Below are 241,420 nucleotides of genomic sequence, written 5' to 3'. Positions count from 1 at the left end.
TTTAGAAGAATAGATTTACTCTTGAGTCTATTTTAATAGAATGAGCAGTAGACTCTTGAGTCTATTTTAACAGTATGAGCTTCCAAAGGAGATCTTCTCCATGCTTTCTGTTCTCCAGGGTAGTAACAGAGGAGGTTGCAAATCTTCTATGTGCTCTACATAACCAGCCAAGCTTTCAATCTGAATAACAAAAGGATTCCTCAGGCCCTTAACAGACCTGGCTCCTCTCCTGCATTCTTCAAATACACTCCCTAGCTCCAGCAACACAAATCATGAAGGAAATGTGGTCTCCAATTTGGTCGACCATCGAGGCTGGTGCCACCATCTAGCTGCAAATCAACACACCTGACAGAGAGTAGAATGGTATGCAATCTTCCAAATAACTCCTTCCTCTGTTCCAGAGCTGCTAAGCAACAATTAAGAAAAGTTCCATTAAATAATTAATCAGTTTAGTCACACTGAATAATTAATCACTTTGAGAGAGGACAGCCCAATAACTTTTTCTATTGCCTGCTAATGCAACATTTGCTTTCTGATTCTGAATCCAGTAAAACCCTTAGCAAATGCAGATCCCTGCTTCTGGGCAGGTAGAATTTGATAGCTCTCACTGATTGAACTTTGTCACTACCAGGAGCATGTGGAAGGATAGTAACTCCTTTCCAGGGAGAAAAATATAGGGTAAAGTTTGCAGCCAGCATGAGCCAGCATAGTTTGGCTGAAGTCAATGGAAAGGCTTCAATTCTTTCCGAGCGAGTATCTGCCTTTGGTGTTGTCCTTGCTTGGAGATCCTTCTCTGTGCTTTATTTATAATCTGCAATAATTTCAGATTAAAGGGCAGAGGAAAATTTCTCAATTACCTGGCATAGTCTCTGTTCAGAAATTCTGGGTAATTTTCTTTGTGACACCTTTTAAAGAGGGATGTAGAGTCATAGAGGAGCAGGAGGAGTTCTGAACCTGGCAGTAGCCACCATTGCCATTTTATTTTTGTTATTGGCTACTTATAATCTTTGGGAGGTTATAGAGAGACCAGAGAAATGGCTTGGTTTATCTCTGTCTCTACTGAGCTATACAAAATGATCTTCAGCTACCATAATGCCAACAGGAGCACAGCCCTGAATTGTCTCTGAAGTGCCTGCAGTAGCCTAACTTGACATCCTCCATCCCTATCCTGCACAAAATATTTATATCAGGCAGTACTACCCACAGATGATTCTATTAGGTAACTATTCTTTGGAAATTGTAACGTTTTTGAATGCACATACATGAAAGATGGTCTCCCCTTACTAAACTAGTTGTGGCCTATGCTTTAGAAACAGAATCTATTAAGACTGCAGGCATATGAGCTACTGTAATTTACTTACTGAAATTATTTTCCCTCACTCATTACTGCTGAGGACACCATGGCTGCCCTCCATCTGTGGAGAGGTCTTCATAAGAAAATGGGGAGCAGTAGGGAAACAGCATGGATTCTCCAAAGAATGCCTTAGTTTATTTATTTATTTCAAATGTCTTTCATGTCTTGGCTTTGTGCATCTTTTCCAAGAAGCAAATGTTTCACAGATGGAAAGAAGCAATTTTCAGTTGTAAAAATTCTAAACAGTTCAGGTGAAATGAAAAACAGAGCTTCCTGGAGACATGCCAGCTTTTTCTTTTTTATTCTTTCTCTTTTTTTTTCCCCCAGCCTCATTTTGATTGTAAAAATATTCACCCACCTCCAGACTTTATAGCATGAGAAATGCTCTTCCTGGGGTCTAATCCATGCCTGAGGTATCACTGCAGATTGATCAGAAAGGAAGGCTCCTATTTCCACATAGACTTTACACATCTGCTCTGATTTTCTGCAGGGTGGATCCTCAGTAACCCTTCCACAAAAATTGAGTCTTATATAAACCAAGCTTATACTGGCATAGCTCCTCTTCTGGAGGGAGCTCTGCTATGTTGTTTTGGGGAAGAGTCTAATTTGTTCACTGATACTTTGTTTTCTGTCAATTCATAAGTTTAGGTAATCAAATTAGGGAAAAAGATCATGGTCAATTGGTGAGAAAGAGTAATGAGCTTATTTTTTGATTCCTCCTGCTGATAAAACCTTTTAGGATTTATGGCAGATCAAATTAGCAGGAGCTTTAGTAAATACCCTCATAACCTTTGGATATCACACATTGCCTATGAGGCAGTTAAATCTACTGCACACTCCCCATGGGGAACTTAACTCACCCTCCAGGACATCTGCCTTGGAGCCAGACACCCACAGCCAGACACCTCCACATCCATGGCCTCCCATGGGTAGACTGAAGCACAGCAGTGGACATGACAGTATCTGCCTTGCACTGCTGATGACCATGAGTTTGGAGCTGGAGCAATCCCCACATGTGGCAGGCATCTGCAATGAGCAGAACAAGCACTGGGCACCGGAGTAGCTTCTGGGTGCTGAGGGGGTGGGTCCAGTTCCCTGGGCTCTAAATCACTCAGGACACCAGGACCAGATACTAAGAAACATAGAGAAGATGGCCTGTCATTATTAGCTGCTGCCATGTCTTGGGAACCACAGCTCTGAAACACACTAATGCCGAAAGCTCAGTCACTGGTGCCCTTTGGATATTGCAATGGATTTTACAATGCACGTTTGACAAGCATGTCGTGTGAGGGTCTACAGGAAGAGAGTGAAACACTCACCAGTGGGTGCTGAATCAGGGTCTGAGTGTGTAATCCAAGGTTATTTGCTATAAAGTCTAGGACATTCCCTTAAAAACGTTGAGTTGTGCAGGAAATGTCTGGTTACTTGTGTAACTGTTTGCAAGATATACAGACTCATCAGGCTCTGACTCCTAAGTCTTATGACAATAATGCATTTTCTTCCAGACATGTTCAATTGCATATCTGATACACATATTGCTCAGCCAAAATGACTTGTTAGTGATTTATTTGGAATATCCAGCCTTTACCATATGACATCACCTCCTCAACTTGATGAAAAAAAGGTTTAGACTGAATTCTTCCCATTAAATATAATGGGGCAATGGTTTCTTGATGCCAGTATTTACTGATATCAAAGAAAAATATTGTCTTAGTTATTTGTCTTAATTTAGCCCAAACAGTACACAAAGCAAAGTGTACAAAAACAATATGTTCCTTCTTCTAAACCAGATCATCACTTACTAATTACTATATGATTTGAATGAAAACAGAGGCATGATTCAGTTATGCTTCATGAAAATTATCTCACTAAATTTGTTTCTTTTCTTACCCTGATTGATAGAGAGGCCATATAAAATTGCTTTCTATATCTGCCTTCACACAGAATCTCAGAAGGATTTCTTTTAAACTGTCCATTATACAAAATACAGGAGAATGAGACCCAGATCCTTTGCTAAGTTCTTTAAGAAGCAGTTACATTATGTATATGTAACTGTATATATGCAGGTAGTAAAATATGTAGTCTGTGTGTGTGTGTGTGTGTGCCCATACATATATAATGAATTTTTATACTTTACTTAAAGCTTACAGATCTCAATGGTATTTGAACACTTCTAAAATTCAGGTGTTTGATTTCGATAGCTTTTGCACAGACCATTCAATGTATCTAACTCCAACATAAAAGCCAACCTAGGCAAGTTCATGTGAGAACTGATGTCCTCAGAGAGAATCCTTTGCTTCTGAGCATGCACCTGGAGGCAGACACAGATGTGCCTTACCTTCCTGTGACTTTTGTTCTCTTTAGAAACTCACATGGAGACCCAAGTGTTGCAAGCTCAGATAAAGTGTCAGAGAAAAATAATGTCGAGCAAGGACTGACATGTTAATACCTAGAAGACTTTGTAAGAACTAGTCTGCTTCCAGCACATCAGAAAAAGAAGATTTGAGCCAAGACTTTTTACTGAGGGCTCTAGGATACATTTGATGATGAATGAAACTGCCTCTTCTCTGTTGCCTTTCCATTGCTTAAGAAACCTTTATCAGAAGCTACAAATGCATTTTTCTCAGACCTTTCTACCACAGCACGCCTTGTTTACAGGCATTCAGCAGATCTTTGCTTCCATCTACATGGGGAAATTTCTCCTCCTGCCTCCTCTTGAGTAGTTCCCATTCCACGCTCCTGCACCAAGGAGGGTGTGGTGCAATGGGAGCCATGTCCTGTCAGTGGTGAACACATCAAAGCCCATTAATTGACGACTCCTGGACTTCAGTGACTATAAACAAGCCCAAACCCTTCCACACACATCCAAAACTAACTTGTAGCCATAGCTCATGCACTGCTCCTTCTGTGTGGAAGGAGGAGGGAGGATTTCTTCCTGGTTGCCACTAGATGGAGTGAAGCCAAAACTGTAGATTTCATTAGTCTTGAGATGGAAACACATCCTTTTCCTATATATGTTTGGTTTTTTGTTGTTTGAGTTTTTTTCTTAAGTCTATTAAGCTGAGAACCAAGCCTGTCTGGTTCTGGAGTAAAGAACCCTGTTAATGTTAGTGTGCTGCTCCGATTTGTAACTTGGGTTCACTCAAAGGATTGATGACACATGGACTTTCCACGCTGTGTGCCAGAGAACTGAAGCTAAACTCTTGAAAGATTGATTCCTTTGTCTTCCAGCAGACAATGCAGATGAGTAAATAACGAGTTGCAACTATGGAGAGGGTCCGTGTGCTGTGACTACAAGAGGCACAAAGGTTCTGTCTTTAGGCTTCTAAGGCAGATCATAAATACCTGGTGGTGCTGACAACCTTCAAAGAGTTTAAGCAATAGTTCATACACCTTTTGCACTGGTCCATGCATGCATCTAAACTCCCATCCTCTGCTCAACTAATTACATACTCATAATACATGGGGACATCACGAATATTCCTTCTTGGTGTGCAGTGTACTATCAATGACTGTTTTCAGAGCACAGCTGGTATTCCCTGATATGATCAGCATTGCCCCAGCATCACTAGTTTTGTTTCCAGCTAGGGGAGTTTGGTTATTGTTGTAAATGGCAGGTGACAATAAGATAACAGTAATGGTTTCTGAAAATCTAGTACATAACAGATGTGTGCTTAGAAAAGCACAGCACAGTTTGAATGGTGAGCATACCTACATAAAGTTCATTACATTGTTGTTTTTATAATTATACCAAATCTGCATATGCCCAAAACAGCTGAAATCCCTGGAAGTCCAAGGGTGTTTTAGGTACTGTGTTGCTTAGAGAATAGAATAGAATAGAACAGAATAGAATAGAATAGAACTACTTGAGTTGGAAGGGACCTACAATGATCATCTAGTCTCAGCCTGACCAAGGGATGACCAAGTTTAACACATGTTGTTAAAGGCACTGTCCAAATGCTTCTTAAGCACAGAAAGGGTGTGGGCATTGACCATTTCTCTAGGAAGCCTATTCCAGTGTTTGGCCACCCTCTCAGTATCTATTAAACTCCTAAGAACCTTTATCTCCTGCTGCATCCTATTTGGCAAGAAAGTAAGTAATTCTTTCATACTCTTCCTTGAATTTGAATTATAAGCTCTTTTTTTACTTTCAATCCTTCTGAAGCAGGAAACATTACTACTTTGCAAACTTTGAAGGCCTTCTGCTAACCAAATGAAAACCTTGCAGATCTCTGCTACTGCTAATATTCTTCCAGATGAGGCTGCTTGGATGTTATTCTTTTCCACCAAGTGAGGCTCCTTTATACAGACCTCAGTGATGAAATGATTTAGGGCAATAGCTGCTCAGAAATCCAAATACATCTCATCAAGAGCCTTTTAAAAGAAAATTTTGTTGAGGAATGTTTCTGCTTGAAGAATAATCTTGTATTTTCTCCGGGAAGTTTTGAACAGATTCAGAAAAAATTAGAAACTTTGAAACATTTATGTATCTACTTTAAATATTCTGTTACAGTACTTATATTTTTAAAGAAATAAATGAAATTATTAATTATAACAGAAAAAGAGACTATAAATATGATTATTATTAATTGATTTATATTTGGACTCTAAACATCATTTGTTTGAGATTTTAAAACTGATTAGTGGAAATAACAGGACAGAAAAAAAAGCTGACATTTCAATGTAGAGTGCATCAATTTGAAACAAACCCACTGTTTCTGTCTGAAAGAGTCTTTCAGCCTCTTCTAGAGAGCTCCCTATGTCAAAGGCATACCTCCCCATGCTGTGCATGCCCCCTTCAAGACTGACAGGGTTTAATAATGAGGGACAGATAGTGAGATCTCGGTTGTGCAAGCAAAGCTGATTTTTTCCATTCCAAGACTGGAATGAAAGTGGATCAGGGCAAGAGCCAGACATTCTCATCATGGACAGGAGAGGAAGAGTGGGCAGAAATATAGGAGAAAAAGAGTCAAGGAAATGCATTAGCAGTCCAGACTTGCTGCTTCTGGGACCTACATGGGGACAGGGAAACTGAGCCCAGCTGGGCTGCCTTCAGCCAGGATTACAACAACTTCCCACATCCCAACTCTTCCTTCAGCAAAGCAGTGGAAACATCCAGCTTATCCCTCTGGCACAGGCAGTCTGATTTCTAACCAAAAGGCATAAATTTCTAAGCAACCAAATTTTTCTTATCAACACTTTAAGCTGTCATATCATGGCTTCCAAATTAGGAGTTTGGCAAGGCTATCCTAAGTACAACAGGATGTTTTGATGCAAAAAATAAAGGGTTCGTTGACACTTCTTCACTAATAATTTTCTGATTATATTATCTCCCTCTTCCTTGACAATCCTGCTGGAGTATTTGTTCAGTATCACATCTTATGGACATCAGGTATGTCAACAACTCTTGAAATTAGGATAGACTTTCTTTCAGGGTTCTCACACATCTTCTAACTATTCCTCATCCTATTTCTTCACAATAGTGGGCACCACTGCATTAGGAATGTGCTACAATGGCATTTATGATTATTTGTTACTTTGATTAAACACTGACTATAGCCATTAGTATCCATATACATTTCTAATCTTCATGGGTGGGGGTATGTACAACAACTACCTAACTTCAGTTTCTTAAAAATCACATCAAATACAAAAGAGCTTTATTGATACTTGATGGAGAAAAAGAAGCATGTTTATAGGGCAAATAATTTCTTCTGAAGCCATGTGTGAGGCTATGGTACCAATAACTCCAGGGGTATCTTTTTCCTTCTGCCAATCACAAAAGGGGACCTAGGTGACAAACTTAAAGTAGATTATTAACACTTTAGAAGGTAAAATTGTTGCAGATGAATCCCAACAGCTATGTTGGAACTTTATCTTGTAATGAAAAATGGGGGTTTGGCAAGCAAAAAGCTTTGTATTGGAATATAACTATGCATATGTTAATGCCTATGTATTTTAATACTCATGAGTCTATCCAAACCCCATAGAAGTACAACTATCTTATTCTAATAATATTATAATAATATAGTAATTTTTTGCACCAACTACATTCTCTTTACTTTTTGACCTCCCTTGCTATCTCTTCATAGTCTGGAAGACATCACTACCTAAATACTTGGTATGTGGTCATACCTTTTTAACTTATTGAAGAAAAACCTTTTGGTAACATCTCACTCTCTTCATTGGATATTGTTTGGCAATATTCTATAGTGCAAAGAGGGTTTTAAATTTAGGCTGCCTTCTGTTGCTCAGCTTGTAAGCCTCAAGTCTTTATATAGTTTTGCAGCTGTGAAATACCATTTCATTCTAAGGCTGTAAAAAAAATTGCTTCCTTCACTGTTGTTCAGGCAGAACCACCAAGCAAAGGGGTGAAGGGATCCAGCTAGGAGCTGCACTGGCTGTGCCTGAGGTCAGGGCAGGGGAAAGTGGGCAGCTGCAGCTCATGTACACACAGTGTTTGCTCCCAATGTGTTTGTGCCTGGGAGCACAGGAGCCACAGACTGCACCCAGGATGGACACAGCTCTGGCAGCATGTCCTTGCCATTCAAAGCTGTTATTCAGCCTGCCCAGTGCTAGGCCTGTCCTTAGTCACAAAGGAAAATTATGCCAGTGAAAGCAATTCTTTTTTGATATGGAAAAACGTGAGAAGGGGCTCGGATAAGATTAGAAAAACAATTTCCTTTGCTGACCAAACACAAATTTTAAGCCAGGTCACCAAAGGTGAAATGTCACTACACCAAGTTATGTAGTTTTGACTTCCCAGTTAATCCTTATTTCAAGGTAATGAAACTTAACTGTCAGCTGGAATACCGTGTCCAGCCCCAGTATCTACACCTTCAAAAGGATTTTGAAAAATTGGAAAGCATTCAGGAAACCACTTCAGGAATGCTTTGAGGACTCTTTAATCCAGCAGAAGGCATAACAAGATCCAGTATCAGAAAGCTGTGTTTTGAAATATTCAGATTAAAATAAAGGTTATAAGAATTGCACAAGCAGGGAAGGACTTATTAGACTATCCATCACTGCAAACTTTTGAGTCTAGACTAGTTTATCTTGTAAAAAAGATCATCCTTTGCTTAGCTAGAACTATGGATTTGAGTTGAGAATTTCAAGATTTTTAAGATTCCACTTGGGCCTTGATAAGCAAGAAGTCAATGTGAAGGAAGGTACTTACTTTGAAGTATTTTGTCTCATGTCTTCTCTATTTGAGCATGCACTTAAAAGTTGGTACAATAGTCTCATACCCAAAGGAAAACCCAAGCCAAGCTTTAGACAAACTTTGATCTTTGGTTGTTTTAAACTATGGTCTTTGATTCTTATAGATAAAAAAATGCATTGAGGTTTTTTTTTGTTTGTTTTGTTGGTGTTTTTTGTTTGTTTTGGTTGGTTGGGTTTTTTTGTGGGGGGGTTGCTTTGGGGGTTTTTTGGTGTTTTTTTTTTTGTTTGTTTGTTTGTGTTTTTGTGTGTGTGTGTGTGTGTGTGTGTGTGTGTAGTAGAGATATGAGTTATGATCCAAACTTAGACATATGTTTGAAGTGTTGGGGAAGAGATTATGCTGCAAAGAACAACTATCGATAACAATTTGCTCTAGGACTCTTTCTTTCCATACTTATTCAAAGTCCACTTGAAAATCATAGACTCATCAGATTTGATCAGTATTTAGAGGCACTCAGCTAGATCTCAGTAAAAAAATATACTTCAGACCATTCGTATTTTCTATATTTGACATTCTTATTGCAATGGTTACCTGGTATTGTTTATATTACCTGAGTGGATGAGTTGTCTAACACATCAAGCACAAATACTTGTACATGTCTCCCATCCACAGATGCTTCCTTGAGTAAAATTTCATTACTTAATCAGAATACAAAAAGGTGCATAAGAAAAACTGAAATTATTTGAGGCCCTTAAAATACTCTCTGAGTACTTTGCACCAGTGCAATGAACTTTCAGAGGAAAGTGGAATGATGCATCAGAGACTTGTGATGTCCCATTCTATTTTACACATCATTTTTCTAGGTGCTATGCTGTGCCTTTTACCTATTGCTTCTCCATCTCTTTGTATGTAACTTTGTAGTTGTCAAATCCTTCTGTCACCAGAGCTTTCTCAGACTTTTCCTTATGTCTGTTTTCTTCCCATCCTGACCACTCCAATTCCAGATTATTCCACTCCCACAGGCCCTAGATTTAGAAAGGTATGTAAGTTGTGAAAATTAGAAGGCATATGTGCAAGTCCCCTTGCTGTAGCTACACTGTGGAGTTTCGCTCATCTGCAGTCCATTTTCCTACTGCAAATGTCCAGAGCACCTGAATGAAGCATGTAGTACTTCCTGACATGAAGCAGTATTTTCACAGTGTGTACCCACAGCACTTCAGGAGCAGCAGAAGTTCTAATCTTTATCTCTGAATCTTTCTGAATTTCCTCATGGTTAGAGGGGATAGCACTAAGCCTGTCCTCTTATATAACATTTAAGCAGACAGTGATGGTATTGAAAGCAGACCTGTAGACATGCTTATATATTCAGAAGTTTTTTTACTTCTAATTATGTAAGTTGGCTTGCTAGGAGCAACATACGCCTCCCTTCTCAACTAAAACATTCATGAGGTTGTTAAATGAAAGTACAGATCTAGGACTAGAACAAAAATAACTATGGGGTGCATTGCCTTCTGGTTTCTAGAGTGATTTAAATGGCTTAATCTTGTTTCATTACCGTGTGAATTTCTCCTTATTCCTACCTAGGCTTACCATCATGTATAGAAAAGTGGATTATTCAGATCTTAAATAGCATGGCAGGAAAAGAGAGCTAAGTATGCACAACAGTACTGTCATTTTTAACTTGCTGAAGATCCTTAAGTACTGTGCAGCTGGAAGCTTCATAAATACTTGGTTGTAATCAAATACATCATTTAGAGAAAGTACAATGCTTTTCCACATGCAGTGTCAAGCACTCATGACAACTGCAGACCCTGCAGAATGATAAACATACATACACACACTGCCTGGACTTCTCTATGGATGAGCCCCTTCCGGTCCCTGCATAATTTAACATAAATTAAAATATATAGTATATTTTATCTATTATTGATATCAAAATGGATAAGCATTTATGTGAACAGTAAGACATCTCATTATCAAATCTTATTATCAAATTGAATAAATACATAGTGTTACGTATAGCTACCTGAAGCACCCTACCTTTGATGTTTATTATTCTGGTAATAATTCCAGTCCATCCCTAAGAAAACAAATAGAACCACAGATTATCCTGAGTTGGAAAGCACCCACAAGCATCATCGAGTTCAACTCCTGGCCTGGCACAGGACACCCCAAGGGTCACACCATGTGCCCGAGAGCATTGCCCAGGTATTTCTTGAGCTCTGTCAGACTTGGTGCTGTGACCACTTCCCTGGGGAGCCTGTTCCAGTGTCCAACTATCCTCTGGATAAGGAACCTTTTTCTAATATCTAATCCAAACCTTCCCTGACACAACTTCATGCCCTTCCCTTGTGTTCTGTCCGTGGTCACCAGAGAGAAGAGATTGGTGCCTGCCTCTCAGCTTCCCCTTGCAAGGAAGCTGTGGACTGCTAAAGACCGCAATAGGCCACAAACTCCCTCAGTAATTTTCTTGAGTTTTCATAAAGGGTAGTTGATTTTTGAGAATGGACAGTCATCTGCAGTACTTCAGATTCCAGCTCAGCCTCCCAGAAGGCAGCAGGTGATCTGGATTAGCAGCTAGTGGTCTTCATGGAAGTCAGGATTTCCCTGGCGGGAGTGGGAAGAGGGCACACCTTGCTCCTAGAATTTGTGACAGAACTCTTCAGATGCCAGATATGCTCTTGAGATATACTTTTTTTAATAGTTCTGCTCTTGTATCAGTTTGAACCTGACATTGTACCTTTGTGGTAAAGGAAATAGCTCAAATCCAAGAAATTCCTAGACTCTTCAAGAAGAGGAAAAGACAAATCTTTAATTTTTTCTTCAATTCTTTAAATAGTCTCTCTTTACATACATAATTTTTATTGCATAACACACAGTATTTGGGATAATTTTTTATTTAAGAGAAGACTTCATTGTGAATCCACCCACAGCTGACAAAGATCTCTTAATAACTAACAAAAAATAAAGAAGGAACAGAAGGAATTAAGAAACAATGTATTATACTAGTTAGTACACATATATATCTCAAAGTTTAGCTGCGTAATTTAGTCAGAAATGAGCAGATATTATTGTGTGACATTAGGAGCAAAGAGAAGGGAAGAATTCCATCATTTACAGAGAGTTGACAAGTGAAGTATTAACTGTGCATAAATTGTATAAAACTGGCCAGGTAAATTAACAAAACTTGGCAAAAATAATTCAATTCATGGTCAAATTGTGCAATAAAAACAAGTTGGTGCTGTTCAAACTGGTAGATTTCACTTAAAAATATATGTAAATATTCCTAGATTCCCAGCAAATAAAAGATTCCACTTGTTCTGGCCAAATCTCAGTCCCATTCTGTTTCATGCAACACAAGTGAATGCTTTTGTAGTGATACAATTCTTTTGTTGTTATTCAGTTTTCATGGTCTCTGATCACATCTATTTACTTCCTATTATGAAAAAAGCCTCAAAAGAAAATTATTGAGAATCATAAAATGTTAAGGGTTTGAAGGGACCCTAAATATCATCTCGTTCCAACCTCACCTGCCATGGGCAGGGACAGCTTTCACTAGAACAGGTTGCCGAAGGTCTTGTCCAGCCTGATCTTGAACACTTGCCAGGGTTGGGGCATCCACAGCCTTCCTGGGCAACCTGTTGCAGTATCTTACAACCCTCTGTATAAAGAATTTATTCCTAATACCTAACCAAATTTTCCCCTCTTTTTGTTTGTAACCATTACTCCTTGTCCTATCACTACAGTTCCTGATGAAGAGTCCCTCTCCAGTTTCCCTGTAGGCCCCCAGTTAGAAGATGCTGGAAGTTTGCTGTGAGGTCTTCACAAAACCTTCTCTTCTCCAGGCTGAACAGCCCCAACTCTCTCATCTACCTTTGTAGGGAAGGTGCTCCAGTGCTCTTAAAAACTTCATGGCCCTTCTCTGGACTGGATCCAACCGTTCCATGTCCTTATGCTGGGGACACCAGAACTGAACACAATACTCCAGGTGGGGTGTCACAAGAGCAAAGTGGAAGTTGAGAATCACCTCCATCAACCTGCTGACCACACTCCTTATGATGCAACCCAGGATTCCATTAGAGAATCTTTCTGGGTTGTGAGTGTACATTGCTGGCTTATGTTGAGTTTTTCATCAACCATCACCACCAAGTCCTTCTCCACAGGGCTGCTCTCCATCACTTTTCTGCCCAGCCTGGAGGTATGCCTTGGATTGCCCTGACCAGGTGTAGGACCTTGCACTTTGCTTATTGAACTTAATGAGTTTTGCATCAGCCCATCTCTCAAGTGTGTCAAGGTCCCCCTGGATGGCATCCCTTCTCTCCAGCACGTCCACTGCCACTCAGTGACGCCACTCATCTTGGTCCATCAGTGAAATTGCTGAGGGTGCACTCAATACCACTGTCCATATTGTCAGCAAAGATGTTGAACATAAAGGGATCTAGACCAGGCCTTATGTTTTCAAGGGCTTGCAGAGACAGCCATATGTGGCAAATGTTACATTATAAGATATTCTGTGCTCTGTCACCTCATCACCTAATTCCGAAGCAGCTTAGTATTATTTCTTCCTAACAATTAGCTGACATGTTCATAATACATTTGAAATATCGAAGAGGACACTGTCCTTTTGTTTGAACTGATGGTTTCAGTTAAATGCTTGTGTATTTCCCAAAACATCCAGTGGCAATCACTATCAGTGAGATATATTTAGGTTTAATTAAAATATCAAATTCAATTGTGCCATGTGATATTAATATAACAAGGGATATTAACTTTTGCCTTGTGTGATGCACATATTAAATTGTTATCATATGTACTCCATCCTCAACATATCCCTGGCAGGATTCTTGTCACTTAAAATCTCCCCCACTGTCAGAAGGAACCACCCATCACTTTATTTGTTTGCTTGGAGCATCTTCTGCTGCTTGGGGTGGGGGTAGGCTCTGTTTGCTTTGGGCAACTCAAACATCTTCCACAACTTGCTTGCTCTGTTGTAGTGAGGAAGAAAGTGCTTGTTAAATTCAAAGGAGACATGTCTTCAGTCATGGACAGTGATGGACTGCTTCCAGGGAGCAGTACCAGGGGAAAGCTTGAAGTACACAGAGCAAAAGAGATGGAGTGTTCCTTATAAAATGTAACAGTGACAGCAGGCTGAGAGTCATCCTTTCCTCTTCATAGCTGCTGTGAAATGAGATCCACAAACAAGGACAATTTGGAGCTTTTTGTGAATTCCTTCTCCTTTGCAACATGATGCAACTAATTAGGCTTCTTTCATCTCAGGGAAGTTCCAAATGACTTTTCCTCTGAAACACCAGAGATTTGAAACACTTCAAAAAGCAAGAAGCTGGGGCATGTTATACAAGGATACAATAACTATAGCTGGGTTATAGAGCAGGTTTTGAGAGGAAAACCACCAGGAGATGAGGAAATAAAAGTGGAGCAAGGATACACTAGCTGATGCAGCTGGAGACAAACTCCCCCCAAATTCTGAAACTTTGACTTTTACTTTTTCCCCCTTTCAAGTTGCACGAACTTGTGCTGTTTGGGAGTAGAGGGAATGTCACACAAAAAGCACCACTTGTAAGAATCTCACTCAACACGTTTTCATGAAAGAAATTAACCAGAGACCTTGTTAATTACTCACAGTTCTTGGAAGAAGAGATATTGGCTGCCTTCCTGGTTCCACACATATTGCCTTTATTAGGTGTTATACAGCAAGTGAATCATTCATGACAGGGCTGGTGTGACTCTAATATTTTGAGGTTATCTGGTCCTATTTAGTGATGTTCCCTAGAGATCCAGATGTCCCCAAAACCCCTCATGACAGTGAAGAAGGAAGAGAATTCATCTGAAATGGACTTCTGTTCTCTGCTATTCATCTCTCTTCTTTTTCTAGATAATATCACAGTCCAAGCAGGAAAAATAGAGATGGAGTGGAGATTAACTGGTGTCCTCATTCATTAATTTCATCCCATATTTCAGCAGGATCGTCTGCTCTAAAACCAGTAGAGCATCATCAAAACAGGGTAAAAGAGTGTCTAAGGTTAATTTAGAGAAGGGGATGACAGACATCAGAGACGTTAACACAATTTTTTTCTTTTAATTTTCACTGAAAGTTGTTCTAAGCAAAAATCTAGACTGGCCATAGACCATATGAAACAGAAAATACAGGATGTGTGTGATGCTTTGGTGTATGAGATGACTGCTTTCATTCTAGCTGAGCAGTTTTTGAAGGGTTCTGGGTAGCTCAGAATATTCCTCAAATATTTTGGAAAATTGAAGGGTTTTGTAAAGTGTTCACGACTTAATGAACCACAGCTTTAAAGTTAGTGTTGAGAGGTACTTTGGACCACCATATTCTGAGAGAGGACTAGTGAATATTTACAGACCCATTCTGTCTTAAAATGGCATTAACATTTCATACCCTTCTCCCTCCCTCTTCTTTTTTTTCTGTTCTTCACTAGTTATCCCTTTTCTTATGATGATCTCCTGAAAAACAGTACGGCAGCATTTGATACTAAGCCTCCACCAGTCTAAGTAAGAATCATCCCCAGGGTAGAAAAAAATTCCAATCAAGGAGAAATTTACTTCAGGCCCTGTGTGGACTAATCTTATTTAATCTGGTAAACTGAATTTGTGAGCCTTCTGGAGACTTTTCAATGGTAAATTTGTGAGGAGCAATTATTTCCTCCAAGAGAATGCACAAAGGAGAAACAACTTTCAACTACCTAAAGCCCGAGTGCCTGGAGCACACAGATGGGCTCAGGGCATCTAGATAGCTCAAATGAAATTTTCATGGGAGTGAAATGAAAGAAAATAAAGGTAAAGAAAGATGATAGCACTTTCTTTTTCTTCTAAGGTGTGCACAGAGTAATTTATATTTGAAGTCAGAATTGGGCAATACTAAGAATGTTTCATTCATGACGACTGTGAAATACAGAGATGGCATTTTTGCCAGGAATACATTTATCCATGTTAATGAAGTTCTTTATTGGCAGTTACATGAAGTATTTACTCATGTTCTGGGATGGGATGTTGTCCTGTCTAGGTAGAGACGTATTTTAGGGTTGTTTTTCACATAGCAAAGATAAAGTACTGAAAAAAACAGGATCAAAATTACCGCTGCTTAGAGTGCTTTCCTGGCTTGAATCCACAATGTTAGAAAGGACTTCAAATTAAAAAACAGGTGCACTATGTCCAAAGGCATTTAGGTGCCTAATTGTCTGTGAAAACAGTACAAGCTGTTGAAGATCTTGACAAGTGTGATTAATCTTAAAGGGACGCGACATTCTCCTGCATTCTTGCATCTTCTCCTAAGCCACGACCCAACATTGCCCATACAACCTATCCCACCGGCGGCTGAATTATCATGCAGATAAGCTATGTGCCAAATGTTCTGCGTCAACAGCAGGATATCATGTTTTATAATTCCCATTCAGAAAGGTGGCTTTGAACGGAAGTTATTAAGGAGCCACAAGTGGAATACTTGTGCTAAGTGAGTGTTGCTGGGGCAGGTCCAGCCACTGAGACTGAAGAAACTCAAGACCAGGATTCAGTCACCAAGGACAGACCAGCCCAAAGCTCCAGGTGGAAATGCACCAAGGAAAACTGATAAATGAGGGCTTCCTCAAACCAAAGAGAAAATCAAGAGCCAGGTCAGGAAATCAAAGAGCTTGCACTGAAAGTTGTGGATAAACATGAGCTAGGACTAGAACAAGACAATGCAGGTTAGTTGAGAGGCAGGAACTGTGCAGAAACAAAGGGGTGTTAGGGGTGCTTGTAAGGCAATGAAAGCAGTTTGTAGAACTGTACCTGAATCAGAAACATATGGCACCCCTTGGACAGTCAGGAGTCTCAGGACACCAATCTCTCAGGAGGGTATTGAGCCAGCTCCTGCCTGCAGAGCTTGATTGCTTACTCGGGGCCTAAGAGAGGAGGATATGTGTGTAATCTGACACAAATTATCAGTTTGTTCATTCAGGGCAGATATGTCAATTTACAAACAGGAATAATTCATATAATCACCAGTTGGGACCTCCGGATCTCTCCGGTTTCTTCTTTCTTATTTAGGTAACTCTGTGGATCATGTCTCAGGGCAGGACTGACATTGGGATATGTGACTGACTGTACCATCTCTCAAGCCTCCTTTGGCTCTGGAGCTGTGCTACAGCCTTTCGTGCTCTGCAGGCACTCCTGCCAGATGTGTTCACAGATCAAGACAAGCTCTGTGTTCAGGGCTGCAAAGCAGAACAGTTTCTGTAGTGGCGATGACAAAGATATGGTCCTTGCTGTGAAGGAGATGGGCACCAGTTGTTTGTGTTTTGTCTCAGTGTGAGACAAAAGACATGGATTACAGTCATTCCTGAAGTGTGGCCACATCACAAGTAGAATGTAGTCATTAAATCTGTAGATTAAAAGTAGGTATAGGCTTCAACATCTTGCTGAATTAATGGCTCTGTAATTGCCAAGGGACATTAAAAGGTTAGTCCGTTAGTTTAAGCACAGCATACAATAGCAGTTAGGCTCTCACAGTGGAGGAAAGATGCAGCAATATCAATATCAACGTGCTTTACAGTGATATCAGTGGATAAATGCTATCTGCACAATATAAGTATTTCAGTTTTTAAAATCGAAACAAAACCCGTGTAACTAACTAAAGTATTTTTAATGACATAAAATTCTAGTTGTAGACCACACCAAAGAATAAACATGCTGTGTATTTCCCATGTCAGATCAAGACCTTTTGCAGTTCTCACTAACCAAACTGTAAAAAAAAGAAAAAAAGTTGTTTAGAATCCAAAATGTCTCAGTTTGCTAACTACTATACATGTGAAAGGAATATGTTTGAAAAACAATCATTGATCAAACAGAAAATGAAACATTTCTGGTTTAAAAATAAAGCACGTAATGAGAAAATAAAAATTATTTATGAAGTCAAACGACTTTTAAATCTTTAAATTCCCCACATACCTTCTAGGATTATACTAACCTGTGGAAGGTCATTATAGTTATAAGGGAAAAGATTAAATAAGCACTTAAGCAGACATAAATAAAGCAGACAGGTTAAAAGCTATTAAATTGAACAAGAATAGAGGGAAACTTATCAGTGCAGTAAAGGAACCCAAACACAGAAGGAAACAAACACAAATGTTGAAAATAACTAATGGGAAGTAGCAACTCTGGAAGTACAAAATCTTATTAAGTCCCAAGTCATCTGTACCAAAGAAAGTTCTTGGTCCGTTAGGACAACTATAAAGACTATATTACAGGAAAACTTCTGTAGTGAGTTCAGAGCTTTTTCCCTTAAATAACACAAAGCAGGATATAAAATTTGCATTGAGGCCTTGAAAATGGAGTCTGCATTCTTCCCAGAAAAAAGTCAGAGTGAAGACAGACAACACTTTCTGACTAAGGAAATACTTAGTGTGTATGTGTGTGTATATATATATATATATATGTATACATATATATATACACATATATATATGTATGTATGTATACATATATATACACACACACACATATATATATATATATATATATATATATATGTCAGCCAGTCATTTGGATCAGGAGCATGCAGGGAGAGATGCCTGTGACAGAGGTGTTGGGGGAGGAGACGGAGAAGCAGTGGCTTCTGTGTCTCTTGGGCCATGGCTGGAAATGTAGCTTGGTCTCTAAACCAGCAATTTCATTTCTCCAGGGAAAAATAAATTGGCAATATGTGAAGGAAAAACATATAATAGAAAAGAAACAGGATCTTTTAGTTATTCTTGGGGGGTAATTAAAGTTCCAGAGGTGTAGCTTCACTGAATTCAGTGAGGGATGTTTTTGCTAATAAAGTTTTTAAAATGAGGGCTCTATTATACTCCAAGTATGGATATTTCTAAATATGTCTGGGTTTATATATTTCTCAATATTTCTATTTTTATTTTTCTGACTTTTGCCTGTACAAAATATAAACAAAACCATTCTTAACTAGTTCTGTATGCCCCAAAGAGAGAAAAGTATGCATGCTTTCTAGGGAATGAAAAATAACATACCATTTTGTAGGGGAAAAAATTAATACAGAATCAATTAAAAAGGATATGGAGGTCACCATTAAAAATGTACATACTGGTATCATGCAAAGGTATCTCTGCAACTCCATTCTCCGTCTCAAATGCTTCAATCTGCCAAATTTGGATAAATACTGACTTTTAATGGCATCTAATGTACCAGCAGCTGCTTAGATGCTGCTTAATTCAACAGCATCAGTTAAATGCAGGTCATTGCATTAATTAAGAGTGCATCTATTATAACTCATAATTTTGTTCTCCCTAATTTTAATAAGAATTTTGCCAGCATGCTTACTGGAAATATTACAACATCTTCCTGCACTGAGAAAACCCACAGGACCTATTTATCTGGTTCAACTGTATATTGTTTAAACAGAGGGGTCATACTGAAACCAAAGGCTTGCCATTTTGCCCAGAAGACAAGTCTAAGATTTGCCTTAAGATCACAGCACATCTGCAGGAGGAAGAATACTTTTCCACGGGTCACTTAAGTCATCCTGAGCAAAAGAAATACCAACACCAAAGATGCACCAAGGAATGACAACCACAGCCGCTGAAAGTGAATAACCTGAGATCAGGACGAGAAGGCATCCTGATCCTATTTTCTGTGCATGCCAAGATTTGACGTGTAGTTAACCCAGCTGGGGCTAGGAGCCCAAACAGCGTAAGAAAAGCAAACTCAACTCAGGCAAAGAATGCTTTGTCCTACCTCAGATTTAGCCCTCAGGTGATCAGGCACTGCATGCTTTTAATTTTACCAGCTAGGGATATTTTTTGAAATGTTCAGAGAACAAACGTGTCTGAATATTGAGCATGACACAAAATGTCATGAATGCTTAAAGTTGCGAGTCCTTCAGCTCACGGAGGAAGATGCGAAGGGAAGGAGGGTGTTTTGTGAGACCCAGGGTGAGAATGTCCCGACATAAACAAAGGGCCCGGGATTGGACGTCGTCTTGGGGAAGGGGGGGGCGAAAGGGGGGAGCGGGAGGGTGTGAGGGGGAAAGAGCGGAGCTGGCTGTGCCCGCCAGGTTGGGAAGCCGGCGGGCGGCAGGGAGGAGCGGGGCCGCCGGGAGCGGAGCGCGTGGGGCGACCGAGGGGAGGCGGGCGGGAGGCGGCGGGCGGGCGGGCAGGCCGGTGTGAGCTGTTTGGCCACTGGAGCCAATCGAAAGCGGGGCCTTGATCCTCTCCTCGGGCAGTGGCTGCGCGGAGCCAGTGCCGCGCTCCCCGCAGCCGTCGGGACCGGCACAGCCGCCTCGCTGTCTCCGCGCACCGCTGGCCCCACCGAGCGCCTATGGGCATCTGCAGCCGGCGAGGGCTTCGCACCACCGCCACCGGCAGCAGCGGCAGAGGGCGGCGACCGCCACCCCGCTTCATCGCCCCTTGGGATCTATAGCCGGCGGACGGAGCGCGCTGCGGACCCTTCCCCGCCTCCGTGCAGGTATGGGGCGGCCGGGGAGCGCCCAGCGCCCTGACCCGGCACGGCTGCCCTTGCGGCCGGCTCGCTCCCTTCCTCCTTTTCCTCCCCTGCCCTCTTACCGCCCCTCCGGGGACAGGCGGCGGGGCCCGCGGGCGCGGTGGCGGTGACAGCGCGGGGACGCCCGCAGCGCCTCCGGCCGCCGGCAGCCCCGTCCCGCACCGCACCGCGCCCCTCCGCCGCCCGCCCGGCCCTGCCCGGCGCGGGGACCTCGGCGGGGCCGCCGCTCGCCTCGGGGGAGCGGCGCGTCCGAGACCCCGCCGCCCGCGGGGCGCTTGCAGGGGCACGGAGCGAAATCAGCGAGAGCGGCGCTGGGGTCTGGCTGCCTCGCTCCGAGCGCCCTGGGAAGTTACCTGGATGGCCAGGTCCCCCAGCGTTTGGAGCGTCGTGCGTCGCGTCCCCACGCTCCCGAAAAAGAAAGGCAAACCAGAAAAAAAAAAGAAATAGTTCGTGCTTGAAACCTGTGCCCCTTTGTACCTTTTTTTCTTTGCTTTGGGTTAATGATGGTTTGTGATTATGAAACCCCACGAGGGATCAGCTCCAAGAGCGAATAGCATTACTTTAAGTCATGACTTGGAAATACACGTGTGTATACATACACTCATATTTTAATACCTTGAACTTGGGGATTATATAGACCGATGTCTGTCTCAGAAGGAGCTCCTGATTGACTTTCTGCTAAAGTTAAGGAGATATTTGTGCTTCCACAGGTCTTGCAGAATTGGACGTACAGGTCTTATAAAAAATTGCAGTGGCATTTGGCTGAACAGCTCTTATTTTTAGCATGCTATTGTGAAAGTGGTTATATAACTTTTGGTGGATTTTTGAGGACAAAAAATTAACAGCTCATAAAAAGTTAAACCTCTTTTTTTTTTTTTTTTTTCTTTCTGAAAGAGGAGAAATAAACGGGATGAAATCTCAGTGAGTAGAGTCAGGTGAACTTCAGCCCAACGATAGAGATTCCCTGAGAAAAAACCCCAGGTTATGAATCCCACAGCTCTCTCAACAATCAAGAAGCAGCAGGTGCAAGACCAAGCAATGTCTTCTCAGAGCCCCAATTAGGAAGTTGGTTATCAGGCTGCTTCAAGGCTATTTCTTGCTAAACCAGGGTGAAATCAGCAATCACTTCAGTCTTGTCTTCCCACCCGTGCCAATACAATACAGGTGCTGTGTTTCCTTAGGGGATTAGATTGTTTCTTGATCTTCAAGAAGTACGCACAGCCTGAAATATTTGCTTATAATGCTTGATGTATTTTAATGCAGATGCTTCACTTGCAAAACTTGGTTCTTGCTTCTCAGGCTGGTCTTTCTTCATTACTTGAAAAAATTAAAGAAGAATTATACCCTAAGATTTAAAAAAATGGCTTCAAGAAAGTAACTGAGTGCATCAGCAGTGTGCCTTCGTTGAGAGCCAGGACATGAGGGTGCTGTGACGGTGTTCAGGCTCTGACCAACCTGTCTCTCACTTCTGTTGCATGGTCCTCATGAACTTCTGTCATCACTGAAGTGAAGTCCTATGTTCTAAACATTTGTGATTACTGTGCAGCTGAAAAGAGAGGACTGGTTTGGAAAATTTCTTTTGTAGGATGAGTGGGAAACCTAGCAAGTAGGATTTTGCCTTCTCACCTCTCTTGCAGCCTGCTGTTCGGGCAGAGCTCTTGTGTGTGGGGAGCAGGTGTGTCTGGTAGCAGCGAGTTTTGTTCAGTCTTCCATTGCAGTATGATAAGTAAGTGAAAGATGTGTCAATGAAAAGCATCAGTAAGACCTCTACAAGGGTGCCACAAAAATAAATGCTGTTAACCCAAGATTTTGAGCTGATTCGTTCAGCTGAAATATGTTCCATTTTTTATCTTTCAAATAGACTGTGCATGACTTTCAATGGGGAATAGAACAAATGTATGAAAAGTTGAAGAATTTAAGTGTGGAGATTTTTGTTTGTTTTCATAGTATCAGGTGAGGGTAAAAATTAATACCTGAAGTACCCACTGAACTGCATCAATAAATTGGAAAATGCTTGGTTTCAGTCACCATTTGTCAATTTCTGTGAAAGTGCAAAGCTGAGAGATCCAGATCATCTTTTGTAATAAATAGTCCTGTTTGAGTTTTGTTTAATAAATTTGGTAACTGGTTTAATTCTAACACTACTAAAAATCACATAATAATTCTAACCCAATAATCAGAAACTGGTAAATTCCGATTTGGAATTGGTACAGTGGTATTTACCAATTTCTGATCTTGAGTTAGAATTTTTTCAGTGAGCAGTTCCAAGTTACCGAGTAAGAATCAAATGGTTCAAGCTACTGTGCAGATTTACTGACATCTGAAGAGTATCTCCAAGAGTAGCCTTGTCCCTTCACTCACAGATGCTCTCGAGTGTAGTTGTGCATTTAAAGTGTTGTGGTTCGTGTCAGGAGTGGGCTTTTGATGCACATCTTCCAGTTTTTCCACCTACTGACCATCTCCATATACCTCATGGTGGCCCAGCTGGGATTCCTTTAAGATGAATATAAACTAAAAGATGTGCTGGAGTTGTTGCTGGGACCAGATCTAGCCTGAAATAAAACCCTGTAAGATACATACAGTGTCTTCTGTGCCTAGATGTTTTGCTGTGCCTGTCAGTTCCTTTTGGGCTGTGCTGCCTGCGACAGTAGACCTGGTCCATTTGCAGCATGCTATTACTGAGGTACCGCGCAGTCTGAAGCCAATACTAGCCATCTTTCCTGGGGGCATGGGCTACTCCTTGCTTCTTGCACCATGTATGTGTTACCAAGAAACTCCTGGCTCAGCTGGAGAGCACAGCCCTGCAACCAACTGAGGCTGTCCTGCTGAGATCTCTTCAGTTCAAAATTAAGATGGATAATGTTTTTTTTTTTCTAGTCTGGCATGTGAGAGCAGACTAGGTTTTGAGTGGGAGGTTTGGGTAGTGTAGCCTTGTGCTTGTCTGCTGGGTGTAGACACAGCATTTGCTTTTACAAAAGGACAGCTGGTGCTTCTTCGTGGTTGTTTGCCTGTCACTGGCCATAGCCCTTCTGCGTATAAAGGTCCATAAGGCTGTTTGTATTCCTCATTGCATTTGGGAGTGATGAGGAATGTTGGCTTGAAACTTTAAAACTGTTGTTTAGAAATGCTGTCCTGTGTTCCCTGGGTGCAGCATCATGGCTGACTGCATCTCCCACAGGGCACCAGAAGTACCGCTTGGGAGGAGGTTCCACCTGTGGGGGTAGTTCCTGGATTCCAGCACATGGTGAGAATCGTGCTCTGACCCTGGAGTCTAGTTGCCTCAGGCAGGGGGGGATGTTTGAGGGGAGATGTTTAGAAACATCCACTTAAAACTTCAAGCTTGATTAAAACATGTTAAACATTTTTTCTGCAGTTTTCGCTGTAAAGGGAAAAATTTCCATTCTCTGTATTTTTGGTGATTTGGCTGGCTTCTTAGTTTCATGTTTTTCTTTAGTTTCCTTCTTTTGGGAAAAATATTTTAAATTGAAAAATGATTCTGTTAATTATAAACAGTTATCTCTTCTATGAAAGCATTTGTTGCTTAAAAATATATTATTGGAGCAGTTAGGGATCAGATCCTTCTTTCACTTAGACACAGAAGACGGTTGTCATTGCTGCAGAAAGTAACCTTCTTACCAACTCCTCAGTTTTACGTACATTTTCGTTGGATGGTGATGGAAATGGTAGGGTTGCATGTGTATATAGCATGCTTGATACAAAGGTTCTTCTTGTCCTGAATCACTGTGACTGCTCCAAGACTGCTTTTAGATTTAGATTGCAGAAAATGTACTACTAAGCGGAACAATAGGAAGTGAAAAACAAGAGAGCGTTTCCTTCTCACATGACTTTATTTCTGTTGCTGGAAGTTGTGTACTCAAGTCTTATGCATAGTTTCTCTGTGGGATGAAGTACAGATTTTAACATGAGACATGATGATATGTCACTTGAAACCATGGTATTTCTTGTTTTCAATCCATTAAGCCTTTCATTATCAATTTTAAGAAGATTTTTGAAGCCTGTTTCAGAAAGGGAAGCAGACCATAAAAATCTGTCTCGCTCCAGGACATTAAAGCAGCAGGCAATCCATCTTTCAATATCTGGTGTGATACAATTATGGCAACTTCACTTGTAACCTGTCTTTCTCAAAAAGTCATCTTACAGCACCTACTTTTAACATTCTTTTTTTCTTCTGTGCTTAACCATACTTATCTATGACATTCTGAATATTTCGTTCTTTGTTGCTGTCCAAATAATATTTCTAAGAGTTATAATGGTGTATTTTAGATTAGTCATAAAAATAAGGGGGATTTACTAAGGTCAGTTTTTAATATAGACTGTGATGCCATATAGAATTAGTTATACTGTAAATGTGTGTTTTATATAAAAATATGCATCCTACTGCCTTTATTACAAGATTTTTAGGGAAAGAAAAAGGGTAAATTTATCTCTCATTCCCGACAATTTAAAAGTAATTGGTGTTTAGGAAGTGAGTATTTTAAAAAACCTAATTTGCAATGAAACTTGAGGAAATTAAAACTCTGATATATTCAAGTAGAGAAAGACTCATAAAGGTTTTGTTTCTGTCTTATTTTGTGTTAAGGAAGTGGGAGAAGTAAAGTATACTGTGAAAGGAAAATATATTATTTACCCTCCAAATTTCATTTTATTGAGTGTGATGGGCAGTGCACAAATACAACATCAGACTGTGGATTTAACACAATAAATCTTCAAAATTTCCTGAATTTTTAACATCTCTTAAAACTTGGAAACAACACTTGTACAGCTCATGCAGAACGCCTTGTTGACCTTGTGTTGTACAAACACTTACTGGAGTTGGAAAACTCTGTTGAGCTGGTCTAGATGTGAATTAGTTGCCCATCTCCGTTTACATGCAGTTTTGTTGTGGATTCCAGCCATGCCTCGTCTATCCTATTACCCTACTTAAGTGCTGTTATGATAATGCTAAAATAGACTGATATTATACAGTAGTGCTAACAAAAAAATAAGCAGCATTGTAAAAATTGACCATTTCTGGCATGAAATAGCAGGTTTTGTCCCTGGTGCAAATCTCAGACCTAATCTCATTTCCAGTGAGGCCAAAACACTAGCTTGGCTTGGAGTTAAGCGAGATCCTGCCCATAAATCTGGCCAGTCTCCATTGAGATAACATCTGGAAAGTTGTAATTTAAAAATATGTGGGAGAGCTTGGGATAGGGGTGTAAATAGTGGGTCAGAGCTTCTATCCAAAATGAAAACATCCAAAAGGAAGCTCTCAGATATCAGACATCCTTGCTCTAGGCATGTTTTTTGTTATGAACCATCTATCCTTTGTCTGTTCCTGTTCCGTCAACATAATTTGGAGCTCAGTGTCCTTTGTGAGGAGCGAGAGGAGGTTGACAGGCAAAGAAGATGGGAATATGTGAGTATGTTGCATGACTTAATGGATGCACCCAGTAAAGTCTGCTAATGAAGAGAGAGATGGCTATCGCTTGTATTTTGATTTAAGTTGTTCTCTGGCTGACACCTTTCGGATTACTACACACAATGGATTTATACTAAACATATTTGTTGACTTTGGTCTATGTTCTTCATTAATGATGTCCATGGAAACTTTGCACGATTCTTCAGTGAGAACAGCTTTTGCTGAGGTAGTCTGAAGCGTGACTACTTACAAACTGAAACAAATTCTAAGCATCTTGGATTCCGTGTAGGCAGGGGAAGATTGTTCATCTGTCTCTTTAATACTTATATCCTTACTGAAGCTGAGCCTTCAGTAAAGTAATAGCTTAGAACTTGTGGCTTCTTAATGGTAGCTGAAGCTGAAGATTCAAATGTCACAGAAACTGCTTATTAGGAATATTTATTGTTTTGTTCAAAAATCACAGCAGATACGTGAAAATAGCACCACTGTGTTCCATTTTTGATATATATAATGACCCTTTTTCTATAGAAACCCTGAAGCAAGCAAGACAAATGCACACAAATGGAAATTGAACTAGTTTATGTCACCTGAAGCTGTCTTGCTTTCAGGTTCCCAATGTCCCTTCAGTCACTTACATAAAGTTATTCAAATTTTTGGGTTTTTTTGAACTGTAAGACAAGTCTCACATTTGTCTACCGTACATTCCTCTCAAATGAAAAGAGGCTTCAAATACAAATTGTACTCTAATAGATCCCATTTTGTTTTCTTTATCTAATTTTTTTTAAAGTTGTCTGCACTTGGTATTCTTTATTCTCAAAGGAGCATTGCAAAAGTTCCTTCACAAACGACAGTCTACTATTTTCTGAATTCTAAATCTGAAATTCCGGTTGCATTTTCCTTCAATTCAGGTAGACTGCTTCCAACTAGAAAATATTTTTCTGTCGGTGTTTCAATAGCTGACTTTAAAAATATGATACATGCAAACGCTGTTTTGAGTACCTATCAGAATTTGCCAGTCTTCTCTTTATAAAAATAGCCATGTTTTTTTTCAGTACAAAAATATAATATTTTGTGGAACTTGTTTCTTTGGAAACAAGTTTATTGTGTTATTCCAAGTTGAGCCTCATTATTTTCTGGACATCTCTAAGGTTTCTTTAAAAGAAGCATATGATATTACAGGAAGAATGTTCCTCTTGTTTGCCAGAGAGCTGTACTATGTTTACTATAATAAGATTAAAGGAAATTTGAAAGTCAACGCTAGCTCAGTGGGAAACTGATAAACACACGTTGTACTTGAAGGAACACTCTGCCCAGTAGTCTTAGGAAATTTATCACTATTTATTTAGCAGCTCAGGCTCTCTCTGACAAACAGATTTGGTGTCCATTTAAAAGTACACGAGACACTAAAAAAACTTAACAATGTGGATGTGATTTGTGGAATCTGAACTGTTACCCTGGCATAGCCATCTCGTGTGGCTTAGGATTGGGAATCTCATAGCATAGTCTCTCAAAATAAGGAGTCTGTATCTTATGGATCCTGTTGCTTTCCAAAGACTGTGGTTTGATTCCTGGCACTTCTGGTTAGGTCAGCTATTACAGCCACAGTCATAAACAGCAATTTTCAGAATTTGAGCAAGCTAGACAAGGGTGTAGCTCCTTGGAAAAGTTATTCTGGAAGAGGTAAAACCAGCAATATCTCTGGATCCATATCTGGCATTGGCAGACTTTACTCTTGAGAAGCAATGGCTGTCCAGTCTCGTATTTACTAATGTTTGTTTATTTGTGCCTTGGCCAATGTTTCAACTAGAGAGTGAATTCTGGAGAAAGAAAAGGCCACAGGGATGACTTTTCGTTCCTAAGTACGAGTTAAGAGGTCATTTTTACAAGGTCACAAATGCTGCTTACAAATCAGTAAAACAGAATGAAGTAACTGTGCTGTGAAGTGCATGCAGGGAAGCTTTTTGGAAATATTGGGAGTAGAGGAGAATGTATAATCACACAGTGATACATAAGCTACTACTGTAAATGTCTTCATCACCTCCAAAATGGCACATCTCTTGCTAAAGTGGGCAGCTGCTCACTGTGTGCTTCTGAGCACCACAAAAAGCCAGTGGATTATTCCCACCATGTGTTGGTAATTAGTAGGAACTGCAGGATGAAGTCACTGTTGGTTATAGAAGCTACTGTGGTTAGCTGTTCATGCCGTGTGTGATAATACATCTATTTGATAAATAGGTGATTAGGGAAATTAGTTAATCTCCACACTCCTCTCAACTATGAAATTTCTTAGAAACAAGCCTAAAAAGCAAGGACCACTCTTTGTGTGAAATTTATGGATTTGTATGCTACCCATTAAGTCACCCCAAAATATTAATTCCTTTTCCTGGTGATGTAAGATATGAATGTGAGCTCCTAACCTGCTTGAGATATTAAAGTCTGATGTAATTTGTTCAAGCTGTGGAGGAATAATCTCTTTTCTCCTGCATTCTTCTCCCACCACAAATGGTCTTTAAAGGTCTGTGGAATCAGTGGAGATCACCTTTTCATGCCAGCTAAGTTACCGTTTTCATTAAAGGCCATGCGTTTCCATTATAACCATGACTGTAGTACAGTCCAGCATGCTGTTGAGTCTTTGAGACTTCCAGGAACCATGGGAATTTTTTTTCTGGTTTTAGGTGATCCGTTCAGGCTGTAGAATTGCAAATGCATGGGTGCACAGCCCATAGCAGGTGTTTCCTGCCTCATGGGAGACTGCTCTGTATCTAACTCTGCTGGCAGTCCAGGCTTCAGGCCACAGCCTGGGGTTCTTCTGCAGATCTGTCCTTGGCAAGTTCACCTGCAGATTGGAGAAATGTCTATCTTGCTTTGTCATTAGGTAAACCAGAGCATTGCCTGTTTTGGCTCTTCTGCTTAGCTTTGTCCACATAGATAGACAGACTGCAATCAGAGTGCTTGCAGTTTGCCCCATTATATACAAATTGTAACTCAAGGCTACGGCACATTGCCAGTTCATCTCCCCACTTGGACGCCAGCTTCATTTACTTATATAAATAACTGGATAGCAGTCAAACATTATTGAATTAAGCTGTTACTTTATCTGAATGTGTAAAATACAGAGAGTTTGAGATGCTGATGCCGTGCTTGTTGTTTGGGTTTTCTTCTTCCACACCGAAATTTAGATGTGTTTTTTAAGAACATTGAAACTTACTGGTCATTATATTTATCATGGGTTTATATTTATTGTCACTGTTTATAAAACCACCCCAAATTAGTTGTTTTTTATGGTTAAATCAAAATCTGCATGGTTAGGTTTATATTCCTTAAGAGAATCTTATTTTCTGTTATAAAAGTGAACTGCAATTTAAGATTCTTTGGTTATGAAGTGCTCCAAATTAGATTTTTTCACCAGTATATTTATTTTTCTTTTAAAACATTTGAACACTGACTTACTTTCCTGTGATTAAGGCTGATGCCCTAATTTTAGCAACACATATGCTTTGAACCTTCTAGATGCATGAAAACATATATAAGTTAGTCACACAGCAGTGCTGATTGAATTTTTTGGGTGAGAGTCATGCTTCAGGGGTTTTTTTAAGTCCTGTCTGCATACTAATGGTAAACCTTTCCTAAAGCTTCTGTGATGGCCTTTTAATTTCAGTTCATGACCAGTGTTTTTTAGGTGGCAGAATCTAATAATCTCTGAAGTCTGCGTCATGGTTTTAGCCTTGTCTGGATACTAAGCCCCACACAGCTGCTCGTGCACTTCCTTGCCTGGTGGGATTGGGAGAGAGACTTGGAGGAGTAAAAGTGAGAAAACTTGTGGGTTGAGATAAAGACAGTTTAATAGGGAAAGCAAAAGCTGAATACACAAGCAAAGCAAAACAGGGAATTAGTTCACTCCTTCCCAAATACAGGCAGATGTTCAGCCATCCCCAGGAAAGCAGAGCTTCACCATGTGCAGTGGTGACTTGGCAAGACAAATGCCATCGCTCCAAACAGCTCTCCTACCAGCTTTATATGCTGAGCATGTCACCATATGGTCTTAAATATCCCTTGTGTGAGGTGGGGTCACCTGTCATGGTTGTGTCCCCCCACTTCTTGTTTATCCCCAGCCTTCTTTCTAGCTGGATCAGGTCAGAAGCAGAAAAGGCCTTGATGCTGTGAAGCTGCTATTTGGCAATAGCTAAGATTTCCCTGTGTTATCAACACTGTCCTATCCAAAACAGCCCTATACCAGCTACTCTCAGGAAAATGATTAACTCTCCCTGCCAAAAGCATTACAAAGTGCTAGTGGTCCAGAGAGTATCCGTGTTTTGTTCTTCTGCTTACAGCTCTGCCCATGTGATATCACTTCAGCCTGGCATAGGTCTAAATTTATAGACTGGAAGGATCATCCTGCCCTTGGTCTGCTTCTGGCTGTTAGGCTGTGTCTTAATTCTGTTCCAGCCTTTCTTTGTGTCCTCTGGCATGTCTGAAATGGTATATAATCGATACATATGGGAAACTGGCTCAGAAACTGTGCTGTAAATATTGACATAAGTGTTGAAAACACTGTATATCCTCTGACTGATGAGGCTTGTAGGTGCAGACTCCGTGCATGATGTCTTAAAAACCCTTTTAGTACTGAGTGGCCTTAGTGGTCTAGGTAGACAGGCTTAGTTGCTAAGTGTGGAAAACCTTTGGATAAGATTGCTGTTTAAGAGACAACCCGGAGACCAGAATTCCCAAATCTTCTGAAATGATGTGGGCTAATGTGAGTAGTGAGACCCAGGAACAGTTTGCTCAGAGAAGCTGTGTGTGTCCTATCACTGCAATGTTGAAGACCAGGTTGGATGGGGTTTTGAGCAGCCTGGTCTAGTGGAATATGTCCTTGCCCATGGCAGGGGGATTGGACTGTCAGGTCTTTAAATTTCCCTTTTAACTCAGACCATTCTGTGATTGTATAATGCTGTCATTATTTGAACAGTACCTTATGGTTCACTTTATGAGCTATAAAAACTCTTATTGTCATTGAGCACTTTAAAAAAAGTATGAAAGGCTGAAGTGTTTCTCTTATTAACTGCTTATTGCAGTGTGATGCATGTGCATGTAAGCAAATATGAATAGTATCTACAAGAGGTAGTTATAACCTTTTGTGTAGATACAAAAAAATTAGATGTTTCGTTTTTCTGCAAGGCCTATAAGGATGTGAATTCTAATGCAGATTTACACACACTGGATTAAACTCCTTACACAGAGAAGGAGAACAATCTATTACTTCAAGACAATGCAAATATACTTTTATACTTACAAAACCTAATGCTTTTAACCATGCCTTCTATACAGTGAGAATTTCACCCCAGTGTGTATTGCTGTGCTATCTTCATTATTTAATGTTTCTAACCTGGGACATCCAAAATTTTAATTTATGGTTTGCACAAGACCATCGATACCTATAAAAAAAGTTTTACTGTAGTAAAAGAAAGAGGCAACAATTGTTAATTGTGCTTTCACTTTTCTCTTTTGAAGCAGCATATCTAAATCCAAGTACTATAAAGTAGGGAAGAGAGGATTTGCTTCTGATGAATTGAATTATTCCATGCATAGATTGTTCTTGGACATTTTAGTTATACCTTTTACTATGTGTGATGGTAGTTGTGAGTCAACATAATATTTAAATGGAAACTTTCAAAACAGCTTTGTACCTACTTAGTTTTTATGGCAAAACTTGTATAATTTAATTCTGAAATTATTCAATCACCTTTTCCTGAGTTGCATATATTACAAAGGTCAGAACTGATTTAAAATTTGAGTTAAAACTAGCTTAGGTGCTTTGAGACACATAGGAGTTAGCCTATCAGAGATATGTTCGCTAAAGGGTTGACATTAACACTTCTGGACTTCATTCTTAAGAGTCACCTTATTTATAGCAAGATAATTGCACTTTCAGCTCTACTTGCACAGAGTGGCAAAAGCATTCTTTAGCTAGCCTAAGTAATCTAAAATATATCTTATCTGGGAAACCTCAAAGTATCTATTTATTCAAGAAGTTAGGAAAATTTAAGGGATGTATACTTACAGCCTGGATTTCAGAATACACAACTGCTGCTTGCACATTTTAAGAGGACTGTTAATTTCTTTTAATTAAATAGAATGTTTTAAACATCATAAGCTAAATTTTCACAAAGTTTATAGGAGAGATATCATGCCATGCTAGAAATTTATATAAGAACTTGAAAAGTACATTCAAGAAGAAAATCATAACAGATTAATGCTTTTATGTAACTGGAAAAAAAAGAAAAATGCAAATAGTGACAGAAATGAAAAGTGACTTGAACTTTTCAGTGGTCTGAAGTTAAATTCCAGACTGTTTATGGCTTCACGGTGTGTGTGGGTTCAAGAAGTGTTTTGGGCTTTTTAAAGCAGCTTTAGGATTTTTTTTTATTATTCATTGCAAACTATTTTGCTCATACATTCACTTTTTTTAAAGTATTTTTACATGGAAATTTAACATGATTCCTAAGAAATACAAGATGCATCTTCAAGTAAGATATCTGGCTGTAAACTAACAATCTTTTAGGGTATAATCTTTTCCTAGGAGTGTATATATACAGCTTGCTGTTTTTAAGGCTTTTCATGAGAAGTCAAGTGGGATTTATTCCTTCATAGACTTCCTTGGTTAGCATATGTGAGGGAATTTCATGTCTAACCACTAGTAGATTTTATGTTGTGTAACCTTTACAGGTATTTGTTGCATGCTAACTCTTGACAGATAAAATTACTTATTCACTATTGACTTACCTTTGAAGGATGATTTACTTTGTCACTATCGAGTCATCTCCATGCTATGTTGAGACAGCAGTCTCTCTCCAGATCATCTTGTGGCAGGCAGCTATTGCCCTGATGCAGAGTTGTAGTTAGAGGTGTGCAGAAGGAATGTGCAGGAGAAAAGGGAGAAAGACAAATGCTGGTTGAATCTGCACTGAGGACAGCAGTCACTGGTGTCTGCAAGGAGAAAGGTTTCGCATTTATAGATTTTGCTTGCTGCTGTTCACAGGGCAGCTCTGCAGGGCATAGTAGGGGTGTGGGGAGGTGAAGGCTAAGTATTTAGCCATTTTTTCTTTCCCTCTTTTTGCTCAAAGGATTGCATTATTTTGCCACACTAAAAAGACCAGGAGTCCAGAACCACTGTGACATTGCTCCTCTGTCTCGGTCACCTTCTCATATCAGCTTACCCTTTACTTAAAATATGCCTGTTAGCCCAACCTTACATATATATATGACTCACAATAAAACCTTGATTCACGCATAAGTTAATGAAAGGAGCATTTTTCTTTTATTCTGGAAATTTCAGCACAATCTCTGAGTAACTTCAGAAGAACTTAAGAAGAATCTAAATGTATCTGGCCCCTGTGGCACTGATTAGTTATGTAGTAAAAGTAGCCTTTGCCTTCTTTCCTCCCACCTATTTTCACTATGCAGAAGACTGGCCTGTTAAGAAGGTCAAAGGAATTCTACAAATAACAATGCCTAGAGTGCTAGTTTGTGAACATGAAGCCCCAAACTATCTGTTGGGCAACTTCCCTTAAACCTTTTTCTTAGAGTGCTTAAGTTTTCCTCTGCCTAACATTACAAAGGCTAAGAATTTTGCATGATCCTTGCTCAGTCTGTAGAGCTGTGAAGATAGATTAGCCTGACAGTCTGAATTTAATAAATCTTGCAGAGAAGCAGGAGTCTAATAGCTAAGGTAAACTGCTTTGTGATCACCTGCCTCGGTGGCTTCCAAATGAAATAAAGTGCTCTGTAGACTGAGCTGCAAAGTATTATGAAGTCCAGGTTGTGGTTTTTCAAAGCACCTGTTTTGAATGTGAAACTGAGCAAACAAAATAATTCAGTAGAGACATCACTCTCAGTCCTAAGGACTGTTGAAGAACACAAAAATTAGATGTCCAGTATCAGGAATTCCAGAGGTAGGGTAGACACCAGCACTCTTTGTGCTGCCAATAGGGTGTTGGGGGATTAGGCTTAGTGCACATAAATCAGTGTGCCAAAGAGGGAAATTATTAAACTTCAGATAATGCTGAAGAAATGAGTGTTTGCAGAGCCCTGCATCTCATGAGTGGAGGCTTCTGCAGAAGTGTTCAGAAAAAAAAGGTGGAAGAAAGGTTATGCTGCAAGATGCTGCTTAATGCTCCCATTTTTGGATGTATCTATTGAGATTTTCACTCTGTAAGGAAAAAGGTGCAACTGCAGGCTGGGGAGACTATCACTATAAGAGTTGAATGCATAGGTTAAATTACACTCTGGAACTAAAGCTGATAAGATCCTTGGAGCTATAAGAAGATGTAATTAGTTCCACAGTACAGCTAGACACATTTTACCCCCTCCCCTCTACTGTCAAGCCCTCACATAAGGACTGGCCCCTGGTGCCAGTAGCCAGAATGTCACAGTTCGGAGCTGGTGAGCCTTTCAGGGTCTGTGGGATTTCCCAGATGCTTTTAACGATCACTGAACATGACTTTATTTCAAGATGAGGAAGTCCTCTATAACAACCAATTTTACAAGTCCAAAGTTCAGCTGGGAGCTGTGCACACAGAGGAATACAGATACTGAATTCTTCACTGATACTGTATTAGCCTTGCATGAGAAGAGATTAGGATCAGCCTTTCTTTGCTGAAATGATTTGCCTGGTACCGCCAACTGGCAGCAACTAGGTCCTTCCAGCCAGGAAACTACCAAACAAGACATTTGTGTTATGAAGCCAACAAGTAATGCAAACATTGTGGGAAAGTTACCATTAGCTTCAGAAAAACAGTTACGTGTCACCATTGCTGAAACTGGACCTCATGACTTCAGATGATTTGATACCTCTGCTTTCTTCAGCTGGTTTGGTATCTCTAACAACCAGGGGTGTAAATCAGTGGAGTATGGGCTGATTCCTGTTATATTTATATATTTATTGCTTTAGAATTGCGTGGCACTTGTGCCACAAAATACTCCTCGTTTCTTTACATTTTCTCCCTGCAAAATTTGTATTGCAGCTCTTTCTCCTTCTTCACTTACTTCTATATTTTACCCACAATGCTCTTCCATTAAGTTCTTACCTGATCCCTATACCTAAGGACATGGAAAGAAAGAACATTAGGAGATAATTATCTGTGGTGTGTTGGTACTAAATTATTGTGGGCTCAAACGTCTTAGAAAGGCATTTAGTGGGAGACTGAACCATTCTCAGATGTCATAAGTGAGCCTGCCAGGCAGCTTCACTGACTTGCATAAGCAAGAAAAATCAGAAAGCAGAAAGTTTGGGTTACCTCTGGCTTGCAGAATTTCGTTGGACTGGATGTTTTTAAAGAGAGGGAACTTGCCCAGTCTTACAGGTGCTTTGGGGGGATACCTTTTTAGCCATGTGTTATGGAATCTTTTAAAATACTAGTGTTCTTGTAAAGCCAAGGGCAGTTCTACCCTAGATTAAAACTAACTAGGCTAGATTTATTTGGTATGTCACACTAGGCAAGAAACATTAATCTTTGGAATTTTCTTTTCCCTTGTCCATTTTTTTCCTCTTTATAGCTAGATGAAAAAATTAATTAAAATTATAGTACCATTTTAAATATTAAAAATACCTAAAGAAGTAGCATGGTATTAAGTGCAAATGAAAAATAATTTGTATTGGAATTGCAAGATATTCTAAGAACGTAAATGTTGTCAATCTGTTGTTTTAAATTACTTCCTGGTAAACATTTTTTGGTGTCATTTTTATTCTTTCTTTTTCCATCCATCAGCTGTCAAAATAACTTATCTGTAAGCATTTGCTGTCTACTTAAAACTGATAAAGTATTTTTAATGGCAGTACGTTTTTGTGCTGCCTGAAATGTGTCAAATATCAGCAAGTCTACCTGAAGACAGATCACTGCCTGGCCTAAATGACTGTATATTTTAAACCTCAAGGATTTTGTACTGATATTTCCACAGAGTAAAATTATTGTCTGTATTGAACTAAAATATTAGTTTTTCTATTCGCTTTGATGAAGTCAGTATTTGTAAGATAAAGCCTCTAAAATATTTTTAAATACATATTTTCAGAGAATCTACCCATCTGCTGTATTTTCTTTTCCTGAGCTTATGGAACACAGTGGGCAGGTGGGGAAATTTTTGTTGTTAGGAAGCATTGCAGTATTGCCTAGTGCATGAAACATTGCTGGTTCTTCTCATCCTCTGCTGTACTGATCTGTTAAAGGATTCTGTCTTGTATTTCACTTCCCATTTGTTTCAATCCTGCAGTAATTCCATGGCAATGAGTGATGTACTTTTTATTAGACTGTGAACATGTGTATATCCACTTGATCATTACTTTCCATTGGGTTACAAGAGAGTGTAAATGTAGCATTGGTTTAAAAAATGCACCTCCACAACTGGCTTCTCTCAGAAATAGCAGTGTATTGATTACTAAATAACAGTAAATAATAAGAACATAATATTAAAGAAATAACTAATGTTGGTGTTGTGGGTTGCTCTTAGGTGAATGTCTTTCCTGGCTTTTAGGAAACCATGCACTGCAATGTCACCCCACCTGTTTAAAGTAATCAGAAATATTAGACTGTATCTAGGTAAGGAAGCAGTTCCTCATAGGAAAATGTTGAGGAGATGCCTTTCCTTTCTGTATTAATTTTAGGCAACTAGCAACACTTAAGTAAATCGAATTTCAAAACTTGTATCAGTTTTGGAAGGATAAAAAAGGGAGATGGGAAACTTGAATTCTATTCCAGTGTGTGTTCAGTTTCTGTTTGAGGGCAATTTCATTATCTTATTTGTTGTGCTCTGTGGGAAAGGGAGTGTTGGACAGTGGGTACAGCTTCACAGAGCACTGCTGTGCTTGTAGGACAAATACCACAGCTTTATGATAACAGCTGTTGACAAACTATTCCACACCTGTTAATTACAGGTATTACAAATAGAGAGGAATTTGGGTGTTTGCTGTCATGAGGACATTAACAGATGTTTTCTTCTGTGCTAACCTCTGCAGTTGGCCTCAGATCTTTGAGGACGTGGTTTTTTGTAGGCCTGGTTGTCATCCTGAGACCTCTGGGTGAGAAGCCACTCAGCTGTCCCATTCAGTTGCTGACTATGGAATTTGGCAGCTCCATCAGCTGGTGCCGCAGCAGCAGTGCCATTGCAAACCTTCTAGTTCAATGCATCTGTTGCTAGCTCTGAAAGGACTGTGGGGAAGAAGTGTGCATGGCACCATATTTCCATCTTCCCATTTACCCACTCTGGCTAATTAAGCAGTTTTGACTCCTCTGTCTTGAAATCGGTCTTCAAAGAATGTTTAAAACTGTGCCTAAATTAGCCTTATGTGGAAAATGGTGTCTGTGTGTTTTATGCACTATTTCCTAAATATGTTTTAGGAAACCTGATTTATTTTCTAATGCTTTATAAATTACATTCATCTTCTTCAAAAAAATAAACAAGGCAATGTTTCCTCTAAATAACTGAAATTTTGGAAAAGCCCAGACATTCTTCAAAATTTTGAGTCTTGACCTCTTTTGCCGACAGAGGAGCATTGCACAGAAGTTACGTATTCTGCCTGCAGCAAAAGAAGTCAAACTGAGTCTTTAATTCTGAAACCATCTGATAATATCTGTGTTATAAACCTGGTAGGTTCACATTTAGCAGATTGCAGTGTGCTAAACATCAGGCTGGCTTTGAGTAGTGATAGGTGACCCCATAGCAAAAAGAATGATGATTTATTTCTGTGATAGCTAGCACAAAAACCTAAAAGCTTAGGAAGATGAGAGCAGAGATGACAAAACTAGTCAAAAAAACCCCCAAACCTATTAAAAAGATGGTTCTTTGGTGGATAATGATTGCTTTATATAATATATATACATATATATATGTCTATTTACTTAAAAGGGAATTAAAGGAACTTTGAGAAGTCATCTGGTGGTTCTCCTGCTTGTTAGGATCCATTTCATCTAACATAATTCATGGCAGATGTGATTTTTTTTTCCTTTTGTGTCACTTTTTCCTTAATAATTCTGATGATGAGTCTACAAACCGGCAAATCAATTCCAATGCCTCACTATCTGTATCATGGTGCTTGCTAATTGGAATATTGTCTGAAGACTTATTTGCTAACATTACTGCATTTGAATCCATGAAGAGTAAAAATGTATCATTTCACTCTTTGCTATTGCCTTTTGTGCATTTAAAGGCTATTAACATCACTCCTCTGGACTTCGCTTCTTCATATTAAAGATCACTGATTCCTGCAATCTGGCCACATTGAGTTGGTTTCTGTTTATATAAATGTTCTTACCTTTCTTCCTTGGCACCTCTCGAGAAGACTGCATGGCTTTCCTGAAGCATGGTGCCCAGAACTGGTTCATAAGCTACTACTTTCCATTCTGTATTTATGCACCCATGTTTTCAGGGCCAAAAGTAGACTCTTGATTTATCCTTAACATCCTTAAGTGAAGTGTGGTGGTTATAGATCTGAGATTAACATATAAATTGCATTAGCTTCTGCTTTTGAATTTTTGTCTAAATTCCCAGGTGCAGAGGAGTCTCTTGTCTACTGTGGAACATGTTGGGACTGATGTGTTACTGTGATGACCATTGTGAGAGACAGCAGTGCACACTGAAACAATATAAAACTGGGGGAGTCTGTGTAAGTTGAAAAAGCTGTCAGTGAAGTACAGAGCCTACAGCTTCCTTTAAGAAGAATAAATATTACTTTGCAATTGATTAAAAATGAGAGCTGTACATCTTAGATGGCAGGCACCTTTCCCTGTTTAAATGCCAGCTGATCCAAACTTCAAACTTATTCAACTGCCATACAATTTCTATCTCCTAATTTTAGTTACAAGCAGGTAGAGGGTGTGTTCCCTGGTGCTTATGACTTGCTGGTGTGCAGGGTATGTTGTCACACTTTTCTTCTAAGGTCTGGTAACTTTGACAGGGTTTTGGGCCTGAATGCAGGAAGCCAATTAAGTGTTTGCTTAAGTTCTACAGCGTTAGTTTAAAACTGCCCTGTCTTAATCAGAGTCCTAATTACTAAAATGCTCCCATACCTGCATGAGAGCTTAGTCCTATCTGTTGACTATTAATTGTATTACATTTATTCTTGCATAAAAGCAGCTGTAGTTAAATGGAAGGCCTTAGCCCACATGGTTCTCAGAATCACCCAGTCTTTTGGAGAGTGAAGGTGCCTTTGATCAGTAACAAGGGAGAAGCTTAATGAACAGATTCTGTGCATAAGGCCTGTTCCCTTTGGCTGGTCACTGTGGTCTGTACCCTTTGGCTGGGTGGCAGACGTACAAGCTGGTGCTCCTTGGCATTGAAGCTGTCACCTGAGAAACAGTATGGGACCAAAAGAACAGACTGTTTCAGCCTTCTGCTGAATGAATGCTCCTGAATGTTTACCTTGTGTTTTTCTTATTCAGGTATTAGCAGCATCACTCCATTTCTTACTGTGTCATGTGAATGCACAACTTACGCTTTTGCCTGAGGAGAGCAAAAATCCATGTGAATTCAACAGCAGAACAAGTGACCAACTCTTTTTACAGCTCTAGTGCTCTGTTCTGAAAGGGAGGTTGGACAAATATTTGTATTCAAAATGTATTATAACTTCTGTGAGATTTTTTTTCAAGCTATAAGCGCACAGATTGGTTTTTTCTCATAAGTATTCTGGCATGTCTGTTACCTGGAAAGAGAAGGGGAAAAGTGTTTCTTCCAACTTCTTTTTCCAAACCACACTACTTGTTTGTTTGTTTGTCCTTAATTCAGTTTTGTTTAACTTTGCATTGCACTAATTGCATGGGTACATCGCATCTTCACACAAAGATAGAGCCACCTTGCCACCATCTTCCAGGCTGGATTCTGGATCAGGTATGGAGAATCCAGCAAGCATAAATTTTAGGATGGGGAGGGTGATAATGGAGACAGAGAAGCAGAAGGCATCAGTGTTTCATATATTATGTAGATCATTTCTTTGCAGTGCAACCAGTGGTTGTGTTTAATCACTTAAAACCCTGATGTCTTGGCAGTAGAAACCTTTGCACTTAAAAGGCAAGACACTCCAAAGTCAAGACAGTAGGATGGAGAAGTTTGAGTACATTTTCATGCTTTTTTCCCTTGTTTAATATTTAGTTTTGCGCTACAGTTGCAGAGCACATTTTCAAGATAAGATAAAAGATCCTCTTTTTAAGTACCCCATATCCATTGAGGACTTGAGATAAACGCTGCATACCTCTTTTGGAAATCTAGTCATAAGTCAGAGCTGTAGTGTTTAAGACACTTGCCATAATCAAGTTCTTGAGTCTTCATAGCAGAATGAGGTTCTGATGGAGAGCTGGCTGCCCTAGCACATATGCCTGTTCAGATATGCCACATCTCTCACCTGGCTTCCAGTGGCCACTGTAGAGGAGTATGCATCTCTCACAGGGTCTGTCTTGGATGTGTTGGCCTAAACAAACATCTTTGTGGTGCTCTCGGTCATCTGAAATGGTACTACTCATCACATTCTATTCTATTATTATTATTATTATTAATATTATTATTATTATTATTATTAGTCCTTCTCACTGCTGTGGTACAGACTGTACTACTGACATCAAGCCATTTAGATATAAGGACCATGCATCTCTTATAGGAAGCCAAAGCATGCAGTTTCATCTGTCAACGCCGCCTTTATCAGCCACACCCTCCCAGTTACATTAGCCTCCTCCGCCCTGAAACAGGTAAGTTGGGTGACAGCTTTCCCAGGCCCCAGTCTGGAAGGAGTATCAGGGTGTGGTGTGGCCACTGGTTGGAGGCAGCATGCCTGTAGGCTGGCACTGGGAAGGTAGAGCAGCCCAGCACTGGCACAGGAGTCCAGCAGCACCACTGATCCTGCTGGCAAAACAGAAAAAACCAACCCTTTTTGGCTGGATCAGCAAACTTGTCGTGCTGACTTTGTGGCTGCACACATGCCTGTGTCCTGTGGGGGGGAAGGCGAGATCAGGAGCAGAGTGACAGTGGCTCACAGTCTAAAGGACTCAAACTGGGTCCTCAATCCTGGACTGGGTGACAGCATAAGATGATTTAAGCTTTATCTCAGAAGGGCATGGTTTGCAATCAGAAATATATCCAGCTGACATTAATTGCTGTTTTGGTTATTTCCCAAGGTCAGATGCAGGATTTTCTATGTGCCATTATTCCTGAAAAGGGAGTTGTCCTGTCCTAAAATCACTACATATAATGGGAATATGTGTTTGAACAAATATGCTGCAGTATTCTAATTGGAATGTGAAACTGAGGGAAAAAGGCATAGGTTTTAATTGGTTTTGTCTGTGGTTAGTTTCATTTGGACTCAAAAATCTAGAATAATTGACCTTCTTAATTTGTAAGGGAAGATGATATAATTCAAGGAGCTTAAATCAAGACTTCACCCTCCATACCTCAAAACCTAATGACATCAAAACAATGTTGGATATGGTACTGTAGTTCCCTTCAGGTCCAGGAATTTTGTGTTTATTCTCTACGTAATAACCCAGCTTTAACTGTAAAATATGGGAAATGCCTATTTGTGCTTTCCATTTTCTCACTAACCTTTTCTGCAATTTTTAGAGTTTTTTGGATTTTTTTTTACAACGGGAGGGGAATGTGTGTCAAAATACCTCCAGTGTGTACTGAAACCATGAGCTTACATTCATAAACAGGGAAGATGTTGTTGAAAGGCTTGTTACAAGAAAGGTAAGTAGCGTCCCCCACTGGCTGGATTTTTGGATGACTAGTAGCAAGCAGTTTATGCTGCTCATCTTCCACTCAGTGGTGACTGTATGTGAAACACACATCACAAAACAGGGCTGTTGGGGAGCTGCTGAGAGGTTCCCAAACTTTATCTGCCTTCTGTATGAATGGCAGAAGACATCATCACCACCTACCCAGCTGTACATCCGGGCATCCTACAGGAGCACTAGCATATGGACACATAAGCAATGTCACAGTCTAAGATGAAAATGGAGGCTTTGTAGGTGTGGGAACAGGTGTTTTCTGGATTTCTCACATTGATTCAAGTGATACGTATGTCTCCATCACCTATTTCTAATGTGTCTCTAAATCTCTTGTTTCTCTTAGATGCTTTGCCATGGATTTGGCAAGCAGCTTTGAACAAATAATATTTTGGTTTTTATGGGGGGTGGAGAATAGTCATAGAGAGGACCTTGTTAAAACTATAGTAGCTAGAGGAGCTCTTTAGGTCTTCTATACAGTTATGCTGTAAATCCACTCAATAGCTTGCATTCTTAAGTCTGTTTCAATTAATTCAGAATCACCTCTCTTCCTTTTCTGTTCAAGTCTGCAGTGCCATTGCACATTCTGCTTAAACCATACAGTTTAATGATTTAATTCTCAGCCCTTTTTTACTTTTTTTTTTTTTTTTAGGTAAACTTAAGAGTCCTCCCCTTCACGGTTATAATAAAGATGTAGATACAGAAGTGTGCACTTGCTTTCATGTAGCTTTTTGTGTCATTTATGTTGTAAAACAAAGTGTTTTATTTTGAGGGTGGGAAACAAGAAAAAAACCCCACAAATGTCCCTGTGTTTTTAATAAGCAGAGTTTTGCCAAGTAGCAATTAGTACTCTCCAGTTTTTGTGCTAATTAAGAGCTTCTTAGGATCCTCTAAGAAGAAGGGGTTTTGGCAAATTAACAGATTTTCAGACAGGTGAGTTGCTTTTAGCTTGACCTTTGCTAGGTGCATTTTTTATTGTGTTTTCCTAATTACTGTTCTGTTGCTCTGACATTCACCATGTTCTTACACTGCCCAAATCACTGATCTGATATGTATGAAGCTTCTCTGTAATTTTGTGCTGGAGAAAAATTATGGAAGCTGAAATAATAACTAAAAGCAAAAGCTGTTGTTCTGAAATTAAGTAAGGGAAGAGAGGAAGCATAGTCTTGCTTTCCTAAGCCAAATTCTTTACTGATCCTCCTTTCAAAATACAAGCGTAGAAAGTCCCATGGGGCTGTGGTTATCACTGACCCATTGAGGACCATCATACTACAGGAATTGTGGTAAGTTCAGTTGAAACTTTTTTTTGTCTCTTCACACAGTGGGAATAAAAGTTTTCAGAAGTATTGATCAAAACTTTTTTTCAAAAATGCTTTCTCAAAGGAAGAGGTAGAGACATTTTCGGACTGAAAGCACCTGAAGGCCCTAGTTCAAATTGAAATGCATTTTAGGACTTTCCCATTACTGAGACAAAAACACGTTTCATCTTAACTCTCTGAAATGGCTTCTTGGCTTTTGAGGATTTATTAATTTCACATTGAAAGTATCTTAAAACCAGTTTTTGCTCACTTCACCTCCTTTTTGAAAAGAAAAATAAGGGAAAATTCAGAATCTAATAATTTAGCTGATTTTAAGTGGAGACATAGGCCAATGTTAATATTTCCTCCAGTATCGAGATGAGGCTTTCAATATGTCTAGTTCTCAGTGTCAGAATATATTTTCCCTCATTCCTTATTTTAGATTCCTGTCCTCCTAATTCCATATTACACATAACTTCTTTAAAAAGTCTCGTGTTTAGCCAAGACATAGGAAAAAAATTAGAAGAGTCTAGTTCATGCGTACGTAATGGTTTTTGTACTTTTGGTCTAAGTCATTCATAAATGAATATATGAGCTGTGTGATCACTCATTAGGAACCAGAACAAACCTATGGATCAGAGCATTTTCTTTGGGATGATCTTATGTGGCTGTAATCAGCTACAGTGAGACTTAGGTAGTGGCGCAGATGGCATTTGGTTGCTGAGCCGTTACAAGTACTTTGATCTGTTCGAACAAAACCTTCATCTGATCAAACTCCCTTGCTGCTTCAGTACGATATACATGATTGCTTGAACCAGCTCTAAGTGGTTAGGATTAGTAAAATGGTCTAAACTGTAATGCTTATGTTCTCTGACTACTTTGTAATAAGAGAAAAGAAACCAAAGCAAACCGTGAACGGGCAATCTTCCTGATCACTTGTTCCCCCTCTTCCCAATCAGTCTTGCATTTACTGGTCACATGTTAGCCAGGATCTTCCATTGTAGTCATGTCAGAAGGGAAGCTCTTTACCACTTCACTTGGACCATTCATTCCTCTGAATCCAATTAAGCACTGGCATGCAGTGGGGTCTTGTATCTTTGTCCTTCTGTGTAATAACATGAGGTCACCCAAGATTACCAGAAGTGTCATCTCTCTTCTCTAGATCCAAGGAGGAGCTGCCTGAGGTAGATCTGGGGAAGAGTCCTTGAATAGACTTGGAAGAGAAATGGAGTTTGCAATCTCACACTGAAATTTATAGCAAGATGTTGGCTCTTTCCAAGATACTTTCCTGACCTTTCTGAGATTAGCTTTCTGAAAGAGCCAAAGAGAAGAATCTTTAGATTTCCTTTTACTTACTGCCTACTTCTACCAAGCTTGAAAGCGTCAGTAATGGAAAAACACTCAAACCTTAACTTTGGTGACACAGTTTGAATGGCTTGTGGCCAAACACTGTAAAAAAACCAAGGTCAGAATAAGTTAATAAAGAGCCTCCAGGTGCAGTTTATCTTCTGCTTGTGTTTGAGTAAAGAAGGTCCCCAGTTACTAAGAGCCAAAAAAATAACCCCTCAGCCAGGAAGTCATCAAGTTGGAATCCTTCCACTCTGATGCTGCAAAATTACAAATGCAGCTGAGGTTACAAGGATAGAAGTGGTCCTGAAACTGTCTACAGAAGGGGAGCTCTGGCACTTTTCTGTGGATGTGCAAGCAGAAGGGGTTGGTGATTGCCCCTGCCAGCTTTCTCCTTTCCTCTTTTGTCATAGGGGAAGATCTTCCCTGCCATTATTAAAAAGTGCTTGAACTCATTCCACCCCACAGGGCACCTATATGATGGCTGATTTCTTGTCACTTTTTTTGCTGGGTTTTAAAACTGGATCTGCCCAGATGACTCAGAAGGCTGAACTTTCAAATCCAGCTCTGTTCATCTGTTTATCATGCATCACTCCATTTCCCAAGTTCTGTGTTTGACTGACAGTTCTGAGACTTCATCCAGCTTCTAAATTTCAGTCATTGTCAAAACTGGTGAGTGTAGGTCTTGCCTTCCAAATAGTGAGGATTTACTTCATTAACTCCATTACTAGTTTTGCCTCTGTTTTCTAGTCCAGTGGCACACTACTGTTCTGTGAAGGGAGTCTGAAGAAATCAGCTTGTGTGTGTTTTTAATTACATGTTTGTTCAGCCCTCTGAGGATGTCAGGAGCTGTGAACAGCAAATGCCAAGTGATTGCCAGGAAGAAAGCTGCTGACTGCAGTCCATCATAGACAGAACCTTTCTGTGTATCTGCCACTGCCTTGCCATGCACATACCAATGATATCTGATTTTGATTATAGTCTCTCCTCTGATGATAGTGCTGTCTCGGGTTCTCCTGGACACAAAGTCTTGGTCAAGTGAAAACATAAGCAATGGTGTAGTCAAGGACAAAGTCAGTCAGTCTCCCCCAGATTCCAGTCTATTGACTTTTCTTTCTTCCTCATTTGGAGTGAACTCAGAGGCTAACGATCTCCCTTTAAATGAGCATAACTTGCTGTATTATGTTAGTCTAGACAAAGGAAATCAAATTAATTAGCAGAAAGACTGCAAATGTGCTGTGGAGGAGGACCTGTCATTAGAGTACCTCATCCAGGCTCCTGTGGCTTGCTGTGTATTCAGAATAATAGCTCTGGTCTTTCTCTCAGCAGAAGAGAAATAGAATAATACTAGGCTTCAATTAGAGACAGAACTATAATTCAGTCATGGGCAAGGAGAGGGGGAGGTGAGTAGGAAGACGGCTGCTCTGCAAAGCCTAAGTCATAAAACATAAAGTCCTGGTTTACACATGGCAACAGATCCTTTTATGATTGAATTACAGCCTTCATATTCAATAGTGGGTCAAGTCTGTAAACCAGAATACAGACAGAGCAAATATTTACATTCTGTGTGTAATGACAGAGGGAGAATCACTGATCTGAGCATGAATCAAAGCCACAAGAACATAGATGTGGGACAGCCACGTGTTACCAGCAGTGTGAAGTGGGAGGGATGGAGTAAATTTCCAGTATTTGGATGTTAAATTTCCTACAAATCATCCTGCAGCATTTTAACTGAAAATTTGTCTTTTAGTTGTGACACACACTGCCAGTTAACAGTGCAAAAATGGCAGTTTGCCCATTCATTCTGTGTGCTGTAGGTTTCCTGATATTTCTAGAAAGTTATTTTGAAGTGTTTAGGTATTTAGCATTTTATGTTGATAGTGTATATATAATTAAAATTTTATTTGTATTTCTGACTTCATAGCATCTCAAAAGTTCTTTACTTTTGACAGCTGTTGAGCTGCTGTGATTTATTTTGGTCCATTTGACAGCTGTGACAGTCAAAAGGGTTACTGTCAGTTTGGAAATATCAATAGACATGTAGCGAAATAATTTTTTTTTTTTTTATATTAGAAAACAACTTAAAAACAAGGGTCAAAGTATTTCCAAACTGAAGAGTTTGCATCAAGGCATCAACTGATGCATGGACTAGGGTAGCCAAGAAGCCATGTAACTTGGAAGGTTTTGAACTCCAAATGTTATCTGTGTTTATAGGCTTGCAAAAACACAGGAAAAACCTCATCAGAGCGCATGGTTGCTGCACTTTTCAGCCCTTTTGCATTTGAATTGCATTTCAGTTGAATTCATCAAGTTTTTCTTGTAGAGACCCTGAGTGAACAGGGTTCCTTTCAAAGCAAAGCCCACAGCTGAGTTAAACATTTGAAACAAAACTAATTAAACAGGGATTGTGATGGGCCGTTGGTTAACCCACAAAAAGTTACTGCAAAAGTAAGCAGAAGGCTGGTGCTCTTAGGGAAAGAGGAAAACATCTGGTAATTCTCCAAGTAAGTTTTTGAACAAAAGGGGTTACAAAATACTACAGGATCAACCCAAGGATAATACCATGCATGGCGTGGCTTCCATCGACACAGTGCAAACAAGCTTTACGCTGTTGGGCCAGCTTACACCCTGGCTGAGAGAATGTATTAAAAACGTTGAGGTGACCCGCTGCTGTTTCAAGGTATCTTGTGTTACATGTGAACACTAGAGCTCATGAACTCTGATTTTCTGTGGGTGTGTTCAGTGTGCCAGTCCACCACAGTAGCCCCCAAACATCCTCGTGTTCTAAATTGTGATACCATTGACTTGTTCCCCCCCATCCCCTTCCCTGAAATATTTTTCATGCCTCCCTGTGTACCCTAGGACAAAACACACTTAGTATAATGCAGTAGAAGTTTCAAACCTGCCATGCTGTCCAACTCATTTGAAATTTGGCAGAGGAAAAAAATTCATTGTGAGGAAGTGTCAGATGTGTTGCTTATAAACTGTAGGAAAGGCAAGATAGGATGAAAGGATTCCCTAGATTTAGCCTCACTGAGGAGAAAAAGGGCTTTTCTGTGAAACTAATAATTCTGGTAAGGCACTTAGTTACTTGTTTGTGTGGCATAGACCTGGTTGCAGCTAACAGGCTGATTGGGGTCAATATTTGTTTTATTTGCTTGTTAGCATAGATCTTCTGCACTCTGTCCCCAGAACTGCTGCAAGTTATAGTCAGGAGGACTGATGCTTTGTCAGGCAAATTGAAGCAGAGATGAATGTGAATGAAAAACACTCAAAGCAATAAATCTATGCTGTTTTTAAGACAACTGTATGAAAATACAGCTGGAATGGTTCTTGTAAGTGACATGTTGGAAAGTAGTGATATATACAGCTGAAATTTTGTTTGTATGGGAATTTGCATACTACCTGATAGAAAGATTAGCCTGTGGGATATTGTGATAAGAGCAATTCTTATTTGAACCATCTGTGTTTCAGCTCTATAAATAGGATAATGGCTTACAGAAATTCATAATATAAAGACTAGACCATCAGTAACATTTTAGATTTTTCAAACAGGAACATGACCACTTCAGAGTCACAGTGTCGTAACTGAGGATAGCATCTTGATAGAGAGCCTCAGAGGATAAAACTATCAGAATCTACCAGAAAATCTGGAAAATTTAAATGTTACTTCTCTGCTGGTTAATCTAGTGTTTATTATATACAAGATTACATGCCACCTGTTGATTTTTAGAAGTACTTGCATTTTTCTGACCATTAAGAGAAGCAAGCACTTCTTTTGAGCACTTTTATGGTGCTTTAGAGAGCTCAGTTTTCTCCTAGAACAAAACTCATTCAAATGCCCTCTTCTTAGAATGGTGCAAGTACAGTAAGGAACATACATTGAAGATCAATGGTAATCTCCTTTATTGTGGGCTAGAAAATGAGCTGTGCATTCTAGAACTAGTGTGTTGTTTGAAGCTACAAAGAAATGAAGCTCCTAACTCCATGCCTGTTCTATCAAAACTCAGGGAAACTATATTGGAAATTTTCATACAAAACAATTTTTATTTACAAGAGTATCATGTTCTTAAAGAGAAGCTTGCCTAAGGGCAACAAATCTGTATTTCTTTGCAAAAAGAAGAGTATTGGTGCCATGCAGTGCAATTGAAAGATGCTGGAAACAGTCCATTCTCAGTTAATTTCTGACCTCCAGTAACTCACTTCCCCTCTGAGCTCAGTTCTGAGCCATATGTTGGTCACCAAGTCAGTCTACAAACATTTGAAGTTGTGTCACTTAGGCATTGGTCTTGGACGAGGTTTCTGTGTTCTGTTGTAATGCAAACAACAAAAATATAATGGAGACGGTTCATTGCAAAATCATCTTTTGTAGCATCGATTCTCCAGTGAGGAAGCAACGAAATGAGCTATTGTATTTAAATGCTGAACTTTCCCCATTCTTGTGTTGACTGTCCTCCTTTCCAACAGGCTGAGGGATGGTCACAAATGAAGATATTTGCTCAAGTCACCGCTTCCCTTCAGATTTAGTTTTTAGTTTCCCAAGGGCAGAAGTCTGCTGTTTTCTCCTGAATGAAATGCTGCCAAATGGGAGTGTAACAGCTGCGTTCAACACAGAAGAATAAAGTTAAATGTAGGCTGTTTTTACTTGCTGGACAAAAAGTTCATATGCAAACAGAACTGACTTGACTCTTCGGGGCTTTTGTGCTGAAAAGCTGAGAAACACTGAGAAGGAGACCAAGTATCTTTTCAACTTAGTTCACTCTTGCAGAGAGATATTTTTTAGATTCATAGAATTATCAGTCCTTTCCCAAAAAAGCTCTTCTTGTTTCCATTCCTTCCACCCTGACTGTAGCATTCTTCAAAACCAGGTTGTGAGAAAGAAAGTCAGCCTCATGGACAGCTAGCAGAAATCTGGTTTTATTTTGTGGGTTTCTTCCTCCTTCCACTCCCCCTTTTTTCCCCAGTATTGCATATGCTGCCAGTACTGATGACTACCCAGACACTTCTGAGTAGGACATCTCACTCTGCTTGGGACAGTTCACATGTGCTCACCAGGCAGACATTTGTCTGTGGCTGGTTCTAAAACCACAAGTTCCTCAAGCTGAAATAGCAACAAAATTTAGGACTTTTAATCATAATGATACAAAAAACCCCTTTGTCCAGTTACCTGCTAGTATTCAGTCAGAGTTATGTGTGTTCCTTATCCCCTAAAAAAGGCCTTACTGCATTACCAGAGTTACATTTCTTGCAGCTTTTGTTCCTTCTCTTTATTTCACTTTTCCTGTTTTAAAATCATAAATGCTGACACAATTGTTGAATCAAAATCTTGGCTACTGATAAATACAGGGTTATATGAACTTGATAGTGTCTTCCTTCACTGTATTACCTGACATTTAGCCTTAAAAAGAACCCAAACCAACAAAACTTGCAGCATTGTTTCCTGCACTATTTTCTTCTAGTTGGGGCCTTAGTAATTGCATCTATTATATGTGTGTGTGTTTTTTGGGAAGCACTGTTACATATCATGGACATAATCACAGAGGACGAGTAAGGTTAGAAGGAACCACAGTGGGGCATCTGCTCCAACCTTCCTGTTCAAGCAGGGTCATGTTAGAGCACATTGCACAGAATTGCATCCAGACAATTCTTTAATATATCTGGTCAGGGAGACTCCACCATCTCTCTGGGCAATCTGTTCCACTGCACGGTCATCCATACAATGATGAAGTTGTTCTTCATATTCAGATGAAACTTCCCATGCATCAATTTCTGTCTGTTGCCTCTTGTTCTATTGCTTGGCACCACTGAGAAGAGCCTGAATTCATCCTCTTGGCACCCTCCCTTTTGAATCTTTCAGGCATTGATGGGGTCCCTTCTCAGTTGTCACTTCTCGAGGCTGAACAGGCCCAGCTCCCTCAGCCTTTCCTTGTAAGAGAGATCCTCCAGTCCCTTAATCATCTTTGTTGTACTGAGGAGCCCAGGACTGCACACAGCACTCCACATGTGACCTCACCAGGGCTGAGTAGAGGGGCAGGATCAGCTCCCTTGACCTGCTGGGAATGCTCTTCCTAACGCATCCCAGTCCTTCTTGGCCACGAGAGCACTGCCGGCTCTTGGACAGCTTGTTGTCCACCAGGATCCCCAGGTCCTTCTCCACAGAGCTGCTTTCCAGCAGCTCAGCCTCCAGCCTGGGGGGTGCTGGTGCAGGGGTTATTCCTCCCCAGGTGCAGGACCCTGCACATGCCTTTGTTGAATTTCAGCCAGTTCTTCTCTACCCATCTCTCCAACCTGTCAAGGTCATTCTGAAGGGCTGCACAGCCCCTCTGGGGTATTGGCCCCTCCTCCCTGCTTCGTGTTGTCAGTGAACCTGCTGAAGAGGCATCTACCCCTCCATCTGCGTCATTGATGAACAAGGTGAGCAACACTGGGCCCAGCAGTGAACCTTGGGGGACACCACAAGTGACAGGCCTCCAACTTGACCATGTGCCACTGCGTACGATCCTCTGGGATCTGCCATTCAGCCAGTTCTGAATCCACCTCTCTGTCCACTCATCCAGCCCACGCTTCCTGACTTTGCCTGTGAAGATGCTGGGAGAGACAGTGTTGAAAGCCTAGCTGAAATGGAGGTAGACAATATCCTCTGCTCTTTCCTCATCTATACGGGTAGTTGTTTCACACTAGAAGACAATTAGGTTGGTCAAGCATGATTTATTTTTTGTGAATCCATGCAGACTGCTCCTGATCACCTTCTTGTCATCCATGGGGCTAGAGATGGACTCCAGAATGAGGCAATCCATCACTTTTCTCAGGGTTGAGGTGAGGCTGACGGGCCAGTAGTTCCCTGGGTTGTTCTTGCACTTTTTGAAGACTGGGGTGACATTTGCTTTCTTCCAGTCCTCAGGCATCTCCACTGCCTGCTATGGCCTTTCAAAGATGATCATGAGCAGCCTCACTATTGGTGTCCACCAGTTCTTTCAGCACTCATGGACACAGCCTGTCAAGGCCTATAGACTTGTGGATGTCAGATTTGCTTAGGTGTTCTCTAGCTCAATCCTCCTTCCTTTCAACATTCCTTCACCCTGGTCTCCTGGGTCAGACAGTCCTAAGAGATGATTGTGTCAGACCAATGCAAAGATCTTCAGTAACTCTGTATCCTCTGTTACCAGCGTCCGCACACCATTTAGTAATGCATCCACATTATCCTTAGTTTTTCTTTAGCTATAGATATATTTGAAGAAGCCCTTCTTGTTCTTATTGACATACTTGGCTAGATTTAATTCCAGATTGCCTCAACCTTCCTTGTCTCATTTCTACTTCTCTGACAACCTCTCTAAATTCATTCCAAGTGGCCTAACGCTACTTCCATCTCCCTAATGATAAAAGTATGTCAAAGTACCAGGGCTGACTTCATCAATATTTTCCTTCTCCTCTCTCCAGTCTTCTGGAGCTGTAGTTTACAACCAGGTTCTTCAGTGACTTTCCTCACAATCATGGTCCTGGCTTTAAAAAATGAGAAACTTCTCTCTATTCCCCCAGTACTAATACTACTTTAAAAAAAAAATTAACCACAGGTTTAAAAGCTATGCAAGACAAGAAAGATTCAGCCTATGAAAAGCCAGATAATATAGATCAGTCATACAATATTTAGGTCAATATACTTTGTGGCAGGATGACAGTGCAAAGAAGAACCGCTGGAGTAGTGTGATCCTTTAACACTGATGAAGTGACCAGCTGCATTTAAACAGGTTTCAGATAAGCTTGTCTGAAGTTCCTGAAAGAAAGAATAGTTCAGTGGTTATAAACACGGATTTCTATTGGTAGTAAAGGCGGATAAGAAAGAGGGGACAAGATGAGAAGGAAAAACCCAGCATTCAAGCTGGTTAGTTTACCTTCAAGATTTCTTCATTATTCCTCCTGTCCTAAAAATAACACATAACACATTGCTGAAAGACAGGAATAATTGGCTGAGTTGTTGGTTCCTCTTATATTTTTGTGCATGGATGAAGAATTCTTCTAAACTCCCAGCCTTTTAAGGGAAAATTCAAGATAAAGCTCTTGATAGTAGAAAATCATTTCAGTGAGAGTGAATTAGTATAATGCAACATCCTTTCAACTAGCATAGACTGTCTCCACCAGTATCTTTGTTCTACATCCATTTCGTTGATGATTGATTTACTTTGTGTTTCAATATTTTAAATTCATTCAGGATTTGTCTTGACAAGGAGAATAAATTCAGGATCTGTCTTGGCAAGGCGAACTTCTAAGTTCTGGCATTATTGGGGAAATGCTGTCCTATTCTGAGGAACGCAGGCTGGCATTGTTGAAACCTAAATTCATCTCACCCTTTCAAAAAACAAAGCAAGAGCCTGCACAATAGAGTGTGGCTCCTGAGACATCCAGACTGCAGGAAAACCTTTCCTGGTTCCTTCAAAGCTTCGTGATGGTCCCTGTAGGCAGTCTTGACTCTCTGAGGGAGAGGTGTTGGTGCAAAAAAGAGGATGGATCTCCCTGGTGGAAGGGAGAGAGAAGGATGGAGAGAAGGAAGGATCTCCATCCAAGCGAGCCAGTGAGGGTACTAGGAATTTATTAAGCCTGAAAGAAATGTTTTCTGCCCCAACCATCTACTATTAGGGCTGTGATGCAGCTAAATAGCTTTCTTTCAGATTGCTATAGAAGGTTCTTAGAGGGCAAGAATGGAAAAACTTCTGCCTGTAAATTTCTGTAATGGCATTAATTATTCTTATTTAAATAATTACTGCCTTTTTTTTTTTGTGCAGTGGTTTTGAAAAGTGATGCTTAGTACTCCTAGGACATGGTAACTACTGCTGTAATACAAACCTGAATAGCTGAATCCTAGCTGCAGTACTGTGTTTCTACTGTTTTTTAAAGTTGGATGCCTCCTGCATGTTTTGTTGTTGTGGCTGGCCTCAGTCTTGGCAATTTAATAATGGGAATCTATTAATGATGCAACAGTTTAATAAGACACCCATGTCTCTGCAACAGGAGATACAGTACAGTGTTCAGTTATTGCTGATGTTGTTGAGACATGGGAGAAATAGTTTCCAAAGGATAGTTAAAAGAGAAAAGTTAGCACCAAATACCTCCCTTGCACAAAGATGCCTGATTAGTCTTTATTGTAGCCTTTATGAGAACATTGTACCATTAGAATCATGCCTAACTATTAATAAATTAAATAAATAGCGTTTTTGGCTTCCTGGTAAAGTATTGGATATTTCCTGGCTTTCCACATCTGTTGCTAAAGCCAAGTTTTAATTCTTTGAAAAGCTTTTGCCTGGCTTGTCTTCAAGGAACACTTCTTGTGTCCCATCTTAAATGTGAGAACTAACCATGTACATCGTGTTCTTGCATTATTATACATATGACTGGTTTATACAGATTCTTTTTCTGACTAGGTCTACTATGAAAGTACGTGGGGACTTGAAACTATTTTGGTAACAGGGCTTCCCATACTCAGCCATGCTCAAGTGATCCCTAAGGAGAGCTCTCATGTCCCGGAAGTTTGCAGGATGGAAGCTGCAAGCAAGCAATACAGGTGGTCAAATGTGGCCATCTATGTACAGTACTATGTCACGGGACCTGATTTAATCTAGTCTGTAATGCCTGCCTTTTGCTGGTAGTTACAGAGAAATATTTGTCCAAAGGAAAATCTTCAGCTGTTAATTAAATTTTTCAAAAAGTGAAAAATCTCTGAATTTATCATCTTCCCAGCCACTGGTTCTTACAGTACTTGAGTCTGTAGTTTTGATGGGTGTATGATAGGTTTATAGTACTAAATCTTCTTCTTCATGAATCCATACTGTGATTAAGCTGAATAGGTAGAGTCTTATGTTCTATGATAAGACAGGTTTTGCAGGTTTGGATTTTTTGGTGATTGTGGATTGGGTTTTTTTGGTTGGGTTTTTTTTTTCCTTTGTTTTGTTATATTTTGTTTTGTTTTAAATTGCCTGCGACTTTTACTTCTGAATTCCCTCCAGACAGGCCTGGTGAAGAGATGATTGTGTCATACCTGTTTCAGAGTTGAATGCTTCCAGGAATGCTGATAATGCTGAGTGTTTTATAGGTGTACATGCTACAGCAAACAAATGGGTCTCACACCTCCTGATTTCCTGAGCAGCTAACAAAATGCCACAGTGATCTTCCAGTTACATCCCTCTTTCTTTCTGTCCACTTGCAGCCCAGAAGTAGGCTGATCTACAAAACAGGAATTCCCAGTCAGAATATGCATCCTGAGCTGAGAAACTGGTCATGACTTTGAAAACTAGAGGAAACATCAGCGCAGTCACTCAGCACAGATGGGCACTGGTGTTACCTCCTGCCCTGCATTTCAGACCATAGCACCCACTTCTTCACTGGAGGACTTCTGTGAAAACTAAGAGTTTGAGTTCTGAAATCAAATCCAGTGCTTCAATTCAGAGAGGACTTCCCTGAGCACAAAACTAAGCTATTTTGGGGGTTACATTACTGCCTGTCCTGCTCTGGAGCTGGATTACTTTCAAGAATGCATGAGTTATATGGCCAGAAGGTCGGTATGCAAAAGGTAGCCTGGCTTGGTAGGTACTTTATGTTACACAGTAATTGGATACAAAGAAGAAATAAAGCTAAGGGCAGACACAGTGATCCTGGGTCTTCCCCTCCTAGCACAGTGACCTGACCTCTGAATGACAGAGCTGGATTTTGGCATTCTTGCTTCCATGGACAAGGCTTTTTTACACTCCTGGGCCTGATAGCCCAGCTCCAGCATGTTGGATTTGATGAGTTTATGAACTCATACTTGATGCTGATTTCCTTATCTCGGGGAGAAAAAAACCTGCCATGTGATATGTAAATACAGTCAGGCCTCCTTGGGTGTCTCATCTTAGGTTAAGTTATTCTCACCTCACACAATGTAAAAAAGGCATGGAGGGGACTGGCAGCAGCTGGCAACAATGCTTGAAGAAGTTGAAAACTGTCACAAAGGAGCTGGCACTGGGTCTGCTGTGGGGACCCCCAGTGTAGCAGGAATGGGGGGCCCAGGCTGGCATTGGTGCAAGCTGTAGAGGCAGGCGTTGGTCTCTTGAGGCAGTTCTCACTTGCATGGTCTCAGCCACATGCTGTTCCATTCTGTCCCATCTAAGTAGGGCAGAACTGCCCTGTCCTTGCCAAAAGCCAGATTCTTCTCCAATACGTTTTGTGTTTCTTCTCATCCTGCTCTGTGTGCAGACAGACAGCATTCACCAGGTTTTTTTGCATTCAAATTGAGTTTGCCAAAATGTTCTTTTTCTCTGAGGGTCCTGAAGTTTCTCTTCTCTTTGCATGTGAGCACTGAAAATATATGTAGTCCTTGGCAAGTTGCTGGCACCGTGTGACCTTGTTTGCACCCTTACTTGAATAGGGGATTTGTGTGCCAGGGCTTAGAAAAGGGTGATTTTCAGGCTAGTAAGGAGTAGCACTGTGATTAGAAATTCCACAATCTGACAGAATGCACATTTGACCTGCTAGTGTAAAATAGATTATTATTCCATTATGTAAATATTTTAACATTCAAGTTTGATAAGGATCAATGACAGAAATAAGTGGTGTGTTCCTACCTGTCTGTAGAAGTACTTGCTAACATGTATTGCAGTGTTTGGTTTATAACCACACAATAGTGGCTTTGATTAATAATGCTTTATTAGTTATAAACACAGACTTACTGAATAAATCCTACTTACTCTATTGAATGGCTCTCCATTGCTACATAAAACCATTTAAGTAATTAGAATACTGCTATAGTATTTCTCTGTATTGTAGACTTGGAGTTGTTAGTTCTCTGTCAGCTTTCCTGAATTCCTGCATTGGATTTCTACTTGGCCACCACTTGATACAAAAAGGAACATGTCCATTCAAGTTGCATTTTACGAAGAGAAAGGGCAGGCGTGGTAACACAGAGTTTCATAGAACTGTAGAGTCATGAAAGTTGGAAGAAGCTTTGTAAAGATCATCCCAAGAAAAGAGGAGGGGTGGGGGAACGGGTGTGTCTCTCCTTCTGACCTTTGCTGTCCTCTTCTATGCCAGGTTCAGAGAGATGATACTGGAGAGGCAATAGTCCTTGTGTATCAAAAGAGGGAAGAGTATGCCTGACGAATGTGGCATAAGGCATCTTGTGGAGAGCTCACCTCTGTCTTTTTCTAGAAAATATAGGTTTGTAAATCTGGTTTCTTTTCCTCCCCTTTCTATATAAAAACACAAAGCACTGGGAATCAGTTATTTTATCTACTACTGAAATGTAGCCATCAGTGCAGAATAACATGAGAACAATTTGAAAGGAAGCATGGAACACTATATTCAACTGAAACTAATTACCTGATTAGGTTTTGGCCTGCCTGTGTGGGTTGACATCCAATGGACTTGGCGACAACACCTGCCAGCAAAGCCAAGTCTAGTCTTGCTTCATTTAAAGACTCTGGACAAAACTTCTAGACTTGCAAGCTGAATGCTAAGCAGTGTGAAAATAGGCCTTTGATTTAAAGTACCAATGGCTACAGTGAGTGTTCAGTGGGGAGATGGCATGGTTGCAGATGAATGAACTTTTTTGTGGTTTAGAAATACTGGTTGCTATTTAAAGGTGGTTCTGTTTCAAGCATACAGTCTGGTGAAATTTAACTCTGCATCAGAACACCCTCTGTTTACAGCGATACGATAAGCACTTTTGTTTCCTTCCGCACTTCAGACTTATCCCCTTAGAAACTTAGTCCAAGTCTGACACTGAGATCTAATAGACTTAGAAAATAACCTTAAGGGATGTTATCTCACCTAGTCTGCTAGGGTAGTTCCTTTTCTTCATCTCCACAGAAGTCAAACATGTTAGATCTGCTTTATTAGGTGAGAAGCATTTGTTACTGCTATTCTTGTCTTCTCTTGCACCTTTACTGCAAACACTTTTTTGATCTTTTGGTTTCATTGTTTGGAAAATGACATGATTTCGAGATGGGAGTACCTGGGTAACATCTGAAGTGTCTGTAGTGTTAGGCATTGTAATTGCCAGTGTGATGATAGTTTTTTTTGTCTTGGTATCTTTCTAAAGGAAAAAAATTAAAATCATTACTTGGAAGGGTTTGAAGCTTTACTGGGAATAGAGGGATAAGTCTGTCTTTTGTACACTATTATAAAAATATCCATTAAGAATAAGGGTGAACAGAGCACTTTTTGTAAGTGTTCTAGTCTCCAAGTGGGAAGCTTCTGTGTACCCACTTATGGCACTGCAGAGACCCTCTGTTCTCCTTTCCCAGGGAGAGTGGGAGAGTGATATGAAATGAACTGTCAAATGAGCAGTTCACTAGTGAGCATTGACTTTATAAGGAAATTTAGCACACCTACTCTGATATTCTGGAAGCACATCGAGACACATTACTAAAATAAATTGGACAAGAGCTGGTAAGAGATGCTCCACAGAACAAGAATACATAATATACAACCATAGGAAAAAATATTTTTGCCGTTTGGCAGACTATTTCAACTTATCAACAAGCTTATGCTCTAACTTATTCCTTAACATCTAAAATAAATATTTAATCCTCTCCTGTTTACAAACCTTCTTAAACCATTTGCCCAAGAGGCCTTCAATTGTGAAGTCCTCAAAGTTGTGTTTAAGCATTTCCTCTTACTGCAAAAATAAATCCATCAAGGTTTTGACCTCACACAAAGACAACAAATACAAGCCTGTAAGTGCCATAAAAGCCCTAAGAAACTTCAGAAGCAATTTAAAATAATAAAAATAGTCTTTTTGACACCCCTTGCTACTTCTGTGTAGAATGAGGCTGGGCCTGGACTCGGGGGCTGAAGAGACAGGGGAGTTCACTTTGTGTAACCTGGTATTCCCTTCCCTTCTCCCCTGCTATCCCCAAATCAGCTCTCACCATCTTGGCAGGAGTCTCTTGAGCCTTTGCTAGCCAGGAGTTTGCCCAGCTCTTTGGCCCAGGATTTCAGAGACAAGGAGGAAATGTTTCTGGCTGAAGCTTCTGTAAAACCACCACTTCAGTCATCAAAGCATTAGTGTCCCTGAGGGGAAAAAGCAAGTAGTTGGAGAGTTTGTGGAGGCGTGAGGGGAAGCAGTGTGACTTTCCAAAGAGCCTGGCCTCTTCATGATAAGCAATCACCCTAGAATAGAGCTGATCTAGGAAAAGTGATGGGGTTATAAAGACGATAAGATCTCCACTTCTTCTAAAAGCATGCGTGAAGTACCAACTCCATTCCAATTCTGCGGTTTGGAAATGCGTCTCTCCTAACAGTGTCCTGTGCTGCCCTTGCAGGATGATTTGGAAATTTGCCTTGTCCGTTCTTCTGATGGCAGCGCTGGTTCGAGTGACGGACGCCAGGAAAAACCGGCCTGCAGGTGCCATTCCCTCCCCATACAAAGGCAGCAGCAGCAACCACTCGGAGCGGAGGCAGCAGCTGAACAAGGAGGTGTTGGCCTCCAGCCAGGAGGCCCTCGTGGTCACCGAGAGGAAGTACCTCAAGAGCGACTGGTGCAAGACGCAGCCGCTGCGGCAGACTGTCAGCGAGGAGGGCTGCATCAGCCGCACCATCATCAACCGCTTCTGCTACGGGCAGTGCAACTCCTTCTACATCCCGCGGCACGTGAAAAAGGAGGAGGAGTCCTTTCAGTCCTGTGCTTTCTGCAAGCCACACAAGGTCACCTCTTCGACGGTGCAGCTGGAGTGCCCTGAGCTGGACCCACCATTCCGACTCAAGAAAATTCAGAAGGTCAAGCAGTGCCGGTGCATGTCTGTGAATCTAAACGGCTCAGGCAAACTGTGAGAACAGGCATGTAGCTGCTGCTTGGTGTTGCCTCCATCAGCTTTACTGCTGCCTCTCCTCTCTCACTGAGCAGACTTTCCATTTTGTTGGTTTGTTTCTTCTTTTCCTTTTTTTTTTGGTGTTCTGTTTTCTTTCAGGAGGCATCTCTCCAGCAAGGAAAGTCTCCTTGTCACTTGCCTACTGGAATAATGCTTTTTCACGGGATGTGTTAGGCACTTCACCATAAAGTTGTATTGTATTTTAAATATCATCTGGCAGTTGAATCTTCTGGAGTGGAGCAGGCTCCCAGAAGTTGGGTTTGCTCATCTAAGTGACCAGTTGGCTGAATCCAGCATTAAATGTTTCCACTGTGTGGAGTAAAGCCCTCTGCCCTACACTCCAGTTCCCTCCACAAGTTGAGAATGCCTTCCCCGTGCTTTGGCCTGGAGCTTGCTTCTCTCACTTGGAAGTGCTGGGGTGCTGCCCAGGACTGGGGGACACAGATGAGGGAGAGTAACGAGGAGTAATGTGTGAAAAGCAAGTGAGACTGTCTGACAAGGCTTCTCTCCTTAAGATGACTTCAATTGTGCAATGACAAATGGTTCTGGGCTTGTTGTCTGAACGGCAGATCAGAAGCAAGGGGAAGAGGGTGAGGCGCTGGGTCAGCCACGGTGACCACAGAGCAGACTGAGGTTGGGTTCTGATGCTGTTGTGGTTAGAGTATATTGAACACATGGCCTCTGCAGCACTGTTTATTTTGTAACCTAGCTATAGTAAACAGCTGTTTAAAGTATTATAGACCTAGCCATGTGTATTTTTCTTGTGGCAGAGTATGCCAGCGATTAAAATATGTTAAGAGACTTGGTTGCTAGGTCAGCTGCCTGGCTTAAAATGGACATGGTTTTACTCTGCTTTTGGTAGGTTTATGTATGTTAGATCTGTGTGTTTGTTTCTTACTCCAAAAAGGACAACATTCATTTATGACCACCTATTTATGCCTGCTCAGACCAGGGAGGGTGGGAGGGTAGTGGGAAGAGAACACTTAAGGGAATTATGTGTCCCCAAAGGTATAAAAGCACTATCACACAAAGGACAAAATTTGGTCATTGGTGGACTGAATACAAAAGCTACGTAAGTGTCACCAAGTTTTGGGAGTGGTGTCTCTCCCATGATTGGAAACCATGTTAATGTGTCCCTGTTAAAGGACAAACACCTCAGTCAGTGCTGCTGGAATGGGTCACAGCTGTGGGAGCGGGTAAAGAGTAAGCTGTAATTGCTACACTATTGGTGGTCCACTCAGTTTGTGAGACCTGCTCAGTAAGTGTTGGTGAACACTTGCAGTTCATTTTAAGTCATACTACATTGTTATTGATATAGTTGATGGAGTTTAACATGTCCTGTATATCCCATTTGTTACAGTTCTGATCTGTATTAGTCCCAGCTGCATTAAAATCCTGTCTCAAACCAGCCCCTTCCCCCAAAGCGAAGCCAGTGCGCACTCAGTTGTCTGAAGCTTACAAATTAAAAATGACACGCCGACGCCCTGTGCACGTCTCACAGTTCAGCATCTGCAGCGAGTGAAACCAGCCTGCTGCTGGAGCCCCTCCCCGCCAGCCTCTTCGCATGCAGCCACTTCAAGGGGTTAATATGTTCAGCACTGTTGCCAGCTGGGGCTTCAGAGCCACGGGTCTCCCTTATGTGACACAGGCCTCCCTAAGAGGCTTTCAGGACTGATCTCCACAAGAGCTCACCAGGCGGTTTACAGGGACTGGCGTGGGCAGGGTGAGGTTGGTCGGCTCTGACAACCATGTTATATGAACGGACGTCGCTTTTCTGCTGTGACCTTTCAGTGTGCTGGAAGTGCACAGGGAGGCTCCTCCCACAGGGAATGCTTTAGGGGCTGTTGCTGCTGCCCTGTGGCATTGTGCCAGCCCCAGGATGGGCACAATTCAGTGTTGTCTTGAGAGTGTGGGTGGGGTGCAGGGGGGGAAGGTGGCAATATAATCTGCTAAGACTCTGGGGATCTCAGTCTCCACTTGAAAGGAATGAACTGAAAAACAGACATTTTGGACCAGAGAGAGAAAAGCACCCTAATAAATTCACTTAAGAAAAATGTGCAAGAATCTTTACCTTTAAGCTATGCCCTGCCTGGGTTTTTCACCAGTTTGCAATATGAATATGCTGCAGCTTAAAGCTCCTTCTAGGAGCTGTGTTTATGTAAAAACTGAGTTGAGCTTGTAATGGTTAAAACTGTATTTAATTCTTGTTTTATAAATGAAAAAAAATGAAGAAATGCTTTAAGTATAATGTAATTATTTTATAGGTCAACTATTAAATTATAGATTAAATAATAAAGCTACTCTAGGGTTATATGGCATCCAGGTGTTTTGCTTCAATAGCTTGTGTCCAACTGCGCTCTAATCAGTATATTCTCCAGCTTCCTTTTCACCCTCCCAAATACAGGTGAATGATGGCTCACCCTGACAGCTTGGGAAAACCTAACTATTTCTCTGCTTGTCTCCCGCTCCTGTCAGAAGTACCTGGAAGGCAAGAGGGAAAAATAAAATGCACTAATCTTAGATTCTGGAGTTGATTCTGCATGCCCTTCTTCTGGGTTTTTTTGGTCAACTGACAAAGCTTCACCACTGGCTGAAACACTGCCATCATTTGCCGTAAGAGACGTAACTGACCCAAATAATTTTGCTTAAAATATATATAGATCCTTATGTAACAGGCACCAAACTACTCATAAGGGGAAAAAAAAAGTTACATCTTAAGATAAAGGTGAGCTTTAGTGGTTGTTACCAGCTCTTGAATAGGTACACCATATGGCACTCCAAACATAGGGTAGTATTTTGGGGTTTGTGGGTTTTCTTCCTTTTCCATCCCAGAGATAATGCAATTTCTCAAAGGCAAATTTCTGTGTGGAAAGGGAGTTATCACTTGATTGATGAGCCTCAACATGACCAGAAGAGGTGCCTGTGATGGGTCTTGAAAGAAGCAGGAGAACTTAGATCACAGCTAGCAAGGGAGGGCTATGTCCTTCATGGCACTACGCTTGCAGGAGCCCTTTGCTGTCTTCTCTTCCCTGTCTCTTGCCCAAATCTTCTCACAGTTCAATGTTTGGAGACTTTTTTTTTTTGTAGCTGTTGCTTTTTTTTTGTAGCTGTTTAGTGTTTTGCTTTGCCTTAGCTACCTAGGTGTGGTCAGGCTCCCTGCTCAGAACTCCTGAGCACCTCCTGTCAGTTGACTCAAAGGGAGCCTAGAATTCACTTCCTCGAATGCCCCTCTCTCATTTCCACCCATCTCTTGGCCACTCTCGTTCTTTGCAGGTAATGCATTGCCCAGCACCCACCTGAACCTCCTCTGCTTGAGGCACGGCCCAGTCTCCAGCTCCAGCTCTCTCAGTCTGTTGCTGCCCGACTGTTGAACCATTGTACACCAGAGGCGTACGCTGTGATCCAAGAATCTCCCCCTTGTGGAAGCAATCCAAGAACAAGATGAGTCTCTCAGAGTAGGTGAAAACGCTGTAGGTCAGACGGATGCAGTTACTTCTTAAAGTGGAGAGGTGCTACAGGACAGGAGAAGGGAGGAGGACAGTGAATGTTAAGCTCAACCACAATGGGACTACCATGCTGGCAGGACCCCAATTTGGGGTTAGTGGCAAGTGAAATTTCTAAGAGCTTAAATTTGAGCAGCAGCTGGGAATAAATGAGACAACAGTGCTGACGCAATAGGGACCCTTTATCCTCAGAAAGACACCATTTTTTGAAGCAATGGACTTACTATTGGATGCTTTTACAAGTAGGTTGGATGAATATCATACACTGGAACAGATGGGTCTGTCATAAACGAGAATAGCTCAGAAAACCTGTTCTTTAATGAGAATCTTCTTGGTGGGTGGCAGACATGAACGGTGTGGGGCATGGTTTTCTCTTTCCTCCCTTTGCTCACTTGTTTACACTATCTTCACCAGTTTTCACTTATTCTGTCCATAGCAGTTTAAAATTTGTGTAACTGCAGTAACTGGTATAGTGGATTTTTCACAAATTTGGCTTTGCTTTTAACCTAGAGCCTGCAACAAAATAATTGCAATGCAATGAGTTGCTATATGTTCTCTCAATGAAATTAATATTTGCTTCCAACTTTTTAAGCTGATCACTGAAAAACTGGGCAAGAAAAAAAGTCACGTCGGTGGAAGATGCCTTTAATTATTATTCCTACTGCCACAGTTGGTTAATACTTAACTATGTTTTGGAAGTATTTTGGGGTGATGAAAGGTACTTTAAAAAAAGCTAACCACTACAGTGTCATGACGTGACAAAGTACCATGCTTCTGAAAGGCTTTAATTTGCAAGAAAAACAACATGAATCCTCTTAGCTCCTCATAAAAAACCCAGATTGTTCTTGTCAGTAAGTCACATCTGCTGCTCAGGTATGAAAGTCCTTCTTTTGCTGCTGCATTTAAGTAACCGTGAGCGATACGTGGTGTTGGTCATCAACAAAGGCTCAGAATTTTGTCTGTGAGAACTGTTAAATTAGGGCGAACTCAAAGTGTAGAGTGCTTGATGTTGCAGTAAAGGGGGGGGATTGCAGTAAATGAGGGGAGTGAGAACTTCTTTAAAACACACCCAAACAAACAAACATTGGTCCAGAATTCTGTAAAAAGTTGAGTGTACTGCTAAAAAAAAGCAGAAGTGAAACTTGTGTTTGGAGTCCTCCGTGAGGTTCTGTGGGTCAGCTGTGGTACTGCACATAGTGGGCTACTGTGCATGGAAGTTTGAGACAGGCTGGAGAGAAGCTATATAAAAGAGAGACATGTTCAACCAAGTAGGTTGGGTCTGAGGAAAATGAAAGAAAAATCTATGTAGTGGTTCCATCAGCTGCAGTCCACCTTTGACACTTCTTCAGGGAGACAGAGGCTCGAAATAACTTCTAGCATACATGCTGCAGATCCTGTAGAAAGGGTATGTATGTATGTGACAGATTTAGCAGGTTGCTGGACAAAACACATGCATATATATAAAAGGATTATAATATGCAGAAATTACTTTTCAATGCATATTTTCGCCCTAATAGCAATTTCTTGAGACTGTTACTTCAGCAGTGTTAGTAGGACCAGGTTGCTGGTCCTATGCAAGACTGGGAGGCATGCACATGCTGGAGAAGTGAGTTTTACATGGTCTCATTGGGTAAAGGATGCTGGAGCTCTCCCTATCACCACCTGGAGAAAAGGAAGTATATACATATAACTGGGAATTACTGTCTCTATCCTTGTAAAAGGCAAGCAAAGAGAGAAGCCTTGTCTCCTCTGATCTCTTCACAAAGGCTCTTCCTTGATCACAGGAGCCAGAATGGGATGTGGTGCTTAGGGAGAAAACAGTTTGTACCACACTACTGCCTAGACAGAGAGTGACAAGAGAAGGCAGTTATTTCATTATTATTCCTTTTATTTTCATATAAATTAACATTCTAAAAAAATTGGAATAGAAACACTAAATACAGTATTGCACATAGTGATCTTTGTTAGATGATCTATTATTTCATTTAGTATAGTAATATACATACTGTAGGTACTGAAGAGAACAGGAAGGCTACAAATGAAAACATGCTACTGTATCCTTGCACTTAGGAGCAAAGTTAGGAGGAAAAGACTATTGTTTACATAAATACAAACATGGATTTGAATCAGTGCCATTAAAATAGCTTTATTCTTTAAAGATTTTTTTTTCCATAAGTTAGTTGTAACAGCAAATAATCTCTTATTTTCTCTTCCCCAAATAGTAATGTTACTCCCATCAACACAAAATTTTAGAATTCCATTCTTGGTAATTTATATCCCTGCCAGAAATTATTAGTAGTACAGATTTTCATATAGGTTTATCAGCAACAGGAGACTTGCTTTTCACACAGTGAAAAAAACCGTATTTTCTAGTGCTTGGTATATGTGAAGAATAACAGATTCCTGAGGTCATACTTTGCACTTCCTTTTACGACACCCTGTAGAGTATATTAGCCTCTGAACAGCTCGGAATGTCTCTTGATGTGCTAGATTGGACAGGGAATAACACAACCCAGCAGGTTAGAGCTCATCTGCCTTACCCCAGTGTCTTTCAGGCTCCAAATCTGTGAGCACGTGCATCCAACTGAGTTGCACGCACGGTCTGGTTTCAGGAAAAATTAGCTTTGAAAGAAAAATGTTACCAATTAAGCTGGTCGGTTTGGGGCTCTTAAATAAGGACTGGATGAAGGGATTGCTATCAGTTGAGCAGCTCAAAACTGATACAGCAAATTCTGGATTGCAAATAGGAATTAAACACGTGGTCTAAAATGGAAGCCCTAAGTCTTATATTTCAATCATTAACTCCTAGTCAGGGACACTGAAAGCCTGGAGGAAATGTCTGTAATTCAGTTAAGTGTGAAATTGATGTCAATTAGTTGGTAGTCTTATGTTCTGTCACTAGAATTGGCTACTGTTTTCCATAAATGTCGTCTCCATGTGCATCTTTTAATGGCTCTCTAAAGGAGTTTTAAATTAACTGTAAAGCTAATTCCAGAAGGGAAGTCACGTACATATGGCCAAAAGCCTGACTTAAGTGATCCGCAGTTAAAACTATACTATACCTTCTAAAGTTCATGTAAAAGTATTAGCTGCTTTATATATTAATAAACTATAATAGCCAATCTCTCATACTCTCTATCATACTTCTGTGCTTTTCTGTATTTTCTTGCTTTTCACTTTTTTCCTTTTTTTTTTTTTTTTTTTTTTTTTTTTTTTTTTTATGATGCTGGATTTCTGACCCCCGTACCACCTGGCATTCACTATCTGGCAAAAGATGAAGTAAAAGTATGCTGCCTTATCGATTTTAAAGATAGTTACAGTAAACATCTTGTTCCACAAATATTTAGTCATGGAGGGCAACCAAACAAGTTGGGAAAGCATTGATTATACTGTATAAACAGCACTTAACGATTCAAAATACAAACTACAAATGCCAACATGAAACGGATACAAACAATTCACTAGGAGTAACATTTCTTTCCCTAATCTAAGTGCAGTGCCATGAAGTATTTGTGTTAGATGTTCCCAGTAGGAATGGAAATGTTTTACTGTACCAAGTAGTATTCTTATGAAGTTCAACTTAATGCAATTTTCAGCATGTTCGGAACTGATGCAGATGCCGCTTTTTAGACATGCTGACTTGTCCTATTTGTAATACACCATATACTTTACAAAATACCATTTTCGAGTGGCAAAGGAGATACAGAGTACAGGGAAGGTGTTTCAAGTCCATACCTAGTCTGTTTCTGGGCACTCCATTAAAGTGATTACATTCGTGAATGAATGTACAGTAACACATCAGTTGGTGGAAAACTCTAGAGAACAAAACGCAAATTTTAAAAGGTCAAGGAAGCAAATGATCAGGATGATGTAGTTTCCTTCCCTCTCACTCCCCACCCACAGGCATGTTGAGTTTTGGTAACCAGGTAACAATGGCTTTTGAATTTCTTCTCTCAGATTTTCATACTTATCTTTGCTTTCTGAAAAATAAAATAAGTTTAAAAAGTAAGGAGAAAATTTAAGTGTACACAAAACCACCTCACACAAGTATGAAAAGCATAGAAATACATAGGCAAATGTTTGACTATATTTACTGTAGAACTGATTTCACAAATAAACTGAAGCTAGAACTGAAGTAGACTACAGCTGTACACTGCTTGTCAAATATTTTTGTTTCCTTTTCACTCATCAAATTTTCAGTAAGACTGAAGATCCCTGTTTCAGTGCAAGTAAGAACTATACAGGGATAATTAACAAATAGTTATTTCTTAAAAGAAATCTCTCAGTGTCTTTATATACAGCAGGCTATAAGTTAGATGGAGAAATCCAAAACAATGTTTATTTTGGGGTTTTTTTTTTGAAATAACAGGTTGATCTTGTTTTACATAAAATTGATAAAATGTAGTTTATAATTCCTTACCAAGCTAGTACTCCATTTGCATTTCTTGTGGCACTAACCAGTCAACTCTCACTAATCATTCAAAATAAGGAACAATAAATGCAATATTACTGCTTCCTGTGTCAGATTATGTTAGTTAGAATACAGTAAATTACCACATGCTTCATCTACAAGATGTGTCACAGACAATATGACTACACAGCCATGACTACGAAGCACAAAAGAATTAAATCATGTCTTGGGGTGGCGGGGGTAAGAGGACATAGGCACATTAAAAAAAATCTTCTAATATTTTAAAAACATAAATGATGGCCAGTTGCTACAGCTATGACTTCAATGTGAGGTACCAGAATAATTTTTCTGTAAAATCAGTCATGATCCTCCCAATGGTTAGGCAATCATAGGGGCAAAGTTTCATTGAATGGCCAGAATTACTCTTCTATTATCACAGAAGTTATTTGTTTTCAAAAGAGTGGTGAAAGCACAGTATTATCTTTTTCTAGTGTTTCTATTCCAAACAAATCCGTATCAGTGGATCAGAAACCACTGTATTCGATACAGTGATCCAGCTTGAAAAATGTGTAACTATCAAAATTCTTCCTCACATTCCATATCTGTAGAAAAGAGAGTGAATACAGACTGAATAAGCTGGAAGACCAGACTCGCCTTTCTGCCTTCTGCGTGCATCCCACACCAAGACTGGGAACAACACAGATTGGCACAGTGGGGCAATAATAAACTGCTCTTGCTTGTGCTACATCTATTTTGAGGAGTAATATTCATAGGCAGATTTCAAGTTTGTTAATCTAACACCTTTAAGGCAAATGTCAAACATTAAAAAATTAAAAGCAAAAAACCAACTCAGAACAAAAACATACATCAAGAATAACCTACCTATAAAATGCAAAGGGTAAAAAGGTAGAATAAGTGATAGAAGTATTGCTACATTTTTTACTTACAATTCCAGAGTCATGTTTTGGTCTTATATTGTACAGCGACTTCCCCTTTTTCTGCCTGCAGACTTCCTCTGCTTCTTTGACTCTGAAGAGAGACAAAAAAATCTATAAATACTCCTGTAGACCAACAATATTTACAAAGACAATGCAGTATATAACTCACAAGTTAAGGCCTGAGGACACAAGTGGATAACTTTATTCTCCATATAGTCATTAGCATGCTCCACAAAATAGTACTTGCACTCCAGGGCTTTTGTAGCCATATCTGGCACTTACATGGACAGGCATAATCAATTGCATAATCAATTCTAGTTACAAAAGCAATCAGTACTTTCTGCAGCTGAAGATTCAAATGTATGAGGGTTTAAAATACACTGGATGGCATGAAGTTTACATTTCAGAGCATTCACACAAACATTGCTAAGAAAACTCCTTTTTATCACTGTTTAAAATAATTCTTCATCCATTCTAACCCTCGGTACTTCAGCTACAGTTTAAACAAAGTTTCTCACCAAGTTATGTTCCCTCCCACCCATTTTTGTTTGTATTTAAAATGGCAAAATAGCTTAACCTAAATTTCTAGTCTTTACTCTCTAACTTAAAAAACCAAAAAATGGAAAATTTCCATGGAATAGGATGTTTAAACCAAGGTGATGCATGTCACTGCACCCATCTCTTTAATTCCAAAGCTGAGGAACCTCAAGGCTTACATGACCACTGGGGATGAATGCGCTCGGGCTGCTTGGATAAAGAGAGGAGCAGGTTCTAAAAGTAAGGGTCCATTTCTTAGTGCTTCCTGACTTGACAAACACTACCAAATCAGGAACTTGTGAAATGCCACCACATTTTTGGTGAGAAAACATCCTTTTTTGTCATGCAGATAGGAAACAAACTGTGAAAGGCAGAGGACTACATTCAGACTACGAACCTGCCAGAATCAAGCTGACAGATTCAATGTCACAATGTAAAGTATTTGTTTACCATTTTCACTCATTTTATAGATCAACCTTGTAAATACACACGGTTGCTGAAACACTGACAATACAGATTTATGTTATGAATTCTCTAAGCTTCAAAGACTTACATAAACACTTTCTATAAGAACATTAAATCATGTGAGATCTGTAATTTTTTTTTTTTAATGAGAGATGATTAATTTTATTGCTAAATAAGAAAGTAGAAAACAAAAATGTATGTCCTATATTGGCTTGATCTTGCCAAAAAAATGGACTTGAGATGGCAGTTAGTCTGACTTTTCACCATTATCCAAGAGTGAAAAAAAGAAACAAGAGTTAAATGATATTAAGAAATCATATGTCCTTGGCTGGTTCCTTGCGGTTCATCTCCAGACCACTTGTATGTCTGTTATTTCACTGAGGCTACACACGGCAATGTGAGAATCAGACTTTGTGTTACTATTATTCTTGAATATTTTTATGAGTGGTAAGGGCCAAGATTTTGAAAATAAAACTCCAGCTGAGTCTGCTGAGCATATTATAAATTCACATTCATCTCTCCTCTATTCAACTTCACCAGACACACCTTGTTCTCTTCATAAGTTTCAAATTTATACTTTCAAAAATTAATTTAAATGTCAGTTCTTTTCCAGCACATCCACAAGTTGCCTTCTCCATTTGATGGCCTTGTATGTTGTCAGTGTGGGGAGACCTTCATGTGCACAGGTGGGGGGGGGAAGCTTTGAAACCTGTTATTTTCAAGCTGTAATGCTTTCTCTCTGACCGCAAATCAGATAGACTGCTGCAGCATAATCCAGAACAAAAATGTCAAGCAGCCAAGTAATTCACCTTTAAAATGTATTTAAATAGATTCAGTAAAAGTGGCAGCCAAAATGTGGTGATAGCTTCAAATAGAAACTTATGGGAATGATGCAGAATGAAGCAAAATTCAAGGACATTTTCTTTTCCCTACAACATTTTTTCTTCTGCTTCATGTCTACTTTCCTCCAAAAGAGGAAAAATATCTGTGACATTGATCCTCCCATGATCTTTTCCAAATATTCAGACACACTCCAACCTATCAAAAGCCACTTTACAAAGTCAGATATAAAATAACACATCTATAATGTAATTTCCTTTTTTTCAAATACAAGTATAGCTGGCTCCCTTCACTGGTAGACATCATTTAACTAAAAAAATGAAATCTTACTTGGAAGTAAATTAGTATCAAGTCCTAGGGAGCTATTGAGCTTATCTAAATGATGGTTTTATCGAAGCAGTGTAATATATGCAGGTATTCCAACTACTCAACATGCAGATGGCAGCATATGTAACATACAAAAATATTTACCAAACCAGTTCACACAGATCTAGATGTTATCCTTGGGAAATGACAGGGAATCTTCAATTCCAGTCTTTGTCCCACCTAAATATTCCCCTTCCAGGATGGATTACCCACTGCTTGCTATCGTACCAGGTCACGAGGCAACACAGCTCCCTGTGGGTCTCATGTTAATTCAAAACAAAAATCCTCACACAGTAAGGAACGCTTGATAATGCAGTTCTTTTCTACAGAGCAGGTCCCATTAAGTGTCACTGTCAGTGTAACATCTCTACATATTCTGCTTCAATTAGAGAAACAGCTGTTTAAAGAAAGGCTGTCTCTGCTTGAAACAGCGAGATGTTAGTAACACACCACTCTGTGAAGGAGGAAGTCAGAACGCCTGTGTCCCTTAGATAGCATTTCAAAAATGATGCACAACCTCCAGACTGATAAGTGACAACCTTAAGCTTGTGTTACCCAAATTTCCAGGATTATGTAAGAGGTGCTGGTCTCAATAGTATGGTTGTGGTCCTCAAGGTTTTGGGAACTTTTATGAAATTCCTTGGAGTTTGAGCCTATTTATTCATACCAAGGGAAATACAGAAGATACATTACTCCCTAATGCACTTAAAGCTGAGCGCTAGCAACCACTTAGTTCCAGTTCCAACCATATCACTGACTCACTGTGTGGGTTTGGGACAGTTCACAGCCTCCTGGCTCGCATCCTGCTCTCTGTGCAGGAAGATCCAAGCAGTTGGATAGACCCTCAGTGAAGCCAATGTGACCCATACACATGCCTCTTCAGCAAGAATGCCCTAAGAAATGTAAAGACAGCACACCAAAGGTTCGTTTCAAGGAGGCTTAGCTTGTGACCATGTTAAATCTGGAAGCATGGAGAACTGTATAAATCTACAGCTGTATCTGAAAAAGAAAAGCCAGCAGACTGGTGAAATAGAGGTGAAGGTAACCATTAGCCTTCCACAGGGCTAAATCATAAACCAGTGAAAGTGATTATCAACTTTTACAATGTGCAAGTGTATTTTGTGAAGGCTGATTGTTCAGCTTAATTAAGATTTTGTTAAATGTAAAAATAAAATAACTTAATCCTTCTGGAAGAGGAAAAGGATGTGTTTTGATGGGAGGATCCACACTGTTTAAACTGTGTGATGTAGAAAAGCAGATAAAATGTTACCTTTAAAGTAAGGGCAATAGTCTTACTTTAGTTGGAAAATAATTGCCACTGGCAAGTTTTTGTCATCTTAGGTTTTCTCTATTGGCCATGAATGTTTTTTCATCTTTCCATGAAACTAAAAAGATTTAAGCAAAACCACATTGCTTCTGTCAGCTCATGCCTGGTTCAAGTCATATTTCTCACAGTGGCAAGCAAATCCCTGTGTACCTTCCTCTTGCTCAGGCTTTTCCTGCACTACTTCCCACTGACATCAGTGAGACCCTGATCAGCATGGAGAGGCAAGATAATAATCTAAGAAAAAAAGGTGCAAAAATTGCATGAACACTACTGATTATGGGTAAACTCAACTCAAGACTGGGTTAACTCAGCTGTGGTGCATTGATAGAGCTTTATGAAGAAACAAATGGATCTAATTCAATAATGGGTGGAGGAAAAAGGATGTTTAGAGAAAACAACACAAGAGTCCCAACAGTCACAAAATGAGAAGTAATAGCATACAACAACGTATTTCCAAGCTCCAGGCCAAAATGACACTACCACTGTGCCAATGCAGAAGTCAAAGAGCAAAAAAACAGTTAAAAAGACATTCCTAGAAAAGGGGTGGGTATTCAATTATCAGGCCCTGTGTGGAAAGATAGGCTGCCACTGGGGAGACTGTGGAAGAAAAGTCTGAGGAAGGTGAGTGTTCCCCAGTTCCTGAGAATTACGACCCTTAGGCAAAGGCAGGCATGTGATAGATTGATTTATTGTTCTGAAGATCTGTTTTTACTTTAAGCTATTTAGTTCCACACTACTAACACTTTCTGTTAGAGAGGCTGTGCAGTCCCCTTATAGAGCCATCACTCTCAATGGCAACCAAATCCTTAGAAGTAGGACAGATCTTCAAGGCATGATCTGAGAGTGGGAAAGGAAGATGGATGTGGAAAGGACGGATGTGGAAAGGACATGGTGTGCTTGGTCACTTGGTAAGTGTGATGGGAATGCTTTGCAAGCTTGCAGTGTGCCAAGCTTCTTTGCTAAACTGATGCTCAAACTATCCCACTTCATACTTTTCAAGTGCTTCTCAAACTCAATTTCTTTCAGCAAACTGACTCGGGTTCATTTACTGTCACTCCCTGTCCCATCTTATGCCAATTCAGGCTCAAAAGTCAGCATAGCAGTTTGACAGAAAAGATAACATCAGCTGTGTTACCTTTAGCAATTTTTGCCTCTTATTCCTTTCTCAAGTAATTTCTTGATTTTGTCTTAGTGAGAACATAATCCTAAAAAAACTAGTCTTCCCAGCCTAGACAACCAGAGAGTTGATTAACTCTCACTTCAGTAATCTGAGGAGCAGAGTTATTCAGGCCTAGGGCAGATTCTATAAATACTTGTTAAGAGTGTTCATCACTTGAATTTCCTTAAATATTAAGTTTAGCTAAAGCATTTCTAGCATTATTTCAGACAGAATATACTTCCAAACAGCCTCAACAGTCAGAAAATGTGTAGGGAACATACAACATTGGGCAATCCATGGATCAGCTAAAAAAAATTTAAACAAAAAAATCTACAAGGGATGAACAGACAGTCACTTACAGAGCCTAAGAATTATGCTCCTGAAATCTGTACTAAATAAGACTGAGTCTATCAATTGTCACCTGTAACAAAAGAAGTAGTTTCTTATTTCTATCATAATAAAAACTCTTCTCCAGCACTATCACCTCCTCATACCTCATATTTATTGTGAGACAAAGATATAAAAATTATTAATAAGTATAAAGATAGCCTGTAAGATGAATAAGCAAGTTACACTTTGGCATGCACACAGGAAAAAGAAACCAGACATGCTTAAAAACCCAAAAGACAGAGTATTTTTATCTACCTTCTAGACCAAAAGCCAGCCTGGCCACAACCTTATCAAGGCTTAAAGACTTTCTGTCATCATTCAATCCATTGAAGGGGTAGCCACTTCCCTGCCACTAAACATTAATAATTTTGTCTGAAGTATCAGTGGCAGACAGATTCATTTCCTACTGGCTCCATCTAGGCTTGGTCGTGCTACACTTCACTAGCGAGCACTATGACATGACAAATGTAATCACAGTGAGAGGACTGGAAAGTTATGCCTTAGATAATAGAGCTGCTCACAAAAACTTCCATGATAAACTCAGACAGATATTACTTTTACAGCTGACAGTATAGTTCATGAAACCCAAAAGACATTTTTCTGCAGATATTCTGTATTTTTTAACACAAAACAAGGCTGAGGCCAATACTCTTTATATTACTAAGTGCTTATTATCAGTTAAATAAAAGGAGCGTTGCCAAAATATTTTATGTAGCTTTGTCTGGGTTGAAGACTGAGTTAAACTTGTTTACAATAATAATAGTACCTTTACATATAAAAACAAATAAAAAATCCTCCACTAAATTATCACATGCCAGACATCTTTCCAATTTCAAGGGCAGAAAACTTTAAAACTCTCTCCTTAAACTCTGCCAGGGTGATGTTACTATATTTTATTCATTGACTAAAATATTGAAAATATTTTTTGCTAAGGGAGAAACTGAACCATAAAACCCAGAATGGAAAATTACAATTCCCAACATAAAAGTGGAGTAAAAAAATTTAGACCTTTTACTTTCATGCCAATAGGGTTGAAGTCATGACACAGATATGATTCAGTAACTGACTGCAAAGACCTTATTCAGATATGAAGTACATTGTAATGTACCTGCACCCCTCAAACAAACTGATGAAACCTAACCTCTGCCTACCAATAGAGAAATAATGTATTGGACTATCATGACAACCCTGCCAGCTCCTTGCATGGTTAATTCAAGGACCACGAGGCAGACAGTGGCTGTTGGAAAAACACAGTGATTAATCATAATTTCACTCAGAGGACCACAGAAAAAACAATTAAAATGTTTTAATCTGGCCACTTAACAAAAAAAAAATAACCTGTAGCAGGACCCTAAATAACATACCTCCTCTGTCAACACTGTAGACTTTGGGGAATACATTTCAGACTTTTTTAGTGTTCATCATGTCAAATGGGCCTAAAATAAAGCTTTGAGGCCAACTGAAATGAAAATCAGACTTTCCCGTTTACAGAGTCTCACTGCAGTTCACCAAACACTTAAAAATATTCTGAAAGTATTTCAATTGAGAAATACTTAGTTTCACTTTGTTCTCTGGCAATCATACTCTTGGTGATCTAGGGGTTCGGCTCTTATCTGTGCAGAGATATACAGATGTGAATAAATACAAAAAAAAAGAATACTGTGCAAAACATGATTTAAAAATTATAATTTTGACATTAAAGAGAATTTCACCTTGAAAATGTAATGAAATAAAAAAATTGAACTGTTAAGGATGGCTATATTTCTAATAAAATGAGAACATACACATACCCACTTAAATATATTTCATGACCTTTGTAAACAAATTGTCAAAGTGGCCAGTATTTCAGACTGTATCTTCAGGCAAAATGGAAATCACTTTTCTACAGACTTTACATATCAAGACTGAAATTAAACTAAGAAAAGATAGTTATCACCTTCCACTGTTTTTCTTGCAACTGAAGTCATGTTGCTCTCAAAGAAGCCGGCTACATTTGGGCTATTTTGTTAGGAAATTCAACAGGAAACGATAAGGGAAGGGAAGAAAACCAGAGGTGAGGTAAAACTTGTAATCAGCTAGCAAAAGAAATTAAACTCATGAGTGAACAGAAGTGTGAAACTCTGTGTTAGCTGTAAAACATTTTTAAGCAGCAGATGGGGTAAATGAAGGCAAAAAACCCAATGTGTAGAAAACGATACAAAAAGTCTCAGTAAACAGACTACATGGAAAAGAAAACTTAAAGAGAATATGGAAAAATTCCCTGGACATAAGAGTTGCTACACTGGGTGTGCTGGGGCTACTACATTGGATAATTGGTAGCTACAAGATTGGTAGTACAAGCAAAGATGAGAATTGAGTGAATAGAAGAGATTAGTGAAGAGAAAATTAAAAAAAATGAAGTCAGCTGAAGAGCCACAACATTAAGGTATCTCCAGTGCAGGAGATGGGAAAGTAAGAGGCTTTGAACTTTGCTGCATGAGGTAAAAAGTGCCCATCCATCATTATGTAGTGACTCAAAAATGACTGCAGACACAGTAAGGTTCTTCTCAAACACGTAATAAAACCCCCTGATGTTAGACTATTCCCTATACTGATACCATAAAACATGCCCAGAGCCATGCACTTACACGTAATGGATGTTGCCATTATGCCAATTCCATGCACTGGTTTAGCAAACTGCCCGTGAGCAAGGAAGTTCACATTTTCAGTAGTTCAGGGTAAGTCCGGATTACAGTAGATTTTAAGCCTTTATGACCATCTCAAAACTTTTGGGGACTAGTATTTAATGACAAATGCTGCTCATTTGTAAAACATTGCAATGCTTTATTGCACCTCAAATGCCAAAGTGATCATTTTGCCTGGGAATGAAAACACTAACAAGTACAAAAAGTGACAGGTCTGTTTAAAATTTTTAATTATGTAATTATTTTCACCAATATGCAAGTATTTTTTGAATATGTTGGCCCTGTTTTTATCATAGACAAATGTAATTCTTTATTCAAGAGGTGGTGAAGAGGAAAAGGTTGAAAAAAGAGGGAAAAGATCACTACATGGTAGGAATGATGGTATCCTATATCACTGTGGCTTTAACTATCCCACCCAATCTGACATTACAGCTATGAAAACAGTCTGTAAACTTAATTATGAAATTATGGTTGGTATCCACTTTCTTTTATGCAAAACATACATACTAGGATGCAACATAATGTGCCAGCATGATACACCACCATCACCAGATAGATGCTACTGAAGAGCCCTTCTGCTGTTTATGTGGGCACCATTCTGGAATCCAACATCACAGAAGTCACAAAAATTAGGAAATATTGCACATTTGGAACTAGTTTTTTACTAGATCCTTCACTATGTTTAATATTTGTAAGCACCACTTGGCTCATAGCTGCAAATGGAAATATTTTTCCTGTCCTATAAAACACAGAATTGCTTAAAAATGTTAGACTAAGGTATTCAAAAGGATTTTCCACCAAAGATCCAGACTGAGAAACCTATCTCCAAATGCTGCTTTTTTTCCACAAACTTTTCTCTCAAAAGCAGTGCTAAGAAATGAAAGTTCTGTTCACCTCCCCCTAACCAAAACACAATGGTGTATTCATAAAAAAAAAAAAAAAAAAAAAGACTAATTGCCAAAAATGCACAAGGAAGAAGAAAAAAAACCATACTGAAATGTTGAGCAACCTCTTTATCTGAACAGCAAATGGTTTCTTTTTGAGGTATTGCCTCACAGGACTGTTCCTAGCTGCTGAATCTTTGGTGTGTCTAGGCTTTTTAAAGTAGATTTTCCAGGGCCCATAACAGTATATTGTCATCAGAAATCTATTAAAGATAACAATTTTGAAATACTTCCAAAAACTGAAGATCCATTAATTATTCAATTCAATGTCATGTAAAACTGTCTTCTGTTTTGAAATGGCATTGTGAGTCGTAAACCCAAGCCTACCAGCATGCAGCTCAGTTGGTTAGAGTGTAATAAACACATTGAGATTAAAGCTCCCAACTCAGAAAATGTATCTACCCATGACTACTCACTAACATAACACTTGGAGCTTTTAGCTGGCATTACAGAACCATGCCAAGCAAAATGTTACCCCACTAAACATACTCCACATGTTCATCATTTCCCTCTCATGTTGCAACTCCATATACATTTTTCTTCTCTTTTCTTCCATCTCTGCATTTCTTTGCAAGTGCCTATTCCCATGTCCCTTGATTTCTCACTCTCAAGTCTGACTCACTGGTTCATATTATAAGCGTTAACAAAACATCCCTTAAATTGGTCTGAGAGGACATTGCTCGTGCAATGGGATTTAATGCCCTCCTCTGCAAGCAGAAGTGGCAGCTTACCAATATGCTCCTCGCTGTGCAACGTACAGATATCCCATGCCAGACTTTAAATTGCTCAACAGCAAGTTTTAAATCATCCTGCCGAGGAGTCTGTAGGGAGACATACCAGTCTTTCTGCAGAGGGAGATCAATGAGCTGTGGAGACATGCTGGCCAGGAATCTCCCTTTCATCTAGATATACACAGTGTGACACACCAGGTGCCAGCTTAACTGCTATTCTTACGGGAATGGGCAACTTCTGCATTTGAGAGGCGAGTGCATTTTTCTGAGTTTATACATTATTTTTAATGTGTCAAAGATTTATCATGGGAGTTAAAGGGTTGAATAAAGTCAGCCAAAAAAAATTCTCAAGCTTAGTGTGATGCAAGATATCAGGGGCTTACAGAATTTTACCATTGTGTTGATCTTGATTATGAACTCTCCTCTGCTGGCATCGCTGACACAGCCTCTGTTCAGCAACATGACTCTTAGTAAAGGCAAGGGCCACACTGAGCTTATGAGCATTGTATAACTTATACGTACATATACATTTACAGGACACATATATCTGCCCCTCGCTCTCTCCTCCTCCAGCTCTCCCATCTAGAAATACAACTAATATAAGGTAAATCTTGGCTGAATTGCACGGGCCCTCTAGAATAGCAAACAGTCTGAAGAGAGGGAAACACATCCAGAGCCGGAGAGGACCAACAAGTGTAAGCATCTCACTCATACCCAGAAAAGGGAGGATGGAACTGTGGCCCTGCATATGAGTTTCTGCCGTACCATTCATCTGTTCCTAGTAAGGTCTGATCTGGTATCTATGACATGATATTGATACTAACCTTTGACAGCAACGGTGAGACTTTTTCTAAGTCTAAGCCCTGCCTCACCTGAACAAATGAAATAGAGCAGAAGATTTAAACTTGATGAGGCAAGTAAAAGTTAACATTCAAAACAAAAATCTACTTGTGATTTTCAGGATATATCATTTTCCAGTCTTAATCTCAGTGATTTCCTGGACTGAAATTACGCAGTCCTGTCTGTCCCTCGGGGAGAACCTCCTTCAAACCACCAGTTCCGAGCCTGGATTTGGATCTCCCTGCTGTTCTTACAAGGGATGTCCCAGTTTCTTCTCCTACTGTAGGTGCCTCTCACTGTCCTTTCCCTTCCCTGTCACATCTTGCACCTGCAGCCATTTTGTACGTTATACATGTTCAGTTCCTTTCAGGCTAAAAACACCCTTGCCCTAGAAGGGACAAGCTGGCAGACACCATGTTTTTCTCTGCTGCTTCAACACATCCTCTTAGTATACACATAGATTGAACTCAAAGAGGGTCAAATGATTGTATCTCAATCCCATTCTTCTCTTAAGCTTTAGATGTTTAAGAAAAATAGGAGGAAGAAGTTTTGTGCTCATTTAGTTAATGTCTTTTAAAGAAAACTATTTTACAGTGAGAACCCTCTGGAGGATTTTTGGGTTAAGGAAAATAGCTTAGTATTTTGAAATAAAAGGACATTTTTCTTAAATGCTTTTCTGTAAAATACACAAGACTAAATTAACCTATATTAACTAGGCAGCTAAATCCCTGCATAGCAAACCAAAGATATTATTTAACTTTCAAATCTGTTTCAAAGAGATACACTTAATTACGTAAAATTAATCCATCCAGTCAGTAATATGAAATAGATCCCCAGAGATCTGCTGTACTGTGTTAACATTTGCACCATGCTCTTGCCACGGTCGCAGAATCCAGATTTTTTCACTGTGAGACTGCTTGTTCCAAAATGTACCCACTTACAGCAAATATATATATATGGTATATATGACATTGACTATATAGATGCCTCAGGAAAGTTTTCAGTAACTTTCTAAACCAGCAGTCAGATGTCAGTGACAATCACATAGGATGAGTATATTTGAAAAAAGGGCCTGTTCTTGTCAATTTACCTAATAACAGGCTGAAGTAAATTTAATGAATCTAAAGCTTCAATCCCATCAATGTTCAGGCTCAGATGCAGCTTCAACTGGAGTTGCTAACAGTTGTAGGATTATATAACAGTGCTTAGAATTTACATGTTTGCACTTGTTTAATTTTTCCTTATATGACATTTATTACTTTTTAAACAACTGATTAATTCTTGGCATAATTTTTATAAACAAAGGGTGACCACAATGGACTATCTGCATGCAGATGAGTACAGACTTCATAACTCTTTTAAAACACAGACCAGACACCATGGCTGATTTTTCAAAGAAAGCATTTCTTCATGCCATATATACCACACTTACTCTTGTGTACCCCATCGCTTGGGCTGTGATTTCTGTCTTCCTTTTTCCCAACATCGTCACACAAATATTTACAGTATGCCATGTCAGGAATGTCTCAATCTCCGCAATGCCATGTCTTAATGCCTTGACTTTCTTTGACTAAATACGCTAATGGAAAATCTTTAATCAACTTTCAGGCCTAAAACAAGCCTTCCATTCCTCAGATTCATAGCAGCATAGTAGTTACATGCTCTGCCAAAAACACTAGACCCAAAAAACTTTAGCACAAGCTAGTATCAAAATCCCATTCAAAAATTAGGATGACTAGGGGTTGGGGGCAGTGGGGGTGGGTGTCATGATCTGTTAAAAAAACAAAACCTGAGAAAACTCCAAAAGGCATTCAATAGGCTGTGTGCTAATGAAGTGCGGCTGACTGGTTTCTGTGCGATTGCTCCCAATAACATTCTTTGAGAAAAGCCTTTGAACAAACAAACAAATGTACCTTTCTTGAAGAATAAGTTTGTTTTCCTTCTTCCAGAAGTCTTTGAAGTCAGAACTGAATTCATGCCAAATACTGAAGAAAGAATGTGGGGACACCTCCTTCTCGCCCATTTTTGGTTTCATACAGAAATAGGCTGTCGTTTCCAAAAAGCTATCGAAGAAAGCAGAAATAGCAAATGCTTCAGTACCTATTGAGGCATTTTTTTTAATTTGACACTGACATATTATTTAATTATTCTTGGTAGCAGATCTAAAATAAAAGAATATAAAAATATAACAGCTTTGAGCTCTTCATACAGAAGTAGTACACAATGTAAGATGATTCTTCAGTAAAGTTGGGATCTGGGATTTATCACAGTTTCTAGTTTTGACCAAAGAATTTTCCATTTCAAAAGCTAAAATGAACACGCTGTCTTGCAGGCCTGCAAATCCAGATATCCACACCCACCCATATACTGCTTTTCTGTTGTGTTTAAAGCTGTTTTCAAAACACAGAGTCAAAGCCCATAAAGGACTGTAAATAAACTTCTTCAAGTTCTGTTAGATCTGTGCTACAACACAATAGCTTAGGCTGGAGACTACACAGAAACATTAAAACTCAAACCTGCTTTGTACTAAACAAGAAATGACGCAACAGGAAACTTGGCCAGCAGCAGCTGTGCTAGAAAACAGGTGTCCATTGTGACTCTACCAGAACAATCCAACAATCCCTTCTGAGCACAGCAGAAGTAAAGCTCCTGTAGCAAACGCATAAGCTACTCCTCAAGTAAAAACTACTCCTGAAATGCAAAGGTCATATTTCCCACACTGAATGCAGACTGTGACTGCAAAAAAAAAATGTAGTGTTATTTCTGAGTTTGAATGGTTTCTCTTTTATTTCAGGAATGTTACAGGAGGGTACAGAATAATTATTTTTAAAAATATTGCTTGATTAACTATTATTCCATTTTGTTTTTCACTTTGCATTTTGTAAATACTGGAGATTTTAAGAATGTTTTCCTGATCTGAAGCTCAACATAGAAGCCACTGGAGAATTGCTTGTTTTACAAAAAATTCAATAGAAAACTCTCTCTTGAAATATAATTGTAGGTGTTTTTCTCACTGATCTATTATTATTCACTGGCTCCTATAATTTTCTCTGAAGCAATCATCACAGTTTTAATCACTTTAATTATGAGTAAAAATCCAATTCCAGTTAAATGGATGGAAATGTAATTTTAGTCACAGAAGTTATATCTTCATTCATGGATTATGATGGTGACAATAACGTACGAAGATTCAACCATTCAGAGGGTCAATCTCACAAATTCTCCAAGAAAATGTTTATTTTAGTTCTCAAACCCGAATATTCCAGTTGTTTTCCCTAACCTGAAAAACAAGCATCTATATATATTATCATGTTGCTGAATAAAAAAGCCTGCATCTTAAAAATTTAACATCAATTTACCAATCAAATTTTACACCAAATTTTACATCACATTTTTTCTCTTAATTTGCAATTTATTTTTCCATTCGCTGAAGCAAACTGAAGCTGTTGAGTAACAAAGATGTAGCACATAAAAATACAGAAGACAAAAACATCCTTATTTTTTAACCCATGACATCGATACTCAAATGCCACCTCACCTGATTATGCCATTTTTTCAGCTCTCTCAGCTAGCCTACCATGGCACTCTGTTCTGTAACTCAGTGCTTGGCCAATAAACAGAATGCTTTTCTTTCTGGGCTTGGCTCTGTTGTGGTTTTGGCTTGGGTTTTTTTCCAAATTATTTATTAATGAGTAATAGTACTGATTAAAATACTTCATTTTACTTATTTACATTTTCCCCACAGTTTTATACTGGGGAAGGTATTTATCATCTATCCTCTGATTCCACAGAATCATTCAAAAAGAATATCCCTGACATTGCAGTCAGCTGCACTATGTTTCAAACTTCTTCCTGTTGTCACATATTCTCAACTTTTTGCAAGACTGCAAATATACCAGGGAGATATTTTTTCTCCCAGTCTCTTCCCCCAGAGTTACAGCGCTGTAGCTGGCTAGCAGGGAACTCATATCAAAGCCTCATTTGAATTTTCAGAATGAACTGACAATATTTTTGGAGGAATGTGAGGAATAAAGAACAAGAGAGAAATCTGGAGGCGTCAGCTGAGTCAATGACTTATTTTTGAAGAAGCTCTTTGGAGTTTAATGGAATGAAATCCATTAATGATTTGCAAAACAGAGAAAGACAAAATTTCAAATAAGAAGCCTTGTTTTGAGAAATGTGTCTTCATAACATTTTGCAAATGACAACGATGAGAAAAGAATTTGACAGTGAATGGCTCATCCTAAGTAATGCTTTTATATTTGAGATAATGAATTCCATGACAGGAAAACATCCCAAGAAACAGGAAGTCAATCAAAATGAAATTCATACCATATAAAAGAATGCTCAGTCAAAAACAATAGATAAACAGCACTAACGTCTGTTAAAGGTGCAAAGACTTCCATTACTCTTCAGTTATTCCAACTATCCTCTGAGAGCAGGAGGAGATAACCAGTGGTTCTTTCTCTGGTGACTGAAAATCTCCCTGAGGACCACTTGTATAACCAGTGCAATCTTACACATTCATACAGCTGTGTCTAAGAGCTGTAACATAATTACTAGGTTTATAGAGAGCAGAGAAATGCTCATACAGGTTGCTTGACTCCCTAGCAGTTAGTTTGGGAGGTAAGGAAAATTATCTGTCTGTGAAATGTGAAACAGCAGCAGCATAGCAGGTTGTCATTGTTAGTATGTCACACCTTTCTAATGCCCAGTAACAATGCACAAGACATCAGCTGCAGCACAATAATAGTTCAGGGCACAAATCTCTATGGATCAAATAATTTTTTCTATACATGCAGATCAAACAGTCAAGACAGTTACCACACTTTTTCTAACCAGAGAGGTCTACCCTTATTTAGCATTAAAGTCTCTTAGAGTGCATTTAGAAGACATATGGAAACTGCTTGCTATACATTTGATGCTGTCATTTTTGTAGTACAAGACAAAATGGCATAATTCACACATGAAAGACAAAGCAAATAAAGCCAATCCAAATTCATCAAATAATAAAACATGGGCAGAAATAAATCCTGTTACCATGGTCTTTAAATACCTGATTTGGAAATGTTTACATATGTCAAACTAGACATATCTCAAGGCTAATTCCAGGAGGGGACATGCATTTTAAATAGAAAGAGAAATTTGGATGACATTGCCATAGCCCCAAGACTAGATACAATCCTCTCAGACTTCAGCCAGGCAGTAAATATCTTAAATATTTCTGGTGCTTTTCTCTGTTGCAAGCCATTCAAATTTTCCTGTTCATTCTTCAGCAGATTTTGAAACAAAATATATGCAAATACTATTGTCACTATTCCTAACTGTGCATCACATAGACATTTTGGATCAAATAAGGGAGCCCAAAAGCCTTTTGTTCCTATACTTAAATTAATTTCTGCATCATACAACCTTGGGAAACTCATCTGACCTCTCTGAATTTCATTTCATTTCATCTATCTGCAAAATTAAATATTTATTTTGAAACAAGTATTGCAAAGCTTGTTTAGTGTCCATTTCTCAAGTGAAAAGTTCATACTTATCCATACTCTTTCTGAGAGTCATGAAAGGAATGCGCATTGGAGATCGTGGAGTCATGGAAGAGGGAAGGAAGGGCATGCAACTTAGTTTCAGGGATTAAAGTAGGTAAAGGAGGTCATTGCCTTTGCTTCAAACAGCCTGACTTCTCAAGCATGATTAAAATAAGACAGTATTGTTCACACTACTGTCTTATCCTGACATGGCAAAAGCCGGAATTCTTTAAACAGGTTTCAGACTGGGTTTCATACCCCTCAAGCTGGCCCCGAAGGAGAATTAAGTAACACCAACTTTCTCAGAACAATGGAAGAGCTGCTTATCTCTGAAAAGTAAGGAAGGAAATAAATAAAGAAAGATGGTTAGTTCCTTTTCTTCCTTTCTTATCTTCTAATGTCTTTGGTTTGTGTAATTCAGAAAAATCACTTCAGACTGATGTCTAAACTCACTGCTTACTCAAATGTAGAAATTTGATGAATGAATCACTGGACTTTCATGTGTGCTCCCTTGAGTATAACTATGAGTCTATAAAAGTGATTTTTCTATTTGGAGGGAAGAAAGGAATGGATGTACTAAAAGCCAAGCCAAATTTAATCATATGAAAAAGAAGAGAAGCTATTCACATTGCAAATGGCTCACTGACAGCAATACTAGCTAATAGATCTGGTCCATTAGGAATATTTAAAGAGCAGCTATTGATTATTCACCATTTTTTCCCCATTCCATTCTGAGAACAACTAGCAAAAAGTTGCAGACAATAATTCAAATTCAAACCTGCTGTCTGGGGTGCACTGGCTGGTTTATAAACATGTACAAAAGCAAATCAACAATACTAAGCAATAGACAGCAGTAGTTTCATCTCAGCATTATTTGATCAGGCTTCCTTTGCCAAACAAATAGCAAAGTAACCATAGGTACAGACACGCCCTGGCTGACCTTCCTGAGAAATGGTGAACGCATGCACAAACACACTTGCATCTGGTTTTCCCATGCAGCAAACTAAATCACCTGAGAGAGTAAAGATTTGCTTCAATGTGTATTTAAAAGCAGAAAGAAGTGTTTCTGTTCTGCACTGTTTAACAGACTACATCTTTTGGTTGAAGTTGCAACATGGATATTCTTTACTATTTTGGCTTTATAAATCTCTAAGCGTCACTTATATACATTAGTGATTAAGAACAGTTAGTGTAAATGGTGCTAATCTGTTACTTTTGCAAAGCAGTTGTGTTTCAGAAGCAGTTCTAAATCAGGCTGAAACTACTGAAGTACCTTTTAGTTCGATTAAACTCACAGATAAAATTTAGAGCTAAGCATAGTCTACCAAAACAAAGAAGGTAAAAGAGAAAGAAAAGCTTGTATGTTCCTCCTACTACTTACAATTTGACATGAGTCTTATCTAAAGCCAAATTGAATTGATAGGCACGTAAGCCTGTTCAGAGTGTTGATCTTGAATTGTTAACTACATTTGAAAGATGAGTATAATACCTAAGTAACAGTATTTGCTTCCTGGATGCTAATAATTGCTAATAATTGTGGTAATTGAATCATCACATTAGTATTTGTTTTGTTTTATAAAGAGACCAAGGCTTTGTATGTATTTTCTAAGCGTATTCAACATCTGAAAGCAATACCAAGAGTTAATCTTCAGACAGAATACCAATCAGTCCAACAAGGTCACACAAAATTATGTAAAATAAAAGAGAAACAGCATCCTGGTTATTGAGATAGCACAAGACTGTTAGGAAACTTTATATGCATAGCATTCTATGAAGGCTGTAATTATCTATTGATGTATTTTGCTGAGGGTCCTTCTTTGCACTGTAACTTTGCACCACTTTCTTCACCTATTGTTTTCTTTTATAAAAAAAAAAGTTTAATTGCCTTTCCTCAGTGCTGTCTCTTATTCTGCATGATTATAAGTGATAAAATATAAAAAATAAATACAGGTTCATTCAAGATAAATAGTACTTAAATGCTGGTAAGAAATTTCTTCTTGTCCTTTTACTTTTCCCCCGTTTTATAACTTTCTTATATTAAAAAGAAAGTTGAGATAATATTCCAGCTTAAATTAGCTGCCAGAATCATTAATCTCTTCTTTCATTTGCCAATTCATATTGTGTAACTATGTATTTTGTAATATTGTTCCTTAGAAAACAACGGTCTCAAGAGATTTTTCCTTCCCTCTAAAAAAAACCTGCCAAACATTTGCAATGTTTTGAATCCTAAGTCATCTCCCTCATGTCTAGTCCCTTGCCTCTTATAAATTCATATTAAACAAAAAGTGTTTTATTGCTCCAACCATATGAAAATTAGCAGCTTCAGTACGAGCAAAGAAATCCCTCTACCTTTGAAGTACCGTTTTTTTTCTCCCAACAAAAGCTCAACAGAAAGCATCCAATACGAAGAACAGAAAATTATGTTTTTACAGGCTGGTCTGTCTTGCTCATGAGAATTTTAACACCCTCGCTTCCAATACTAGGAATGCTTTGCAACTTTAATGTTCATCTTCAGTGATCAATATTATTAGTTTTACGTAATGATTAGTAACACAAATGCAGAACTTCCATATTTTACACTAATGGCAGCAGACCCTGTAACTGAATACTGTTTCATAGCACAGAGCATACACTATGACATAGACTGTTAAATTCAACAGGTATCAGGACTAAAGCTTTGCACTCAAACATTTTGGGAAAAATAAAATTTTAGGAAGACCAATGATCTCATGGTGTTAACAGTGAATAAACCCTTCACATATCAGATTGCCATTTCAACCTCAATTTAAACTGTTATTCCAGACCCTTCTATTTACTTCCTTCAGTGGGAGAGTATTACTTTAGTCCTGTCTTTCATGAACAAAGGGCCTCCTAACAGAAGGTTGCAAAACAGCAAAATAAAATGGCCACAACTAAACCAAATGATACTTTTGTTAAAAGGTGAATTTGAGCTCTGAGACCTTCAAAATCTCTATTTTTAGGAAATAATTTTATCAGGTCCAGAATAAGATTTATTTGTTGGGTATGATGACATTTGCCTAATCAAGTCTTGTTCCTTATATCTTCTGGAAACAGCAGGCTATCAGGGATCACAGTTGATACTACATTTAAACAGTATTCTGCAAGATTTTCCCTCACTGGTTTAATTATTTTTTTCTCCGTATTTTTATTCTCTTTCTCTCTAAAACAATAGGCTCTAACCTGGTCCCTCTGTGTGTTTGGGTTGAGTTTGGGTTGAGTCTGGGTTTTTGCATTACTCTGATGTAAACAAGTGCTCCACTGATATAACAATGCCATCTTTTATCCAAGGTGGCATAGGATTAGGTGCTAAATTTCATCAGGAGGGAGCTATCTTGGAAAACAGAACTTTTCTAACGACAAAAAAACCACAGTGCTGAAAAAGCCATTCTGCTTTTCTGAGTCAGTTTCCAGCTAATTGAAAATCAAAGCTCAGGAAAGGTAGGTTAGAGATATTTTTGCTACCTTCATTAAATCACATGCAAAGCATGTCAGCTACATCTCACCCAGTATCTGGGGTTTATGTGAACCTGAATTCTGCTGTGCATATTTAAAGGTTCTGTCTCTATTCGAGAATATTATTCAGAATAAAATATGAATTGAGATAGTACATTAGAAACAGAACTAACTTGATGTCTTTTCCTTGCCTCTGACATCTGTATTCTAACAGGCCACTCTGAGAAAAAAAATAGAAAAAAACCCAAGCATTTTTTAGCGTGACTCTTTGAATGCATTTTTAAGTTGCATATGCTTTTTCCATGTCATTTTAAAATTACAATTTTAACTAATTTCAAACTTTCTCCCAAAATCATGGCTTGAGATAGTTAAAGTTCTCTAGATGCATTGGTGTTAGCTGCAATCTGCTGTTATCTGAATACTTTGCATAAATGTTTAGGCTCTCTATCTTGGACTTTAATGCTTTTAATTTCATGTTACAGTGGATATCATGCCCATGCCTGCCAGCTAAGCTGCTCCAGACGTATCGATAGCTCTGTGCTAAACTAGATGTAAGCAATATGAGCATGTGTAAAACAATACCGTGTAATTTTGTGCACTGGAAAGTCAGGCCTAGAAACATATCCAAGAGAAAACTATTTTTCTATCTTAAAAAGACAAACATGTGAGCTTCAAAGATATTAAATAACCCTTGGCTGGTTGAACTTGAAGAAATAATAAGGTGCCGTTAGACACAGAATACAGTGGTAGAATGAATTTCAACAGCAGTGGTCTGACACAAAAGCTGCTGGCCTCAGTGCTGTAAGAAACTGCTAAAAGCCTCATGTTGAAAGCCCATCTTGGCTTCAGATTATTAACACACCTCATCTTCACTGGAGGCCTTCTGAGCAAGCATTATTACTTAAAGAGGTTATAATTACATTTGGAAGTAGTCCAGAACTGTTGTGCACTAAATACTGTGTTAAAAGCTTATTATGTTTTTTCAATTTATTGATGACAGCCTCAGCCTTGTAATCTGCCTGCTCCCGTGGTGTGGCTCACTTTTGTAACTGAAATTCATGAAAAGGCAAGGTCAGGGTTGTCTAAAAAATCTCAACAATTATATAATGAAATAATAATTTTTCTTAAATCTAGAGCAGATTATTTAGATATCTAGATGGAAACCACACACATGCTTTACCAAATGTCAGGTACACACAAGATTAAGAATAAAATTCAACATAGATTAAATTTTATATATGTGCATTGACAAAAATACCCTCTAAATATAGCATGTGAAATGAATGTACAGGGGTTTTTTTGGCATAATCATAATAATTTCTATTTTGGTGCTCAAGTCAAATTTAGGTTTCAGTTTCTATTCTTTGAAATTTTATTCTTTATAGAATAAATATGCTTTTATTCTTTATAAAATAAAAATGGTATTAAACACTTGGGTATTATAGAACATCCTAGCATTTTAAATGTTGTCTGATGCAATTTCACCTTAACGCTTTGTGGTTGCTCTGGAGAGCGTTCTTACTTAATTCAGTGTCCAAGAGCTCTCTCCTTAACATGCATCCACTAATATCATCATAGGCCAGCACAACTATGAATAGAAGAAATCCATCCTTTGCTGAAAACAGAGCTGTTCATGGGGGCTTTCATATTCTTAAGAGTCAATTATGACAAAATCCCATGAAAGGAAATTGAAAGACTTCAAAATCTGCCTTGATGAACCACCAGGCTGGAAAGGTCTTTACTTGGATTTTTCAAATGTTAAGCACTTAAGATTCAACTCTCAAGTTATCCCAATATATCCTCTTCATAGAAATAATGGAAACTTTGTGTAGATGAGTACAGAAAATGGGCAACATTTTCTACAAGGATTAAGTCTAAATGAAAAGGTGGCAGCCACTGGAATTAACAGAAATATTGTATTAAATAACCGCATCACTCTGGATTTGTGAATCATCAATATTCACATATCCAAGCCAAGCTAGACAAACCATACTCCTTTGACCTAAGAAAATTATCTCATATCTGGAGGAGCTGTTCCCATCCCTTCCAAGGTTTACATGAAGGCTTCACAGTGTTTCTGGTCTGGGGTGACCACGCCCTAATTGTTTTCTCTAGGGTGAAGCAGGAAGTTTTACCTCCTCCACAGACTGATTAAGGTAGAACTATCAGGCAGCAGCTGAGAAAAGAAGTGGGTGAGGTTATCTCATGAGAAGCCCTCATTTAAGACGTAGTACAGAAGGGATCTGGCCCAGTAAAGCTGTTTCTGAACCGGCTTGTCGAAGAAGTCAAGAAACAAGGCAATGAGGCCGAGGAACAAACCAAGGAATAGTAAAGAGACAATGCTTTTTTTTCCTAGTCACCTCATCTCCATATATGAGAAGCACAGTGGAGTTTCAGCAGTAGGCTGAAGCAAGCCCTATATCGTGGAGGGGCTTGTGGATGGCAGCCTTCCATCAGCTGGAAATTGTTATGGAAGGAATGACCTATATTGTACAGATTATTACTGGATAGTTCCCAGATGAGTTAATACAGCAGTTGTGACCTAATTAAATACCACCCCTGCCGTTCTGCTATTCCATTTGCATATACATGACAACAGCAACATAATATTGTAATACTTAAAGTAAATCTTAACATACAGCAAGGAAGAAAGGAACAACTCTAGTGGCAAATCAGCACAAGAGAGTAAAAGAGACGCGTTATCCACATTTAAGTCACAGTACTTGCAAATGTGAACACTGTACTATGAAGGTCTTAGGAAACAATCTAACCAAACAGCTCAGGTAGACAATGATGAAAGAAAAGTCCTGCTGAACACAATCAGAAGCTGATGCAAAATGCAGAGGCACTGGAGCTAATCACACATGCACGCACACAAGCGTTTTACTTCAGCTGCAACAGCTCAAGAGGAATATCTTGAATTTTTGAGGGCTACTCAGTGAAACCACCTGCTGGACATAAACTGGAAGCCAAAAAAGATATGACACATTGAAAGACTTTAATTCATGTATTTTTTTCCCACTAATTTTATTAGCTACCTGATTCTTCTATTTTCTCTTTTTCTAATCCTCAGTTTGATGCCATAGCATTAGTTTTGGGTTGATCAGACCCAAGTTATTTTAACTATATTGTTATCCAGGTTTTAGCTGCTATTTAGCAGTGTAACTGTAGTTGCACCTTAAACTAACGTCCTTTATCTTTTACTGTAAGATCTAAGAATAAATCCTCTACATAAACTTTAGAATAAGTTGCATAAAATACTAGATTTCTGAATTGTACCCCAGACTGTTAGAAGTTGTATTCCCATTTGTTCATACTAGCAATGAATGCCATTAAATACAAACTAATTTCAAACCAATAAAATAAAATTATTTTCAAAGCAAGGAAGCCAAAATCTTTTAAAGAAAAGATAATGCTCTTACAGGCAAAAAACAATCATCTAAATAGTTAAGGACTTGTATCATTTGGCAAATATTTTCAGAAAAGGACAAGGACTTCATCTTTCAGGATAAGACCAATTACCCATATTTTAGAAGAGACTTTCTGACATAACTAAACTGCTGGCTAAGTTTCCATTACTGTGTATCTACTGGTCCTGATATTTTGTCAGAGACAGGATACTAAACTAGAATGATCCAAACTGTTTAACAGTCTGTAAGCTTCTTCTATACACATATCCTCTGCTCAGCAAGTATTTACTTTTTGCTGATCCAACTAATGTATATCTATGGTCTGAAATGTATTACCCTTAGCAATTCCAGCCTGCATGCTGGGAGCCACACAGTGAGAAAAGAGACATAAGAGTGAAGGAACCAACAATAGATGAATGGCCAAACAGTAGTGAAAGACAGAGTCCCATAGCATATTCTTGCCTTTCAGTTAGAACTTTCCTTCTGTTTCTTGTTGCCTTTTTTTTTTTTTAAATACATACCTCTTCCACTAAGCTTTTCACCAGTTTATTTCAATCATTAACTCAATTTTCACTTTAACTTTACAGTTCACTTTTGGAAACAATCCAAAACATTGTGTGGAGGGTAGTGAGGTGGGAAGAACATTTAATGTTTTAAAGGATTACCAGACTTAGGTGCTACATTTCGAGGTGTTGCTTTTCAGCAGTGCCATTGTACCATACTGTCTGCTATTTCTCTAAATGTCATCAACTTGTCAGCTCATAAGCAGGTGTAAACCTTTGCTCCTCCACAAGTCTCATATTCAGTGAAGTCAATGGAAGTCTGCAAAGACTGTTGTGTCAGGAATACTTTTTTTTTTTTGCAAGCAATTTAAAGGTAAACATTTCTCTTCAAAATTAATGTCGTTTTGTTGCTACAGCAAAAGAAAGCAACAACACATTTCAAACTGGATTATTAAAAGTCCTGAAAACAGAAGAGGTGCCTGGGAGGCTGCACTCAAAAAGCACTTAAAAGCCCAAAAATCACTGGAATGTGCAAGTAATGGAAGCAAATTATAAAATAAACCAAATAAAAATATCCCAATATAGAAAGATGAGCATTTCATACCAAGCCATGCACGTCCTAAATTCCCCAGTTGATACTTACGTCAAAAGGCAACAAGGCCTCTGTTTGACTTTTTATAAAACAAATATATATTCTCATAATGCTTTGAGATTTGCTAAAGAAAAAATTAAGTTCTAAGATTTTTTTAAATGAGTGATGCACAGAAAGCCAGGACAGCAAGTGGCATTTCTGTCTTTCCAGCTCTTGTTAGGCATCAACAGGAAAAACAGGTGAATGGTTTTAAACCACCAGTGCATGGGACTGTTGACTTAGTGACTTATCACTTCAAGCAAGGTTATACTATCTGAAACACTAAAAAAGAAACAAAACGAAACAAACCCCCCAAACTTTAGTAGCATTCTTAAACATTTCTAGCATACATTGTCTTTTACAGGAGTGGAATATAAATTAATTATATGAAATATGAGTAACTGAACAATTTTCAGTGCTGCTGAACTGAATTTAGAATCAAATGCTTCTGAGCAAATGTTAGACTGAGAACAGGAAAAATTGAATATCATCTGACTGTGTCTTAGATATAAAAAACAAACATCTCCAATTAAATTTTGGATAATTATTTTTGAATAATTCCCACAGTGTTATTCCAAGAAGACACAAATGTTTGCAGGGAAAGGGGAAGGAAAACACCATCTTTACTATTTCAGTGGAGGAGAGACCAGTGTTACAAGTCTGGATTTATTTGCTTTTTAAAAAGAGGTGAATCTGGAAGCCTTCTAAGCAGACGAGAACTTAATACTGGGTGAGGTATTATAAGAAAGTAATAAAGTTACTTGCTACTCCTCTAGAGCTGTTTAGATAGCAAGACAGAGAATTAGGAATTCCAACTTCACTGAATGCTGTTGCTAGTAATTTCAGTCAGGTTGTTTAGCTATTGGTTCTTCAGAAATGAAGTGCAAGAAGAGGAGTAACTAACTCATTTCTGATTATAAGTCTGCAAAATGGTATTTCTGCTGTTGCTGTTACTTTTTATCCTAGCATGGCAAACGAGGTATCACTTGCCATATTATCTGGACAATAATTTTGTTGCAATCTTGGTTCCTACCTGCTGTGGATGCTATGATAAAAGTCTGTCTCATTCTGAAATTGTATTAAGCATACCTGGAAACAATACTACTTCAATTTTTTTTTCTTGCTGCTTAAGTAAAATCACATCTGAAAAGATGAAAGATATTTAACGCTAAGTAAATGAAAATACAGAAAAGAGAAAACATATATAAAATACAAGTCTTGGGACAGAGGATGCTATTTCAAATTAAAAAAAAAAAAAAAAAAAAAAGGTGCACCGAACTGAGGACTCCTAAAATACAGAAGCATCTCTTTCCCCTCCTCCTCCTCTCTCTTTTCTGTTTTACTTCTTTCACCTCCCCCCAAACAAGTTTTTTTTTTTTGCTTTAACTTGACAAGTATTTCACAGTTTCTCAAGCATTTAGCAATGAGGATCTAATTGGAAAGTGCCAGGTTCTTTCTTATTACACTTTATCAATATTGTTAAGGGAATGATGTAATTGTTTGGGGTTTGGTGAAGACATTCCATGTCACTTCAGTGTTAATACCAGGCTGGAGCCTTCCTTGTCTGCCTGCGTAAGCTAGATAAACATAGACCTGTGTGCTTTCTTCTCATCTCAGGATACTTACTCAGAGAGATCTTGGAACATATGCCTATTGCGAGCTAAACATTTCACTTTTCATTTTATCCATGTGCCAGAAATCCATTCCTTGGATAAACACTTTACATACTGACACTCTCAAAGTCACTAAACACGATAAATAAAGAGAGAATACATCATTTCAAACTGATTAAACATTTTCTCACTTGTGACAAATGAACAGCTATACACTGTATGGAGTCCCTGGAGCAGACATTCCATTTGCTTTGTCTTCATTTTGTGTGTAAGATTAACTTTCCATTTCAGCTCATCTATTGCACAACTGAGCTTTTTTAAAATACACATTGCTGCATTTCCCCCAAATCATTATTCATTTCAGAAACATTTTTTTGTTATTGTTGCAAGAGCTTTTCTTTTGGGCTTTTGTATTCTAATGGAGAGAAACTAACAAAGAAAATAATAATAGTAATAATAATTAAAAAAAAAATCTTAGTTTTTAATGAAAGCTAAAGAAATGCTTCCATGCAGTAGACCTGAACTTACACATGGGCTGAAGTCATCCACTTCAACAAGGAAAATCCAAGCACATTAATCACATTAACTTTGCTCCATCTAATCCATCACTTTCCTTTGCACTACTTGCTTGTCTCGTTATCCTATGCACTGCTATCTACCTATGATTAGTCAAATGCAACTAATCTTTTATTTAGCTTCTTAAGCTCTCATCTTCTTTTTCACCCAAACCTGCCAAAAAGGATCCCAAGCATTTTATTTCCAAGCTAAATTAAAAATTTTAGCGAAATAATTACACATAATACTAAAACTATAGATGAAGTTGTCTTCAATGTTTTAACAAATACCACTAATCTGATCAAGAGTTTCAGTGGGAAGGTGGAGGGAAGAAAGAAAATAATATCTAGTAACCTAGATATTAGTAAATGTGGTCCTAGCATAATTCCTTATGTCTTCCATGAAAGATTATGTCTGTGAGTATCCTTGCTAGATATTCACAGTAAGGAGGAGCAATGAATCAGAATTTTCTTCTTTGACAAACTGTGTAAAAGGAGCTGCTACACTCAATATAGGGGGAGAAGAAAGAATTAGGACAAGTCAGAAGAAGCAGACGAAGTTGAATGACAATCCAGGGAGCAGTTTACTTTCTTCCCCCTTTATGCTAATTAAACCAATAGGAAGTTTTATATGATGGTTCCAGTCTCGTCAGGGAAAAAGATTAGAATGGAAAATGAATTAGACACCAAAAAATAGTGATAAATCACAAGATTTCTGAACAGATTGCTGATTCCACTGTCATTAGATTCCTGTCACCTTTGGAGTAGTATTCTAATCCATTTTCCACAGGAAAAACATTTTCCTTAAAAGAGCAGTCAGAGATCACAAAAATCTCCTAACAGCACCATCTTCTCTCAAAGTTTTATTGTGAAGGAAAATTTTAAAGATAAGAATTATGTAACCGAGCAGTTAAACAAACCTAAGAAATGTCAGGAATGCCTTTCATATACTTGAGCAAGAGGTGTGATACTAAGCCACAGCAATACCCTGAGATCAGCTCAGCTGGTTAGTGCATGGTGCTAATAGCACCAACGTTGTGGGTTTGATCCCTGTATGGGCCATTCATTTGAGAGTTGGACTCGATGACCCTTGTGGGTCCCTCCCAGCTCAGAATATTCTGTAACTCTATAATGAAACTTAAGGGAATCTACTCAAAGCAGCTGTCTGTGATTCTCTTACACTTCCTTTGTTGCATTTTTTCCCACCATGATTCCACACCACCGATGTGCCACTCAAGGAACTACCATCTCTGTACAAGTAAGGAGGGAGGTTCTTGTGGCACTCACTCCTCTTGGCTTCTTTTTCAGGTACTATCTTTAGTACACTGCCCAAGAGAATAGAGAGAGAATGTGGTGTTGTACCAGGAAAGATGTCAACCGCCCTGTGGCAATACTGCAGGTAGCAAATTTGGGCACTGAGATCATAGAATGGCTAACAAACCATAGCAAAAACCAGTAGAAAAAACCCCATAGTAGTAACATTTATAGTGATATCTTTTACAGGAATCCTACTGAGAGACTTCATAATTCTGGGAATATATAATGGATATATTCACTAGTATGTATTAAGTGATAGTTGTAGCGAGTACAAAAAGAAAGTGCTGTTTTTAGCAAAGGATAAACAAATGCAGACTGTGAGTTTCACTAAACCTGGGCTATAAATACTGTGCACCATATTTCGATCTCTTGCTGGGACAGATAAAAATCTGTCCCATTTAAACACTGCTGCTGGAGAACTCTTCCAAAAAATCAGACCAAACCACGTGTGGTGCAAATGCAGTGAGGTTCCCAGTTTTGGAAATTGTCTCAACTGCACACATCTGTGATGAAATTTAATGAGGTATTTTGCCTTTTGCCACAAAAAGTATTTGAAGATCTATTAGCAATTCTACAAAGGAAGTCACATTTAACTACACATACCATTAGTTTATTAAAAAAAGGTTTTAATTCTTTTTTATAAAATGGACATTTTATAAGCAGAAGAAACGGTGCCTAATGAATAATATTTGTTTGGGGAATGCTAAATATCTCTCAAATCACCACGATTCTTGTGTAGTATGAACAGTTTTCCTCAGTCCAAATGGTACATTCTGAATTTATTTTTACATAAGTTTAATGCATTTTCTGAAAGACAGGAGTAATGTACAACATTTCTTTATAGAATTTCAATCTTTCTTCATTGTCAAAATTGAAAATAACTAAATATCACTTCATTTTCTGAGTGCATTTCTATCAATATTCAAAAATACAGTAATACTGGTTATCAATACAACAACTGCTACAAAACCATATTTTTCAAAGAAAGGTTTTACTGCATTGCTCTTTCTTACCTTTTATGTGCTTCTGTCAGTGACTTCTCTTCATTTTCTTGGTCTATTTTGGCTGTAAAAATACAATCGAATAATTAGCAACAAGGTGAAAAATAGAGATGTTTCCAGATAATTTTAATTTTAAGTATGTAATGTGTAAAATATATTGAAACCATCTGAGGATATACTCATGTAGATCAATTCTGAAAGAAAAATACCAACCAACTCCCCATTCAACAAACAACCACAAAAACAAAACTGCACAAATTTTGATAAGCTTATTAAAAAGAAATCCAAAACCACAACCACAAAAAGAAATCAACACAAAACTCAAAGACTTGAAAATTAAAAAACAAAATAATCTTGCAGTAATATAAACAACAACCAAGTCATGAAATTGACTTAAAACCAGATCTTAAATAATGATTCCAAAAACTCAAATAATATGGGAACTTGTCTACCAAGAGGAGGAAAAGCTGAGTAAAGAGCAGAAAAGATTCAGCCTTATAGCTTTTCTACAAGTTGCTTGACAAATGAAAACTCTTCCTGCTCCCTGTACACACATCCATTAGTGAAGTACTAGAGCTGTAGCAGGCACATATTGAAAACATGACTGGTTTTATATGAAAGATATTATCATATGGTGATCATGTGAAGGAAATTACAAATAAGAAACTTTCACTCCCACACATTGGTGAAAAAATTATCTATTTGCCACATGTTCTCTCATAATTTTTTTGTGCACATTTCACTTAACTTACATCAGTGAAAGAATACTTAATAAAAAATCGACAAGAACGTGCACATTAACTTAGGCATCACCAATGTGCAAAGCAATTGCCAATCTTCTCTGTGCATGTGCTTAGGTGAAATTTATATTTATGCAGTCATTCAGGTAGCACAACTTAAATCTCATTTAAGATCTGCATGCTTTAGCAGAAAGCTCTTTTAAGCTGGTGCTTGATTCCCTTTTCAGTCTGCTAGACTTCTGGCCTGTTAAGTTGCATGTAGAATTTTAGGATTCCCAAGAGTCAGTAGCTTTTGGAACATGCAAAAGCTCTTAACTTCCTGGTAACAAATGTCAGTAGTATAAAATTCATGTAGAAATGTAAAAAAGAAGAAACCTTTAAGCTATTTTTTATTCCACTTTCCCTACATAGCTCTACAATAATAATTCATTAAAATTATTTTTATAAATCATAGATACAGTGCCTTTGAAAAAGAAAATCTTGATTTTAAATTTGTCAAAAAAGAGCAAACCAGTGGCTTAATTAGGATACAAAGATAATTGCTGTTTTTCTGTTACAATGTTTCAATCAACAGCAATTTACAAACATGCACTCAAATGGGCGTGTGAAATCTGTAGCAAAGGTATACAAATGGACTTTCCTTATACTTTCCCCAGTCACAGCAATGACCAGAGCTTTGTCTAGGGCTGCAAATGCTTTTTATTAGTAGCAATGTAGTCTGCTGAGTAGGGTGACCAGTGCCCGGATATTTGCAGTGGAAAAAATTGTATTTAGTAATCATTACTTGGGCTCCACCATTGTTATCCTGAAAGCAAAAAAAAATCCCAGCAAACCACAGAAAATTCAAGCCAGAGATGGGTAAATGCTCTCAAGGAAACTGAAGAGCACGTGAATCCTGCCTGATTACAGGTTTCAATACTGACTTGAAACATGGCCCAGATTCTTCAAGAGGTTTGCGAGGGCTCACAACCCTTTTGAGTGAAGTTGAGCCCAGTGCTCAGTGAATTTGGGCTGACTTGAAGTTTTTCTTGAAAGCCTTGCATCACTTTAGATAAGAAACCAGGTGAAATGTTGCAGGTTTTAGAGATTTTCATTAATACTTTTTTTTTTCTTCATATTTCAGTCCTGAAAGTCAAGGTATTACCAGTAAAAACATATTGTTCAAAAGACAAGAAGCTGTGCACAAACTCTCTGAATGAAATGAGACCAAATATCTAATTCTGCATTAACACAATCACTAAGTATCTGTGGATACAACTCTTAAAAGAAATAATTCTATTACTGAAAAATGCAATTTGGACTTCTTTCACTGAAGCAATGCTTAGAAACAGAGGCTAGCATCTTCCATCCTACGACAGTCTTGTATACACATATCGCATTCTTAGGATATATATTTTTTTATCATTCCAGGATTGGTGGGATGGAATATCATTAGACCTGCCTTGTTTTAGGTCCTTTCTTGTTTACTTCAACTGTTCTGCACATGTTTACAAACAATTATTTACACACCAATAATGGAACAAATATTCCACAATTTATTTTTCAAAAGAGTGTAAGCATAACATATTATCCTAAGCTTATCGAAGCATGTCAGAATATCCCCATTCTGGCACAAGTTTCCTTTCAATTAAAAAAGAAAGTTATTGTGGTCCAGAGAAGAAGAAAAACAAATTAAAGCAAAACAAAACCAAATTATTTCTGGTATATATACTTCCAATAAATTCATAGAGAATTGGTATCACACAATGAAAAGAAACTCTAGAAACCCTGAATGGCAGAGATGCATGTAATAGCACTTTTTTTTTCTAATTTTTTTTTTTTTTAATATGTTCTAATAAGTACATATGCATAAGGCAGCTACTATTCCCACAGAGAGAGATTTCATCCTGCATCAAATCACCTCTTGGTATTAAACAGAGTCTTGCAAGGAAAAGAATTTTCTCTGAAGAAGAATTTTCTTGTAGTTTGTTCCAAATGTGATGATATTTTTAAACATTTCGCATGCTATCAAAAAATATTATTCAGGTGAAAATCTAATTTCAACCCTTTTGCATTATCATTTTTCTAGACAGAAAAGGTTAAAGACATTATGAAAACAATTCTGATTCCACAAGACCACAGGTGGGACCAGTGAAAGAGAAAATATGGTATATACACTCAGAGATCTGTCCCTGTCCAAAGAAAATAATCAGATGACTGCTTTTGCAGTAGTATACAGTAAACATCCAAGAGCTATGGAAAATGGCTAGTTGAAGACACCCAGTGAAATTTAATCAGTCAGGGAAGAAAGCCTCCTGTTATAAAAATGACAGAGTTCTTATTATCACTTGGATGCAATGGAATAACTTGTAGACACTGAAACAGCTGGAGACTGTTATAACTTCTGGAATGGGCCACTAATATTACCTCCTGATATTTGTGATTATGGGTACTTTGCCCTGTACTAATCACCCCATTGGTAAACTGCTTCCAATTTAGCTTTCCTCTTTGAGTAGGGAAAGAAAATAATGTAGTTATGGTGGATCCAGTTGAAGATGCATTATACTTTATCATTTCACTCAATATAATGCATCTTTATTATCACTTCTTCCTCCAAAGCAGTTCATCACAGGTGTAGTAAGAGTGCACGAAAGGCACCAGTTTGGCTTCTTCATTCTTGGCATATATACATTAAGTGCCAAATGCCAGCTAAAAGATGTCCACCTTGGGAGAATATTCAGGGCAGAATAGTGTACTTAAAACACCTACAACAGGTGAAATAATAAAAAAAAGAATATCCATACCCATTCCACACCAATCATAACATATCAATGGTCAATATTAGAAGAATTAGATAAATCCAGGGATATCATGGCAGCTGACCATATCTGAGCACTCTCTTCTGCCACTGCAATTACTCTCTATCTTCAAGAAATAAGATAATTTCAGAAATATTATTATTTGATTTCCTTTGAAAAACATTAAAAGAAATCTTGTAGTCATGCAGTATCCATATCTGCTTTCATATCTATTTGGAATCCACTAGCTAATGTGGCAGTGACTGCTTGCAGGTTTTCTGACAGATGTAGGAATTTCTGCTCTTGGGTTAGTTTTATGTCCCAAATATTCCATATTTTATTGGCTCATCATCTTTTCTAAGACCCCCAGCTAAGAACTTTTCTTGATTCTTGACACCAATTTGCTTAAGTACCTCCAAATACACTGTTCCAAATCTATTAAAGACTATATCATACCAGGAAATAGTAACCCCACTATTTTGTGTAATGCATCACTCACCAAAGGTAACACTTAGTTTTATATGTCAGCCTTCATACACTCTATATATTGTCGGGCTTTACATGCAACTTTCATAATCCTGAAGGCAAAGATATTCTGAAAAATCTACTTTAAATAATATAATTGGAAAATAACCTTAGTTCATATTGAAAAACATGGCCATCTCAAAACCCATAGCATTTTGGAGTCAAAGTGACCTCACACAGAGCAAAGCTACCTTATCAATGATTTACAACATGTACTGATTTAGTTATATTTTCCCTTTTTCATTTGAAAGCATCTTTAATGCCTTCTTGTTGGATGACATTCCACTGTTTGCCTGCTTTTTCCATTAAGATACCTTCAGATTATTTAAAGTTGGTCTCCTTTTAGAGCAAGGTCTATACTTCCTAAACACTTTATATATTTGGTCAAAATTCAAGTACATTCCTTCCTCCCTACATCATTGCTTACCAAGCATGAGGACTGTACTATATCCAAGGCTCTTTTATCAATTCTTTTAACTATAGGACATATATATTTCTTCAAAAATTACTCATCAGATGTTCTAATTTCTATTCTATCACTTTTTAAAAAAATTGATTCAATTTACTGCTTGATGTTTTATAATTGGGACATAAAACTTGATTTCATGCATCTCAAAATGAGCTTTCAAACAAGATCTCACAAATTAAATATAATTAACTGAATTTTCAATTTTTCTGTCCTTATCAGCATATATCCACATTCCAGAATGATGTAAACACATGAAACAATGGCATGTTCTTCCAATTCTTTTTGATTAGAGTCCTGCAAATGTTACTTATAAACTTCTACAAAGGAACATATATGAACAACCATACTAAAGTGACCTATGCATTTATGAAAAATCTGATGTATCTCACCAAATTGAATGTGAGAAATAGACACAGGAATTTTAGAAAATGCTGGTCTTCAGCAGAACAGTATAATTCACTTTTCTCTAAATAGTCTTTTTTTTTTTTTAAGAAGCCTAGAAGATGAAATTAAATTAAAAGGGGTTCAAAGGCAAGGATATAAACCATTGATTGATCACAAATTGTCCCCTCTGACCTCAGTGGATCATTTTGGATGTGTTATATACTAAGTTCTCTGCGGAAATGAAGCCATGCTGCACGCAAAGACAACTGCCAAGTATCCTTTCATTTTCAGGCCAATAAACTTACTCTACTAGTCTCCTCCAAATTTAACCACTATACCTTGTGCATTAAATCTGACTTTAAAAAAAGCTAATAACATGAATATATCTTCTTTCTATGGGTACAGACTATTTTCCGTGTGAACAGATATTGCAAATAACATCTGTTGTTTCTATTATCAGCTGTTGCAATTTCTTGTTTGAAAGTGTGATATTTCACTCTATCATCTCTTCCACAGGATTAAAAAAAATCTAAAGAGAAATATTTGTCTTACAACGAACTGGGAACTTGAAGACATACAACAACTGGTTTAGACTGGGATTATGGTGCTCCTCTTTTATATACACATTATTAAAAAGCAGCAAAATTTATAGAAAAAAAAGAAAACTATTAATAGTATTTTTACAAACCCTTCTTGCAGATTTATGAGGATCTTTAAAAAGGACATATTTTCTTTCACACTGGTGATGAACAAATAGTAGCTGGGGCTTTGAAAATATACCATGTATCTCCAATGGCAGAGCCACAAATTCAAAAAAAGTCCCAACAAAACTTAAACTAAAAACCAAATTGAGGGAAAAACATTCTTAAAAAGTTTATGGAACCTCAGGCAGTTCACCTGTCACGTCTGACCTAGCTCCATTAAGGCTTGAGCACCTGAGGTGCCTGAAAAAGGCCACAAGGATACCTTCTGTAGGTATCTCAAGCACATGACTAGGACAGAAAGAAAATGGATATAGAGAAAATATTGGATGAACTACCACAAGCAACAGCATGCTATTACTCTGCTATTATTAGGGTCTAAGGTCCAAGTTTACAAGAGCTCTGTCAGTGTTTCTGAGGAAATTTCCCTATTGTCCTCGGTAGTATATATACTTTTAAATACCCTCAGAAAATACCAACACTTAGAGAAATTTTTTTTTGGCAGTTAGCATACTATTGAAGACTGTGTTTTGCAAAACCTTGAAACACCAAAGCAGAATAGCAAATACACCAGAATCAATAGAAAGCTCTTGAGGAAAGTCTCTTTCTTCCCCTCCCCCTTTATCTCCACTCCCTTTTAGACTTTTGAATTTGTTTTGCGTCAATTTTTGGATTTCGTTGTTGTTTGTTCTCTTTGCATGTTTTATTTAATAGGATTAGTGTGGTTAGGGGTATGAGTGGCACTCGGAAGAACTAAGCTATTTTAGATGGACACTGTGAAAAAAGAAGTGGCTTTTGGGGAAGACTGTGAAGAAAAGTTAGATGACCATTAGTTTTTAAATGACGACAGGGGCTTGTGCTTGGTGGCTTTCTAAAAAAAACCAAAATCCATAAACCTCAAGCTTAGAATTAAATATGAAGTATGCAAGGGATTTGATGAGAAAAATAGACTCAAAGCTAGCAACTAGTAAGAATTATCAATGCACTTTATGTGTAAATGTACTAGATAAGCATAGCCACAAAACAAGTTGACCCATTGGTGCTGATTCAGAATGTATTCCAAGTAGACCTTGTAAGTCTACTCAAAGTGCATTCAAACACCCTGCCAGAGCTTTTGTTCCACCAGAACTTTTTGTTGTTTGTGGTACGATCTTGATCCAGTGATTACTGTCTGTAGTCACCGTCTGGCCCCAATCCCTGTTGCAATTTAAGCTATTTCTGCTGAACCAGTTTCAAAGGGCTATGAGTAAGGAGATGCACGAAATTGCCATCCCTTCTGATCTCCTGAACTCTCTTAAGGGAATATCACATCTTCTCAGGTAATTGAATACAGGAATGCATCTGAGTAATCTCAGATGGAAGGCAACAAGAATCCTTTCATCTTGTCTACATCCTAAATCTTTTTACTTTTTTCCTCTCTTTATTTAAAGTGTTAACTAGTATTTGTTTATAATTAGCTATGAATGTGCTTTCCAGTAACTTTCAAGTGGAGCCAGTTGTTTTTTTCTCTTTTTTTGACAGATACAAAGCCTTTTCAATGACTCATTAGAGCTGTGTTGCTATAGTTTTGAGAATTTCTATTTACACTGAACAAAGATCCAAGTCCATTTGGATGGCTTGTTATCGGGTACATTAATGCTAAGAAAGCTTTACAAGAGAATACAGCAGGATTTCTTCTGGGAATCCTAGCAAGAGTTTTACATCCTTCTGTACTTCCTACGACAAATTCATAAAAGGTTTTCAGCATGAAGAATACCTGTACCCCCTCCCCCATTTTCTAAGATTTTTATGCCTACAGGTAAGAGAACATTGAAATAGAACATTTAAATTTAGAAATTCAGACCCCAGTTTCTTGAAGATAACTTGGGATAGAGCATCCAATCTGCTGAACATTTTCCTGATTATGTTGTTTCTTTTTTCCAAAACCTATGATCAGTTAAACACATAAACACTTATATAGATTCCAACCAATTATACTTCCTTATGACTAGACCGTCACACAACAGGAATGCAAATTATGTGCTAGCTCCATAGATTATGAGCAAGATTTCTGGAAGCACAACTTAAAACCTCAGTGAATAAGCAAGGACAGAAACTTGAACTTCCTTAAAAGTTAAAAAATTTTAAAATTAAGAAGACTATAAAAGGAGATTTACTTTTCAGATTAATATTATATTAATAAAACAAAAAAAATTAATCTCAAGTTCTATCTGAGACGTGTCTCAAGATGCAAACTTCCTCCACATTTTGCTATTTGTGTTCTCTTTTACTCCATCAGGCAGCAGTTTGGTAATAGGACAGTTATTTTTGCTTCAGTATTCATCAGCAAGTGGTCTATCCACACTGCCAAAGTTGCAGAAGGCAAAGGCAAGGACTGAGAGAATGAAGAAGGAAAAGATTGGGTTTGAGACTGAGGAACATGAAGGTACTCACATTCATGGGACCTGATGAGATGCATCCATATCCAAGGAAGTGGCTAAGCCACCATCCATCATATTTGAGAACTTGTGTCACATTCACAGAAGTACAATGCATTGTATTTCTTGTGCAGCTTTGAGCTCCTCACTCCATGTTCCCTGCTACTGATCTTAAATCCAACACTGCTGAAAGGTCTCAGTCAGGCCAGGACTAGGCAGGAAACAGATGTGAAGCTGGACAGCATACCTATGACTAAATATATGTTTTTGGGTACAATAAAGATACAGCAAGAGAATTCAGGCCTGATTTAAAAGGAAGGCTGTTCATCTGTAAGCCTGGATTCCACAGTGCTGAAGAACATATGCCATTGTGATTACGGCTTATGAAGGACCTAAGTGCTCTTAAGCTTTAATGTCCTCTTATTTTTTGTTCTCCATCCCAAGAACTATGTCATAAAAGGAATCTTATTTGACTACATTTTTACTAGAGAAGGGAATTAAAATGTGAATTATTTTCTGCCCTCCCCTGTCCACAATGTTTTTGGTGGTTTTTTTCCTGAAGGCATTTTTTTCAGAGTATTTCGAGTTGGATGACTTATATCATGCTATTGTGATACTCATACATTGTTCTGTCCTCATGTGATGACAAAATATGTTTTTTAACTCTACCACACCTGTGCTGTCTGAAACCACTGCGATGCCTACAAAAATGATTAGATGAGATCCTGTGCCAAAGGCACAAAACAGCTGACAGCCCCAGTCTAAAAGTTTGGTCTTTCATGGACTTTCATGGAGCAAGGGGAGGCTAATTCAGTGAAGCCTGTCTAGTGTTGCAAATGCAACACTATCTGAATTAGGATTATTATGTAAAAATGCACACCAATGGAGGTGCTGACATCTGAAGTAAGGATAAGTTTATATCACACTGACGTTAAACTATTTATCAGCATTAAGATGTCAGTGTGAGATTAAAAAAATACTTTTAGGACTCAAAGAACAAGTTTTAAAAGCTCCTTCAATAATTCAACAAAAAGAATACTAACAGAAAAATTTAAACATTCATTAAATTAAATTGCTTAAGTTGAATTCCTGCATCTTTTGTTCTAGTGGGTTTATGCTTCTTGCCCTTCAGATTTCTCCAAAATTTTCTTCTCAAAGGAAAAAAAATTTTTTTTAGATCTTAGTAATGAGTATATTTTGGTAATCATAATAACATTCAAAGTCAGTGTCTCCACATAAATTACTAATATCCAACCTCTTAATGTTCTGTGCAATCTTTTCAAATAAAAACAAAAAAAACATTCATTCATATATCTTCCTAATCATGTTTCAGTCATATTTTCCTCAAATTATTTTTAGAAAAATTATTAAGTACTGCTATGATCTCCTTTATATTAATCAAATTTTAAGAGCAATATTTAAAGAAAATGGAATCTGCAAAATCAATCATTCTGGGTTAGAAAATGCCAGAATTAAGATTACCCTAGCAGCACTCATTTCACAATCATCTACAACATTTCTGGAGCCAGGAACTTAACCCAGACATCCAAGATGCAGTCTGATGCTGCAGTCTCTCATTCACAATCCATCATTTGATGATGCACAGCCTTTTGCTGCTTGACCTAAAAGAACAAGTCATGACCAACTATCTGGTTGCAGCTGCAGCAATAAATAGAACTCACTGTGATTTACACATTCATTTACTAACAGTTTGGAAACCAGGTTCCTGAATGCTCTTCCAGGCAAAAGGAGGAGATGGTTACAGACAGTTCAACCAAAAGGACAATTTTAGCATCTTTATTCTGTGAGATCATGAGGATGTGACTAGAATTTAGGTCTGGAGAAGAGTCTATATTCTTGGGTCCAGCAGAACAAAATCTGGTGCTGGTATTCACTTACAATAGCAAAATGGCAAAATTTTTCAAAATAAGACTAGAAGGAACCAAAGATTGAAGGGTTACCCTGTGGTCCCAAACTTAAAATTACACTGGAATAATCCTCATTGCTTTTAGATGAAATAGTGAAAAACCAGAAATTTTTGTTTTTACTTCTGCAAACAATGCCTGTATTTGTCCCATGGAATACTGTTCTTTCTGAAGTCTAAAACTAATTATATTCGCTTGGTTTCTGAATATGATGACAGATGATTTGCTCAGATTTGAAGTCCGCAACGTTTTCACAATTTATAGAATCTCAGTGGAAAAGCTGTGATTTCAACATACTGAATCTTCCTACTTCCCAAACAAATCTTACTGTTCTGAGGGAGTGATGACTGCTGCCTCCTGCCATAAGTTTCCTGCTTTATCAAGCTGACAAGAATGCCCAGCCTAGACAGCATCCCAACAGCAAACACCCAGAGACAGCTTTTCACTGCAAAGTTAACCACAGTTAAAACCTGGGGACTATGAATCAATTGTGGTTCATGCACACACAATTCTTTCAGCATGAGCTAGCTAACCTATCCAGTGGGGACAAGGTTAAAGGATTACTAACTGCTAATGAAATTCCTCTACAAACTGCATGATAACTAGAACCCTCAGCATTTACCCACTGTCTCGTGTCAGACTCATTCCCGCCAGGAAAAGAAGTGATTTCTGAAGCTTTCTAAACTGGTGGATGTGATCTCTCACGTATTTGCATCCTTATGTATCCACAATTACATATGGAACAATGGAGACAAGGTTCCCAAATAGAGCTTTGCTTTCAATCTCTCTTATTCAAATTATGACAACTTGTGGGGAATAACTCAAAGAGAGAAAATGTGACTATATATTCTATACTGGGGACATGCAAATTTTAGATCTCTACTGTTTGGTATGAATAAATTTTCATTGGAAAAGGACAATTGTTTTACTATATTTCACAGTTATATATTACTCACATATTGGAAATGCTTAGAGAAATGGTTATAGCAAACTAAATAATAAACAATATATTTTTGAAAAGTTTTGTATTTTCTGACAACTTTTCTTCAATCTCCTTTTTTGAAGTAGATTTTCTATTTTTTTTAAATTTATTTTTCTATTTTTAAACCCTATGGCTACGTAGAAGTTCAGAAAAAAATATAACATTTGTAAGAACAAGAGAACCACATGATACATTTGGTGATTTGATGTGATTACAGTATGTGGACTCAAAAAGAGGACATGAAAAGAAAAAGAGGAGGAAAAAACATGGAAGAAAACAAAAGAACCTGGAAGAACAGAGAGGATTTTGTTGGAGGTTTTGAGGCACACAGACCCTCAAAAACCCAATGCATAGGATAAATCATGCTTGCCAATATCCACTAAGCCAATGTAGAAAGGAGCACAGGTAATTAAATCTTGTTAAGTATTATGATCATTTTAACAAAGACATGAAGTCCCTCAAGAAAGGACTGGTATCCTGTTGCTAATTTGCATACTTTAGTGCACATACTGATTGTTTAGGCTACTGACTTGGATAGCAAGGCAAATACTGAACAGCCTTCATTACACATACCACTAGCACTTTCATCTAAAAACGTCATGATTCTGAACACATTCTTGCCTCTTCCCCTTCTTTAGCTTTCAAATGAAATAATCTACCAGCAAGCTAATGATGTACAACCTTTTTTTTTTGTCTCTGCTGAATCTAACAAAAGTGTTAACATTAAAAAAGATTTTTTTTTATTAATACATCATTAGTAACAATCAGCCAGATGAGTTGCAGTAACATAACTCAAAGTTATCTGTGTGTGACAGTAACTATTCTTATAAAGCAGAGCCTTTCTAACCCCTTGCCAAGGATATTTAATTTGGTGTGCAAGTTTTTTTGCCTATGGGAAAACCATTTTCCATTTTAGCTGCTAGCAACATGTATAAGTGAATATGCTGTAAGTAACTAGCTACTTTGAACTTTTGGGTCCCATTATGCACACAAGTTATCCGCTCTAAAAAGGCACCATACAAACATGCCAAATTATTTAACCTTTTGAAAAATGCTTTTCATCTGAATTATAAGTTAAAACTTTTTCTGACTTTAGAGAAACTGGAACTTGAAAAGATAAAAATGTAAAGCTTGATTTTTCTTTGCCCAGAGCATATGTTATATAAACAAAAATCCCCAAAAGGTGCCAAGAATTGTCCCTCTGTTTTTCTAAATGATCATGTGTGCAGTCTAGCTGAAAAGACTCATCGATTATGTCTACATAAACAACAAAAGCCCTTAGAAAAAATATCTAGATCAAAAGCCTGTCAAACACTGAACAGGAAAGAGAAATCCTGCTTTAAACATGGCCTCTTTCAAGTCGGAATTCAATCCCATGAAGTAAAAACAAAGGATTTCATAATGAAAGGTATTTAAATTACTTTATTTTTGGATCTTAACCAGGGATTCTTTTTTGCTATATGTTAACCTTTGTCTTTCTTACATTGGGACAGAATTCTTCACAATAGGCCCTACGGTTTTAAAAAAATGTAGAAATTTAGTCACACTTTACTGTGCTCACAATACACAATTATTTTTATCAAAATGAGACACTGATATTTTTACTGACATTATGGGTTTCTCCTTTTGTCAACAACACACACATCTAATATGGGAACACAGCAAAGTTCTTAATGGATGCGATGGATATATATTTTTTCTTTTCTTTTTCCTCACTCTCCTAAAGTACAGACATGTAATCACAAAGGAAATTGCATATCCTTGCAAAAACAGATCACTATACAGATTATATAAAATTATATTCTGAAAAGTATAGTCAAAAATCATAAAACAAGCTAAAGTTAGACACTTCTAAAACTATGGTTTCTAAAAGAAGAAACAAATTTAACAGATAGCTGTCTGCTGAAATACAATCATATAATCATAGAATGGTTTGGGTTGGAAGGGACTTTAAAGATCATCTAGTTCCAACCCCCCTGCCATAGTCAGTGACACCTTTCACTAGAGCAGGCTGCTCAGAGCCCCATCCAACCTGGCCCTGAACACTTCCAGGGATAATCTTCATGTTTGATTTCCTACTCTGTCAATAAGGTTAAAACGACATGATTTACAGCATGCCAGTAGTGATATCTTTCAGAAAAACTTGTGATTTGAATTTTCCCTATCTATACATAAAAACTATAATATAAACCTAATGCAAAGCACTTGCTACATGTTCAATCATACCACTACTGTAATATTTATATGCCATATACATAACCAGCATCCAGTTTTAATTTGGTTCATACCTACTTGTGCTGGAGACAACATCCTGTTTGCCAGGTTTGGATAGTGGACATTTGTCTTAGAAAACATCAGTTCATATTTGATGATTCAAAATATTGGGTGTGCTCAATTTATTCCCTGTAATTGAGAGTCCTATAGCATGGATCAGTACATAGTAGAGTACATGAGCAGCCTGGTCTAGTCCCCTCCAACCCAAACCATTCTATGATTCTATAGGTACTGCACTTAAAATGCTTGGATATATAGTCATCTTGGATACTCTAACCAGGAAGAGACACATGCAAATCTGACCAGCCTCTCAAACACAAAGCACATTCAGTTAATAATTATATCTATGAGTGGTAGCTCTTTAACACATGTCAAGGCTAATGAATTAATGAATCAGCACAAGAATCAGAATTCTCACATAATTTGCCTATTCAGGAGACAACAGGTCTGCCTTCGATTATAAGAGGCAATATCAAAGCAGAAGGAGCAGCAAAATGTTACAATTACATTGATGTACTCATCAGGGCACTTTAACCCTGATGCATTGATTTCTGACTTGTATTAAAACATGAATTGGTCAATGCAGAGTACTATTTCAAGCTCTGATATAACATTTGTGAAAACCTAAAGTTATCCATATTTCCTATAAAAGCATAGTCCATTCATTTTCAAAGGGTTTTCCTACTAATACTCAGGATGCCAGTTGATCCTGGCTATTTCTAATATATTTTCTCTTGCAGTGTTAACCATTAACCACATCCAAGTATTTCATATGGATTTGCAGTATATCTGGAAAAGCTTTAACTACTTTTGTTATGCTTATTCCATGTTTTTGGCGCACCCAAAAGAATTATCTCATTGGAATGAAGTTAATGAAACAGATCCAGCTTCAATAATTTTTCAAGGAACAAAGGCTGCAAGTTTGTTTTCTACTGGAATGTTGAACTTAGAAGATCACACACTCAAGCCAATAGCATTTGTCTTTGCTGTCATGCAAAAGAGAGTGAGTCACCTACAGTACAAGAGAATCATTTTGCAAATCTGTTAGAACTGTGTGGCATCTGATTAAACTAATCCATGTCTTTCTATGATGCCAAAATAAACAGTCCCTTTCCCACAACGTATAAACATTGTTCCCATAACTTTCCTTTGAAATGTCATGAAAAGGTTAAGTGACGTTTCATTATTTACCTTGACTAATGAATTGCTCCATGTTGTCTTTGAAGGGCTGTAGGTGCTCTTCTAGTGATAGCTGATAAACTTTTGCTGCTTCTGTCTCACATGCTGAAATTGAAGTAACAGATTAGTTTAGGGTGACACATTCGTACCATGGATCTGTATACTGTAGTAAAAAACACTTAAATTCATATCCAGTGAAACTGCTGGAATATGCACCTCAAACACACTACAAGTACAAACACTATGATAATAGAATTAGGAACAGTTATATTCCTAGTAAAATATTTTTATAGGCAGATAATTTGTGGCCAGTGTGTGAATTTAAAAGAGTGGTAGCAAAAGTTAACAAAAGTATTCAATTATTTTGAGGGAGAAAGACAAATTTAAGGGGCAGAACTGTGTGGGAACAAAATTACAAACTCAGATTCCAGGCCATGTTGATATACCTGGCCCCAGGTAATAGTGCCTGAATCAAAACAAGGTTCAGATGCAAAAACCTGTACCAACAGTAGGAATGACCTTTATTTAGTAAGTTAAGACAGATGAGGGCTTGATACTTGATAAAATCACAGATGTATTGAAGAGTTTTGCATTTTTCAAAAGTAACAGCGCAAAAGGATTAAAGTGAAAGATTGTAAGAGTACAGTACTCATTGCTTAAACTCTATGAGAGAACTTGAAGAACAGCTTGCTTCTTATTGCACTAGAAACCAAGACAGAGAATCTGGGGCCCAAAGCACCCCTGACACAAAGATTATTTGTGGGTAAAGTGGTACTATCATACTTCCACCAACTATCCAAGCTGATTTAATTTGGGTCAAGAGAAGACCTGAGACTATTTCAGGTGAATATTAAACTTATTTCCACTATAAGGAAAACCTCTTTAGGCTGTGGTAAGTTCCTGCCATTCAACAGGAATCAATCCTGCTGGATTCTGCCTAAAAATTTCCAGTTCAAGTGCACATATTCCAAAACATACATTTCCTTGCTTACCCTCCAGGGTTTCTTTAGGAAAAAAGAATTATTAGTACATCTTTAAAGACAGAAAACTTGTTTAACATTTAAAAAATATTTTAAGGTAGTAGAAAGCACTATCCTAATATTTATACAGAAAAGCAGACTGACTCAAATAACTGGTAACTCCACACAAGTGGAATAAAACCAGGGTGATAATAAAATTCAATTTTAATTATTATTTTTTTAAACTTAGAGCAAAATGGAAATAATAACAGCAGACTTTTGGGAGAAAGATAAACATGAAGGTGTCTACTTAGACAGGTAACCTGCTTATGCAGCGATATTAAAAATTTTAAAGAATCCTATCCTCCACCAAATATAACTACATAATTGGAAGCCTGTAATTTTTAAACAAATGTTAGTCAACACATGTGAAATAGGGGAGGGGATCCAAATGACCATGAATTTTCTAACAACATATGACAGAAGAAGAAATAGAGAACCTATGTACTATTCTGCAGATGGAGATGTTCTGATGGTAAAATATAGGATTTGTATTACTCTTTTCTCTTATGGAGAAACAAGTGTCAGAGCTGAAAGAGGTGACAGACCTACCATAACATTTGATATCACCAAAATTCCATACGTTTTTCCAGAATATGGATTAAATATTTTTCAGAGCAGTACTGCATTATACTCTCTTGAATGTTTGCAGTTTAAATGAACTCTCAGCCAATTTGAGAGAAGAATATATCTTATGAAGACTTAAACTCAACAAAAATCTTAGCCTATACCTATGTCAACAGCTTGAAGCAGTCCCATTTCAAAATGTTTAAGGAAATGTGGGATATTCTATGTTTTATATTCATCTTGTTATAGGAAACAAAACCATGTTATGTTGATTGTCAAAATGAAATGTCTCTTCTTCAACCATTTAGATTCTGGAAGCTCTCCCATAGTTGATTTATTTGTGCACATATGTGTGGTGTGGGAAAGGGTGTGCATTTAATGGTAGCTTTGTTTCTCCAGTTTTTGGTGGAGTTATTTTTGTTCTTTTCTGCCCACACCCCTCCCTCTGTGAAAAGAGTAAAATCAATGATGTTCAGAAAAATAACAGTTCAGGACCATTTTTCACCCTATTCCTGAATTGCAAACATCGTGTAAATAATTTAAAATCAAAATAACAGGGGAAAATAATACCTTTCTTTTGCTTTAGAAAGTGTAAAATATTGTACATAGCATTCAGAACTTAAAAATCAACAAATCCAGTCATTATTACCATACTAATGATTATGATGTTTAAAACAAACTAGTTCATCAGATGCTTTCTTCATTAAAGAATTAAGAGGTCTGTAAGCAGTTCTTAAGTTTCTCAATTCTCCAGATCACCAAGACTGGAATGTTAGTCTCCCTTCACAGCCTGTTGGATAGAGCACTCATTTATTATTTTCTGTAATTTGTCACTAGAATAAACCCCCCCCCCACTATTTGTATGAGCTATTGCTATTCCTCATTGTAACTGAAGAATTTAAAGTGCTGATCAAATGCAAGCAGTACAAAATATCAGATAGTTTCCGATACTTCTGCCCAAATGAGGAAATAAGATACTGAGTAAATGCTTGTGTCAGAAGAGTATTTAATAACTTCTAAGCAACATGGAGAAAAAACATGGGGGGGGGGGGGGGGGGGAAGTATGTGAGAATACAAACAGCCTTCTAAATTTGATGTTTTTAACTTCAGCTTCATATTAAAACACATTCATCTCCATGACACAGCTCAGCTAAACATCCCAGATATCAAAGGAATACATTGGCAAAGGGGATCTGCTGTGACGACTTTGTAAAAGTTTTGTCTAAAACAAAAGCTTATCTGCTGTTTCTTAACAGACTCAGACTTGGTCTTATCATCCCTGTTCTCACAGGTTTAGTTATTCTCTCATTTTAGGAGATGTGCATACAATTGAAAAACTTAGACAAAATTAGCATATTTCTAAACTCCACTTATTTCGAGCAGATTTAAAATTTTCTTATGGTGAAAGAACTGAAAGGTATTCAAGGCACCACAAATGAGATTCATATAGGCAGTCACAAAAGCCAAGCACTAGGTAGAAACTTATCTCACAAGACTGAATTGCCCAAACAGGAATAAAGATAAAAACTTTGTGTTGCTTTGAAGCAAGGTGAAGGTTTCAGCATCCTCTAGTCCCAAATCATGCACTTCAGACCTTCCAAAGATCTCAAATCCTAACCTGAAGTTGGCGAGTGCAGAGACACCCTTTCTCCAACCCTCTAAACCAATTTTAACATATAAGCAATACATAAACAATGGAAAGGACCAATAATGCATCTAATTTCATCTCCTCTCAAGATCATATGCTGCAGAGAACGCCATGTCATTTTTCACAGATGCAGCAAAATGGATTATTGTGGGCAATTCAAACTGGTAGCTTTTTATCCATACATACACAGGTCTCTCAAATGCTCCTGATCTGGAAATTGATGTGAAAATCTGTGCTCAAAACCAGTTTAGAGATTAAATTTTACAGCAATTCCAGCTGTATCCAGTACCTCAAGAATTCATCTCATTTTGTATTTCTGTGTTAAAACACAAATAATTGCATTTTTTCAAGCTATTGTGTTAGTTTGCTCATCCTATTTTTTTCTTTTATTTTTATTTCAGGTCACTTTACTAAAAACGTGAAGTTTCACAACAGCAAATATAATTTAAGAGACATCTATACAGAAAAGAAAAGTGACAAAAAATTTCTGTGCTTTGCACCAACATTTTCAGTTAGTGATTCTGTGATGTAAAATGCACTCAGTCTCATTATCAGAAATAGTTGCTTTACCTTTTTTCAAAGGAGAAATAAGAAGTTTTCAACATTCAGAGTATCTTTTTAGTGCACATTTCCCAGCTGGTTCTGTTGGATGCCAAATTTTAGCCCTTGGAAGTACAAATCTCTTCTAAACATAAAAGATGTATTTTTGAACAAAATGGGTGAGCAGATGACCAGCTGCTCCTCAGGCTTTCTGCATTTTCTTTGGCCAGGGTAACAATGGGCAGCAGGATTTTTCTTTTCAAACCCCCAAAATATGAAAACTAAATGAAAAATAAAAGCAAACAAACAAACCAACAAAACCCCCACACCAAACAGTAACAAAATAAAAAAGCAAGCAAGCAGACTTATGAATTGTCTTGGATGAATAATTAACAGCTTCATTAGGCTGTTTTTATTAACTAATTCAGAAACCACATACTTATCTACAGAAGTCTGCTAGAAGTCAGGTGGATTTTCAAGATAGTTTAAGATACTTGAGAGCACACCTTTAATTGAGACTTGATAGACTTTGCTTTTAAGCCTTTATGGAAGCTTTGAAATTATGTCCTTAATTTTCTGAGGTTCTGAGTGCTCAGACTTCCACAAGAGATGTGCCTGTGTCCTGCTTGTCTGAAAACCATATGACAACATAACCACTGTTTTCTCAACTTCCTCAGTGCTTTCTGGGTTCCTTACAACTGCAACCTGTGACTTTAAGAGGAAGTTTAGACTTTATCTAAAGGAAACAATGCTGGCCTCATCAAAAGACAAACTCTGATGAACCCAGCCACAAATACAGAAAGAGTTCTTAATTTTATTTATTTTTTTTGGAATTGCAATGACTTACACTAAGAACTGCTGAGTCTTCAAGGGCTTCCATAGACAGCTCCTTGTTTGGAGTTTTAAGGACAGTAAAATATGACTCACAGATTGACTGAAAGCCTGGCTTTAGTTTACATCTGGTTTAGGTTTAGGAGTCTGCATGCAGCATAGCTGCAGCAATTAACCCTTTCTGTGATAACTGAACAAACAGCTAGAATTTGGGGGTGTACAGGTGTTAAAGAGTAGGCAAAAGTAAAGATTTAATATGGTTAAACAATATCTGTTTGTGTAAAGGCAGGTTCTGTAAAGGTTTCTGTAAATGGTACAGATAACTGGAGGACTGACCCAAACCACTTTGCTATTAATTACCTTGAGTGATTTGGCATTTTATAATAAGACTGAAGGCATTATTTTATCACAATATGGATCTACGGATCATAAAAAAAAAATATATATATATTTATTAATTGTAAAATATCTTCATTCACATTTATATCAAAACTGTTGACAGAGAATTACAAAACCAAAATTTCAAATTGTCTTAGAACAGAATGTTTTTGATGATGAAATGTATCCAACCTCCAAAGAGTACAATTTTTTCACTACTTCAATTCTCTCTACTTCATCTCCGTCTTCTCTTGAAACTTGAAATATCAGTGTATGAGCACATTAAAAAAACCTTAATTTTCTGGAAAACCTCTTAGGATACACTTTATTTCACCAAACTTTAGCTTTTTAAAAGATAGATCACCAGATTATACTTGAGGCCTTTCCTTAACTGGAAAATTAATCAATCCTTAGATTGTCCCTCTCTTCCTTAAGGAGGGAGACAATCAAATTCAGAAGAGCAATCCCTTCCTTTTCTTCCATCTGAAGAGGGGCCATAAATGGCTTAAGGCTGCTCAAGTTTGTTAATTGAAGTCGCAATTAATACCACTCCTGCTTCTGATCAAGAAGTGGCATTGAAATGTTGCCAGTGTCTTAGATCCATCATCAGAACTCTGATGGAAACAGTTGGGAATATGAAAAGATACAAGGATACATATGTGTGTGTGAGAAAGAAAGGGGCAAATAGAATGATACATTTTAAAAAATTTTAGTCTGAAAGCATTAATATTACTTATGAAAGAACTAATAGTGGATGCAATCTTATTTTGCAAAGTAATCCCTACACCCCAGACACAGTTCATCCATGAAGAGGAAAATTCAGTTTCAACTACAGCTTGACTGAACTCTCAGGTATGGGAACTCTTTCTAGGTGTTAAGGGTAACCTTTACTGAGGCAAGAGGAATGATTAGTGAGCCTATTACTATCCGAACTCTCTCAGTCCCATATTGACACCATCCCAAATACAACTTTTAAAAAGTCTTTCTATCCCACATTATGGTACTTCCAATGCTCTTATTCACACAGCAGGTGTTAAACATGAGAGCACATAACAGCTCTACAACAAGCAGGTCCAACATGAATAGGTAACTTAAGGTGACTGTAAGATGCACTGAAAAAATAGGGGACGTATAATTTTCCAAGATACTCTGGGGCTTTTCTTGGAACATACTTTTAAAATACAAAGTGTTCTGCAAATGCTTAACACTTTATAAACATTCTCAGTCACATTTATTCCAAATCAGGGAGATGTACTGGGCCACACAGCCTAGCTTCTTTGGATGGAGACTTTTCAGTGAGTTGTAAACACTCAGAATAGGAAAAGAAAGCATAACTAAAAAAATAATGTTAAATTATCATAATTATTGCTTGTAGTCAGTGACTAATCAAATATATTAAATATGACATTATGACACATAAACAAGTACTGACTTCAACTCAGTTTCATAGCAATCTGCATCGTATTGTACTATTAATCTCTTCTACTAGTGAGATTTATTTTCTGCCTGACATTGTTTCTAATTCCCTTTTAGCTGAGCTTCAGTGAAAGTTTTGCAATAAGTGACAAGTGATGAATTAGTTTCTGATTAGTAAGAATAAACTTAATGTTGTAAGGCTAGAATGCTAATGTGTAGCCAAAGAATAGCTTCTAAACATTTTTTAACTTGCCATAATTTTGTAACTCTTAATGCCATTTTAGTGTTCTAGTTCTTTCCTAAATACATCTTGAAGAATTTCATGGGCAAGAAATCCAACATGTTCCTAAACCACAATTTTACCTTAAGAGTGTCAGAGCAAAGAGGGTTAGAATCTTGATTAATACATGTTTTCCACATCTTTCTGCTCTGCCTGGAGCACTCTGAAGTGTCTAGAAAAACATACTGATACCAACAATTACATAACAGAGGTCCTAATCAGTGAGAGTCACACACTGCTCCTGTGACCCTGGATGCCCAATTTTCTTTACATGGTGAGTTGATTTAAGTCATGTGGCAAGTGCTAAAGTTTCTTCTGTGGAATGACATAGGAGCAGAAGTCATTGCTTGGCATGACTGCATCAAGGAATGTTGCTGACAGCCAGGAGAGATCAAAAGCAGATCAAGTTGCTTAACAAACTATATGTCACTGAAGTCAAAAAGGCTAAAGTGGGAATCCTGGAGAGCTGTGAAATCTAGGAGCAACAGATGGAGCCAAACTCACTTGATTTGTTAGTTAAAGGATCTACCTGTTCTTTGGTCTTCTACCTTACCAAAAAAAAAAAAAAAAAAAAAAAAAAAAAAAAAAAAAAATCTGGTATATAAATTTTATCCTGGAGAGTTGTATTATTTAAAAAAACCAAGTTTCTGTCTTATTCATCTTGGAACAGACACGGTATGATTCTAAAAATCTTTGGGACTTGCACTTCTAATTTGAAATACTAGAAGAAATTTTCATTTCTAAGATTTTTAAAAGTGCCAAGGCATAGAGTTCATGAACACTTAAATATGGACAACAGCCTCGATAGTCAAAAGGGAAGAAAGCACAGAAGTTTGAACATCACGAGTCCTTTTTCTTTTTAAGCAGTCAGCATAATAACTCTAATACAAACACAAGCCCAAACTCAGAACTGTGAAAGAGCACATCAACAAAATTATTTTACAGAATCATGAAGACTATTTATAGCTGCATGTCTCTGTGTATATTACTGTCATCTTTGGTGGAAAAATACAACAGTACTAAAATGAACTGTTACTGTTACAGCTATGAAACTTTTTTTTTTAATAATAACTGTCCTCCACTTTGTGGGTATTCTGTTGAGGTTTTTTAAGTTTTATGAAAGGATCCTTCTGGAATGAAATTTACCTTTGAATAATGATCCAGGAAAGTTTTTGAAGTCAGAAATAAAATATCTGCAGAAGACTTTTTTCCTGGGTGAACCAACACCTCCTTCCCCCATTGTAATAAGCATGATCTCACTGCATGGTTTTCAGGGTATTTGAAACTAACATGAACAGAATACCCTTAAAATGGTGATACTGCCTGCATCAATATTATGAACAAGTTTCTGTATCTCAGTGACAAAAAACAAATCAAATGCCCCTCCCTCACCAAATGGTGAAATCTGCCATCTAATTACTGATGAATATAAGTACAAAGTTACAGTCCACATCTCAGTATAAAATAGTAATGTATTCTGGGCATTTATTTCTATGACTTTAAAGTCAGTGTTTCCCAGGAATAATCAATACTCATTTACTCACACTGACTTCAAATTAATCGGTTCATATTTAGAATTTTGTCAGAATTTTCTCAGCATCATACAACTCTCTTCCTGTTCAGTCATTTGATGAGGCACTTAATAGTTCTAGTAACTCATAAGATTCCATGTCTTCATTAGCAAATTGGGCAGTGTACTTAGAGTAAATGAAGTAAAAAACCCATTTGCAAGTAATTTTATGCATTCTGTTAAAATTTGTACTCTATTTAGAAATGATTGTCATTAAGACAGGCTATTCTATCTCACTGAAATCATTACAACAAGCTATCAGAATACCTAGAATTTTTAATGTATTACTAAAATTTACTTCTACTGCTCTTGCAGTCATAAAATCTTTTAACAGAAATTGTTTTTAATTTAGATTGACACTTTTCTTTGGAAAAGAAACCACAAAGAATTTTGCATCTCTGGAGACTATTAAGAAGTCACGACTGAGATTGCAGTCTGGTTTTGAAATTGTCATGACATTCAGGAGAGGATGAAGATGCTGATGCTGTCCCCAAAAAAGCTTGTACCAGCAATGGTGTTTTTAGTTATTCTTCAGTTTCATTAACTACAGAGAAGAGTCTCGAGCCTAAGGGTTGGATTGGAAGCACAGAAAGAATTCAACTGCAATCTGAAGGCAGATCGAAGCGTGTAATTTCCATTTCTACAGAACCCCTGCTTTGATCACTGCACAGTGTGGATATATTCCACAAGAGATTTATGTCTGTGTGCAAATTTCAACCTTGATCTAAAAACACTTAACTTTTAATGTACCAAAAAACATTTTTGGTAAATTTGTGAGGAATAAAATCTGCCCCCATGGATATTTGTTAACATGCACCTGAATTCAAGTATCTTTTTTAAATAAGACCTATGTATCTTCTACATGTGCAAGCTTGGAGATCAGCTCTGAGATTATCTGGAAGTTGCAAGAAGTATAGAAACAAGTTTTCATGACTGAATTGTGAGATTTTTGCTCCCTAGATTGTTCAGGAGCAGTAAATGGATGATGCTACAGTTCACTCCCTAGTATCACACTAAGTGACCTTGATACAACTTTAAATATTACCTCAAAATATTTAAAATAACTTTTAAAACATCCAAACAAAGTTTGATAGAAGCAAGAAGGGAAGGTCAGATATCCTTTAGTAACCATGTTATGTTTTTGTTTTAATAGAGGACCTCCCATTGTAGGTTGATCAGGGATTAATGGATTACCAAACCTTTTCTAGCTCTCCAGAGGCATGGCATTTAAAAGCAGTAAGGCAACAGTAATGGGCAGATCACTCCTTGATTTGTATCTCCCCCTCAAAGATTTAGCACAGTAACATAACTGACCAGTTTAACACAGATTTTTTGCAAAAAATATTGAAGATCATGGATCATTTGTGCAAACTACTCTTGCTTAACAAATCTAGTGCTTAGATCCCCATGTTATTAAGAAATATATGGTAAATGTTCTTCATCAAAGTCTAGCAAATACACCTTAAGCTTGCTGAATTCATTTAAAGAAAACAGTTCCTAAGAGGAGAAAAAAATACTTCCTTTGCATGTTACTTTTCAGTAAAGTCCAGTTATTTGAAGTGTCTCTAACAATGTCATACTTTTTATCTGCTAGATACTATTTGGACCTGGTTATAAACCTCTTATTATTTTTTTTATCATGGACATAGTCCAACACTTTGCAATGCTTTTTATGGTCAAAGACTTGAAATCAGTGTGCAAAAAAGAAAAAGTAAATTAGTTTTTTGGTTTGGTTTTGAAACAAAAGATTTAACCTAACTGGTTTGATGCCGTTTAATTTAAAAACCTCTTTAGGTTATCTACAGAAAATTGTGTATTATTGCATTATTTCCATAGTCATGGAAAAGCAAATTAAAGAAACAAACTAATAGCTGAGAAGTTAAAAATACACAACTATTTTTACAGTGTCATCTAATTTCTCAAAATGATACAAACAAAAATAGAAGAGATATAATGGCAACATATAATTAGCACGATCTGGGTTCAGTACCTCGCAAATCTTTCTTCATTTTGCGGAGATCTTTCTGAAAATCATCAAACTTCAGTTGTGAAGCCTGGAAGAGATCTTGTGGATCCGGAAGAGGAAAGATGCATTGTTCTCTTCCAGCATCCTGACAAAACCACAAGTGAACAGTTACACAGTGCTCGTTACTTTTTCCTATACTAAAATATATAACTGAAAGCACAGAGAATATTTGTACACATTTCTGCATCTTGCCAGCAGAAGAGCAAATTTAGTCAGTTGGGTTGCTTAACCCGAATTTAAAAGAGTAAATTTAACTTTCACTCACCTCATCAAAATTACGCAAATAATATGAGACAATGTAAGATAGAAGACTTCTGCTGTTGTCCTGTATAGAAGAGGAAGAGTTTTCTGTGTTACTGAAACTCACAGGAAAAAAAAATTCAGAAAAGGTAATTCATATAAATGAAATATTTAGTGTAAAAAAATACTTTGCTGGTTTGGTCCATTCACTAAAAAAAAAAGAAACACACAAAAAACCGCCCAAATCAAAATCAAACCCCACCCTGAAGTCCTATTTCATCATGAAATAAAATGAAGAAAGATATAACACTCATGGAACACACTCCTGATTTTTTAATTCTACCTGATTGCAAACCTTATGTTCTGAAATTTTTCAACAAAGAAAAGAGAAATTGTTTCTGGGTTCATGTAGACAAGTTCTTTTGCAACACTATAACTATAACCAAAGCAAAGTTAACTTAAACAAAGAAAGTCATTTTTATAAATGAAATTTGGGGGGTGAGGGAAGGAGCTTTTTCATTGCTTCCCCTGTGTAATCTCTCTAATGAAACTTCAGCAGAAAACCTTCCATTTGAAGAGGATTTCTGACAGAATTAAATTTTCAGATGTGTTCAGAAAAGGATTTTTGTAAGAGCTTTCCTGACTTATCAGTAGCAAATAAACTGAAAATGTATCTTGCAATTGCAAGGTTAATAGTCAAAATATTTCCAGCAAATTACATACTCAAGTCTTGAGTTACCAAACTAAATTTAGTGTGCCTACATTTTCTACTGAGCAGAATTCTAAAACTGGTGACATATCAGATCTAGAGCCAATTTGAAGGTTCAGCTGGAATAAGCTGCTCTAAATACATTGTACTGAAGTGTCATTCACATCACCACTCCCTTGGTTTAAAAAAGAGACCAGGATGCAAGAATGAAGTTCCTCCACCCATTTAAAAAGGCAAATGGCTGACATGGTCTCTCAACTCACGGTTAACAGTCTACTCACACGACCAACCCCAGCAGCTAAAAAAATGTGTATTTAGTGAGGGACCAAGCAGGGAAACCAACTCTTCTTTGTCTGCCATTTGCAGAATTGAAGATCTTGACAGTGACTCATCACATTGGTAGGAACCAATTTAAGGGTCAAGAATTATTGCTATAATCTGTCACATTCAGGTAAGATTTTTCATTATATAGCCATAGAAACTTTAAGATTATTGTTTCCTTGTAAACAAAAGTAGATATTTGAATGTAACCCTGAAGTGATTAACCAAAGCCAAAAATTGCTGGTAACACACAAATTCCAGTTTAGCACAGAGCAAGAAAAAACATTACTTATCACTGTCTTTACTGAGATGACTAGACTAGACAAATCTTGAATCGAGAAGCACTTTACTAGGTGGCTCCATGTTTCAATATTAAATACAAACTCTGTAATCATGGTGTACATAAAGAATGAATTTTGGATTATCCAAAATGCTCTGGATGCCTATTCAATCATTTCCAGGAGTGACATTTTTTCCCTCACAAATATTTTGAATCAGCATGGAACTCTTTCCACTTCTGTAATAAACTTTTAACTGTCAGATCATAGTATCTAATTACAAGAAAAGTTGGAACTATGAAGTGTACTGAAAGTCAAATGTACATCAGACTAGGAACTAAAACATAATTTTAGGTATTTCTGTTTGTATAGTAGTGAAAAGAGATGGTTAATTTTCATAATTCTACAAATACATCCAACTCTAGAAGTGTGATCAGATAAGCATAGCAACAAAAGAATTCCCTTCCACATGCCTTCATAAGCTTCACAACATTTACTCAGAAACGAAGTAATTTTCTGAGAATTTAAGCTTCTCAGGCCTTCAGGAAATCTCAAGTCAACTTACACTGCTCTTTACATCTTTCAGTTTTGGCAGGATATCTAGTCCAAACCCATCAGCCTGTCCTCGTGTCCTGTTTCCACCGTTCATGTAATTTCCAAAGGCAAGAACCAAACCTAGAACCCTCATAACGCCTGATTCATTCTTCAATGTCTAAAATACAGAAAAAAAAAAAAAAGTTCAAAGTCCCATTAATATTTATGGTTAATGAGCAGATTTGTTGATGTTGTGTTACCTTCTACTGCAACACATAGAAGTAGAACACTATTAATATGTAATTTTTTATGAATGGAGAATGTTATCTCCAAAATGGAGACTTAGAAAAAAATAAGAGAAAATCTGTACAGTATTACCAGACATGACCTGTTGAAAAAAACAAAATAGTAATCCTTGACTGATACTGAAATTGTGAATGGTATATTTAATTTCTGAGAAAATTAATCAAGAAGTTCATAAAACACTCAGATGGAACAAGTAAAACATTTAATCAATCAAATAAAAAACATTACAGAGTAAAACATAAAACAATTGAAACAGTTTTAAGTTATCAAAAATACTGATGTTACCTGCGTTTTAAAGCCCCATATTTGTTTTGCACGGGACTGCAAAATTCCAGTAATCTCTTCAGACTAGATACAACATTGCTATCTCTATCTGATGTTAGATACCAGAGATATTATTAAGTTGCACATTTCTCAAGTTTGAGCAAACACAAGGTTAGCTGAACTGGCATTCCTTTGAAAAGGAGTGATACAGTGACTATGAAGAGGGAAGATTTTGCTTCAAAAAAAGTAGAAGGTGCACTGTTTTCCAGAGACTGATACACTCTGATGGCAAAAACATGATATAATTCAGAACCAAAAGCTAATCTTAAAATTCACTTTGATGTTGAAGAACAATCATAAAATGTTCTATTCTGCTATCCTTTAGATTTTTAATGAGTACTTTAAGTAAATAAAGAGAAAACTTTTGAAATATGAGTAAAGCTTAACAAGATTAAATATCAGAAATTTAGATCTACTTTTTCACAGAGCACAACCTACCTCACACAGTTTCTGTAACAATTCAAGTTTGCGACGGATTGAACCAATGCTTTCTGAAAACGTTGATTGGAACAGGATGCAAAACACACGTTCTGAAAAGTTGGGAATCAGTGAGAGTTCATAGAGGAACCTGTAGAATTGATTAAAGAAAATTATTTGGGTCACTGTCAGTAGGTACAGGCTTGGGGTTTTTTTCATACATATTTTGCTGCAGCAGAGAAAGTTTTCTGAAGTGAGCAAAACTGCTCTTGCATAAGTGTGTTCTTACTGTTCTGGCTTATCCAAAGACTTGGCGTTCTCTTTTTCCTTGGATGCCTTGCTATGCTTTTCTATTTTTTCTAGTTCATCTGATTGTGCTCTCTGGAACAAAGGAAAAAAAAAAATGAAAAATTGTTGTGACTAGTCAAACAACACAGATAAAGATAACCTTGTAACAAATCAAATTCATAGATTTTTCTTTTCTTTCTAGCAACTGCTTATGGTAAAACTATAAGAGTCTACAGAGTGATTTTAAGTATAAATAGATCTGATAGAGAATAGAATATCTTTCAAATAATATTACTGCCAGCAGTCTGCAAAGTATTTACTCATTCAATGATGCACTGAGATGATAGCCTTCACTCCCAATGCCTTTTCTTTGCTGATTTATGAAGTCTTTGAATTGAAGGACTCAATAGGAGAGTGGTATTTCTCGTCACAAATTTGTTAGGTTACGTTTGAATGTCATCTGATCTTTAAATATGCATTTAAATAATTTTTTTTTTTTAATAAATGAAAACACTTTTGTATTGTTTATTGCATTTTAAATTTTTGTTGGGATCTGAAAAACCACAATGGAATGAACGTATATTTGATTTATAATGGAACTGTCACACATATAACACATGAGAACTACTGCATATTTCTTTGGAGTAAAATTATTTTTATTTTTATCTTAATAAGCCAAAAAAATTACATATAAACTGCCTAGTTTCCTGAAGAACCCTGTGGCACACTGTGAAATCTGTTCTTCAATACTCCAATCAACAGAAACTGAGCCTCACTTTTTTCTGTGCTCCATGCTATGGTAAAATTTTTTTCTAAACTGTATTACTGGAAAATGGAATGGCATGGAAAGGAATAAAAGTGAAATGAAAATTCCTCCTTCTGACCCTTCTTTTGACAAATATAGCAGTTTTCAAAAGAGATTCAAAACATCAATCTGCCCAAGTGTTAAAAAAAGGTACATCTACCATTATTCCTTTAAGAAAACATTACACTCATTTTTTAACTTTCTCCACCACAGAACTTGAAGACAACAGTGGAAAATTATATTCTAAGCACTTAGATAATGGCAAAGCATAAGATATGCTGCATCTGCATTCTTTCTTGAATGCTTTTGCAGGGTTAGCAGAAGAGGGATGGAGCTGTTTCAAATCATAGTGCCTGCTCCATCAGGAACCTGAAACCAGAAAGTTGGGTTTGGACACTTTTTCTGAGATTGTTGAACATCTTCCCACGTGAAAAAGGAGAAAATACTGATGCAAAATAGAAAGATGAAGAGATTGAAGAGACATTTAGCAAAAGCCCTTTAGAGTTTCTCTTATTACATCAAGAAGTCTGGAAATGACTGCAAGGCCACCTATCTTGAATGTCACGTATCCTAATATTTAGCCAGCATTTCTGTGGATGTTCTTCAAAGGTCATCTCTAAAGTTGTCTGATCTTATATATTAAATACTTCAACAGATTGGAAGTATTAAAAACTCTTTTTTCCAGCAATAAACTTTGTTCTCGACACTAAGGAATTATTATGGTGGTAGTACCTGTACCCAAGATTAATAGAATAGCTGAGGTTTGAAGGGACCCCTGGAGACTGTCTAGGTGAACACTCTGACACAAGCAGAGGCAGCTAGAGAAGCTTGCTCAGTATCATGTCCAGCCAGGTTTTGAATATCCCCAAGGATGGAGACCTGACGACTTCTGTAGGCAGACTGTTCCAGTGTTTGGACACCCTTGCAGTAAAAAAAAAAAAAAAAAAAAAAAAAGGTGTTTCTATTTAAATGGAATGATGGAATTTCCAGTGTTTCAAATTCAGAAGGCCCACTATGTCTTGTCATTATGTTGGGCATCCCTGAGTCTAGCTCTGTGTTCTTTACTCCCCCTCCCCAGTCAGGTATTTGCACATACTGATAAGATTGCCCAGAGCTTTCTCTTTTCCAGACTGAGCAACCCAGCTGTCTCTCCTTGTATAACACTTCTCCAAGTCTTTAACCATCATTGCTGCTCTGCAGTAGACTTGCTCCCATATATCACTATCTCTTGCCCTGGAGGGGCCACACCTGCACATAGAATCCTAAATGTGATCCCATGAGTGCTGAGCAGGTCACTTCCCCCTGACCTGTTTGGGCCTTCCTTTATCTGATTGTTTATATGGCATCACACCTCTCTCAGTTAATGAGGACTAGGCTGAGGATTATTTATCAGTTTTTAATTTTAAAATACTGGCAGTGGCCCATTCATAACACTTAGTTTCCTGAATTCCCTAGCCCAGTTTCACTTCTGTGTGAGGAAAGAAACCTGGGCCTTCATCCTCCAAAGGTATTTTTCTCCACAAAGTCAATGCAGACATAGGACCTGTGAATATAATTACTATAGTAATTATTTCTTGTATCAAGATATCCTGAGAAGAAGAATGTTTCCAAGATCCTAGGATCAGAAAATTTAATCCACTTTTAATCCAGTCTTAGAAGACTCATCCAGAGACAAGATGAGGACTAGAAAAGAGACAACTAACTGCAGAAGTATTAAATTAAATATTGCATGTGCTGTTGACGAGAAGGCTTGGGTTTGGTTTTGTGTTAAAAAGGCAGATGTAAATGGGAGGTGTCCACACTTAATCTAGAATACTCTTAACCAAGTGAGAGTTAAAAGAAAAGAAAATTTCCATCACTTCTCAAATCAGTAAGAACTCTCTTGGCAATAAGTGAAATCTATAGATTTTAGAAATTGGAAGGATGCCAAGAAAGGTAGCATTGTTCCAGTGGTCATATCATCAGAGCCATGGAGGTCTAGATGTGAAAATGACATGACTGTGTATAAAGAGCTATTTTATTTATTCAACTCAAATTTCAAAAAATTCATGTATTCAATTCACACTTGTAAATTTTTGAAAAAAACTTAACTTTTTGTAAAAGTAAACAAGTTCTCATACTAACAATTTAAATTAAGTTCCATTATTTCTGGTGAGTCTGTAAAGTATGTTCTCTTCTGTTAAACTGAAGGAAAATCACTTGACATATTTTTCGTAACAGTTAAAGAGAAGTAAATATTTTAACATGAAGCATAAAACTAAATGGTTATTTGCAAATATTTTAGAATAAATACTGAGAATTCTCTCTCTCCTGGCCTTCTACACATAGTGAAATATTAGAGGGCTTATCGCAGCAATCTATTACATACATATATGTTCAAGCTCTTAATGTTTCTCCACCAAATCCCATGGCCAAAGGTTAGGCAGACTCTCTATTCTTTATTTAAAGCCATTATTCCCAGGTTGTTTATGCAAAGAAGTAACAACTGTCAAAGATACAAAGGCTAAGCATGATCCACTCATGGTCAGGCCAGAGCAAAACTCAAGAGAGAAGGTTTACACCCTTCACCAAAATCAAGAAGCTGAAATACATGGTCCAAGTTCAGAATCAAACCTGAATTTCAAGTCACTAATTTTGGCTCAGGTATCCAGAATTGTGATCTATGGGTACTTTAAATTCTGACAGAAAAGAAATACTGTATCTTTTGCACAGCTATTATTGAAGATCATTTCTCAGAAGTTTTACCAGCTTCCTTTATTGTTAATGCCTATTTATTCTCTAATTTACAAATGGATAATTAAAATAAGCTTTTATATTGCCCTTCAAATTTGTGTCAAGAGAGAACACATTCAATAAATACTTCTCATAAAAGTAATTAATCTGATTGCATTAGCACCTCCTTGAATGTCACTGATATTTCTTTCCTTGAATTTTAGCTATATAAAGCTATATAGCATCCAAATTAGAAAAAATAATATAATATACTAGAATTTGCTTTAACCATATCTAAAATCAGACAGCATAAATCTAACAGAAATTACTGCAAAAATATTCTGCTTCAGTTTAATTATTTTCCTATTTTTTTCCAGAGTATAAATTTAGCCTGTATTTGGTCTTACCAAAGTTCATAACGGCCCTTTTTCAATCTCACAACATAAATCTTATCCATTTCCTGGTTAGCTTTTTTTTTTCCCTTGCAACAGAACCTTAGCTCTGAGTTTGGATCAGTTTAAATGTATGCAATTTTATTTTTTGCCAAACTTGACTTTAAAAGTTTGTGTTATATATTTCAAAAACATCAAGTGACTTGTCTAAGGAATTTTGTCAACAGTAGCTGGAACAACACGGATATACAGAGATACCACAGTTAATAATAAATATCATATTCTTTTGAAGCTGGATCATCAGAACTCAAGTACCATCTATAGGCTCTGCCAAAAAATATTAAGACATCACATTGTCATTGCTAGTTAAAAAAAACCAAAAAAACAAAAAAAAAACAAAAAAAAAACAAAACCAAAAAAAATCACAAGAAATAACTGACAAGATGGTTTGAATCTTAGTGGCAGATTCATGCGCTTCAGACTTCTGGATGCCTTTTATTCTTGCAAAGGCATTTTGAGGTTTTTGAAAGCATTGACCTAAATCTTTTAAAGGCAGTATGAACAAAACTGGGAGCCTAATTGTGAATGTATGCATGTTTCTTTTGTGATGTGAAAAGAATTGAAAAGGGCAAATTCATAGATGAAAGATAATAATTTGACAGCATTTTTAATCCACTTTTATACAATTGTTTTCATGATATAGCAAACATGCAAGCAGAAGCAGACATACCTTGTTTCAGTGATACTTTAGCTACAACCCCAGCTGCTAAGAGGAAATCTGTTTTCAAAGTAAACATTCACTTATTTGCTGATCAGTACATTTCTCATCACAACCAATATGTCCTAACCCCATACAGAAACTTGAATGGATTTTACCTGCCTTCTCTCCTAATTACAGCTGACACCTGATAGCGTTGTTATTAGAGAGTTTGTAAAAGCACATTTAAGTAACACTTCCACATGTAGTTTTATCTATTAAGATTCTCCTATTAAAATAGTCTAGATATTAATACATAGCTAATTATCAACATATATTTAAACAACTCTTCACAAACCGAGCTACACAACCACATGTAAGAGCTATCTGACTGTACAGTACAATGCTGCAGTAACACAGTCCTTCTCACTTAATGCAGTTCAACTTAATAATATTAAATAAATTATTGAGGACTTGGGTCTTTGGTAGGGTGTGGGCTTCTTCATTTATAAAAAGTCACTAAGATATATACAATAACTTTGTGGTTTAACAAGAGTTTAATTCCTCACTAAACAGGAATTGATCCCTTGGGATTCTGTGGCTTTTGAAATTAGGGTGTGTTTAGGTTTGGAGACTGCCCAAATTTCATTCACATTTAGGAAGGGAAAGCACTATGCCAGACACATGCAATCAGAAAAAGATTCCATTCTAAAGGAAGACTGTAAAACAAATGCTCCCATATGTTCCATACAGATCAAATAGAAAGACTGAGGACTGGTACAGTGGTAGCTAAATATCCAGCAAAAAAAATCTCAATCTAATAAATAAACCCTAAGAACTAAAAATTAAGTTAATGGCTACAAAGTAAACGAATGCTGCAAAATTATTCCCACTTACAACACAGGATGATATTGAGAAATAAGGGAGGAGTCAAACATGCCAGGCTCTCTGGTACCACCCATTGCTTACAACTGTTATTGAACAATATTGCTATAATTTATGAAGCTAGCAAGGGAAGAAAATGCAAGGTCTGAAGTGTTTTGACAAAAGGCTGAAAGGAAAAAAAGAAAACAAAAGTCAACTAAAAATAAAGCTTCTTTCAAGACACAGTTTTATCAAACAGAAAAATCCAGGATTAAAATTCAGGTCCCCTTATAAAACCCTCTCCAAGTAAACTGATGACTTTTCTTGTTCTCTGTTTGGTTTTTGGTTGGGTTTTTTGGTTGTGGTTTTGGGGTTTTTTTCTGTCTTGTAACCAAGCAAATATAATAAAGTTGGACTGATCTGTTTTCTATTCAAAGCAAAGAAATATATTAGACATTTGAACAACTTGAGTCTTTCCTGAGATTAACATATGGTGTTTTCCTTAGTCAGGACATTTCCTAGACATTTTCTCTAATAAGTGAAGGTAATTACAAAATCAACACAATGACATTTGGTTATTTCAATGAACTGCAAATTTGCAAATAATCCATTATATTCAGATTCTGAAGTATATTAGAGATGACGTTAAGTAAACATTTGAAAATTATTAGTATATTATCAACATAAGAGGAGTATTTTTTAAACCAAAATAATAAAAAAATCTTGCTCACTATAAGAGAGGAAAGTATGCAAAAACTGATTATGACTGCAGTATCTATTCCATACTTCCCACAAGAAAAATCTCTCACATTCACACATATGTAACAGATAAAACTAATTCAATTTTTTTGCGTGCTAAAAACTGTATGGAATGGGATATATATTCACTTTATAAGGAAACAGATTAAAATTAATGTCAAATAAAATACCATAGGCCAAAACAGAAATGCTGTGGCACAAAGAAGAAAAGTGTTCATAGAGATTTGGAGGTTGCTAGAATAGGTTTCTCTTTTGACCATTATCTTCCTGAGCAGTGTTGAGTAACCTAGTTCTTCAGGGATGAACAGTAAAAGTCTTTTCTAGCTGTTGTGAGACTTCCAGGTTTTTTATGTTTTGTTTAGCTCCTCAGTTTTTCTCTAAAGTGGACTAGAGCTTACTATCTCCCTTTTTATACTGCAAAGTGGATTATTTACAGGGATTTCATAAATCATCAAATCATTCCAAAGCAGGTGACTAAAAGCTAAAGACTAAAAACCAAACATCTGAAAGGTGTTAAATTAATCAGCATTATCAAAACTACATGAGGGAAGTAAAGGACCCCACAGAATAGCATACATTGGCCTTCAATGCCATTCTGTGGCTCATGGCTTTGAGTCTCGTATTTCCAGGTTCTTTTGGAGTGCAAAAGCCTTCTCACTCTTCCCACAGATGTGTAGCCAAAGCCCCACATATCCAGGCAATGCACTCACAGAAAGGGGTAATGTTTGCTGGCCTCAGCTGAAGGCAGAAACACACTTCTGACATCCATGATTTTGAATTTTTTATGTGACTGGCCTTGTGAAGCTTTAGAACATGCCTGAGCATATTCTGAATCCCTGATTTTACATACCTAGAGGTCAAATCTCTCTGATTATTAGTACCAGACATTTATGAAGGCCCTGGAAGTTTCTGCTACTTTTTATTACATTACCTTAGAGAAATTCTTTTCCTTTCAAAGAGTTAAAATTATTTTGGAGCAATCCCTGAAGCAACAATAATGAAATGCTACAGTTTCACAAATAGAATGATTTCTGCTATCAAAGCTTTTTTTTTTTTCAATTGAACAGTATTTTTATGTCAGTGAAATTACGAAGTGATGGCAAAGATGTGGAGTGTAAGGTTTGACACCTATTGATCGAAGATTGCACCAGCCAAGAAAAAAAAAGGAGCAAAATTGATTTCTGCTTAGTCATTTAGACATTGATCATTTTACTTATGCAGAAATACACGCACTATGTAAAACACACAATGGCAATTAATGCAATATAAATACTTAAGTGTTTTCATTGCTTTGTGGAAAATAAAGTCACTTCAAAATAGGACTTTTTCTACAAGATTTCTGAACATTATTGATGCCAAGTAAAAATACCTTCACATGGACACACAATATTCCTACATTTTATGGACTTCCTTTGATTACTCACATTCTCATACAGGGCTTGCAGTGTCTCTAGGTCAACCACAGAGTTGTCCAAGTTCACAACAGCTGTAAAAAAAAGACAAAAGAAAAAAGAGTTAGTTGTTCAGGATGATAATCCAGCTGTGAAAGAAAGACTGGTCACAATACTCAAGAACAGTTTTATGACCTACTGGTCATACAGCTTAAGGGTTTTAACTTTACTAATGCCTTGAATAGTGCCGTTTCTAAGAGTATGGCTGGAAACCTGGTAGAGCCAGGTGTCAAGTGTTAAAGAATTCATCTCCCTCCCCCCAAACACACAAACATGATCCCACAAGTATGGCCATAGTCAGAGATCAGAGATAAGCTTTACATCAGACTTTCATGGTCCAGCTGAAAGCATTATAAAAATTTGTAAATCTGCACCACAGCCACACACACATACACACTCGCACAACAAAGCTCATTCCTGTCACTGTTTGACTTCAGTCTTAAACTCATTAATCCATAAGTCAGCCAGTTAACTTCAAAACACCTGACAAGGGTCAAGTCTTCTATGCACTAAGCCGACACGTTTAGTACGGATACAAAATATGCCTTTCCTGTTCCCAACCAATTCTGGCGCCACACACATACTGTATTTTTTTCAGCATCAAAAAAAACCCAGTGGAACAGCTCAAAGACAATGATTTCTATCTACCTAACCTGAATTAAAAAAAAAAAAAAAAAAAAAAAAACATTAAGAGGGACACACCTTTAGAAATGGAACCCTGACTCCCCGTTTGTTTTAGAAACATTTCACAAGGCATGGGAAATATTTTTGCAACTACTGAAAAATTGTTCTCGGCTAATACAAAGATTTATTTCTCAAATAGAGCTTTTCAGTCTTCCTCTTACATATTTTTGCAAGCACTGTGACCATTCATTTAAAAGGTGTATAAATCCAAATTTCCTCATCCAGATTTTATATCTTGACATTTAGAATGTTGCATTAGAATATATATGATGGCAATGAATAATTTTTATCATACTATACCAGTCTTTTCCTACTTTGCACTTCATTAATTTGTACCCTTTTTTGTAATGGGCTCTGTGTGTGTGTGGTGTGTGAGTGCACTCGTACAATAAGCTGAATAAATTCCCTAGGTGAGATTAATCTAGAAATTGCAACATTGATCAGAGATAGAGACCCAGCACTGGGTTGCTTGTTGCCCTATAAATCCATGTCCTTAACTGTCACAGAGAAATTCTGTATACACCTGAAGACTACAGAATATAATTCAAGCTCATATGTTTCTGATTGCTCTAAAGCATCCAGAGATACCACTCTGAGTCTGGGACTCATCATGTTTCCTCTTTCCAGGCCTGAGACATAGTTTTAGTTGCAGTATAAGAAAATTATAAACAAAAGAGTGTTGATCTTGATTAAACTAAGCAGGCCACACTGTATCTCTAAGCAGGGCACAAAGCTAACTTCTAGGACTAAACAAAAAAATAATTTTAAAACTCTATATTTTTTCAAAAAAGAATGTATTTTTTCTATTTTTCCTTTACCAGAAAGCAATGTAGCAGATAATGCCAGTGTAACAGTTAACAGTTCAGGAAGCAACATGTTTTTTGTTTTCTTTTGGGGGAGGAGGCACGTGCAAAAAGCTGCTACTAATTATATGGGATATTTTTAAACTTCCCTCCCCCATCCAAGTGTAATAATTGTTGCAACAGAGACTTAAAGATGCCCTCTACACAAGGCACTGTATTATATATTGTATTTAATAAGATATTGCTGCTCAATAAGACTAGCTGTATGCTCAATAATATTGTTGCTCAACAAGACTAACTGTATGCTTAAAAACATGCCAAATTTGATTTGTAGAACTGGACACTAAAGTTTGCACGCAAATAGAAACTGGGTCTAGACTGGTTTGAGAGCTCTACTTTAAGACAACACTAACATCAAAGCCTATGTACAAACAGCTTTATTAAACCCAGGTTATATTATGAAACCCAGTTTATACCATCTAACATTCCAGCACTTTTATGCTTACTCAATGTTTTCATATATGGACACACTCACAACCCTTCAACTATTTATTTTGAGTTGCGGCTTCCTTCTCCCTACTCCACCCCCTTCCTTCCAGAGACCATCCACTCCTGTGCTAAGAAATTTAACATAAGTTCCTGCCCTGACTTTTGCTGAATGTTAAGATCACCCACGGATTACTCAGAGAGCAATAGAACACTCTTGTTTGAATGCTTGCAGGAGATAAGAGAACGCCTGGCAAACACAATGGTGCCAGGTCTGTGTACTTTCAACAAAACAGGTATGCAGAAGAGTGTACATACTTCAGGGAGCTGCTTAAATCAGTCTGAGACAAGGACATGGGGAAGTTAGATTCTAGGATATATCCTTCAAGTCTCCTCCTCCAAAGAGAAATACATTTCTAGATGTTTCATCTAAACCTGTATATGTTCATAAACACCGCCCTGACATCTCACTAGGATTTTTCCATACTCATTTTAGGTGCGCTCCCCCTGCTCTGAGGACTCAGGGTATGAGCTTCTGTTCTTTGCCAAACCTGCAGCATTGCCATACAGAACAAGATAGTTGGAAAAATAAACCAGAACTACTGCATTTTCAATTCCATTATCTAGACAATTTGAATTGAAAAAAACAATCATGTTTCCTTATGTAGCCAAGCTTACTAGCTAAACATGCCCCCTACAATCAGCATGACTACACAAACATCTAACCAAAGTATTCCATATGTGGTGGCAATAGAATGATGAAACACAGACAAAGATTAATTTCCTCGTATGAAAATATTTTTAGCCACGCTGCAGTTCCAGTACACTTTGATGCAAGTGACTGGAGAAGGGTTTGTATTAGTCTTGCAGTCACTGGATATTTTCACCCATGTCACTAGTTTAGAAAGTGATTTTTTCTTGTTTCAAAGTTAACACTGATATTTCCTGGCCTTGACTACTATGAAAGTGAAGACTATCTATTGGCTTTTGCTCTAATAGAAAGAGCTTTAATCACATCAGACCCAGGAATTCAGTTCTTACTGTCAAGATCTCACAGTTTTGTTATTTTCTTGCATTCCTATTGCCACTGCTGCCAATAAAACCAGCACTAGGTTGAAGCTAGCACTGTAAAATTATTTGATGTATATATACAAATACATAGATATGATTAAATCAAAGTTGAACCAAGTATGTCCAGATATGCACAGAAAAAAAATTAAAGGAATTACAAACCAACAACTTCTTTTTCTATTTAAGCAAGCCATGGTCAACAGATAGCTACAAAAAATCCACCCAGTAAAATGAGGGTTTGGGGATCAATCACAAATGATTACTTGATACTATAGAGGACAAAGAAGAAGAAATTTCAAAGGATTTATAGCCAAATTAAAGGGTTCAGGGAACTCTTGCTCGTCCTCACATTTCCTGATACTGTCACTGTTTTAGTCACAATCTGCATGGAAATCTAAACTGGTATCTTTATGGCAGAAATGATATCTTATTATCTAATGACAGAATATGGAAATTTTAGCAGAATGGAAGAGTTTCCTTTCAATTCTGTATTTCTAAAATATAAATGGAATAAAAAAAATGTATGCAAACTCACATTAGAAAAGCCAATTTAGGTACTAGCTGGGAGCTAGAAAGAAAAAAAAATGCAGGCAGACAGACAAAGATTCACTACTCTTATTAATATCAATTAATTTACAAGTGTAGAAGGTACATCCCTTGACAGGAGGATATGTTGCCAGTAAAAAAGTGAGATTAGGGCACGTGCTCATACTCAGAGGCATATTTGAACTGAGAACTGATGGATCTTCTTCCATATACATAGAAGACAATTTAGAACAGAGACACAATTTTAAAAACCCCAAACCAACAACAAAGCAAAATACAAAAAATAAACCAAACACAATAAATTATCACCACCCTCAAGTCTTCAGGGGAAGACAGTAACCAAGCCAACAACAAGATCAAAATTTTGCCAGCAAATGTACTCCTGAAGAGGAAATGTATGAGAAAACACCATTGGCAGCAAGCTGCATGATGCCCAGTGTATTGTCAGGAAGACTCAAAAGGAAGTGGCTGTACTTTTTCCTTTGTTAGACAGATCATTTCTGTTGCTATTCATGTATCTAGGAGCACACGAACTACCAGCTACCACTAAACCAAAGCCGACAGGCAATGCCGACACAGCTAACCCACATTTCCCTGTGGCTGTGATTCTAAATACACCAATAGCACCACTTACATAAAGTGTCAGAGAAAAGACAACTTCCTACAACTACCCAGTCCTTGGAAACTCTATTTTGTTTCAAAGTCCAAAACTTTGGAATTTCCTTTTTAAATGAAAAGGCCAAAATTCAAAGTTTCCCACTGAGTGGCATTTCAGAAAGAAGAAAAAGCGTTATAAACCAGATCCTTTGGATCCAAATTTTATGTCATAAAACTCTCATTAACACAATCACATATGGATGACTTTCAGAAAACTGGTATTCAGCTGAATTCTTAGTCTTAGGCTTCCATTTTCTCAGGGCAGGTTTCAAACCCCACTCCATTTCTCTGGCTTTTCCAAGTATGCTGCCTAAGATTTTCTGGCTCTGGACTCCGCCTAAAATTAAGTGTCTCCTTCTTGAAACCTTCTGGAAGCACCGCCGTCTCACAAAAAACTGACTAACCATTTTCCAAATCCTACTTGACTGATAACAGATCACAGTTTAAGTCCTCATAAAGAAGCAGTAGCTGAAGTAAAACCACGTCTGAACCCATCCTGCCCTACTCAGATCCATCCTTCAGAGAGACAAACAAGAAAACCACCCATCTAAGTCCTTCCTGCTGATTTCTACCTCAGCTGACTTCTCTGTGACTCTCCAAAAACCAAGGAGTATTGCTTCAAGAGGCCACTCCTTTTTTCCTCCGGCACATCTCTGCCTCCTGACTTTCACATCTGCTCTCTTTCTCCAGAAGAGCACCAGGAGTTTCTGGAAGACTTCACAACTTCTCTGACAAATGGCAGCAACAGATGGTCAGCACAGCAAAATACAAAGGCAGAGCTATTCTTCACTGAGTGAAGGACGTCCTGCTTCTGCAACAACTAACCACAGTACTCTTACCACATAGTTCTGTGTGTGGCACAGATTTGGGGGTTTCTCAGCTGTTACGCCCTTCATGAGAGCAAGCTTACAGGATACTAAGAGGTTACAACTTCCATAGTACTTTTACCAGGCTTTGATCCCCAGATATTTCTGCTCCAGTGAAATCATCTATACCCAGGAATATTACTGTAAGCTGAAGAGTGAAAGAAACTGAAAAGGCATCCATCAAACTTATGACAAAAAAATTGACTCTGTTGTTGTTAAGAATCTATATCAATATAGAGAACTGCAGAAACAGTAAGCTTTATATAATTAGTGTCTCAAAATTACTACATAATTTTGAGGCAGAACAGTACTATTAAAATTCATTCAACCAAATTTAATGGGATTTACAATTATTTTAAATTATCTAAAAAGTATATTTTCAAGAAAATAAAGGCACATAAGTAGATGAGTAGGATCAATGTGTCACTTTGAATTATCTTCCTTGAATTATTATTTCTGAGTTAATTAAAAACAATAGACTCCTCAAGAATAATGTACAGGCAGTAAATTGATAGAGGTCAAAATCCAGCATCATTAGAAAACTAGCATACTGGCAAATCTTAAAAAATGGAAAACTGATACAAGAAAAACAAGTCAGATAATATATAGCTTGATCAACTTATGCTTTTATCAACAAACAGAGAAAAAGAATAGATACAGAATGTATACAGAATTGTTCTGTGAATACAGAATGGAAGATTTCTCTGACAGGTGGCTTTGGGGGAAAATGCAAGAACACGACACATGCAAAAACAAGCAATCCATGAAGAAAAGTCTCAATGCAGACAACTTCATCAGGTTCATTGGAATGATGGACAGCTGAACTGCTCAATTCAGAAGTAGAAGAAAAAACACCTGCATCAATGTTCTCATCAACAAAAGAGCCAAGAGAGCCTAAGAAGAAAATCAAAGTGCAATGGCTTCTTTTGCTCCCAGTAAAGATTATGTTCGGATGTAATATCAAGCTACTTGCCAAGTAAACCCAGATTTACGTGAAACTTAAGATTTACATTTAAAAATAAACTAAACTGCAAAACTTTCAGTCTCTTACTGATCACACGGAAAACCCACAACTTCAAAACTTCATATCCTTTGGTTCTCTCCTCCTTCCCTCCCCCTCCCCCCCCTTTTTTTACTTTTTCCCCCATGAGACTTTTGGCATCATTCATCTGACATGGACAAGGTCATGTTTTTATCTGTAATACTTCCAACAACTTGACAACTGCTGCTATTCTCTTGGGATTTTTCTTTATCATTAGGGATAGAAATGTGTATCTCCAATGCAGAAAGTTAAATTCCAAATGGGCCTCTTTGAAATAAATGTTGTGTTTACAGAACAGTGCTAAGACCTAATGTCCCTGTGCTAATGGAAACTGCAGCAAACACACAAGAGTCATAACTGTATAACTTTTAAAGTTCCTCAGAAAATAAGCAAAAGAATTGTTAAACATAAACTGCATAACTAGCAGACACTATCCCCCCCTCCTGAAAATGGGTAGGTGGCACATGACTGCACTGGTAGAGTTAGCATAAATGAACAACTTCACATTATTACCTACCTTCCTGCCCTCAGTACCTGTGTGATATATTTATCTATTAGGAAATACTCTAAAATTGTCAGGATGAAAACTTTAAGTGCACAAAGCTCGAGGGAGATTGGAACTTCAGCACAAGTATATACAGCATGGATCAGAGGCAAGACACCACCTAGAACTGCTTGCACACAGTTTTACTGTGGCAGTAATTCACCTTGATCTAAAGCTTGTGTAAGAAACCAGAACAGAAAACAAAATTTCCAAGCAGAAGCCATGGATTAAGTTGAGCTGTTGCTTCAGACTGTTTTTAAAGGACTTAAGAATTTTAAATAACTTCAAGAACATGCACTCGCATTTCTAGGAAGCAATAAAATAAGAATAAATTAAGCATTAATATGTTTTGCAAAATGTGAAGAAAAAAAGTAGGAGACTTTGTTGAAAGGAATGAATCTTCGGCATGATTCTTCTCTTATAAACACAATTAAACTTTTAGAAAGTTGTCCTTAGCATTCCTGTTCCCTCACTTGTATCCCTAATATAAAAACTGTATCAACAGATCTTTTTTACATACATGTAAATATACATTCACACATGCAACAAAATATATCACCAGATTTTATATAGCTGTACATAGTTAATATAAACAATTACATTACATAGGTTTCAAACAAGTGCCTACTTTGTTAAGGACAGCAGTTACTGATTATATGAAGTCAAACTTCATACACCTATACAGTTTGTTTACAAAAAGTGTGCAAGCTCAGCTCATAGAGAACAAATATATTTTGTTTGACTCAGTATGTCGCCTCCTTGTCTAGGCATGAAAAAAAAAGTGGAGAGCAATGCTGTAATCCTTTCAGAATAAAATGTTTAAATACAAACATGATTGCCATTGTAGACTGTTTAATTTAGAGAGATTGTATTTCAGTTCTGGCTTTGAGAGGTTTGCTGATTTGACTATAGAGAGTACTTCAGTGCTTATCTTAATTGTTTAGATAAGATTTGTTTGAATTTGGCAGGTGAAAAAAACATGGGTGTGGGATATAGGAAGGTTGAGAAAAGACTGGCATTTTACCAGATTATGCTTATTTTAAACTACAGTGCATAGAGGAGCAAACAGTTTTAATGAACCTGCCAGGGGCTGGTCATTGGGGGGGTGGATCTGAAATGCGAGACAGACTAGCAGGATTCAAGATTTTCAACAAACTGAAAAGGATTACTATGATAACTCCCCAAACACTATTTAAGGCTTAACATAGTACACAAATGCAGATTGTATAAGACACATTTAAATAAGTTTAAATAAATATATAATTGTGCTTTATGATTATAGTAGGGGGGTGTTCTCTAGGCAAACTTCCTGACCCTTAAATGTAAAGTGTTTCAAGAACAGGATTTTTTATATAAAAATTAATATTGACATACAGGTGTATTTTATATGTAAGAATTTCTGTTACAGAAAATAAAATTGCTGCTATAAAAAAACCCCCAATGCTCTTGGCTTTTAATTTCAGTACCAGTTTGTACTAAGCTTTTTCACTTCCTGGTTAGGGCAGTACAGCATGCCACAGGCATTTCATTTAGAGGTTCTCAAAAGAAACCTTGTCATACCTGTCAAGTATATCTCTTTTGGGGGCAGACTACTGGAACATGATATCTGAGGAATATATTTTGGGGATGTTTACTTGTCAGTATGTATTTACAGTGTACGTTTAAACTGTACAAACACATCAGCTGCAAAGGCACATATGCAGTACATCTGGCATTGTGTATCAATCTGCCTGAAGACAGACATGATTTGTAGCTTTAAATTCATGAGTCAGGTGACATAAAATTTGGGTTTTCTGTGTGTTAAACTTTTCTTTCAGATCCACGTAGGCTCTAATGCCTTTCAGTCTCTGTTTCAATGACATTAAGACCAGGAGTTCCACAGGCTAATTGTGGTACCAGTGATGGTGAAACTGGGAGACATTAGCAAGACTTGTTTGGAATACAAATGAGCCTTCAGGCTTGAAACTAACTGAGGCTTTAAGTTACCTGTGGCTTTTTTTTAGTATCCAAACTTGCTGGCTTTTGATTTAATCCCACTTAATCTACTTCTATTAGAATACCTCACAGTAAACTAAGTCATGTCTAACTCTGGGAAGTGCAGTCTATAAGAAAAAGACAAGCTTTTCCTTTCTTGCTTTAGAGAGCTCATTCTAAATTATAAATTTAAACAAAATGCATGAGGAGGAGAAAGAAGATTTTTATTTGGAATTATCTGGTAGTGCACTGCTGTATTTGATTAGTATTTGAAAGTTATGAGGGCAGATACCTAACACACGTTATTTCTACAAAAAGTAGATTCTCTGCAGTAAGAAGCTAACTTGGGATTTTAGCTTTTTTCCTCTCAATTTACAACACAGTTAGTGCATAGTTAATGGAGCTCCCGGTGTGTCTGGTTGGCAATTTAGAACACTTACATTAAATTATTTGTCAACACTAAATGAGCTAAACACTGCCAGCATAGATATAAAAATGTAATTGCTCTTGAAACATTACCACAAACAAGAGAGTACCTTAGGCTTTCATAGGACTTCGTTCTCAGCTCACTGCAAATGAATATATCTTTATCAACATTGAAAAGAAAGATATTAAAAATAGTGATTAATCCTCAATGAAATCCAGGTGGCAATGCTAATGGGAGAGCTGCTCTTTCCTGAGCAGACTCAAACTCACCCAAAGAAGTGCTTCGACTGCACTCTGTAATCATCATCAATGACTAATCTAAAACTCTGAAGAAGTGGCTAGAAGTTAAAGCAATTTTTGGACTAGAGCTAGAACCAGTGTAGTATCAAAAAGACCAACAAAGGAGGCAGCAGAATAACCTCAAGAACTTGTTTATTGAATTGCTTGATCTATTTAACTTATATAAAGAAAGTTAAGAAGCAACATGATAACATACCTGCATGACAAGATATCTGAAAGTAGACAGCTCTGTAATTTCACAGAGGCAAAGCATGAAAGAATGAAGGGTATCTGTAAATTAATCTAGCAAATTCACTATGGAAAGAATCTTTAAAGTGCTAAAAGTGAGAGAAATTAACCTTTTGAACAACGTTTCATGGGATATGTTGACTTCTCCATCACTTAAAGTATTTCTATGAAATCCTAGACTCACCAAAGTCAACTGCAAAACTTTCAGCAACTTCAAAGAAAGCAAAAGGTTGAAGGGTCAGAATTTCAGCTGGAACTCAAGATCATTTATACTGCTAAAATGTTCATATTTATACAGACTAATAGTTTGAGGCAGAAACTAGCAGGCAATATTACATAGCTTGCCTTATTCAGCAGCCAGACTAAATGCTTAGAATGCTCTGTCTAAAAACCTAGACTTGAGCTGCATGTTTGCCCTTTGCTAGCTCTCTCTCAAAATCTCTACTAGTCTTCTGTAACTTCACCAAGCCTAAATCATTTTACATAGACTACATGGAATGTTGTTACCCTTTGATGATTTACAGCAGAAAGTACTGCAAGCTCTTTTAGCCATGAAGAGATGTATTATCATTCAGAAACAAGCTTTCCCTGCTTATGGTTCAAGCTAGCCAGTTGTGTGTGATACCAGTATCTGTACTAGCAGAATTAGCTAGAAAGCACAGCATGGAAATATACAGGGTCTCAAACATCATGCAAAGCAGGTCCTCATTTGCCTGTAATTGCTGTACAAGCAACCGTTTTAGTCACAACTCAAAATACAAGTTTCCTTGGTCAAGAATAACAAAACCAAAACTTTTGAGAGGTTTCCTCTCAAATCAAATTTCTTTCCTTCTGTCAAATGGTAGTAGTATCTCACTGAAATAAAATTACATACTCTCAATTTATTCTCCAAATCAATTTTTTTTTTTTTTCTCCTGGCACAGCAAAGTACATATTAGATGTTGCCTAGTATTCTACATGTCTGCCCTGTCTGATGTCTGGATAAACACACCAGGGATTTCATCGTATTAAGGCACGTTAAGCTTTTCACCAAATATTCTGAAGTTATAGTACTAAGGAGCTACAGATGCTAAGAAAGTGATGTAATGATCTTGTGATACCATGTTATAAGTGTGGTGGGATAATGAAAATACTGCAAAAAGATTTTTGGCTAGGTACATGACAGATGACACAGCTTTACTAATTCAAATCACAATACTGTGATTGCTGAGCGCAGACGAATGCCTGTATATGGTTTAAGTTCTACCTTTTTTCACACTCCAAAGCATTTTTCAAAAGCTGGTATTAATTCAAGGAAATAAGGGCTGAAATAACAACAAAACGAAATGCCCATGTACCCAGAAAACCAAAATACGCACATTAGAAGAAAAAACCCCCAAAAGTCATTTGGAACCACATATGTATATTTATTTCAGTATCATGAGTAGCTTTGGCCTACTGAGGACTGTAAGATTATGAGAGGCAATCGATATTGCTTCAGTTCAATGACACTGAGCTGTGTTTTGTGTCTAGGTAGCAAAAGCAATTGCAACTTCACTAAAAATCAGAAAATACTTTACACTGAAACAGAACGTAACACCCATTGCTTGGGGAGATCTCATGTGAAACAGCAGAACAGAAATTATCCTGATTTTTCATTGCCTGCGGATAACAACAGAACAAGAGAAAGAAGAGAAAGCAGTAAGTAGGAGAAATCCAGGTACCTCATAAAGTGACAGGTACAGGAACACCAACATACTGACTGCAGCATGAGGAACAGTGGGCACTCAGGCTAAGCAGAAAACCATAATTTCCCGGGCACTCTTTCTTACCCTCCCCTATAGTGGATGATGCATGGACACAGCAAACAAGCCACTCTACCATCTTCGCATCATGCTTTCTCTTCCTTACACTCGGAGCTACTGTTTAAAGGAGCTATTCCCTGCGTGAGGACTGTGCCCAGAGGCAGCGCCTCGCCGAGCCGCGAGGTCGAGCGCCTTGCCCGGCGCAGCCCGGGCGCCGGGACAGCGACTCCGCTCTGCCGGCAGCCGGGCCGGCGTCTCCCGGGAAGGGCGGCGGAGCTCCCCGGCGGCGGCAGCGCGGGCCGCTGTTGCCACCTGCTGCCGGCAGCGGGGACCCGGGGCCCGGGCGGCGCTCGGCCGGGCAGGCGGCGGCCCCGGCGCTCGGCGGCCCCGGGATGTGCGAGGGGCCGGGACGGCCCCGCCCGGGGAGGAGCGCGGTGCGGGCATGAGCGAGGGAGGCGAGGCAGCGCCGCGGCCCAGGTAAGCCGAGCCCGACGGGTAAAGGCCAGGCTGTGTGAATGATGTGTGTCCGTAGAGTTTCCAGGCATCTAACGTCTGCAAAGGGGAGATCTGTATTTACTGGTGGATGCCATGGCCGTTCCGAATGGAACAAAAGGACGATAATCAGTGTGACAGTAACAATGTAAGGCTGTACATGGTGCCATAAAGCGTTACAGCAGAAGAGAGGCAGCAAATACCGAAGGGAGCATTAGCCGGGTAAGATAAAGCAATTGGTTGTAAATACACGCCTAATAATAATAATAATATAAAAATAATAAGTTCAAGCCTAAATAGAAAAAACACAGTCAGTGACCTATTACAAACCATCCAAAAAGCATCTTAATAATGACTCCTAAATGGTATTTTACGATTTAGGTGTAAGACAGTATGCCACATAGAAAACATGCTAGTCTAAGGTTTAACCTGCTAACCATATTGTTTGAGCCATCTTTTGGAGTCTAAATTTTAGGTTAGAGTTATTACTAGTTATTACTCAAAGCAACTAAGCAGATTTACCAAAAGAGCTGAAGTAACACTTGATCTACTTCTGAATAAAGTACAAAACAGTTGGAGACATGAAACTAACCTTTAACGAAATTTCTCTATAGGACCAGAGAATTAAATTTTTAGGAGTAACACCATAACTTTAGATTTTACAACCAGAAATTACCTTAAAATGAGAGGATAGTTGAAAGCCAAAAAAGGTTGAAGGTCAGAAGAAAGCTTAAAGACACTTCATTAGAGGCACAGTGAAAAAAAAAAAAAAAGTCAATTGATAAATTTAAATACACCTTTTTCCCTCCCTTGTCTTTTCACACCCCCAATATTCCTACTCCTCAAAATCACGTATATGATTAAGTACAAGAGCATGGGGGACACCTGTAAATAAAAGATACTCTTCAAAAGTGGAAATCAGCCAAACAAGACAAAAAGCAAAGTCCTGTAAGTTCAATGTAAATTGGAGAAGAACAAAAAGGTCTAAACCCTACTTGCCAAATGCATAAAGCTAGTAATAAAACTGCTTTCAAACACATCACATGTATGAAGCCTGACAGGAAACAGCTGGGCACGCAGATAATCTGGCTGTAAAAAGAGCACAAAAGAAAGAGAATCAGAGAAGGTTAAACAAAGTATTTGTGTAAGGATTCACAACCACAGAAAAGGTCAAAGATGTTCTCAGACAAGTTCTGTACTTCTCAAGTGATATGTTTTGGGCACGGTCTCAAATTGAACAAGCTTCAGAACATACAAATGAAAATTTTAAGAGGATTCCCCAGATGATACTGGAAACTAGAAACCAGTCAATCTTATTTTTATGCCTGGAAAATGCCTATGTATTATACAGAAAAACAGGTTTTTTAAACATCATACAAATAAACCAATGTAATGAGAAAGCAGCTCAAAAAAAAAAAAAAAAAAAAAAAAAGAAAATCAATTACCAAAATGAATGTTTCATTTTCAAAGTAGAAATTTGTGGCGAAGAAGCCTTACTAGGACCTCTGCAGGTTACTGTGCAGTTTAATGAACATGAGGCATCAATGTTCTCAGATAGTAACACAACTTAAAAGCTGACCACAAACACATAAAAAAGGATCTCCCAAATATTCAGTGTCAGTACATGCAAAGTAGGTGGGAAAAAAAGAACCCAGACTGTAAAAGTCGTGTGATGCATACAAAATCAACAAAACTGCTACCCCAAAAAGACAGTCAGTTTTTTTCAGAGTTCTCTGAAAACATAAGCTCAAAAATTAGCAGCAGTGAAGAGTAAACAAAACAACAGCAACAATACAGAGAAAACAGAGCCTGAAAGAAGATGCTGTGACATCTTGGCACAGACATGTGGTGCACACAGATCTTGAAAGCAGCATGCAGAGCTAGTCAGTCACCTCATTGGCAAAGAGAAGAAAGAATCATGGACTGTAGATTGGTGACAACAATCAAAAGAACAGAAAACATGAATGAAAGCTGTTCCAAATAAACTTTTCAGTTTGAGGTGAACTACCTGCAATAAGATAAGAGACCTACAAAAATTACATAATGAGCGGTCAGTGCCACTCAGCTCTTTATTTTTATTTTCTGATTATCTACAGAAGAGATCGGGTACAAAGCTAGATAGATCTCCACTTGGCCAAATGTAGCAAAGTTTAAACTGATTTTTTAAGAAATCTGATAAGAAAAATACAGTTATAGGTACACTGAATGAATAAAAAAAGGGATTTACCAATTTTTCTTGCAAGTTTTACTGAATCCCCATTTTAACTACCTTGTATTTAAATTGTTAGCATCTATACATATATATAAGTGGCATTAATTTTTGAATACAACTTTTTTTTATGCATAAATTTATTCAAATCTAAAAAACACGTGACAAATCACAAACAGATTGTTGTGGCAAACATCCTTTTCTTCTAAACATTTTGATTTAATGAAAAATATATATTACTGTATTACTGGAATTTCTTAATGAAAAGGGATTTCTTAATTTTAATAATGCTAAAACCTCTATGTAGTTCAGCAATGTAAAAGTATGACCAGTGGAAATTATTTCTGCTATAAATGAGGGACAAGGTGCTCTTTTTCTCCCTCTCCCCACCCAATTTTTACATGGTACTAACGCTAATAGCACATACTTTTTAGCTTTTACGCTAAGAATTTTGTAATCATTCCTCTTCTGAGAGAGTATACAGTATGCAAATGAGAAATAACAGGACTGCTTTTTTTCCTTTTGGAGAAAAGAACTTTCCTGAAACTTTTCTCTCAAATTTTCGAAGTTACATCAGACTTGCAAGGAAAAAACCCTCGGTTTCAACTGAAACAACAGACAGACAATGAAGTTACATTTTCTTACAAAACTTCTCTATTAAATTACATTCATATGTTCTTAACAACAACAAAAATTCTTTAATTATCCAAACTATCCAATGTGGCAGTAATTAGTCTCTGCTGATTCAAATATTGTGAAGAAAACTCAATATTATTTTCCTCATTTAAAACCCTAAACTTATGTTCTTTAAAATGCATTTTGCATTATAGAAAAAAAATGGTATAATTCTATAAATTTGGGTTTTAAGTGTAAATTACAAAGAGATATATGGCATAAAGCATTCCGTTCCTTTCTTGATTATATTAATGTTTCTGTCCTTCATTATCTTGATGATTGCACATATATTAAAATAAAATTATTATTGAAGTTGTATTTTTCCATTAACAACTGTTGCCATTGCTTTATTGACTTCTGGTCACTGTAAACTAAGTTTCAGAAAATCTTAAGGCAATAGAGGACTTGAGGCATGCTTTAAATACTCAGGACTGGCTTTCAGGACCTTCAGCCATAGCTCAGGGGTTTATGCCACATCCACTGGAAACTCCACCTGTCTCCAAGGCCCTTTGTTGTTCTTCCTCCCTAACTGCATCTGACAGGAGGGGCCAGACAAGGGCTCCAAAATCACTGCTCAATACAGAACACTGTGGGCATAATAACAGCATCAAAGCAATAGAAACATCTGCAGCAATACATATGTGTGACACTCTAATTTAACTCTAGTCTGTATTCTATAAAAGTAATTTTGTGTATTCCATTGTTTTCCTTACCAATAATTTCCCAACAGGAGCTTGTAAAGTAATTATAAGCAAATAAAACATGTAAGCATACAATCTAACAGCAGGCATAATATAATGAATATGGTAGCATAAAGTCAAGAAGAAATAGAGGAATAAGACTCAGAATTATGGTGTGAAGTTTTGAGGAAGTGCTAGTACACAAGACAGAAAAATGCTGAATCAAACCAATCTTTACTTGGGTTTGTCTCTGAAGAATCTAAACAGGTTTTGTAAAGACTATCAGAGGGAAAGTTTAAACCATAATCTTTTAAGTTTTTGGGTGTTTGCATACACAGTATTTGATTGAGGAAAAAAGAGAAACATTTAAACAATTTCAATTTTCTACTGATAAACCAGAAGTAACAGGTAAAGTTTCAAACTTTGTAATTAACCTACACTGATTTCAATCACTTTATTTATCATTAATTTAATAAAGAAATAAAGACTTGCCATCTAACAGAAAAAAAGGTCTTCATATTTTCCTACAGCCAACATTTTTCCCCATAACTTAAATGGACAGAAATAACAATTTTGGGCAGCAAGTTTACTTATACTTTCTAGTATAACAGTGGCCAAATAACTTGATCCAATCATGTATTGTTTTGTCCTCATAACTTGTTTAATCAGTAAGATGTCTTTTAGGAAGGTACTGAAATATTTGTGAAGAATGGGTACTATAAGTTTCAAATGATAGTGCTTGTGCACACACATTATTGTTAGGATAAATAATGCTTAGATCACCTCTGGACTTTCTATAAAATAAACTAATCCTGAGTCTTATTTTCCAGATATTAAGTCATTCTTCCCTGATTGCTTTCTATGTAGAGCATCTCTTGGACCCAGACTACATGATAGTTCAATGCATGAGTAATTCCTGCACAGAAAATTGAAATAATGCAATGTAAGAGATATTTTATCATCCTTCTCCAGTGAAATCATTTAGTCAAACCTTTGACAGTCTCTCCTTGCTCATCATTTCTACATGTCAGCATGAGTGGTCAAGTAAGAAAACAAGCCCAAGATTTTCTCTTGTTCTTTTGTCACTAATAGTCAAATACTAAAGAATAAACATTTGTTTTTCTTGCTAACATTTAAAGTATGTTCACTTCCTGCACATCTGTCTTGAATTCAGGGCAGAAGATATGTTTGTTGTTCAAAGTTGTTCTGCTGTTAGCAGAACAATCTTTGCTGCAGGTATAACTTCCAGTAAAATAAGCTCAAATTCAGATTACAAGGTTGGTTTTTCCCAGCTGTTAGGTGAATCTGCCTGCCTTTTCTGTAATGGTTTTTCCTATTTCATTCTTTTTTGAGGCCTATAATAGGCAGTGCCTTGGCCTTCCTTTTTTTTCCCCCCTGCAGATATCAGAGTGGGACAGGTATCTCCATCAAATTCTGCAGACTACCAGTGTCTCAGAGAGGGGGAAAAAATGACTTATTAAATGAGGATAATGAGAAAAGTCATCCAAAATTCAGAGGCAGAAATCTCCAAACTACTTCTAACAGAGCCAGGGCAACCACAAGGTGCTATGCAAAACCTTACAGAAAAATAGTTAAGAGTATTATAGCAACACAGTACCGGGAGAGACAAACCTTGTTAAGAGAAACTTACTGACTTGGAAAAGATAACAGATAACTTCAAAAGACAAAGAACTGCATATGCCATTTTTGACAAGCTTTTACTTTCAACATTTACAAGGCATGGTTAGAACTAAGGCTATTTTGGTGTGCCAAGGAATAATTTCCATACAAGAAAGAAATACTAGATAAAAATCTCACTGTGTAATAAATGTAATATTTAGCTGCACGAAATACCAAATTTGCCTTTTTTTCCTGGCTGACATCTTCAGTTTAATTTGTTCATTCTATTTTTATACACACACAGAAGAACTTTTTGCTATTCTTACAGCGCTTACTATGACTTGTAAACACAGAGGAAGACACATTGTTTCTTTATAAACAAGGGGGCTGGGGAAGGCACTGAAAAACTTGCTATCTGCAACATGGCTGCAGTTTCAAACAGTTGTTACATTTCAAGTGCAGACAGACAACTTGAACAAAAAGAGGTACTTTATTCACAAGACATTGTCCCTAAATGCAGACACAGGCTTAAAATGGAATTCTATTTTAATGTACAGGATATTCATCATAGCTTACTCTAGTCAATTAAACCAGAAACTTGTTGTATCTCTAATTTGAGCACACTTTGCACCTCTGAAATGTTAAGAAAAAAACCCAGAATATTAATGTTAAACCCCAGGTCTTTTACTCTAGGAAGAAAATCTGAACTATAAAGGAAAAAGAGGTAAGAAGTGCTTATTTGGCATTTCTCAAGCATTGGCCATATCATGCAGCCAAATACAGCAATATTTCCAGTGGGAACAAAATACTGGATAAAGGATATTTGTGGTATACTGAAAACACAAAAGCAAGTAAAATGCCTGGATAAAGTGTTTTGCATAGTTGATAGATGATTGCAAAAAAACCAGGCATCAGTAAAACCTTGCGTAAAATCAGAGAAACCACGAGTACTCGTTTTTGTACTAATTACAGAGAAATGGCACTGCAACTAAAGAGACCAACATTTCTTACAGTTCTAGCCTTGAGTGCATGAAGTAGATGGGAGTTCTGTTAGCAATTAGAATCTACTAAAAATCCCCCATAACAACAAAAATTAACCTAGCAAACTTTAGAGCACTACTAGAAAGATGCGCCAGAGTTCAGAACAAATGTGTTTTGATTATTACAACTACTCCTTCCACACTGTAAAAATGTTTTAAAAGCAGACAGGCTCTGGGCATTTGTCTTACTAAACCTATTTTCAAAGCTGGAAGCAGACATGCAATTCTACAAGCAGACACTTAACAGCCACATAATAAAAGAAATCTATTTAAGATGTATTACAATATACTGAGATCTTCTATTAAATGCCACATCGGATCAGATATGCACAATATTTCACCATCATTTTGTATCTTAAAAAGCAAATAAAAATACTCCAAAAACATCAACCAAAGAACAAAAATTTTACAAGACATTAAATACAACATGTGACCAGGTCTCAAGCTATTTTAAGGTCTTCATCTAAACACAATATGATTTGCAACTTTAAGTACAAAATTTATTAGGTGGATTAGTACCCAGCATAATTGTTTTCTCTTCTGTTCATGTAGAACTTGAAAATTTTTCTAAAGTGCCAGAAAAATACAACACAATAGGTAGCATGCAAAACAAGAAACAGAATATCACACTGCATTGAAAATTTCTCTCTCCTTCTGGTTGCCTTTCTGAGGCCAGTAAAAAAAAAAAAAATTACATTTCTGCAATTTGTATGAACACTGCATCCTAAAAATATTCTTTATGTTTGATATAGAGAATATTTACAAGAAAGCTATATGTTGTCTAGTACCACAAATTGTTGGGAGGGGGACAGGGGGAAGTTTCATTTGACTGCATTTCTTATTTATGGAAAACCACTGCTTGTATTGTACTGAGTGAGATATGTGTAAATTTACATGTCAGTGTACATCAAACATGGAAAAAACTCAAGACATCTACTAAAACCCTGGGACAAAAATCCAGGGGACAAAAAACACTGATCACATTTTTTACTGTAGTCATTGCCATACAACTTAAATAATAATGTGTAAAGGTGCAAATATATCAACTGACTATTTTTGTTAACACAGGCACTCAATCATTATTTGAATTTTTGTTAGTACATTCTTGTAAGTATATTCAAATTGCAGCAGAAAATCCTAAATGTTATAACAGTCAAAAACGTGTAAAAACCTTTCTTTTTAATAAGAAATTAAAATTGTTGCCTACATAAAGGTAAAGCTAAATACTTGGGGTTGTGATGCTGTAATTTCTGCATGGGCTCTATGGTTAGATTGCTCAGAGACCTCTGCATGGAGTGACTGATGCCAGAAATACTGCTGGGTGAGATCTCTATTTTCCTTGCCCCTACCATGCAAATTTATTTCCTGCTCCTCACCACTTTTTCTCCATGCCTATTTTATGTTCTTAAAAAAAGAAAAAAAAAAAAAGACTTCTAGCATCAACCATTTTCACAAATCCCCCCACCAGACAAAAGTTTTCTCATGTTTGTTCAATCACGTCTGCACAGCAAGGGAATAAAAGAACTATTAAATTCCCTTTTGCAAAAACTTTTGGTTTTAGAAAACAGCTATTGAAAGAGGAATATACAAAATCTGCACACAGCTCTTAGATGATCATGTGTGCTTAATATTGTAATAGGATAAAGGTTAAGAATAATATTGTTTGACCCTTTCAACTACTGACATTCATGCCATATTATTGTTAGTGTTGCATGTTAAGCAAGCAAATTTTCAATGAACTTGTGTTGGCTTTACCACAGACACAGATGTTAGGCGGACTCCTTTTTTCATAAGGTTCTCATTATTAACTGAAACCAAGTTGAGTATTTGACTGAAGGAAAGGACCATATCATTGTTTTCAGATTTTGCTCTATGACTTAACTGAACTACATCTGCCAGCTTTGGAAATACCAAGTACTTCTTGGCGCCAGTACTGGCGCCTTGCTCTATGACTACCATCTTAAGCGCTTCAGCTTGAGGAAGTCTAGTAACCATCAAAACAGTTTAATAAAACCTTAAAACTGTGATTAAGAGTTACTCACTAGCTGACAGAGTGCTCTCAAATTTGTTCTATTTATGAATAATTTTGCAAAATAAGCAAATCATAGTAAACTGAATGCATGGCTGTAAATATGTAGCCTAGAAAGTTCACAAGATGTTTTTGTGATTTATGAAGTCTGTGTTATACTTGAAACCACATTTATTTAATAGATAGGCTGGCACTTCACAGGATAATTCAATCTGCTTCAAATCTATCCAAAGCCTTTGGGAAACATAAGGGATGCTCTGAATATAAATGCAATTCCACTTTTCACCTTTTTGCACTACTGTCTCTTAGCATAAATGTGAAAAGTATTACACTCCCCTAAAAGATCTCACTTCGTAAAAAATGCTGTTGAAGATGAAAGAACTCTACAGTTTGTGCTAACCCAAATATAGGAACTATTTTATAAAGCAAATAAATTAAACATTATAATTCACTTTTCTGAATATGTCCCAAGGTTATCTGAATTAAAATAAACAACACATCATTCTTTCTTCCTCAAAAAGACCAAAAATCAAAGTGTCTATATTATATACCACTTATACTGCTGATGTTGAAAGCAGAATATAAATGCCAGAACAAGCTATTTTCAGGAAAAAGAGTGTAAAAAAGGCCTCATATTAATTTATTTTACATATCAAAAGAGATAAATATTTAGCATTTCCAGATTATTAATTATGTGATCTGAGAATAATCAATAGTTATTTCACTTACCGTGCTGAATGTCCCTCATGTCTAAATGAAGGCTAGACATTAATATTCCAACAGCTTGAGATCTTTTGTTACTTAACAACTTGACAACCTGCCAAAAGAAACAACTATTATCATCAATCTGCAGGATAAAGTACAAGATAGTTTGCATTACTAACGACCTATTCAGGAAATAGTTCTTTGTAGTCTATATATACATTTAAAAATGAGCAAATTTATTAATTTAAAAGTTTGTTTCTGCTGTATAAATCCATTACAAGCATATGTAGCTGTGTCACCTAGTTGAATTTAATCCTAAAAGAGTCCCTATAAAGGTTCCCCTAGTCTTCCTTCTTTGTTAGAATGCACACTTTACTTCACACTGATGTTACTAAGTGTATGAAACATGCTGTCAAATAAAAAAAATTCCAACTGTGTCTATCTTGGAATTGCTTTGGTTTCCAAAACCACACAATGATTTCCATCTTTGATGTAAGTTAAAACTGTGAGAATTTATATTTTATTTGAATGTTTGACGTAGTAGGCGCCAATATGAATTTTATTTTAAAATCAAAATAACCACGTACACATTGGGGTTTTCTTTGATCACTTGAAGGAATATAAAAGGTCACAAAGCTTTTTTGTTTTCAAAATAGAAAAAAAACCAACAGAACCAAGCCATCAAAACATCTTGCTTTAGGGGGTTAAAATCAGTGATTAAAACACACTTTCATACATGTTGGTTTTGCAAGCATAAAAGCAGCATGTAATTCAGAGACTGTCTTCCACAGGGCTCTAAATTGTTTGAATTCAACTTGATGTAAATTTTATATCATTGTTAGGGGAAACAAGTAATGCCAGAAAAGGATCTTATCTGTAAAACGACATTATTCTAGATGAAATACTTTTCAATGTGGAGATAGAACCATTGCACAGAAGGAAGAGGTTAATATTTAATCTCAGCAACTTAGGTTGCTGAGTTTTACACTGTACTAAGCACACTGATGAAAACCTTTGAGAGTCACTTGGAGAAAAAAAAAAAAAAGCCACATAATTAGAACTGTAAGATCAAGTCAGGAAGCATATACATATTTTTTCAAGTTACACAGCTCCTGTTGTAGCACCAAGAGGCTGTATTATCTACAGCCACACTGGCAGAATTATTTAAAAATTAATTAACAGAAAAGAGATTAGAAAAAGTAGAATTTAGCCAGAGTAAAGAATTTCATTATTCAATTCACATCTTAAAAAATCAAAAAAGTACCCAGAAGATGTTTGCCCTGTAATTCACTGATTCATTGACAACTTTGATTCACTTACATTTTCAGACACAGGTTTGTACACTGATGCTTGAACAGTAGAAGAGAATGAAAATCCTGACCCAGAACTTTGCCACTGGAACTACTTAGGAACGGAAACTTGAGAAACTCACGGTACTTACAGTATAGGTTTTCTGAGGATGTGGTTGGCTGACCAATTGTTTAATTTTACTTTTTCCCTTTTTAAACCTTCATAACCATTGATTATGAAGATATTTCATCCCCCTTTCTTCACAGATGCCAAACTAGCCTCAGTGAAGTGAAAATACAACAGTAGAAGCCCTGAAGATAAGGGGGTAATGTCTATGTCTCAAACACGGATCGCCAGATCGCTGTGCGGCCAACCAAGGATCCTTGGTAATAACATGCTGTGAGAAGTAACAGGATGTGGCTGGAGAAGGGGGCCATGCAGGGGTAGGGTAGCAATTTTCTGGGACAGAAGCTTTGTTCTGGCTCCTGGAGATAAGCACAACATGGTACAGTGCACATGCGGGAATGAGGTTGAGAAAAGGGCATGGATTGTTGACCAAAAGCCAACCCAGTAGTAGGGGATCAAAACACCAGAGACCCCCCAAAGGCCTCCAACCCATTTCCAGAAAGGTCTAGAGGAATGAACTGTGCATGATAACTGTTTTGCATAGAAAGCAAGAAACTTATCTCCAGGGCAGGGAAAAGTTATCTATGAATAGGTACCCCCATGAAGATCAGGTATGCATGCTCCAGGACTCTGGACATCCCATTAGATGGATTGACACTGGAGCAAGGACTCGTGATCTTTCTCCCTCCCTCTACCTCTTTATTCAAAACCCACCACTGTGTGCTTATACTGGAAGATAAGGCAATGACATACCAATTTCCATGACAAGTGTATAATTTGCTACTAAAACTTTGTAGGCTTTTACGGACCTGACTTTTGTCAATCCTTTTTGACCATGAGCATCTGTACACCTGGGTGTTCCCTTCCCTTTTGGGGTGGGATGCCTCAACAGCAAAAATACTGCTCATTAACCAAAAATTTTAACATTAGAAAACAAGTATGTTATAACTGATGCTCACAAGTTTAAAGACCTAAATTCAAGGCATGGCTACTGATATCACCTGTCAAAAATTAGCAAGAAATTCTTATGCAAATGTAGTATACTATTAGGAATTTAAAACTGAAGTAAAATGGACTAAAATAGGATAGGATAGTCAGATTTGTCTGAATTCAGAGGGGAAATGAATGTGATTCAGAAAAGTATAATTAGGATAACCTGCACTAGTCTTCTAATAGGCTATAATCACTCTAAATATTTTTAAAATGTAATGTAAATTTCATTTAAGCCTGGAACTGAGATAAAGCTGGGTCAATATGAGATTTTCTTCTTGAAAGAGAAGCTGTTACTGATTTACTTCTTTGCAGCTAAAAAAGATAAAGTAGATCTTGAGTAGCAAGGTATAGATCAAAACTTTCTAACAATTAAGGTGCAATCCATAATAGCAACCAAACAAGTACCTTTCATTCTATCGAAAAAAAAACAGAACAAGGGGTTCAAAATTTCAAAAAGAACAGAATTTCTTCAACTGATGTTGCTACTGAACCATACTTACAGAAAAGGCAGAGCAACACAAAAAACCAATGTAGTATGTTGCATAACAAAAGTTCAAAAACTTCACCTTAAAGTAGTGTGCTCCAACAACATCAAAAAGACTGAATTTGGTATGGTAGATGTTGGGGGAACTGTTGATCTCAGCTCCCATTGTTATTGCTTGTCTGAAACAGCTCATATTAACAGCATAACTTTAACTTGCTGGTGTCAGCATATAGTGGGAGTCCTTTGTTGCCTTTATTTTGAACAAGAAAACTATCCCAAAGCTGACAAATAAAGTGAATTAAAAATGAAATGCAAACTTATTGCAAAAGTGCTATCAGAAAACAATAGTCACACAAAGTGGCAAGAGCTTATCTGAAGTAAGCTTGTACATTTCCTGTCACTTGGATGCTGCAAAAATAAAGTAGAAATGGAACTGATGCTGGATACTATGTTGTCCAGAGTAAACCAAAACAAAAGAAGGAAACTGAGAGTACAATATCTTTGTTAAGTGGTCTTCCACAAAACAAAATTACAACTGCATTCAGGTGTGAACCTACCTAGAACCAACCTGACATTTCCAAAGGAAGCAGAACTACACTGTTCCCTCTTGGAGGCCCAAAGATCAGGGATGAGTTGGAGTCTGTTCTTAGGAAACTCCCACTTCTAATTCATAACTCCTGTAATATTATATTTGCTTCAAATTGTGAAATCACAATTTCTCTCTTCTATCAGCATTCTAAAGCTCAGAGAGCTACTAAGATCAGGCTTACAAACACAACAAGGGGACCAAAACTAGAGAAAAATAACCAAATAAATTATGTTGTTGTCGTGCAGGCTAGAACATGATTGCTGTCACTGCTGCAAGACCGGACTTAGGGACCTAATAGACCCTTTCAAGTCCTGGCTTAAAAGTTAGCAGGAAAAAGAAGTTGTTTTCTCTGAAAGTGAGCTGATAGGAGAATAATTATTTGCTGAGTGCCACATCTTGACAGTGATTAGAAGCAAAACAAAACAAAAAAACCACTGTCCTCATGAAGAATAAGTTATCTCTGCTGCAAAATTCTGAACCATGATGATATCAAAACAGTGACAAAGAGCATGACTGTCAGGTGAATGGGTGCAGAACAGCAATAGATAAAGCAGCTTCACATAGAAGCTACCAATTTTGTCTGTTTTTATTTAAAATGTAGGGTTTATGTCAACTTTTATACTAATTTCTATTACGCAGTTCATTCCTATTTCAGTCAATTGCCTGAATACTAGAGTTTCCTCCAATAGAATAGCTGTAACAATACAACACTAATTCACAAAATATGAATATTAGCATAAATGCCTAAAGCAATTCCCACATTTAAAAGAAAAACAATAAAACAAATCAGCTGCATAGTCTGGGCCTACAGGCTACAGACGAGTGACGCCATTTAAAGGCAGAACAACAAAACTTTGATAAATCCAATCTCGACAAGATCTAAAGCCTCAGACACAATACACAGCTCCTTTTTAGTCTGGATTCTGGAACTCTGCTTTAAACAAATTTTAAAAAAATAAATAAAAAGGAAGCTAGAGATATTATCTGCAGCCTGAAGTCTAGGACAAACTTTCTAATTGTTGAGTGGTCCTCATTGAGCAGTAAACAAACTACATGCCAAATTTTTTCCTGATTATTTAACACAAGCAAAAACAGTCAAAGAGATACTTAGTGAAAGGTAATGCAAGACACATGTTTGATGAGAACCCTGAAGCAAAAAATATGAAGATTGCCTTTCCCCAGAATAATATTTAGTTAATGCATGGAATTTTTCAATGATTCTTGCTTTCTGTTTCTGATTTTGACTGCCAGCGCTTAGAAAAATTATCCCAAAGTTCTCACTGGTTAAGAAAAACTACTGTACATTACATGAAGTCACATGCAGGAAACTCTACTTTACAAAGGCCTATTGCTCATACATGTGGCAGGGAAGAGGAGGAAACAACAAAGTTCCAATAAAATGTTAAGAGACAGGATCAGGGCAGTAATGCAGTTACCTTCTCACCAGGTGCTGTGACAAGAAGTCTTTTCTGCAGACTCAAGTATATTTGAAGTGTAAAATGGGCGATCACAGAAGTGGACCCATCATATCTTTCCCATGTATCCTTCTTATAACAGTAATATACTGTTTTACAGGTGGGGGTTTTTGTGTGTGTCATGGGTTTTAGTTAACCTTTTGTTTGCCTTTTTTTAAAAGGCAAATCCGGAAGTAACTTCTGGCTAGTAATGGCAATTGTGAGAGTGGAAACCGGGACTACTTCAAGTAGTCAGGTCACTTTAGTATAATAGGAGATCAAAAACTTTTCCTTAATACCTACATAAAAACCCCTGATCTCCCAAAACCAACACCCAGTCGTGGCTGTCTAACAATATATCCATGCTGATGGCACATAATGATTTAACTGAACTCACAGAGCATCAATAACAAAGCATAATTTTCGGCATCTCTCTGTCTCCTATCCTAACCAAAACTGAAAATCCCCTCTGGAAATTAGCTGGGTTCTTTCCCCACTGAAGATTTTCATAATCTGTATCTTTCTCTTTCTCATACTAGTTTAGAGGCAAGTTGTTAACATGTTATGCAAATTAGTGAAGCCAAGCAGCCATGTCTGAAACTTTATGCTTGAGGGTAGCGATAAAACATAATATTTACTTTTCATACATTTTCTCTATTACTGTGTTGTGTTATTTCATTCATAAAGTTTTTACCAATGTAGATGAGAAACAGTTCATTCCTTTTTGTGCTGTTTTATCACTAAAAGGGCCCTGCTTGAAATTAACATCATAAAACAATTACTGTAGGAATAATATTTCACCAAGAGATTGCTGCCCCAGTAATATTCATCATTTCTATCATTAGGTGAAAAAAATACCTAGATTGCTTAAATTTAGTTAGAAACTAGTTAAGTTAGATAAGCATTGTATTCCTCAACAGGAGGTTGAGCAATAGTAAAATGTTCCTTACTGGAAAATAAGAATAACGTTCTAACTCTAAGGACAGGAGTGGCATTTTATTTCTAGAAGTATTCTCTTACTACAGCTTCTTTGCGTCCAACTTAAAAATTCAAATATCCTGAAATCATTATCTAAACTGTTTTATTGACATCTTTTATGCGCCTAAGGCTTTTGAAACCAAATGAAATTTTAGTAACCTACTATTTATATTCTGGGGTGGAAACAGTGTTTAAAATTTTAACTTCAATAGATTAATAGTGGAATTTCCACTTGAGAAAATATTTAACTTTTTTTCATTTACATGATAGATTATAAACAACTGGTCTGTGATTGAAAAGTTCATTGCATTTTATTGTATTGCATTGCATCATATTACTTGTATAATATTTTCCAAAAGTAGAGTTAGAGGATTATCAGTAAAGTTTCTAAAATGACTGTTCAAAAGTTAGGAAAGTAATCTATGCATGTCAGCTCAGTGCATTCTACATCCTTATTGTGCTGACAGTGGTATCAAGATTTTCTGATTACGTACCATTTTCCCACGGAACCCATTCAATGTATGCTGGCCAATGTTTGCCATGAAGTATACTCTTAATATTGCACTTACCATCATTCTTGAGTATGTCTATCCTTAATCATGAGGTATATTCTTCCTGCTTTACTAATTACATGGGTTTTAAGTGCTGCAACAACTGCTATAAAGCAATTTTTGACACAGGGAGCAGTTTAAATTAGTAAGTAATCATTATGGACTGTGCTCATTCCACACAGTCCACACTAGCTATGGAAAGGGTTCTATGGAAAAAACTACCCAGGCTTGTAAGCAAAACTAGTATTGTAACTACATGGCACGGCTGAACAAGACACAAGAGTGAGTTTTACCTTGTGCTTGCATCAAACACCACAGGTTTGATGAGATTGACAATTTGGTGAAAGGATGATCCAGGTCAAGGACACCTCAGTCTCACAAAAAGTTTCTGAGGGAAATTACTTTAGACAGAGTAAGAGGTGACACAGAATCACAGCTAATATACTCTGTATTTTCAGCTGTCAGATCTCCTCTGTTCTTCACTCCTTCCCCAGTTAATTTTCTTAATCTTCCTTTGCATCACTCCTCTTGGCTCCTGTTTTCCAAACTACCAGTAAAAAGTCAGAAAAAAATCTTCAGGATTATACCTGAAGTCCCTCCTAAGCAACAGGAACAGACCTATAATCTGTAGAATGTCAAAATTTAAGAAACCCTCTATGCAACTAAAAATATATATGTAATAAATTTCTCCATAATTCAAGTCTATGAAACTATGTGGACATGAGCAAAACCAGACTTTGTTTCCTTTCATAACTTTGTCAAAATACACAAATTGGGGGAAAAAACACAACCTAAAAAAACTTGCAGTCTAAAGAGCTAAATTTTGGCAAAGTTATAACAGGGACTTATAATGAAAGTCAGACCACTTTAATAGGTAGCAATGGCAGCTCCACCTACAATACGGCCTATAAAGGACTTTCTTTGAAGATTTAGTTGGCATTCTCATTGAGTGAGCCTGCACACATTTACAGCAGCTGAGAATTTGATATATATGCATTAACAGAGCAAAATAAATCACAGTTTTTGCCATAGCACCAAATAAAGAGACGGTAAGAATAAAATCAGCTGCATTCACAAATAAATATTAACACTTCATTCTTTCTCTTTCTTTAAAGTTCTGGAATGGATTTTAATGTGGCCTTCATTCAATTCTAGGTGTGATACTGATTTTTTTTAGAAGTGTTATAGATTTATATTGTATTACTTGCAGATGATCATGCTGAGAAAACAATTACAACAATTACAACAATAGTTGTGTAGGGTGAAATTAACACACTCATTTAAAAAAAAAAAAAAAACCTAAACAACCCAGAATGATAGTAATTTTACCACTTAGAAAGGGCTCGCTATTCAGAAATAATTATATAATGCGTATCTGTATACATACACAACAAACATATACATACGCTCTATGGCTTAGAGAATAAAAAGTCTTGTGTGCAGAACAGCATTTTACTTCGAAAACATTAATCTTTCACGCACTAAAACCCAAACCTATCAAATCTTTCTACAGATTAGCTAGAATTCTCCCTCCTGCCATGCGGCCTTCTCTGTAAATCCATTTTTATTTTAGCTTACAATAAAAAGAGTTTTATTAAAATCATATGTTTATACAGAGTACCAAATACTTTATATGTTTGAAAGTTATCTGTACATTTTTTCATGACTACTGTTACCAGTGTGGCCAGTACTTTACATCCAATCCATCTAAGCAATACATTCACTCAGCAGACCCTGCACATCAACACAAGGAGCAAAACCAATTGCCAGACAAGAGTGTTTCTGAAAAGCAGCAGAGTGAGGGTCCTGGTTCTGTGCTCTACAGTGCTTCTTCATAGCTCAACAGGTGACAAAACACATCTGCTTTGCATAACATGTCCCTGTAAAAATCACTACAGAAACACCATTTGTAAGATCTTTACAACCCCCGTAACTATCAAAGAAGCCATGTAAGTCCATAACCACTTAGACAGCACTTGGTGCTCCCTGTAAAAAACATACTTGTGGAATTACAGCCATTCTTTCCCCAAGGAACTGTTTCTTCTCCTAAACATGGATGGACTTCATTATCCAAGTGTTTACTGCAGTATAAATGAAGAGAATTCTAAAAATGAAGTCCTGCATTCCAAATTGCTGAGAGGGTGTACGTAGAATATATTTGTGAAGCTGTTCTATTTCAGTTGTCTCATGGCAGTACTCTGAAAAGCCCTAACTGGATTCTTGCACGAATATTTAACCTTGACATCTGCAATAAAGGATAGCTCTCATAGCTCTGATAAAAGCCTATGATTATCTGTTTGGTCAATCTTTTCTCCCCAGATACTTCAATTCAACAAGCCAGACTTCTCTATTAAGCAATTTCTCTCTATTTTGGAGAGCAGTACATTTGTTTCGTTATCAGAGGAAAAGAAACAGAGGATTCTCTTCTCGGAATTAAGGTGGCCCACAGGACTGTTTGTCCTAAATGACAGCAATTACTTTGATTGCCTTAAACTTCTGTGTGGAAACTTCTGTCAGAAAAAAATTCTCTTTACAAAGAAGTTAAGAACAATTACTCAATTTAGCTTTACCTACATTTTTTTTAATTTACTGAAAAGACATCTAAATTTTTGGCATTGCAAGAAAAAGAAACATTTAGCATTAAAATGCACATCTAATATTTATTCATAATCACTGTCTTTAAGCTCTGTTTATGTTCGAGAAGTAAGCAGTCATGCTTTCTACTCTGTTGAGAGATTTTCATCACCAAATCTTATGAAATATGCAGGGACCAACAACATCACTTTGCATTCTTTTGTTTTACTTAAACAACTATGATAGTAATTAAGCTAAGAATAACCATTAAAAAGGGCTTTTTCTAGAAGGAGGAAGGAGGAGCAAAAATCTTGCACTTTGAACATTTAGTGCAGGGCAGCAAGACAGCAGCAGAACCTTACATTTCCTCCCATCCCAGTTAGTACAGCCTAGTGCAGCACAGTGGGACATGTGTTTGCACTGTCCTTCCCATCCATCCAGAGAAAGGTTTTATCCAACACCTTGGGATAATTATCCTAACTTTTTACCAGTTCTGTTGCCTGCAGCAGGTTGTCAGCACAGTAAAGGACATGTGCATTTATATTGCTGACCACAATGTGTATATGGGGGCAACATCTCCAGAACTAAGTGGTGGAGAACTAACAGGTCATATTCAGATATAAAGTCTAGTGAATAGATATTTTGAAGAGTCCCACTGCATATCCAATGTGGAAAAAAGTCTTGTACAACATTAACCTGCATGTCAAAAGATGATGGAAAGAACTGCCTAGCTTTGAATTGAGTAGAGGAATATGAAACCAAGATAAAACAAGAATTTTAACTGCTTTTTAGGATCCTACATAAGACCATCCCCTCTGTGATCCAAAAGTTTAATTGAAAATTACTTAGCATACCACCACAATTTGATTTTTACACAGATACCAAGGGGATTACAGCCAAATAGTCATGTAAACATTCAGATTCAATTCTTTTACTCAGGGGTTTAAACTTCTACATTTTAAAGTATGCTTCCCATTTTTATTATATTGAACACCATTCTGTCTCAAGAAACCTGTTTGATTAATACTGGATTTTTCCCAGCTGTGCTTGTCATTTGTTGTCTATATAAATTTCATATTCTTTATATACATAAACACAACACAAACTTAGAACCACTCTGATTGGTATAACACTAGGACTTAGATTTGAAGCATAATTTTTCTCTGAAGTCATGGTACTTCACGTGCAACTCATTATTTAATGTATAAAATTAATCAGAATAATATATATACTACTCCTTGCACATCTGCAGTCAATTTCAAAGCGTCATATATGCACCTAATTATTTTGGTATTATTTTTGTTAAAGTGGATAAAGCAAAGATATCTTTAAGAAAATACATACTTGAGAAGTAATTTATGAAAAAAGAAATCTTCAGTCTTTAACATGTACAGCTTTGAAATCCATTCTACATTCTCTCCTTTTCTTATTTTTCTGTAGTGTGTGTATATATATATGGTAAGAATTCCACACAAGGCATAATTCATCTCAGCTGCATGCAAAAATCTGTCTTTATGTAAAAAACAGCCTAGAAAAGATCCAAAATTAAATGAGTACTCACTTGTTTAGTCTTTGTTTTTGTAATGGTGTCCGAAATGGGTTTCTTCCTCTCTTTAACAGCTGTTTTAGAAAACAGTTCTTCAAACTCATGATAATCTATGGAAGGCTCTTCAATTTTTTCCCACACAAGTGAAGCACTAGAATCTCTAAAGTTAAGCAAAAGACCTATGTAGGGCAATGTCAAACTAAATAAGGTCATAAATGGAGGAATTAAAAAATAAAATAGCAGCAATTTAAAAGTTGTTGCCTAAATTCTACTAGCAGCATTTTGATAAGAACTACCATTGATTCTCCCTTATACTTCTGGGTTTTCTTCTGTGTTCACACATGAATGATATAGTCAGGCTTATTTATATTCACCCACTCTACATGCATAGGAATAGAAAGAGGCTGTATATAGGCTATAAAACATACAGACATGGACAGGAAGAGAAGTAGAAATAGTTATTTACAGACAACCTGTGTGACAGTGGCAAGAATTTGAAAAGAAAGAATAAATTCATCATTAAATAACAGCAGATGGGTTTTATAATTACTACTCAGAGACATAAAGGAAAATATTTATAAGGAAACTTTTTCTCATGACCGTAATGATCTTTTACAAACAAAAACCTCAAAAAATATCAACAACTGAAACCCAGTCATGTCAAAGTAAGGGCTATCAGAATTGCTTTATGCAAATAAATTGCAGATTGAATCTGTGTCTGCAGAGTGTACAAGGTGGAAAAAAAAATTATTTCTAGGTCACTGAAGAAAGGAAAGAGAAGGATAGAATGCATTCAGCATACCTTCATTAGAAGGAAGACACTGCCAAAACTTACAAGCTGCTCCAGAGATAGATGTTACTTTGAAATTTGAGGGGAATCTCAAATATGACATTTTGAAAAACATTTCACAGAACACCTGGTGGCACATAGTCACGCCTGGATCTCTGATCAAAATGTGAAATGTAACCCCAAAGGACACTGAAAACGCTACCATCAAAGAACTTCCATGTGCAAATAACTTTTGCTCACTTTAAAGAAAAGGGGTACCCTATTTATGTATCCAACTAAATATAAAGTCTTGTTTGCCCCGACATCCTCTCAGACACCTACCTAGCAGTAAAGACTTTTGCAAATAACAAACAATACTATCAAGACAGCCACAAAGCAAAACCACCACTCTCTACACAACTCTGTGACTTACCTTTTACTGTGAAGCTGAATTCTTGTCCAGTAAAGAGGCTTCATTGGCCGAGAAGGCTCTATCACATGTTTCCTGCTCCCTTTCTCCTGATTCATCCCCATTGCAAATAAACCAGATGGTAATGGAGGAGGAAGAAAACCACAGCCCTGTGGGACTGCTGGGTAAGTGGTGCCCTGGACTGATGCTGGGAGGGGTGGTGCACTTCCAGGCAATGGTGGTGGGGCCGGAGGAGGCATCCCCAACCCAGGCAGAGGAGGGGGTGGTGGAGGGGGCACACCTACACCAGGCAGAGGTGGTGGAGGAGGTGGAGGGGGCACAGCTACACCAGGCAGAGGAGGTGGAGGGGGCACACCTGCACCAGGCAGAGGAGGTGGAGGAGGTGGAGGAGGCACACCTGCACCAGGCAGAGGTGGTGGAGGAGGTGGAGGGGGCACACCTGCACCAGGCAGAGGCGGTGGAGGAGGTGGAGGAGGCACACCTGCACCAGGCAGAGGTGGTGGAGGGGGAACACCTATACCAGGCAGGGGTGGAGGAGGGGGTACACCTGCACCAGGCAGAGGTGGTGGCGGTGGAGGAGTGGGTGGAATGCCCGCTCCGGGCAGAGGTGGGGGAGGTGGTGGCAGTCCTGCTCCAGGAAGTGGTGGTGCTGGGGGTGGCAATCCCAGGCCAGGTGGAGGAGGAGGTGGAGGAGGGACACCAGCTCCAGGTAAAGGTGGTGGTGGAGGGGGAGGTGGGATACCCCAACCAGGCAGAGGAGATGGGACTCCTGCACCAGGCAAAGGTGGTGGTAGAGGTGGTGGAGGGAATCCAGGACATGGGAGGGGAGGAGCTGGAGGCAGCATCGGTATCTCCCCACTTGGCAAATGTGGAGGAGGAGGGAGAGGTGACATCATGGCACCTGGGAAAGAGTGGTCCAGGTGTGGCACTGCTGAAACAGTAGAAGAAGGGAGTCCTGAGGCAGGTGGGGGTGGTGGCGGTGGTACTCCTGCCATAGACATTGGAGTAACAAAGGAATGGCCATGTGCTCCAGGCAGGGGGGCAGCCTGTTCGGTTGCTGGCAGTGATGGGGGAATGCTACATGTGGGCTCCAGGGGCAAAGAAGGGGGATGTTCGCTACAAGTTACATCTACAGTACTTAGAGGCTGATGGGAAACTGACGTTTCAGTCTCTCCTTCAAATGCAAGGGACGAATCAACTTTGGGTCTTGGAAGAGGCGACTGTGGTATACTCGGTACTGATTGGCTTGCATCCAGTGGCACTGAGATTAGCTTCGGTGACAGAACTAAGGAAATTTCAGAACAGAATGTGGGCTGTAGTTCTAGATCTGGCACTGAACTTTTGCCCCCTTCTAAGTGTGGTGGTGGGGGTGGCTGTGGCAGTGCACTAGCTGAAGGCATTGTATGTGTTAAATAATCCTCTGTTGGTGACGTTTGTACAGATCTCGCCTGTGACACAGTCCTGGGTGTGGTCTCCTCTTCATTCCTTTGAAGAGTCACACTGCTGAGTTCCCCAGAGTCTGCGTGTGTGTGCTCATTTTCCTGCTCCCTCCCAGCAGTCTGTACCTCTGCAGCAGGGAACTGTTTCTCTAGTTCTGCAATTTTTGTCCTCAGATCCTCAATAGTCTGCTCAAGTTGTTGGATGACACTGGCACGCTCCTCAGATTTCACCTCAAAATCATCCTTTCAAAGAAAACAAATAATAAGCACAAAAGAGAATAACATTTATCACTATATACAACATTGAATTTAGATCAAGAATATTAGATCAAGAATACTGGTATTCGAGAGGTTCCAAAACAAACTAGTTATTTTAAGGCTTTAAAAAGTGAGGAATAATTTTGGCTAGCTACATTTTAATTGGAAGTAGACAGTTTAGGAAAATTACTTGCTTCAGTATTACACTACCTTCATCACTACAAGCATATTTTAGACTGTGATTATACCTGTCAAAACCAAAAATCAGTAGTAACTCCTCCCTCCCTGCAAATATCCTGACCAAGAAAACAACCAACCACTGAGCACAAGTACTGCAAGCATTTGCCTACACATGGATATGCGGACATGGTGGTGGGAGGGCTCAGCATTACTTTAATTCTGTTAATTGGAAAAATGTTAAGTGTTTCTTCAAAGGGATGCACCATGCATAACAGACTGAACATAGTATTGACAGCTGCATTTCAGTATATACCTTAATGATACAGCACAGATCAGGAATGCAGAACACTACAAATGCTCTCTTTTGGAAAACAGCTAAATCTCAGGACAGAATAGTTATGCTTTTCTCCAGCCAGCATGACTAGGGAAGAAAAGAAGCAAGACAAAACTAAGGGAGAACTTTCCTCCTACCCCAAATTTATGACTCCTCTGCCAAGTGACAGACTGTGGTAGGAAAGATTTCTTCCCAGAATGGTTGATCTGTATTAGACAGATTACACATTTCTTATCTCTCTGAAGTATCTGATCCTGCTTGCTGTAGACTTGAGTCGAGGAACCATTAACCTTAAAGGCACACTAATTCCTACATTTTTACAGAAATACCAGTAATAAACTGTACTGAATTTAATGGATATGTGCTTTCATCCAAACCTACCAATAGAAGCAACCTTGTCCAAAAATAGCCATTTGTGCTTATTCAGGATTGATGAACAGGAGATAGACATGACTTTACAACAAAAAATTTTCTAATAAAGAAATTATTTTCTAGTTGCATGCATTTAATTTTTAGTACTTTTGTTCTCTCTTTCAATTTGAAATATTAGCCAGCACTTCAAGTATTTAGTTGAATTAAATTGTTCATGCAACAGCTTTCATGAGTGGTTACAGTCAAACTTGTTTAGTGCCTCTTTATTCCCTTTTGTAAAATCATATGCATCTCAGGCGAGACCATAGGCTTACTTAATAGGAAATATTTCAAATATTCAGATTAAAGATTTTGTAAAGAACCCTACAAATAAACATACAATACTTGATATACCAATTGCCTTGATTTGTTTCAGAAAAATGTTTTTTCTCATTTTTTGACACATGAAGCATTTAAAAGTAATTTTTTTTTCTGGAAAATGGAGTTAAAAATTCCCCAGCTGGGGATTATTAATAAAATATTATATTCATTAATACTTTAAAAAAATGTTTCTGCACAGGATTGGTTTTCAGACACAAAAATTCAATTTCTTATTTATCTTAGAATTTCTTAGTTGTCTTAAAGTAATCCCAGAAGTTAAACAGCAACTAGTACATTTAAACAAATTATTGTTTGATTTTGAAGTACCATTATCAAAAAACTTACAATCTCTTAGATTGTTTGAACTTTCTGGAACAGCAGTTTGAACCAAAAGTTATGTATTTCAACTAGGTCTCCCTACCACAGGTTGAAAAAAAAAGTAAAACAGAGAAAGGAACATGAAAAAATGAACAGTGAACAGAGTTACATTAACATAGAGTATAATAAGAACGGAAAAAGGCTGAGAAAGACATTTCCATTACAAATTACTCATGGTGCTTCAGTCCATCCAGTTTCCTTTAATAACTCAATACTTCGTAGCAGCAACAGTTTTATTGAAAAAATTCTTAATAAAGGAGGAATCCAATATTGTTTATCCCTTTCTCTCTTCTGCTCTTATCCCCCTAGCAGTCACCTGCAAATACCATAAGGCCTATCAGTTGTTCAAAAGGCAATACTATCAAAGGAAATGTGTTGCTAGGATTATTAAGGCCACACACCAGTTTTCAGCTGAGATCAAATACAGTTTCCCCAGACTGTAATTCTCCTAAGCTCCCACTTTACACTGTAAGAACACTCCAGCAAGGATTTTATAAGAGATACGGCAAATTCATTTCTGCCATAAACAAACTGCACCCAACAGGATTAAGCACAATATTCAGTGGCTCTGAAGAGATTTGCCTTAATGATGGCTGATCTCAGAACAGTTGCCTGTTTTAAAAACTCTTTTACTCTGGAGATTGGATTCAACTTCTAACAAGAAAAAGAAGTAATTCTTGAATACTGAAATTCTATGTTAGCTGCAGGAAAAACCTAGAATTCACTGTTCTCCAAGACAATTTACCCTGAGGATAATGAAATTTCTTTCAAGAGAAGAACTGTTTTTTAAAGTTTTTTAAAAATGGGCAATCCAGTGAGATGAATTAGCAATTCAGACAAGAAATGAAAATATACTGATGCATTAAAGGAACTGTTTAGCCCATGCCCTAAGAAGCAGTGTTTCTGCTGTCCTTGAGATACGACATTTCAAACAAGCTGGTGATTTTCTATCTTATTTTACCTAACAATCACCAACATACCCAGGTTTTCATAGAAACAGCATTAGTATGAACAAACAAGACTTTGATGTGAATGAAGAGATATTTATCCAGAGGATGTGATATACTTACATTTATTTGGTCTAAAAACCAAAGAAACCAAAAGCAAAACAAAACATGGCCCCTGCATTTATGTGTTTCATTAATTATTTTAGACAGAGATATTTTTCATTTAGACTTTTAAGGTGCCCTCAGAGTAGTTTAATTGGATTTTTGCCTTTGCCCTAGTTTAAAGTCTACCTCTAGATCTGAGAGGGCTTATCAAACAACTGTAAGTCACAGAATGCTTCCACTATCCTCAACAAAGAAGGAAATAAAAACTATATAAATCCAATCAGAAATGAAAATTCTACAATTTTCTTAGAGACTAAGCAAGAGTCTACTTAATTTTTCATACATGTAAAAGATGGTCAAAAGCTGTTGACAAGGATCAGAAGACTGAGACTAAAAATGCACACATAATGAAAAGAAGTTTCATTTTCAATCCAGGGGACAATTCCACAGCAGAAACCTATGGGGTTTAAAAGAGATATGAGGAAACTCTGTCTTGCCTAGAGTTCTTACCCAGGACCCAGGTACTGTGGAACAGTCTTCTTTCTGTAAAGAAAGAAAGAAAGGTGGAAGCTTAACCCTTGCTTTATCCTGGTGGCTTGACTATGAAAGAGTGAGCAGGAAAAAACATTTCAGAGATGTATGGCTATAGAACAGTGCCCAGCATTTCCCAAACAGGCTGTACATGTTCCATGTGCAATGAGTTGGATGCTCAGTCTGGGACCGATGTCCTCTTTGGGTTGCACTGCTAGGATTGTTTGTATACAGATCTGGGAATATTTGCCTTACTGGCTAAATGTTGTACACTTGGATCTGCACATGTACATTTCATACAATTCATTCCAATCTTGTCATGTTTCCACGTGTGCACATCAGATGTCCAGCATAAAGCTGATCTAAATGGATAGAACATGTCCAGGATCTTCAAACATGTAAAAGATCAGATTTCAGCTACCTCCTGCTACAGAGTTGACAACCTAGTTTCTCAGATGAGTGACTGAAACCTATAGACCCTTCTATAACTAAATTTCCAGGCAGAAAAAACCCACATCGGTGAAAGTCAGCCCTAGTCTATACGTATATATAGACACATGTATATGGGTGTCTGTATTATGTATTTGTTTATATCTATCTATCTCTGCTTTCATTCACTTATATGCTTTATGAACAGCCATAATGTATCTTTTTTTTTTTTAATAAACATAATGACAGTTCTTAATAGCAATTTTGGGATATTTGAAAAATAAAGACATATTACAGTTTAGTTTTAGAAGTTAATACCTTATACTCTTGCAAGTCAAAAAGTTGCATCAGCAGTTTGATAATTTTCAGCAACTTGTCACTTAGTGTAATGAAATTTCCTCTCTGAATGGCATTTGTATTTAGATGATAAGATTATATTTGCTTTGATTTTTTTTTTTTTTGCCAAAAACTTGACCTTTTAGTTTCTCTACATCACAATTCACGAATCAGAGTCTATGCTGCTACCTAGTTGCAAGAACACACAGGAAATAGAAGCATATAGTTAAACAGGATTAAGATGGCAAAATAAGACCCCTCAGGTCTTCTAGTAAGTGTGCCTGGGAGCACTTGGTGGTATTAGCAGTGCACAGTTACTTGGAAGGATGCTCTTTCCAACTGTTCTGTTAATAAATGCCTCTTTTCTACGCGAAGTGAAACATTTTTGAACGCGCACGCTCACCGAATGGCACAAAGTAGAGCCACAGTAAGAATTTAATTCAGTCAGAGAAATGTGATCTCTATTCAGGTTTCTCTCTTTAAAGCTGTCTCATTTTCAAAGCTACTTCTTGCAACTGCAGATCAACCTTAAGAAAAGGAGACACAACATTTAACAGGCATTTTTAGTGCTACAGTAATTGGCAAATGAGAAGTACTGGTGGAGACTTGATTTGCATTCAAACAAAATAGCATCCATCTAATTAATTCTCACATTTCACTTAATCTCAAGGCCCATTGCAGCATGTTATTTTTACAGGAGTAGAAGTTGAGTCAAAATTTGGCAAACTTGCCAATAGCATCAGGGAGAACTGCCGAAGGAGTAGAATTAGTATTGGATATTAGTTTCTTCCTCAGACTACCTGATTAAAGCCTTTTGAGGGAAGCTTTTACTATTCTGAAGTTGCACATACGGGGACAAGGGTAGACATTTTCACAATAGTCCATGTTTCTTCCTACAACCACAAGGAAACATGATGCAGAGCTTCCCAGTACAGCAATGAATGAGCAAGCCCTGAAACAAAAACAGTGCAGTGCATTGTCCTGCCTGAAGTCATAAAACTTACGTGGTGGGTGTGAGCCACTCTCCCACTCTGTGACACATTGCAACAGATGGATTACACCACCCTGCACTATGCTGGCAATGGCCTGTGTAGCTCTTCCTATCCTAAAGAGCTGAGACATGTCTAATCAACCAAGTGGTTTTGTAAAAACCTATCATGTGTGACAACCCCAAACCATTACATGCAGAAATCAATGATTATTGAAATAATTTGAATAATTTCAATAATTATTGAAATTCAAATAGTTCAAATAAACGATCACAGAATCAACAGGGAACATACACCTTTGAAGAAGGATGCACGCATTGCAAATGCCAACTTGGAAAGCTGGAAGCCAGAGGAAAAAGAGCTTAGTTTCTTGAAGTTTCTGTTCCTGAACAGTTTGAATTCCTTATCCCTGAGCTAAGTGTATTTCAGAGGATAAGATCTCAGTTCTTTACAGTACCCACTTTAACAAATAATCAACTTGAGATACATCAAAAATTGAAAGAGTTTTCTCTCTTTAAGGTGTAACTCTGAACTTAGTTGGAAAATAACCTTAGGTTATCCCCAAGTTTTACTACAATAGAAACCTCAAAAGAATTTTTGTAGACAACAGACAAGACAAGGTAAAATAAAATCTGACAGAACCACTGACCACCCTAGGAGATGCACAGGAGTCAAGTTTAATTACTGTAGTCTTACATAATATTACTCTAAACCTTCAAAAAATAAGCTTGTGGAAGCTTAACCCTTGCTTTATCCTGGTGCCTTGAGTATGAATGAATGAGCAGAAAAAAAATACACTGAGAAGTGTATGGTTTTAGAACAGTACCCAGCATTTCTCAAACAGGCTGTACATGTTCCATATGCCATGAGCAATGTTCTGATTGTCCAGGCTGAAAAACCTATCAGAAAGTCCCTCTCAAGTCTTGAAGGTTTCTGTCCTGGCCTAGATAAAATTCATTATTAGAGAGGCATGAAGCAATACAGCAATAAATAACACTTCAAAAAGGGTTTACCCGTACACATAGCTTAATTTAGCTCAGAAATTTGTTTAACTGTTCCGTCACTTATCCAGTGTAAAACAAGTATGTAAATGAGACTGGGTATTGAAAGAAAAGTTGAACTTTGTTAATTTTAATATAACCTTATTTTACCTGTTTCTGGCGTCTTTTATTTTTTGTGCTGTGGATTGCAAAGAGACTGCTACTGAAGATGAAGAGATAACTAAAACCTAGCCACTTATGTCAGCAGTCTATAAGCAACAGGTACCTTAAAAGTCACATATTTCCTTAAAAGTTGGGATAAAAACTGTCTGGATTTATTTTCTCCTCAATATTAAATTGCTTATTGAAATGCCTATGACATGATGAATTGGTTCTTTTCTTCTATCACCTGTGTTTGTTCTAAAGTATTTCAACTATGAATCTAAAGTGTTTGGTTAGTTTTCCTGTGTATCCAGGCCAAGGCAACAATTCATCTCATTCTGTTAAAACACAAAATCTGGCATACCATGAGCATTACTCCATTGACATATTAGAGAAAGGTGTTAAACTTTTTCACACCAGACCTTTCCCTGATTTTCAATTCACCTTGAAACTGACCAGCAACCTGTAAAGCAATCACTGTGCAAACTAATTCTATTATTGTATCTGTGCTCTTTATATGCAAAAACTGTAAGCTTTTATGTTAGAAATAACAATAAGGATTCTATGAGCTAAAATGTGAACATAAATAGTTTAAATTTAATGCCTTTAATCTCTAGTAAGGGAGATCAAAAAAGCTAATGATTTTCCAGGTGACTTTGCCACATCCTGATAAGCAACTGTCCAGAGTATACTTCTACACAGTACTTGCCCTTTTTATCCAAGAGTTCAGCCAGACAACCAAATGGGAGGTTCACATGTTGCTTTTGTTTTAGGCTTCCAGCAGGGAATAAGAAGCAAAAAAATATCCACAGTAAGAATAAATCTTTGTAGATACCCTGAAGCATGAGCCTACTACTCACGACAGAAAAGGTCTGGGGAAATGGAATGAGAGCCTTCACAAATGTATCCATAAACATGCTGAAGGCAGGGGCCTGAAAGTCTGTCATCTTCTTTAATTCTTTAAAGGCATGAAAGCTATATTAAAAACAAAGCTGTATCGGTCTGAGTGAAAGAGCCTTAAAAAAAGTCAATCAAAATCAAGGAATCAAAAATGATCTTTAGGTATTAAGAGGTTAAGTAAAATTATTTTGGTATCATGGACATTTCAAAAAGCAAATTGTTGAAATGTTGAAAAAGTTGAATAATCATAACAAAGAGCAATTACACATTCTGGAATATGTGAGTTAGTTTTTATGAATAGTTTTGGATTTGTTCTCTAAAGAATAAATATAAGAAAAATAGGTATTCAAAAAACAGAAAAGGAAAAAAAGTGATTTTACTGCTTTTATTTATACCAACTTAAGATGGAAAACCTAATGATAACTATCTTTTGATCTAAGTGTAAGTAGAAGATAGAGTAACTGGTTTATCTTGTATCCAAAGAGCAAAAATTATTCTCAGCCTTATTTTTAAGTTCTCATGCAGGTTTGGCAGTATATCATGGTTATTTATTTTGTTTTGTTTTTAAATTATTTAGGTTATTTCTAAGTTAAAGTAATATTTATTCTTACTAAGAAAAATATTTCTTATCTCTCCTCTGCATACAGGGTTCTGCGGAAAATCTCAGGATCTACACCACTAAAAGGTAGCACCTGATACTTAATGCCAAGCAAAATATAAGAACTTGAAAGAGTTCTCACTTTTGACTGGATGAGGTCTCTCAAATAGGTAAAGTCCACTTGCCAAATGAGATGTCCTGCTAGGAATGTCACAAGATGCTTTCTTTAACATACTCATATGTACACATAATACACAGACATACATATATACACTTTTCCAAACTGCTTTCCTGTATTTCATGTAATTTCTTCACTTGTTCTCTTCAATTTCTGTGGAATTCTTTTTCAAAAAGCTTGAAAAGTAAATACTATAGTAACAAAAATATTCTATATAATCCAAGTATAGGATGCTACCATTGAACGTGCAAAATCTGTTTTCACTGCTCTCCAAAAGATGAGAGAAATTTCATATGTAAATAATGGAACTTCCAGTATAAATCATATTTTGGTATAAAGGGAGTTTACAGATTTTCCTCTGAAATAGGATTTCTGATTTAGAGAATTTAAGAAAAAAAATGATATTTTAACAATTAATGAACACAGCTCATATATTTTGCTCTAACCAGAAATGTATAGATGGCATGAGCACTACCTCAATTTATCTATTTTCATGAGCAAAACTAGTGAGGAGTCAGAGGAAAAGAGAGTAAGCAATTTAAACAGAATTGTCAATTAGTATATAACTATATCATGCATTTCTATTCACTGCTCCCTCAGGGAACTTACAGTACTCTGATATTATTTTACAAGAAACTCACTGTAAAAGGCAAGAGAAGAAACATATTAATGCTTAGAATCACACACAGACAGAAAAGAGGTAATTTTTCTATAGAGTCCCTATCCTTTAGTTCTCCTTTTTCAAGAAGTGAAAGTCTCTCCCACTATAGACAAGGCTTTAAAGTATTGCCGAGTAATTCTTGTTAAAATAAATTATTTTCTCAGTTTTACTCTCATTCTCCTTTTTCCCCCATCAATTATTGCCCAAACCCTGAGGTTGGTGCTAAATTTCCAGGAATTTGTAACTAAAATGACAAAAAAACCTGTCTTTGTCTAAGTATAAAGCATAGTCAAAATGGAAGAAGGAGAATATCCATTATGATTAAAGGATGAAAAATGTATATTTTTATTACTATTATGGTTATTATTATTATTAATACACTTTCTTATAAAAGTCTGTGATGAAGAAGCTGTGAAACAAGATGAATCACAAGAACTTGACCCACAGTTTCCTGAGAATTTTAATCAATGCCTGAAAGGACACAGTACTTGAATTAGGAGTAACTCACAGGAAATACAGACTTTTACAGCACATTTTCATCTCTTTTAGCTGTTATCAAAACAAGGCATCAGAAACAGAGCAAGACTTAACATTTTACCACTGACTAGGCAAAGCAGGAAATACATATTATCATTATCTCATACCCATACTCAGAGATGAGCAAAGTCCTGAGAAAAAACACCAAACATCTAAACTAGCCTGGCGTGGCATGGAGGACGGTGTTGGTGGAAAAGGGTTTGTACATCATGACCTCCTAATGTCTACTCAGCCCTGAACTCTGTTAGGATTTTTATGTGTTTCAGATCTATGATATATGGCTGTCTCAAGAAAAGAGGAAAAACTGAATAAAGAGCCTTTGAAACATAAATGAGCGCAGAAGTAAAACTTCATCTTGACATTAACATGAAGAACGCACATTAGAAAAAACAAATTTTCGTCTCACCACGACCAGGAGGAAGAGTGCAAAAATGTGTTATTTTTGCTCCACTTAAAATAATAAAACTTATTGTTTCCTTTAAGGAGGCAAACGCTGCCTTCAAGCAAAATAAAAGAAGTCAATCCAAGTATTGTGAAGTCTGGATATAATACAAAATACTAACATTTGTTCTAAGAATTAACTGCTTTCATTTTTCTACCACACAGGCATGATATTCTATACTCCTTTATTTTCATTTAAATATGTAGTCTGTGATTTATATTCTATATGTGTGACAATTAATAACGCACAACACACTTTGATCCTTTTAATTTTTTAAAAATTCTGCCTCATCAGAACTAAATAAAAAGTGGGTTCAAGATTGTGGTTGAAGAAACAAATTTCATCTTCAACAGAAAATTGACCTCTTTATTTAAGTGATGGTAATTCAGCAGTAAAATTTTTCAATTATCACTTCAAAGATAGTCATCCAGAAGGCTGGTAGACCAAACCAAATGTTTTCCTTTCACTGGTTTAAAACAAACAAACAAAACAACTTAACAGTGACAGAACAGAGCTTTCTAAATACTTAACATTTCGGGGGGTTGAGAGGTTGGAGGGTCTGCTTTGAGAGATGCTCGGATTGCTAAATCTTGATTAGATTAAACAGCGCAAGTGTATGCACATTTTAAAGGCTAATTTATCAATTAGCAGAAAGCCACCCCTTTGACTGGGGAAAAAAAAATATAAATGCCTCCGTAGGGTGTCTGCAGGACCGCCCGGGACTGATTTACAAGTGCCTTGCTGTCCATTCAAAAATGCTTAAGTGCCATCTAGTGGCTGCCTGGGCAGACTGTTTTAGGATGCTCAGACTCTAAATAAATACTTCTTCACTCGTTTCTAATATTCCTATTTGCGTTCTCATCCTTCCTTCACGGCCTAAGAAACCCCAGCATGATCAGATGAAAGTATTTAATTACAAAGGTTGGCTACTAGCCGTGCAGGAAGCAGCACAGACTGGAACGGACAGTCTCTGAGCTATATTAAGGTCTCAACTCAGGGAATCTCTCTTCGTATTTTGAAAAGTCTAGTTAATTTAGACTATGGTTTTAGGAAATAAAACTGCTATGGTTTTAGGAAATAAAAAAAATCTAATTGTTCTTGTTAGGCTTTCTGAAAACAAACAAACAAAAAAACAAACCTGAAAATGGCAGCACTTTTGAACTGAAAAGTAAATTCTAATATTAAGAATCTAAGATGTCCATCAACAGAACTTGAAACTTCTCCACAAAAACTATGTTTCATGAACATGAACGACTTGATTTGCACTTAACTTGTCCTGGGGTGAAGTTCCACAAAGTTAGATTCCCTTTACTGCCAGAGCAAAATGCTCTACAATTCAGCAGTTCCTATGGCCCTGGCACTAAAGTCTTCTCAGGTTTGTATTACCTCTTTTCATACAAACTTTGTTTCCTTTCTGTACATTTCTGATGAAGCATCATTCGCTCTGAATGCTAACAAGAAAACACTATTTGTCTACATATGCTTCCTGATATTCATCTGCTTAAAGCTAAGATATCCCAATTCTAACATTGGACCTAGAATTAGAATATAAGTTCCTCCACATCACATATTACAAATCTGGGTGTATATTTTGCAAGATAAGACACCCCCAGATACATATATCTGAATTTTTTAAACTTTTTATATTCTGAAATTTGGGTATGCTGGCATGATTTTGCAGAAAGTTTACACTGATACAGTTCTTAAAAGAACATATAAAACTCTATTCAGTATCATTTGATTCACATGGAAACTTACAAAAATATTTGCTTCTTTCATAATTCTTTATTTTCTCAATGAGAAAACTGTATATAGTAGATCCCTTTGAATATGTCATATATTTTTGTTGGTTGGCTTTTTTTTTTTAACCCAAGTATGTAACTTATTTTTCCCTGCTCAAATCTAAGACTTTGGCAGTCATACCTCTGTAGGAAAAGAACATTTTAGAGTAAATGTTCATTGCTTCCACAAGCCTTCTCTTCCCCCTTACGAAAAGTAACCCATCAAATAGCAAAAGGACAGAAGGAGAGTGACACTTCTTCCCAGTTTTTTTCTTAATAAATATCTCAAGAAAGAACATGCAAAAATCAAGCAGTGTTAAAAGAGCCACAGCCACAGAACAGTTTGCAAGCCAATAGAGGAAGAGTTCCCAATTTTCCTCAAGTTCTTGTTGAAGCCAGTGGTTCACTAGTCTTGTCTACAGTTGGTCTATGTGCTGATGAAAACCATGTAATACCAATATAAAACAGGTTTTATAGCAGACTAAAAGTGTCATAACGTCTAAAGCAGGTTTATAAAATCTTTCTTAAAAAGTCTTTTTTGTATTTCACCATTTCAGACTAATCTTTCATCTACCTTCTTTATCTTACCTTCACCTGTAAAGAATAATCTCTGAAATTTCTTTTAAGAGAGTGTTTTGGGCAGCATGCATGTTTCTGAGACAAATTCTAGCAGTGACATTTTATAATAATGAAAAGTAAATTCCAGTCCCATCAATGTTTTATACTTTCTAAATAGACTGATTATGTATTTATCTTAAAGGATTTCAGAACCTTTTTTCTTGTATTACTAAGTGTCAAAATTGGAACATTTCCAATATCACTAAGATATTACCCAAAGGAATTATAATAATTCATAGTTAAATCTAGCATAAGAAGAAAGGTTCCTACTGAGACGCTGAGAGAGGAGTTAGTAAAGTGGGCTGCTTAGGAATATTCTAAAGATACACTCCACGAGTCTGTTTTTTTTGAAGCAGAAAGTATCTTCAAGATGGCAAAACCTGCCTTGTAATTTAAGATTTTAAGATTAGCATTGTTTCCCTATGATATTGCTGGAAAGTGCACCAATAGATTATGCAGTAGAAACCAGTCTTCAGCACCTCAGAACTGCCAAAATTTTGTCTGGCTTTTAGTCCCAGTGGAAGTACTTGGAATTCCAAAAAGGCATATAATTTTGGTTGAGGATTTATTTATTGGGTAAAATGTGGTGAACCAAACCCAACTAATATGGAAGCATCATGAGCATAAGAATTTTTTGATGACAAGATTTTCTGATGTAAATATATTCTAAATAGTCAGTGTAAACTACCTAATAACCAAACTGGTAGAGACTTCAACAGTCTGGCAAAAACTTGTCTCCCAGGATGGGATTACAGGGACCAGGCATGAAGTGGCATGAAATATTCATTTTATCTGGATGTTGACAATTAAACAAATGTAATAAGGGCTTTGTTTTTAAAATTGTGTGGTATACAGAAGAGACTCTCATCACAAATGATCAAAACCAGAAATTTAAAATAATTTTATAATAAGGTGTATAAGACAGTGCTTTAGGTGCCTTTCAAACAACTTTAGGTTTCTGGCTCTGTGATGTCCCACTACTAACCAAAGCCTAGTTTTCATGTACCCATTTTACAATTAAAAGATGGGGGTTTTTTTGTTCTTCTTTTTGCTAAGAGTCTGTTTTTACCTACCATGTAAATAAAATCAAGCAACTTTGAAAATTGAGTTTAAATGTAAGGAAAATTGCGAGGATAGTACAAAAGATCAGGAGTACAAACAGAGCAGAAACTGGTTCTTGCACAAAGTACGGCTGTCAAATTTAAAGATCAGGTTTGAAGTTGGAGTTTCTAAATTAGGACATTCAATTTTTCTCTTCTTCTTTCACTAAAGGAGTTAAGCCTAACAAAACTTTCTCTGTTCACACTGGGAAGACTAAGCAGACATCGTTGCTATTTGGCATTTCAAAACCAGGACTTGAAACGGCTGCCAATTTTTCTTATTTTTCCACTGCTTAACAATTCCTGTACTAAAAACAAGCACACCCCTACGTTCTCTTTTTTTTTAGCTGTAATTTTGAAAAATTGGGTATTTTAGACTCAAAAAAACACTCTTAAAAAACCTGCAGAAATTGTGCTGCAAAACATGCAGATTATATCTAACATTGTAAAGATAAGGAAATGGAAAGGATATATAGAAAGAAGCCCCTTCAAGTGACAAGAGAGTATAGAATCCAGGCTGTATTACTTGTGCCTTTAATTTAAAATTATTCTGAATCTTTTAATTAACTGTTTATCAGAAGTGAGATAATTTATCAGCACATCAAGTTACAATTGTGTTCTGGCCAATAATCTTCAATTATATTAGTATGTGGGAAATGTCTTCTCCCAGAGAAAGGAGAGGGAAGAAGTCTGTAAGTAGACTTAGTTGATCAATTTCAAATTTTACACTAGAGCTCTCTTTCATTTATGTATAAAAAGAAAAAGAGAAAAATCACCTACTAGGCTAACTTCAGGCAATGCATGCTTATTTCAGAAATTAAAACAGTAGACAAATAACAAATGAGGGTAGATCTCTTATAGAAACATGTCATAGCATTTGATCACTTCAAAAAAGTAAAAATAACACCAAGAATGATCTGATTGTAGTAAAGGGTTTACCTACAAACATGGTGGCCATTCTATTTTCTGGATGTTTTCATAGATTTATATAGTTAAACACTAATGTATAGGTAGAATATGCTCAACTGCTTGGGACACCATGGAAATAATTTAAACACATGACAACATGACAGTTTTATCCACACACAGTTCCTCAAATTAAAAAGCTTCCACTCTGATTTTCAAAATAAACCAGAATGGTGATGGCATAATACAGCAAAACCTTGAGATGACTTTCTGCAAGTGAGGTGATCCTGTTAGTTCTGCAGGTCATTGATGAGTAACAGTATAGAATGGAAGAAGTTCATGTTACTGTCATAAGAAATCACCACTGAGCAAGAGGGATGGGGATCTCCTAAACACTAGCAGATGGAATTCAGTAATTGTACAACATAATAGACTAGTTTTAAAAATACAGAAAAGCTGCCAACCAGAAGCAAATGCCGTTCGTTCAAGCAATCACACAGTGCTCCAGAGCTCCTGGTTAAACATCATTCTCATAGTAATTCTCATAATACTTTTTTTTAATAGTAAAATACCTAAGTATTCATAAACCTATTTCAATTAATTATATTTCCAATAAGAAAACCATTTATAATAGGTCATTTCTTGCAATGAATTAAAATACTAGAGATCAATTAAATATGCTCCTTAGATGCAATAATTTTCTGTAAGAATGGGGAAAAAGTACTTTTCCACAATAAATACTAGAAACCATTGCTACTGAAACCTGGGTGACTGAAATACAAAAATATTATGGGACAAATATATTTTAGTTTAAACTTCAAATACTGCAATGTAGAATTATTTTGTAATATTATTTTAATTAATGAGCTGTAGTTTTAAAATGTTCCGTATTATGAAAGTAGCAGAATTTAGGTAACCAACTAGAACTCTTTCAAAGTTGTTTGGCAAGACAGAAGCCATAAAGTTAATACACGTACTCTCCCCAGCCATGGCTCACAAAATATGTAATCAAGCCCAAATTAAATTTTTGAGTCTAATGATCATGTTTTTATGATGTATTGTATGTATTTAACTAGGCATTCCTTATTTCCCCCTGAAAAGCAAATCACTGACCATTTTCACAAATGCTACTTGATGCAGTGATGCTTGAATTGTCTTGTCACTAACACAAAAAGCCCCGCAATACCAAAAACCAAAAAACCCCCTAAACCTCACAACAAAAACCCCAAAAAACCAAAAGAAACAAAAAAATACCCCACAAAAAATCCAAAAAAAACCAACCCAGAAAATGAAACCCAAACCAAACCAAACAAACCCACAAGGGGAAACAAGGAGGGAAACAGAGGAGGAAGAAAAGAGATTCCAAGAGCTTTTGGTCACTCCTTGTTTCAAAACAAGATTTCAGAATTTATTCTTCCTTCTAATGACTTCCAGAACAACTGAATAGTCTTATTCCCTAGTAAGATAAGTCTGCTTCCTTTTGAGGAAACAGAATTTGAAGTTCCTTAGTCCCCATCAAGCTGTACCATCTTTATTGAAGTATAAAACATGTATGGTGACATGCTGGAAAAATATGATAGACTGTGTTTCTGTGGCACAAGTCCAACCCAGAATGTCTCCACTGTCCCAGTATTAGACCATCTCCTTTTTAAGTCCAGCATGGCCCTTTAAACCTGTTCACTTACTACCACTGCCATAAGCTTGTGGAGAGAGTCAGAAAAAAATCCCTGCCACTATTACTTACATGAACCTTTGTAGATTAGCTATTATAACCAGATCTTTTATAATTATTCCTTAGTAATGCCATCAGAGGGTTAAATTACTTTTGAGTGAACAATAACATTTTTGTAAGAATCACTTTAGGCAGGCAGGAACCTTCAATCCTTATACCTAGATACTCTATGGAGCACGTAAAACACCCTCACTTTGGATTTTTTTCATACAGAACATTCAGTACACAAAACTATTTCAAAAATGTCTGAAAGAAGTACTTCTTTTTGCACTCTTTTTAAAAAATGAGAAAATATTTCTGTTAGAATCTTACCTGTGCCTGCTGAACACCATCTATGCATTGCTTCTCTGTTTCTAGGACTGTAGATTTCAACTCTGAATTTGAAAAGAAGATACAGATTTTAAAATCCTATATATATATAAAATTCATTGATTTTTTGAAATACACATTAAGAAACTCATGAAAGGAGTGTAGAGTTAAAAAGAAAACAGTATTAACTGTCCCGCTTTCCAAATTATCTCTTAAATTAACTGTCCTTAAAACTGATGACTGTTGCTAACTACATTTTTGTTTCCTCCACTACCACAGAAATTTGAAAACTTGGCAATGACATAGGTAGTAATACAGATCTAAAAAAGGGCAGCAAAGCATATGACACTCCACAATTAGATCGTATTTCTTATTTTAAAACTTTGCTGACCTTAAAGAACCTCACTGCACCTCCGTTTCCTTGCCCAAAAGGAACTAATGAGAAGGAAAACAAACAAGCAAACAACTCCACAGCAACTACACAGTGCAAAGATTTTTAATCAGTTTAGGAGCTACTGCTAATGATGCCTCTTTACTGATCATAGCCTAATTATTTACACATGGCAAGAATAGAAGTATTTTTCTTACACCTGCCCAGAGAATGTATGTGTGGCATCCTTCCTATGTGTTTAAAGGAACTACTATTCAACAGAGAAATCTCTTGACCATTTGCAGAAAGAGGGAAGCAGCTGTGAACCAGAGCGTCTGGATTCATAATTCCTAGACATTTGGCCTCCTCACAGCTTTCTGACAATCCCAGCTGTTGGGAAGCAACACATAGAAGGAAGAATCATTGCAAGTGTGAGTTATGTTGCAACTCCTGAAAATTAAAAATCCACAACTTTTTTACTTGGATGTGGATTAGCTGCACCTAAGAAAAAATAACTCATGATTTAGATTTTAGATTTCTCTGTGAGGGAAATGTTAATACTATTCAATCTTTGCTCACAACAGGCTTATTCTATGTTGATTTTCTAGTATTAGGCATGTACCCTCACGACTTAATGTTTTCTACCATGTAAATTAGCACAACTACTTCCCTTGTCTAAAAATACTTTAAAAAATAGGAACAGACTGCTCCTATGTATTGGTCAATATTTAACAATTTGACAGAATTGTCTAGCTTATTTTTACCTCAGAAATGTTATCCTTCTAAAAAGGGTTCTAAATATAATTTGAACTCAGGGTGATTTGAGCAGTTAACTTTAAGGTTAGTTTGACAAAATTTGGCAAATGCAATCTATTCCCAGCAAACCAACCATTTTAGTTAAGCGAAAGGATAAATAAAAACCCAAGCACTACCACCACAGTTAGAAAAAAACAGTTAGGGAAAGGAAAAAAGTGCTACATGAGAAATGAATCTTTCCTTTAAACCAAACCAAACATTAATTTTTTTGGTGTTTTGTTTTGGTTTTTTGTTTTTAGAGACTAACTTAGATTTCAGGTTGTAAACCCACAGTGATATTTAGTGGGCAGAGACTGTTTCATTTTCCAGAAGTTGCATAATCTTTGAGTGTCTTCACAAGTGTTTAAACAGTCACAGGGGAGACAGGATGACTGGGGTCGAGTGCCTGCTTACTTGCATTTTCCTGTATGTTAAGTAGAACAGTGTCATCAGCAAAGCATTAAAGTGACTGAATTTCAGATACCCTGGTGAGTTTAGATTTAGGCAATGTGCTGAGATGCAATAATGGTAGAGTGAAATGCTGTAAGAAGTGACAGGAATAGATTTGGGGTATTCAAATAGAAAATTTGTCCCATACACATTAGTCTTACTGGTGATGTTGGCTCATTTTGTCCACCATCTTAACTGAAACCAGAACTGAAAAAGGTTTTTATCGTATTTGATGACTTGAACCCAAATTCATATTAGATATTTCCAAATGTCCATTTTAAAATAAATAGCCAACCTAAAAAAATCCCCAAACAACAACAATCAACCTGACCACACCCACTGCCCCGAAAACCCCAAAACTCCTGACCACTCTAATGGCCCCTTTTCACACATCTAGCAATGCTTCACATGATACAGAGCATACAGCAAGACTATTAAATACATACTATACTAAACACATGATTAACTACTTTGCTAATTTAGGATGGATTACCTAAAACCTTGGAGAGTTTTGTCTTGCCTTACTTAAACTTTGAGGTCCACTATTGTTCTAATGCTAACGTATATAATAAAAGCAAAGACTCTATAAAATATCCTGCTGCATTCCTCTGTTAACCTATGCATGTTTTGTCTAAAATGCATGGGGTTTTTTATGAAGGAACTATTGTTTCTAGTATTACTATATCTCAGTAACCCAGACAGCAATAATTCTATATAATACAAAATACAGCTAGCCTGCACACAATAGTTTAAACCTTTAAAAAAGTATTTGTCCCCTACACATTGCAAAGGCGTAAATACACAAAATAATTTAGTTACAAATTTTGAGGAAGGTGTTTATCCTCAGGTTTCACATCACTCACCTCTAGGTTCTTCCAAATGGCAAGCATGTGAACAATTAAAGAAAGTTAAATTATTCACCTGCCTGAGTTGTATTCAAAAAAACTTGTAACTTTTCCTTTTTCCTCCATGCCCTGCACTGAAAAATCACACCGAAATTTCAATGAATAAATTTTAAGAACTACTTACATTAAACTTAAAGTGGAAAATAGTGTATTTTGATTTTTTCTAACTCTATTTCTTAGTATTTTTGCTTTTTTTTTGAGAGGGCAGTGGCTGAGATAAGGAACAGACAATTCCTGTACACATTACATCCATGTAGCAGGCATAATAAATAGAACAACATAGGATAAAAACAAACCGTGTGTAAAATGAATACATTTAAAACTTACAAGTATTGTCCTTTTGGTCGAAATACACTTCTAAGTGTATCTTTACATTGTAAAATATTTTATGTTATCAACATTTTCTAGATTTTAGAGCACAAAACTGTTGTTACCTTGCACCAACCTCTGCTGGGCTAAAATCTCAAAATTATTTAATTTGAAATTCACCCTTTCGTTTTCCCAGTGCAGAGTATGTTCATAAATACTGTGATCACACATCCATTAGCTAAGTCTCCAAGCTGAGAAACACAACTCTCAGAGTACATGACAGTGAATTCTACCACCATGTATGGCAGCACTTTCATTGAATACAGCATAAAACAGTAGCTCATCAGTTAAAAACTGGACTAGCTCAACAATCCAGTACTGCAGTGTTCCACACTCTGAATTGAATCAGTGAGATGGGTGCAGAAATGTTTCCTTGATCTCCAATAGAACTAATTTAGTAAAAGCCACAGCATGAACAGAACAATATAGCAGTGCTGCATTTTTGTGGGTATCAGATGTTTTGCTTGTGAGCACTGGAATAAGTGATACCAGTAAAAGTAAATTGCTGCCATGGTAAAAGGTGTCCATGCAAGAAATACTTTGCTCATGTTCCAGAGGAAGTAGCAGAGAAGTCACAAAGAGAAGCAAATCTGAAATTAACTCCACCCAAAGCCTACAAGCAATACAAAGAGATCTGTTGAAATAATGACTTAACTCTTCAAATCTGAGCAATGAAAAGGAGGAGTGGAAAGGAATGGAAAATCTGAGAATACCAGTGCCTCTCCATGGAGGGCATGGGGATGAATGCAGTCTTAAAGTGTTGAGAGCTGCTGAATACTAACTAATGGAAAGAAAAGCCTCCAAGAACCTGTGGTATTTATGGGTCAACACTACTAAGAGTAAACAGATTTGAAATTATTTTCTAAATTTGTCAGCTACAGGGGAGTTTTTTTTTTACTTGGTTTTGTTTTAATGCTCAGCTTAAATGAAGATCTTAAAGACCATGAAGAAGATTGCAGAAATTTGGCTGGCAGCATAACCTCACAATTTTTAACATAAACTGACTTTGTAAACAAAGTTTACAATTTATTTTTTCAGATACACTTTTCCTACCCCTATCAGCATGAGACTGCTGAATCTACAAAGGAATACCTTACACCACTCTAATAACTTTCAGCATACCACCAGTGGGCTTCTGAAGTTTTCCATATTTTTAAGAGGAGAAAAGAACCCATTTCTAATAGCTCTGAAGGTATGTAAACTGAAAAAGAATAAAGATCACAGCACCTGGAAAAATCCATTCCTCACAGGTACACATCTTGGTTGCTAACAAAAAGAATGCATTTTTGGTGAATATTTTTTATTAGATTCATACTAGCTAACGTTATTTCTGATGCTAATCCAAGATTCTCAAAACCAGGTGTTTGTTAGTAGCTAAGATACCAAGTTTATATCTCAGATTCTAAAACACAGCAGCTTCCCCTAAGCTATGTTTTTATCTTCTCTGTGTCCAAGAACTGTACCTTCTTCTGAAATTTTGAGTCTTTGTTCTTCATCTGGAGGTTTGGGTGGGGGCCACGCAGATGGAATTCTCCTTGGAAAGCTTCCTTCAATGTAATCTGTTGAATGTGTGGGTTGGCTAACTGCAGCCCAAGTATAAAGCTGGTCTTGCTGTGATTTAAAAAAAAAAAAAAGGTTGAAAAGTTCATATAGAAAGACAAGGTCAAAATATCTAAGCTTTTGTTTTCAGTACAAATAACATCCCCTATATCGAGACAGACTTGGTTTTATGCTCTTCAGTCTGATAAAGACTTAAGAGAAATCTATATTAAAATAGTTATGTTCATTAACAACAGAAAATTAAGCTTTTAATTTTCTACAACACAACAACATGCTAGGATGCAGTTCAGCACTTTTTTGAGCAAGGAACTCTTTGACACTTCTTTTCTTAGTTAACACATTCTGTCCATCACGACTGCACTTCATCACATATGGCCAGTTTTATGGGTTGGAGGGAAATATTTCAGTCCACACCATACACAAACTTTTTATACCAAACATACAAGCAAGGAAAATGAACAGAATTATTTCAGCATAAATTAAACTGATATATGCAGTCTTTGCAGTCCTACATTTATCATTTCCATTTTAATATTTTTAGAAAAGCAGATAAGAAGGTGGGTTTTCTTTTGCAGTAAAAGGGAAACAAATAAACAAACCAACAGCTAAAGGTGTTCTCAGTCCTCTGGGCTCAAATCAGATTACATCCTTATTGCTCAATAGCTTTGAGTTTGAGTCTATGATTAAAAGTAGGACACGAAGACTTTCTGATGAAAACTAGGGCAAACTTGTGCTTTAAGCTAACAGCAAGATTTCAGATGACCACAATTCAGGTAGTTATTCTTGTGACTCCTAGTCTGCATCAACATGCACAGCTTGTGATTAAATGTTTAGAAGACTCTAAATTCTATAGAGATCATTTACAGCAATTGCACGAGTAACCTAGTAAATGATGTGGAAAGATGCAAATGTTGTAGTACAAAACTAGAAAAAAAAAAAATCGAGTCACAGGACGAAAATACAATCATATCACAGTAATACCTTCTTATAAAGATGATGCTCATTAGACTTCATTCATGCTATGGCCTGAGTAAAAACCGGTACATATTTAATTTTTAGATTAAAACTTTTTTTTTTTTTTAATTTGACAGATAATAAACTTTGATAAGATATGCAGGGAGAAGAAGAAAATGATGCTTGTTTTTGGGATAATCACTATTCTATGTGACTAAGTTTCTACTTGCCTAGAAAGAAATTGTTTTAAGAGTGATAATGTTCTATTGAGAGCAACTTACGTGGAACAAACAAATACTGGTTATAAAGTAAAAAGCTTTGTTTTACAGAGGGTGCCTTGGTCAGGGTCAAAGGAAGCTCATTAGACCTTCCCAGCAGGAAAAACATGGCAAAAATCCAGACACGTACACTGACTTTAGAGGTAAAAAAAAAAAAGGATAAAAAGCTTAATAAAAAATAACATCAGGTTCTTTACATAGCCCTGAACTCTATGTTCCTTCTCCCATTACCATGCTATTCTCTTTGAACATCTGAAAAGGCTTGATTAATTCAGTCCTTTGAGTCACTTAGTTCTCTCCCTTTGTCTATTTCCAGCTTTTTAGAGGATATGTATTTCTGAGTTTCTGCCCAATTTCCAATACTTTTTGAATAAAAAGGAGGAGAGTCCTACCTGTACATACTGTGCAGAGAAAAAGTGCTGGATTTTGCTATTTGTCTTGTTTCTGCACCATTTAAATCTCAAAAACACAGAGGTAAGTAAGACTTGAAAAAGTCATTGAGACAAACCAGAACTATTTTTTTCTTGCCCACTCTACCACCTTATACAGTCCAAGGAAAACAGGGAAGAACATGCTCTGCACACGGTTAACTGGCTAAGCACAGATGACTTCAATAGGATTACAGGTAGGGTTATAGGGCAGTAAAACAAAAGACAACTGACTGTAGATAATATTGACATAGCATAAACAAGGAAGACAAACAGTTAAACTGTTCCTGGGCATGACATTTCACCATGGCAGTTCTTGAAAGACACAATACAATAATTTAGCGACAGATTCTTGAAGTAAGATTAGTCCATATGAATCAAAATACATTTAAAAAAAAAAGAATCTCAGAATTATTGTATAGATGGTATGCATTATGAAGGTAAGAAAATATGAAGTACCCATATTCTTGCTGATATATTTTACAGCATATTCTATACAAGCAGTTATAAATTAAAACATCACACAACTCAATAAACAACTCTTAACCCAGCATGGGAGCTTTGTGAGTATAAAAGAATTATTTGTTTGTGTTGCATTTGGGGGGGATTTTTTCTATTCACTGTTCAATGCAGAGAAGGACAATGGAATAGACTCCTCATGTAATGGAAATTTACAGACGTAAATGTAGACTTTCCAAAAATGCCTTCGACTTGCACTACAATGAAAACATATCCATTTTCAACACATAAACAAGGTATTTAACGACAGCTTTTTTCAGATTACTTGCAAGCTTGTAAATGTAATTTAAAATATGAAAAACCCTCATGACAGAAAGGTAGTCTGAAGCTCTGGAGGCAAGTTGATAGTCCATAAATTACACTTTAAAAGGGAAAAGATTAACCCTGTCTACTTTCATGCCCTTCAAAAATACAAATCATTTTAATGTCCTAATTCCTACACATTGAAACTACGGTCCAAAACCTAATCCTCTTTATGTTTTGTCTTTAGCTCCTTGTCAGTTAATATACTAAGTCATCTCATTTCTCCTTTTTCAAATCTGATAATGCCATAAATGTGCATGATTATTAGAACAGTTTGAAGAAAGATATATGCAGCCAATTCTGTGTTGCTGAAGTCCTGTTGAAGCAAAAGAAACAAAATAATCCAAATGAAAAAATCCAGATTTGTTTTTAGTATTAATAATTGCAAAGTAATAATCCATGAACCTAGATTTCCACATTCAACTTTTCTCCTTTAATCTTTTCATTTCAGACGCAATTTTTACTAAATGTCATTGTACATACAGTCAGTGAATACACTTACCATGATCAAGTTGTGGATACATCTGGAATTTCCACTTCATCTTGCTCAAACTCCACTATTTAGTTTTTAAAGCTTCTCTTTTGAGGGAAAAAATTACATATATATCCTTGTAATGAATGATCCCAGTCTTATTTATTCAGATTCATTTCTGGGCAGACACTGGAATCTTCAAGCTGTCTGAGTCCAGCGCACTAAACACGATGTCAAGAAGAGTTCTCATTTCCACACATCCTTACACAGCACTTTCTACTGGTTCTCAAAAGTGCAGAGCATCTGCACATGGGCGAGGCAAACTGCCTGCAGGATCTGATGGTACCTAATCAATATACACTTTACCACTTATAGATGCTAGCAGAGAGTCAGGTCTGTAGTTTAACTCACTCTCTTCCCAGACAGCTCTCAGTATGCACAGAGAATGGCTTTTTGTTACAACTTTTCCTTCTCTGGTACCACAGCATTACACTTCAAGTACATAATAAATTAAATATTAAATATATTCCTTCACTGCTTGAGCTGTAGATTCTTTCTGGCTTATCTTTAAAGATGGAAATGGATGTTGGAAGCTACTCTAGAAAATAACGTGGGGCTAGCGAACCCAAAACTGTGGCCATGAGCTAGACCTGCAGCAAACAGCTGAAGTGATTCTGGTGGGCCTAGAGGTTTTTGAAGAGGGGTCATACATTTTTCATAGAAAGAACAGTTTTGTTCCCTGGGCCACAGAATGAGTTACAGAGTAGTGTATTCCTCACTGTAGGAATATAATATGCAACCTTGAAGTATGCTGCGTTGCTCCTGGAGATATATAGGTGATACAACCTTCTGCTCAATGTCATTTCTGTTTTTAATCAGCTGTTTATCTGCTTCCAGTTCAAAGAACAAAAATATCCATTGTAAGAAAGGTTTAAAAGAGGTATAGGAGGTGGAGTTCAAATAGCAATAGGTGTATACACTTTTGCCCCCAATGGCTGCAAAAGCATGAATTAGCAGTGTGAGAATCAAGGGGAAAAAAATCTGACCAGAAGTATTTTGACAATTCTCAAGGAAAAAAACCAAAGCACAGTCAGATGGGAAAGGTGAGGCAGTACAGCAGCACAATGCTCTACAGCGGTAGAGGGAGAAAGTACATTAGCAGTACCTCTAAACTTTCTTACTTGACAGTGCATTTGTACTAACTTTCCTGGTGGTTCCTGTGTTGAGCTGTGATGCAATAGGGCTCTATTTGGCAGAGATTTTCTTTTTTAAATAGTACACTTGAAAAATTTTTCTCTAGAACCATAAACATTCGAAGTTATCCTGAAAAGGGAGAACAGAAGTGTTGGCGTGTTCACAGGCGAGTATAAATGGGGCAGGAGTAAACACAGAGCAGTCGTTACAAGAAGGTTCCTACTCATCAAATCAGTCTGGATGACATTTTTTCAGTAGGAAGAGGTTGAAGAATGTGGAGAAGAAAAAGTGTAACTGAATTTAAGATGGAACAAGAACAGGGAGAGGAAAAAGTGTAACTGCATTGAAGATGGAACAAGATAAACACATAGAGCAATTACATTTTTTGTTACTTGGGATGAGAAGGGACCAGACTCCATCTCAGAGGTGTTTTCCAGGCTAAGAGCTCCAAAGAGCTTGTCCACATTTGTATATAATTTCTTGGCACTTAGTCTGTTTCAAGTGCATGGAAGGAATTAATTTTTTTCCATTCAGGAGGTTTATTCATTCTAGTATACTTAAGTATACAGCCTCTAAAATGAAAGAAAGCCAACTGCATGCTCTCCACTGCATACAAAGAGTTAATTGGAGAACCAAGGTTTTAGTTTGAGAAACTAGAGCCAGACTACCTCAAAATGCTCTTAGCAGCAGGAGACTGCTTTATTTTAAGCAGCTTTTAAAATAAAGAAATCAATACATTTAAGAATGGGGAAAGTGGTTTACTTTTTGAGGACAGGTTCAGTAACAAAGCTCTGTCTTGCCACTGACAGAACCAGAGCAGTAATTAAACATGGCCCTCAACTTGTGCTACCTTTGGCTGTACTAGTGAGCACAGATGCTTTCCAAGGTTGAAAACAGCAAGTCCTTCATAATACTGTAATGTGCTGCTGAAGCAGCACTTTATCCTCATGAACTAAATTTGTTACATAAGCATTTTACTTGAGTCAAGTGATTTTTTTCTTTTCAGGGAACCAATGTGCCTCAACAATGAATTTAAAAACACTTCAAGTGTCAAAGATCATGAAACATTTATTTCCCATGGAATGACTTCAACCTTCTCAACCAGAGAGAAAAAATATGTTTGATCCCATCAAACTTTGCTCAGGATTCAACACAATATTCCAGGAGAGGTAAAGAGAGCCAATAGCCCTGCAGTTAGAACACTCGTGGGAAAAGGAAATCAGGAAAGTAAATTTCAGATTTCCACATCTATTCTTATTCTGTTCCAGAGTTGTTGTCTTGGTTTTCCTATTCCCCAGCAACTTCTACACTTAATGTAGCTGAACAGGTTCAACTGGTGAGCTTACAGTAAACTTTCCTTGGAAGAGGGAACAGTGGCTACCCTTCAAGAAAAGAGATCAAGACCTAGCCTCTCTACACATCCAACTAGAACACCCACTTGGAAGGCTGCATGCCAAGACCACGAGGTTATCAGCTATTACTGACATGACCTGATGGTTTGTCCTCTCATTGACTCACAAGAAAATGTAAGCCAAGACAAAAAGCTCCTTCATCAGGAGTTGTTTTCATTTACACTGACACAGTTCTTCAGTAAGTTTGGGTTCTGAAAACTCTGAATTACCCAAATCAAACTGCTTCCTTAGAAAATTCCTTTCACCTCTATGCAATTTGATCATGTGATTTTTACTACTGTAAAACTCTATTTGAAAGAGAGATATGCAATATATGCAAATTAAACCCTCCATTTATTCACAATTCCAAGCAAGAAAAAACGTCTTTTTATGAATGAAATTCTGAAGAAAGATAACTAACCTAGAGAAAGTCATAGAATATAAAGATCTCTTGAGGTGACAGGCTGACCACCACCTTCATCATATGCACAATGATACTAAAAAATTTAAACAGGTGGTATAAACTTAACAGTCAGTATACGGCTCTTGAAGCAGTTCTTCAGAACAACAAGCAGGTAAGAAATATTCATTGCAAAAAGAAACCTGAAAACTTAGCAACATCCCACACATAAAGCATTTCAGTTGAAAGTGTATACAGTAGCATCACCACAAGTAAGCAGAAAGAAGAAAGAGAAAGAAAAAAAGAAAAGGAGTAAAAAGAGTAGAAAGCTGCAGGGCCAGAGCTAACAACTCTAAATAAATATGTAATCAAAATTGAAAAAAAAAGAAAAATGGGAGCAGGAAAGCAGCATAAAAGCAATACTTCAGCCCAGTGATCAACCAACTGTTTCTATTTTACTACACTCAAGAATATTCAGAGTTGCTCACCACAAAAGACAACGTGTCACAAAGTGTGACTGGGCAATGGAAGAGGAGACATGGGGGCTTTGGTTTAGTCAAAATGAACTGCCATGGTAACCTACACTACAAACAAAGATTAATAATCTGTTTTCTCTGCTGTAGTCCACAGTTTTCACTTGTTCACTTTTAAAGTCTTATTCATTATTTTGACTCCAAGGTACTGCTCTGACAGATTTCCTAAAATGGGACTACATTCAGTCTTATACATTACATGCCCAAGCATTGAAAGTAGGCTTGAAGAAATGCTGCATGCATTGTTGCCAGCTCTGTGCTGCAGTTTAGAATTGAAGTTCTCCTAGCTGGTGTCAGTACTTGAGAAAGTTCTTTGGTAAAAAAATGATCACTGGTATTTTGGCTCTCTGCCTTCTGAGAAAGGAGTCTATCTGCAATCTGTTTACCCGCTAATTTTCAGACTGATATAAGCAGTGCAAATAAGTTCAAATTAAGTCAAGCCTTCACGTCACTAATTTCTCTTTCTTCCGACTTGCAAAGTTCCACCATCTGCTACTACTCAGCAGAAAGAAAGCAGCATCTTAATTTCCTTAGAAAGCATTTGCATCACCACAGGTGGCCAGGAGATAATAGGAAAACAACCATTTTTTGTAGTGTTTTCCATTTATGCTTTCTGTTTCTCTGCTTCCTTGGGGAAGCGTTATTTCAGAAACAGATGACAGCCTAGTCAGGCATCATAACTACAAATGGCACAAGGGGCAGTGCCTATCCCAAACTGTCAAACACGACTCTATAAAATCACATCATAGCACGGCAAAGAAAGGTACCATCCAGATGATGTTATTTAGCCCTTTCATTACAGAATGTGCTGAAATTGTTGACAAATCAAGAAGGCCTTAAGAGCTGTACTCAATACAGTAAGAGGATTAAACAGAAGCACTGAAAAGAGACATAGAGAGATAGCCCAGTCAAAATCAAACCAGAAACAAAGAAAGATGAAAGAAGATGGTACTTCTGGTTAGTGCCACTTGAAAAGAAGCAGTTATTGGACCCTTCAGTGTGAAATAGAGATTATGTTCCTCAGACAAGGAATACGGTATGGATACTAAGGTGTGCTTGGTTTTCTTCTCAAAAGCACTTACAAAATTATAAAAAAAGCCCCTATCACAAAATTATTTAAGTTTTCATTAAGAGTTTAAGTGTTTTAAACCTATTGCTCAGAAGCAACACAAAGTTACTCGAAAAGTTTGTCAGAAAAAACATAGAAACTTGCTATGAAATAAAAAACTGCCCGTAGCTTAAGACTATACAACATGAACTGGAAAATCTGAAATGGGAAGTCATAATTAGGGACTACGCATCCACAGTGTGTGCTAATTGCAACTACTGGATAAAATGCTAACACCAAGTCCTGTTGATATTTCTTAGCACTGAGATGTTAAAGAAACCTCACATTGATAGGAAAATGCCAGCTTCTTTAATTGGTGTATAAACAGTTTAAATTCTAATGCAAATATGTATAATTTATACACATTACTGATGGCTCTCTGAGAATATTAAGAGAGAACCTAAGTGGATGAGATCTCTCCTTATTAAAGCTGCAATCCTCCAACAGGTGAAGACAAAACTTGCCTGTTGTTACATTCTTGCCAAAGATGGACCACTTAGCCAAGACAATTTCATGTTTGTTCTACTCTAATAGGATAATATAATGAGGTAGCGTGCTAAAAAACTGAAGACTACAGCTGCACTACATGTAGGAAAATTGGTAGCTCTCACAGCTAACAGGAGACAAGACAAAGGGAGAAGTCCTCAAGCTGCACCAGGGGAGGTTTAGATTGGATATTAGGAAAAATTTATTCACTGAAAGAGTAGTCAGGCATTGGAACAGGCTGCCCAGGGAAGTGGTAGAATCACCATCCCTGGAAGAGTTCAAAAGGAATGTGAATATGGCATTTGGGAATGTGCTTTAATGGTGAACATGGTGGTGCCAGGTTAGTGGTTGGACTTGATGATCTTACAGGTCTTTACCAACCTTAATGATTCTATGATTCTTCAGTTTACAAATGGAAGAGTTTTTCACAAGGCATTAATTTCTTTCATTCACTCAGAAGGTATTTTATTTTAATTTGAATCTTTAGAAACCCTCTTGAATAACTCACAACCGCTAAAAAAGGAAAAATTTAAAAGGCAAGCAGTCGACAGCTATTCAAAAGACAAGAAATTTTTTCACAGAACATGCTTTCTGTAGGCTTTTGCTAATCTTTCTATAAGTTACCCATTTAATTACTTGATTTTATTTATTTTTTAGTTCAACCTTCTGGTTCTCTTTTATAATATACTAGCAGAAGCATGAAAGACTAAAGATAGCCTGATGAGTAAGTCATCATGACATACATGAAGCAATAATTAGCACCTCTCCAGCAAATGGGAAACTAGCAGTCGGGGCAACATATTTCTAGACAGAGAACCTGCCACTGAACATTCACTTACTCTTTAAGATACTTTTTTTACATTGTAAGAGTAGGTAGGAAGAGCTATAACCAAAGCTTCCACCGTTTCTCAACGGCAAACATCTTAAAACCCCCAACCCTGTCTATTTCTGTTACTTTAAAGCTCTGTTCCACTTTTATTTTTTAGACTAATCTTTTATTCTGGGAAACTGCCATCATGTTTCAAAAGAAATGATAAAACAGGCCAAGACTGAGCATGCAAGTTTTCTCATAAGGTCTTCAAACAGTTCTAAAATTTCCATCCTTTGGGCTAATTTGACAAAAAGTTCAGAGATACTTCATGAACATGCCACCTCCAATCATCATTAAAATTTATCCAAAGATCTGACTAATATATAAGCCTCTGGAAACTAGACACTGTCCTCAGCATAAATGTGATGACAGATGCTAATTCTCTGAAGATTTGTGCTCTCATTTGGCATTTATTGATCCTTCACGTTTACCATATATGAAAAAAGGAGTAAGCACCACATCCACAAAGCATAGCATACACCAGAGTCACACATGCCAAGAATTTAAATTAAACTAACTTCTAGGAGACATTAGAATACTAGCCCAAGAAACTAAGAGCTGTGAAAGTTCTCTTTACTTTTAACGCACTGCTTAGTTGCAGTCAGACAGAAGGGAAGAGAAAGAAATAGGATACAAGAAGAAATCAAAAAGAGGGCATGTATCATTGTTAAATGGCCTACACTGAAGCCTGGAATATCTTGGGAGAAGAAAAGCAAACCAGATCTCTTGCCTTACTGAGAAAACAGACACAAGATTTGGATAAACATTTCTAAGACAGGGAAAAGTAGAGGTGACCAGCAAGCATGAATAATAAAGAAAATGAGAATATAATCAGAATGTGCAATTGCAAACATTTAAAGAGGTTTCAGCATTAGCCACGTTAAATTAAATTCACTAGAGGCAATCCAGAAAACGGGATCAAAGTGAGGGAATAGGACTTTTAAATAATCTGTTTATATTCATCTCAAGCCATGAGCAATAGATAGTGAACAAAACTTACTGAATTGTTTTCATAAACTGTAACACAGCATCTTCAAAAAATAAAGTCTGTGGGACCACACTTAAGAAGGGAATCATGGATTTTATTCAATGTAAAAAAATTAGTACTTTAAAGTTCAGAAATACAAGGGATGTGTCACAATAGGAGAGTAGGCAGGATTCAAAGAAGGGTTTCAGTGGAAAAATTGTTGGAAATTCTGCAAAAAATTTATATATTCTGAAGGAGTGACCTAAGAGACTTTACAAGCACCAGACTAAGATGAAAATCAAAACAGCCAAAGAAGTAACATTAAGGAACAGGCAAGCACCATAGCTGGATGAAGAAGGGAGGAAGAACAACAAGGTGGCAGGGACCAGGACAGAGCTACAGGAGCTTTGCTGATGGCAGTTCCAGCTGAGTGAAAATGACATCTGACAAGCTGGAGGCAATCTGAAACTGAATTGGGGGTCTGATGAGCTTGGAGGTGAAGGAATAATATGGGTCTGGCTCTGCTCCCAGTTTTGGAGTAAGGTTAAAAAATGTACCTCTTAATTCTAGATGGGTGAAATTTAGGTATTACTTAAGGATAGTCTGATTCCTGTGTCTTTGATATAATCTGTTAGATCAACATTTAAGTCTTGCTCTAATGAATTTTAAAAAATGCAAATGAACAAACAAGAAAAACGTGAATAAGAAAAAAAACCCAAGGTACAAACATGGAGAGAGATGCAAAAGAGGACACGACTCACCAACCTTACACGTCCTTTTTTAAGTAATATTCAGCACCACCATAATTTTTGGTGCTAATTTTGAATTTTTTCATTCCCTTACATAACAATTAGCATTTATTCCTGTAAAATATTGTATTTACTCTAAGAAACTAGAAGATGGAGAATTTTCAACTTTTCAGTCATTAGAATTTATACTGCAAGGCCTAAATATTTTCTTTTCGGAGAACATGTAATGAATAAACAGATCAGTGTTCCTGTACTGTGGTCACCAAGGCTGGAGCAGAAACCTATTCCAAAACTCAGTATCAGCAGCTCTCAGCTCTGCACCATGGGGAATTCAGTTATTGAGATCCCAGTGTTCAAGACAGCTGCGTGCTCCCTTGAAGAAGAATGAACTATTGGTTACATAATGGGGCCATACACCACTTCTGACACTGTTTTACCAGGAGTGTCATCTATTTAGTGGATTTATACAGAAAAATAGTCACAGAAGCTGTGACATTTGTGGCTTACTGATAGACCAAGTCACATTAAGAACACTGCTAATCCAGCAACATCTTAAATTCCTGACCTTGACAGATGGTTGACATGGTACTAGGCTACTAATATGTCCCTCCTGTCAGATACTTTAAACAAAAGACTAAACTAACTAAACTGAACTAACTAAACTAAGTAACTAAAACACCTGTTACTCACACAAAGCATGGTATATCAGTTAAAAAAGGAGCCTTTTCTGCTTCTTTCAAAACTTCGAATTTGGTAAAAAATCTATTTATAACAGAGAAGCTTTTTAGGGATATGATATTCAATACTCTAAAGGACATTGCTGAATATATAGCAACAGCAGTAGAACTGAAAACATTACCAGACTCTTTTAAACAACCTGAAAAATAAGAAACTTGTCTTTTGCAGTAACTTTTATGAGTATATTTAACCCCAAGTACTCTCAAATGCTGTGTGATTTGAAGTTGCCTGAGTAAGCTCAGTTTTATAGTTAACCTGCATTTTTCAATTAATTTCAAAAACCAGTTAAAAATGTTTCAAATATTGCATCTTAAAAACAAATAGTAACACCAAATCCAAAACATAAGCATATAATATTGTTAGAGGGACCATGGGACGATTTTGTAGATAAACTGGGTTATTTAGGAAAACACATATCTAGGAAAGCACAGATAACACTATAGCTGGAATGCCAGAGAACTTGCACTGACCCCTGCACTATTTTGTATCAAAAAGTATTTTCAGGGGAGGAAAAAAAAAGTCTAGCATAGACATCCAGTCTGTGTTCTGTAAAATTTTGTGACATGCTGTTTTCTGTTTTTCCTTTCATTTATATTTTTTGGAGAAGCAGCTATTGATAGAAATCTTGGTGGTCGTATAGAGTGCTTTGATTCAAAGAAGACACCTTAATGAAAACTGCAAATGAAGAACAGTATGGCAGGATAAGATATGAGTTTAAAAGAAATCAAGTTATAGGAGAATGTTCTTATGCTTACAGGGATACAAAAGTGTACATACCTGAGCACAGAAAAATAGCTGGTCACTCTAAGAGCAATTTTCATTAAAATGACAAACAGAATTCTATCAGGAGGGATAAACCATTAGCAAATCACGTCCTGCTTCAAAAAAGAGGCAAAAGATAACTTTTTCAGTACTTACATCAAACGTGGGTGTGCTTTGCTGGGCACTCTGATTACATGGCTCTCTGAAGCAGTCAGTGAATGGAAGCAAAAGACCCATTGCAATAATGCGAGAACAGAGTTTTTCTGCTTCTTCTTGTGGTGCATTTTCCTGCTGGCTGAAGAGCTTTTCCAGCAGAGTTCGTCCTGCCAAGGTGATGAGAGAGAAATAAGAATTTGTAGCTATATGCAGAACACAGGTATTGGCATTACAATGCATATTGAAAACCTGAACTATCTGAAGTAAAAAATACTAAATAAAAAAAAGAATTCTTAAGAAATGTATCTGATAGTAAGTCTTTAATGTAAAATATTTCTACATAATGACTGTAAAAGATCTGGAACCTGAATAATTAGGACATTCAAGAAAATATATGTATATATTATATGTATACATATATATGCGCTGGCTTCACTGTGAAGTATGTACAAAACCCATGAGTTGTTATTGTAGCATCAATTTCCTGTACAATTGTTCTGAAGGGAAAACCAAGATATTACCAAGAGATGAAACAACTTCTTCAAAGACATCACAAAAGTTAGCATAGAGTTTAGTCTCTCAGCTCCTGGAATGAGCCTTTGTTTTTTGAATCATAAAGTTATTATATTCTTTGAGAAATTGTGCTCTGTTTCTTCGGAGACACTCACAATAAAAGAATAGTAACAAAAACCCCTCGTAACTATTCCATATAAAATTGTATTGTGTACAGGTCCAGAGTGGCGGAGTGCTCCAAACTAAAATGCAGTGTCACAAGCAGCAATTCAGAGAAGTAAAGCCTTTAAAGAGCAAGAAGATACTTATTCTTCTTACAGGGCCAGATTTTATGATCAAAGTATTTTCTTTTGTTACCCAACCAGAACATGAAAGGAAAGCATATGTTATAAAATATATTAGAGGAGAAAATGTTAGTGGTTTGAAAGATGACAATGCTTTGTGAACTTAGCCAGAAACAGACTATAAAAATTAGTTACATACTCAGGTTGCAATAAAATCTACATTGTAAGAATGTTAAGTTGCTTAAGCTATAAAATGTCAAATGTAAAAAGATGCCGAAGTTCAGATTTATAGATTTAGGTTATATTGATAAGGAGATTAAATAGATATACTGAAAGAGAAAAGACAAATGGAGTAAAAAAGTTAATTTCATGTTTGAGTATAAAACAGCTAGGAATACAATTTGTACCTTAATAAGCTTCTATTGCCTGTTTTTTTCTCCCACTCATTCAAAGACAAAGGTATTTTCAAAAAAAAAACCCCAAAAACAAAACAAAAGAAACCCAAACTGTGTTAAGAAGGCATTTTAGTGTAATTTAGTGTAATAATAATAATTATTATTATTATAATTCTACTGATTTTTACACACAAGATTTCTGATTGAACATTAAATTTATTCAAAATGTAAAATTTTCCAGGCTTTCTGAACATACTAAAAGGATTTTTCTTTTAAACATCTGGAAGCAATTTTAAAAGAATATTGTAAGTGACATTTGGCCAGAAGTTTCTGTATTATTTTAACTTCTTCTGGCAATACACCCTAAAATAAACAATGCATTAAAATGTTGGAAAATATTTGTAAGACTTTCTTCTCCACATCTAAAGATCTAATAATTATCTCATTATTAGTCCAAGTTTCCTAGCCCTTTATTAGACAAAATGCAATACATTCAAGGGAATAAGATAGGAGATAAGCTATGAGATAAACTTGTAAGAGACATAAATTTTGTTACATTTTCCAATCAATTTGCCTCTGTTCCTTGGTTACGCCACCTATAATGCAGTGCTAACAAAACTGCTTATTCACTGTATCCCTCTATCACTGTTCAGTTTTTAATTTTCAAATTTTCAAAATAATTTATTAGTTGAAGACAGTCTGTCTTTCTTGTTGACCACAGGTCACTTTGCTCACACCCAAAAAGAAAGTATTATGCAAGAAAAAGACACATTTCTGCATACTATATTATATATTAAAATGGTATCCATGACTTCTGAACGTCAGACTTGATAGATTTTTTTCTTTTTTCCCCCAGACATTTCAACATTTAATAATCTTGTCATGTTTAGAGAGTTTTTTCCTGCATATTCAGAACCCCTCTCTTATGCTTTGACCTAACAGCGGGAAAAATATCTGTAAATTACAAAACAGGAAATGAGGCTTTTTTTTCCCTTAATCCACCCATTAATTTGCTAATTTTTACAGCATTTAAATGTCTTGCTTAAGTTTAAATGCATTGGTCAGAATCTTAGTTGCTATTCAGTTGGAGTTTAATTTTTATGGTGGTTTTTAACTATTGTCTAAAAATACTTTAGTATTCAAGCAACATAAAATAAGGATATGTGTAAAGAAGTCAGTAATGAATTTAAGTAATTCAGATTATGGTAAGAGAAATTATATCATTTTGTCCATTTGCGCATGAAGTAGTCTTGGAATAAACAGGACAGAAAAATTATTTAATTATACTAGCAATTACTTTTTAAGCTAGAAGAATCAATAACTTGATTTAAACTGATTTTAATACTATTAAGGTGTTCTTTTTATCAAGTATATGTTGAATTAAAAAATAAGCATTCTCAACACAAAGGTAGCCATGTTCATATAAATCTCTGCTCTAATGCAGCTTGCGTGTTCCTTATAATTGCTACGGAGATCGAGGACAGACAGAAACTTAAATTACAGAAATATGTTTTGTTCATTCAATTAACACATTTTACTAAATGCAAGCTGGAAAATACTCAGTTTTCAAAGCATAGAGAAATAGTTTTACTGCAAGAAGCTATGACAAAAATCTCTGTATCAACATTGAATGAGTTGTATGCTTAAAGTACTTAACATATACAATACAGACAGAACATAGTGTTAAGCCACTGAAGTTTTGTACCTAACCAGGTAGGGCTTACAATCAAATTGAGTGGACAATACCAGTGCAAGAACCACACATCCCCCATCAAACATAAAAAGCAGCCAAAGTTATAGAAAGGACAACACAAGTTTTACTTAAAGGGAAATGAAGAGGTAAATCCTGTCACGAGAAGTTGTGTTGATATTTGAAAATATGGCTCATTTCCTCAAGTTAACACCATGCCACGATGCAGGGCCTGGTGGATGGATTCGCTGTGACACTGTAGTTCCTGACAGGGGAAAATTACATTTGAAAGCCACCATTAACCAAGAAGTAGTTTCTCCCTAGGTAAGGGCACCTGATATTTCCCTTATACCTAATCTCAGGCGTCGCTATAGCAGAAGCATTTCAGCTCCAAAGTCGTCATCAGCCTGGGGAGGTGGGTGCTAAATCTGCTCTTGCCTTACTGCCCTCTGACCCCACCGATGCCTGCACTGATGTTGATGTAAGAGACATTTGTGAAGCAACAGGAATCATGTTTATAATTCGGGGCACAATGAAAGTTGTATTTTTGTTTAATTTTAGCAAAATACCTGTTTAGTACTCGATCCTACAGGCTTGTAACAGCTGCTGTTTTGAACTGCAGATGGATTGCCAGTACCCTGTCTATCTGCACTATAGACTGGAATTAATTCAAACTAAAATTACTTTGTATCTATATTGACAGTACAATGTTAATCCCTCCATCTACACCCTAAATGGCAAAAAAAAAAAAAAAAAAAAAAAAAAAAATCATAGCCATATTTAATGCATAGGCTAAATTTCAGTCAACTACAAGATTTTGAACTACAATTTTACATTGTTAATTTATAAATAAAATGCAGCAGCAACAGCTTTTGGCCCCAGACACCGTAATTACCTCATATTCCTAAATTAAATGAGATAATACCTTCAAGAGGTAAAGATGTTTGCAAATAATCTGGAATAATTAAGTGATTAATCATTTCATAATTATTAAATGATTGGCTGATTTCTGCTACAAGGTTAAATGGAATAGCAAAGAATTTCTCTTGACTGCCTTTACCCTCTGTGGAAACAGTAAAAACTAAAACCAAGGTCTCCGAGATCTTTTTTCCCTAAGAGGATAAATTACCACTTTTCACGTATAAAACAACATTTCTTCCTAGAAATCCCAGGTCATGAAATTCCTGAACCCTTTTCTTACCTTTCCCCTAATTAGTTTGACAAGGGATAGGAAGCATACTAAGTTTTGAATTAGACAGGAACTCCAGCTTTAGATCAAATCAGTATTCTGAGGATCCTGCCAAAAATCTTCAGCAAATAAGATGACTATAAACTCAGAAGATGTTTTTTAGGAGCTTGGAATGACTTATTAAACCCCAGTAAGGGATAAAAAGACTCATTTTTTCCTCTCTTGCAAAGGATTACACAGTTTATCAACTAAAAGAATGAGAACATGAAATTAAGTTTGGAAGTATCAGGTATTCTGGATTTCTGTGGATATTTTGTTATAATTCTGCTGCTGTGACTCAGCCTGAATCTTCTGGCTCTGCTTCCAAATTCCATGTTCTCCACCTGTGTACGATCTGTCTCTTTCTCCCATTCTCATGAAGATGAAGCACTATTGATCTTGTCTCCACCAGTATGACACAACAGGTCCTCACCCAACCCCTATGATCAAGAATTGAACACCACTGTTCATGAAACCCACTGCTGTAGAACATGTAGAACTATTCTCTACTGAATGCAAACTCACAAGTTCAAGTATGGTTTCCTTCCATACTGTCTCCCTGTATGAAAAACGTGGGTAAAAGCATGTTCAGTATTGTCTACAGAGAAATACAAGTAAGTCCTGACTCAATGAATTCACCTTATAGACCTTTGATATGCTCAGAAGACAAGCCTTTCAAAGAGCTACAAGGTGAGAAAGAAAATCCTTAAGAATCAGCAATATCATAAAATATTGTTAGCTTTGCATTTGCTTAATTATTGAGGGCAGGAAGAGACATGAATGGAAGTGAGAATTGGAAGAAAACTGGAATAGTCATAGTCATACTGAAAACACAAACACGTGCACTGAGGCGCTGTGCTACAGCAGAGCTTGCAATAATGTTTCCCTGAGGATCTTGCTGTTATAACCTCACATTTATCTTTAAAGATGTGTCTTCTATCCTCCTTACGCCGGATTTGCAAAAGCCCGGGAGCACAGCTGTCACTGAGCACCAGCTGAGACTAATGATCAAAATGAGTTATACTCCAAAAGCTCCCCCTTCTGCCTGTCTCGGTGATCCTCTCTCCAAAAACCCAGAGCACTACGCCACACTTTCACCATTAGCACAGCAGTTGCATCAGTACACCTACACACACTGGACACAGACTTTCCATTTTAATTCTTCCTAATGCAGAGTGAATGGCTTCAGTATAACACCAGCTCTGAACACCCTATTCAGCAACCTCAAGAGTTAACTTGACTTACTCACATATTGCTTACATCTTCAAAAGCTGAAATCTGCTTGTTTCCTTTCCCCCCTTTTTTTTGTCCATTTTAGTAAGATCAGAAATGCTCACACAGCAAAGTGATTTCATAAGCTTTGAAGCCAAATGTACCCTAGGCCTTGCTCTATTTTTGGGAGACAGTACAGGAAATAAAAGAAAAGGAAGAAGAAATAGACAAAATGGTGAATTTCCATTTCTAACATTTTCTATTATTCTTGCAAAATGTAAAAAGACAATTGTAGTCTTCTTATGGTTTCTCATTTAGAAAGGATTTCAATTATGTTGTTTTATAAACAAAAAAATAACAACCAAAAAAACCCCCAAACTAAAAACCAGAGAGAAAATAGGAGGAAAAAAAAGGGTTGCATTCAAAAGGAAGAAAATGCTATACTTCAGCTATCTGCTGTCCCATATTAGTCTAAATCATTCCTTCCTTTCACTTTTTTTTTCTATCTCCTTTTCTACATATGCTGTCAGCAAAATGCCAGCTAACTCAGGCCTCATTTAGTGCAGCACCAACATGCCCCAGAATGCCAGAAGACGACAAACATGTCAGAGAGACAGAAATACTGCAAAGATGTTCATATTTTTAGCTGAGATAGCAATTTCAGCTAGATGCAATTTCTTAAATAATTTTCAGTATAAATTTACACATTTATCATATTTTCTCAAACTATGCAGCAAAAGCTTAATGAACAATTTTTCAGGGGCAAATCAATCGCTCTCCATTTTCACCTTTTTGCTGTTCAATATACTTTACCAAGTCTCAAATAGAACAAGCACACTAGTATTTTACATATAAAATTAATACCTCAATGATAAAAAGTATTAAAGTTCTTTAATGTTTTCCTTTAATTTCACAAGCTTTTCAAATTTCCCATTTTTCAGCTAACCTGTACCACTCAGCCTAGATATAATGTGCAACATGTGACTGCTGAGAATGGTTTTCCAAGGTGCACACGTAACCTGGGGAATGAAACAGAAATTGGTATTCTAGCCATCTTTTCTTCAAATAATAAGCCCAAGTACTGCATAAGTGCATATTAAATATGCATTTGCAGTTACAAAGTAGCAATTTAATTTTGCCTGTTGTTTGCCTGAAGACTGACCTGGGAGATTATGCCGAATATGCCAGGATTAGAAACTTCATTTATTGTTCTTTTTCACTGTAGAGTTTTTAATCCTCTTCTGATTTAGATTGGTAAACCATTCTAGATTTCTCATCCTGTGAGGTTGCTTTAGCTGGGTTTTTTTTGTTTGTTTGGTTGGTTTTTTTAAATTTTTTTTAAGGGATTGAATTTTTATTGACAGATACTTTCCTAAAATCATGTGACAGTTTTCTCACATCCTGGTTACATAAAACATGGAAAACCTGGTAAGCAACCGGCCTCCGCACAATATAGTTTCACAACAAAAAGAAAAAAAAAGCTTTCTGCTTTGACTAAACACAAAATAAAATATGTTTTAAGTCTAATTTCCAGGCAACATAAAACTTAAATATAAAAAAATTGGTCAAGGTCTAGGGTTAGGGCACAAATTGATACAATACTGTCAAATATATTTCTTCTTGTTCTTATTATCAGTGAAATAGTTCATCTCTGCCTTTGCTAGTTGTATAAAAGCTTATGTTTCTAAGGGGAAAAAAACCCACAGATGTTATATGTTGATGTCTTTACATATTTATATTGTATATTATCATATTATACATAAAATATACTTTTATATTTTAGTACTTAGAACATTAATAAAGTTAGGGATGTGTGGAAATACCCAAGAAGATTGACTTTTCTTCTCTGATGTTCTGCCTCCAGATTTCCTATCTGTTCACATGGATGGTATGAACTAAACCCACACATCATCTTAAATTCAGAAGTCAAAGCAGAAAGCCTGTCTAAGCAAGAGAATTAAGAAAAAGACATATCAACACCATCTCCCTCATTCCCACAGTTTTCCATGTCTGCCTACAGACAGTTCAATGTAATTTCAAAGTCAGAAACACATATTTATTAAATTGCAGTGAATAATGTATTGATTGAATACATTCATAGACTATTCAAACAACTAGAAAAAACCATCAATTATTAATTTCACATTTCTCAGTCCTGTACTTGATTGCCACAGTAAAAACTATGCTTTACTTTTGCCAAGCTCTCTGAATTTTTTGGCATCTCAATCACTCTCATTTTACACTGTCCTATCTTTCATAGTACCCTTGTTTAGTGTTAAAATTTTTCCGTGTAACTCTTCACTAGTTCTAAGGATAGGACCAGAGTACATCAACCCCTGTGCAAGTCAAGCAAGTACTTTTTTCCCCTATATTTTAGCCCCACAATTATTATTAAAATTTAAACAGATTCTGGGTTGTGCAAGACAACTTTCATAAGCGTATCACTGAGATTGCAACTCAGCTAAGAACAAGCAACACATTATACAGCAAAAGAAAGAGCATCACATAATGCTAACAGCTTCAAGTGCTTGAGACATCCAAAAGAGAGCCAGAGAATATGTGTGCATGCGCCCTTTCAGAAGCAAGGGCATTAGCTGTCACCAGAAGAGAATCCTACCACTGCCCCCAGGGCCACCTCAGTGCATGCAGAGCAAAGGTAGCTCCTCATTCAAATGGCCCTGAAATTCCTCCAGAAATGCCCTCACGGGAAAAGTGGAGATCTGACAAGATTTGAAAACAGGATTCTCCAAAAATAAAGGTGAGAAAGAGAGATCACTGAATTAAGGAAGTAAAAATCCACCCCAGAAAAGATTTTACAGTTTTCAAAACAAATGCATCTCCTACTTTATCCATAGTGTTTCTTGATTGAACCAAGTGGCTACATTTTAAAACAACCTGTTCATTTGTGCTGGGTATGAGACATGACAACACCACCAATTTCAGCATATTCCCCAGTAGTCTGTTATAAGATTACTTAAACATACACCATATTTCCACAAATCATGCTAGAAAGAGCAGAAGCATGTGAAAATCTAATTAATGCAGACCTTCATCCTGATGAATGAAATCCTAAGGTCAGCTCAGTTCCTAATTTTGAAATTTGTGTCATAATATAGAAAGACAGAAGTTTAACAAAAATTTTACTTGGTAGTGAAAATTTCAAGTCCTGCAAGGGCTATGGCCATGACAAAGGTCAGGACACAGGTCTACTCTTGTTTTAATTATGTAATAAATTTCCACAGCCTGACCAAGCCCATCGATCACAACACTAGGGGTGGGCAGGCCAAAATGATGCTGTTACCTCTGGTAGCAGTGAAGTAACATGACAGAGTCCCTTATCTAAAACCAGCAGGAATTTTCTTCTTTGGATAAATGATTTGCAGTGTTACCATTTGTACAGAAATGCAGGTGAGTGCCTTCTTAGCACACTTGTTTTGTCTAGAAAGCAGCTGTAAATAAAATATTAGCAATGTAGTCTTATTGATCTTTGATAAAATCATGCTGCATTTTGTCGTTTTTCTTTACCCTTTTGTCATATACTCAATAGTTAATTATATCTTCTAATTTCCTCCCTCAAGATTTGTTCCAAAGCCTTGCTTGCTGCTGCAGTCAAAACATGATGAAAATTGGCTTGATTATTTGCAACAATATTTTACGTTTTATAAAAAGCAGGTATTATATCTCTACTATCACCAGAGTTTCACAACATATTAAAAATTTGTGATAGGCTGTGACAGTGCTTTCAGCATTCTTCCAGATTAGCAAATCTGTGAAGCACTCTTTCTCCCTAACTTGAACATAAGCTCCTTGAAATTTTGCTTTCATGGTGACTAAGATTTTACACCTTTCCCCCACAGTGAATTTTCTTACATATGACATATGTATAACAGGATAAGCTGAGACAGAATATTAAACTATTATTTTATCCCTTCCTCTTCCTATATGTCATTTATATATGTCACTTAGCGACAACTATATATGTGACATATATAGTAAAAGGAAAGGATACATCTTTCAGAAGCTTTCATATATTAACTTTCAGAAGCTGAAGGTTTTAGAATTTTTAAATACCAGACAATTCCTCAACTATGATATAGCAGTGGCATAAAGTACAAAATATCTTTCTAAAAATATAAACAAGATGCACCCTCCCACAACATTAAATTGCATGTGTTCTTTCACATTGATTTCTCTTCAGGTTCTAATGCAGTATCATTGCAGATTACAGAGGTACATTTACAAGGCTACCCTATAATTATAGCAGCTTATTATGAAGGAGAATCTATATGTGTCTGTCTATCAAATCTTTTAGGCACCATATGCATCTTTGGCAAATGTTGTATTGCGTTTTCCAGGTACTTAGCTTCCTCTCAGCAAGTATTTAATTTTGTCCATCTTTACCCTTTTAGTTTCTGTGGTGATTTGTGATGTGAAGGCAGCAGTCTGTGCCAGGTTCTTACAGACTGCTAGAAAGCCACAATTCTTTCCATCTAGCTCTTTAAAGTAAGAAGCTCCTCTGATGTCTTTTTGGGCATCTATTACTAGCAGCATGTTTTGTCAGTCCAAACTGATACACACTATTCCATACAACCCAATTTCCTTTATGCCTAATGGTTCAATGTTTTATTCTACATTCAATGCAGTCTGGCCTATCTCTACCTTAGAAGTAAATTCAAGTGTGTGCTCAAGCAGCCAAAAGTCACGAGACACAACTGAACCAAACTAGGAAGTCTTTAAAATGGGACACAAATAACACATTTCCTTCAACCTGCTCATTAGATCCCAAGTATGCCTTAGCTTTCTTTCTGCTCCAGGAGCTGTGCTCCCAAGGTTTGGTAATCTCCAACTTTAATATCTGCTTTTTAATATTTATCAGGATGTACAAAAGCTTTTGGTTTTGTGTCCATAAACAAACAACAGTAAGACGAAGAAAGGGGAAAAGCAAAAAGTTAGAACTATATTCCACAAAAATTACACGTGCATATCTATGTATTTGTGCAGATATGTTCTTCTAGACTTCATCTGAAAAAAACCTAGAAACACAACTCCCTTGCTGTAACTGGGCCTTTATTTTCTTTCACTGCTGTAATCAAATATTTCCCTCAACAACTTCTCAGCATAAATTATTTCTTGACTCTTTGCATGACAAAATAGCACTTGGATACACAACCTCTATTATGAAGGCAATGTTTTTGTTTTGGTTTTTTTTCCTTTTTTTTTTTTTTTAATGAAAACCACATTTTCTTCCATGACTTTTAAGAGATGTTAAGTTAGTTAAGTATTGTGATACTGCAGCACACATTTCTTTTTTAGAGTGATTTTTTTTTTCCTTATCAGTGCAAGGAAGAGGAAAGGATAGCAGTTACTTTTTCCCCTGGTACATGCTATTTCTACGTCTTCTGCATCTATCTCTGGTACATCTGAACCAGATCCTGGCACCAAATAAACTCTAGAATGAAGGTGCCTTCTGTAATTAGTTCCAGAGTAAAGTTATCTGTGTTTTCTCCTCATTCAAATTCACACCAGGTTCAGAGCTCTGGCACTCCTGATAACTCTTATACAGATCCTGAGACCAAAAAAGTCATACTTGTACTCACAAATAAGAATGTCTCAATAAATCTCATTTGTGACTAGGCTTTCTGCCACTACTTAGCTATATATGTCAAGATAGCAAAAAGTTTAAATTCTAAAGATTTACGTACTTCTTTATTTATGTATTTACATTTAGCTTTATATATATTAGGGTTTTCTTTTACAACCTGTGATATTTGCACACAATCTCAAAACCACTGCTTCTTACTGTTACAAAAGTGCTAACTTACTTAATGGTTCTACTGCTGTGCAACTACAGATGAAAGAAGTTATGGTCTGTATTTATGAGAGAATAAAACATGGTTTGGCATCAGAAAACATCACCCACTTCCTGGTCAGAAAGCCTAGCTATTTCCATCAGTGTGAAGGAAACATTCTGGTTAGCAGCAACATGGAAATAAAAGAACAGCCATTTTTATACTCAAGGTAACACAGACCACCTCGTTGTCCTTAATTTTCTTTACATGAATTGCAATGTAGGAATGCAGGAAGCTGCTGTTGCTTAGAGAAAATGATAGCATGCCACAGCTCCTGAACCCCCTTTGCTGCCTTTTTAAAGCATTTAATGAAGTGCAGCTGGCCTTCTATTATCATGTGAAGAGGCAGGAATGAAGTGACACAATGTAAAGTCCTCACATCTGTCCATCACCTTCCTTTCACAGCTGTCCTTTCTTCTTCTGTCCTGTTCCCCTTGTACCAACTCACCCCATTCCCAAAAACGATCAGCTGCCTCCATAAAAGTAAGTTTCTGGAAACTTGCAGTCCAGCTAACTGCTACAGAATGATGTTTTTAAGTGTATCTAAAAATAACCAAAGCTGCAGTCACCCACACCTACATATATATGGTTCATCACCACTACTCCTTATGTAAGCTCAAATTTTGGCAGAAGTAGTTCATAAGGAATACACTTGGCCATATCCTGAGCTTGATTAGAACACTAAACAAACAAAATATCTTGGGTAATTAATATTTTTGCATATTCTATCGCCATGATTCACATTAGAACTTAATCCCTCATATATAGTCAGCCTAAAATATCCCTAGAGTTGCTTTTCAATTCCAAATTTGTTTTTCTTTAGACAGAACAGCACAGAGAAAAAAAAAAGCCTGTTTCAAGAAATAGGGGGATTTTTTCTGCAAATAAGTCCTACACACAGTTGGGGATTTTTTAAAAAAATATACCAACCATGCCCCAAGCTATTAAAAAATATGTGCATACTTTAAAAAATAATAAAGCACAATTAGACCCAAGAAATATAATCAAACTTAAACTCCACATAATTATTCCCATTGGAGTAATCCGCTGCTCATTTCACAGAAACGAAGTCACTGAAGCACACAACGTCCTTTAATGGTCAGTTCCAGACAGATCCCTTGTGTGATGGATATTCTTGTGATACTGTGTCTCAGAACCAAGTACAGCTGCACAGATCCCAGCTATAAACTGTCCCTTTTCCTTTCCCCCTTTGCACCCTAAAAAAGACCATCAGGCAACCAAGTCCACACATTCCTACTCCAGACCTCAGACTCCCAGTCATACCTCAGAATGCGGTTGCTGGTCAGAATGTGGTTGCCCAATAGACAGAGCCACTCAATCCCATGACCAAAATCTGCTACTCCCAATGAAGTTCTAGATAAAGATCAAAGTATTAATCATGAGATCCCATCAAAACAAGCCTGGCAGCACTGGATTCCAGTGAAATTACTCACGTTTCTCCAAATCCCATATTGGGGTGCTGGCACGGTAACATTAAAGCAACTGATCAGTAGTCACCCATCTTTCAATAACATATTGCAGGCCACTTTCAAACACATTTTAGTACAGTAGAAGTTCAGTGTTGGACTCCCCCCTCCCCCGAGTTTTGTGTGTACTAGGCAAAAGGAGGAGGATCTTTCCCTTCAGATGCTTGCTAGCAACACTCAGTGTAGTGTGTGATCACATACCGCATGTAGGGTTGCTGTTGGGCAGCTCCCTTAGATAGATGAGGCTATACCTCATCTGATAAAAGAATTGTTTGTATTACTGCTAACAAACATCATCAGTGAAACAGAAAACCATAAGTAATCTTAAATAACAGCTGCCTGATAAAAAGTCTACTCAGGACGCCAACAGATACAAATCCATACTGTGTGTGTGTCATCACATGAATCAGAAAGAAAAAAAGTCTTAAAAAAGCATTTTAAAAGGTCTACTTTATGCCTCAGAAATAAACTTTGATCCAACTTTTTCGAGTTTTCGCATACTTATCTATACTAAGACCTCTGTATATGCCTGTAGACACTGCAATGGAACTGGAAGTGGGAAGACAACATTAAAACAGTATGGAAGTGAAATAAAGTGGCAGAAGTCAGAAAGCAGACATGAGTACACAAGCACAGTACTGGCTTCAGGTTTTGTTTTATGGTAACCAGGACTTTTTGTTTGTCTCCTCTTTACAGATAGAGCAGAACAAATATAAATCTCTGAAGAGAAATTTAAAGATAAATGATCTGTTTGAAAGAGCTTCATGCAGCAAGTGTGTTACAACCAGCCAACAGAGATTAGAAAGGGCGTGGGTTTGTCTGGGTCAAGTTTAATTACTGTCTGGGGCAGCTGATGGGACTCATTCAATTTATGTAAAAGACACCCTTATTAGCTCCTCTGCAATCACTGCACCTCAAATTAATGCAAGGATGAAATCCTTTTTACTAAATCTATCTATTGGCTCTTTCATTTCAGTTATGTTAATGTTTGGAAATATCAATTTCATTTTCCCACCAAGATACTCTCTTCACATTAGTGCAAATCATTCATTGCCACACAACAAAGTGAGAGAACCAACTCTTGTCGAGCTCTTGTCCCCCTGGGACCACGATATAAAAGCCATGGCCCCATTGTGCACTGGGTAATCTAGAACTTGTAATTACTGTCACTGCAAATTCAAATACAGCTGTCCACATAAAAAATGAAATAGCTCAAATGCCTGAATTACAAAATGCCCATAAATTTGTGCACACCACATTCCTAAGAAATGCATCAAATTCGAAATACTGTACTTTCCTTCTTATAGAAAGCAAAATTAGATATGCAAAGTCTCTGCCATTCAAGTCCTTGGCTTCCATCTTCATTTTACATTAAAGCAGTCTTAAAGAGTTCATATGTATCACTGTGAAAACCAAAGGGCACACAGCCAAACCACAACATGGTGCAAAAGTAGGCCAATCATCTGCATAGAACCTGCAGTCATTGAAATCAATGATGAAGTGTTGTGGAATATTTTACTTGATTCCAGTTAGAAATGCAGAACAACACTGCAGTAACTGCACAGCAAAATGGGATTTAATGCTGTAGGCAAGAAGCTGTTTGGGTTTGCCTTTCCTTTGTTTTTCTTGTTTTGTTTTTTTTTTTTTTTTTTTTTTTAGCTAGAAATATCCCACTATAAAGAATGTTATTTCTAAAAGCCTGATGCTAATCCCCAAATCAATGTATCTCATGCATGCAAGTAAAATACAACATTTTTCACAAGTAGTATCAAATTACAAGGAAATTATTTCTGTAATCATTGCTGACCAGAATGGTTTATTTAGAGGCTTTTCTGCTCTTGCAGCAATGGCAGTTTATGGGAAGAGTAATGCGAAGTTTAATTCCCCTTTTTTATGTACACCACTTGTTATTTTTAAATTCTTGATAAATTTTAGATTGTAAATACATTTTTTAAAACTATGAATGGCCAAATAGAGATGAGTCATTTCCAGTTCCCTCACTTTAAGCTTTTCTGCATGAACTGAAAGATATAATTGTCCTCTGCCTGTAAAGACAGCTGGTATGTACATGCAAATGAGGGTCACTGTGATTTCCATAAGAGATAGAACTACTGTTGCATTGGACACTGGTCCCTTCACAATAACAGTCTGAAGTATTGGTGGGAAAACACAAAACAATCCAAAAATTTTTAGTAAGCAAATCAAAACCTTGTGAGGAAATGCAAAAAAGTCTGTTTCTCAGAAAACAAGTATCTAAAAAGAAATACCATGTTCTTGAAGTTTACCACATAAAATTTATTTCTGTCATAGCACCACTCTAAGGTCTAATTACTGATGTGGCAATTAAAATTTTTCTGAGCTTTTTATAAGCTGCCAAATGTTGATAGCTAAAATAAAAAAGTATGTGATTTTTATATGCTATAAATCTGAAATTAGTGAACACCTCAAATTGGAAAAGTTTAACTAGTATGTCTGAAATTAAGTCTTAGAAATGGGTGAAAGGGATTTAAAACACAAAAAAAGATTCAGCTCACTTCACAGAGGGCTAGTCTCAGAGGGGACTGGCTTTTTCTGTTTTAAAAAATTTGAGTTCTAATTTTCTAGACCGAAACTGGGGAATTTTGTTCAAGACTACTGAAGAATGAAAGAGTTGTGACTTGAATCTAGAAAGTAATGTTAGGTATTTATTTCATAAATCATACTCTTCTGTCTACTTTTCATAAAACCACAAAAAAAAATCTCACTCCATTTTTTGCAAACAGCTTGTCCACAGATATGGTTACTGTGCTCATGCATCTAGAACTGACTTCATTCAAAACAAAACCAGTTTTATCTTATAACAGGTGCTCTTAGGGTATGTTCTCTGTATTCTCTTAGTTCTACAGGTTCCTTAAGTGAAAAATATATGGAATATGCTGCTCAGTTTTCTCTGTATACATACCTCCTATATGGCAGAAATGTTCCTATTTATGAATATATTACCTTTATAAAGAAACTTTGGGGGGGGGGGGGGGGGAAGAAAAAGGGGTAATAACCTCAGCGTGAAGGAAAATACAACCATCTACTCACAGTGCTTCATTTGTGAACTCTCTATTCCCATGTCATTGTGACAGGATGCAAGCTGCCTAACAGGCAAGGTAAAGAATACTTTACTGAATGAGTCACCTTATGTAGCCTAAGCAGCAGCCTGACACAGCTACCGAATTGTACAACCCCGCGTTCCCTTCTCCTCTCCTGTTTTTGCTGCCCTTCAATACATTAACATTTTTTTCTTTTCCTCCTCCCCCCTTCTGAAGAGGAAATTGGTTCCTTTCTGAAGTGCTGTCCATCTGTGCTTGCATGGCTTTTTCCTTTTTGTACTAAGCAAATCCTCATCACCACCTCAGTCTAACACCAGGTGCAGGTCTCAGATGTTTACAGTACATTAGAACAGCACCTAGCACAAGAAAACCCCAAACAGGATCCTGGTTACAGAAAGCTTCACATTTGAAAGATCTATTTATGCAGAGAGCTGGTCTGCCTACAACAGTGCAGCTTTTAGCATTTTTCAACAAGAATAATTTAAGGCATTCGGCCTTTTTCTACAGGATGTAGACAACGGAGACAAGCAGAATGAAAAACTTCAGAGTTATGCATTTCCTTTAGTGGCAGTATTGCCAGACTGATGAAATGTGACTGTGTTTGTAAGATCAGGCCTTGGATTTCAAAGCTGTCAGCACAAGTAAAGATGATAATGCATGCAAAGTATTGCATTAAGTGAATTAAAGTATTTAAAAAAATTTTTCAAAGCTGTTGTGGGAAAAAAAATACCAAAGCCAAACAACCCTTAATACATATCACTCACCTGAAAAGACATTGGGAAATGTCTCTGTAGAAGCCTGGACCCCTGAGGACTTTCTTGAATGAGTCAAAGGCACTCTTTCTGTTTGAAATTTCTCTCTAAACCCCTTGTGCTCCAAATAGTCTGCAGAGCTCACCTTCTCTGTGATCTCGCTTTTGTGATTAGACACCTCTTCTGTCCAGTCTGCAGAACGACTAAACAAACCTGCCAAACTAGCAGACCTCTTCTTCTTGACTGAGACTTTTTCTTTTTTGTGGACGGAATCCTGCCTCCTTGTGAAAAGCGGGCTCTGGGATGGGGAGGGAGAAGGTGAATGGTTGGGAGAACTCAGTTGCCTAGTTGTGGTTTTGATGTAACAGGGATTAATTAGATAGGGCTTAAAACATCGGGAACCAAGCATCGGACTGTCTGCTGTTCCTTCAGAGGACAAACTGCCATTTTTCATTTCTGTGGATAAACCATTACGCAGCTCCTCTCGACTGGCTGACAGAGTGTGTTTCCCTTCCTGAGTCTCAGCAGCATGATCACGGCCTGCATCTGAAATACCACCCTCTGTTACTGAGCCCTGAAAATCAACAGCCTGCACTTCAGCAATTTTAGCCTCAGCATCGGCCACTGAGGCTGGAGAAGGTTGTGTGGAGCTGTGTGTCTCAGACCCGTTTTCTACTGCAGTTCTATTCAAACCGTCTTGTAGTTCACTGGCTACAGCATCCACTCCAGCAGCGGGCTGTTCCTCAATCAATAGCTGACGTTCCTGTGTTTCAAATAAGCCGTTACCAGGAGAGCCTGTGCCATTTACCGCTTCTTTCGGTTCACATTCAGTGGCACCGGAGACAGGAAGGTTTTCCACAATTTCCGATACCGCTGGAAAAGCCCCCTCCGTGTCTGGGCTCCTTTCTTTGTCAGTGGTAGTTACTGAAAAAAACCGTTCGAAATCTAAGGAGGTTGCTTGTGAATTAGCCATGTGTCGGCCCATTGTTTTGGCGACAAGGTCCTCAGTTCCAATGTTAATTGCCCCCTGCTGCTGCTGCTGCTGCAGTCTAATAGCTTGCTGGATATCAGAAAGCAAATCCTCTTGTTCTGCGGCTGAATGGAAACTGTATATATCCGTATCAGAGCCAGAGCTGGTCCTTTGTCCATCCTGTGTCTCTGCAGCAGCTGGAGCAGTTTCATTTCTGATTTCAAAATGTTCAACATCTGTGTCTGAGAGACCCCCTTCATCTGCAGAGATGCTTATATCGGGAGTTTTGGTTACAATTGAATGAGTACTGTCCAGCTCCCCAGGCTGCAAGGCCTGGCTTTCCAAAACATCCTCCCGTGAACTGCTATTCCCATCTTTAGCCTTGGACAGATTTTTTCTGATCCTCAGATTTGAAAACACAGAGGGCCTGGAGTCCGACTTACCCTTCTTCTTACCCGATTCGCTTCCTTTTGCATGCTTCCCCAGTCCCCTTCTGCCTCCTGATACCTTCTTTGTGCCGTCCGTATCCTTGGGCCCAGAGACATCTTCTCCTCCTTCTTGCACATCACCTGTATTTTTCTTTAGCTTCCCATCTTGATTCCCCATGATTTTTCGCAGTGCAACACCTTTGACAATCAAGCCATCCTCCCGGATTTCATTCCTTTGGCCTGCTGGCGAGATCCCCTCTAGCGATCCAGGTTTGTTTTCAAGCGGTGGTGATGCAAGTGAAGCAAATGCTTGCTGTGCCTCTCTCCCATCTGCTAGAGCTGCCTTTTTGCATAATGTGCTGCTTGCACTGGGCTCCGCTGGGACATGCTCAGTACAGCACTGAGAGCTGCAGACAGCTCCTTCCAATGGCTGCTGCTCTTGGAGCTGCCTGCTCTCCCGATTTCTACTGCACTCTTGATGCTTGAGGAAGGATTCTGTGAAAAGTATTTCCTTTATAAAAGTCACTTCTTTTTCCACGGTTTTTATTGCCTGCATTGCAAGCTCAGCTTGTCACCAAATCATTTATAATATCAGTACTTCAAGTTCCTGAAGGGAAAAAAAAAAAAAAGTTAAAGTAAAGTACCTTAACTACTCTGCAACTGCTCTGCAATTGCTTCAACAAATAAACTAACAAACTTGGAAAGAGAAATATTATGATTATTTAATAGTTTATAAGGTGCTTAAGCATATGCTGCGTTGACAGATTACACATTACCACTGCTGATTTATATGCTTGCTTTTTAAAGGCCATCAAAACGGTACATAATTTTAAAAGAAGAGTCATTCTCCTCTTAAATAGATAAAACAAAGATAATAAACAGAAAGTTCTTTCCACAGTTTTAAATAGTTGCACTTAAAATTCAATGTGTTGTGGTAATTATGCTATAGAAAGCCTCCCACAATTTGTATTCTGAGAAGGTAGATACACTATTATTCCCAGGAGAATCAACTCATCAATATTAAAACACGTCACCATTGTTTTCTCTGATAAGAACATCTGGCACAAACCAAGATAAAACAAATAAGAAAAATAGCAGTATTCAAATGCTACTAAGGAAAAAGATACAGTGAAGTACTCATCTATTTTGCCCTACATATTAAATAATTGATTTAGATGCTGACATTTCCTAACTATTTTGGAAGCTTGTGCAAAAGTTTTAATCTGTTGCTGCTTCTCCTTAATTTTTGCTTTAGATGTATAAGAATCAATACTTCATAAATACATTTCCTGAACTTTCAGACATATATTTCCTTCCACTTTTAAAATTTAGAATTAAAATAACTGGAATAGAAGGAAAAGGGCTCGAGAATGCCAAATTGCCAAATCGGATCAGTTTAGCAGTCCAGTACTTTGGTTCAACACCAAACAAGTAGTAATTAGATAAATTTTCTGCTTATAATTTACCATCTCTAAACTGTCTGGTCTGTTATGTTCAGTTTCTTTGAAAGAATTTATGTATTCCTCACAGCTGTGAGCTTCCCTTCCATCAGGGATTGCTTAAACCAATACATCATTCCAGGGAAGCAATCTACTGGTTTATCTAACTTCTACTTTTGGTGTAATTCCTAACAGAGATTTCGCTTCTTTCCTCTGCCTTAATATACATTAAAGAAGAAGGAGTATCATTCACATTTGAAAAACTATACAGGCATATCCTCCCCTCCCCCCAAGACACACACAATTTATTTTTCCAAAGATTTCTAAATACCTTTAAAAATATAGGCTCTGGTTATATAGTAATAATTTCTCTTTATTCAGTTTGGAAAGAATACAATGACACATGCAAATAAATTATTTTGAACTATCATTTCTTCCTTGTGCTTCTTGGTCACTTACTGCTCTGACATAAGCCCTGTTCTGAGGGGCCTGTGGCTCAGGCTTGAGAAACCTTTTGTCTACAAAACTTGAGTGTTTTATGCGGATCAGATGACTTTGTATACTCAGTGGGATGATTTGGTTTGGGTTGTTTTTTTTTTTTTAGTTTTTTCTTATCTAACCAAGTCAAACATCTATTTTTTTTCCACCTTTAACACTTAAAAATTATAAATATACTAACAAGATCTAGTATAGCAAAACCTGCAAGAGCATGTTAAGTGATTTTGCTTTTTTACTCCATTCCTGCTTTTGGGTTCTGCTATCCTACTTAGTTTCTACTTTGTTTAAGTATTTTACCTCTTGCATCATTATTATGTATTTGAAAAAGGCTTTTGAAAGAGCATATAATTTCAGTCCAGTTGAAGATACACAGAATTACTTAAGGCACAGTTTGAGAGAACCATAGTAGTAGAATAATACCCTGATGGGTATTTTCACTGACTAGAACTGACAAGGATCTAAGCCTTGATTACAACTGGAGTACTTGTATCTTCCAACCTCACTTAAAAACTCTTTTCCCACTAAAACCTGCCAGAAATTAACATACTGCAGGAGTAATATAAAGATACAATGGCCTGAATGTGTAACAGAAGTGTAGAACTACTTTAATGCTCTAAAACACTCTCTTTCCTTCCTTCTCTGTAAACTTGCCTGGCAGAACCCATACACTTCCATTACAACTAATGATAACTCACCAGCAGTGATTACACTGCAAGTTGTTTTGCAAAACCAAGCCATTAACACAGGTAGGCTTGTAAGAAAGTCAAGTTAAAGATCAATCTTAATTTTTAAATTAGAAACTAGAAACTTAGAGTAGTTTTAATCATGTAGGTGCATTATTTCCTAGAAGTCTTCACAGAGCACATCCTGATGAGTCAGTTCTTCAAAAAAACCCACATAATGTAGAGCCATAGATATTTCCAAAGTTTAAATATATTACATTTTAAAAAAAGTTAATGTTTTGGGGTCTGTTTTTTCTCAGTCAGTCTTTTAGCTTCTAAGGAAAAATATGTTATCAAAAAGAAATTCAGCAAGAAACCAGAACATTTTGGCATCAGTGTAAGCTACATTTTAAAAGCTAACAAAGTATTCAATATTCTCCACCAAAAAAAGACAGAATTTCAACAGACACTCAATGGGGAAAAGAAAAGGATTTAGGTGTTCAAGCAGGATATTTCATTTTTAAGAGTGATAGTAACTCATTCTGAGTTAGTATAACTTATTCTTAGCTTGGTATAAATTGTCAACAAGCTAGTGAGGCTGATCAGGAAGCCTGCCTGCCTGATTCAGTATTTGCAGTGCCCAGCCAGAACCACTGAGGTGTGAGATTGCAGGCATAGACCTGAGATCCTCCTCTCTCTCACTCTCTTCCAAAGCTGAGGAGGTGCAAATGGCAACACACAGAGGAGAGTCAAAACTTACAACTCAAGATATATCATCTTTGTGCTCCCAGAGACCTTCATGTTAACATATTCCTGTTAAAAACGCAAGACCTGTTACAGGATTGTGATTATCTTCAAGATAGTTACCATTTCCTGCAGCCTCCCTGGAAGGGTGAGCAGATCCCCCAGCACTGCCTGCCTATCCCCTTGATCAGCTGGGAGGGGAAGGGCAGCACTGATTGCCCACACCTGGGTTCAGGACTCAGCCTCCTGGAGCACAGCCAAGGCAGAGCACTGCCCTCCTGTTGGGTCAGGAGTGTTCCCTCCAATTCCTTACAAAAACGCTGGTGACCAGTTGGCATCCTGGTAGTTTGGACCTATGGCAAACACAGGCTGCCTGGAGGAAAAGAGGGGTACCTAGGGAAGCCTGCTCCGAAGAGACACAGCTCTCTTGGGGTGGATGAGTTTTCACCATGATTTACTGGCTGTGATATTTCATTCGGTTCTCAATATTAGTTGTTGAGCAAGTCCCAGTAGAGTGGAGATAACACCCTGTTACTGCCTCAGGCTGTGCCTGCTGGAGGACAAGCTTTTGGGCAGGGTTAGGCTTCACCCATAGGACCCCAGGAAAGGGTTCAATCCACAGCAGTGCTGGCAAGACACAAAGGACCCAAAGCAGTTTCTCGGCAGTGATGCTGCACCATCACCACTGTGCAGCAAAGATGTGGAGGGCAAAGAATGAACTGTGCCACGTGTTCCCATAGCACCCTGCACAGTGGCTGAGGGACAGGCTCTGTACTCACAGCCAGCTCTTCCAGGAGCCCAAAGTGGCTGGTCAGGCTACAGACTTGGGCTCTTTGTCCTGTCACTTCCTGCTGGGACACTCAGTACCAAGGGTGATGAGGCTGCTGCAGCCAAGGGCAGGTGCTCTCCTGGGTTTAAGACACAACATGGCAGGCCAGGGTAGAGGCTGACTAGAGGGGGCTGAATCTCAATATCCAGGGACTCAGGCTTCACACAGAGGTGGGCTGAGGCTGGGGCAGCAGCAGCGTGAGAGCCTCAGCACTGTACTACAGGGCCCAGGTGCCATGACAGTGCCCTCGTAGCTGGGCTCTGCTCTGCCAGTGCTGTATGCTCTCCACCCTCCTCTCACACCACTCCCTGAGAAGACATGGCTGCAGGGCATCTTCACATCTGCCATACACATGCTGCAGAGATTAATTTTAATGAGTGGCTAAATGAGCATGGATTTGGTTTGGAGATAAAGGTACATAGAGTAACAGCAGGGTTTTAAAGTGCTCTGGTGTCGCATTACTTACTGGCATATGGTAATGCAGAGGGTGTGAAGAAAAACTTGTTTTAGCAGACTGAGATGTTCCACCCATCTATGTTACTAGAGCTTGAATTTTCATACTCATTCTTGTCAGCCCAGTGCTGGAACCTGGTCTCGGTTCCTGCTGTCCTGTGGCATCAAGAAGCCTTCCTTGGCCGCCATTTTGAGCACGATGTAAAATTTATCTTCTCAGAAGGCATCAGCTACCATTAAATATTCCCTTATATTGCTAAAGTCATGCTCCAAGCAGCTGAAAATTTTTTCCTGCCCCCACACACCCATCTCTTTCAGCTATAGGGAGAATTGTCTTTTAGGACTTGACAAGCTCTAGGCATGACTTGCAAGGGACAAGTCAGAAGATCAGAAAATATGAAGTAAATTAAGAGACCATAGTGGCCAGGATTAAAGCTGGTCCTGCCCTTGCTTCATTTAGTTTCTAGTGGATATGAGATTCTGCTTTTTCTTTTATTACTTGTTTAAGCAGTATGAAATCATGCCGTATGCATTGTATTTATATTAAGTAGGGGTGATCCAGCTACTGGGAAACCTAGTTTACCTGTTGAAAGGCTTCCTTTAGGAAGGTTCAAGGAGCTTGAACCTAGCAAGCAATGATTCCAGGTGAGATTTGACTTGCTTAGGAACTTTTATTTAGTGCATGAAAAAATATTGACTAGGATTTTCAAATGCCTGCTACATCATGCTGAACTTTCTTTCTCATAATTTCTATCTAGTGAGAGTTATCATTTAAAATTAATGTATCTGAAAAAGCAGTGTCTCCAGCAATGCAATGTTTGCCAACTACATGCTGCAAAAGGCCGCTGGCTAGGAGCCAAAATCTCTATGAAGCATTTAACCTCCTGAATTCTTTGCCTAAATGCAATAATACATTTATGCATTGTGAAATAGAGCTTCTTTTTGTTTAAAAATATGACCAGCTCGACATAGCAAAAGTCATACACATTCCAGTAAGTTGCTTTATTGTTTTCCCTTTGCATTTCCATATTCTTACTGCTTCTTTATTGTAAAATGTACTTTTCATCATAAATGCTCTACAGAACCTATCACAGTTACTTATGCAGGGGGAGTTGGCTGAACAGCTGCAGTCAAACCCCTGCCAGCATTCTGGAGATGTATGCATTACATTTCAGGGTTAGGTCACAGAAGGCTCCAAAAGTCCAGGCCTCTGCAAATCCTACAGCCAGATACTCCTGCATTTGGAGCACAGTGTACTACACTACTACTGTATCCAAACCCAAGCAATGAAGAAGTCTGAAAATCTGGCTTGTTCCCTATTACCAACTGAAAAGTGAGGTATCTTGTGGCATAGCTTCCCCTCTTCCTTGAACAAAGTTTATTTCAGACAAATTCTATGTTGAATGCAGATTGCCAGCATCTGTTAGTATGTGCCAAACAAATTCAATGCAACACAGTTTAGGCTACACCAAGAAAAAAATAATTAGCAAAATATCTGCTGACCAGACTGTCAAAGCACAGAAAAAACAGTTTCTACCATTTAAACCACTGTAAAGTACAATAAAAAAAATAGGAGTAACAGTCTTTTATTTCCTAACGAATGAAATTTAAGCAATAAGGTTATTTCTTCAGACATCGTAATAGCTTTTGAACACAGTAGGAAACACCAACCAAACTTTTAAGATGGAAACCATTAAACCCCTGCAAAATTCACACATGTGCAGAATCCCTATTTGTGTAGAGGGGGAAAGATAAGCAGAACTGGCTGTGTCAGTCGATCAAACAGGATTAACGTAGTTTAGGACAACCCACCACAAGCAAGCATTTCATAGGAAAAAATGAGAGTGGAGAAGATTTATTGTACTAGAGGATAGAGAAAGGAACAAAGAACACAAAACTGTAGGAAACTGGGCCTCCTCATTTTCATTCCTTAGAAAAGAACATATTCTGTTAAATCAAGCGGAAAATTACATATTGTCTTGTTGGTTTTCTTGGACAACTCCCAGAGTACTTAATGACAGGTTTGAAAAATGTAGACTTTGATCGTATCACTGAACCTTTTTGCCTGCAGAGAGCCCAAAATGTCATGAAACAATGGCGTATTTTTGAGCCTAGTCCTTTTCTGCAGGAGACAAGAGATTAACGAAAGTACTTAGCACTCTAATTTTATCTTTTCTACTGCAGAAATTACCTACTAGTCTCAAGGAAAAATTGACAAAGATCAGTTTTTCCTGAGATTCTTTAAAGTTTTTTAAAAATCTCAACCAATAACTTTGATTTAAAAATACGTGAAGAGAATAAATGATATTAATTTTTTACTCTCTTATTTTGGGCATCAGTTATTATTCTCTTGCATGTACACATGTGGATGTGTAAAATTTGTGTCAAATTAAAAAAAGAGAGCGTTTGATCAGCTTTCATTTTTTGTTGAAACACCAACCATTCTCCTGTCAATTGCCATTATGCTCTCCATAGAGGAAACAACCCTGGGGAAAACTCTCTCTGTAAAACACTCAGGGTGGTTTAAAAAATGTGATTATTTTGATTTTGTACTAATTTGTTGCATTGTTTCAAATACTTTTGGCAATTAGAAAGCAGGACAATGGACATCAGCTGGGCTAGAAGTCCACCTACACACAGTGCTTGCTAACACCCAAGCAGTCCTGGCTGCCTCACTAGGCTGAACCAGCTGTGGTGGAAATTAACTACATGGAGACGGCTGTAACTATGTAAAGTGGGCTCAAATCATAATTTATGTTTTATGTCCTCAGTTAGACCTTAGCATGAGGGACCTAAAGCCTAATTAGCACAGTGAATTCCTACCGGTTTTGTGGTTAAAATGTCTTTCCTGACCCTGACATGAATGGTTATCATAATAAGCTGAGTTAAGGTCCTGATTGTCAATAAAGGAAGTATGTTGCAGATGAACAGGTGGCAAACTATTTAACTACAGTAAGACAGAAGAAACATAATAAATAACAGATAAATAACCCAGATGCCCAGACAAAGGCAATGAAATTCAATTAAGATGATGAGGTTTCTGTATCAAAGGTATTATAACATGCATAGAAGCCACCACTACAGCTTTTGTAGGGCTAAATAAATAGAACAATTAGTGTGATCTAGTTAGGGAACTGAATGTTCATTCCATGAGCAATAGAAACTTAAAATTTTACCAGATCGCTGTTCTGCTCACTATACCCATTCCCAGTCTTTCAGTCTTATGCCTTCTTACTCAACTTCAACGTCTTCAACTGACCAAGTATCTAGTATCAACTGTCCTACTGACTTTTTTGTCCCGAACAGCTCGTTTGACTTAGTCTCCACCACTGCTGTATAAAAGAATTTTTTTGTTTGATATCTCATCTCATTTCCTGACTTATCCAAGGTAATCCACAGACCAAGAATATCCTCAATATGATGGGTGACCTGCTTCTAGATGAAAAATGGCACCTCTTTTCCTATACTAATTTATCTTCATTAATTCCTTTTTCTGAAGCTGTTGATCATTTCAAACACTTTAATTGGTTTGCCAGTTTCTAATGCACCTCCCCTTGCAGTGCCATTTCTCCCTTCTGCTAACTAACCTCATTCTCTTCTACACATGATAACTGTCCTGTCCTTAAATGGTGTATCATCACTCATTTTTTATCTTTTAATCCAAAGTCTTGTTAAGTGTACCTAGAGGCACAGCTGTGACTATGATGGAAGGAGTCACTTCCAACTCTTGACAGATAGTCAGTAATGAGTAGAAGCATGTAGGACCAAGCATCACTTTCTTTCATGTATTACTGTGGATAAGGAATACAATGAAATTATCTCACCAGTTTACAGTTCAGACATTTTAATTGCTTTTACTTTTGCCTTCCATATCTTGGTTCTTGGATAACATTAGGAAATGTTAATGCCCATGTCTTTCAAATATTGTCAAGACATGACTGACAATGTAAAGGATGTTCTGTATTCATCATCTATTTTTTTCTATAATTTTTATACAATTTACTTTAGCTTTATGCAGCAGATTCATTTTCCCTTTGTGAATACCCTTAGTTGGATTCCAGTCTTCTGCAGTGTCACAATCCAAACAGAACTGATCAGAAAGAAAGGAAAGAATGACATATTTGCCTCCCTATGTTTTTAGATAGAGTTTACACTGTGAAAAAATGTAGAAAAGAGATTAAGGAAATTTATATTTAATTACTGAAAATTTAGGTGTGAGAGAATTGCAAAGAGTGTAGGGAGTTATAATTGAGGGATGCTTGCTTGGTCAAGGTCTTAATTTCTCCTAAAACTGTAACATGGTCCACCACAGGGAAGTGGTTACAACAACAGGCCTATCAGAGCTCAGGAGGTGTTTGAACAATGCTCTCAGGAACATGGTGTGATTCTTGGGGTGTTCTGCTTAGGGCCAGGAGTTGGACTCAATGATCCTGATGGGTCCCTTCCAACTAAGCAAATTCTATGATTCTATGAAAATGTTGCAGCCTAGAGTGCTTTAGGAAATTAGTTATAGAACCTGAAGTAATACACAAGCATTAAGTTATGCAACAACTGTCAAGAAAAATTTCAAGCAAATGTTTTACTGTGATCTGTCCCCAACCTTGCCAATATCTTCAAATTAAGAACTTACATAAAATTATTTAGAAAGCAGAGTCCTTCCCAACATCCGAGTTGGTCAGTTTCACACATTAAATGATATTACTTTTCTGTTTCATTTGTATTCAGGAAAGATGTTCAAGTAAACAAAATTTAAACACTCAGGAACAGCCCTAAATTAAACTTAGAGACACTTTGTGTGAACTGTCCATAGAGCAGCTCATCTTTTTGTATGTGTTTAAAATACGAAGGATAAAATATGCCCTAAGAGGTCTTACCTTTCAGTTTTTTTAAATAATGTACTCAGCACCAAGGGAAAAACACCATCTGGGGAAAAAAACGATTTAATGTTCAATTAAGAAAATTCTGATGGTCTTCCCTGAGCCAGATCACCTGGGGTGTTATTACAGGAGGTGTCTGCTTTACTAAAGTAGTGTTAGGCTACCTTAGCATAGTCTAAAGAAACAGAAAAAAAAGTCATAAGAAGACTTGTGACTTTTAAATAGGGTGTTTCCATTATAATCTGGTGCTTTAGTTGCTTCTGTGCCAGAAATCTGCCCAATATCCACAGATACTGAAATATTTCAGGATATATTACCGGAAAAATTAAAGAAAAAAAAAAAAAAAAAAAGGGATTTGGATTGCAGATACATCTGGTTCAACAGCAAGAATCTAGCAGTTGTCAGTATAGACAATGTTGTAGGAAACACTCTAACAGTAAGCAATGGGAAATTTAATTCCACAAGTCTGTCATTCCCATTAATGAATGTCCTTAGATAAGGGGGTTGGTTTGTTTGTTTTGACTGAGTCTCACAACTCCAAACAGTTGTGCTGGGTGCCTGGTTCAGGGTGTGCTATCATGTTAGCTGTGTTTTGTGCTCATAGACACGTCAGTCAAAGGTGGGACCAGTTGCACCAAACACTAAGCAAAGTGCTACAAGCACATCATTCCTACTCCAGAGAGCTGATAATCTAAGTAGACTCACATGGATAACCTCATTAACTCAATTACATTTATTCTCTTCCCCCTGCCTTTCACCGCTTTCGCTTTTGCATCACAGCGCAGCAAAGAGGTACTTGATGGACAAATACCAGTAGCCTTCCAGAAAATATGAACTAGAAATGGATTCTTAATGTGGAAAGGATAGACTCTTGGCCTGGTAAAATAAAGTGGTTGTTTCATGTTTACAGCAAGTATGTGTAAAGTGGGAAAAGAAAGAGTGCTAAATCTGTCAGTACTTTCAAATCAAAGGACTACAAGCTACACAAAAGCTCAGGACAGTACAGAGCATACGTGTCACTGACATGGGATGAATATGACATGAAATGATAAATCACAGTATAGTGTTATAAAGAAGCTAAGGAAAGTAAAGGAAGAATTGGAAAAGGAAAACTGAAGACAGATGGAAGATCAGTCTTTTCTGTAATACATCATAAGGAAGAACTGCCTTGAACTCTCTGATTTCTGTGTGGCTTATCTGTGGGTGTAGAAATTAGCCTCGTGTTTCTATTTCATCCAAATACATGAATTCTCAAGCTCTCAATGAATTCTCAAGCAAAGCAAAGAGCTTTTCTGCCTCACAGATACCAAAGTGCTGGACTTCTCTTGCACAATTGCAGAAACATATAATTACTCACGTTGATGTACTAAGCTTTCTTTGCAGCCGTTGCTGTTACCAGTACTACTTTTGTGGCAAGATGCTATAGCTCAATGTGAGTATGCAAAAGAGAAGGAAACTCATGACAGGACGAATATTGACACTAGGTTCTAATATAGATCAAGGGCTCACTGTGCTCTAAGGACCCTGTAAACATAGCAGAAGACAAAGTCTTGGGTTTTGGGGAGTCTGCTTGGTGATTTTTGTTGATTTTGATTTCATTTATTTATATTTTTATTTTTTATTTAATTTAGGGCACAAGACATCTACAGATAAAGCAGAAATATGCAATATTAGAAAATGCACCTTATTTCAATCTTATCAGATAAGTATCTTACATCAGTCTGAGAAACAAGGAGAAAAGAATTTGACAGGATATTTACAGATCTTGCTTTCTTTCTGTTCCACTCCACTGAACTTACTATTATTCACTCCCATTAGGGACTATTCATGACACAATTGTTTTTCTTCTATCATTATGTCAATATCTGATTAGACACAAGCTTCTTATGTTCCTTCTAACTCAGTGTTAATATAAAATATATCAAGTGCCATAACAGGGTTTTAAGCAGTCCAAAGTTTCTGTGTGAAATTTTATATTAAGAGTCTGACATTACTCCCTCTGATGTGGAAATCCAGCTGTGTCCCAGAAAGGAAATCAGATGGCTTTCCATTAAACCACAGTTCTCAAGACTGTCTGCATAGGCAGGAATAAGTCAATTGGAAATAGCTGTGAATAAACATCTCTTTAGCAGTATGCAGGATATAAGATTTTTCTGATAATATAAGTCAGAAAATTTTCATATCTGTAATAATTCCTTTTAAAGATATAAAAAAGCATAAAATATATACACTTTTCAAATTCAACTCCTATGGTCCTCAGCAGAGTTACAGTTCCTTACACTGGCATTAGCTCAAATAATGTATTAATAGGCTGCTTATGTTGCCAATTAAAGCCCTAACTGCATGGAAGATTTCAGGGAGATGTTAAGGCAAAACCCACACCAAAGTTGTCTTTATTTATAAATATATATATATATCTTGACACAGCTGCCTTGATCCCTCAGTTAGGGTCTGCTCCAGATGTGTCCTAGAACCCTTGGTACTCCTGTTGTTGTAGCTTGAAATGAATAGATCCTGCCCACTGTTTTCTGAGGAAGGCATACAGATAAAAGACAGAAATATCTTGTTCATGACCTAGAAAACTATCTCTTACTCAAATATTAGCATGCAGTATAGCTTATATTTCAAAGAGATAGAGTGTCAAGTTACTTAAAAATTCCTCTAATGATAGTGTCAGCTGTGAGTTATTATTCTATTTTGATTACGTTTCATTCCACATTCTCCTACAATTCTATCATGAAAATAAGTGCAGAAAAGAGAGTCTTGAAATATTTATAATGAGTATATGTAAAGGCAGCTTTAGAAAATGCAAATTTAAACTCTCCATTGAAATAGAGCCTGTATATAAACTGCTGTGCTACAGAGTAAAACACTGAAGAAAGTCATAAATTTCTGATAGAAAAGATATTAAAGACCCAGGCTGTTGGATGAAGCAGAGAAACCTCCAGATCAGAATGTAATGATTAAAGCATTGGAAAGAAACTGAATTTTCTTATGTACAATTGTGAAGACATTATAAGGAATTTAGTATAGGTAAGGATTAAAATTTTGAACATGTAAATATTTTTTGACTTCAGATCTTGAGATAGAACAAATAATTCTCTTCTTCTGCTGCAAAATGAATTTACTAAAAAAAAAAGGTAAGGAAGTTTAATCCAGGTCAGGAATGTGTGTACACATAAATCACAAAAATCATTGTATATGTTCAGTATGACGATAAACTTTGAAAACTGCTGAGTTTTGGGGTATTTTGAGTTCTTGTCATCTGCTGAATCAGACTGAGAAATCTTACAGATATTTTGTAAACACTAAGAATTTCAGTAACTAGAATTGATTACAAAGACTGTTTCATATCTACAGTAAGTTCTCACTACTTAAGCCTGGCACATCTAGATTTTTCTGTTATAGAGCCATTTGTATAAAGACTTAATGAAAAAACATTCTCTGACTTCTTTGTTAAAAAATTTCTTAATAAAACCTCAAAACAAGATGCTTTTGAATTCTTCTGCACTCTTGAGTGCAACTGGTTTCTACAGGCACACAGATATAACTTTGATTATGTGGTATTAGTTATTTCAGTGGTTTGTGGCTTTTTGCATATATATTACACCATTTCTTCTGCTAAAGAAATATCCACAGAAACTGGGTTTATATTGCCACTTCATTTATCATCTCAAACCAGATAAAACAGGTCTGATGTACTAAGTCGCCTACTTGGTTTGTTATTTTTAAACATGGGGGGTATAGCTTTTTGTCTGTGGTAAGATTTCCCCCTGCTTCTCACTCAACATCCCTAGACAACTCATAACTTTTTATCAGTTAAAAATGGTAAGATAATGATAGCAATTCAGCTTAGGGAAAACACTTGCAGGTCCTGGAAGATTGAATACGAGCTGCTCTAATGCATCATTATCTGCTATTTATTTATTTAACACACTCATCATGTTTTTCTTTGAGGATTTTTCTTTAAAACAAAATCCACATCCAGCATAGATAGGAAAAGCACAGTTTGGCACTACAACAAGGCTATTTTGGAAATATTAGTCTTCTTTGTCCAATTATTGACACCTATTTTTCTTAGTTAGCCACCACAATACCTCCACTTAAAGGCACGGAGGAAAGAACTTTTTTGATGAAAGGAAAAAAAAGCCTCAAGCAATCCATCCATTCAGTCAGGTAGCCTGGGTCCCATAAATATAAGTCCAGTGTTATGTGGGCAGCCTGAAGACCCTGCCCTGTAGTTGCACTGGAACACAAATGCTGTCCTGCCAAAGCAGCAAACCTCCTGTGTGGTGGAGCTGCTTCTCTATCCTGTTCCTCTCCTCTTGTGCACATGCTGTAAGCAGGATGCAAAGCAAAGAGAAGAGAAACAGAGCACTACAGCTGTCATGTTCTGAAGCTACGGCTTGCTTCCATGTAGCCGGGAACATGCAAACAGTATTTGGTAACAACGAGAGAAGGTAGCTGGAGACTGGGGAGAAAGAGTTAATTACTGTTCCCTGTTTCTTCTTTCAGTAAAGTAGTGTCTAAACACATACCCTAACTATCTACATTGGCCATCCAGTGGTTAGTCTTAAAAAAGGCTTATTCCTAAATGACAGATAAAGTTTAGAGAACTCATCTGAATCTTTAATTATGATTGAAATTTTTACAGTGATACAAAAAAAGCTTTCATCTTTTGGACTGGGAGCTTCATAGGGAGTTAGGTATTCAGTTACAGCTTTTCTGCTGTGCTTTTAGACCTTCCAATTTCTCTGAAAGTATGTGCATATGTCAAGTGTTATATTTTAAATATATTTAGCTGCACTAACACCTTTGGAGGCAAATGCAAGTGCAAGTCTACAGCTGCTCCCAGTCCAGCCATCTCTGAGTGGCACAGTTTTCTGTCTTTGATACCACCCATGCGACACTCCAAATAAATCTCATTCACATGTGCATAGAGTTCGGTTTATCTCTTTCAGTCTTCATTGCTAAAAATGCCCTTTACCCTTACGCACAGCTGGTTGCTGTGTGGCATTCCTTCTACTTAAAAGGTGGAAAACCTCTTAAGAGCCTAAGGCTGTTCAGAACTGCTCCCTGGAGTGGCTATAAGCTAAAACCCCAAATTCAGCCTTCTATCCTGTGAGATAATTCCAATCTAATCCCAGAAAAGTTTCAGATACTGCCACCAATATGTGAGCCACTTAGCCTTGTGTCCAGCCATAATCCTTATTTAGCAGGTCATTGTGTTTTTCTTCAGGTCTTAGACCATTTATTTCCCAAACATACCTTTAATAAAGGTAATAATAATAATAATAAAGTGGTCATAAGGCAGCCTTACCTTGTTTCCTGCCAAAATGTATTCTGATGTGAATTCAGCAAGTTCTACTTCTGCTCAGTAGAAACATTTCCACACAGACTATACTTATACGAGAGTCAGAATGTCTGGCTTTTTTGCTCTGGGCACCATTTCCAGTCACATGAACTGGGAACAGTTTGATTCAGATGTTAACAGCCACTGACATTTGCAGGAATGTTTAAAAAAATAAATCATAAATGCCTTAAGAAATTTCACTGCGTGAAAGACTTAGCACAAAAGTTATTGAAAGTGTGGTATGTGTTTTATTTGGAGGAATATAGGTGTTCATAGTAATATGTCACATAACTATATATTGTGTAGTGGGGCAAACCATATTGAATAAAGTTTTTTTTCCAAATTTTATGTCTTTACAGTCTCACTAAAGTAGAACTTGTGTGCAAATCAGGGAAGAATCTGACATTTTAATTTTAAATGGGTGTTGGAGTTTGACAAATTAAATGGGATGAATTCCACAAACTGACAAAAGTAGTGGATTAGAATAAATCTGTGATTGGCACCTAAGCTTCCAGTAAGCTCCCTTCCCTCCCTTTATTTATTTTAAACACATTTTTTAATTCTGTAAAGTGATTTATTTTCATTGTCTTAATTTGAAGGAGCTCTGCATCAGAGGGGGCAGGGAAGATGACAGATTTGTGGTTTACATTTCATAGGACTGCAGTAATGGAGACACTTAGAATACAGCTCTCTGTTCCAATTCATTTCATGCTCTAAGGAAGTCTCATGCTCAGAAAGTGACCTTCAAGTGGTATTGCTCTGTCCCTGAATCATTGTATTGCAGGGTAAGTCTTAGCTGACAGACTCTCATTCCTCTAAGTGTAAATGGAAGTTACATGGATTATTTTAAGCCTTCCTTCCATCTGAGATACTTTCTTTCTACACTCTCTGTCCTTTTAACAAAAAAACAATCTGTCCTTTTAATTAAAAAAAAAAAAAAAAAAAATCAAAGAACCTCTTGAAGCCTACAAGGAGCATTTAGAAGTTTTGAAACCTTTTCCCTTTTAAGGTCAGGGATAGAGGAAAAAATAACTCCAAGCCAGATAAATGTAGATAAAACCAATACATGCACATTTTTTATAACTTTTGCATGGTTCTGGGAGCAGAATGTTGGTATTTTTCTAAGGAAAAACAGAGGAAAAGAAGACATATATTTCCTCTTTCCCCGTTAATATGATTCCCACAGCTCTTGCACCTTCACTAAAAAGGTAACCAAGCGATTGTCAAACCAAGATTCTGTGCTAGGTACAGGAGAAATAATAAATTGGTAAGTGTACAGTGACTAGGTGTTCTAACACAGCTGGTAAAATCCTGCTTACTAGTGCAAGTTATGCAGGAAAGCCTATACATATTTTGTGGCCATCAGATTTCCCAACTAAACACAGATTACCTGTATCATATTTCTACATTAAATTCATCCAACATTTGTCAGAAAGGGGCTAATTTTTTGTGTTTGGATGAGCAAAGGACAGAAGCAAAGAGTATCCCTTTGTAAATGACTTTTGTTGTTGTTCAGAATCTAGTGGTAGTCTAAATTAATGATCATGTCCCTCAAGGACGAATTACTGACAGGAAACTGCCTCTTCCATAAGCATTTTGGACACCAGCAGCATGTTACACTGAATAAGAATGAGCTACACAGCCAGTGTTGGTGTTCCACAGAAATGGTTGGGGTGTGGTGTTTCAGTAAGAGCTACTATACTTTTGGTGTAGCACCCACACTGGCAAATGAGTCTGATGCCTGCAAGTAATTGAGAGTAGACATGATCTTGTAATTAATTTTGAAAATTCCCCTGAAACATAGACAGTTCTTGGGAATGACCCTGCATGTACATCCCAAAAGTTAAATACAATGAGGCAGCGAGTAGAGCAGTTGTTTCATTTAGTTTGAGCGCATGAGATGTTACTATTTATTTTCAGTCTATATTACAATCTATATTACAGCTAAAGTGTTTCTTTAAAACAATATATAGTTTTAGCCAAGAGGTGTGAAACTTCCATACTCTAGAATAAAGAATTCCAGCAAACTTCAAATGCAGCCATGTGAAACCACAGTATGCCTGCTTCATGAGATTTCTTCCCCCAATATTAGATTTAAAGGACTAGATCTAAAGGATATTAATGAGCTCACTGTTTTCTCCACCCTCATATTTACAGCATCATCATTATTAAGACACTAAATTAAACAAAGACATCATGACCATCTGAAAAATCCACAGTTCAAAACAGGGGGAATTCTCCTGCCAAAGTGGGCTATGCAGAATAGGTTAGCAAGGTTATCATGAAGATATCATTTGAGACTATTTCATGAAGACAGCTTATGAAGCAAAGATATTGAAAAGAAGGAAAATAGCATAAGCAATATAAGAAGCTACAGGACAGGCAGAAAAATTGTTTAAAAAAATCTCGACACCCTCCACCCCCCAAAAAAAACCCACAACCAAAACCAACAAAAAACCACCTGCAAGTTGTGGCAAGATTGCTTCAGAAATTGAATGGGAAAATTTCCTTTTGACTTAATTTTGTCTATAGAGCTGTCACCACAGCAAATTAAACAGATACTGAATATGCTCCATCTCACCCATCTACAGAGCTCTCTCCACTTCAATTATCAGAGTGTGTGTGGGATCACCTGAACTTACAATCCTGGTTTCAACCCTCCACAGAGGGCTGTGCACTGATCTTTTACTGAGTCACATGTGGGTGGATTTTGTATCTTTAACACTGCATAAGCTAATTTAACTGCAGGTGCAAATAATTTTCCTCCAACTATTAAATGATTCTATCTTAATGTTTAGACAAATACGATAAGAACTAATGCCCTACAAGAAAAGCACCTACATGGATGTGTTTTGCTTCAACATGTCTCCAAGTGTTACAAAGAGGCAAGAGGGGAAAGTGGATTTTGCTTTTTCCTATCTTTCAGGAGAAAGTAATATAGTGAAATTGCCGTGTTTAGTACTACTGTCTAGAAAATCACAGCAGTAAAAGAGCCAGAGAACATAGGATTTTTTTGGTTGTTTGATTTTATTTTTTCTTGATTGTTTGTGGATTTTTGTTCAGGTTTTTTCTGTTGTTTTAGGGGGTCTTTTGGGGTTTCTTTTTTGGTTTTTGCTCAGGACGTAAGTAGAAATTTAATGCTGGTGAAATAGAAATAGAAGGCAGTATGCATTAAAATCATTGCCCTGCCAGAAGTCATGCCTAGGATAGCAATACTGGAATGGTATTCCACTGCCCAAAGCAGCATCCAAATGTTATTTCTTGGAAACAGTTGCCAAGTATAATAGCTTTTTTGAAGAAGAATCTTGCAGAGGTTCTCAATATTAAGAAGTCAGAACTCTGGTTTCTATATGTAATTCAATCTTTCCAGAGGCGAAGATCCCATATGTGGGAAATGGGACATTACATCAAATTTTGAAGGATCACAGAGTACTTAGCTGTAACATGTTCTAATCCTACCCCATTACCAAAATCACAGAGTACTTAGCTGTAACAAGTTCTAATCCTACCCCCATTACCAAAATGGGGCCTTAAGACTGAAAGCCACACATGTGACTTAAGAACTTTCATTTGGAACACATCACTCTGATGTTGTAGAAGTGCAAAGTAGCAAACAAACTAGTTTTAACATAAGGAAATGTGTTCAGTATGTACGTTTTCCTTAATTTGAAAGTTCAGTACTGGGCAAGGCCTTTCACTGCTCTCAAATCCTGTGATACAATACTTGATTTGATTCCTTGGTTCTGTTAGGTGTGTTATTCCTCAGTACTTGTGATGGTCCAGGCACTGAAATTCTTGCATACAGAAATACTAAGCAGTTTAAACTGAGTTGTTGATCAAGACAGAAGAGAATCACACCTCAGTGAAGGCACTCAAAGGACACAGGAAAAAGCCAAATTATGGAGAAACATAAAGGTCTGCACTGTCATTATAACTGCTCAGAAGTATATCTTTACACATAGAGAGAAAGAAAGAGAAAATCTCCTAATATCCTTATTTTTTTTTTGTGGATATTTTGCCAGGTGACTCATTTCTCTAGCACAGAAAACCATAAGAGATTAAGTGATAAATCTCTGTAAATTTCTCTTTAATTTTTAGTCCTTATTTTACTTCCTGGTAAAGTAATAATAATAAAATAATAATAATAATAATAATAATAAATACAAAAAAAATTATTTCAAATCCATTTACTGAAATACTGCCCAACATACTGTTTTGTCAGAGTTCCTGCAGAGTAAGTTAAGGCAGTTACTTTGGATAAGCAGTTTTTTATACGATATAAAACATCCTCAGAACACCAGATGGATATTATCAAATTTTATGGTAGCCCGTACAGAGATAACACTCATTTTATGGAGACAGAAAGACTCATAAACCAATTAGAGTATCAACTTGGTCTTTACATCATGTTCTGCATTTCAAAGGCAGAGGCAGAATTCCCAGTAAAGCCCCATCAGACAGCACAAATGGCCAGAAATAGTACAGAATGTGTCTACAATAACTACACTATTGAAAAACATGTGATTCTTGTCCTCAGCCAGAAACAGCAACTTCATTGCTCTACTGGCTGTTGTCAGCTGCAGGGAGAACCACCAGGCAGGGGATTCTGAGGAGAATCATAATCCCAGTATATGGGATAATACCCTATTACCTCAGAAATTAGGTGCCTGCCAGTGAATATGCTCCAGATTTTAACACTGTGCCTACCGGGTCTTTCATGCAGCTTCTAAAGAAGAACTTGTGTTATGAGAGAGAAAGATAGCAAGCAGATAAAGAGAAGATGAAAGCTGGTAATTAAGAAAGTAAAGCTGTTGACTTTGTTTATAGAAAACCATGAAGCTTCTTCCTGAAAATTGCAAGGATTGGGAAAGTGTTTCACAGTTCAAAAATGAAACTTAATTCTAGCGTCTGTCATTGTCTTCTGGGCAGATCCTGGGTAACTCACACAGCTGAACTTGTATGTAATGCTCTACATGCTTGGCAAACACATGAATCAGGAGGGGTCCCCAGCAAAAGCAGCCTCACTGACACCTTGGTATTTTTTTGTCCCTTTTACAAGTATGAAGGAATGCACAGACAATGTGCCTTTCCAAAAGCTGTGAAACAAGTAACAGAACTTCCTCGAACCCAAGGCCTGCGTCCAAGTCACTGAAGACTATAATCCTTACAAAAAAGCCCATTGCCTTAACTAAAGTTGTATCCCTGTTTTGGGGCCCCAGCTGATCCTCAGACTCCACTTCTCAGAGAAGTCTAAAGCTGTACCTTCATGGTAGTGCCAGTGGCACCAAACGAGACAGACACTGTTTAAGGACAGAGAAAGATTTGGGTGTGGATGCATCTCCTTTTAGGTGTTTCTCAGGGAAGAGATGGAGATGCCATGTGCCAGCAGCCACGCAGGTTTATGTTCTCTAATGTTTATTACAAAAACATATCCTACCTAAACCTGAGGCTACAAGTGCTGCGACAGATGTTCTCACATTGCTTTCCAAACTCATCCACCAGCCTGAAGTTTCCCACTGACCAGAAGCACATTATTTTGATGTACAGTTTGTATACTTTATATGCCACTTCCTCACTCTTCAATTATTTTTCTTCATTCAGGGCTCAGTTCCTTGTTTAAAAAAAACCCAACCAAATTTTCTTATGAACATTTTCCTCCCTTCAGAGCAATATGTTGAATGTCTGAATATGTTAAGATAGATGCCTGAGTGAAGTTTATCCACAATATTCCTCTTCTTGAACTTGGCGACCTTCTGGTATTTAAGTTTGAAATAAAGCAAGCTACATTTTGCTTCCAGTTAAAAGGTTCCTGCCCTTAAGATATAAAACATTAGCTGTATACACAACATGTTTAAAAAAATCTGTAATTATTTCTGTTTGCAAAAGGTTTCTTGCAAGATATCTTTAGGTGTGAAAATAACTTTTACAGAGATAATATTGTCTAAAAATTAACAAAATATAAAAATACCCCCTGCAAACTTTCAAACAATTCTGATTTTAATAAATATATAAAGATACATTTCTTGAGACAGTATCTTAAGACCCAGTAGAAACCTCAGGAATTCACTAAAATGACAGCAAAACTTACCTTAAGAAGAATCAGCACAGAGGCTCTAGTTTTTCTCTTACCTCCTGTTCAATCAAATGCTTATGGCAAGACTTAGTACTGACTCCTTCCACCTCTGTAGTGGTCAAAAAACAGATAGCCAGAATCTAAGAGCTCCTATAGGTCTGGCAAACTGAATGGGAGTAACATTTGGCTTTCTGCCTGAAATTAATTGGAGAAATGTATTACAGGCTGTGTACTTATCATCAGCTGCCAAGAAGCATTTAGATAATGCTTCTTTACAAGAGGAGAAAGGAAGATTTTTCATTTCATTTCCAGAGAGATGCATGTACACTGTCAGACAGATAACAATTACGGAGTGACTGGTGAATATCAGGGAAAAAAAAGTGACATAATTTAGTTTTTCCTTTAAAAAAATATAAATACATACGGAGTTCAGGATGAAGAACCCAGTTGATAAAATTTCAGTTTTAAGGTGTTTTGCCTACATGTCTTGTTTAAGCACTGAAAGTCAGACCTACCTTTCCCTCTTTTGATAAATCATCGGTAGAAATTACCATTTCTTCAGGGCTGTGAAACTGCACCTGTGACTCTTTACCACCTCTCCTGACTCTGCCACAGGTGTCCCAGTGCCTGTGTCAGGGCTGCATTACTACTGTCAGCAAAGGATATTCAGGCAGTTTTCTCTGTGGGCCGTATTAAGATTTTACAGGTAGGAACCAGAAAACAATAAAGGCTGAAAAATACAGGAAAGGGGGAAAAGAAGAGCTCCCTGAAGAGCATAAATTGAAAGACTCTTTCCTGCTAAAAGGCTATTAGCATAACAACTTATACAGTACACAAACATCATAGTAATCTCTGTTTATTATTGTTACTGTTTATTATTATTTTTTATTACTATTATTGCTCTTAAGTGAGCAGCTTAAACCAGGCATACATTTGGAGGAAGATGGATGAATATTGTGGAGGAGAGTAGAGCAGGGCAAAGGAGAAAATAGCAGAAATAAAACAAATAAATAATAAATAAATAATAAATAAACCAAATAAAATTAAGCGGGCAAGAAAGAAACTAGAATAGGAGACAAAAAGAGTTTAGGTAGAAAGAATACGGCACAAACTTTTTTCTATTCCCTTTGCTTCTTGGATCACAACACATGGTAGGAAAGGCCTGCAGTGGCAGGCATTCCTTAAGAGCATGACCATCAGCCTGGCTCCCTTGAGAGGAGGGTTCCAGCAGGATTCTTTACTCAATGGCAGCAGGAGGATCTCCCCAGCCCAGGACCAGCTGTGTGCCCCTGTGACTGGTGGGGGAATCAGGGCTTAGCCAGGCACACAAGGCTGTGAGGCAGGAGACTTAGCATATTGCTAAATGAAGTGCTCTGGGCTGCAGAAACAACCACACTCTTTCAAGCAGGAGGGAGCTGTTGAATGCCTTCCCATAAGATTGGCAGTCCTGCTGGCAGAGCAGGAGGGCCTTTTGCGTCCCCACTGGTAGCAGATCCTCTCTGCTCTGCCTGCATAGTGAAATGCAAAAATGTGAGGGCTGGCACTGAGTTCTTCTGGAGCTGTTTTAGGCAGAACAGATGTAACACGGCTTTACCGTCCAGAGCCATTCACTGTAGGCTGGCAAGGCAACTAGGATAGTAGCAGTATGATCCCCAGTCTTTTGGCATTGACATCTATGAGCAACACCAGTTTTCCCCATGCATAAAAAGTCTTTTAAATCATCGCTGCAAATTTACTTTGGGCTAGTCTTAAAAAATGGAGAAAAATCTGTCTTGTGCACAATAAATGACATCTGGTTAACATCTTAGTTCTGAAGCACTAGAATTATGCTTGGTGAGGCTCAGTAAACTCACAGCTATGAAACAGGGAAGATGCTGCCTACACAGGGAGCTGGATGCAGGTAGAGTAGTGAAGACAGGAGATAACTGTGACACAGCACAGTAATTAGAATATAAATCAAGATTAATTTCCAGGAAAATATTTTTATTTGGGTACTGGCAAATACTTCATTTCAATTAAAAGCAGGCCGACAGATTATTAAATTATTCCCACATTAACTTCTGGAAAGGTTTTACTGTTATACTAATTTAATAACTTCATATTTTTGTCCCAAAATGTGGTATAAACGAGCACACATGTAGTAGACTTTTACACCTGCACAAAGTTGATTTTTCTATCACTTAACCAAAAACATTACAAACTAACTCAGCCATGAGAGTAAGGGTGATGGCCCCAGTATGAGAATACATATATCAGCTCTTACACTTACCTTTTAATCAAATAAGGTGCCAGTACTTGTATAAAGGCAAGCGTGTGGATGGCTGAACAGAAAAAAAGCTGTAGGTTCATATCTCTGGTTATGACTCTACCAGCTACTCTTTCATCAGAAAGTTGTTAGAGTTAAGCTGTGAAAAACTTTGTGCATGTTTGTGCATTTTAGATAATACTAAGAATGCCTGTTTCATTTGGTTTCACATGCATTTGTTAGGCTTTTCTGCATAGTTTGATTGGCAAAATAGCATAATGGAAAAATAAACAGTCCACAGGCATGGGTTGTCTTTCACATTTATTGATACAGCAAATAATTAAGTGGAGCTAGGCTTAGCAACCAAATTTAAAATCTAATGATGAAATTGGGAATCCATCTCCCGGTTAGTATTGCCAGTGATGTCAGCAGGACAGCACTTAGGAAAGGTTATATTGGTCTCTTTACTGTTCAATATTATGTTCTTTTCTTCTACATCTAAATAAATAAATATGGCTAAGCAAGAAATTTATTTAGAATAATTACTATTAATCAAATATAGCCCATATATTTTGAATTAATTTTCTCTCCCCTAAACCAAACAAATAGGCAATTTCATACAACCATCCAACTCCAGACAGTGGAGCATTAGGAAAACACTGCAGCATAACACCAAACTGATGGAAGCTGTCAGTTCTGCAGCTTTTAGAAATCACTGTATTTCTCTTTCTGCTCCCCAGTTTTCCTTTCCTAGGCTCCTTCTCTGATCCCGCATTTTGTATATCCTAAAGATGCTCTTTTTCTCTAGGCCCCAGTCCTTTGTTCTTCTTTTCTCTTACTAAAAGAGTTATCTTTTTCTGTTAAAATTATATGATAAAAATTCATACCTGGAAATGAATATGGAAAACCCCAGGTATGATGATGAGACTGTTGAGAAGTTATAGTGCTTTTATTTGTCATTTGGGTTTAACAGGGAAAGCAGGCTGAAAAAATGATGATCCTTTTCTGCCAGGACAGAAAGAAAGATTATATAGGTTAGAGGCAATTAGTTTTTGGGTTAGTTAATCCTGAAGGAAGCAATATACTAAGGTATACTTTTGAAATTAAAGCATTTGTACTAGGAGAAAAAAAAGATCTTTCTTAATGTCAGTGGCCCACATAAATGGTGCAAAGCTTTAAAGCCTGTTGTGAGGTGAAGGCTCCTGAAAGTGGTAACTCCTTGTCCTATAATATTAAACAAAAGCTGCCTAAACCCAACAAGCAGAAATCCCAAACCTTGAGGTAATCTCTCAACAGTTTTCAGTTTCTGAGATAGGTGTATCCAAGTACATGGGATTCAGAATTTCATCCTCCCCCTGGAGGGCAGCTTTCTAACCAAAGTGGGCATGCTCTTGTGTACAGACAAGAGTTAGCAGTGGTACAGTGCTTTTGCTGAGCAGGAATTGGCTAAACATGTAGGAAACGTGGAAAAGGTCAAGCTCCCTGTCCATATGGCCAGGGCAACACTGTGGCCACCAGCTAGAGAAGGGTAAGAGCCAGAAGAGGTAGCAGGCAGCTCCTGTGCATTTGCTGAGCCTGGGGCACAGCCAGTCTGTGCTGAGAGGGAAGGGAATCCAGCACAGGGGATGCTGACTCCCTCCAGCATAAATAAAGGTGGGCCTCTTTCTTCAGTCCTTTCTCCTAGGAGTCTGTAGGTGCATTGATTTACGTGGCCTTTAGCAAGAGAGACATTTTGTGGAACAGGTGTTCAGGTCACCCTCCTCAGGTCTCAGCAATTCTCTT

At 37.3% G+C, this 241,420-nt stretch overlaps 2 protein-coding genes across 3 annotated transcripts; one reads left to right on the top strand and one right to left on the bottom strand.

Moving 5' to 3' along the window:
* Window positions 1-19,263: 19,263 nt before the first annotated feature.
* GREM2 (gremlin 2, DAN family BMP antagonist) lies at window positions 19,264-58,660 on the top strand (the record flags this gene model as incomplete). Of its 2 annotated transcripts, none has more annotated exons than XM_082302315.1 (2): window positions 19,264-19,295; window positions 58,153-58,660. In XM_082302315.1, the coding sequence occupies 2 exons, from the start codon at window positions 19,264-19,266 to the stop codon at window positions 58,658-58,660; spliced, it is 540 nt and encodes a 179-aa protein (XP_082158441.1). The 2 variants fall into 2 exon arrangements, with proteins under 2 accessions (XP_082158441.1, XP_082158442.1); XM_082302316.1 differs by lacking the exon at window positions 19,264-19,295 and adding an exon at window positions 55,968-56,044.
* Window positions 58,661-66,154: 7,494 nt separating this feature from the next.
* On the bottom strand, window positions 66,155-217,021 carry FMN2 (formin 2; the record flags this gene model as incomplete). Its single annotated transcript, XM_082302427.1, has 19 exons — window positions 66,155-66,181; window positions 67,560-67,641; window positions 79,747-79,896; window positions 95,880-95,931; window positions 110,253-110,345; window positions 120,480-120,600; window positions 120,781-120,840; window positions 122,629-122,775; window positions 123,666-123,795; window positions 123,934-124,025; window positions 131,586-131,647; window positions 152,498-152,585; window positions 163,074-163,218; window positions 164,261-165,939; window positions 169,141-169,173; window positions 181,823-181,884; window positions 186,172-186,319; window positions 198,578-198,744; window positions 215,080-217,021. 19 exons carry the CDS (start codon window positions 217,019-217,021, stop codon window positions 66,155-66,157), a joined length of 5,280 nt encoding a protein of 1,759 aa, XP_082158553.1.
* Window positions 217,022-241,420: the final 24,399 nt, after the last annotated feature.

This window comes from Coloeus monedula, assembly GCF_965178545.1.
Source record: "Coloeus monedula genome assembly, chromosome: 2".
In the NCBI taxonomy this organism is placed as follows: Eukaryota; Metazoa; Chordata; class Aves; order Passeriformes; family Corvidae; genus Coloeus; species Coloeus monedula.
This window is presented reverse-complemented; position numbering and strand designations above follow the sequence as displayed.